Raw genomic sequence first — 288,358 nt, 5'->3', positions numbered from 1 at the left:
CTTTAAAGGTAAAGATGCACATACACACACTTATTTATTTTGGAATGATTTAAGATTTAAAGAAAAGTTGCAAAGAAAGTCCAGAAAGTACCCATATACCCTTCACTCAGCTTCCCCTAATGTTAACATCTTATCATGATACATTTCTCAAAACTAAGAATTTATATTAACTAAACTGCAGACATTATTTGGATTTTACCAGTTTTTCTGATAATGGCCTTTTTCTGTTCCAGGATCCAATCCAGGATCCCACGTTACATTTAGTTGTCATGTCTTCTTAGTCTCCTCTGATCTGTGAGTTTTTCAGTCTTTCCTTGTTTTTCATGACTTTGACAGTTTTGAAGAGTACTGGTGAGGTAGTTTGTAGAATGTCTGTCCATTTCGGTTTATGTAATGTTTTCTTTTGCTTCTCTCTCTTTTTTTGAGGCAGAGTCTCACTTTGTTGCCCTGAGGAGAGTGCTATGGCATCAGCCTAGCTCGCAGCAACCTCAGACTCCTGGGCTCAAGCAATCTTCATGCCTCAGCCTCCCGGAGTAGCTGGGACTACAGGCTAATTTTTCTATTTTTAGTAGAGATGGGGTCTCACTCTTGCTCAGGCTGGTCTTGAACTCCTGAGCTCAAGGGATCCTCCTGCCTCAGCCTCCCAGAGTGCTAAGATTACAGGTGTGAGCCACTGCGCCCGGCCTGTGATGCTTTCTCAAAACCAGACTTGGGTTATAGGTTTTTGGGAAGAATACCACAGAAGTGAAATTCCCTTTTAATCACATCATAACATATCATAAAATATATATGTTTTTTCAATATTTTTGATTTGTTTTCATGAGTGAGATTACCTTATAGTTTTCTTTTTTCATCCTGTCCTCTGCTTTTGGCACCAAGGTTATAATAGCCTCTTTAAATAAATTAACACATAGTCCCCCTTTTATAGTTTCTAACAGAATTTGGTTAGATTAGAAATGTTTGATCCTTGAAAATTTTGTAGAACTTCCCAGTAAAATTGTCTGGGCCTTTTTTTTCACTCTCCCTGGGAAGATTTTGAACTAGTTATTTAGTCTTTATTAAAGATTGCAGGACTATTTACATTCTCTCTCTTTTGTTTCTGAGTCAGTAATTTATATTTTCTGGGAAGTTTTCTGTTTTAAGTTTCAAAATTGGCATAAATTTGTTCTTACTATTTCCTGTTAATCTCTGTTGTCTTATTCCTTATATTTATATGTGGCTTCTTTCTTCCTCTTTATTTTTATCAATATTGCCTGAGTTTTGTGAATTTTATTTTTTTTCAAAGAACAACTGTTGGATTTGATGATCCTCATATTGACTCTTGTTTTCTATTTCATTAATTTTGTGCTTTGTTATTTTCTTTGGTCTGCTTTGGAGGGGAGTTATGTGGTTGTTGTTTCTTAACTCTAAAAGTTAAATCTGTACCCTGCCTTCTTTTCTAATACACATTTAAGGCATTTATTAGTCTTTTTTTTTTTTTTTTTTTGAGACAGAGTCTCACTCTGTTGCTTGGGCTAGAGTGCCGTGGCATCAGCCTAGCTCACACAGCTACCTCAAACTCCTGGACTCAAGCAATCCTTCTGCCTCAGCCTTCCAAGTAGCTGTGACTACAGGCATGCGCCACCATGCCCGGCTAATTTTTTCTATATATTTTTAGTTGTTCAGCTAATTTCTTTCTATTTTTAGTAGAGACGGGGTCTCACTCTTGCTCAGGCTGGTCTTGAACTTGTGACCTTGAGCGATCCTCCTGCCTTGGCCTCTCAGAGTGCTAGGATTACAGGCATGGGCCACTATGCCCGGCTGCATTTATTACTCTTTAAGTAATACTTTAACTGTATCCCACAGTGATTAGCGTTAGGCTGGATCAAAAGTTTAGATGTTTAAGGCCATCAGTGAACGCTTGTCGAACAAGTGAAAGCATTTGGTGGTGAGAAGATTAATTTCAAACAGGGAAGAGCATTCCCTATTATTCTAGTGAACTATTTGGGTTGATAATGCCTTTCATTCCATTGCTTCTTCCATAGTTTTATGGTGCCTTAGGTTTTTCTTTTGCAAATCTGCTCTGAACTTACTTTTCCTCCAAAGTATCGTCCTCGTGAACTTCCTTGAAGATGGCAGCATGTCTGTCACCGGAATTATGGGACATGCTGTGCAGACTGTTGAAACTGTGAGTGAAGGGGACCATAGAGTGAGGGAGAAGCTGATGCATTTGTTCATGTCTGGAGACTGCAAAGCATACAGCCCTGAGGATCTGGAAAAGAGAAAGAACAGTCTAAAGAAATGGCTTGAGAAGAACCATATCCCCATCACCGAACAGGGAGATTCGAAGAGGACTCTATGTGTGGCAGGGGTCCTGACTATAGACCCACCATATGGTCCAGAAAATTGCAGCAGCTCTAATGAGATTATTCTGTCCCGTGTTCAGGATCTTATTCAAGGACATCTTGCAGCTTCTCAATGAGAGGCCAAGAATTGTGGACACACTGATTGAAATAGACTTTTTTTTTCCTTCATAAAATGTTTTGAATATAAGTCCATCATATTATAGGACTTTAAAGGCTCATGAGTGTGTGTGTGAGTGTGTTAATTCTTTTGATGTTTTGGTAAAATCAAAGATGTGGATTATGAGTGCTAGTTTCCTGGGGAAATTAATGGACTGGGGCAAGGATATCATCCCATGCAACAAAATTACCATAGGGATGTCAGAATTGTAAGGGTCTTTCTTGTGTTGAGGATACACCCCATTTTTGTTAGGCAAGAAAAGTTTTGTGTGTGTGTGTGTGTGTGTGTGTGTGTGTTTTGTTGTTGAGACAAGGTCTTGCTATGTTGTCCAGGCTAGAATGTAGTGGCATCCTCATAGCTTACTGCAACTTCAAACTTCTGGACTCAACCGATCATCCTGCCTCAGCCTCTCAAGTAGCTGGGACTATAGGCACAAGCCACCATGCCTGGATAATTTTAAAATTTTTTGTTGAGAAAACATCTTGCTGTGTTGCCCAGGCTGATCTCAAACTCCTGGCCTCAAGCAGTCCTCCCTCCTCGGCCTCCCAGGTTGCTAGAATTACAGGTGTGATTGTTCATAGCCAAGAAAACTATTTGGAAAAAATGTAACATGTTAGATTCAATATAAAATGTTAAGGCAAAATCACAGATTTGTTAGTCCCTTGCACTAACTATATATGTCTGTTTTTAAAATGTTTGTCTTTTATTTTGGTGTAACGATGAAGTTGTTTTTGAATCAGAATATATGTCCTTTTTTGATTGAAACTGGAAAGTTTGGATTATTAGTAAAATCTTAACACTTAAGCCTTATAACTTTCAAAGCCTTTAATGTGAGCATTGACTGATAGCGCTGAGGAAAAAGGTAAGTGTGACATGGTATTTTGCTGCTAAACTCAACTCAGTTCTTCTGCCCAGTGGATTCAGCCCAGTCTTTAGACTTATGATGCTTTCTGCCTATAGTCCCCATTCTCTGGGACAGGCTTTACTCAAGGAAAAGAACGCAAGAAACATACTTCCCCTATATTTGACCCTATCTCTTGGAAGCCAGTCAGGGGCCAGCACTCTATAAGGGGGTTCTGGACTAGAAAGGTGCCTGTTACTTTTGGGGTCTTTTCAAGGCCACGTCTAGAATGACCTCAAAGCTTCCACATCAGATTAGAACTCCAAGTCCCTGACTCCCTAGGACAGGGGTCAAAAAACTGGGTGCTGGCCAGATTCAGCCTGCTGCCTCCATTTGTAAAATAGATTTTTATTGCAACACAACAGTACCTTTGGTTTATGTATCGTCTATGGCTACTTTCATGCCCTAATGGCAGAGTTGAATACTTGTGACAGAAACTATATGCCTTTTAAAAATGTTTGCCCTAGGAGATCCTTGAACTAGCCTGGTCTGCCAGGGGTTAGGGCAGACCCCCTCAATGCAGGACCTGGACAGGCTTCTGAGGCTGCTCTGGGCTAAACTCACTCCCACTTCTCCCTGGTTTGTGCACAAGAGATTGAACTGGGCAAACAGCTCTTTTAGTTCTCTCAAGTAGTAGGTCCCTTTATTCATACAAAAGGAGAATTGTTACCTTTTGGAAGAAATGTTTTAAAATATTCAGGTTTCAAGGGCTTTGAATACATTGTGATAACAGCTGTTTTCCTAATAATTCTGAATGGTAAGGTGTTGTAGCCCAGTTTTTTCCACACTTTAGCAAGCGTCACAATCTGTTGGAGGACTTATTCAAACAGTTTGCTGGACTCTACTCCCTATAGTTTCTGATTCTGTAGGTCTGGGTTGGGCCCTAGGAATTTGCATTTCTCCCCTCCAAGTACTAACCAGGTCCAACCCTGCTTAAGCTTCCAAGATCAGAAATCAAAATTGGGGCATTCAGGCCGGGCGCGGTGGCTCACGCCTGTAATCCTAGCACTCTGGGAGGCTGAGGTGGGCGGATCGTTTGAGCTCAGGAGTTCGAGACCAGCCTGAGCAAGAGCGAGACCCCATCTCTACTAAAAATAGAAAGAAATTATATGGACAGCTAAAAATATATATATAGAAAAAATTAGCCGGGCATGGTGGTGCATGCCTGTAGTCCCAACTACTCGGGAGGCTGAGGCAGTAGGATCGCTTAAGCCTAGGAGTTTGAGGTTGCTGTGAGCTAGGCAGACGCCACGGCACTCACTCTAGCCTGGGCAACAAAGTGAGACTCTGTCTCAAAAAAAAAAAAAAAAAATTGGGGCATTCAGGGTGGTGTGGCCTTAGACTGGTGCATTTGTAACAAACTCCCAGATAATGGTGATGTTACCAGTCCCTGACCACACTAGCAGAAGCAGTTTAGAAACTTTAGGGGAACAGAAAGTCCCTCCCTCGTAGCTTTAAGGTTCCATGATCCTGATAGTAAAATTTAGCACATAAAGTAAAATTTTTCCTTGTGATTAAAAGAGTCTTATTCAAACCCTAGAATATCCTTAGAAAGCAAATAGAGGAAGAGGAATGTGAACTAATTGAACTTAGCATGGAAATGATTCTGACAGGATGAGGAAGGCCCTTGAAAAGAGAGAAGCTATGTAGGAAATTATCCACAGCATCAGTTGGGCTTGATCTTGGGTCAGGGGCAGGGTCTGGTGTATTGATTTTGGTGTATTTATTTGTCATTAGACTAATGAGTTGGGGACATAGACTGTTTCTTGCCAATGAATCTTCTGATTGTTTAAAAAATTTGCCTGCAGACAAAACTTGAGTGCTGGAAAGACTAAATGATCCGTCTTTGCCATGGAAACTTGCCTCCTTAGGGAGTTTCTCTAGCTAGTTCCTCAGCTAAGATTCTCCCTAGGAGTTTAACTTATCTGTTTCATATCCCTCATCAGGGCTGTCAGCATCTGTGGTTCCAGAGTTCCAAGAGGAAGATTTCTCCCCCAAAGCTGGCTCTGCTGACTCTCGGCTCTGGGCAGTAGCCAGGGCAGTCTTTGAATACAGTATCAGGAATACTTTTTAGGGCTGGGCATGATGGCTCATGTCTGTAATCCTGACACTATGGGAGGCTGAGGCTAGAGGATTGCTTTAGGCCAGGAGTTCCAGACCAGCCTGAGCAACATAGCGAGACCCTGTCTTTACAAAAAATAAAAAAAAATTAGCCAGGTGTGGTGATGCACACCTATATGTAGTCCCAGCTACTCCGGAGAGTGAGGCAGGAGGACAGCTTGAGCCCAGGAGTTTGAGATTACTGTGAGCTATGATTGCACCACTCACTCTAGCCTGGGAGACAGAGTAAGGCAAAAAAAACTTTTTTTTTTTTGAGACAGAGTCTCACTCTGTTGCCCAGGCTAGAGTGCCGTGGCGTCAGCCTAGCTCACAGCAACCTCAAACTCCTGGGCTTAAGCGATCCTACTGCCTCAGCCTCCCGAGTAGCTGGGACTACAGGCATGTGCCACCATGCCCGGCTAATTTTTTCTATATATTTTTAGTTGTCCATATAATTTCTTTCTATTTTTAGTGGAGACGGAGTCTGGCTCTTGCTCAGGCTGGTCTTGAACTCCTGAGCTCAAACGATCCACCCGCCTCAGCCTCCCAGAGTGCTAAGATTACAGGCATGAGCCACCTTACCCGGCCTGGGTTCTTTATATTTCCGTACAAATTTTGGGTCAGGCTGTACATTTCTGTGTGTGTGTGTGTGTGTGTGTGTGTGTGTGTGTGTTTGAGAGGGGTGGGTCTCACTGTGTTGCCCAGACTGGTCTTGAACCCCTGCGTCATGAGCCGCTGGGCCCAAGCAATCCTCCCACCTCAGCCTCCCAAGCAGCCAGGATTATTAGTGTGTGCCACTGCACCCAGGCTGTAAATTTCTGGAAAAAAATGTGTGCTGGGATTTTGATAGAGATTGTGTTGAATCAACCTGAGGAGAGTTGTTATCTTGATAATACTGAGTCTTCCATTCCATGAACCTGGAATACCTCTCCATTTATTTAGATCTTCTTTAATATCTTACGACAGTGTTTTGTAATTTTCAGTATATAAGTCTTACATTTCTTTTGTTAAATTTATTCCTAGGTATTTTTTTTATGCTATTGTGGATTAAATTAATTTTCTTAATTTTGTTTTTGAATTAATTGCTAGTACTGTATATAGAAATAATTGATTTTTGTATATTGCTCTTGTAGCCCACAACCTTGCTGAACTCATTTATTATACAGACATTTTTTTTTTTTAGAGATAGTGTCTGGCAATGTTGCCCAGGCTGGCCTCAAGCGATTCTCCCACTTTAGCCTCCTGAATAGCTGGGACTACAGGTGCATACCACCACGCCTGGCTGCTTTTTTCTTTACTTAACATTATGCATATACATTTTGAAGAGGGAGTGGGAGTAGGTCATAAATTTATTCCCTACAACTTCTGTTCTGGTTATATGTAGAAGTTTGCTCAAAAAGAAGCAAACTTCTGCATATAACCAGCATAAAGTAGCACATCCTCATTGCTCAATGTGGTGTGTGAGTTTTAAAAAGCACAATTAAGAGACTTGGTTGAAGCTTTTATCTCCCTTCTTTTTAATTTCACCAAACAAGCATCCAGACTCTTCAGATCCTTCAGAGGCCCTTCCAGAGGCTAAATTATGTTCCAAATTGAATTTGTTCAAGTAAACTTTATTTCTTTTTATCCTGTTCCTCCTGTGTCCCTTTCATCTTTGTATCCTGAGTTCTTAGTTGGGAGACTGGCCCATAGCACCTCCTTAAAATATGTTGGTTAGATTGAAATTATAAGCATAATGTGGGAGGCATTTCTACAACCCCAATACGGGTTTCAAACTAGCCATGTAGCACACATTAGTTATAACCCAGACAATTGGCCTTCTTAACTAATCAGATTGCATACTTTATTTAATCCTGTTTTAGTCATGGCGTACTGTAGAAAAGGACAGTATAAAGATTTATGGGCTAGGAATAATGACAACAGCTGGAGTTTAAATGGGAAAGTGCACAGGTGAATTTCAGAGACAGAAGGGCAACAATAACAAACGTTTCTAATTACTGACTGTTTTGTGCTGAGTCTATAATCAGTGGATTAGTTTCCTTATCATGTGGGATAGTCCCTTGGTGTCCATCGTATAGCATGGCCTCTGATTTGTAAAGACATCTGTCTTCTAAAGAACATAACCCATATTTGCCATGCTGTTTGGTAATCTTACTAAAAATCAATTCCTAAAACAAACTGATTTTTCCATTTCACAGTATAGGAGAAAGGTTACTGAACCTAGAAATCAAAGTTCTTAATTAGTCTTCACATTAGATTTAAACATTGTACAGTCATATCTCTATGGAGTTATATGCTTTTTTTTTTTTAAACTCTATTGGTATTTTAGCGTATTGGCCAAAGTCTACTAGGTTGGACTTTGTTCAGTTAACACAAAGATAAGGTAAGGGGGTGTATATGTGTGTATGTGTGTGTGTATGTATTTTAAACATCCTAACACGGGCCTAACTGTGAGAACTTGTTTTGCAGTGGCAAGTATTAGCAGTATTAACAGTCACATACAAGTCATATCTTCATATTTTCAAAATAAGTGATTTTTAAAACAAAACAAAATGTAATGGCAGAACATGTTTTTAAAGATATCCCTATTCATCTGTGCATGGCTTTTCCCATTTGTACATATAATTTCCTCAAACTGTTACTCTGTATTCTTGATAACAACATGGTATGCTCATAGGCTCTTATTCACACGGTACATGTTTATTAGAATTGATTTGGCAGAGATTTTCACTTTCAGTAGTCTAAAATATATTTCTACTTTTAGAGATGTCTGAGGGCATAATTTATATATAGGAGCTATTAATTTAAACTCTGTAAGTGGTTACCTTCCTCATTTTGTTTAAAACAGGGTTTCCTTTACCTTGGCATTATTGACACTTTGGACTGGGTAATTTTTTGTTGGGGGTATCTTGTGCCTTGTAGGATATTTAGCAGCATCCCTGGCCTCTAACCACTAGATGCCAGTAGCACCCTCCACTCCGCAATTTGTGACAACCAACAATGTCTTTGGGCTTTGCCAAATGTTTCCTGGGGGGAAAATTACCTCCAGTTGAGAACTACTATGGTTTAAAAGATATAAAAACTACATTTTCTCTTGTGAAGCAACTTCTTTGTAGTCTACATGATAGGGTCCTGTGTTTGTTATAATCAATCTCTATGGACAAATAAAGTCTTATTTGAAAGGTTAACAGACATTGTTCTTATAATACATTTGAAACCCAAGGATGGAATGAAGCAAAACTTACTCAAAGTGAAATCTCAAGACATAAATGAGTCTCTTTGGCTGCTGTCTTGTCTTCTGTTATTATAGAGGAAAACCAGACATGGATAATCTCTATAGGCTAATAGTATAAATTCACTCAACCTATAAGAAAAAATTAACTCCTTGAGGCCATTTTCAGTGAAACCTCGGATGGAGGAGGAAGCAGGAACTGCATTTTCTGCACAGGGGAATAATAAAAATCCCCATTGTTTGAAGTGCTCGTGTTGAAAATGTTTATTAGATAAATATACATCATTATATCACATGTATCAATGTTGTATTTGTAGTATGTTAGGGTCATCACTTTAAACACTGATTCTCATTGTTGGTATTATGAGATTGAGGTGAATTTCCAAGGCCACCCCTTAGAAGTTGCTTTTTCAAACAAACCCCTTGAAATAGTTTTTGTTGCCATTTCTCTCCTAAAAAGTAGAAAGAAGTGAAAAAATCTAGTTGGCTGATTCTAAGCCCTCCCTTATCATAGCTGTCTCAATTGGGGCACCATGTCCTGGCTTATTCCGTCAATTAGCTGGGTTAGAACAGACTAGCCATAGACCTGGAGTGGGCCCACGTGGGGCAATGATGAGGCAATGAGGCCAAAATGTCCTCGTGTGAACACGTTGCTCATGTTTGGGTTGCTGTCCTGTGTCTTTACGAAACATTGATTCCACTCATTCCTGATGGTTCATATATAGGACATAAGTGATTCTCCAAAAAAAAAAAAAGAAAAGAAAAGAAAAAAATCGCCATTTCCTGCTCTAATAATTTAAAACAAATTATTAAAGCATCTAAGATTTTAAAGCACCTTAAGGATTACTGATTGGCTACAAATCCTAGTTGAGACCAATCTCTTTTTTTTTTTTTTTTTTTTTGAGATAGAGTCTTGCTCTATCACCCAGGCTAGAGTTCAGTGGCATCCTCATAGCTCACTGCAACCTCAAACTCCTGGGCTCAAGTGATCCTCCTGCCTCAGCCTCCCAAATGGCTGGGACTACAGATGCATGACACTACACCCAGCTAATTTTTCTATTTTTTTTTTTTTAGAGACAGGGTCTCACTCTTGCTCAGGCTGGACTTGAACTCCTGGCCTCAAGCGATCCTCCCACCTCAGCCTCCTAAAGTGCTGGGATTACAGGCATGAGCCACCTTGCTCGGCCATGACTAATCTCTTTGATATATCATTTTAGGGGTGATAATTTAGGAATGGAAAAAAGTCTTTCCATACTAATGACTCATCATGGTTAACTGTACATCCAGTCATTGCATAGTTTTACATTTTTGAGACCAAAAGACATGGAAGAAGCCTATCACTCTGGAATAGTTGGAAAGCATTGCTGTGATGACAAATTGTATTAGTTAATTTCCATGTTGTTTCCATCTGGGGCACTCTGTACTGTGAGCACTTAAATATTGACTGACACAGATTCATGATCAAGATCTAACTTCTGAAAACAACAGCTAGCCTTGTATTTAACTAAGTATTTTAAGCAAACTTCCCCTCTGCATGTGGGGGAAAATAAGCCATAGGAATTATGCTTAATTCCCACATGATTTAGGAGGAAAAAGCCAGCCTCTGCCTAGGCTTGTTGAAGCATAATAAAGGCAATGTGAGCATATCCTGCTGCCTCCAAGAATCCAAGAAGTTGTTATGTGACAACTGGATGACACCCACAAGTTACCTTCGTAGCGTGAAGCTCGCTTTGGGCCCTGCAATTGAGAGAACACAACACAGCGTGGAGTCCCCACAGAGCCAGCCTGGGCTGCATCTGCAAATCACACCCTCAGCCCTAAGTCTTATATTTGCTGTATTTTAATTTTACAAAGTACTTTTACAAGATCTTATTTTATCATAACCTCTTAGGAACATGTTCAAACCATTGCCTAGAAAGGAAAAAGAACTACCATTTACCATATGCCTACAGATTCACATGCTTTTCTTAGATATATTATTTATTTATTTATTTATTTTAGGCTGGTCAAGTGGAGCAGTGGGAGTGGAGAAGGAACAAAGGAATCTGTAACTGGTTGTGATCAATTAGTTGTAAACACCACTGCACTCGGACCAACCTCTTAGATATATTATTTAAATTAAGCTGCTCAGATAATAGAATGGGAAGATAAATACTGGAGTTCATTACTTGCCAGGGAGTTTGAGTTGTAATAATATAGAACTCAAGGATGAAGACAAAGCTAATGCTTTGTCAGCCTATGACCTCCTCTATCAGAATGTTGAGCTATTCTCATTTCCTGAAACCTCCCAATTAGACTTAGTACAAAATAGCAGTGCAGATTAATTTTATAGTAAGTGTTTTATTAATATTGTTCCCTTGCTAGATTCCACTAAAACAAATATTTAATTTTAAGAAACCACTTACCAAGCTTTCTATAAAATTACATTAAATGCTGGCCATCTTGTTGGGGCTTAGAAATCCAGTTTCACCTTGAAATACTATATTGCATTCTGATCTTTAATCACAAAGAAGTAATCTTATTTCGTAACTTTAACGATGAGCTTAAGGAGTTTAGTTTTTGGGGTGAGAATTTTCTTATTCAGAGCTTAAGTCAAGGCTTCCCAACCTTTTTCACATTCTGGCACATTTTTTTTTTTTTTTTCTTTTGCTGGTTGCCAGTGTGCAACATTCTGGCACATCTATAAAATGATGGTATTTGTGCATTTGTATGTGGTTGGAAGTTTCCAGTCCAAGAGCCAGCTTCCCTGAGGGAGCAATTTCTCAGCACTCTGGATAGAAGCTTTCATAGTTAGCTGCCCTCTCAGCTGTATGCTCTGCTGCAAACTTTTGTTAAAAGCTTCAGGTCCGTGAGACCCCGTCTCTGCTAAAAATAGAAAGAAATGATCTGGACAGCTAAAAATATATATAGAAAAAAATTAGCCAGGCATGGTGGCACATGCCTGTAGTCCCAGCTACTCTGGAGGCTGAGGCAGAAGTATTGCTTAAGCCCAGGAGTTTGAGGCTGCTGTGAGCTTGATGCCACAGTACTCTAGCCTGGGCAAGAGAGTGTCTGTCTCAAAAGAAAAAAAAAGCTTCAGGTCCACCTGGGCACATGGCCCTGGTTAGGGCAGCATGAACTTCATCGTAACACGAAGAGTCAAAACTGGTTTTAAGAAACTTTTCCCACATCTTTGCAATTGTGAATTGTGCTGCAATAAACATTTGAATACAGATAGATGTCTTTTTTATAGAATGTCTTTTGTTCTTTTGGGTAGATGCCCAATAATGGGATTGCTGGATCAAATGGTAGGTTTACTTGTATCTCTTTAAGGTATCTCCATATTGCTTTCCACAGAGGTTGCACTAGTTTGCAGTCCCACCAGCAGTCAGTGTATGAGTGTTCCTATCTGTCTGCATCCACGCCAACATTTATTGTTTTGGGACTTACTGATAACGGCCATAATGCGTGCGATGTGCACCGTCTGGGGGATGGACACGCTTGAAGCTCTGACTCGGTGGGGGGTTGAGGGGGGGGCAAGGGCAATATGCGTAACCTAAACTTTTGTACCCCCGTAATATGCTGAAATAATAAAAAAAAAAACAACTTTTTAAAGAGGGTTAATGCAGTTTTCTCCTTCATTTCTTCTCAAGGTCCCAGCCTTGTTGCAACAAGTCAGAACTTAGATTCTGTGGGTGCTATGCATATGCATGATTTTTATTTAAAATGATGACATGAATTGATGCCTTTTAAAAACACTGCTTAGAGTCTAAGCTATTTAAGCACACAAAAGCTTAAACACACTTCATAATGATCATTTTGGACAGCTTAGGAGATTTTCTGAAAACTACAGCAATACCCCTCCCTGCAAAGGGAACACTTTTCACTGAGATGATTTTGTTGATTAGTTTGAGTTCTATTTATTTTTTATTATTTTTATTTTTTTTTTGAGACAGAGTCTCACTTTGTTGCCCAGGCTAGAGTGCGTGCCATGGCGTCAGCCTAGCTCACAGCAACCTCAAACTCCTGGGCTCAAGCAATCCTCCTCTCTCAGCCTCCCGAGTAGTTGGGACTACAGGCATGCACCACCATGCCCGGCTAATTTTTTCTATATATATTTTTAGCTGTCCATATAATTTCTTTCTATTTTTTAGTAGAGATGGGGTCTCGCTCTTGCTCAGGCTGGTCTCGAACTCCTGAGCTCAAACGATCCGCCCACCTCGGCCTCCCAGAGTGCTAGGATTACAGGCGTGAGCCACTACGCCCGGCCTGAGTTCTATTTATAACATGAAACCTGTAGTGACTGTCCTGAGGGCTAGAAAAACACAAGAATATTTTTTTCTACTTAGCTCTTTGGGATCCTTCCTGCCCACACTGATGAATATCCAAGGAAAATGTAAATTTATTGAATTTTTTCAAAATGCTAGTCTCCTATGAACCTAAGTGGTGGTTGAAAATAAGCAATCTCATGGTAGGCATTTTTATGGGTATGAACCTGATGCTAGAATGGTAACCTCTCCTAGTTCAATCATGCCAACTTTTCCCTGGGAAAACCATTAAAATTCTCCTTCAGGTAATGTGGCCATTGGATGTGGGTGAGTTCATAAGAGAAAGTAAAGATTCCTACATGGAGAACTTAGAGAATGAAGATACTCCCCTTGATCTGCTTTTAAGAATAGGAGTGTTATGAATAAGATCAGCTTGCATTTTAATACCAAAACAGGACTCATTAAGTTTGTTTTTTTTTTAAGCTGATATTTAATGAGTAAAAATAAAAATCCCTCACAAATCAAGTTTATTCAGTAGCTAATAGCCTAAAATGAAATTTTTATTTTTCTTGCTCACACGATTTTTTTCCTGTTTTTTTTTCTTTCCCCTTCTCTTTTCTGACTTCTCAGTTGAGCCTTTCTGACAGGAAAAAAAAAAAAAAAACAAACCCACAATGGATATTTCTCCACATGCCCCTGTCTCACCCCAGTAAAAAGCAGGAAGAAAATACATTGATTAAAACAGAATTGTATTAAACATTCACTTCTGTGTTATTAGGTGAATTTCATTCACTCCAGAACAGTCCCAGAGAAGAAGACAGGCAAGCTGGGTTTCAGACTGTCTCACCACTGACACTCCAAATTGTGCTGGGAGTGCCCAAGGCTTTGTGAGAAATACTAAGTCTGGAAAATGTCCCTAAGGGTGTGTGGTGCCTCGGCTGACTCAGCACTGCATGCTCCGGCTCCTCCACCAGGGCCAGCCCCAGCACAGGTCTTTAGTTCGAGGTAGAGGTGCTGCTGTTATTTCCCAGGTGAGCAAGAAGCAGGCGAGTAGCAAGCACTCTCCTAAGACTGGTCTTTATTGCGTGGTGACAAGTTTCACAATCGTGCTGATGATCCGGGATCCTCGAGGACACGTACACAGATCTATGCTTGGGTTTTTTATTTTATCCTGGAGAAGCTGGTCAAGTTCACAACGAAGTTCCTTTACTAATTCAGCCACCTAAAATGAAAGCTATGATATCAGCAGTGCTTGGAGCAACAGGGGAGGATAGGTTATTAAAGGGAAATACCCCAATTATGATTATCATTAGATTTCTGGTATTAATTTTAACTCCATCAGGAGGAAAAAAAATTAGATACATTTTCATTTTGTAATAGACTAAATGAAGTTCATTATAAAAATCTCCTCTATCATATCTCGTTTAAAGAAAAGATTAAATATGGAAGTATGGCTTTTACGTAATGTTCTCCATACTAAAATTTCATCAACTTTTATAATTTTCCCCAAGAGGATAAGCAGGAAAATGGAGAATTAAAAATGGTGGATATTAGACAAACCAAAAAATCTCTTTAGCTTTAGGATACACTTTATGCTTTTATGCTGATGTACTAGCATGGTAGATGTCTTCCCAATAGCTGCTTTGCTCCTTCCCCACTGTGTGGCAGCCACGCAGTTTAGACCCTGCTCTAACTCAGACAGGTTCACGCTGTGAGCCCTGCCAGAGTAGATGGCTCAGCACTCTAGGTCTTTGAGTCCAAGACATCCCTTTGGCCACAGGAATTGGTTTAGGAGGGGAACTTTGATGGAGCTTTTGGGAAAGGTTTTTCTCTCCCCTTCTGGACAGTATGCTGCACAGATGTGATGCCAGGAGCTACTGCAGCCATCTTGCTACCACAAGGTCAGCCAGGTTTTTGTCATCACTGAGCTGCTAAATCAAACCAACTCCACCTGGCCCTCTTGACCTGCACTGTCCAATATGGCAGCCACCAGACACCTGTGGCTTATCTAATGACCACATGAAATATGGCCAGTCCAAACGGAGATGGACTCTGAGTGTAAAATACACACCAGATTTTGAAGACTTAGTATGAAAAGAGAATGTAAGCCATCTCAATAATTTTTATATTGATTATATGTTGAAATTAAAACATTTTGGATATATTAGGTTAAATAAAATATATTAAGATTAATTTCACCTATTTTTACTTTTTAAAATGTGGTTACTAAAACAATGAAAATTACATATGTGGCTTACATTATACTTCTCTTGGACAGTGCTGCTCTCGACTTTACAGTTATATATGCCAATCAATTTCCTTTAATATCTGAGTTGGGATTTCTGCTTCTTTCAATATACAAATTCTAATAGATGCAAGTGTTAAAGTGAATTTTTATTTCTTAAACATATACTCCCATGAAATGTTTTTCAAAGAGACTCCATATAGTGAATAATCGAGACCTGAGAATAAAAGGAGAATTCAGGACCATTATCTTTTTTAATAGTTATGGTGGAATCAGGGTGATTTTTATTTATTTTTGCTTATCTGTATTTTCTGACTTTTCTTTGGTGAACATATACTATTTGTATAACAATAAGGAAGTTCCAACACTCTCCCTTTATAGCTTCTGTCCTAAACCTTTTATACCAACCACAACCCACCCCAGGCTTGCCCTCCTAGTGTGCTTTCTGGAACTTTTACTAGGGCTCCACCCTGGCCTCATTCTTTCTTAGGGTCCCATTGTACACCCATCATTCACCCTTAATTAGCTGTGTTGTCCTTTGTCCCTAAGGAATGCCCCATACTTCATATTATCAAAGCTCCTCACCGCCTGAGCCTCATAGAACAAATTATCCCTTTACCTGATGGGAAGCAGCTACAAAACGGATCCAACCATCATCCAAGGAGACAACGAACTCTCCCCTTTGAAGCTGCACATTCACTTGACCTCCTCCAAACAAGACCAATGGGTACACAGACACCATGCTGCAGTCGCGGATGAATACCCGACTAGTTTTGATCTTCTCATGGTATAACAGGTAGGGGCTGTCGAAGTGTCTGACCTGTAACAGAAAACCTCAGATGATGACAATGATGTCACTGGCAACATAAAGGGATCCTCACCAGTGCCATGGATTTAAATACCACCTGTCTATTAATGACTCTCAAAATTCTTAGCCCGTACCCTTCCCAAGCTTGACGTGTGTATGGCTACCTACTTGCATCCCCACTTGGACATCTAATAAGCATCTCAAAGTCACTGTGTTCAAAAGGAATTCTCGCTTCGCCCTCCTTGCAGTGCTCCCATCTTAGGAAATGACTCCCATTCACCCAGCTGCTCCAGCCCCCAATTTAGGAGTCATCCTTTTTCCCCTCACTCCATTTATATTGTCACTAAGTCCTGTCACCTCTATTTTCAAACTATATAGTAGACGGACACATTCTCACCACTTCCACAGCTGCCACCTTAATACAAATCATTGTCACCTCACAGAGACCACTGCAGTGGCTTAAAATGCTCACTCTGCTTCCATTCTTGCATCTTTACAAAGTCTCTTTTCCACCCAGCAGCCACAGTGATCTTTTCTGAAATGGTAATAGTTTCCTAAATTTCAGGTTTTATAGCGTTGGAGGCCGAGAAGTCCAAGCTCAAGGCACTGGCAGGTGTGGTTGCTGGTAAAGGCCTGTTCCTTATAGACAGTGCCATCTAGGTGTCCTCACATGGTGGAACGGATGGAAGGGCAAAAAGAGGATGAACGCTGTGTCTTCACGTGGCAGAAGAGCCACAGTGTCTTTTAAAAACATAGATCCAGTTATGGCTCAAAACCCTTCAGTGGTTTCCCAGGGATAAAATCTAAAATCCTTACTGTAGCCTACAAGGTCCTCCACGGCCTGACCCCTGCCTGCTTGTCCTAACGTGTCACCTACCACTTTCACCCCTAATCATCTCACGCCCTTACATCGGCCCCTTCTTGCATTTCCTGGAACACCAAATATGCTCCCACCTCATGGCCTTTGCACTATGTTCTCTCCACTCTCCGTATCTGCTTGGCTCACTCTTTACTTCACTGAGGATCTGCTCACTTGTTTTCTCCTCAGAGAGTTCTTCCCTGACTACCCTACACGAAAGGGCCCCTCTCCTGTCACTCTCAATCTCTCTACCCTGCTTTATTTTTCTTCACAGCATTTGTCACTAACCTGAGATTATTTGTTTACTTATTTCTTGCCTGTCTTCCTCACCAGAACGCAGCTCGAGGGCAGAGACCTGGTCTGTGTAGGTACACCTGCTGTCCCCCATGGCCCACGACAGTGCCTGGCACACAGTAGGGGCCAGTAGGTATTGAATGGATCCATGAATGATTTGGATTCTGCCACGGTGAACTCAAAAGAGGAGGAATGGAGCTAACTCAGGCCTCTGGTTCCTAAGAGCACATGCAGCTGAGAGAACAGATGATTTCCCGGCCCTCAAACTCCCCTGAGCTTAAGAAAATCCTTTTCATGCTTTGCGACACTTTCCTCAGTAGTTCCAGCAACTGACCAGCCCTAACATTTCAAACTCTCTCTTCCTCCATTCTCCTTTCTTCTTTTCCCCCTTCATTTCTCCTGAAAGCTTTATTGAGCACCACTTTCTGCTAGGCACCCTGCTAGAAATTAAGATTATAAAAATGAATAGAATTTAATTCCTGCCTTCAGGGATTTCACAATCCCATGAGGACGACATACCATAAACTAATGTGATAAGTGTCCCAATGAACTATGTGATCACACCGTGTGATGGTGGAACAGAGGGAGTGAAGAGCAAGTTAGAGGGAGAGGGATGCTGAGGAAGTGATTTTTAATGGAAGCGTGAAGTAGGGGCTTGCTGGGGAATGAGAACGTCATTCCAGGACCAGAGAACAGCATGCGCAATGGCATGGCATTGGGGGACAGAGCTGAGAGCCTGGTATTCTTGGAGCACACAGAATGACAGAGGGAGGGGGTTGTGGGGCACATGGGACAAGGGCCAGATGTGAAGGGTCACGTGAGAGTTTGTCGTATACTCTGAATATGAAGATTGGATCTTTAGCCTTTCCTCCTTGAGCATTTTTCCAAGATCAGGAAGTCAACAGGGAAAAAAAAGATTGAAGCAAGGGACTGACATGGTCAAATGTATGTTTTATAAAGATGATTCTGGCAGCAGTGGTGTGGAAGGTTGGAGAGAAGCACCAGAAGTAAGATTATCACAGTACTTTAGGTAAGAGATAGATACCCAGGGTTTGAATTTAGGAGTAGGTGAATCTTAGAGATGTAAAAAAGGTGGCATTGCTGAGACTCGGTGACCAATCAGATTAGAGTGAGGAGAAAAGACGCAGGATTCTATGTGACTTCAGGTTCTGATTTGGATGGTGCTGTTCACCGAGACAGGGAACACACAGAGAAGAGTGAATTGGGGATGATGAGTTTAAGTTTTCAGCTTCTGAGTCCGAGGGGACTGGAAGACATCCAGCTGATGTTTTCTAGCAGGAGAGCTGAGAAAAACCCCACATCTGGGTAGACTTGGGGGTCTGTGTCAGCGTGTAGGAGGTAGTAGGAACCATGATGTTGTACCTTCAGTGGTTCAGGAAGCGTATGTACACTATAATGAGAAAATAAGGACAAAGGACAGAACCACTATTTCATGGCAAAGGAAGAGAAACTAGCAAAGGAGATAGAGGGGACAATCAGAGAGAGAAAAGAAAATATTTCAGAAGCAAAAAGAACACCAAGGATAGTTTCAAGAGGAAGGGAGGTCAGCAAGGGCAAACACCACGTGAGAGGCAAGTATGACAAGGACCAGGGATGCCCTCTAGGTCTGACAACCAGGTTACTCGTGACCTTGGATGAGTAGAGAGGAATGGTGTGGGCAGAAGCCTCACAGCAGCAGGCTGAGTGACAGCCTGTGCTGTGGGATCAGCAAGAATAGGTCAATCATTTCTTTTTAAGGCACCGATTCAGTGATGTAATTGGCCATAACTTAAATCACCATTGCAAAGATAATTTTATATCTGAAAGCAGGCTTCAGCATTTTTTTGTAAGAAGTAGAATTTTCTTGAAATGAAAATAGTCTTTCCAGAAATAGTCCAATTTCCAGTCTGTTTATACTTATACAACTTTCCCTAAGTCATGGTGCTGCTGTGGACAGCAAGTGCTGGAACAAGCTTTGGCTGAATATAAGGGACTGTGTTTCGCACCCCAGGATGCGCCATATGTAAACGTAAGTATACCCCACCGTTCTGACCTGATAGTTCACCGATGAAGGGTGAATGTGTACGTATCCATCGTTCTTCGTGACAAACTTTAACTCAGCTGATTTTGGTTGCATTTTGACAGCTCCAGTACTGGTCTTCTGAAATTTCCCTTCTGGACTTTTCACCTAAATAAGTATTTGTAAAAGAAAAAAAAAAAAAAAATATATATATATATATATGTATATATATTATTTATTTATTTATTTTTCATTGTAGGAAGTCTCCCTTGGCACAAAATAAGTTTTACTTGAATGGCTTTGCTGTTTCTTCCCTCTCTTGCTTACTTTGTTTCCTTTTGAAAGCAGTACAAGCACACTTTTTTTTTTGGTACCACCAAGAAGTGTACAGTAGGTGCAGTAGCTCTGGGAGACTATATCATATAGTAGCCACATGGGGGAGAAACTATGTGGGTATTTTGGTTCTGCATTGATTAGGTACAAAGACCCAGCTGGCAATACTCTGGACTAGGGATCTGAGTATCAATCCCAATCCCAGTATAACATTCCACATGAATTTTTTTTTTTTTTTGAGACAGAGTCTTGCTCTCTTGCCTGGGCTAGAGTGCCATGGCGTCAGCCTAGCTCACAGCAACCTCAAACTCCTGGGCTCAAGCGATCTTCCTGCCTCAGTCTCCCGAGTAGCTGGGACTACAGGCATGCGCCACCATGCCCAGCTAATTTTTTCTCTATATATTTTTAGTTGTCCATATAATTTCTTTCTTTCTTTCCGTTTTTAGTAGAGATGGGGTCTCGCTCTTGCTCAGGCTGGTCTCTAACTCCTGAGCTCAAACGATCCTCCCGCCTCGGCCTCCCAGAGTGCTAGGATTACAGGCGTGAGCCACCGTGCCTGGTCTCCAAATGATTTTTAAAAGTACATTTCAAGTGGTTTGAAAAGCATACAAATACTAAGCAGAAAATAAACCATAAATGAATCAACAGAGCTTAACTGAACATTTAACAAAAAAGCTGAAGCCTTGAAAATTATTCAGTACTCAATCAAATTCAAATTCTAAGTTTGAAACAGTCCCTTGTTAGGGCTGGACAATCAAAGCTCAGGTAAAAGTGCAAAAGCACACTCAGATAGGGCTTCCAGAAGGCTGGCCACAGGTTGTCCTATGGCAAAGCACTGATTTGTTCTTATCTAATTTTAGTCCAGAGTAGAGGGCAAAGGGCAACTATAGTAGAATCAGGTTTCCATCTACTGTTATGTACAGGTTAGCTGACAGAGTAACATTTATATCTATTTTAATTTCCGGAATATTATAATGTCAGAGTTTAGATTAAAAATGCACCTAATTTTATATAATAAATGTGTTCTTGAACGATGTATCCAAACAGATTTGGGGAATTGCAGGATTGGAAATGTACATCAAGTTTAAAAGGCAGTGTGTGTGTGTGTGTGTGTGTGTTTATCTCTTTAAAATGCTTAATGTACACATCTTAACTTATATCCCTTGGTTATAAATCAAACAAAAAACAGGAGGACTGAGGAAAAATGTTTTGTTACCTGCACGACATTTGGATACAAAGCAGCACACAGCATTGCTGATATCAGCTTAGGGTTCTCAGCATTTGAGTTTGCCTATGAGAGAAACATAGCATTACTCAACTTAATAATTTTACCAAGTAATATGGCTACTTCTGTCTGTGCCTTGGAATTTACCATTATATTACATTTGATCTCTATCTTAAGGCAAAAAAGAGTATCTAATTTATATCTCTTTGCTAGAACAAAATTATTTCTAAGTAAAAAAAAAAAAAAAAATCTGTTGGCCCACAATCACATAGGACCACCAGGCACGGTGGCTCATGCTTATAATCCTAGCACTCTGGGAGGCCGAGGCGAGAGGATTGCTTGAGCTCAGGAGTTCAAGACCAGCCTGAGCAAGAGTGAGACCCCGTCTCTACTAAAAATAGAAAGAAATTGGCCAAACAACTAAAAATAGAAAAAATTAGCCAGGCATGGTGGCGTGTGCCTGTAGTCCCAGCTACTGGGGAGGCTGAGGCAGGAGGATCACTTGAGCCCAGGAGTTGGAGGTTGCTGTGAGCTAGGCTGACACCACGGCACTGTAGCCCAGGCAACAGAGTGAGACTCTGTCTCAAAAAAAAAAAAAAATCACACAGGACCCACTCCAAGGAGCCCACGATGGCTCTTTCTAGATCTCTGCAAAGCAGTTACAAAGCCAGTGTTCCCAAGCATCAGTGGAGAGAAAGATTCCAGCTCATGAGATGTTCAGAGTCCCCAGGAAGTACTAACTGCACTCAGACAGAGGGGCATCAAGTTCATCTTGAAGAAGTGCTCTTCCTGTAGTTATTATAAAAAGCTGTCCTTCGTTAGAAAAAAGCTGGCCTGATTTCAGAAAACGTTACTGGAAAGTCTATTCTATCTCTTACGAACTTATTAAGAACCAGTGTGAAATTTAAAAAACAAAACCAATAGCAACAATGAACAAAAAAACCCTTCTGTTCTTATGAGTGTTAACTGACCCTTATTTGTGGAAAGAAGAAAGTCAAGAATCCCATTAACCCAGTGCTCATAGGGCTAAAGAGAAGAAGAATATATACAAGTGTTCCTGGGTTAATATTTTATCCATGTGCTAATCAAGAGAAATAAGAACTAACTACACATTCTTTACCTCTTCTCCTGTGGCATCTAAGACACCATCTCCTCCTTGGGCCCTTTTCTCAATTTCCCTTGCTCTGAGTCCCTCCTTTGCAAATCCTATATCCGACAACAGTTCGGTGAACTGTCGTTTGAGGCTGGCCATTTCCTGAAAGAAGTGGAAAAGGCTTTAAGCAAGGACATCAGCATGGAAGGTAAGTGTTAAGTCTTACGATAATGACTAGAAAAATGTATGACTTCAGTGGATAGCAAGGACGCTCATATGGATTCATCACGTGGCGGTATTCACTTACACAAACTGGCAGACAGAGGGAAATGTCACATAGAAATGTAAAAATTCAGAAAATCCAAAGACTATTTTTTTCACTCTAGATTATATTTTTAAACACTTTCATTGGGTTTTGGGTAGGTTTGATTTAATTGGTCTGGGGTAGAACCTGGGTGTTTTTACTTATTTATTTTTTTAAGCATTCTGAGCTGAATCTTAGTCAGGATTGAAAACTATTGCTTTTGAAATACTTAGAATAAAGCTACAGCCTTTGTATTCTCAAAATGTTTCACCGTAGTACAACTAAAGGCAGAGGAGAATGAAGGCAAATACTGAGATGGTTCTGAGGTCTCTTACTTCATTTCACATAATCAGATTCACTCACTCATGCGTTTATTTTGTGAATCTTAAAGAAAATCTGGTTCAATATCAATTCTCTGGTTTTGATGAGAGGTAAGAGGATTAGAGATGGTAAAAACCCCCTTTGAGAATCTGATGAAAGCTATTATCCCTCTCTCCAGAATATTGCACATGTATTTAAGCATACTACTTTGTATACAATTGCAGGGGTTTATGGATCCAGGTTAAGAGTGCCTGTATAATTACTACAACAACTGACTTCCAGTAAGCTGTCATCTTCAGAGTACCTACATTCTACCCTTATAAGTAAACACAGATTTACCAAAGAGAGGAAAAGAGGCCAGTTGAAAGGTTTAGCACAGAAGGCATGATGCTATATACCTCAGGGGTCCATTTTACACAGCTGGTAAAGCCAAACAGATTCCAGAAATAACATTGTCAATGTCAAGATAGGACCAGCAAGCTGAAGTTGCAACATCCTCTGGTAAGCTACTACAATAGAAAAGGAGGAAAACAAAGAGCCACAGAAACAACTCACCTGCAAAACTCTTCCTGACAAGAAGTTTTGTCTGCAGTAATTATAACTTGCACGCACACCTTCTTTTGTACTTAGCTGCCATCCCTAAATTTTGGAGAAAATCAAACTGAACTTAGTCTTTAGTGCCGACTTTGGTAATAAAGCTAAGCTATTAGGTTATATACTTACCTTATATGCTCGTAGAAGGGCTAGATAATCACTGTTTGCGAATGCAAATTCCAGCTTTTTCTGGTTAGCTTCCTCTTTTTTATCCCAGGGAGATACCTAAAGGAGGAAAACTGGATTTGAAGGGCACATTTTATCTGAGGTTTCAAATGGCACTCTCCTGTTGCTGAAGCCAGATGCGCTGGGAAGCATTTTGTGTGGAACAAAGTGTAATCAGCGGGTGAGCTGATTAAAGGCAATTACAGTGGTAACTGGCAGCTAACAGTCTTATTTGTCCTGTGAGTCTGTCTGTCCACCCAAAATAAGCTCTTCTAGGTCTTTTAGTTCCAAGTGGCAAGAGTCATCAAGGAGCCACTCATTCTAACACTACATCTAAAACCTATAATTCTGTTATCTCTGTGGTATCTTTATTTTACAGATTCTTGTTCATCTTTTATATCTTAATTTCTCTTGCTTTTGTACCAGTAACTAATGTTCTCCTCCTATTTTTTTAAAATAATGTTTACAGGTCCTCCTTTTCCCTACAAATTTGTAAAATTAGCAGAGAAGTTAATTTTCACTGCTCCAAACATACTAGCTCTTTAATCCAGTGATGTCCCTCTGCTTTCTCAGGCTGTAAAGACACGAGCATGGGCTGCAATAGTTCCTCATAGCAAGCTAAACCAAGGCCCTAGCTGCAACACCATTGAAAATCACTGTAAACCAACTACAGCAATATTCTCTAATTTTTATATATTTAAATAACTTCAGGCTGGGCGCGGTGGCTCACGCCTATAATCCTAGCACTCTGGGAGGCCGAGGCGGGCGGATCGCTCGAGGTCAGGAGTTCGAGACCAGCCTGAGCAAGAGCGAGACCCCATCTCAACTAAAAATAGAAATAAATGATTTGGACAGCTAAAAAAAAAAAAAAAAAAAAAAAAAAAAAAAAAAATATATATATATATATATATATATATATATATATAAAAAAATTAGCCGGGCATGGTGGCACATGCCTGTGGTCCCAGCTACTCGGGAGGCTGAAGCAGAAGGATTGCTTGAGCCCAGGAGTTTGAGGTTGCTGTGAGCTAGGCTGACGCCATGGCACTCTAGCCCAGGCAAAAGAGGAAGACTCTGTCTCAAAAAAAAAAAAAAAAAAAAAACTTCAGAGCTAATACAATAGCAATAAAATTTTAGTTTCTACTTTAAAGTACAATTCCTTTTTAAGAAGGTGAGCTGGAAAAGAATCACATATGGGAGATTAATATTATATTTACAGAGCCCAGCCAAAAAATAAAAAATAAATAAAATAAAATAAAATAAAGGCAGAATGACATTCCATGCAGCAGCAGACTATCCATTCTTCTGAAGTACACATGGAACACCTTCCAGGACAGACCATATGCTTGACCATAAAAGGTTTATTTTATTTTATTTGTTTTGAGACAGGGTCTCATTCTATTGCCTGGGCTATAGTGCAGCGGCATCATTATAGCTCACTGCAACTTCAAACTCCTGAGCTCAAGCGATCCTCCTGTCTCAGCCTCCTGAGAGGCTGGGTCTATAGGTGTGTGCCACCACTACCAGCTAATTTTTCTATTTTTTATAGAGATGGGGTCTTGCAATGTTGCTCAGGCTGGTCTCAAACTCCTGAGCTCAAATATCCGCCCGCCTCAGTCTCCCAGAGTGCTAGGATTACAGGCGTGAGCCACTGTGCCGAGCCAAATCTCCATTTCTTAATCTTTATTTGGGGCATGGATCTCTTTGATGATTGAATGAAATTGTGCCCTGAAAAATTCACATCTGACACACTCACAAGGAAATTTTTAGGGGGCCCATGCACCCCAGTCCCCCCATGATCCCCCTGGTCCCTTTAGAGACCTATGGCATAAACTCCAGTTTAGATGAATATTATTTACTTACAAAAGGAGACTTAAAAGCCAAACTGGCAGCAATGGTGAGGGCAGGATCCAAACAGCGGAAGATAGACCCAAACAGCATCAGTTTGCCGATTCTCACATCCACGGGCAGAGAGGCCAGGTGATAGCCTAGAGGGGTCAATTTTTCATCTGGAGTTAACGCTCCCAAGTCTCGTAATCGTATTTTTGAGGCACGGAGAGAATCGGCGTGTGGAGGCTCAATGAGCCGAGAGAACACAGACTGGAGATTATGAGCGCTAAACATCTCTAAAATTTTAATTCTGGAAAAAGAAAACAAAAGAATTATTTGTGAATATTATTTCTGGTGGGATGATACAGAGGAATAATTTCTTTTTTGAATGACAATAATTTACAATTTCCTGGATATATGCTTTTTTTTTTTTTTTTTTTTGAGACAGGGTCTCGCTCTGTCACCCAGGCATCATCATAGCTCACTGCAACTTCAAATTCCTGGGCTCAAGTGATCCTCCTTTCTCAGCCTCTTTAGTAGTAGCTGGGACTATAGGTGCATGCCACCATGCCCAGCTAATTTCTTTGTATTTTTGGTAGAGACGGGGTATCACTATGTTGCTCAGGCTGGTCTTGAACGCCTGGCCTCAAGTAGTCGTCCCACCTTGGCCTCCTAGAGCGCTAGGATTACAGGCGTGAGCCACCTCACCCAGCCCCCAAATGTATTCTTAAATTCTATTTTAGAGCCATGCTCTGCAATGTCAGAGATCTTTATGTGCAGAAAGTTAAAAGGAATGGTAAAGGCTCTGTGAGGAGCTCTTTCTTCACAAATGAATGAGTTTATCCACGTCCATTCGTAGCAAAATGTCTTCTAGAAGGAAAAGGAAAACTTGGAACCTAATAGGGTAAGAAATATTTAGCTCTTTTGGAAGCAGAACACAAAAATTAAGATGTAACCTTAGACACAGCTGTTCCAATGGCACTCTTTGTATTTCTGGTAGCTGTTGCTTTAGAAGCTGGTGATTGTAGTGATGGCTAGTGAATAAATGGAAGCAGACCCCAGAGGCAACACGGCCTGCTCGACCTTTTCTTTGCAGAGCATTGGCTTGAGATACAAAAGTATCCTCTAGACTTTCCATCCCTTTGCTGGCATCATATCTATAAAGAAAAAGAAAATATAGAGTTATTTTATAAAAATGTAGCCAAGACTACTTGGCATGGACAGAATTGATGAACCACCTTACTCCTATAGAAGGACACGGTGCCCTGTGTGTTCTGGGACAGCTGAGTCCCTGGTGGAAGCAGCTAGCACTGATTTAAATGATATGAAGTACCACTACACAGTTTCTTTATTCAACTCTTTTTTCTTCTAGGCACATGTAAAACCACGTAAGAAAAAGAGAGGAAAAGTAATTCATTGCTTCTAAGGTAAAACCTTAAGCTTTCCATCCTTGTTTTGACTTTAAGATTCACGGTCCTGGCTATAGAGTTACTCACACATCCACATACAGTTTTCATAAAGAAAGTGTTTTTTCAAATAGTATAACCCATGTAGCTTAGCAGCATTAGCCATTAACAGCTGTGCCTCCCTAAATAGGGCATCCTGAGCCCCTCCCTTGCATCACCAAAAGAGAATACCTCTTTTCTTTCATTTTCCCACAATCGATGACATAGACAACATCATCAATAGTTATGGATGTCTCGGCAATGTTGGTGGAGATTATAATCTTAGTTACACCTGTGGGAGGTTTTACAAACACAGCCTGCTGCTCTTCACTGGATAGAGATGAATGAAGTGGATGAATAACACATCTGAAAGGAAATAAAAGCACATTAAGTTATTATAGCACAAAGTACTAAAATTGGATTATAATAAGTGAATATCTTATTAAAACTAAAAATAAGACTCCAAGTATTAGCAGCTTCTCTACAACCTATACTCAAGGCCCAGCTTTTCTAAATGGGAAGGTTCTTTCTGAGGCTTACAAAATATTTACTTAGTTATCAGAACTAAAAATCTAGTACCAACTTGGAAAAAATGTTGGAGTGTATATAATTCAATAGTAAATAATCAAGAGGAATAAAGAATTGATATCCTACAAGTAACAAACCTAGACCATATTAACTAGCAAAGAACCATTTTTTCCTCGCCTTTAAATCCAGAGAAAGAGAGGCAAAGACAATGATGTAAGCTAAAAAATCTCATTCTTACACTTCTAGGGAGTGTTCGTTTGTCAAATAGTTTTCTCCTTAGATATAATGACATTCCCAGTGTGTCTTGCTACTGGAAGAGGAACCACTGAAAATGATTTTGTCTCAAAATGGAATGATTTCTTTGTTGTTACTAATGCTGGCTTCCCCACCACCTACCCCAGCTCCCTGGGAATCTGGCAACTGGAATTACATGCAAGTGTGCTGAGTCACTATGCCAAGTAAAGAGAAATAGTTTTCTTTAATAAAATGGGAATAACTGATTTCCTGGGGAAAATTGGTTTGTTCATTTCCATCTGGCATTAACAAACATATGCTTGAAGAGTGATACCAGTTCTAAAGAGGGTGATAACTATAAAAGAGACCTTTCTGGTTATTCATTTTTGTAGACAACTGCAACGGATGACTGAGGATATAGAAAGCAATTAGCTTACCGATTACTACGTCTGTTGTTGAAAAGAGAATTAGACTGTAGCTGTTCATAAAGCATTTTGATTTCTGCCAGCCCGGGTAAAAATACAAGTATAGCACCTGAATATATATATATGAAAAAATCAATACAATAAATGCAAAAAAGGAAAAGCTAATATAGATTATCAAGCTATTTTAAACCAAAAAATGCAATTTTTCTGAGAATTTTTTACTTTCGGTTTTCTCTGTAAAGTCCCCAAGTTAATCATACTTTTCATACATTCTCTGACTTAACAAGAGACAAAATGCTGTAATATTACCCTCTACAACAGGAAAAACTGAGGTGTGGAAAAGCATAATGCCTACAAATACAATGTCAAGAATCATTAGCTAAGCTCTTCATTTAAAACATATTTCTTCAGTGCAGTGGCCACTGACGTTCTATTATCTTTCTAACCTTACAAGACAGAAAGGTCTTCTCTCTACTAATAAATAAAATCCATAAATATTTTATTGGAAATAAGAAAAAAAACTATAATTGGCTGGCCAATCTGGTAATCTAAATTCAGATGTATTTTACAGAGACAGAACATCAACTAACCATGTCATGTTAACAGTTTATGGGCTTTTACATTTTACATGAGAGAAAATAAGCAGTGACAACTGAATATAGCATATTTCTGTGATAAGAGCTGTCATTTAACAATAATCACCTTCTTTTGTTTAATTCTGAAATGAAATTGATGTCTTCTTTACCAGCCTCTCCTTTAATCCTACAAATATTTGTTGGGTACCTGTGTCCGCTCTGTGTGAGATGCAGTGGGATATAGAACAAAGATCTGCCCACAAAGAGCTCATGACCTATTATTTAGTCACAGTTATCCTTCCCACTAGATAAATAAGGAATCAAAATTAGTACTGAAATGGAACTCTGAAGAAAGAAGGCTGAAGAGATCTTGCAGCGTTTTTTAATACTTGAGAGTAAACAAAGAACACTGACATACATTACCTCATTTAATTCTCCTAGCCACCCATTAAGAAGGTTATGAGTACCCCTACAAGTGACTCAATAACTTGTAACGCAGGTCACAGAGTCAGTAAGCATGGAGTCTGGACACAAACTTAGGGTTGCTGGCACCAGATTCATGCTCTTTCCATTACATACTCCATGCTTCTCTCCTTAAAAAATAATCTATGTGGATGAAAAAAATTTGTCTCTATTTTTATGTGCCTTATGATCTGCTCTGTCTTCATGGCTAGGCCACCTATGTCAGGGATATCTTTAATATTCACAAATATCTCACTGACTCCCTAATCACTGTATCTACTCTGCTTTGAATTCAGATAATTTTGTAGTATTTCTTTTTGGCTGCTATGCTTGATTTTTTTTAATAATAGTCTTTCCCTTTCAGATGAAAGAAGATATTCAGTCCAGTGATAATGCATTAGCCAGCACTGACTATTTGCCAAAAAAGAGAAACAAGGCTCTTTTAATCATTTTATATGGGTCACAAATCTCTTTAGAAAATACCACATAGTGATTAAAGCAGAAAAGGGCAGCCATTCCCATTTCTCTTAAGTACCTTATGAGCACATAAAGTATTAATAATTTTTGATTCATTATCCCATTTAATGATCACCCTACACTGGCTGCTCTTCCCTTATTCATGCAACAAATATTTACTCTACACCTAAATATTCCAGGCACTGTTCTAGGGTATGAGAAATACAGTGGTGAACAAGTAATCCCCATTCTTAAGGAGCTTACAGTCTACTGAAGGAGACAGTAAGCAAAACTCTCATTTGGAGACAGTGTTAAGTGCTACAGTGAAAATAAAAATCATTTTTGGGTATTCTGATAGAGAAGGGGGGCAAGACAACAGATAGGGTGGTCTGTAGAGGTGACATTTGAACAGACACCTGAATGATGTGAAGGATTCAGTTAGGAAAACATCTGGGGTAGTCATTGTGGGGTAAGGGGCTGCAAGTGCGGTTAAGAAGTCCACCGGGACGGGAAGACTGTGAGAAGGGAAAAGCAGTGATTGCTGTGTTGTAGTAGCAGTAGCTGTAACAGTGATGATAACAATAGTAATAACTGTACAGTTGACCTTTGAACAACATGGATTTGAACTGCACGGGTCCACTTAGACACAAATTTTTTTCAATAAATACATTTGAAAATTTTTTTGAGATTTGTGACAATTTGAAAAAACTAGCAGACAAATTGTGTAGCCTAGAAATATGGAAAAAATTAGGAAAAATTTAGGTATGTCATGAAGGCATAAAATATATGTAGTTACTAGTCTACTTTACCATTTACTACAATAAAATATATGCAAATCTATTATAAAAGGTTAAAATCAATCAAAATTTATGCACACAAACACAGACTTTACATGATACCATTTGTAGTCAAGAGAAATGTAGGGCTGGGCGTGGTGGCTCACGCCTGTAATCCTAGCACTCTAGGAGGCTGAGGTGGGTGGATCATTGGAGCTCAGGAGTTTGAGACCAGCCTGAGCAAGAGTGAGACCCCATCTCTACCAAAAACAGAAAGAAATTAGCTGGACAGCTAAAAATATATAGAAAAAATTAGCTGGGCATGGTGGCACATGCCTATAGTCCCAGCTACTCAGGAGGTTGAGGCAGAAGGATTGCTTGAGCCCAGGAGTTTGAGGTTGCTATGAGCTAGGCTGATGCCATGGCACTCTAGCCTGGGCAACAGAGTGAGACTCTGGCTCAGAAAAAAAAAAAAAAAAAAAAGATGTCTGGATCGGGTGTGGTGGCTCATGCCTGTAATCCCAGCACTTTGGGAGGCCAAGGTGGGAGGATTGCTAGAGGCCTGGAGTTTGAGGTTGCTGTGAGTTAGGCTGACGCCATGGCACTCTAGCCCGGGCAACAGAGCGAGACTCTGTCTCAAAAAAAAAAAAAAAGTAAACAAACATAAAGATGCAGTATTAAATCATAATTGCATAAAATTAACTATAGTAATACTGTACTACTTTAATAACTTAGTAGCCACCTCCTGTTGCTATGGCAGTGAACTTAAGTGTTGTCAGTATCCGCTTAAAACGTGTGATGCTAATCATCTTCATGCGAGCAGTTCATCACACAGGTAAATTGCATATCACGGTAAAAAGTGACCTCTAGTGGTTCTTGAATATTTTTCACTGTGTTCAGTGCAAGACTGCACACCTTGAATAAAACCATCGGACCCATACGAAGTGTAACTTGTGACAACTAGTGATGTTAGAAGTACTCTCAAGAAGCAGAGAAAAGACTGAAATTATAAGAAAAAAGTTGAATTAATTGCTTGACCTGTACCATAGATTGAGATCTGCAGCTGTGGCTCCCTGCCATTTTAAGATAAATGAATTCAGTGTAAGGATCATTATAAAAAAAGAAAAGAAGATTTGTGAAGCTGTTGCTGCAGCTACACCAGCAGGTGTGAAAACCTTGCACTTTTTGTGAAATACTTTATCTCATAGTGAAACTGCAGCTTTTATGTGGGTGCAGGATTGCTATGAGAAAGGCATACCTAGAGATGTTAAAATGATTTGAGAAAAAGGAAACTCATTTTATGACAACTGCATGGCAGTCGATGCCCTAATCCCTGTGTTGTTCAAGGGTCATCTGTATTAATATAATTATAATATTATAATTATTAGGGGTAGTGTCTACTGGGCATTAACTATATGCTGGGCACTGTGCTAAGTGCTTTGAATATTGTTTTTAAATTCTCAAAATAGTTTTATGTAAGAGAATTTATTATTGTCTTCATTTTACAAACAAAACTGAAGCACAGACGAGATAAGGACTTAATCAAGGTTACAGGTTTCCTGAACGGCAGAGCTGGGAAGTTTCTCAGACTCCAAAGCCTGTGCTCTTAATACTACTATCTTGTGACTTCTGTGTGCAAAGAATTTGCACGTGATTCAGACGCTCATGATTAGACTCCCATTTAGCCAAGGACTAAATGTTTATTATGTAGGTCGTTCAGGTCTGAGTGAAGAAGCAGTTACCTGGAGGGTAGGAGTGTTTTCCATCCACAATCCACTCTAATAAGGCCTCTATTAATTCAAGATTAACCCTTTCAAAATCCATGATGGACATTGTTTTGATGACTGATTTGCTAACCCCTGAAAAAAAGGTAAAAATCAGAAGGATAATTATACCTTACTGAAAATAATATGCCTATGAACTAGGCAAGTGTGGGTTTGATTTAATAACACAGATGTTCATGGTTAATGTATGGAAATGAACTTTTTTCTTTTAGTCTCTCAGAAAATACAGCCTCACTATAAGTAATTTTTGCTTGAACAATGATCCAGCGAGTAGGCTCCCGCCCCTGTTGGAAAGGCCCAGATGGGGCACTTTTAACTCTCCTCCTCCCTTCCCCTCTTTTACTCATCACACATTTATTGAAAGTTTAGGTGGTGGAGACAAATCTTCCCTGAAAAACAAATGTAATTTTAATGGCTTGACCAACATCCCTGAAGTCTATCCGTAGACTCTCAGGTTGAGGGTCTATAAACTCCTTCTAATCCACTGGAGGCCTAGTAAAAGATACAGTTCTTTGGGTTGTATTATAAGCCTCAGCTCTTTTAAAAACAAATAGCATATTCTTGGGGTGACTAACTCTCCAAAGACTGCAGCCCTTTCTTCTCAGTTCCTCCTAATGGCCCATCACCCTAAAGGTAGTCTAACTGTAACAAAATCACTGAGGTTGGTATCAAGGAAGGGAGGCTTCCTCTACAATGCTGACAGGTTTGAAGAAGGGCAAAAGCAGTTTCTAAACAATGTTGTTCTGGTGGAGTGAATCCCATGCTGGGCAAATTGAAAAGAAAGGAAGAAATGGAAGGAAGAGATACACAAACAAGGGTGTGCTTGGGTGAGAAAGGCAGAGCAGGACTCATTTTCTTTGCCAAGATTCCAAATAGCCAGACTTTCCAAAAAGGAGAAAGGACCAGCTAATTGGGGGAAAAAAAAAAAAAGGCAGAGAATTGAAAATGGTTCTGTTTTTTTAAAAAAAATTTTATAGTTTGATAGTTTTAACTAATCAAGTATATATTTAAAAGGACTGATTATTACTTTTTAAAAATCTAGAAAAAGTTGTAAAAACGGAGCTAGGGAATGTTAATTTTCTTTTTTTTTTTGAGATAGAGTCTCAAAGTTTATTGTATAGTCTTGCAAATTTTTCTGTTAATTTGAAATCACATTAAAATAAAAAGTTATCAAATACTCAAGAATATAATTTATATTTTACTACCTCACAGTTTTTCTCTAATGAACACATATTTCTTTTATAATCAGAAAAAAAAACTGCACTGGTAAATATAGTAACTGATCTAAACAGGTATCTGAACTTCTTCTATTTTTCTAAACCTAACGTGGTTCTGATCAGTTAAAGGCAATAAAACTATAAAATAAGAGTCACATTTTTCTTCTTCTGAATCATGATGGGGAAGAATACTGGAAATACTTGGCATGATTTTAACATTCCCGCAGGGGGTACATTACCTTTATATCGGGCCAGGAGCTGCTTAAAATCTAACTGCTGGTCTGGCACTGCATCTTTGACAGAATCCTGGTCCTGGAGGTGAAGGGCAAGCCGCAGGTCTTCCTCCACTTCTTCAAAAGCAGTTCTGTTGCGCCTTGCTCTAAGCTTTTCCTTTGAAATCTGTTTCATGGAGCGCATATATGGGCTCCCATCCTGTAACACATACCTGAGAAAGAAAGACAAAGAAATTTGTGTGTATGTGGGTCTGCTGGAGTGAAAGTATTCATTTATTTTATGTGCTCATTCAGCAGAATGTTTCTTTGTTTCTGCTCAACTCCTGCAATCCTTCCACCAGTTCAGGATACTGCTGGCTGTGCCCTATTTCTGTCTGGGATCACACTGGAATGCTTTTGGTTCTGTCTAGGAGGCCAGATAAGAATTTAGAGAAAAGCTCTATCCAGGAAAAATGGCATGGACATTCATAAAACGCATTTCAGTTGTACCCTCAGTAACACATCTCTTCATTTTATTTTCTTCTTGGGCAATTTTATCCACTCCCCTAGTTTCAACTCTAATTCCCAGGCGGCTGACTCCCCTTTGTTGCAACCAAATTTAGACCCAAATTTTTAGTTGGTGGCTGAACATCTACTAATCAAATCCAGACCCAAATTTCCAGTTCTTGGCTGAACATCTCCATAAGACTGTCCTCAAAACATTTCAAAACTCTTTCTAACTAGACAGTTTAGTATTTGTTAGTGATAAAACTATTAGACATCATGGCAAAGTGGATAAATTACTAGATTTGAAACCAAAAAGCTCTGGATTTGAGTTCTAGGTCTGCCACTTAAACCAACTTGCCATAAGACTTTTAGCAAGTCAGTTTCAAAGGGCTTTACTTTCTCATCTTTTGAAAAATTGGCCTAGAAAAGTGGTTATTTTTCCTGGAGCTTTAAGTGTTTCTCAGAGCCCCAGGGAAAGGTAAGGGATGGGAGCACAGTAAGCAAGTGGGGGCTCTGTTCTCCCCTTCTCCTCTTTTCAGCCAGATTATCCCTGTTTTAGCTCTCATTTCTTTATGATTTCCTATAAGATTTCATTTGCAGAAAGTATAATGCAAAGGTCTAAAAACCTATGATTCTATAATCTTGACATACTCCAACCCCCTTCCTCCATTAAATGCCTTATCTCTTTTCACATTCAACATTCATTTGTTCACTGAACATTTGTTGAATGTCTACTCTGTGCAAGGGACTGTGGGGATGGGTGGTGTGGTCTGTAAAAATGAACGTGCCTTCAAGGAACTTACAAATTCGTAAGAATAGACCAAAACAACTCAGCATACTGCAAGATATATATAAATAAATGTCATTAGAGGCAGAAGAAAAGTACCCTACAACTTCTAATAAAGAAGTGATTAATTTTTAATAAAACAAAATAGGAAATTCCATGGAGGTAGCATTCCAGTTGAGTGTTGATGACGAGATAAGGAAGAGGGAGAAAGGAATAAAGACATAAAGATAGTAATAGTATGGCACATTTGAGAAACAGCAAGTGGTTTGATGGTGCTAAGGTTTGTGTGGGTAGGAGGATAAAATAGGAAGAGAAGTTAAATATGGGCTGGGGTCAGATGATGTAGGCCTTGAGTGTCCACAGAGTATGGGTAATATGGAGCCAATAAAAGTTTTTTTTTTTTTTTTTGAGAGACAGTCTTGCTGTGTTGCCCAGGCTAGAGTGTCGTGGCGTCAGCCTAGCTCACAGCAACCTCAAACTCCTGGGCTCAAGCAATCCTCCTGCCTCAGCCTCCCAAGTAACTGGGACTACAGGCATGTGCCATAATGCCTGCTAATTTTCTATTTTTAGTAGAGACAGGGTCTTGCTCTTGCTCAGGCTGGTCTTAAACCCCTGACTTCAAGCCATCCTCCCGCCTCAGCCTTCTAGAGTGCTAGGACTACAGGTGTGAGCCACCTTGCCTGGCCAACCAATGAAAGTTTTTAAGGAGAGGAAGAAGAAGACCATTTCTATGTTTAAAGATAATTCTGGAGGCAGTGTGTTTGAAAAAATGAGAAAATAAAGACAGGTAAACTAGTTGAAAGATGATTTCCTCAGAAACCTATATTTAGAAAATAATAATTTTTTGTTTGTTTGTTAGAGACAGAGTCACACTCTGTCGTCCTGGCTAGAGTGCAGTGCCATCATTGTAGCTCACTGCAACCTCAAACTCCTGGGCTCAAGAGATCCTCCTGCCTCAGCCTCCCAAGTAGCTGGGACTACAGGCCTATGCCACGATGCCCTGCTAATTTTTCTATTTTGAGTAGAGATGGGGTCTCACTCTTGCTCAGGCTCGTCTCGAACTCCTGAGCTCAAGTGATCCTCCCTCCTTGGCCTTCTAGAGTGCTAGGATTACAGGCATGAGCCACCATGCCTGGCCAGAAAATAACAATTTTAATAAGCTCCTTAGGTATTTTATTGTACATTAAAATTTGAGAGCCACTGGTTTTGGGTTTTCAGCTTGAGAATACAGTACCATTAAATAATTACAGAATTAGGAGTGGGGCTTATTAGGGATGCAAGGAGAGGGGAGCAAAAATGTCTAGGTTACATTTAAGGTGCTAGACATCAGGGATGTTTTCATTCTGGAGCTCAGAGCTCAAGAATGAAGATACTGATCTGGGAGTTCTTGGCACAGAGATGACAGCTGAAATCACATGAGTTTAAGGTAGCTAAGGACAGTTTAATAGTGAGAAGAAACAGTACAAGATACAATCTTGGGGAATCCTCAAGATCAAAGAGTAAGAGGGAGTAGGGTTTTCAAAGGAGAAAGATCTGTTTATATACAATGGACATTACCATTTTCTACTTAGTACAGAAACTATTTTTGGAGACAGGGTCTTGGTCTGTTGCCTGGGCTTCAGTACAATGGCATCATCATAACTCACTGCAACCTTAAACTCTTGGGCTCAAACGATCCTCCTGCCTCAGCCTCCTGAGGAATACAAGCTGGGAATACAAGTGACTGCCACCATGCCTGGCTAATTTTTCTATTTTTTGTAGAGATGAGGTCTCAGTATGTTGCTCAGGCTGGTCTCAAACTCCTGGCCTCTGGCAATCTTCCCGCCTTGGCCTCCCAAAGTGCTGGGATTACAGGCATGAGCCACCACACCCGATCCAGACATCTTTTTTTTTTTTTTTTTTTTTTGAGACAGAGTCTCACTCTGTTGCCTGGGCTAGAGTGCCGTGGCGTCAGCCTAGCTCACAGCAACCTCAAACTCCTGAGCTCCAGCAATCCTTCTGCCTCAGCCTCCCAAGTAGCTGGGACTACAGGCATGCGCCACCATGCCCGGCTAATTTTTTCTATATATTTTTTTAGTTGTCCAGCTAATTTCTTTCTATTTTTAGTAGAGATGGGGGTCTTGCTCTTGCTCAGGCTGGTCTCCAACTCCTGAGCTCAAATGATCCACCTGCCTTGGCCTCCCAGAGTGCTAGGATTACAGGCGTGAGCCACCGCACCCGGCCCTGACCCAGACATCTTAACACTCAGACTATACTGTAAACTCCATGAGAGTAGAATGATGATGATAATAATAGCTAACATTTATAGGAGCATGCACTATGGGCCAGGCACAGTTCTAAGCACTTTGCAAGTATTAATTCATTAATTAATCCTCATAATAACCCTGTTAAGTAGCTACTAGTTAATGTACCCATTTTACATAAGATGAAATTGAGGCTCAGAGAAATTAAGCTACTTGCTAAAGTTACAGTCGGTAAGTAGACAGATTTAAATACTAGCAGTCTGTTTGCTGAAAGAAAGGGGAAAACAAAATGCTCAAACAGAAAAATTAGAAGAAAATAACTTCTTGGCATTTTGGCTAAGATCAAGTATAGAAAAATTAGAGGACAGATTAACATCTGTATTAGTATCCTGGCACACTGAGGGGAAAATATTAATTCTGTTTTCAAAGACTATCACTGGATCTTAATTAATATCTTCCTTACCTTGTCACAGCAATTGCATCTTCCAAAAAAAATTGATCAACAGGAAATGTACGACCTAGAAAAACAAGGTAAAATAGAAAAGCTTCAGAATACCCATTCAACCATCTTGAAATAGTTTATATATATATATGCAAAATTCTCTTAAAACAAAGCTTGGCACAATAGGTACTATTTGTTCTGTGATCCTAAAAGTATCAAAAAAAAGTTTTTGATGACAGAAATTAGAAAGGATAGATACCAATTAGTAAACAGAATACATAAAGAAATGCCTTGTTAAGGAGACTCTTTTTTTACCTTTTACACCTTTCACATCCTCCCCATTTCCCCCCATAGGTGACCTTCAAATAAATATTCAATGATATGTTATAGATCAGCGGTCCCCAACCTTTTTGGCACCAGGGACCAGTTTCATGGTAGATAATTTTTCCACAGACAGGTTGCAGGGGCAGGAGGAATGGGGTAGGAGCTGTACATACAGATGAAGCTTTGCTCACTCACCCACTGCTCGCCTCTTGCTGTGTGTCCAGTTCCTAAGTTTCATGGAAGATAATTTTTCCACAGACGGGGTGGGAAGCATGGGTGGGGACGTGGGGGTGTGTGGTGGAGCTCAGGTGCTGATGTGGGGCCTGGATCCCAATGGGTGGCAGCCCAGGGTTGGGGACCGTGCTTCTAGATCAAGCACCAAGTTTCTTCCTTAAATCTACTGTCAATATACTCTATATAACTAGAAGAAATTGTACTATTATTTATCGGTGCTTCCAAATTGTCCCTTTGGTATTCAATTGCAGAAGGATAAACCAAAGCCCAGGGTGATAAGTTAATTCTACAATGAGACTATGGAAGTGTCAAAAGAAAACACAGACATTCAACTTCACTTTCTCCCAGAGTGGACCAACCATCCAGAAATTTACAAATCCAGACTCCAGAAATGAACAAATATTCTATACACAGACACAACTTTCCTCTTATAACAGATTACCACTATCAAATCATATTTTTATGTTAAACACAATGGAATGCAAGAAATCCTAAACAACCAAGACTTTTTAAAAATGTCACACAAAAAAATTAAAATCTCCTGGCAAGATATATTACCTCCTTATCAATTGCATTTTATGGTTATGATTTTATTTGTTGTAAACAAATCACTTCTCCAGAAAAAGGTATAAATATCTATTAATTTACATCTCAAATCAACTTTAAAATGATATTTGCTCATTAGAATGATACATATTTAACGATGCATTTTAATCACCTGGTATAGTAATAACTGGGCAGGAATTGAAATACTCTGAAAAGAGCTCAGCGTTTAAAGTTGCACTCATTAGAATAACTTGAAGAGTTGGCCTCTGCAACACAATGTCCTTCAAAACTAGCAGCAAGAAGTCACTAGAGGAAATAAAACACTGAGAATCAAACAAATTCAATACATGAAAACTAATAACTTTTAATATGTTTGAGCAAGGGATGTGTAAGACCTCTGTGAAAAAAATTGTAAAACTCATCGAAAGATGTGTCATATTCCTGGATTTGAAGCCTTAATATTACAAGTTGAGTATCCTTGTCCGAAATGCTTGGACCCAGAAGTGTTTCGGATTTCAAATTTTTTCAGATTTTGGAATATTTGCATATACATAATGAGATATTTGGGGGATGGGACCTAAGTCTAAGTATGAGCAAAGGTGTCAAGTATGGAATTTTCCACTTGTCATGTCAAAAAATTTCAGATTTTGGGCCGGGCGCGGTGGCTCACGCCTGTAATCCTAGCACTCTGGGAGGCCGAGGCGGGTGGATCACTGGAGGTCAGGAGTTCGAGACCAGCCTGAGCAAAAGCGAGACCCCGTCTCTACTAAAAATAGAAAGAAATTATATGGACAACTAAAAATATATATAGAAAAAATGAGCCGGGCATGGTGGCGCATGCCTGTAGTCCCAGCTACTTGGGAGGCTGAGGCAGTAGGATGGCTTCAGCCCAGGAGTTTGAGGTTGCTGTGAGCTAGGCTGACGCCACGGCACTCACTCTAGCCCGGGCAACAGAGTGAGACTCTGTCTCAAAAAAAAAATAAATAAATAAAAATAAAAAAATAAAAAAATTTATTTAAAAAAAAAAAAATTTCAGATTTTGGAACATTTTGGATTTCAGATTAGGGATGCTCAACCTGTATAAGGATATCAATTCTCTCCCAAATAAACTAAACTCAGTGCAGTACCAATCAAAATACCAACAGGACTTATCATCAAATTTGATTATTCTGCTTCTTGATATCTACATGTACATAAAAAGGCATATATAAAGAATTTTATTATAGTATTGTTTATAATCGTAAAACAAAGGAAACTATATATGTTCATGGTTAATTATAACAGTATCATCCAGTCTATGGAATAACATGAGGCAGATAAAAGGAGTAAGTTAGAGCTCTAGATAATGACATAAAAATGTCTCTAAGATATATTGTTAGTGAACAAAAACAAGCTGTGGAATGATACTTTAGAATGGCAATACCCTCACTGGTCTCCCTGCTTCTGCGCTTGCCCACTTGCAATCTATTCTAAACGCAGCTGGCCAAAAATTCTCTTCAAATGTAAATCTGACTGTGCCACTCTTCTGCTCAAAATCCTTCAAAGATTTCTCAACAGAGTCAGTACTAACGAGGCCCTACATGACATGGTCTGCACCCCACCCCCCTCATTTCCCACTGCTCTCCCTCTTACTCAGCTCCAGCGACTGCTCTCTCCATCCTGTCCTTGGGGCATGCGCCTCAGGTCTTTTGCACATGTTATTAATCTACCTGGTTAATGGGCTTCTCCTAGCCACGCACACAGGTAGCTCCCTCACTTCCTTCAAGTCTTTACTCAAAAGATGTTTTCTCATCATTGCCTTTCTTGGCTACCCTATTTAAAATTTCACATGTCCCCCTCCTTCACATTTCACATTATCTTTTCCCTGTCTTATCTTTTCTTCTTGGCACTTAACACATTCTGTATTTTACTTATTTATCTTGCTTATTGATGGGCTTCCCCTACTAGAATGTAAGCTCTCCGAAGACAAGGATTTTGGTCTAATCTGTTCACTGTATCTGGAACAATGCTTGGGACACAGTAAGTGCCCAGTGAATATTCACTGTTACAAAATAAATATATCCTTTGTGTAAGAAAAAAAGTTCAGAAAACAAAAGTGTATTTCTTATAAAGTAAACATATATATGTCAATGCACAGAAGGACATATTGCCAATCTTATCACCGTAATACCTTTAGGGAAGGAACTGGGAATAGTTTGGGAGTGTTAAGAGGGACATTCACTTTATCTGTATGGTTTGAATTTTTAGTGAGAACATACTCTTATACTACTCAGTTCCCTTTAATTTAATGAGCTAATGATACATTTATGATTATCTTTGTTTTTTTAATCAGGGAAAAGGGAACAACAATAGGCAAATAGTTAAGTAACTTATGGTACATCCACATTTTCTTTATGCAATTATTAATAATTTTAAAGACAGTTCATGCTATCATGCTATTAAATCAGAAGCAGCACAAAAAACTATATAATCTCAACAGTGTTCATGGAAATACATATCTCTATCACATCCCTCCTCTAACTCCCAATGAACTCCCAGAAGAAAACAGACCAAAACTGTAACATGTACTAGCAATTTCATAGGGGACAGAGATTCTTTTTGACATTTTTTGGTATCTTCTAAATGTTTTAGAATAATCATGTTGTTATCTTATGATCAGAAAATTTATTAAAATGTTTAAACTAACACAACTGTAACTTTCCTATATTCAACTTTTAATCTTTTCTATATTTTTACTGATCTTTGTTCCTAGATTTTACTCCTATTTTCCACCTTCTTCAGAGCTAGCAAATATTCCCCTTTTTCTTGTAATTTGTACACTCCTTCCTGAAGGCTGGTTTTTGTAAATGTTTGAAGCTCACTTCTCCAGTGTGTAATTTATGTTTATTCAGATATGAAAATCCTTTGCATTTTTAACTATTCACATTCTATAGATCTTCAGGTTTTATAAAAATGTTCTCTTTTTGAGAACACTATTGCAGCCAGGAAGCAGATCCAATGCTATGCTCTAGTTTCTTTGAATTTGTGTAAGTATATAAATGCTATGAAATTCAACACTATTCTTTATATTCAAAATTACACTGAATATAATTTTCCCCAGAATTTTGAATTTATTTTTATAACCTAATCTATTAGTCTGGTAGAATGTTTTACTTGGTTTCCTCTTCCGAGTTGTTCAGTGATTCTGTTAAAAAATTTCTTCTTTCAGATGTTCATTTCCAACAGCTGCAAAATGCCATTATTTGCCATTTATTTCTAACTCCATTGTTTTCTAGAGTCTGTACAAAAAGATTGTTTACCCCTTAAGGATTTCCAGTATTTTTTGTATAGTCATTTAAGATTTATTATTGTTTTGTTCTAGCAATTATTTTTCTTTTTCTTTTCTCTGTTGCCTTGAGTAGAGTGCTGTGGCATCAGCCTAGCTCATGGTAACCTCAAACTCCTGGGCTCAAGCAATTCTCCTGCCTCAGCCTCCCAAGAAGCTGGGACTACAGGTGCGTGCTACCACTCTTGGCTAAGTTTTCTATTTTTCATAGAGATGGGGTCTCACTCTTGCTCAGGTTGGTCTCAAACTCCTGGTCTCAAGCAATACTCTCACCTCAGCCTCCCCAAAGTGCTAGGATTACAGGTGTGAGCCACTGCACCCAGCCAACAATTTTGATTTTATGCCTTACCCTTTAATGACTTTTCATTCCATAAAATAAAATCCAAATGCTTTTTTATCCACGGTGCATAAAGCCCTGCAAGATCTGGCTCCTGCTGCTTCCCCACCCCCGGCCACTTTCCCCCTCATTTACCGCACACCAACTGCACTGGCCTTACTTCAGTTTCTGGATTCACCAAGCCCTTTCCTACTGCGGGATCTTCACACAGGCTGTCCTTGTCCCTACTTGTCATATGGGAGTCCCTCTCACATTTCAGGTTTCAATTTAAATGTCATCTCTTCAGAGATACGATCTCTGATCATCTTATAGGTCTCTCCCTCCAAAGATAGCATCCTCTGTATTCCTTCATAGTACTTATTCGAATTTGCAACTATTTATTTGTTTCCTTATTCATTATTTGTTTTTCCTACCAGACTGCAAGAGATGAGGGGGAATCATACATACTTCTTTATCATTGTATCCTAGCACCTAGTATACCACTTGGCGCTTCATAAAGGCTCATGAATATATGAATGAATGTCAGGACTGAATGACCAACCAAATGAGCAAAGAAGGAAGCTCATACTGACTAATCCATCAGCTACAGCATGTATACATCTGTTATTCCTACTAAGTACAGTGTTCAACTTAGCATAATGCCTAGGAGGGTATGAAGTATCCCTTCTAATCTAATAAGGTAACTCCATCTAATGAGATGACTCTTCCAGTGATGAACATTTGCTCTCCTAGCATTTTTAGTGTTACAGACCCTGGTGATCAGGGAAGCAGTTCCTCATCTCTAACTTAGGCCTTCCCTATGGCAAATTACCATCACTAACTCTATGAAAATGAATCGGAAGCAAAATAAAATTTTTTCAGCCATGTCTTCATTTTATGTGTGAGGGTATTTCATTGGGAAAATCTTTGTTTTACCTTTCTTCTGTCCTCTCATGAACCTCATCAACAATGATATGGGAGACCCCTTGTAGAGTTGTATCTCCTTCTAGCCTTCTCAGCAGCACTCCTGTGGTGCAGTATAACAGTCTGGTAGCTGAGGACTTACACATAAAAGGGCAACATAAGGCATTAATGAAATTTTTTGAAAAAAGGAAACATTTTACTGGCAAGCCATTTTGAATGGGGATAAAGAATATTAAAAACACCAGCGGTTCCATTTATCATGAAACCGTACTAAATGTATAGTTTCTTGCTGGAGACAATAATAAAAGCCTTTCTACTTCATATCAAAAATTTAAGATTTTCATAAAAAACATTAAATAATTGTTATAAAACATAAAAAAAAGTGAGTGATGAAATCAGTTTTGAATGTGTCTGCTCCTATTTGATGAAGTAGATTAAGTCCCAGGTTCAAGAGCAAAACAGTATTTATGATCACTTCTGCCAATAAAGACTAAAAAAATTTAGTATAACCAATTAAGAGTTTTTATATCAAAATATTTCTAAAAGGACTTCAGCCCTACAGAAGGTTAATATAAAATAACCTGAGAGGATATATCCCAAATTGCCCATGAATCTCCTGACCCACAAAACTCTTTATATATATAATATTTATAGATGAAAGCTGAAAATTATAAATTTCCATTACCAGGAAATAAAGAGAGCATACAAACCTTGACACTTTCTAACCGAATCTGGTATCCCACGGTCAGACCCACCCTCTCTGCTCTTTCTTTAGCAACACGTTCAGCAACAGAGATGGCAGAGATTCTTCGGGGTTGGGTACAGATGATGTTAGCCACCTTGTCAGGTGGCCCGTTCAGAGAATCATCCAGAATAAACTGTGGAATCTGTGTGGTTTTCCCACATCTGTATGTCAAAACAAGTCACAAAATGAAGTTTTCAAGGGCTAGTTAAGAAGCAAGCATATGCAATGAAGAAAGTGATAAAGCTAATTAGAATAAAAGTTGTTCACCTCCATGTATCTTCTAAAACTACCTACTGACTTACTACCTAGAGCTGAGAGATTCTAGGAATTTGCACTCAGATTAACAAGGCAATCGAATAATAGTTTAGTATCATTTGCAAAATTGGGACTATTGAACAGACATCAGATTAAGGTCTGTAAATGTCTCTAGGAATGTGAATTCTACATATGAATCCTAAAGAAGGAGTATTAGCTTATGATTTTTAAAATATTTTATATTTTGATATATATTGATTTGGCTATAATTAGACTCCGGTTAAAAAGATAAACTATAAGATACAGGAGTACTACTATATCAGTGAGCCTGAGCACAAATGTAATTATTAAACTGTATACTCTTGAATAAAGAACTAAATTAAGCCCCTACTTAAGCCCCAAATAGGTTTGTGTAATATATGGAGTATGAAACAAGAAAAATAATGCACCTTAAGTTGTTCTTAAAAGAAGACTAAAAATGTAAGGAAATCAGAATAAATTCAGAAGATTAAAAGCTTTGAAGCTAAATGTTTGAGAACTACCCTTTAAATTTAAAAATGGGCCTTGTTAAAAGTCTTCAGCTGCATGCCTTGCCTTAAAATTATCTCAAGGTAGAGGTATACAATGTCTGTAAATTCCTAGCTAGATTTCTGAGTTTTGTTTTTGTTTCTAGTAATTTGGCTCTGTTGGCTACAGAAGTTGCAATAATAGCCTTTGTGAAATATTATTTAATATTGGATAGGAAAAAGTGCACATAACCTCAGCTTCAGGTTTTTTAGAAGTAGAACTGGTTACGATAATCAGAGTACATATAATATTTATAGACAAAAGCTGCATTATGAATAAACTGCATTCTTACCCAGTCATACCACTTATGACAACCACTTGGTGCTTGCTCAGCAATTTAAGAATGTTTTCTCTTTCTTCCCAAGCAGGGAGTGATTGTCTTTCTTGCAGAATAGACTGGAACTGTCTGGAAGCCTAATAAAATCAAAGAGAAGGCAACAGTTGGTTACTTTTAATCACCTTTCACAAAGCTCTGAATCCAGATTCCACAGTTAGACCCACCCTTTCCCGGTCTTTCTTTTAACAATTTATTCAGAGGCAGAGATTGTAGAGATTTATTGGGATTAGGTGCAGATGACTTTAGTTAGAAGGTTGCTCAGAGAATCAGCCAGAATAAGCTGCGGAATCTATATAATTTTCCTACATCTGAATAAACTGTAAGCTCTTGTGAGTGAAATAAACTCCTCTTCCTTAGTACCTATCTAGCTCTTCCTAGTAAGTCTGTATCCCAGCACTGTCCAACAGAACTTTGTGTGTTGATGGAAATGTTCCATACCTGCACTGTCCAATATAGCAACCCCTGGCCATATGTGGCTATTCAGCACTTGAAATGTGGATTGTGCTACTGAGGAATTTAATTTTTAATTTTAATTAATTAATATATATTTTTTGAGACAGGGTCTCACTCTGTCACCCAAGGTAGAGTGCAGGGCCATGATCATAGCTCACTGCAACCTTGAATTCCTGGGCTCAGGGATTCTCCTGCCCAAGCCTCCTGAGTAGCTAAAACTACAGGTGCATGCCATCACGCCCAGCTAATTTTTAAAATATTTTGTAGAAACAGAGTCTCGCTATGTTGACCAGGCTGGCCTCAAGCGATCCTCCCACCTCAGCCTCAACGAGTAGTTGAGACTACAGGTATGCACCACTGTCTACCACTCCAAATCACAGTATTAACATTCCTTTCACATATCAGATTGTCTGTCATAGCACCTAAAGCACATGATTTGGAGAATATTTGGTACATATGTGTGCGTTTGATATTTACAAGCTGTAGGATTTTCTAAAACCATCTAGCACATGCACCCGTTTGCTGTGGCAAGTAGAAACCTTGAACACTCAGTAAAAGAGAACCAAAAGGATACAAAGGGGGGCAGCCAAAGCTTCCTAATTCCTCATCCCTTTATCCAGACATTAGGGAGTTGCTAGCCATTCTCTCAGCATGCCCTACCTGTTTTATTCGGAACTGCTTGCAGATTTTACCATTTTCAGCATGTACTGACTTTGCCTGCCAGTCATATCTTTTGGAAATCTTTTTCTTAAGGTTCACATAGCTTTCATTCTCAACTATAACTGGTGCAGGACCTTCATCCTCATCTGCCTCCTCCTCAGGTTCTGATTCTTTTTCAACTTAAAGGAAATAAAAGGAAACATTTTCAATATGGAGCCCTTTCTTTAGCAAAGGGGGAAAGTTACTACCTAACAAAGTAACAACAAAATCATAAAATGGAGGAAAAGGTTAAAGCTTGAATAAAGTAGGTTCATTCAAGTGAATATTACTACTTCTGCTAAAGAACTTAAAATCCATCCTCAAATAAATTTTAATCAAGTATAAGTGGTTATTGTTAAGCCAAATTGAAAACAAAGGAATTAACATTCAAGGAATTACCAGTGAATGTTTCAACTATTTGCAAGTGGCCCCAAAATTCCATGACACAAAACAACCCAAATGTCTATCAAATGAATCAATAAACAAAATGTGGTATGACCACCTAATGGAATATTATTCAGTAATGAAAAAAGATGAAGTACTGGTACATGCTAGGACATGGATGAACCTTGAACACATTACGCTAAGTGAAAGAAGCCAGTCTCAAAAGCCACATATTGTATGATTCCTTTTTTTTCTTTCCAAGCTGAGGCTTTCTACTATGTATGGTTCCATTCCTATGAAATGTTCAAAATAAGCAAATCTATAGAGATAGACTACAGATTAGTGGTTGTCAGGGGCTGGAGAAAGGGGGAAATAGGAGAGACTACTAATGGGTACAGGGTTTCTTTCTGGGATGATGACAATGTCCTGGAATTAGAAGGTGGTCATGGTCACACAACTCCAGAAATATACTAAAAACCATTGAACTGTATACTGTAAAAGGGTAAATTTTAGGGTATGTATATCTCAATCAAGCTGTTATTTATTTTTTTTCAAAAAGTCCATGACACATAATTTGTCATTCCCCAAGGAACACATTTGAATCCCATGTGCTAGAAGCTGGCATATGGGAGTGAGTCAGGTGGCTGTGAGTAACCTCAGCTAAGTGTCCAGCATCCACATCTCATTGTTCTCTACTTACTGACGTTTACCCAGGAATTCTTGTGAAATAACAAAAACTTTTGTTTCTCTGGAAGAAAGACGGCAACAAATAAGAGAGAATTCTTTGATAAAAGCTGAAAAGGGGGTTGCTTGTGGTATAAGAATCTGCACAGCAAACCTGGACCTGGACAAAGCCAGAAGCTTGCACAAGCTATTTTTTTTTTTTTTGAGACAAGGTCTTGCTCTGTCTCCTGGACTAGAGTGCAGTGGCATCATCGAAGCTCACTGCAACCTCAAACTTCTGGGCTCAAGCAATTGTCCTGCCTCAGCCTTCCCAGTCGCTGGGACTATAGGCATGTGCCACCATGCCTGGCTAATTTTTCTATTTTTTGTAGAGATGGATCTCACTCTTGCTCAGGCTGGTCTCAAAATCCTGACCTCAAGCGATCCTCCTGCCTTAGCCTCCCAAAGTGCTAGGATTACAGGTGTGAGTCACTACGCCTGGCCAAGCATTCTTTATTTAAGAATTTAGGAATTCATAAAGACAGCCCTACTATAATGGATTTTGGGGGTCTAGTATACTAAAAGCAGTGGTATAGAAAGAAAAGTATCTCTAAACTCATTTGAAAGTAATCCCAGATACAGTATAAGTAAACATACGAAACCAAATGAATTAAATGAAACAGATTTTCTGAGAAGGAGCCTTAAGGGTCTTCCAACCATCAGATTTTACACAGCTAAAAAAATTTATACATCCCTGCAAGCTTTCAATTCAGGGAATCCCAAAACAGTGTCACAATTAAAGTCAGGCACGATTATAGTTGAGGGGATTCTCATTCCCTTTTGCCCGTGGGACTGAACAACTTGCTCACAATCACTGGGCAATCCCAGACCAGCCTCAGAAGCTTGACTTCTAAATCCATCATTCTATTCTGAATGCCCCTCTCCACAATGCCCTCCACATGACCAATGCCTTACATACCTTCTGGAATTTGATTTGAAACAAAAGAATTATTTGGAATCACTGGTTTATGACAGGCAGGATTATTTATTCTGGTCCCAGAGGATACTGGCAGAAAGTTCACAGGAGGTACACTGTACTTGTGATGGGTATTTGTTAGTAACTTGACTATTTCTGATTCTTCCTCTAAAAGAGTTATTAAAGAATATACAACGGGTTCCGAAGTTTCTGCAAATGTCAAGGCCTTGCTATAAAGGAACTCAGAAATATGTAAACGACAAGCCAGAGGTAGATTCTCATTGGTGGAATAAAATGCCACAAGGGGAGCTTGGTAGGGATATCTGTGGTCTTTAGAAAATCGAATTTCAAGTTCATATAAAAAAGATGCATCTTCATTAGCATTAAGATGAGAATCATCTACATTTCTTTCTATTCTTCCAACAATTTGATCTGGGGGCACTTCATGTTTGAATTTGCATTTTGATCCAAATTTACAATTTCCTTTGAGGTAAAATTTACAGATTTCAAGTGAAGGCTCTTGTGTATTTTTGGTACTTTCCCTTTGCTTGGATTTGCAGAATTTATTTGTCAAATACTCCAGTTCTAATCCAATCGTCCAGACTCTGTTCTGAATTCTTTCTATAAATTTTTCTCCACAGATTGACTTGAGAGCAAATGCCTCTTCCTGTCGCTGTTCCACGCACTCATCCAAGCATATATGCTCAACTGCCTCAGAGATCTTCATTCTCTCTCCAAATGTCTCCGAAAAACACTGGGTAAGCAGATGCTCTAGTGATGCCCCCACATCTCCATCACAAATCCTCAGGGCCGCTTGACAGTGTTCAATATTAAAACCGTACCTGTCAAAGGCAAAACATGACAAAAAGTAATATCCCATCACTGAAGTAAAATTCATTTCAATTTGCTTATATGAAGTTATAACTATATATAGGTAGGTCTCGTATTTTGAAAAAGCATCCCCGATAATACTAAACCCTCCTTAATCTCCCCCATCCTATAAAATAGAACATCAGGCATATCAGACCTGCTGGAACCCACATAATAGGAAAGTACACAAGGAGGGGTAGTTGGGTTTATATGATTTCAGTTTCCTTGAATTGTTCCCTGACTCCCATAAATGATGAAAGCAATCACCTGGAAAGTTTTTGCACTGCAAATGGTGAGACTGTACGTTCTGGAATACGAGGCTCCATTGGGGCAGAGCCAGCGTATTCCAAAGGATCAGGGTCAGGAACAAGGGAAGGTTCTTGTCCAGCTGGCCAGTACCGCTCATCATCGCAACAATCAGGCTCATCATCTTCCTCCTCCCCAGAGATGCCTCTTCTAGCAAAGGTAACATTTTCATATATTAGATAATAATTTCTACTTACTTCAAAGACAAAGTTAGCAAGGGTCTAAGAATTTAATTCAAGGAGCCAAGGACATAGGATGCTGACTATTCTTCAGTTGCTTATTTAATCTTTCATCAAACTGTTAATTTATATCTTGGCAATTAACATTTATCAGGCATTTATTAAATGCCAGGTATATAGTACTAACTCTTTTAATTTTCCCAGTAACTCCAACAGGTACTATTGGAATCTCCATTTTTCAGATGATCAGCTAAAACTCAGAGAGGATTAGTAACTGTCTGAGGGTACACAGTAAGGAGCAACTAGAAATTTTACCCAAGGCAGTCTGACCCTAGAGCCTGTATTCCTAACAATAGAAACCTTGGCTATCCTCTCTCTCTTCTCATCCATAAAAACTATCCCTGATTTTTAGATTTGCAGCATAATCCCCTTTCCTAAATCTGAGACAGATCAGAGATTTATACATAGGATGGAAATTGAGCTGTTCACGACTAACTGCTAGTTAATCCTGGAAAATAGAATTTACTTCTCCAAATGAAATCACAAAGCAAAAGTGTCAAAATGCAATTGGGGGGTGGGGAAAGATTAAGACTTAAGAGTAAAAGCTTCTATGTGATAAGAAGAATGAAGAAAAGATTTAAAAAAAAACAGGTAAAAAAGTTAAAGAAGAAAGAAAATCTTAATGAACAACAACAACAACAACAAAGAGTAAAAGCTGCTTCTCTTAGGCAGATGGTCATGAAAATGAATCTTAAGACTTTATCTGACCAACTCAGTATTTACTCCTAGAACAACAGTTCTACTTGTTCATTGCAAGGTTTTATTTGGACGGTTATAGATAAAGCAACTCCTGAATCCATATTAGTACTGTCCTGGAAAAAAAATAAAGATAAAAAAGCAATCTACATTATTGCTCATGGGTGTTGCAGAACAAACTCTCTAAAACGGTGGCTGAATAATTACTATTATATCCCTCTTGGCTCACTTTCAACTAATTATATAGCCATAACAGGATCAGTGTTGACACAGTATTCGAAAGATGCACAGGCTCTTTACACTGCTACTACATCTTTCTTAACATAATAATTTACTCAAATAAAATAATTTACTCAGATCCAGCATCAACATCTTGTTCTTGCAGGTCTCGGAGAAGAGCTTTCACTTTCTCTTGATTCTCAGAAGTCATATGTAGAGTCTGAAGGGGCACTTTGGCTTTGGGTTTCCATTTGGGGCGCGCCTCTCCTTTGCTTGTGCTACTGTTGCTAGGTCTGCAAAGGACACAGAGGACAACTGCACACTTACTTGTGATCAGAGCTTTTACACTCTCTTCAGGGTCCCCAAACATGTACAACACAAACTGGATGGTCAAGTATCTTACAAAAGATGACAATGAACGTAAAGAGATTCTCCATTTACTACAGTAGTGGTCCCCAACCTTTTTGGCACTGGGGACTGGTTTCACGGAAGATAATTTTTCCACGGCCTGGGGGTGAGGGGTAGTTCCAGGATGATTCAAGCGCATTACATTTATTGTGCAGTCAAACCTCTCTGCTAATATTTGCAGCTGCTCCCCAGTGCTAGCATCACCACCTCAGCTCCACCTCAGATCATCAGGCATTAGGTTCTGATAAGGAGCATGCAACCCAGATCGCTTGCATGCACAGTGTACAGTAGGGTTTGCGCTCCTGTGAGAATCTAATGCCTGCTGATCTGACAGGAGGTGGAGCTTATGCAGTGATGCCAGTGATGGGGAGTGGCTGTAAATACAGATGAAGCTTCCCTGCTCAACCACCACTACCTCCTGCTATGCCACCCAGTTCACAGCCAGAAGTGGGGGTGGGGGAACCACAGTTCTATAGTATTTATCAGACTTCATTATATTGGAACTGCTGGAAAAAACTGATCAAATTCTTAATCATTGAATCTGGATTCAGTAACCCAAGAATCCTCTGGAAAAAGCAATGCTAATGATGACTCCCTCTGCACTATAGGGCTATGAAAAGAAATAAGCTACACACAAAGTATTTATTTCATTCTATATTAGGTAACCAATCTGAAAACAATTGAGTTCCATCTTGTGACTATTGGGCCCTATTCTTCAAATATTCAAATTACCATTATTTCCTGATTATAAAAATAATAATAAAAACATGTTCACTGTAGAAAAGTAAAGAACAAAGAAAACAAAAGTCACCCCAAATCACATTATTCTGTTTCATATATATTTTTAATATACTTATTACACAGCATATGTAATCTTTTATAATTTGCTTTTTTATCAAAATAGCACTGACCTTTCCCTAATTAAATATTCTCCTATAACATAATTTCAAATGGTTACATATAGATATAGATGTATTGAATTTTTTCCACCAATCTTGCATTGTTGTAGTTTGTTTAGATTTTTTAGAGACTCTTAAATATTTAAAACAATAAGATTTAAAGTTTAACTTTAATCATTAATTCATCAACTTCATTTTTTTCTTTGGCATGTTTCATTATAAATTTTCACAAATCTTGTCTCAGTGTGCCGATTTATAAAATATATATTTTTTTAAATTTTCAATTTTTGGGGAAATGGAAGAAAATTTCTCTGTATATAAAATCCAACATATTATTGAGACTTTGAAAAGAATCACACAGTTACACTTACAAAACTGGGTAGCAGAGGAAAAAATTGAATCAATTAGAGTTTTTAACCACTCAGTTGTAACTTCTGAGGTGTTACCCCAAATCCATTGTTTCCCCTAATTTTTTGTTTTGAAAAATTTTAAACATTCAGAAATAATCCTTTTACCTAGATCCACCAATTGTTAACATTTGCCATGCACATATGCATGTACATACATACTCGCACATATTTCGCTTCCTCATTCTACCTCTCTCTATATGCATACTTATATGCCTCCATATATGCTCCCTCTCCATGTATATGTATATTCATACACTGATGAACCATCTGAATGTAGCTGTAGACATTGTATTCACCCTTAAATACTTCAGCATGTATTTCCTAAGAACAGAGATATAATCTTACATAACCACAATACTATTATCATTCTCAAGACAGTTTATATTAATAAAATATTATCGGCCGGGCGAGGTGGCTCACGCCTATAATCCTAGCACTCTGGGAGGCCGAGGAGGGTGGATTGCTCGAGGTCAGGAGTTCGAGACCAGCCTGAGCAAGAGTGAGACCCCGTCTCTACTAAAAATAGAAAGAAATTATCTGGCCAACTAAAAAAAAATATATATAGAAAAAATTAGCCGGGCATGGTGGCACATGCCTGTAGTCCCAGCTACTCGAGAGGCTGAGGCGGTAGGATCGCTTAAGCCCAGGAGTTTGAGGTTGCTGTGAGCTAGGCTGACGCCACGGCACTAACTCTAGGCCTGGGCAACAAAGTGAGACTCTGTCTCAAAAAAACAAACAAACAAACAAAAAACAAACAAACAAAAAACCAATATTATCTAATATGCAACCCATATTTAAATATCCTAATTGTTCTAATCATGTCCTTTATAGATTTTTTGATTGAGTAGCCAATCAAAAAAAATTCAGTTTTTTTCCCCAAACTCTTTAAATTTAGAACAGTTCTCCTATCTCCTGACGTGGACTTTTTTGAAGAGCTCATGCCAGTTGCCTTATAGAAATTCTAACAATTTGGATTTGTCTGATCATTTCCTGATTGGCAAAAAAGGAGAAGGGGAGAAGTTTCACACGCTATCTCATCCCCTACTTGTTTGTATACCCCTACACTTTGTCTTTCTTCCTGTTACTAAGGATGAACCATCCTTGATCTTTTTTTTTTTTTTTTTTTTTTTTTTTTTTTTGAGATAGTCTCACTCTGTTGCCTGGGCTAGAGTGCCATGGTGACAGCCTAGCTCACAGCAACCTCAAACTCCTGGGCTCAAGTGATCCTCCTGCCTCAGCCTCCTGAGTAGCTGGGACTACAGGCATGCGCCACTATGCCCGGCTAATTTTTTTCTCTATATATTTTTAGCTGTCCAAATCATTTCTTTCTATTTTTAGTAGAGACAAGGTCTTGCTCTTGCTCAGGCTGGTCTTGAACTCCTGACCTCGAGCAATCCTCCCGCCTCGGCCTCCCAGAGTGCTAGGATTACAGGCGTGAGCTACGACACCTGGCTTCCAATCTCTTTAATCTCCTCAATGAAATCACTGCAGCACTTATCCTTGCTTCTACATCATCAGTTCTTCACTCTCCTTTGGAACAGTCCCATCAGCTTACAGACATGCTATATAATGTCTACCATCTTAGAAAATGAAACCAAACACATCCTCCCTTGACTGCATGTTCGTATAGCTATCGTCCCATCTTTCTTCCTCCTGCCCCCCTTGTAATAAAACTCAAACAGCTTACCAAAATCATTGTCTCTGTTTTCACTTTCTTTCTTGTTCTCTCTGAAGCACACTCCAATCAGGGTTTCCTCCCCACCAACTATGCTAATACAGCTCTCCTTTTTTTAAGATGGAGTCTCACTCTGTCACCTGGGCTAGAATGCCATGGTGTCAGCCTACCTCACAGCAAACTCAAACTCCTGGGCTCAAGCGATACTCTTGCCTCAGCCTCCCTAGTACCTGGGACTACAGGCATGTGCCACCATGCCCGGCTAATTTTTTCTCTCTACATATTTTTTATGTTACTAGTTTATATATTTACTATATACTTGTCCCTTGGTTATCTGTAGGGGATTGGTTCCAAGACCTCCCACTGATTCCAAAATCCACAGATGCTCAAATCCCTAATATAATGGCCTAGTGTCTGCATATAACCTAGGCATGTCCTCCTGCATACTTTAAATTATCTCTAGATTACTTATAATACCAAATACAATGTAAATGCTATGTAAATAATTGTTATACTATATTGTTTAGGGAATGACAAGGAAATATAGTCTGTATATATTCAGTATAGATGTAATCATCCAACCATCCATTTTTTTCTTAAATATTTTCAGTTCATGGTTGGTTGAATACACAAATGCAGAACCCATGGATATGGAATACACAGATACAGAGGACCAACTATATTGTATTTCTTTTATTTTATTTCTTTAGAGACAGGATCTTACTCTGTCAGAGTGCAGTGGCCTGATCACAGCTCATTATAACCTTGAACTCTAAAACTCCTGGGCTCAAGTGATCCTCCTGCCTCGCCCTCCCAAAGTGCTGGGATTACAGGCATGAGCCATCATGCCTGGCCCATTTTTTATCTTTTATATCATATTTTTTCGATGGCTAGATATGTTTGGATACACAAATACTTACCATTTTGTTACAACTGCCTACAGTATTACATACAGTAACATGCTGTACAGGTTTGTAGCCTAGGAGCAATAGGTTATTCCACATTGCCTAGCTGTGTAGTAGGCTATCTTATCTAGGTTTGTTTAAACACACTATGATGTTTGCACAATAATGAAATCACCTAACAACACATTTCTCAGACCGTATCACCCTCATTAAGTGATTCATGACTTAACATGCAGTAGCAAAATCTTTAATTTTAATAATTACATGCTCATTAGAATTACCAGAATTCTCATAGTTTATTCATTAGCTAAAAGTTGAATATGAGAGAAGCCTAGATGTGACATGTTACTGTTTGCCACATACATAAAACACCATCAGATCATGGCTGATCTGGCTAGAAAACATGCAGCTCATTAACTAGAAAGAATATAGTCACATTGCACTTTGGGCTCTTCAATTTTTAAAATCAACCTATGACACCTTAGGAATATTTGAAATAATTTTAATCACATTCACCATTTCCAGTATTTACTTTCCCAGTAACATTGGGTATGGTGGCAGTATCACACTCAATTCACAGTGTCATGTGGGAGTTAAAGTTAACTTCAGGTTTCAACCTACACATCCATACACATAGTTATCTACCACCATGCCTTTAGAAAAGGTTACAAAGAGAAGGACTACCAGGTTTTAATAAGACTTAGAATTAACGTGACCAGAATAACTGCATATTTTTTTCCCCTCTTAGCCATCTGTTGTCCACACATTAGCAACTGATACTGTTTCCAAACTTAAACATTCAAAGAGTATAATGACCTGGACGAGTGCCTTGATTCACTGAAGATACAAAAGTCGTCTCCATCATCCCAAATTCTACTTGAGGCCTTTCTATTGCCGCTGCCACCACCACCACCGCCACCGCCACCGCCACTGCCCCCGTGAGATTTACTAGCGTGACTCCTGCCTCCTCTTCCTCCTCTAGAAGACCCTTTTCCACCTCCTTTGCCTGGCTTGCCTTTTCTTCTTACTGAAGAACTCATTTTCACCTGCAACAGAAAAAATTAATACAGACATCATAAAACTAGACAAGTATAATAATCTCCCTGAAACTTACGGATATAGGCTACTTTAAAGGAATAAAGGAAAACGCAAATTTTAAAAAGGCTGGTCTTAGAGCAGGATTTCGAATCTGTTCCAGTGAAAAAATTTTAAAAATAGATAAAATTAAAAGGGCCAGCCAGTTTAGGGGCAGCATGGGTAAATCTTCACAAAAGATTTACAAGTACTTCCTCCCCAAGACTAATTTTTAGTAAGTTTCTCTGACACTGATTTCTTAACCAAGGATGTGCATCAGAAACATATGGAGAAGTTTCAAAACACACATGCCTAGGCCCCAATCCTAGATTCTGATTTGGTTAGGTATAGTGGAGGGTTTAAAAAAACTCTAGTTGAGAAGAGTTGTTTTCATGTATTTAATAGATGATTTGATAAAATTTAAATTTACATATGCTCTATCAGGAACACACCCCTGGCTCAGAGATACTCCCTGGGGGTGCAGGAAAGTAGGCCATAAAACAGATAACTCCTAGTCTCTTTCCCAAGGAACTGACTCCATGTGCAGTAGAGTGTGGAGAAGTTCAAACCTAAAGGTGTTTTCAAGAACAGTGAAGTTATAGTAAAAGGAGATTAAAGGTATCAACAGAAAAGAAGCCAAACTCTGTAAAATAATTTAAAGAGTTTTACATTCTGAGGCCGGGCGTGGTGGCTCACGCCTGTAATCCTAGCACTCTGGGAGGCCGAGGTGGGCGGATCGTTTGAGCTCAGGAGTTCGAGACCAGCCTGAGCAAGAGCGAGACCCCGTCTCTACTAAAAATAGAAAGAAATTATATGGACAGCTAAAAAATATATATAGAAAAAATTAGCCGGGCATGGTGGTGCATGCCTGTAGTCCCAACTACTCGGGAGGCTGAGACAGGAGGATCGCTTGAGCTCAGGAGTTTGAGGTTGCTGTGAGCTAGGCTGACGCCACGGCACTCACTCTAGCCTGGGCAACAGAGTGAGACTCTGTCTCAAAAAAAAAAAAAAAAAAGAGTTTTACATTCTGAGCCAAATTTGAGGACCATGGCCTGCAGCCATGCCCAAGAAGCCTTGAGCAAGTGGACTTGCAGTAGTTGGGTTACAATTTGGTTTTATGCATTTCAGGGAGACAAGAATTACACATAAAGTCATAAATCAGTATATGGAAGGCATATATTGGTTTGGCTGGAAAACGTGGGACTTTGTAGGGGGGGCTGCTTACAGGTTATAGGTAGGTTTAAAGACTGACTTTTTGATTTGTAATTGGTTAAAGAAATGAAGCTTTGTCTAAAGGCTTGGAATGTTTTAAGTGAAGATAAGGTACAACCAGGCTCAATGATTTGTTATGTGCATTGAGGACCTGCAGGTTTGTCTTGCATAGCCTTAGGCCTGTTAATGAGTTACAAAGCATATCTACAAGAAGGGAGGGGGGCATGATGAGGCACGTCTGACCTCCCTTCTCATGGCTATCAACTCAGTTTAAGAGTATCTCTTTGGCCAAAAGGGGATCCATTCAGTCAGCTGGTGGGAGGAGCCTTAAGATTATATTTTAGTCACAAAGGATTTAATCAAGATACAGCTTAGACTGTGGGCCAACCATTTTGCCACATTTTGATTGGATTAGTTTGTAGAAGAATTTACTCCCTAGGTCAATGCTGAAAACAATTGAGCAATCACCAACAGCATACTCAAAGCTATGTCATACCCAAAGCTATACCTTCCCAAGGAGGACTGTAGGAAGGAAATAGATTTCACAAAACAAATCCAGCCAGTCACTAAAAACTGAATAAACATGACAATAACAAGCCCCAGGAGGGGGAGAATCAGTACCTAGAGTTGTAACAGAAGAAATGGCTTGAAAAAACAGCAAAAATGTTTTATGTCTCTTTGAAACACCCCCACTCCTTTTGGAGAACTAGGATCTGCATCTCTGTCTCAGGCCAGTGGTCAGGAGGGGCAGGGAATGTCTTTTCTTCTTTGAGCTACAGGAGATGGCTCAAGGGAATTGTCTGGGTGGAGGTCATGAGATTGCCTTAGCTGAAGATGGGATTAATCCCTGTGAAAGGTCACGAGATCATTTTAGCCAAAAATGGGATTGTGGGATTAATCAGAACCTCTAAAAGCTCTGTACTTCTGCTCAGAGGCAGGATATTGGTACTTTGAGACCAGAGTCTGCCAACCTCCTGATTTGCTGGCAAATAAACTTCTTTTCCTTCTCCTTGTTAATGGAAAAAAAGCCAAACTCTATAAAGTAATGTTAAAGAGATTTATTCTGAGCCAAATTTGAAGACCATGACCTGGAGCCATGCCCAAGAAGCCTCTGTGGCTGGGTTACAGTTTGGTTTTATACATTTCAGGGGGACAGGGTTTATAGGTAAAGTCATAAATCAGTATGTGGAAGACATACATTGGTTTGGCCCCAAAAGGTGAGCCATCTCGAAGCGGTGTGTGTGTGGGGGGGGGGCTTATAGGTTATAGGTGGGTTTAAAGATTCTTTGACTTGTAATTGGTTAAAGACATGAAACTTTTTCTAAAGGCTTGGAATGTTTTAAGATAAGGAGCTGTTAATCAGAGACAAGCCACCAGACATATATTTGTTGTGTAAATTGAGGACCTTCAGGTTTGTCTTGCATACCCTTTGGCCTGTTAATGGGTTACAAAGGATGTCTTCAAGAAGGGAGAGGGCATGATGAGGGATTTCTGACTCAAGCATGTCCTCCTAGCAGGCAATTTACTTTTGGGATATCTCCTTGCCCAAGAGGTGGTCCATTCAGTCAGCTGATGGGGGGTGAGCCTTAAGATTTTTATTTTACTTCACATCCTGAAACCTCTTGGCTTTATTCTTCTGATGCAGCCTTGGGGACAAGTGCCAAACTTTTGCTAACAAGGGACCACAATATATTATCTAAACTGTCCAGTTTCCAATAAAAAGTTACAAGGCATGCAAAGAAATTTAAGTATGATCCATACACTGGAAAAAAAAGCAGGCAACACAAACTGCCTGCGAGTTAGACTAGATGTCAGATTTAACAGAAAAAGACTTCAAACTAGTCATAAGTATGTTCATAGAAATTAAGGAAAGCATGATTAAAGAAGGAAGGTATGATGACGATGTCATACCAAATTGAGAACAATAAAGAGATAAAAAAACTATAAAAACAAACCAAATGGGAATTCTGGAGTTGAAAAATATAACTGAAATTAAAAATTCACTAGAAGAACTCAATAGTAGGTATGAACTGGCAAAAGAAGGGACTGATGAAGTTACGTTGACACTGCTTATATAAGCTGCAAACAGAGAGAACAATAAATGAAGAGAAATGAACAGAGACTCAGGGAAATGTGAGATACCATCAAGGGCACCAAATATATATAATGGGAATATCAGAAGAAAAGGAGAGACAGAAAGGACAAAAAAAAAAAAAAAAAAAAAAGTTCAAAGAAATAATGGCAAAAAACTTCTCTAATTTATTAAAAACAATAAACTCTATATGCAGGAAGTTCAGTGGCCTCCAACTAGGATAAACACAAAGAGATCCACAAATAGATACATGGTAGTAAAAAATGCTGAAGGTCAAAAGACAAGGAGAAAATTTTGAAAACTGTTAAGAGAAAAACAACACAAGGAGAATCCCAATAAAATTAACAATTGATTTCTCAGCAGAAACAAGGAAGGTCAGAAGGTAATGACATACATATTTAAAGTACTCAAAGAAAAAAACTGTCATCCAACAATTCTATAGCCAGAAAAATTATCCTTCAAAAATAAAAATGAAATAAAAACTTTCCCAGATAAACAAAACTGAGAGGATCTGTTGACAGCCCACCTGCCTCACAAGAAATACTAACAGAAGTTCTTCAAGCTGAAGCAAGTGTCCCCAGATGGTAATTTAAATCCACATGAAAAAACAAAAAGCAATGGTAAAGGTAATTGTGTAATTTTATATATATAAAGTATAAGTGTATATTTTTCTCCTTTCTTCTCAATGGTGGCTGCATAGCTGGTGTTTATTTGTTCTGTAAATGCTGCGTTCCTTTTAGTAAGAGGAAAGAATAGACATTAAAATCATGAGGACCTATAATTAAACCTATGGGATCAATTAATAAGCATGTCTAACTGATTAATATCTACTGTAACAATTCGGTAATGAATTTTCTTTGGATATTAGATATAAATAACATCTAAATATAATTTTAATATTCTAGTCATGATGTATGTAGTATTTAAAAATCACCTATAACTTTAATTCAGTTAAAACACTTCCTATTTAAAAAAAATGGATAACATTGATATTGAAATTACTACTTTAAGGGGTTTGTCTAAAATAAATATTGTGGCCTTATATTCAAACTACTGTAGAAAATATTGTGTTTAAATGGATGCAGGTTGTCTACTAAAGTCTATACATAACTATGCTAATTGTTCTTAAGTAATTAATAGAAACCAAGGTATAGCTACAGACTCCACTGTAAAGTTCATGCACTATTCTGTTCTTGCTTTTGCAGTATAAGGACTTCAGCCTCTGACTGTTAGGTGATCACCTTGGGAGATCAGTTTTCTGTTGAAGGGTACCTACTTTAAGTCTTGTACTCTTTATCACCCTGGGCTGCCAAATTTAATCCTATCATTTGTACCTAGCAATTGTGTGCTCTTAAAATCAGCTTTATTTTAAGTAAATCTGTGTCTACTTTAAGAGACTGGAAAAGGAAAAAAAATTCTTTGTCAAATCTTTCAGAGATTACTGTATTTACATACTGTTTAAAACTAAATGTCATAAAAGCTTCTTGATTAAACCAGGGGGGGAAAAAAAACAATTGTGTAAAATAACATGGATACTGTTGGGCTTATAACCTATGGAATGCTATATATGTGTAATATATTTTCCAGTAACAGCACAAAGCAGATTGCTGGGAGCATAACAGTACTGGGCTAAGAAAATGACTACAGATGGTAAAGTAATAATTATAACAATGTATTTTGGGGTGTGTTAACATCAATAGATATAATATGTATTAACAATGATAGCACAAAAAAGGGGTAAAGGAATAGAGTTATACAGGAGTAATGCTTCTATATATGTGTCTTAGTTCTTTTTTGGCTATATCAGAATGCCACAGATTAAGTAATTTACAAAGAATATTATTTTATTTTGTTCATAGTATTGGAGGCTGGGAAGTCCAAGAGCGCCATGCTGGCATCTGGCAAGGGTCATCCCATGGTGGAAGGTGGAAATGAGAGCAACACAGAGAGAGGCACCAGGGGCCAGACTTGCTTTATAACAATCCACTCTCTTGGTAACTAACCTGCTCCCATGATAACAACTTTAATCCATTTATGAAGGCTCTGCCTCCATGACCCAATCACCTCTTATTAGGCCCTACCTCCCAAAATTGTTGCATTAGGGATTAAGTCTCTAATCATGTCCCCCAAAAGGGGGACACAGTCAAACCATAGCACTATCACTGGAATTAAGCTCGTATAAATCTGAAGCTGATTCTGATGAATTAAGATGTACGTGATAAACCCCAGAGCAATCACACAAATACTACATTAGAAGATACTCAATGACTAAATGCAAAAGAAATCAGTAAGGTAGGAACAGAGGAACAGATAGACATGAGAAATTTAAACATCAAAAAATAAAATACCAGCCTGAGCAAGAGCGAGACCCCATCTCTACTAAAAAATAGAAAGAAATTATATGGACAGCTAAAAATATATAGAGAAAAAATTAGCCGGGCATGGTGGTGCATGCCTGTAGTCCCAACTACTCGGGAGGCTGAGACAGGAGGATCCCTTGAGCCCGGAGTTTGAGGTTGCTGTGAGCTAGGCTGACGCCATGGCACTCACTCTAGCCTGGGCAACAAAGTGAGACTCTGTCTCAAAAAAAAAAAAAAAAAAAAATAATAATAAAATAAAATAGAATGATAGATGTAATTCCTACTATATCAATAATAAAACTAAATGTGAGTGAATTAAGCAATCCAGTCAAAAGACAAAGATTATCATACTGGATTAAAAAATATGATCCAACTAAATGCTCTCTAAAGGAGAGACACTTTAAATTCACAGATATAATAAATGAAAATAAAAGAATGAAAAGAAGAATCATGCAAATAGCAACCACAAGAAAGGTGGGGTGGCTATGTTAACATCAGACAATATACACTTTAAAACAAAAAATGTTACTACAGAGAAAGAGGGATATTTCATAATGATAACACAGGTAATCCATCAGGAAGATATAACAATTATAAACATATATGCACCTAATAATAGAGCACCAAAATACATGAAGCAACAACTGACGGAAATGAAGGGAGAAATAGACAATTCAATAATAATAGTAGGAGATTTCAATACCCCACTTTCAGTAATGGTAGAACAACTAGACAGAGTATCAACAAGGAAACAGAAGACTTGAACAACACTATATATATATATATATTTTTTTTTTTTTGAGTCTGAGTCCCGCTCTGTCACCCTGGCTAGAGTGTCATGGCATCAGCCTAGCTCACAGCAACCTCAAACTCCTGGGCTCAAGCGATCCTCCTCTGCCTTAGCCTCCCAAGTAGCTGGGACTACAGGCATGCGCCACCATGCCCAGCTAATTTTTTCTATATATTTTTAGTTGTCCAGCTAATTTCTTTTTATTTTTTAGTAGAGACGGGGTCTCGCTCTTGCTCAGGCTGGTTTCGAACTCCTGAACTCAAATGATCTGCCTGCCTCGGCCTCCCAGAGTGCTAGGATTATAGGCGTGAGCCACCACACCCGGCCTTGAACAACACTATAAACCAACTAGACCTAACAGAAGTCTATGAAACACTCCACTCAACAACAAAATATACATTCTTCTCAAGTACACATGAAACATTTTCCAGAACAGACCATATGCTAGGCTATGAAACAAACTTCAATAAATTAAAAAAGATAGAAAGAGGTCGGGCACGGTGGCTCAGGCCTATAATCCTAGCACTCTGGGAGGCCAAGGTGGGCAGATTGTTTGAGCTCAGGAGTTCAAGGCTAGCCTGAGCAAGAGTGAGACCCCATCTCTACTAAAAAAAAAAAAAAAAAAAAAAAAATTAGCTGGACAACTAAAAGTATATATATATATAAAAAATTAGCCGGGCATGGTGGCACATCCCTGTAGTCCCAGCTACTTGGGAGGCTGAGGCAGGAGGATTGCTTGAGTCCAGTAGTTTGAGGTTGCTGTGAGCTAGGCTGATGCCACGGCAGTCTAGCCTGGGCAACAGAGTGAGACTCTGTCTCAAAAAAAAAAAAGGATAGAAAGAAATAATACAAAGGATGTTTTCCAACCAAAATAGAATGAAATTAGAAATCAAAAGCTGGAAAAATTTTGGAAATTCACAAATATGTCAAAATTAAACGAGGTCCCTTGGTATTCCTTTCTTCAAAATCCTTCAAGATTAAACATATGTATTGAGTGTTTATTATGTTTGTCTCCCCCACTCCTACTCCCAGAAAGCTCTTTGAAGGCAAGGACTGTATCTATTTTGATTACCATTGTACCTCTAACATAGTGTCTGGCATATAGTAGGAATGCAATATGCATTTGTGGAATGAATGGCTGAAGTTTGAATAAATGACTTATGTGAGAATGGAGATTCATTCATCTATTTATTCATTTCACAAATATTTATTGAGCACTTATTATGTACTAGATCGTGGGCATATAACAGCAAAGACAAAATTTCTGCCTCATGAAGCTTACCTTCTAACAGGTAAGACAAACAATAAACAAATAAATATATATTATCAATTAAGTGCTATCAAGAAAAAAAAAAAAAAAACCCGAGGCTGTTATTTTAGATTGAGTGGTTGGGTAATGGCTCTCTGAGATCACATAGGACAGGACACTTGAACATATCGAGAGAATGAGCCATGAAATACAGTCGACCCTGGGTATACACAGGAGATTAGTTCCAGAACCCCTCTTCCCCACGTATACTAAAATCCGCGCACACTCAAGTCTGCACACTCAAGTCCGCAGGGAATCAGCATATAGGAAAAGTCTGCCCTCTGTGTGTGGGTTTCACATCCCATAAATACTGCATTTTTGTACAGTATTTTTGATCCGAGTTTGTTGAAACAAATCCATCTATAAGTAGACCCTAGCAGTTCAGACCCGTGTTGCTCAAGGGTCAGCTGTACTCACAAAAGTGTGGGGTCATTAAAAGATTAACAGGTGACCAAAACAATGGGAAAAACTGAATTCTGTAAGGTTGTGCATCAATAATTACACATTATTTCTAAAATTTTTTCAAAAAGGGGAAGGATATACAAATCAAACAGATAGGAACGTCATCTCAAAAACCACCTAGTCCAGGTAAATTTGTGTGTACTGAGAAACATTAGGTAAAAATCAAGAAGATACTGTACTCTGGTTTAAAAACAACTTGTCTCACATCAACCCAGAAAATGTTACCTTTGCAACTTGGTCTGAGGTACGCACTCAAAATTTTAAACGAAGACTTGCTGGCCGGAGTGGTATCCAATATCAATTTTCCCCACACATTTTCCAGGAATTAGGTTGTATAACATATATGGTTAGATTCTAGTCCATCTAGCCTGGGAAGATTCCAACTATCTTTCTTCTCCGTGTCTATGAGGGACCTAAGTATGGCCCTAAAAAGTATCCTTTGTTTCATGCCGAAGGCACTAAAAACTGACTACACATCACTCTTCTCCCAGTCAAATCTCTGACTGATCATAATATATACTGCTCCATCCAGATATCCAGATCTCATACCTTTCTACTAACACACATCGTTCCCAACCCTCTCCCCAAATAGCTACTCAGTTCAAGATGGAGACAGAGACAGGAAACGGAGCCTGAGCCCCTTCAATCCAACCCCTTACCCAGCTTCGAGCCTGAATTTCGCTTCCCCGCCTCCAGCCTGAGCTTGGACAACCTCAGCTGCAGAGCTCTGCCTGACCCGGACCCAGGGCCTGGGATCCTGCTGGTCCAGATTCACCGGTCCCAGGCAGACAGGCTGGGACACACTGGGCCGTGATGCTCCTCAGATCAGGACCACTCCCGGAGCAGGGAGGTGGCAGACGGTCCGCACACTGACAACCCGGTCTACGCGCAGACCATGCAACACAGACACATATCACTTGTCTGCGGAAGTGGAGGCCGTACCTGGCTTGCAGCCTCGGTTCCCGGGGCGGATGTCGGGAGGCGATGCCCAAGGGTCAGAGGTGCCGACTGGACTCACCCACCCTCACGGATCTCACTTGGAGAGGCTCCGCGGGGGCCCAGCTGCAGCGGCACAGCCCCGGCGCCCTCTGATTGGTTCAGCCTCGGCCCCTCGCATGTTCGCTTCCGGGTGAGAGGTGCCTGGTCTCCCCAGCAACCGAGTCGCGCTCGGCGCTGTACTAGCGCCTGGTTCTCTCCAGGCCGCAGAGCTGGCGGCCCAGGAGGAATCGCAGAGTCAAGAAGATCTCTCCAACACCTCTCAGTCAAGTGAGTCCTCCTCGCTCCAGCGACGCCAGCGGGGAAGGGCATCTTTAAGTAGATCTCGCGTTGAGTCAGAACTTGGCTCCTAGTAACTCCTGTCCGGGTGTGACATATTTCCTTACCGTTTACACTGGGAGGTGGGGTGGGGTCCCGGAAAGCCCCTGGTCTAGGAATCAGGAGACCTCGATTCTGGCTCTGATTCTGTCGTTAATTCGCTGTTGTGACACCTTAGGCACGTGCCAACCTCTCTAGGCTTCATTTTCCGCCATGGTGCCAGATTCTCTCTAGCTCTAACGTTCCGAAGTTTCCAATGTAGAACTTTCTAAAGGCAATTGAAAACAGTTCAGTTTCTTGTATGATTACATTTAGTGCCCTGATTAAGAGACATTTAGCGATTGCTTCTCAAGTACCCTTCATTCACTAGTCATTCAGTTCCTATCAGCACTAAACACTGGGTTGGATAGTAGCAGGATAAGAAAAGAGATTCGACTAATCCGCCATCCTTGTCCTGAAAGAGCCGGGTGTGATAGGGTATCCCGATACAAAAGCATCATTTTATTATAATGGAGCCCTAAGTACTATATTACGAATAGGTGCAGAGTGCTGTGGGAACCCCTAAAGGAGTCTGGGGTGAAGAAAGTTAAGAAGAAAGGCATTGTGGAAGAGCAAATACCTGAGCTGAGGCTACAAGAAAACAATAACTAATATTTACAGAGTTTAGACACTGGCCTAAGTATTTTCCATATATTAGCTCATTTACTTAATTTGCCTCATCTAAGGATGAGGAAACTAAAGCATAGATAATTGAGTAATTTGTCCAAGGCCAAAGAAAATGGTGGGTCTGGATTCAAACTTAAGTAGTCTGATGGCAGAGCATGAACCCTTAACTACTACACTCTATTTTGCCAACTCCTAAGGATGAATAACAGTTAACCAGACAAAGAAGAGAAGGGTGTTCCAGGGAGAGAGTACAGCATGGTGTCTGTGGGGAACTAGAAGTAAATTTGATAATCTGCTTAGTATTCATATTATTAAACAATTAGAAAGCACTCTGTGTCCCTACCACCCTGGAACTTGAAATCTTGCAGATATGCATATAATTAATACATGAGCATAGATGGAAGTTTCTCTATACCTCTACGCTTCACACTTTATCCACAACCAAATCTTAGAAATTATAGAAAAAAATGAACAAACATACCTAAATTTATATATATTTTTCGGATTTAGTGTTAGTGTCTATATTTAACCCCTTAACAAGATCAGAATTCTGGCAAGATTGCTCTCTACTCCTCCCATCACTTCCATATTGATATCACCTGAATTTTAGTTACAGATTCTATTTTAAAACTTTTTTTTTTTTTTTGAGACAGGGTATCACTCTGTCACCCTGGCTAGAGTGCAGTGGCATCATCATAGCTCACAGCAACCACAAACTCCTGGTTCAAGTGATCCTCCTGCCTCAGCCTCCCAAGTAGCTGGGACTACAGGTGCATTCTACCACGCCTGGCCAATTTTTCTATTTTTTGTAGAGACGGGGTCTTGCTCTTACTCAGTCTGGTCTCGAGCTTCTGACCTCAAGCATTCCTCCTGCCTCAGCCTCCCAAAGTTGTAGGATTACAGGCATGAGCCACCACGCCTGGCTGTACATCAGTGTATAGCAGCATTATTCATCATGGCCTCAAACTGGAAACAACTTAAATGTCCTTCAGCTGATGAATGAATAAACAAAATGTACTATTTCTGTATAATATATTTATATATTTGGCTATAAAAAGGAATGAAGTACTGATACATGATACAACACAGGTGAACCTTGAAAACATTATGTTAAGTGAAAGAAGCCAGTCACAAAGGACCACATATTGTATGATTTTATTTGTAAGCAATGTCCAGAACAGGCAAATCCGTTGAGACAGAGAGTAGATTAGTAGTTGCCAGAGGCCTGAAGTTGGGGAGTGAGGGGTAGTTGAGGGGATTGGTAACTGCTAATGGGTATAGTGCTTCTTTTGGGGGTGATTAAAATATTCCAAAATTACATTAGTAATAGTGGTACAACTCTGTGAATATACTAAAAAGCATTGAATTGCATACTTTTAAAGGACAAATTTTGTCCTTAATATATATTAATAATGCTGTTATTATAAACAAATAAAAATAGATCATCTAGGCAACATTATTTATTTCCCCAGGACCATACACTAGACAATGGAAATGCCAAGTAATCATGATATGCTGTGATCATGGTCATGATCATGAAGTGAGTCTATTTGGATAGCGTTTAAAGCACATTGGTTATAGGTCTTAAGACATAAAAATATTTAAACTTATATGACTTTTCTTAAATCTTTTTAAACAGCCTCAGAAGTGTATAAGGTAAACTTTATATTTCCAAATGGAGACAAGTATGGTAAGCATACATTTCAAATACTTTTTTTATACTAAAAGCTAAATAGCTTAAGAATGAAAAACTGAGACTATAAAACTATTAGTGGAATATTAACTCCTTTAAATAAAATAACATAGAAATCCTAATAGATGAACAGATTTTTAAATCAAAACACCAATGTTATGTCTGGACAGTATGCTTTGGAAACTTACAGGGTCTGTCAACTTTCCTGGCCCTTGGGTCTCAGTGGTTACAAGATGGTCCAGGTCCATGGGTCTCCTCATTTCTGGTCTCACTGGTTTCAGTGCTAGGGAACCAAAGAGGACCATAGGGGTGCGGTTGTGAGTAGGCCCAGACATAAAAACTGTATTACTTAGTAAAACAGAGTTCCCACTTACAGTCTTCAATATTTCTCCCTTATTTAGATGGTGACTGTACAAGAACATCTTCTGGAGTCTATGAGAGAAATGGAATGGGTATCCATACCACTCCTAATGGAATTGTCTACACAGGAAGCTGGAGAGATGACAAGGTATTATTGATGTTTTTAATATTGACAGTGAATAAATAACCCTATGGGTAAATGATTCTGGGCATTTCACCATTAATCAAAAACACATATAATGAGTAGACTGTATACTAAAAATAATAAATGATCATATTTAACATATTAACATATGAGTAATATTAAAGGCATTGCAGAGAACTAATCATCATTATTGTCTTTCTCATCTCCCATTGATTGAGTAAAGCTATACCTATTACATAATTTTCTCATTCAATCCTCATAATAACCCATGAGGTACCTACCATTAATACTCCTATTTTACAAGTAAGGGACATCGGGCTCAGATTCCTTGCCCAGCTAGTAGGTGATGAAACAAGAATGTGTACCCACATCTGCTTGAATCCAGCTTGAGTTCTTATGAGTTTGTACTGTTTCCTAAGCTGACTAAACAAGCCCTTTAAGACAAGTTATCCTGAGGACCCCTGTTATTATCATCATGGACCCCCAGATGTTCAGATGCCTCAGATCCGGAACATTTGATTTGGTGGGCTTCACAGATTGATACAGATGAAGGACAATGATAAAAATTTTGTCCTGTTACTATAGAAATAAAGGGTGATACAAAGTTGATAAAATAATAACTACATGGATGATAGACATATATGTGTACATTTTTCAAAGGTTCTGGGGAAACTGAAAATTAGTTTCTGAGGTCATTTCCTTTATTGCAAACAGATGAATGGTTTTGGAAGACTTGAACATTTTTCAGGAGCAGTATATGAAGGACAATTTAAGGATAATATGTTTCATGGATTAGGGACTTATACATTCCCAACTGGGGCAAAGTACACTGGAAATTTCAATGAAAATAGGTAAGCTTGAAATAAAAAAATCACTGTAGTTCTAAAAGATTTTTTTCTGGTATGTTTGCTTAAATGTTGTAGTTAAATATTCTTTTGTAATATATTTAGTTTCTAAAATTGTTGGGGTTTTTTGGGGGGGGGGAAGTGTTAAAAGAGAGGCTAAGACTATCATAAGCCTCTAAAAAGGAACATCATTCTTTGTGATAATTCATTAGACTTTTCATTTATCCTCTTTACCTCTCTATTCCTATAAAACTATTTGCAGTCAGCTTGGAAATGGAAAGCTTTTTGCAATCACTGAGAAAATTTAGGTCAAAAACTACTTTCATTTGAAGTATCTTAATATACTTTTTAAAAAGCAGGCTTGGGGGTAATATGATAATTGTTTATGTCATCTTGACCTGACATGTATGTACATTTTTACTAGGCTAGTTTTAAATGTAAGCAAAATTAGTTCATTTTCAAGTTGTAGAGATGTACCTACTATTGTCCTTTCTGAGAATATGCTTGTAGGAAAAATAAAAGTGAAACAAAACATGAGTACAGCTTTACAAGCTTAATCTTTACAGTGAATACCATGACATACCATCCAGAAGTTCAAGTACATTTATAAATAACCCTTGATTATTTCCAGAATTGAAAATGCAATATATATGAAGTAGTCGATGTGAATACATTTTGAGGAAGACAGAAAAGTGTTCACCTTTATTTATTTATTTGTTTTTAGAGACACGATCTTGCTCTGTCACTCAGGCTGGAGTGCAGCAGGCTGATCATAGTTCACTGAAGTCTTGAATTTCTGGGCTCAAGTGATCCTCCTGCCTCAGCCTCCTGAGTAGCTGGGACTACAGGCACGTGTCATCACTCCTGGTTAATTAAAAAAAACTTTTTTTTTTTTTTTTTTGGAAACAGAATCTTGCTATGTTGCCCAAGCTAGCCTCAAACTCCCGGCCTCAAGCCATCCTCCCACCTCAGCCTCCCAAAGTGCTGACATTACAGGTGTTAGCCACTGAGCCCGGCTGGCCCTGTTCACCTATTTTGATTCCAAGTCTGTGACAATAACCACAAATTTTTTCCATTGGTGTTAATAAAGGGAGAAAAATCTAACCTTTGAGATAAAGTTCTGTTTGTTTATGTGAAGTACATTTTTACCACACCCAAGAGTCTAAGAAAACACCAGCACAGAGCACAGAACCTCAAACATAGTTGATGGTCAAGAAATATTTGTTGAATAGCTGAATTAACTAAGCCAGATAGGCAATATAAACTTTTCATTTTTTAATTGATTGTTTTAGTTTTACGTGAACTTAGCTTATGTGATCGTAATGTCTTGGACACCAAACTTTGTAAAATGACAATGTTTGTTTCGAATAGTCTTCTTGTTGTAGGTTATGAAAGCAAGATGCTGGGTTTTAAATCAAAGCTTGAAAATGGAAAGATATAATGCTTCAGAAATAGTATATGATATGCTAGACAATGTTATATCTGGACGGTAAATTCTTGGTCATGGTTAATGAACAAACTTATTTTTTACTATTGCAGGGTGGAAGGAGAAGGGGAATATACTGATATCCAAGGACTAGAATGGAGTGGTAACTTTCATTTCACAGCTGCTCCAGGCCTAAGACTAAAGCTCCACATGTAGATGTTCTGCATTAAAGTACATGAAGCTTTTAGATGTAAGGAAAGCAACTAAATCTGTTACTTGAAATTACTTCATGCACTACCTCTGTATTGTAAGTTTTCCAATAAAACCATCACCTACTTATGCATTTTTGAACTTTATTTTCATTATCTTATAATTAGTTTTAAATAACGTAATTCAATTCAGAGTTTGCTCATTTTAGTAACTACAGCAGAACTATCCAGATCTTGGTAATGTCAATTTCCAATCTTGTGCCTGAGTTTTGTCATCTTTTTGGTTTTGCTAGTTTATGCTTATGTGATTATTTTAGAAGAAAATTTTCCCTGTCTTGCCCTTGCAAGTATGCAAATATTTGTCCCCACTGAACTTTTTTTTAATTATTGTGGTAAGAACACTTAGTATGAGATCTACCCTTTTAACAAAATTTTAAGTGTACAATGCATCATTGTTAATTATAGGTACAATGTTGTATGGCAACTCTCTAGAGCTTATTCATCTTGCTTGACTGAAACTGTGTGCCCATTGATTAGTAACTCCTCATTTCCCCCTCACCCCAGCCCCTGGTAACTACTATTCCTCTCTTTGCTTCTATGAATTTGACTATGAATTTGACTATACTTCATGCAAGTGGAATCATGCAGTTTTGGTTTGTGACTGGCTTATTTCACTTAGAATAATGTCTTCAAGTTTTATCCATGTCACATATTGCAGAATTTCCTTCTTTTTAAAGGCTGAATAGTATTACATTGTATGTATCTGCCACATTTTCCTTATTAATCATTGCTGGACATTTAGGCTGTTTCTACAACTTGGCTATTGTAAATGATGGCTGCAATGAATATAGGGGTGCTAATATCTCTTTGAGATCATGATTTCAGTTCTTTTGGATAAATACCCAGAAGTAGGATTGCTGAGGCATACGGTAGTTCTATTTTTAATCTTTTAAGGAACCTTCATAATATTTACCACAATGCCTGTACTATTTTTGCATTCCTACTAACAGTGGGCAAATGTAGGGCCTCCCAGTGCTCCCCATCCCAGCTTTCTTTCCGTGTCCTGACCAAAAATCACAGAGTGCCTTGACCATGGTGGGACTTAGCCAGCTACAGGTTTCTCCCAGCAGGCAAGAACCCAAATTGGGGCCCTGAACATTCCCGGTCACTGGTAAAGGTATTTAGGTTGTTAGCTGGATGTGGTGGCTCACTCCTGTAATCCTAGCACTCTGGGAGGCCGAGGCGGGAGGATAGCTTGGGGCCAAGAGTTCGAGACCAACCTGAGAAAGAGCAGGACCCCTGTCTGTACAAAAAATAGAAAAATGAGCTGGATGTGGTAGCGCACACCTGGTAGTCGTAGTTATGTGGGCGGCTGAGGCAGGAGGATCACTTGAGCCCAGGAATTTGAGGATACAATGAGCTATGATGACGCCACTGCACTGTAGCCAGACAAGAGCAAGACCCTATCTCAAAAAAAAAAAAAAAAAGGTAGCTAGGTTGTTGCCCAAAACATTAAAAGAAACGATCCCCAGCCCTGAGCCAAATTCCTTAAAGCCTCATATAAACTCTATGCCTTGACCTCCCTTGCTGTAGACATACCTGGGTAGAACACTTCCCTTTCTCTAGCTGTCCATCACAAACATTGCTGCAGCACTCTGTAAATTCTCCGAATAAATGCTTTGGATTGATAGTCCTGGCATTAGTGCTTCTTTCTTTGGAATCCCAACTGACCCCATCTTGGGGACAGTTTGGGGCACTCCCTTGTGGGAGCTCCCCTGCTGCCACCACTGTTTTTTAGCAATTCAACCAGAGAGTGATGTGGGACAAAACAGCAAGAGTTCCAATTTCTCCATATCCTCACCACTTGTTGTTTTGTTGTGTGTCTCACCTAATGGACACACCCAAACCTGACTTTACCCCAGGTGGAGCTCTGCTTGAGAGTAGCTATCTTGGCTTACCGCTGTTCTTGACGGACCTCAAGACCAAATTAGAAAGAAACCATAGCATGACTAAAGGGAAGTTGATTCCAGATGTAGTGTTTAAAGGAAGGGGGGAAAAAAGGGAAAATTGATTTTAAAAAAAGAAAAGAAAAAAAAGAAACCATAACAATAAAAATTATAACACTAATAAAGGTCTAGTTTCCAGAATATATAAAGAACTCTTATAACTAACTCAACAATAAAGAAAACATCCCATTTAAAAATGGGCAAAGAATTTGAATAGGCATTTTTCCAAAGATGATGTACAAATGGCCAATAAATAAACAAAAAAGATCCTCATCGTATCATCATTACTCTGTAGGGAAATGCAAGTCAAATACAAATGAGATACCACGTCACAGCCACAAGGATGGCTATATTAAAAAAAAACAAACAACAGTAACAAAGATTGGCATGGATGTGGAGAAACTGGAATCCTCAAACATTTCTAGTGGGAATGTAAAATGGTGCAGCTGCTGTGGAAAACAGTTCCTCAAGAAATTAGACGTAGAGTTACCATATGACTCAGCAATTCCTAGGCATGTACCTAAGAGAAATTGACTTATACACAAATGTTCATAGCAACATTATTCACTGCCGTGGTCTGAATATTGTATCTCTCCAAAATTCATGTTGAAACCTAACCCTTATTGTGGTGGTATTAAGAAGTAGGGCCCTTGGGAGGTGATTAAGTCATGAGGGCAGACCCCTCATGGATGGGATTAGTGTCCTTGCAGAAGAGTGTTAGGGAGTTTGCTTGCTGCTTCTGCCATGTGATATGGTAGCAAGAAGGTGCTGTCTTTGAAGAAGAGAGCAAGCCCTCAACCAGACACCAAATCTGCTGGCATCTTGATCTTGGATTTGTCAGCCTCCAGAACTGTGAGCAATAAATTTCTGTTGTTTATAAATTACTCAGTGTAAGGTATTTTGTTACAGCATTGCAGATGGACTGAGGCATTCATAATAACCTTAAACTGGAAACAAACCCAAATATCCATCAAATGATGAATGGATAAACAAAATGTAGCATGTCCGCACAGCGAAATATTATTCAGCCATAAAAAGAAATAAAGTACTGATACTACAACAAGGATGAATTTAGAAAACATTGTCCTAAGTGACAGGGACCAGTCACAAAAGGCTACATATTGTGCGATTCCATTTATGTGAAATGCCCAGAGTAGGCAAATCCTTAGAGACAGAAAATAGATTAGTCGTTGCCAGGGGAGGAAGGAATTAGGAGGCATGGGGTTTCGTTTTGGGGCGATGGAAACATGCTATTAATAGAATTAGATAATGATGGTTGCACAGTCTTGTGAATATTCCAAAAACCACTGAATTGTTCACTTTAAAGGGGCAAATTTTATATATGGTATGTGAATTATATCTCAATTTCTTAAAAAGTACATCTGTGTGTTGTCATATATTCTATGTACAGAAAGATTCTTTACCTTCTATATAAAATAATTTAAAAATGATCAGAACATTATATGTCAGCTACATTTTAAAAATTACAATAAAGAACTGAGTGTTTTTGCTGAAACTGTTATTCTAAAACTGACAAAAAATAGTATATGCAATAGATAATTTTATCATATTTATTCAAAATCTTGTGAATATTTGTGTTGCTTAATATATTTACAAGAAACTGTATATTTTTATTTTTTGCTGTACTAGGATAAATTTGGGTTTAAATGTCTTTTATGATGTATTTTTGTTAGTTTCGCTTAACATTGGCTTTGTATTTAATTTCAAAAGGCCCTATTTGTAAGGGTTCAAAGACATATTTTAAAAATTGGACATTTTCAGATTTGTTGCTGGTATGGTTTTAGAATTAAATATTATTATTTTTGTGCTGGAATTTTTAAAGAAATAAATAGTGAACAAGTTAAGATAAGGTGAGAGGATATTTTCAGAGACCAGGACATATAATGTGCATTCAAAACTTCTGGAAAATACTTTATAGAGAAGTATCTGCTTTGTTGCAAACTAAATTTTCCTCAATATTTTCCTTCAAATTATTTAATGTAGCAAGATAAATATTTAATCTTAAAATCTTTAACTTTTTATTGTTATATTAATAATAACTTTTCAATGTACAATTTTTCAGTTTTCTAAGATACCAAAGATATTCCTCTTAAATGGTTTTCTGCCTTTTACTTCTTGAAATTAAATGCAGTTCAGTTGTTCAATTAGTTGACGCTAGAATTTGACCTGGTGCTTATATAATTAGAAGAGACACTAGTTTTCCTCATTTAAAAGCCTGGTTAGCATACGACAGTCTCGTTTCAGGGGAAGTCAAACCTCTCTACTGCTTCTTTTTATAACCTTTAAGTTAATTCAGAATCCAGATAAGCCTTGATCTGAGGATGATATAACCACGGCAAGCACCATGGGGTAAGTGTGTGCTTTTATGTACTTTACGAGGCATTGAAGGGGGAAATAATTTTATAAGAGAAGAAAACTCGTCAGTCCTTACCATTGGGTTTACTAATTTAAATTCAAAACATGCTAACATTTATTTAAGGTAGCCAGTCAAAGAAATAAGTTTTATTCAAGAGTTGTAACAATTTTTAAATTATTCATTTATTTCCTTAATTTTTATATTGTGTCTTAACTACTTTTGCAGTTTGTCAGCTAATGAACTGCTTGGTGACTGAAGTTGTTCTGCATATTTATATATTTAGTTGAAGCTGAGTTAAATTTTGAGAGCAATCTTAAAGAAAGAATGACAGGGAGCATAAATCTAACATGTATATGCCTCTTTGGAATTAAGAATAATTAAAGAATGAAAAGAATGAGAGATGGAGGGAGATTGGTTTATGCCTTTGTAACACAGAAAAAGAATAGAGGATTCTATTAGAGTTCACTCCTCTATGCACAGAAAAAAATGCGTGCTGATTAAAAATGTGTGCTGATTAATTACACAGGGGCATTTATTAGTGAAACCTAATTCTCAATACTTGAAGGGATTTTGGGGGTATGATAAGAAGAACTGAGTTTCACTTAGAAGCTTTCTCAAGTGAGAATAGGATTCCATTATAATTAGTATTGGAATTATATGATTTTTTTATATGCTTAAACAGTAGTATTCTGAATATATAGAAATCTATCTTTGTATCACCCTTTTATCTTTTGTAATAGCTCCTTTCAATGTAAAATCATATTGCTGCAAATGATGGAGCTATTTTATTGGGGTCTACTTTTGAAGGATTCAACATAGATCATCAGAAGTTTATACTAGAGAAGAAAGTTTTTGACATATATTTATTCTAAACAGTTTCCACAAATTTAATTAACATCTACATTTTTGTTAATACCATATGCTGAAAATGCAATCTAAACCCATTTGAAAACTCAGAGGCTTTTGAAAGCAAGATAATCATACTATGGTTAACTTTTTTTTTTTTTTTTTTTTACTCGCGCAGGGGCCATGCTAATCTTCTCTGTATCATTCCAATTTTAGTATATGTGCTGCTGAAGCGAGCACTGGTTAACTTTTAATACAAATATAAATGATGCATTTTGAAGCTAAAAGTTGACAGATCAGAGCCAAGTACAAATTTCACATACATTTTGTTGGTTTGATTTGAGACAGAATTGATGAAATTCCTGAATTCTCTTTATTCCCCCTCCTTCCTTCCCTCTTCTCTGTGTATGAGTGTACTTACACACTTACAGCAGGCCACTAGTAAATGCTAAGCAATATGTGCACAAAGATCGACCTACTTCCCTCCCTCCTGCCTTCCCTACCTTCTTTCCTTTCTCCTTCTCTCCCTCTTTCCTTACTTTCTTTTTCTTCAGTGACAGCAGTTCTTAACGTTTTGGGGGGCCAAGGAGCGCTTTCAAAATCTTTAGAAACTAGTCCACCCTTTCTGCAAAAAATGTAAAATCACATAATATTTTGCATACAATTTCAGATTTACTGGTGGTCTGAAGCCCAATGCAAGGACCCCAGGTTAAGAACTTTTGATTTTGAGTTCAATTTTGACTGGAGTATGAGTTGTTCACAATTTCTCTTAGTTTCTGAATTTTTATAAAATGTAAGAATCTTTAAGTTGATAATTCTTGCTAATCTTTTCTTAGGGACAGTGTGGAAGATGCTGATTCTCCTTCACACACAATTTGCATGACAGTGAAACACAGTTTAACTGATATCCATCACATTACTGCTGCTGATCCCCAAGGACTTGTGCCTTTCAGAGTGCCAAGAATCACCTTGGGAGTCACAGAAGAAAAAAAAAAATCCTCATTATTGATCTTATGAAGCACTTTCAGTGCCCCAAATAAGATAAACTAAACAAATCATAAATTGCTAATATTACAGAGAGAACACTCTCCGGTTGGTAGGTTCGTGATTATTTTGTTGTCTGTTTCTGCCCTTATTGAAGGTAGTAGATATTAACAACGGTTCAAGTCTTCTTAAAATAATTAGAAAAATAAAGAGATAATGGCAGCAGATCAGATGTTCAAATTCATCCATTTGAGAAAATCCTGAGAATTTATTCCCTGAGAATGAAGGAGTAGCTGTTTTGGATTTATCTTTGGGACCTACTTATTTCAAAGCTATTTGAGGATACGATGCCCTTATATGGGGCTATGCCAGCCCTTCCCCATTTTTCCTCAGGCTATACCGCATGGTTTTAGTGAGCCACAGAGGGGAAAATATTGGATTTCTTTTTTTTTTTGTGAAACAAGGATCTTACTGCTATAGCCCTGGGTAGAGTGCAGTGGTGTCATCATAGCTCACTGCAACCTTAAACTTCTGGATTAAAGCAATCCTCCTGTCTCAGCCTCTCAAGTAGCTGAGACTACAGGCACACACCACCATACTTGGCTAATTTTCCCATGTTTTGTAGAGACAGGGTCTTGCCATGTTGCTCAGGCTGTTCTCGAACTCCTGGGCTCCAGTGATCCTCTCACCTCGGCTTCCCAAGGTGCTGGGATTACAGGTGTGAACCACCGCATCTGGCCTCGAAAATTCTTATGTTCTCTAAAAAGCCTCCTCTTCTTAAATTTTCACTGGATTTCTTATGGAGTGTGTGGGTGGGGTGGGTAGAGATGGTGCATAAACATGAGTAAAGGTGTAATTGGGGAGAAGTGGAAAAACCTTACTGTTTAAGGTACCCTGACACTTGCTATTTACCATAACACCTGGGCAAAGGAAGGAACAGTAGGAAAGAAGGGATGGTTGTATTTCTTTACTGAGGTACTTTTCAATACTCTTTCTCCACCTCCTAGCAGAGTTAGTTAGTGTACCCCCAATTAACATATGGAGAAAATAAAAGTTAAGGCTCTGTTAAAATTGTAGAATCAATAAGTTCATTATTACAGCATATTCAGCCTCCTTTTAGTTTCCCAGTTCAAATAAGCTTAGAGCAATTTTAAAAATTCTTTTATGGATATATTTTCTGCTTCTGAATCGGAGAGTTACAATCCAACTCTTTTTCTTGAGCAAAGCATAAATTTAGCTCATGCAGTAACCTTTGAAATGTCACTCCTATCTGTGCCCTCCTTTCCTTTCTAGTAGTCATTTCCCTAATTCAGGACATCATTATTTTTCACTCGGGTTATTAAAGGTACCTACTCACTGGCCTTTTTGCAGCTGATCTTTTCTCTAGTGCCATAAAGTTGTCTTGAGACATGATTTTGTTAGTTGCTTAAAAACTTACAGTGACTCCTTATTCTCTCCACTGCAGAGTAGGCTCCAAAGAAGATATTTATGGCCCTCTATTTGACCCCATTCTACCTGTCTAGATTACTTTCTACTCTGGCCTCTGTGCTCCTAGGATCCCTAAATCCACTCGTGCCTTATTTTGTTCCTTTAGTGATCCTCTTTTAACATTTCTACATATCGTGCTAAGCCCAGTTAAAATCCTGTCTTTTTCATGAAATTTCCTCTAATCTCACAACTGGAACTCATCTTTTCTCCTCTGAAAGTTTTAGGCACTTTAGGCCTTTCTCATTTCATTTGTCACAACCCATCATGTGTTATAGGTTATTTTTGTGTCTCATCTTTCCTACTAGACTGTAAGCAGGAACAATCTCATCTTTGAGTTTCCCTGAGCACCCGGAACAATGCCTTTTACATGGTATATGCTTGACAAATACTCATTCAATTCAAACGCACTCTGTTTTTCCTATAATCCACAAAAAAACCTAAAAAGTTAATTTTAGCCAGGCTTTCCTTCTTTATTCCACAATAGAATGGCCCCATTTTCCAAGTTTCTATCTACAGAGCTCCAATGAGTCAGTAGTATCAAAAATGTGGGTGATGCAAGGGAGAAAGGGTAAAAACAAGAGCTGGAGTGACACACTAGAGGCTTCTCAAGGTGGAGAATTTGTCATTAATCAACAGAAAGCACACATATGTTTCAAGGAAATGTGAGAAAACTTTCCAGAATTAAAAATCATTCTTGCTTCTGGATAACTTCTTAGAGGACCAGCATATTAGTAAGGATTGTGTTCATCTGTATGTAATGGAAAAACCAAAATAATAGTGGCTTAAAGAAGCTAGAAGTATATTTCTCTCTCACGTTAAAAAAAAAAAAAAATCTCAGAGGTAGGCAGTCCAGAGCTGTTAGATCAGTTCCTTGGTGTGGGGACCCAGGTTCCTTTTGTCTTGCTCTTCTGCCATCCTCAGTGTATCACCTCTTGGGCTCCACATATCTCATTCACGTTCAGCCAGCAGGAAGGAGAAATGGGGGGAAAAGGTGTGTTCCCTCCTTTTAGGAGACTTTCCAAAGGTCACTCACACTATTTCTACTTCTGTAGCATGGGCAGAAATCTAGTCTCATGGTCACACCTCGCTGTGCAGGAGAAGGGGGAGTATAGTCTTTAACTGGGTTACTAAAGGAAAAGGGGAGGATGGATACTGGGTGGCAACTAGCAGCGTCTGACAGAGCCAGTGTCAGACCTCATAGTGCCTCTTACATTCCTTTAGGACAAAGTACGGCATTATGCACAAAAGTACTCTTTTTTTTTTCCACTTTATTTTTTTTTTTTTATTTAATTTTACAGAATCAAAGAGTCTAACAGTATATCTTGTTAGATACAGTATGTCCTCATAATGTATACATTATTTCTTGTACAATGATATGAAATAATATGGGAAATATTCATGATAAATTATTAAGTGAACAGTGCAAGTTAAAAACAATAGTTTCATATTTTTTCCCCACCCCCCCTTTCCCGAGTCAGCACCTTCAAGTGTTACCACTCCCCAAACGGTGCGCAATGCACTCATTGTGTAGGCATACCCCCATCCCCTCCTCCACCCCCACCTCAGTCTGATGTCCAATTGGTGTCGTTTCCAGATTTGTATTTAGGTGATGATCAAGGAAACCAATTTTCTGGTGAGTACATGTGATGCTTGTTTTTCCATTCTTGGGATACTTCACTTAATATAATGGGTTCCAACTCTCTCCAGGAGAACCATAGAGATGTTGTATCTTCATCATTCCTTATAGCTGAGTAGTATTCCATGGTATACATATACCACAGTTTACTAATCCAATCATGTATTGATGGGCATTTGGGTTGTTTCCACATCTTTGCTATTGTGAATTGTGCTGCTATAAACATTTGGGTACACGTGCCTTTGTTACAGAATGACCTTTTTTCCTTTGGGTATATGCCCAGTAATGGGATTGCTGGGTCAAATGGCAGGTCTACTTGAATCTGTTTAAGATACCTCCATAATGCTTTCCACAGAGATTGCACTAGTTTGCAGTCCCACCAGCAGTGTATTAGTGTTCCTGTCTCTCCACACCCACGCCAACATGTGTTGTTTTGGGTTTTTTTGATAAAGGCCATTCTCACTGGGGTTAAGTGATATCTCATTGTGGTTTTGATTTGCATTTCCCTGATGATTAGAGATGTTGAACACTTTTTCATATGTTTGTTAGCCATTTTTATATCTTCTTTTGAAAAATTTCTATTCATGTCCTTTGCCCACTTTTTGATAGGGTACAAAAGTACTCTTTTAAGAAAAATTTTCAGTAAAGGGGGAAAATAAAGAGCAAGCCAAGCTGGGAATAAACATAGATTTACCTAGGAAAAAGCATTTTTGACAAAATGAGTCACTAGGGTGACTAAGTAAACCTTTGCCCCTCCCCCCCACATCCCAGTTGTCCCAGCTCCAACCTCACGTCCCTTAATCCTCAAATCTACACTGTGAGGTGAAGATTATTATTACTTTGCCAATTATACAGATCAGGAAATCAAAGTCCATGCAGCTGGCTTGGAACCTGGTGTATTGCCTACAAAAGCCATATAAATCATAGCATGTTTCCTAAATGGATTTGCACTTAGTTTTGATTGTAGATCACCTCAATTAGCCCCTACAGAAAAACCTATTACAACCGATTCTACTAGTCGCTTGATGTGGGTGATTTCATTTAATGTGGGATACTTAAGAAAAACTCTAGATTTGTGGCTTCCAATATTTTAGGGTCTGAATTATTAGAAATTTTAAACAATAGATTGCACATATAATAAGAATTTACTTACAAAAATATAGGCAAAAAGGATAGTATGAAATGCAAGGTACCTGTTATTATTAATGACATTTTGTTTTTTACAGAACCTCTAAAGAAATCAGGAAGAAGACTTCAAAAACCATGATGTGATGTCTCCTAGTGGGGACAGGACACGAGGTAAGTGAAAATTGCAAAGAACTTGTTTCTAGTAATAACACGGATAAACTGAGAACTTAGTTTAATTCAGTGATCATTCTTGAAGCAGAAGTATTATAAATTTCTTTTTGGAATTTTGTAACCCTTGTTTGTCTAAAAACCAACAAATAAATTATGGGATTACTTTATTAGTTAGCAGGGAGGGCTAATAGTCACCTTATAAACCAGCTGCGTTATATCAGATTTACTGCATATATGAATAAATTACTCAGTATTGAGAAAAGAATGAACTGTGTTTTTTTGTTTGTTTTGTGTTTTTTTTTTTTTTTTTTTTTTGAGACAGAGTGTCGCTTTGTTGCCCTGGCTAGAGTGAGTGCCATGGCGTCAGCCTAGCTCACAGCAACCTCAAACTCCTGGGCTCAAGCAATCCTACTGCCTCAGCCTCCCGAGTAGCTGGGACTACAGGCATGCGCCACCATACCCGGCTAATTTTTTCTATATATATTTTAGTTGTCCATATAATTTCTTTCTATTTTTAGTAGAGACGGGGTCTCGCTCTTGCTCAGGCTGGTCTAGAACTCCTGACCTTGAGCGATCCACCCGCCTCGGCCTCCCACAGTGCTAGGATTACAGGCGTGAGCCACCGCGCCCGGCCTGTTTGTTTTGTTTTTTTGAGACAGAGTCTCACTCTGTTGCCTGGGCTAGAGTGCCGTGGCGTCAGCCTAGCTCACAGCAACCTCAAACTCCTGGACTCAAGCAATCCTCCTGCCTCAGCCTCCCGAGTAGCTGCGACTGTACCCAGCTAATTTTTTCTGTTTTTAGTAGAGACAGGCTCTCACTCTTGCTCAGAATGATCTCAAACTCCTGAGCTCAAACGATCCGCCCGGCTGGACCTTCCAGAGGCTGGGATTACAGGTGTGAGCCACCGCACCCGGCCGGAACTATGTTTTAATTAGCTTTCTTTCTTTCTTTCTTTCTTTTTTTTTTTTTTTTTTTTTTGAGACACAGTCTCACCTTGTCGCCCCGGGTAGAGTGGCATGCATGATTACAGCTCACTGCAACCTCAAACTCTTGGGTTCGGGCTATCCAGCTTCCTTAGCCTGCTGAGTAGCTGGGATTACAGGTGTTTGCCACTGCGCCTGGCTAATCTTTCTATCTTTTGTAGACACAGGGTCTCAGTCTAGCTCAGACTGGTCTTGAACTCTTGACTTCAAGAAATACTCCCATTTTGGCCTCCCAGAGTGCTAGGACTACAGGTGTGAGCCATCGCTCCCACCCGGTCTTAATTCAGTTTTATTTTAGATGTCTTTGAGGATTGCAAAAAAAAAAAAAACCTTAAAGAAGACAACCTATAGTTTATGTTGAACTAACATATTCGGAGTCGCTACTTTATGCTGGGTTTTGTAACTTGATAACCATGTGAGGTAGGAGACTATTATGCTCACTTTACAGTTGAAGAAACATGGGGTTGTGAAGATTAAGTAACTTTCCCGGGTCACAAAACTAAATAAGTAACAGAGCTGGGATTTGAAGCTAGATGTCTGACACACTTGAGAAAAAAGTCCCATAGTTTAAAATATTATTTTTAAATTTCAAAACTAAAAAGTGCTCATTGTAAAATAAACAAACTTGATCAAGAAAGAAGAGTGTAAGTTTAAAAGCCCATCCCACCCCAACCCCATCCTTCTTTCTAAGCATAACCACTGTTAGTAGTTTGGTATAAATCCTTCCATATCTTTCCTTTTTTCCACTGTATTTTTCACTGTATCACACTTCCTGTCTCCTTAAAAAAAGAATCAATGAATAGAGGAAGTTGAATTTACTATATATCTTTACTAGAATAAACATCTACCTTTAAACAGTAACTGAAATGCTCATTCAGCTAACTTAATTGGCTTTACATCTAAATGTAGAGACTCAAAGAGTAGAGCTCACTCTTTGTTACTTAGGGACTCATAATCTAGTGCAGTGGCTGTTAATTTATTTTAAGAGAGTAATTATGGACTCCTTTGAGAGGATGATGCGAGCTCTGGAACCCTTTCCCCAGAAGAAAATGAACCTACATGAAATTTTTTCAGGCTATTCATGGACACCCTGAGAGTATATGGACCCCTGATCTTAATAGAAGTAAGATCTTTAACTTAATATTTTAACAAAATACTATAATAGAAATGTGAACAAGATGCTATGGCAGCACAGAAAAGCAGGGCTTAACTCTACTGGGACACATCAAGAAAGACAGGGAAGGGGTACACTTGCACAGAATCTTCAATGACACTAGGAGTTTGACAGCTAGTCTGGTGTAGGGGAAGGATGTCCACTGAGGGAACAGCATTTATAAAGCCCAGAGGCTAGAATGGATGGGGAACTGCGACTGTCTTTTTGATAGGAGCCCAGTGCGGGGATGACTGTAGATGAATCTGCAGAGAAAGGCAGAGGTTAGATAGATCACAAAGGGGTTTGTCTGTTGGGTCAGGACGCTTGAACTTTAGGAGTCACTGAAGGATTTTGATCAAGACTTTTATAGGTAGGCAAAAAGTCTGTAATTAATGCATGATTAAATAAATGATAATGCAAAGAATAATTTGGATGATGAATAATATATAAAACGGAGATAGAACATTTGATTCCAATTTAGGAGTGGATCATTGACTAAATAATATGCTATTAAAGAGATATATTGCTAAAATCAAATGGAATTGATTGGAAAGCCATTGCTTTTACAAAGCGAATTGGAGAAATAAAGTTCTCAAACTGTATTTGTAAGATAAAAGGGCTGCATGTAAAACTCAAAATCTAGGCAGCACTTTGCCCTTTTGGCTGTGGTGAGTCCCACGCACAGTCTAGCTGGTGTCAGTCACTCCGGGTGGAACACTCACTCCCGATTCTGCCACCCTTGTACCCTCTGCTGTCTTCCAGGAGCTCCAGAGGGGCCATTTGGCTTCTCATTTACCCTTCCACCAGCTATGAGCAGGAGAGAGGGTACAGGTTCTCAACATTTATACACTGCGCATGTGTTGCTTTTACAATTATGTTTGTAAGTTAGGTAGTTAGGTTTTAAAGCAATATAGTATAAAGTAAGAGTTACAAATAATGTCATAGCTGGTTTCATTTCTGGCTGTACTTAAGCTAATATACCTTAACTAAAAATTGAACATTAGGCCAGGTGCGGTGGCTTATGTCTGTAATTCCAGCACTTTGGGAGGCCAAGGTGGGAGAATAGCTTGAGATCAGGAGTTCATGAATAGCCTGGGCTACATAGTGAGACTCCAACTCTACAAAAAAATTAGCCAGATGTGGTGGCATGAGCCTGTAGTCCTAGCTACTTGGGAGGCTGAGGCAGAACTTGTGCTTGAGCCCACGAGTTCGAGGCTGTAGTGAGTTATGATCATGCCACTGCACTCGGGCATGGGTGACAGAGAGAGACTGTCTCTAAAAACAAACAAACAAAATAAATAATTAAAATTTTAAAAATTAAAATCCAATATTAATCCTACCTTCTTCTTGGCAGTGGCTTCATAAAGTCTCAAGGATATTTCACTTGATAAATATTTATTATTCATTTAAATTTTTACTTATCAGATGCTATAAAGACTTTGAAGAGTAAACTGCTTACATTGCACATGCTATTTTGTGTGTATGATGTATCCTTATAAACATTATTTTAAATACAAAGAAGCACTTGGTCTTTTCCAAAGGGTAATGCTCTGAAAGATTTCTCAGTCTACATGTTTAGTGAGCTTTTGTTAAAATAAAAATTACAATTTAGGTAAAATGGCATTGATTTTTCCAGTGTGCCTTTTTCAACTCATTAATTTTAAAAAACGAATAGGTCTCCTTGTTATTAATATGAACAAATAAAGTTCTGTGTTGTTTTCTTTAGGAAAAGAAATTAACCATAAACATCTCCTGGAATTAAATTAAATTCAACTCAAACTTGTGTTGAGTGCCCACTGCAAAAAGTTCTCAAACTTTTCACATCAGAGGAATGTGAACCAATGATGTAAATGTATTTATCTTTAAAACCCAAGCTAATTTTGTACCTCCTCTATAAAATAACTGAACATTTAAAAATACATGACAATTCTAAAAATTGCCAAAAATTGAGTAAAATTGCTACTATAAAGAGTAAAATTGCTACTATAAGGAGATATGCTATATTTATATTTAGAGTGCTTCAAGTCCAGCACTCTAGGATGATAAGATATTATGCTAAGTGAAATAAGCCGGGCATAGAAAAACAAATATGGATGATCTCACTTATATGTGGAATCCAAAAAAGTTTAACTCATGGAAGTAGAGAGTAGAATAATGGTTACTAGAGGCTGGAGTGGGTGGATGAGGGGGCAGAATGGAATGATGTTGGTCAAAGGGTCCAAGTTTCAGTTAGACAGAAGGAACAGGTTTTTGAGATCTATTGCACAGTAGGGTGACTAGTTAATGATACACTGTATATTTCAAAATTGCTAAGAGAGTAAGTCTCAAACATTTTCGCCACAAAATGATAAGAATATGAGAGGATGGATGTGTTAATCAACTTGATTTAATCACCCCACATTGTATACATATATCATAATATTGCATTATACCCCATAAATATATACGATTATACTTTGTCAATTAAAAAATTCAAATTGAAATTTAAAAAAACCGAATCAGTTACCTGCCAGGTACAATGGATAAGTATAAGAAATGGTCCCTGCTCTAGGGGAGCTTGTAGTGTTGTATGGGAAACAGACATAGAGGCTATTGCCTATAATTCTCAGCAGGAAGAAATACTAACAATATGGTATGAGAATGTAGTGGAAGAGGGATTGACTAATTATGACTTGGAGGATCAGGGCAGGTTTCACAGAGAAGGAAGTGCTTGAATTGAGCCTTGAAGGATGAGAAATACTTGATTAGGTAGGGAAAGATATTTGGGGATAGAGGGTAGGAGGAACAAAGGTCCAGGAGCTGGAAAGTGTTTGGTGAAAGGCATGAACCCTGATCATCTGCACATGTATAACTAACTACTATAAAATTTTATTAGAAATACTCTGAAATAGAGAAACAAATCAAGTAAGTTCAGCTAGTCCAGTAACTAGCTGTCAAAAGTAGCAAAATCCCATCTTCCAATGTCTGACTGGCTACAGGGACAAATAGGGAGCCCCTCCCAGGCAGCCTCCCTGGTTCTGATTAGAAGAGCAGCCCTAGAGGATACGGGAGGTAGTGATTTGCAGAACCCATGAGCTGAGGTTAGTGAGATGGGGCTCCTGAGATTTCAAATTAAGGTCTCACAGAAAGAGCTGGATCAAGATACCATAGGCAGGCTAAAAAATCTGGTATTTATTCAAATGGATTTTCTTTCCATATTCCACACTTGAGTGAAGAGAGACTAATCCCTGCGTGGAAGAGGAGAGAAAAAGGAAGCTCCCCCAGGGCAGTACTCAGTTTGCCATCCAGGATCAAGAGCAGTTCAGCTCTGGCCTCCCACTGGCTACATCACTCAGCAAAACAGAAATCCTACAAGAAAACCAGACTCAGCCTTCTTAGAAGGTGTTTTGGTGACCATCTGTTGCTACTCAAACCTGCATCTAGGATACCCCACTCCCACCCCAAACACACACACACACACACACACACACACACCTGCCCTTGAGGAGCTTCCTGAAGCATTTGTTTCAGTCATCCAAGATACCTTCCTTGAGAGAAGTCTGAGAAATCTAGTTTTCTCCCTCTCATATTCCCAGGGATGTTTTAGTACCTCTGATAGATTGGTGCAGAGGCAGCTCCTTAGTCCAGCTCTAGCCCCATCTTGAGGCCCAAAGTCAGCAAGCTACTGGCTGCTGGTGGGCTCCCTTCCCACCCATGACCGGGCTGAGGCTGCTGCCACCGATGCAGTCTCTCCATTGTGGCTGTGCAGCCGTAACCTGCCCCTGAGCGGGGCTCACTTCTGAGCGAGGTACTTCAGACCCAGAAGAAGCTTAACATATCCCTACCCTTGGAAACCTTTACATCTAGACCCCTCAGGAGACTCCAACGTTTGCTTTTCCTTTTACCTCTGTTGATCTCAGCCTAGAACTGATCTTCCAGCTTGGTCCTAGGCAAAATTGCAAAGCACAGTAATAATCATAAATAGAGACTTATAATCATACCAGATACTGAGCTATTAGACTCTTATGGAGGTGAAGTCCTTTTCTCAAGGTCAATCAGCTATTTAAATCATGGACCTAGGATTTGGATCTATATCTTCCCCACTTCAAAGCTCAGATTGCCCATCTCCACCCGCTTAGATAGGACATTAAACCCCTTTGTTCTCTCTCTCAGGATTTCCTTCTTCCAGTTATTTCTCCCTTAGTCTCTACATCCAAGACTATTGATTATCAGATTTTTAGATGAGAGAACATCTAATCAATTAATTATTAATAATTCATTAACTGGGGAGGATTATGTGCTAAATAGTTAACATTGCCAGTGTTTGGGCAGGTTTATTGTCTCTGTCAACAGACTTTTATTGAGCTTCTATTCTATGTAAAAAGAGTATAGACTAGGTACCAGGGATACTAATAGATGGGAAAAAATAGCCTCTTTTCTCAAGAGGTTTATCATCAACTTAAAAAATGAGATAATTTACATAGATATATAACAATAGAAAATCTTGGTTTGGGTTAAAATTGAGTTCTACAGTTATTCCAAGAAGGAAGGATAATTTCCATTTTTTCTTTTTTTTCTTTTTATTTCCCAGTCTAGTATACTTCTACCCAGATAATTTCCTATTGGATTGAAGGAGGGAAATTCCATAGAGGGAATGGACCTGGGCTAGACTTTGCAGAATGAGTAAGGATGTGATAATTGGAGCAGGGTGAGGAGGGCAGACCAAGCAGCAGGGAAAGGGAGAGGCAAAGTAGGAATGCATAGAAAAATCAGCCGGGAGTGGTGGCCTGTGCCTGTAGTCCCAGCTACCCAGGAGGCTGATGCAGGAGGATTGCTTGAGTCCAGGAATTTAAAGTTATATGAGCTATGATGACACCACCGCACTTTAGCCCATGTGACAGAGAAAGACCCTGTCTCAAAAAAAAATAAAATAAAATAAAATGGTAATGCAAGTGGTGGATAAGACTGAGGGGGCTGGAAGACCACCTATATATTGGAAATAAGGTTGGAGGGAAGGCCAGAGACATTGTGGAGGACACTGAGATTTGTATTTTGTTTTATAAAGAAGGAAAAAAAAACACCTACCAAAGTTTTTTTTTTTTTTTTTTTTTTTTTGGAGCAAAAAAATGATCTAAGTGATATTTATTTATTTATTTTTGTATATAGAGACAAGGTCTCACTGTGCTCGGGTGGGTGTCGAACCTCTGAGCTGCAGCTATCTTCCCGCCTCTGCCTCCCAGAAAGCTAGAATTACAGGCGTGAGCCACCACGCCCAGCCAATCTAAGTGATATTTAAAGGAAAGTAATCTAGTGGCAGTGAAAAGGGCTGGTAAACTAATTAGGATGCTCTTATAAATGTTTAGGCACAAAGCAGTCAGGGTTAAACCAAAGAGATGACAATGAAAAGGGAAGGAAAAAATTGAAGAAATCTTATAAATGAAGACTCACAAGGATTTCACAACTAGTGGAGTGTAGGATGAGAGCAGATCAGCTTGTTCCAAAAAATGAAATTAAAATAATGCAACAAAAGATTTAAGAATCAGAATATAGCTTCTTAGCAAAACCAGCTCTAATGTGTTCTGACCTCTTTATGGAATGTCTCTCACCCTTTTCTCCTTGTTCCAAACTTACCAGGTGTGGTAAAAATTTATTCTTTGGTTGGGTTCAGTCTGCCTTAGCTCTAGGGAGGGCATGTATGAAATAAGCTGAAATTATAAAGGAAATAACCAAACTAATGATGAATTACACTTTTCATTGATCAACAACTATGTCTACTATTTCCCATTTCTAGGTTTCTACTGCTGGACTCTGTGATAATAATGGGTTGTAAGGTGATCCTTACATTAGTGAGGAGAGATGACAGTTGAAGGGAATGACCAAGGCAGGCTTCAGGAAGCGTACGAGACACGAGCTGCGCATTGAAGGTTGACTAGGCCTTGGGTTGGCAGAGAGCAGAAGTTTTAGGCAGGGTACTTGTGGGGCAGATCCTCAGGTAGGAATACATAAAGCCTTTGAGTGGACTGGGAGAATGTTGTGGTTTTGGTGACAAGAGAACATCACTGACCCCTGTCAAGGATGCATGGGCTGTGAGCTATTTTTCTAATTGAGGTCATCAGTTTTCAAGGTTTGTCTATGATTTCCAACTTGTGGAGTCTTTGCTCATTGAGAGTCCTTGTTCACTGAGAAGTAGGGGGAAATTGCAGTATTGCTAAAGATTGGATTTTACTACATTCTCCTTTCTAGCTGTTCTGAAAGTGCCAAAGGCAGATCCAAATTGGATGTCATTTCTTCTGAACTATGAAAAAAATTCTCCCAGGGGAGGCAACAGTAACCTGGTTTCCCCTCTCACCTAAAATAGGCTTTGGTGACTGATGATCTATTTCACAAGGTACTACTGACTCAGCCACCTTTCAGATCTGGGGAGTCCGGCAACTGTCTCTGCTTCAGCAGAAGGAATATTTCCTGAGGACTAAAGATTTTCCATGTTCATATACTCGTTTGCAAATTAGGACCATCCCTAGGGCTGGAGAGAGCTTTCCCTGGAGCCCAGGGCTCTTTCCCTCTGCAAGTCTCCCAGGAGCCTCCCTTGTCCTTCACTGTCTCTCCTCCCTTCCAACCAGGGCTCACCTAGTGAAAGTACAGTGACAGTCACTTTATTTTCTCTTTAAGTAGATATTTACCATGTACTGGGGATCTCTGCCTCTTGCACAGAGCATCTCCGAGAGGCTCTTAACTTCCACTCAAATGAATCCAGGGAGAGAGCGTGTTTGAAAGCTTGAGATTAAAGAGAGTCAAACCAGAATAAGAAAAGAGATGGAGCCTAACATTCAGGCTCACAGAATCTGGTTCTGACACATTTATGTATGCCAAGCAATAAAATGAGTGAGAAGAGCCCCTGAAACTTTTGATGTTTTGAATGAGGCACTTTTTTTTTTTTTTTGAGACAGTCTCACTTTGTTGCCCAGGCTAGAGTGAGTGCCATGGCATCAGCCTAGCTCACAGCAACCTCAAACTCCTGGGCTTAAGCAATCCTACTGCCTCAGCCTCCTGAGTAGCTGGGACTACAGGTATGTGCCACCATGCCCAGCTAATTTTTTCCATATATATTTTTAGTTGTCCAGATAATTTCTTTCTATTTTTAGTAGAGACGGGGGTCTCGCTCTTGCTCAGGCTGGTCTCGAACTCCTGACCTCAGCGATCCACCCGCCTCGGCCTCCCAGAGTGCTAGGATTACAGGCGTGAGCCACCGCGCCCGGCCTGAATGAGGCACTTTTAAACTTAAAATAATTCTCTCTGGCCGGTGGCTTGTTGTGTGTGTGTGGTAGCATGCTACCATTCTTTTTTTCCTGATTGATGTTGACACTTATCAACTCCACCAAATTACCCTATCTTGATTGGTTTTAGGTGAACAACATCAAAAATTAATGTGCCAGTGGAGTCAGGGTGGGAGGATCTCTGATATCCCATTTTGTGATGTAAAGAACCTTCCATGTGCTTCCAAATTATGGAATTGCCCTTTCTCTATAGTTTGCTCCTGTTCTCGCTGGTTCCGGGCACTTTGGAGTTGCTGGCAGCAATGCAGCATCAGTATAGCTGGTTTTGGTGTGGGTGCTTTCATTAGGAAATCCTGCTCTCTCTTGGGTCTTCTATTGTTGGCGGGCACAGGGGATATATTTCTGCCAGTGCAACTTTGCTTGATTGAATAAAATAGGGGTTTTTCCTCATAAAAATCATCTCCAGGCCAAATTCTTTCCATATTTACCACAATTCTTTATTGTTCATGCAAGTTGTGGTACAAAGCATGTTTCTTGCTCAAACATTTGTTGAGAGCATGCTCAGGATGGTGGTAGGAGCCAGGGATAGAAAAATGAATAAAAGACCCTCTCTGTTCCTCGGTTGCTCAATGTGGCGAGGGAAGTAGTACCCAGGCAGTTAACTAAGGATGTGGTGATGGCTTGTGACCTGGTTCGGTGGCAGGAGCCACACTGTTTCTAGCTGCACCTATATTTGAGAAAAGGTCAAGTAAGAGGCTGACTTGAGGAGCAGGCACCATTTTCAAAATAAGGACATTTATTGTTTGGGATGTTTAGTGACAGGGTCCTATTTTAATTCTTTAATTTATTGCCTTTGCTACTTTAAATTACTGTGTATTCAAGGACAATTTTTTGTAAGTGGGTATGAAAAGTTACATTACCACTGAATTATCTTCATTTTAAACACCTGTGGACCTACATATTGTGAGATTTGTCATATCTCCTCATCATTTTGCTTCTAAGGGTCACACTGTACTCTTTGTTTTCTTATATTATGTTGATTAATGAATTAGATTCAAAACTGTATAAGCATCAAGCCATTTCTATATTCTAGAACAAACTCTGCTGATCATAGTGTTGTATTTTTGTTTTGTGACATTTTATTCAGAATATATATATATATTTATTTCGGCTATCCTTGAATAAATTTGTTATCAGAACCACCTCGTAAATTAGATTTCTCCATTTACATATGTTCTATTCTCTGGTACAGATACAATGACACAGTCATTGTTATTTATTTATTTATTTTTTTTGAGACAGAGTCTCACTCTGTTGCCCGGGCTAGAGTGAGTGCCGTGGCGTCAGTCTAGCTCACAATAACCTCAAACTCCTGGGCTTAAGCGATCCTACTGCCTCAGCCTCCCGAGTAGCTGGGACTACAGGCATGCGCCACCATGCCCGGCTAATTTTTTTTTTGTATATATATATTATAGTTGTCCATATAATTTCTTTCTATTTTTAGTAGAGACGGGGTCTCACTCTTGCTCAGGCTGGTCTCGAACTCCTGACCTCGAGCGATCCACCCGCCTCGGCCTCCCAGAGTGCTAGGATTACAGGCGTGAGCCACCTCGCCCGGCCCAGTCATTGTTATTTATAGAACTTTCCTGTGATATTATCCTGAGTTGTTTCTTATTTGGGATATAGATATTTGACCCTCCCTTTCAATATCTTCTATAGATATTTTTTCTAGTTAAGAACATTTCTATCACTTTTAAAACAAATTTCAATAATTAAGTTTTCCCAAAAAATTATCGTTGTGTCCAGCTTTTAAAAATTACTGGCAATAAATTGCACATAGAATTTAATAAATAGTATTTTACATCCACTGAATTGGTGGTTACATCCCTCTTTTTAGTCCTACTTTGTATTCTTTCTCTTTCTCTCAATCTCTTTCTCTCATCAGACTTGCCAAAACGTTTTTCCTTTTATCAATCCATTCAATCTGCTTATTCAGATAGCTACCAGAGCCCAGGTAGGAATTGATAGCTTTTTTTTATGACAATAAAAGTGTTTCCTTATATTACAGTGCTTTGGAATACTGTGGCATGGAGCAGTTTATTTAAAGATATAGTATAACAGAAAGACTAATGCTCATACTTAGAACTACTTCCTGTGTAACTTTGGGCAAATAATTGTTGCGAGCTATGGTTTCTTTCCGTATAAAATGAATGGAACGTGTGCTCTGTCTACTGCACAGGGAGACAGAGAGGGAGATACTGTATGTGAGAGTGCTTTGAAAACTATGAAGCATGTACTAACAAGGTGTTACTGCCACAAAATAATGTTGCCTTTGGGCTTTAGAGAAAAAAAAAACCAAACAAACAAGAGTCCTTAGCTTAATTTTTAAGCATTTTTCTGTAAACACAAAGATCCTATAGACTCTCCTTTATGAAAATATTTGCAAGATCTGTCCTGTTGAATTACTTTAGTTTCAGAGGAAAGTATTTCCTCCTCACCCTCCCCCCAACATAAAAAGTTCTCATTCTACTAAATTAGAAATGTGCACTAAAGACCCATTCAATAAAGGACACTGAAATGGAAATTAACTCAAGTCTGCTTTCAATTAATTTTAATTCCCCAAGGTCCCAAACTTTCCTTTTCTGTCACAGCAGTAATTGGAAAGTAATAGACAATCCTAAGTTTTTGTGGTCTTGTGTGTGTATGTGGGGAGGAGGGTACACATTCTAGGTCAGTCTGGGGGAGGGTCAGGAGATTTTTCAGTGTTCTTTGGGTTTCTATTAACTTCATTATTTTAAACATTAAAAAAATTAATTTCACAAAAATCTGGCTACAACTTCTTAGGTAAATGTTTCAATATTCCTGTTTCTCTATGTCAATAATTATACAACCTTTGTTTTTAAAGAGCAGGAATAGATTTTTTTTTTTTTTTTTTTTTGAGACAGAGTCTCACTTTGTTGCCCAGGCTAGAGTGAGTGCCGTGGCGTCAGCCTAGCTCACAGCAACCTCAAACTCCTGGGCTCAAGCGATCCTCCTGCCTCAGCCTCCCGAGTAGCTGGGACTACCGGCATGCGCCACTATGCCCGGCTAATTTTTCTATATATATATTTTTAGTTGTCCATATAATTTTTTTCTATTTTTAGTAGAGACGGGGTCTCGCTCTTGCTCAGGCTGGTCTCGAACTCCTGACCTTGAGCGATCCACCCGCCTCGGCCTCCCAGAGTGCTAGGATTACAGGCGTGAGCCACCGCGCCCGGCCAGGAATAGATTTTGAAAGCAAATCTTACCCAGGCATGGTGGCATACACCTGTAGTTCCAGCTATGTGGGAGGCTGAGGCCAGAGGATAGCTTGAGCCCCGGAGTTCATGACCAGCCTGGGCTATACAGCAGGACTCTGTCTCCTTTTTTTTTTTTTTTTTTTTGAGACAGAATCTCGCTCTGTTGCCCGGGCTAGAGTGAGTGCCGTGGTGTCAGCCTAGCTCACAGCAACCTCAAACTCCTGGGCTTAAGCAATCCTACTGCCTCAGCCTCCTGAGTAGCGGGGACTACAGGCATGCACCACTATGCCCGGCTAATTTTTTCTGTATATATTTTTAGTTGTCCATATAATTTCTTTCTATTTTAGTAGAGACGGGGATCTCGCTCTTGCTCATGCTGGTCTCGAACTCCTGACCTCGAGCGATCCTCCTGCCTCGGCCTCCCAGAGTGCTAGGATTACAGGCGTGAGCCACCGCACTCGGCCAAGACCCTGTCTCTTAAAAAAAAGAAGAAAAAGAAGAAAAAGGAAATACATTCTTCCTCCAAAGCTGTAGTATGTGAAATGTGAATCAGACAAGAACACAGGGACTCTGGTTGAAGGGAAGGAGAGGGAGGGCCCAGGACATCATCAGCCTGGAAATTTCCTTTCTTCACCCAAGATATACTCAAAAAAGCCTGAGGGCTTCAAAAATACAAACTAAAAATCATTACTCTATGTAATGATCAGGCATGATTTAGAGACCAACAGGCTCTTTCTAAAAGCTTAACAGTGTTTTCCCAAGCATCTGCCAAGGGTGTTATTAGAGGCTAATTGTAGAGAGGGAAAGAAATAAAGAAGGTTAGGGAGGAGTAGAAGCCCTATGAACTTTATGAGAGGAATGTGGTAGCATCTGATGGTTATTCAGTCAAAGGTAGGCAGTGATTTAAGGGCAAGGGCAGAGTAAAGAATTACGAGGCTCAGAGTGAGAGATTCCCAGCATGAAACGAAGAGCAGAGTACAAGTGAGATCTCAAAGGGTGTTTCGTAATCACAACAAGACTTTTTCCAGAATAAGTCATATTACTTTTCTAAGTAATCCTGTTGTTATTTTCACTTTTTAAATGTACTTTTCAATATATATTACTCATTAATATGATCATGCTCTTCAACCTAGAAGTTCCCTTCTGGAAACAGCCTAAGAAAATATGTCCCAAATATGAAAAAATAAGAGGACTATGTTCCTTTAATAATTTTCATTTATTATAGAGAAAAACAGGAAACTATCCTAATAATAATTGGGGGAGGGAAAGAAAACAATGACACATTTCCTCAAGCAACTATTTTTTAGTAATTAAATATAACAATCGTGAAACTATTTGGAGAAAGCCAAGAGTAATAAAAGGACTAGTTCTGAAATCACACAGACCTGCCTGAATAGCAATTCTGGCTCCCTCTGCCATTTCTTAGTCCAAAGTCCTGGGCATGTTATTACTTCATTTTCCCACGCATCAATATTCTCATTTGTAAAATGGGCATAATGATACATCCTCAATAGGATCAATGTGAGGATTTAATTAAATGAAACAATATGAATAAAATATAAAGCATAGTGTTTGGCACATAGCAGCTGCACAATGAATGTTAATTCCCTCTCCACCATTGCTTATATAGCACATAGAAAAATCCTGGTGCTCTGTCAACAGATTTGACAAATTTAAGAAAATACATGGTGTTCTAGGAAAATATAAATGACAAAATTAAGTAGAAAAGTTGACTAGACCAAATTCTTTTGAAGAAATTGAAAAGGCTTTAAAGATTTGTCTACTTTTTAAAAAAGGCACCCGGGCCAAATGGTTTCATATCTATGCTCTATTATCTTTTAAAGGACAGATAATTCCAATGTAATTGAAATTTTTCTAGATTATAGAGAAAGATAAAAACAACCCCTCCTCTATGTCATGTCATTGTGGGTAGCATAACCTTAAATGACAAAATAAAATAGAATAAAAAACAAAAAACAATATACCCTCCACATATCAAAATCACTTATGAATACAGATGCAAAAACCATCAAACATTAACCAGTAGAATCCAGCAGTGCATCAAAAGAACTATATCCTATGACTAAGCATACATTCCAGGCATCTAAGGATGATCAACATCAGGGAATTACCATAATCCTTTACAACAATAAATTAAAGGAGAAAAACCCTGTTCTATCAATAGCTGCTGAAAGCTCTGATAAAATCCAGTATCCATTTCTAATAAAAATTCTAGTAAAATAGTACTAAAAGAAAACTTCATTTACCAAAAACAGAAAATATCATTCTAAATGGCTCTAAAGCCATTCACATTAAAATCAGAAAATGAATAATGATGTCCACTGTCACCATTACAAGTAAACATTATTCTGCAAGCTCCAGCAAATTCAATAAGATGAGGCAATAAAAAACTGCTATAAATGTTTGAAAATAAGGACAAAAATAACCTAGAAAATAAATTCTCATTTAAAGAATTTTCCCTAATTAATAAAGGAATTTGGTACAGTGGCTGAATACAAAATAAATAAACAAAAAAAGACTACAAAAACCAGCTAGAAATGGAAATGGAGAAGATACCATGCACAATAGCAATAAAACTGTAAAATACCTTAAGAATAAATTTCATAAAACAGCACAGGACCTTTAAGGAGAAAACTGAGTATAAAACCTAATATAAAATCTGATTGAACCATCTGAAGCAAGATCCAAGCAAATGAAAAGAGCTATATTGCTCCTGGATGATAAGATTTCAAGTAAGAAAAATGTCAATTCTCCCAAATTAATATATACATTTAATGCAATTCCAATAAAAATCTTCATTTTTCTGTAACAGGTAGAATGATCTTACAGCTCATTTGTTCATATGGAAAAATAGATGTTAGGAAAAGCAAATTATAAAAAAGAATAATACTTGGCTTGCTTTATCAGATATTTTTAAAACAATGAAAAACATCTATAATCTGTGATTTTGGAATAGGAATAGGTAGATAGGTCAGAATGGAATAGACAGCCCATAATATATATGGGAACTTAATATATGACAAAAATTGATATTTAAATTCCATGAAAGAAGAGGATGGTTTATTTGATAACCAGTGCAGGTACAAGTGGCTATATATCTGGAATATAAGGAAGTTGAATATTCTCTTATCCCATATGTAAAAACAAATTTCAGATGAATTAAACACTTTTAAAAATGAGAAAAACCTTAGAAGAAAATTTAAGAAAATATATATATAACCTGAGCATTGTAGAGAGCTTTTAAACCAACTCAAGAAAACTAGAAGCAATTAAGGAAAAAGATCTATTTGACTTCATAAATTTAAAAATGTTTCAATAGCAAAAGTGACCACGAAGTCAAACGATAAAAAGATACGTGGGGAAAATATTGCATCTGACAAATAAATAGTTAATATCTATCATATAGAAACTCTTACTAATTGATAAGGAAAAGGCAGATGACCCAGTAGAAAAATAGGCAAATAAGTGGAAGAGATACTGTATAGAGGAACAAATCTGGATGTCCTGTAAGTATATTTAGAGAAGCTCAATAGCACAAGAAATCAGCAAAAGTAACTATGAAATATCACTTGTCACCCGCCTGACTGACAAGAACTAAAAAGTATAAACACACTATTGGCTGGGATGCAGGAGAAAAGGTACCTATGCAATGTGCTTGGGGAAAATGAGAATAATTATAGCCTTTTTGGAAAGCAGCCTAGCCACATCTATCAACATCCCTCATAAATAAAAGCACCAACATGTAAGGCTCTATGTACCAAGAAGTTTGTTGTGGCATTATTTGCAGCTGCAAAATAATGGAAATAAAAGGAATGCTCATCAAAAGAGGAATGATCAACCCACTTCATTTGTACTATGGAACATTATGCAACCACTAAAAATAATTTCTTAGAGATTCTTTTGTAGTTCATAAGCGTGATGACTGGGTTTTCACACTCATGTGTGAGATGCGCCTCTTTCAAACCTTGTTACAATGTCAGCACATTACCCATCTGATGTGAACTTGGAAAAAATAATAATCGTTTCTTAGATCTATACTAATTAACTTGGAGAGATTGCCATGATGTATTGAGAGAGGTAATATGCAGAGAAGTATAGTGTGAACCTACAATGACAGCCCTATCGCATATGTGTATATTCTGTATATATGTCTGTATGTGATTATGTAAGGATGGAGAAAGGAATGGAAGAATACCAGAGATTGTTAACCTCAGTTGGAATTGGGGAAGAACACTTTGTACCCTCTGCTCAAATGGCCATAATAAAAACAGCATGAATAATAATAATCCAATTTTATTTTTTTTATTTTTTTTTTTTTTGAGACAGAGTCTCACTCTGTTGCCCGGGCTAGAGTGAGTGCCGTGGTGTCAGTCTAGCTCACAGCAACCTCAAACTCCTGGGCTTAAGCGATCCTACTGCCTCAGCCTCCCGAGTAGCTGGGACTACAGGCATGCACCACCATGCCCGGCTAATTTTTTGTATATATATATTTTAGTTGTCCATATAATTTCTTTCTATTTTTAGTAGAGACGGGGTCTCGCTCTTGCTCAGGCTGGTCTCGAACTCCTGACCTTGAGCGATCCACCCGCCTCGGCCTCCCAGAGTGCTAGGATTACAGGCGTGAGCCACCGCGCCCGGCCAATAATCCAATTTTAAAAGAAAAATGCTTATGCTATAACTTAGGTGGAATAGTTAGGTACAAAGTTATAGGTAGGCTCCGTTAACAATTATGTAAAACATTCCAGAGAAAGAAGATTGACAGGAAATACAAACAAATGACCATGATAGGTCTTTAAGTAGAGGCATTATAGTTGTTTCTTCCCCTATCTATACTTTCCAAATTTTATCTAATGTAGCTTTGTTGCTTTTGTAATTAACTAAATAAAATAGAAGTTCTGACTTACTTTCTATCAGTCATATATCTTTTATTATGTCTTGAAATCAGTGGCCATCTGTACGTACCTGAACTTGAGGATGTCCTAGCTCTGAAAATGTAGAAATTTTCACTTTACCTATGACATATGGATTTTTTTGCTTGTTTGTTTTCAATTAGTTATAGATTAGATAGCTAAATCCCTGGGAATAAATTATCCATAAAAATGTGGCTTTTCCTATTTCAAGACTTTTTTCCCCAAATAGTAACAGCAATCACTTCTAATAATAATTTTCAAAGCTGTGTGGCTTTGGGCAGTTCACTTCAATTCCCTTCTCCAGGCCTTGGTTGCTTTACCTATTAATGAAGAAGTGTGATGAAATAATTTTCTCAGGGCCTTTTTGGCTCTAACCATTCTATGGTTTAATTATATTCGTCATGGAATGCATTATTTATTTGATAAATATTAATAAGTTTATCAAATAAATTAACAATTGCTAAGGAGAAGAACATCTTCATCTTAGTATAGATTATATCAGCTATGAAAAGAGATTCAAGCTAGCTAGGGAAGATGTCCTATCCTGACATAACTTTCATGCTCATATGAAATATGTGTAAGAGTTCAAATAGCATATGGCCTTTCTTTATATTCCTTGTTTATAACTATGTAGCTGTTCCCCAATGCCTTGTCATCCATGTGTACCCTCCCACCTTTGCTAATTTATTATTTTGCTTCATAGACCTCAGCATGTGAATGAAAAGTTTTTTTTTTTGAGACAGAGTCTCGCTTTGTTGCCTGGGCTAGAATGAGTGCCGTGGCATCAGCCTAGCTCACAGCAACCTCAAACTCCTGAGCTTAAGCGATCCTCCTGCCTCAGCCTCCCAAGTAGCTGGGACTACAGGCATGCGCCACCATGCCTGGCTAATTTTTTCTATATATATATTTTAGTTGGCCAGATAATTTCTTTCTATTTTTAGTAGAGACGGGGTCTCGCTCTTACTCAGGCTGGTCTTGAACTCCTGTGCTCAAACAATCCACCCGCCTTGGCCTCCCAGAGTGCTAGGATTACAGGCGTGAGCCACCATGCCCAACCTGAATGAAAAGTCTTAAGTCAACTTTCTTCAGGTATAATTTACATAGGATAAAATGCACCCAATTAAAATATACATTTGATGTGTTTGAACAAATGTATGCTCTCATATACCACCACCACAATTAAGCAATAGAACCTTTCTATCACCCTCAAAAGTTCCCTGTACCTCTTCCCAGTCATGCCTCCACCTCCTGCTCTCGGCAACTGCTGATCTGCATTTTGTTACTATAGATTAGATTTGTCTTTTCTAGAATGATGAACAAAATTTGAACTTGTGTTTTCTTAATCTTGGATAGTGCTAACATGTTTGTATCGTTTCAGTCAGGGTTCTTAATTGCAAGCAACAGAAAACAACTCTGGCTGATTTAAGCAGCAAAGGAATTTGTTGAAAGGAGATGAGTAGCTCATAAAATCGCTGGGAGACTGGAGAACCCAGTTTGGGATTATGTGGCCAGCAACAATGCCCCAAATCATATAGTACAATAGTTCTGGTGAGGAAAGCACCACAAGCAGCAGCTTGAGTTTCCTCAACTGTCTGTACCAGATATTGGTTACCACCACTATCCTTGCTACTGCTGCTTGTCTTAACAACTCTATTTCTTAGAAAGTAGAAAGAATATCAAGTATATCTGCAATCTTTCTGCAACTGCCAGTGTCAACGGAGGTGGTTGCATCTGACTGATATCTCCTAGGTCATATGTCTATCATGCCTCACCTGCAAGGGAGGCTGGGAGAACCTGGCACTTCTAGCCTCTGTAGTGCCTCTATAGGGACATCTGATCAAGCCTTATGAGGCAGGGGAATTCTCCAAACATAGGAAAGTGTTAAAACGCTGGATGGTTAAAAAGAAGGCCAGTGTCTGCAACACTGACTGTGTGTGTGATTGTCAGACAGCACTCTGACCTTGCACCTTCATGTCTAATGGTCACAATAGCCAGGCCACATTTTGACAAGCAACTCCTGGGTGCAAAGGAGTCTACCAGATGCTGAAAGTAGGGAAAAGACCATCATTGAACTTTCCGTTTAATGAAATAGAAACAGATATATTAGCCTTCATACTTGCTCAAGTTTTTTCTTCTTAAGATAATTTCCCTAAACTATAACCTGCTAATAAAATCAATGCATCCAAATAAAGAATGTAGCATATTTAAAACTACCACACATTTAAATCATGAATTTCATATTTATTCACAAGATGATATTTATATTTAAGCTAAACTTTACTCAGCTTCATGTTTTTACTCTTCGGAAATTGTATAAACCACAAACTGTGTTCATTTCAATTTTTTTAAGTTGACACATAAAGTGAGTCCAGTTTCTTTGCCAGTTCTACCTGCTGTCCCTAACTCTTGATTTCAATTGACAGGTGCAGGGAAGAGGTGGTGGCCTGAGCCAGGACAATGATGATGCAATGTTGAAGAATAGACTGGAGGGAAGAAGCAACAGGCACCATGGAAAAAACCAAAACAAAGCAAGGTCAGATTTTTCCTCTGTCTTGCTTTAGGGCTCAGGATTCAAGGAATGTGCGTTTTAGTCTTGTTTTGCCACTGCCTCAAAACATGATAATACGTTAACTTGACTATTCTCATTTCTCTATCATCAGATAATGACCATGACAAACACAGATTTGGCACTGGAAAATAGGATATATATATATATATATATATATATATATATGTATATATATAGCATATATATATAATTTTGTCAGAGTTGTTATCTTATTTTTCTTAGCAATAACTTTAGGACTGTCTAATAACAACATGCTGAGTAAGGCCAAGACACAGACTCAACTAATAGACATCTAACACCTTCTAGGCTAGCCTAGAGGCATAAGTGCCTTGTCTTCTAATCCTACCATATAGAAGCAACCACGTAGAAGTAGGTTCTGTTATTACCTCCAATTTACAGAGGAGGAAACAATCATAGAGCAGTCAGGCTACAACTATTAATACAAAGCGTCAAACTTAGGTACGGGGTCCTGGTCTTTGTTCCCAAGTCCTGGTTCTTGCCATTATACCAGGCTGTTGGGACATAGTATAAAATGGGCTAAATAATCTCTACTCAAGCTTGTGCAGGGAGTTTTGGTAATCTCACACAATCTGGATTTTATAGGGGCAGCCGTCTGTGTGTATAGATTCTGGGGTGAGGTTACATATTATTTATGAACTTAACATACAGAGGCTGGTTCCTCTAAGGAGGGGTTTCCTGTACCAGCGTGTCTTAGGAGAACAGTAAACACATCCACACAACCAAATGTACATTCTAGGCCAACCTTATTTTCTCCATAGGTTTTAAATATTAATAGCTTTTACAACCTATCACTTCCTTTATGTTTGTCCTGTGTTTCCCGGTCTCTAGTGTGGACAATGCTGTTTTCTTCTGCCTGCCTCCTTCCCAGAACCTTTCCATTGACAATTCCCTTCTATCAGCCTCTTGCACAGGAGGACAGCAAGATTCCCTTAGCTGATCCTGGCCATGACAGTAGGGCAGAGTTCAGAAGTGTGACAAAGATCAGAGGTAGGAGAAGTAAGGGACACTTTTTGCAGGCCTCCTGCGATCAATACGTGCCTGGTGAATAGCCACCTTCCTGACTGTAGAGCTGTCCCCTCAGGTGAACTTCAGTCAGCCTCGAGAACATGAGGGAGACACTTCCCATGCTTTCCCTTCTGGCTAGTAATGGCCACCAATCGTTTGGTTTGGTGGAGAAACTTCCCTACTGTGGTAGAACATGGTTTATTACAAGAGTATATCAGGTAGATATGGTTTGGTCATTACGATGTGTGAATATAAAAACCACCTATACCAGCTTAATTTCTGTTGTTGCTCTTGAATCATCGGTTTCTTGTCACACAGGCACAGATAGAGGATCCTATAAGTTCCCTTATTCCCTGGGTCTATCTGAAGAGGATAGGGAAAGAATGAGTCGTGCTGACTGAACAAAGCTCTTTCTCCCTACAGGAGAGAATGAACATATGCCGGTGAATAATCCTTCCACGCAGATTTACCAGGTAAAGACAAGTCCATTGTTTTGAATGCTCCCATGTGCAATAGTGATGACTATCCTTTATGTACAGAGATTTTTTAGCCCTTACAAGTGCTTTTGCGTACATTGTTGCATTTGTTCTTGTAACAAGACTGTGCTATAGGCAGGGCAGAGGGTACCACTACTTATATTGTACTTTTGAGAGAACTGATTATTGAAGGACAAGTTATCCAGTTTATAAAATGCAGAACTACTACCCCCACCTCAACCCTGCTTCTCCCACTTGCTGCCACTGTCACTGTGGCCATTACACTGCACAATCATATTTCCATCAGAGAGGAGAGAGCAAGATCTGTTTTCCTTAGTTTCCTATTTTAGTAGGGAGAATTGAGAATTGAAAGGGGGTTAACATTGTAAATGTTCAAACATAGTTATAGCAAAAAATTTAAGCTACTTTCAAACAATGGGAATAATTTAATTTATAAGGAAGATGACAGTTCTGTAAAACATCTTTGCAACAAGAGTCATATCAGGCTGCTTTGGCTCTCTAAATAGTATTTATTCAGCTGTTATCTCCCAACTGTAAATTTAAAGTAAATCTCTCTTCTTTAAAATCATGGAAGTTTATTCTGACATAATTTGTTATTTAAAGCAGCTTGCTAGAGAAACCCATGGTCCTCTCTAGACTTCAGGAAGTGTTACCTGGAGCATGTGAGAAGAATGAACGAACTGGCAGGGCTTGGTGGGCTTTGGGAGAAAGAGTGCTTTCAAAGTTGGCTCTAAGGTTTTAAGCCCTGGTAACTAGGAAAAAGAGTGGTCTTCCAAGCAGAAATATAGAAGTCCAGAGGCAGATAGTTTAGGGTAAATGTCATTTAGGTTTGTTGGGTTAAAGTGACAGTAAAGTGAAAATAACTAATTACCAGAAATATCATTCAAGAGATCATTGCTGTGAGCCCAATTAGGGCAAGCCAACATTTTTTAACCATACTGCTCTTCGATTCAGACCAGCTAAGGGATGGGGTAGAGGAAACAACTTCATTTCAGTTGAATGCATATTTATTGAGCAGTTACCATGTGCAAAGTCTACTGCTTAGCCTAATGGGAGATTCAACAGATGAAACAGGCATTCTCATTGATTTTAAGTGTCTACAACCTGAAAAACATATATAATAAATAGCTTACACAGGTAGGCTGTTGAAAGAATTACAACAGAGGCATTGATACAATTCTATGGTGGAGGGATGAATTAGTATTGACTGGAGGATTTGAACCGGGTACTTAAGGACAAGTGAATCATTTGACACGTGGATATGGGGAAGGTTATTTCAGGCAGAGGCACCAACTTGAACAAAGGCCTGGAAGCAGGGGTGGATCTTCACTCAGCGCCGATCTGATGCCTCACTAGTCCAAGACCTCCATGCTTTCCCTGTCCACCTCCCTTCTGTTCACATCTGACCTGTATGTGGCCTTTGAATGAACGTGGGTACCTCTTTAAACTCCGGTATGATTTAAAGTCTATTATAGGTTTTATGTAGGTCACTCCCTGAATGTTAGCTAAATATAGCTGCAGTGGGGGTGGCCTCATTATCTTATTGTATCACAAATCCAAGTACGTCTGATCACAGTGGAACACATGAAGCAATGGAAAAGCGAAGTTGGTCTGTATGACCTCTAGGACGCTATTATAACTCCATCCTTGTTTTAAAAGATCACTTCCTAAGCCCCAGTCTGTTTACTCCAAGCAATGTTTAAACAAAAGAAGAAGAAGAAGAAAGAGGAGAAGTAAAGAAAGAAGACAAGGAAGAGGGAAGAGGGACGTGGGGAGGAGTTGACTATAATAGAATATAATCAATACTAGGAGGGAGGGTATCTGATGCAAAATGTGAAATTTCAGCAATTCTCTCTCCTTATTTTATTTTATTGACAGATCCCATCACTACCTGACATTATCGTTTATATCAACTTGTTTCTTTTTTTTTTATTGTCTTTCTCATCATCTAGAATGTAAGCTCTAAGGGCAGGAATTTAGCCCATTTTGCTCTGTGTTGTATTCTCAGCATAAAGTACAGTGCCTGGCATATAATACATATTCAATAAATATTAGCTGAATGAATGAATGAATATATACAAGTTGTGTATATTGCTTTGAGCCAAAAGGCTGGATGCAGTTGTTCAGCCTGGTGCCAAACAGTGTTGGGAAATTGTCTGGTTCTTTGGGAAAGAAAGAAACTCTCCTCAATTTATACCTTAATCAAAAACAAACTCCGAAGTGGATTAAAGGGTTAAATATTTAAAAAACCAAAGCATAAAACTTTAGAATAAGTGAATATTTATTTTGCCTCTGATATTAAATGCATTTCCTAATAAAAAAGCACTGGAAGAAATCACAAAGAAAGGAGTTTAAGGGCTCATCTATATTACAATTTAAAATTTTTCCAACACAAAAGTATTATATAATATTCAAAGGCAAATAACAAAATTTGAAAGATACTTACAAGTACACCGAAGGTTTAATGATAAATAAATAATTCATGAAAATCAATAAAAATGGAAACTTCCAAGATCCCAGTACAAAATGGGCAAAGAACACAAACAATTTACCCAAAGTAAAATTACAGATGACTAATAAACAGAAGAAAAGGTTGAAACTCAAAGAAGCAATGATTAAAATAGGAGTATTATATTTTGACTACCTAATTAGCAAATAACAAAATAATAATATTTAGTTCTGGTGAGTTTGTGTAACTGGTAGAGAGTTTTAGGAAAATTATTAGTTAAAATGTACCAAATGTTAAATGTTCAATCCATCATTGGCTCCCTAGTCTATACCCTTTGGATGGACTTGACCTCCTTGGTGACAGTAAGGTGCAGTAACACAAATCAGGTCATGGAAGTCAACAAGAGAATGAGCACTACTACCTCTCAGCTCATTCTGTGTAAAATTACCGCCAGAAGAGGTGAATCAGTAGTAGGATATACCTACTACTCCTTGGGTTTGTGGGCTCAGTATATTCCCTTTTATTTGAACCCAATTTTACTTGCTTTTTCTCTTATTTTTTGTCCATCGCACATACCCCTTTCAAAGTCATTGAATCGGATCTCTTTTCCAGAGTCAGGTGTTATTGTTTCACCCTTGATTACTTCATTTTGCATATGGATTATCAAAATTAGAATCTTATCAATATGAGAAGGGGATCCCATTATTAAGGTAACAGATGTGGTAACTGCACAATTTAGTGCTAACCCAACATTCACACTAATGATTTGAACCCTGTGTTTTAGGCTCGCTTGTAGCCTTAGCCATGTAAACACTGAAGTTTCCTCCATTTTTATTACTCAAGTTTCATATATCTTATTCTTCAAGATAAGTTTTTCTAAATCCACTAAAGACATTACATATCATATATAACCTATTATCATAACTTTTTAAATCCTCTGGTCAAACATTTTGTATAATTATTAATGAATTGAATATATTGCCTCCTTGCAATATAGTAGATTTCTCTTTGGGTCAAATATTACCAAACATCTTTGACTCCCAGTAATTGTATATTTAGGGATTTATCCTAAGGAAATAATCTGAAATATGTACAAAACTTTAAATAAAAAACTATATGACAACATTATTTCTAATATTAAAAAGTTATAAACAACAGAAATTTTCAACAAGAGTAAATGGGTAGGTAAACTCTGGCATATTTGTAGGATAGAATATTATGTAGCCATTAAAAACAGACACTTAGAGCCAGATGCAGTGGCTTGCACCTGTAATCCCAGCTACTCAGAAGGCTGAGATAGGAGGATTGCTTAAGGCCAAGAATTTGAGGCTGCAGTGAGCTATGATTGTGCCATTACACTCCAGCCTGGGCAACAGAGTGAGACCTCGACTCTAAAAAAAAAAACCATTTAGAAAAATGTTAAAGGCTATGGAAAATGGCTTATTAGAATCTTAGGGGGGAAATAAAGGAGAGGCAGAATCAAGATGTATCTGCAGTATGATTTCAACCATATAAATATGCATATAACAAAATAGAAGGGAATATGAGTGTTAATGATCATACTGAAGTAATGAGATTTTGAGTGATTCTCTATTTTCTTCTTTATTTTTCTCCATAGCAAAAATAATTTTAGAAAATAAGTTATGTGCCAAAAGGCCCTCTAATGGAAAAACTATGGGAACCAGTCTTACAGTAATAGGTATCATTGTCAAAACTGCCATTGAAAGTTTTCTAGGATTTGTAAGTCCTGGTTGAGCCTTGGTCTGTTTTTGCCATTGAGCAATGTTCTTTTAACACTGGAGGAGTTAATTCTTCTAGGCATGTGGTGCATCCAGGGATTCTTAAGATAAATTTTCTACACACCAGGCTTCATACCAGCTTTCACAAGGCCCCGTAAGAATGGCTTTAAGGGTCAACTTCTGCAGGGAGTGTAGAAGAGTGGATTGAGGAAATTTACTCACAACATTCAAATTACCTGTTGCTCACTTTTTCTTTTAAATCATTGCATTTCTGGGAATCAAAAAAAGAAGCCTAAAATTGGAAGATGGAAATTGGCAGAAGAATTACGTTGCTTTTGCAGTGACCCCAGTTCAGGGGGAAGCCAAAGCAGTTACCTTGGCATCCTTGCTATCATGTATGTGCTACTTCCAAACACTTGGGCTTTTGCCCTTCTAGAGTTTTAAGAATTTGGCATGCCTTGTGGAGGTTTCCCAAACCTTGACAGTTCTGACTTTGTAGAGTTCCCAAGACAGGTGTCCCGTCCCCTGAAATTGCCTCATAGTAGCCTCCTGACCTTGGTAATGTGGCAGAAAGGAAGGGGAAATCGGTGTAAAACACAAGTTGGAATTTGTAAAAATTAAGTTTGAGGCCTGAGGGAATCTTTGTTGGAAAAAAAAAATTGGAAGACACTGACTAAAATTCATCTTAAGAAGAGTTAAGAAGCCAAGCAAGGAAAGAAAATTGAGAAACAGAAATTAGGAGCAGGAACTAGGAAGAATTCGGACTCCTCTCCCCTATTTCTTTGAGCCTAAGATGCCCTCTGTGGTACCCTAGGCTTCGAAGTACAAGTCTTCCCTGAACCTACCTCCAGTGGGAGCCCGCCTCCAGCGGCAGGATGGAGGAATCATAATCTCTCTAGAGCAGCTTCACGAAAAAATCAACGAGATGAGGAACGTGTTCAACTCGCTGGAGTACAAGGTAGACACCCATTTATAATCCTTGGGGTGGGTGTGGGCTGTCAAATAAGAAAGCTGAAGAGAGAGTAGAGAAAAGATGTTAAGACCATGTCTTCAGAGTATTTTTTATTCACAAGGGAGCGGTCAGGTTGGTAGTGGAAAACCAGTCTGTAGTGGCTAAAGATATTACGAGCCCTGAGCTTAAAAGTGACATGTTGTCTCAGGAGTGTGACTGCACGGTGGCTTCCCCTCCCTGGCTGGTCAGTGGCTGTGAGCTGTAGCGTTCCTTCAGTGGCAGGTACCCAAGGGGCTCAAAGTAATATACAGGGAGGAAATGGGCACACAGCTCAAAATAGTTTCAGAATTCCCAGAGTCCCTGTATAACCTGTCTGTTAGGGAAAAAATTCAATAGTTTTTCTTTTTTTGAGAGCTGGGGTTCTGCAGGTGAGGGAAGGTCCTTTCCCTAGAACTCTTGCTAATACCTGTTGTCTTCTGGGGAAAACTCCACGCATCCACCTACAGGAGCAGTGATAATGAAACCTATTTCTGTTGGATAGTGGTTCCCTTTTTTTAACCCAGGCAGAAAATCTAAGAGAATGTCAGGGCACTAGAATGAATGTCAGGTTTCTTTCCTTCAATTTTAAAACTCACATGTATTTTGCTTTGACATTAGATTATATATAGCCATCAGTTGTGTTTATTGTGCTCACAGAAGATGGATTTACAAAATGAAAATTACCAGATCAGAGAGTAGTTGATTTGGTGAGTTAGTGCATTATGATGACTAAATCAGGACATGTGCCAAAAGCCATTGCAAAGATTAATTGACATTAAAAATGATTGCAATGAAAAACAGATTGCTTGTGTTGTTTCCCGTCTTTCTAGCCCCAAACACTTGACAGGCCCTGTTTTCTTTTCCCCTCAAGAAGACCTCTTTGGTTCCTCTTATTTCTCCCTACTAGCATCTCCTCCCCCCCCCCCCCAAATCCTTTGTGAAGCATAGTGAACCGCAAAACCCTATATTTTAAAAATGTGATGTAACAGACTAAGTCATTGTAGAGTGGGAGGTGCCATTGCAAGTTGGGACCATTTGGGTGACCTGATTCTGAAAGTGTTTAGAAATGCACATTTGGAGAAACTTTGTTAAGGTACCTGAACTTTATTTTTTATTCCTTTAAAATAAGAATACTTGGTGGATATTTTTAATTAGAGAATAAACCTTGTAAACGGTTCTGTTTTAAAGAGAGTTGTGGATTTTAGGGTTCCTGTGCTTAGCAGAGTGTAAGGTCATAAATGTCAAGAAACTAATGTTATCGCTATCTTATTATTACTATCTTAACTTGCTGTCTGTTGAAAATGCTATTTTCATTTGTTCAATAAATAAAACTGAACTTTAGAAGTGCTCCATTTTCTCCACATTTCTGTTTGTGGTTAACTTTTTGATTTGCCACCTAAAGGGGGAGAAGAATGAAAATTTCTTGAACACCTGGGTACCAAGTATACACTGTGGTACGCAGCTTACCTACATTTACTCATTTAATTCTCAAGACATCCCTGTGAAATAGATATTATTATAGCTATTTTATAAATGAAGAAACTGTTACAACTGTTAACCAGCTTGCCTAAAGTCTTAGCAAGTGTAGGGGAGAGCTGGCATTTGTACCCTACCTGACTCCAAAATGGACACCTCTTTCATGGTGTCGAAGTTGACGATAGAAGTCCAATGTGTGCACTCCTGCGTGACCAGGCTTGACTGCTGAAGATGATGCAGATCACCATCAACAACATGCTGAGCTCCTACCATGTCCTACCAGATATTTCTGTGCCTTCCTTATGGATTACAGCCCACTGTTGTTGAAATGCTATCACCTCCTTTCTCCCATCATTCAAGAGTATAAAAACAACAAAAAACAAAACCATAAGAAACTTCTTCCCTTTCAAAGAAATTCTCAGTTGTGCTTAGTTAATTTCTTAAGGAAAAAAGAACCTAATGTCTTTACCACTTATCATAACCAGAGAGAATACGATCCATCTCTTCTTTCAGAGAATTCAAAGAGTTACCGGATCAAGATTTGTCTTTCACATGTATGTGTTGCTTTTCAAGTAAATCTCATTTTAATCAGAGGTTTCAGAATAAATAGCTTGCAGGAGCACTTGTAAACTTAACTGACTGCTTGCTTTCTTGTCACTTATCAAGCTTCGGCTTGTGCTATATAAAGAAGACACTCTTTCCCCTAGATGAATGGGGCCAAGATTGTCTTAAGTTGTCCAAACTGAAGTATACTTGTAAATGTGGTCTGTAGATTTTCAGGAGCCTGGTTTCTCAAAAAGAAAAATTAAAGGGCTCATGGTACCATTTATAATAATTTATAGCAAATTGAATTCACTTTTCATGCACTATTTAGTTGCAGGCGCTAGCCTCAGAACTCAAAACTGGTTTCACAGAAGCAATGCAGGAACTGTCAAGAATTCAACATGGAGAATATGCTTTGGAAGAAAAGGTTAAAAGCTGCAGATGTTCCATGGAAGAAAAAGTTACTGAGATGAAGAATTCATTAAACTATTTTAAGGTAGTCCCTCTTTTATTTCCCTGCTGAAAGGAGAATCTTGGTCTTAGTAGAGGAGTAGAAAACATGCCCTTTTGTGTAGCAGCCAAATATAAGGATTTTCCCTCTGAGCTATTCACTAATTATCATTAAAAAAAATCCATTTCAGCCAGGCACGGTGGTTCACACCTGTAATCCCAGAGCTTTGGGAGGCCAAGGAGGGAGGATTGCTTGAGCTCAAGAGTTTGAGACCAGCCTGGGCAACATAGAAAGACCCTGTCTCTAAAACCCCCCCCCACACACACAAAAAAACCCATTAGCTGATTAGCTGGCCATGGTGACTGGTGCCTGTCGTCCCAGCTGCTTGGGAGGCTGAGGGAGTAGGATCATTTGAGCCCAGGAGTTCTGGGTTGCAGTGAGCTATGATCGCACCACTGAACTACAGCCTGGGTGACAGAGCAAGACCCTATCTCTAAAAAAAAAAAAAAAAAGAAAGAGAAAAACAAAAATATTCATTTAATGTTTTTCTTTTTTGGAGCTCTGTGTTAAAATTAGAGGCCACAATAGGAGTAAATTTTTCATCTCTCATTCATTCATTTGATAAACATGTATTAAAAGCTTACAGCCAGGTGTGATGGTGCGTGCCTGTAGTCCCAGCTACTCGGGCTGCAGGGGCAGGAGGATCCCTTGAGCCCAGGAGTTTGAGGCTGTAGTGAACTATGATGGTGCCTGTGAATAGCCACTGTTCTCCAGCCTGGGCAACATAGTGAGACCCCATTTCTAAAAAAAATGAAAATAAACACTAAATTAAAAAAGCTTACAGTGTATTAGATTATGTTAGATACTTTTATCTCATGTATCAGTTTAAAATACAGCAATTCTTATTTTTTAGGAAGAGCTGAGCAATGCCATGTCGATGATCCAGGCCATCACTTCCAAACAAGAAGAAATGCAACAGAAAATTGAACAGCTTCAACAGGAGAAACGAAGAGAATCTCGAAAAGTTAAAGCCAAGTGAGTGTCTTCAAAATATTTAGCAAAGGCAAACCTATAAGCAAAGGCTAGCACAGAGGCACGGCAAACGCCTTCCGCACTATCAGAATGAGCTAGCTGGCCGCTGTGCTCCATGGTGCCACATGTGATGGAGGTTAATGAGCCATAAAAGTTGGTTAGTACCAAAAATGGATGGTAATATTATATGGAAAAATGCTATACAACATGATGCGAAATGAAAATGATATAAAATGACATGTGTGCTTTGATTACAACTGTAAAAACATGTAAAATAACAACCAGAAAGACATATTTTAAAGTAATGACTGTTGTGTTAAGATAGGCCACCTGCAATTTTCTGTGTTTCTTTTCTAAAATCTCTCTAATGCTACTATTATTTTACTTCTATTAATATAATTGAAAATAAACTTAGGTTAAACAATGTCTCAAGCAGGTTGAATCAAAGTTTTACCACTAAACATGCATAATCTTTATTGTTATTTGTATGTTTTTAATATTATCAAATTTAAAATAGAACTATGGGATAATATTTGTGTGTCCCTTGGATTATTGTTTTCAGTTGAAGACCCACTGCTTCTTGGTAACTTTAAGTTGCTTTGTTAAGTGAATGTAAATCATCCCAAGCAAATTGTCACCACTGCAAACTCTGAAGAGACTGATGACAGGGAAGCCAGTGACAAAAAAATAACAATTCAAGTATTATAATTAGAAGGTGATTTGTAGATATTTGAAGTTTTTTCTCCAGCTTAGGTGATGCATTAGGTTGAACCCTATGAGTTGCTAGTGTTTGACCATTTTTAATTTACAAAAATAGCACTTTATATGGTTCAACCTAATAATTCAGACATTTTCTTGAGTTGTTCTGAAATAAATCTCCTTCTAACCTATCATATATTAAGAAGCAAACTGGCCTTGTCTTTGTTTCCCTTTCCTAGGAAAACTCAAAAAGAAGAACACAGCTCCCAGGCTGGGCCTGCACAAGCACAAGGAAGTCCTTTCCGTTCAATCAACATCCCTGAGCCTGTTCTTCCAAGTGAAGACTTTACCAACCTTTTGCCTTCTCAGGCCTATGAAAAAGGTACAATTCACCAGTCATACAGAATTAACCAAGAAGTTTCCCCCTGATTCCTAGGGCTTAAGTAAGAATGGGCTTAAGTCCCTCATTCTCATTTGAGGACGATGGTGTATTGCCCAGAATTTTTCCTCTTATAACTGGAATTTAGAAGACTCCAGAGATCTGAGAGACCACAAAAGTCTGCCCAGTTTTAAAGATTTCTCTTTTGGGGAAAATACTAATCTGGATACTTCTAAGTTTCAACTGGATTAAAAATAATTGCACAATCAATACTATAGCAACCATAAGAGAGAAATTTTTTAAAAAAATTATTTACTCTAATACATTGGTTTATTCGTGGCCTAACTCAGCACTTGTCTTTCTCTGGAAAACTACAGCTGGTTCTGTCCATGCGCTGACACAGGCACCAGCCGCATCCCTGACCTCAGGGACGTTAGAACAGACGTTAGAAAATCACACTCTGGCAGTACTGAAGAAACTGGCTTTCCACAGGATGTCTGAGTTTTGGTTATTAACCTGTGGTCAACTCAGGCAATAAACAAAACAAAAATGTTCGCTACGCCTTTGTATCCTCAATAGTGTCTAGCAAGCACCTGTACACACAAAAATGAACGTAGGTATAAACATTGTTTAGATGACTTTTCCTGTTATTTTTGGTCTCGTGTAGAAAGTCCTCAAAAGACAGGCTCAATGATTTCTCAACCAAGTGTAAGTGCCTCAGAGGCAGGGTGGGTGGTTTTCTGTCCTATGGCTATGGAACAATTTGGTTGATATATTAATAGACAATAAATGTGTTCTGAATAACTGAATCTTAGAATCTAAATCAAGTGACTTTTAATTGGTATACTACATAGTACACATTTGCTTTTTTCTTTTTATTTCTTGTTTTTTGTTGTTTTGTTTTACTTAGCACAGTGAAGTGCTGGACAGATTAGCTTTTTTATGTTTTTTTTACCTATTTTAGTAGGTATTTTAGAGACTGATAGGCATAGCCTGGGAAAACTCATTTGATCCATCTGGGGAGTGGGTCCGTTGCAGGTGGCTCTCCAAGTCGCTGCCTTGCGACATGGCAGCTGGCCTCCCCCAGGGCACATGATCTAAGAGAATGCTCAGGACAGAAGCCACAGTCTTTTTATAACCTAATCTTGGAAGTGGCATTTCATCATTTCTGCTGTATTCTATTTATTAGAAGCCAATTACTAAATCCAGGCTTAACTTAAGGGAAGGGATTGTATAACTACAATTATAAACGACAAGTTTGAACATGTCATTTTACAGAACCAAGTATACCTTTTCTTTGGGTTCCTTTCCCCACCCAAGAAACTTTCAAGAAGATATTTAGCCTCCCGACTCCTGAGCTATTTCTGCTCAAGACAATCGAAAGTTAACCTATGGTTCCATTATCCATCTCCTCTTTCTTACCTCTTATTCATTCAACCTTTTCATTATTGGCTTCCATCTTTACCACTCCACTAAAAACTGTTTCCTTACCTTTCTTGATAGTTTTTGACACCCTTGATACCTGCCTTCTTGAAATGTTCTCTTCTTTTGGCTGATACTGTGCTTTGATTTTCCTCCTACTTTCTGGCTGCTCCTTCTTAGATTCTCTTTTTGATTCCTAATTGCCCTCAGAATAAAGTCCAAACTCCTTAACACGGTTTATAAGTCCATGTATTAACAAGCCTCTACTTTTCCCCTCAGGTTTATCTTTTGCTACCCTGTACTTCTATCTCGACATTCCAACACTGATAGTCCCTCAGGCCCTGCAATGTGTCACATATTCTGTGGCCTCTGGCCCTTCCCAGATGCTCTTCTCTTTACTTGTCCCCCTCTAGCTCCTGTCACTTTTCCAGGCTAACTCCTACTCACCTTCCACATTCTCTAGACCAGGGCCTTGGTGTGCACACGTTAGTGTGAGATTGATCAAATACCGTTAAGATGAGATTCTGATTCAGCAGGACTGGGGTGGGGCCTGAGATTCTGCATTGTCTCCCATGTGATGTCAATGCTGCTGACTCGTGGGCCGCACTTTAAATTACAAGATACTAGAGAATATTCTTGACATCATCCTTCCTGATATCCAATCCTCCTCCCACCAAATCCAGGTCAGGAGCTCCTCTAATAGACTCTCATAGCACCCAATAGTTCTCTACCCATCCATCCATCCATCTATCCACCCATCCGTCCATCCATCTGTCCTCCCAGTCATCCATGCTGAGCACTATTTCAGGTGGTGGGATATAGTAATGAACAAAATAACAATTTCTGCCCTCGTGGAGACTTTGTTCTGAGGGATGCAGACAATTAACAAGATAAGTAAAACATGTAGCATGTTAGATAGTGATAGGGAAAAATATTAGTAAAGAGAGATTGTAATTTTGGATAAGTGACAGGTAAAGACCTGAAGGAAATGAGAAAGTTTGCTTACGGCTACTGAGGAGAAGAGAGAGAAGAGCCAGTGCCAACATCCTGCAGGAGCATGACTGACATGTTCAAAGAAGGGCAAGAAGACTATCAGGGCTACAGCAGAGTGAGCAAGGGAGACAATAGGAGATGTGGTTAAGAAAAAAAAAAATTAAACAGTGGCCAGGGGTGGGTAGGGTGTAGGTATTCTAGGTATTCTAAGGACTTTGGCTTTCACACTGACATGGAGCCACTGACATGGAGCTAAGTGATAGAGTCTGGCTTATATTTTAACAGCATCATTCTGTCTCCTCTTATTATGACCACCATCACCACTGCCACCACCATTATAGTTAAACAATAACTAAGCTCTTACGATATGCCAGCTACTACTTTAAGCCATTTTTAAATATTGACTGATTTAATTCTCATTGTAATGCTTTAAGGAAAGTACCACTATTGTATCTTTTTCTTTTATAGCTGAGAAAATAGCACGTGACACACTATACTGTAATTTTCCTTTTTTTTTTAAATGGCTCTGTCTTCCTCATGAAACTATAGAATCTGTAGTTTGTCCCTAGTGCGTGACTCGTAGAAAGTGCCTAGTCCTTGTCAGTGGAATGAACACTGAATGAAAACTTTCCTTTTCTGCAGCCCAAGAGTCCAGATCCGTTCACGTAGCAGACAGCAATGTGAAGGGAATGATGGGTCCTGGTAAGTGGCTCTTCTGTTAGTTCTTTTCTTCCAGCAATTCCACTCTTTCCCTCTGCCTTCCCTGCTTCTGCTCCCTCAGGCCCAAACCAGGCATGAAAGAACTCAGGCAAGAAGAAGCACTCAATTCCAAGATGTGCACCACTGCAGGTTAGGGACTCATTTAAACCCAAGGAGAGAGAAAGGCTGGGGATGTTTAAGACAAAATCAGTATTCTTGGTTCTTTCTGGCTTATTTCCATTACTAATGAATAAATAGTTGCTGAAAACTCACAGGTCAATGTAGCATGACATTAAGTTTTCCATGGATCACATACTGTATAGTAAAATTCAAAGTTATTTACTTAATTGACAATTCACCAGAATTTTATAAATTATTTCATCTCCCCTCCCTCCCTTCCTTCTTCCTTTCTGCAATTTACCATCATCAAGGTCAAAGAGAAAAATTGCAGAAGAAGCCATTGTCTTTGGCACCCTTTGTCCTCCTCTCTGTGTATTCTCTTCCTAGTAGTGCTGCAGGCAGCTGGCGTGCTCAGCTGGAAGGAAGCAGATACGAGGAGTCAATATATACTACTATAAATTAGTTATATTATTTTATGAATTTATTTTTTAAAATCCCTCATTTAGTAGAGACTCTGTACAAAGGATAGAGTATGTTCAGACCAGAAACAGAGAGAGATGACCCTTTACAGCTATGGAAACTTTTAATCCTTAACAGATATATTTAATCTTTAAGTGATAGTTGTCCCCAAACAGGGGCATATTAGTTAAGAGCTAGTAACAAATGCAATTTTTTTTTTAAAAAATCGAATCTTGGCCGGGCGCGGTGGCTCACGCCTGTAATCCTAGCTCTCTGGGAGGCCGAGGTGGGCGGATCGTTTGAGCTCAGGAGTTCGAGACCAGCCTGAGCAAGAGCGAGACCCCACCTCTACTAAAAATAGAAAGAAATTATATGGACAGCTAAAAATATATATAGAAAAAATTAGCCGGGCATGGTGGTGCATGCCTGTAGTCCCAGCTACTCGGGAGGCTGAGACAGGAGGATCCCTTAAGCCCAGGAGTTTGAGGTTGCTGTGAGCTAGGCTGACGCCACGGCACTCACTCTAGCCTGGGCAACAGAGCGAGACTCTGTCTCAAAAAATAAATAAATAAATAAATAAATAAAAAAAATAAAAAAATCGAATCTTAATAGCAGGGTTTTCTTGGTGTTTACATTGTTTTGTTTTAGGAGTGAACCCAACAACTCCAGAAGCAGAAGAAAACCTCAAGTCTTGCCTCTCAGCTGATATCCAGTCCAAGGGCCATCTCCCATCTGGCATGTGGAGGCAGCCCAAGGATGGTAAAGAGTGGGGAGACGAGTATGTCACGAAAGACCACCCAGATAAACTCAAGGAAACTGGCCAGGGCAGACACAGCTCCCTGGAGAATGTTTTATGCGAAACCTCTTTAGCTGGTAAGTCCCAAGGGGAAAATGCAGGCTGATAGTTTAAAGAACAGGATGTTCCAGAGCTTTGCACCTAAGGGCTAGCATCCTGGCAATTTCAATTCAGGCGACATAGGAGACAGCCTAGTCTCTGGTTTCTTTCTCAGATGAAGCAGCTAAAAGCTTATAAAGGCGAAGGAACTCACTAGAGTTCACATGGCCAGTTGGGACTACCACCTTGACTCTGGGTGTTTGTGACATTTAGCAATGTAGGGCTTTGGGGGGAAAAAAGACATAAGTTAGGTGGAGAAGAGGGCAGAATTTTGTGAACTATTTAGTCAGTGATGTGGAATCTCAATACAAGAGTCTTTTATTAATAGTCTACCACCAAAATATCAAACACTGCAACAGAATCTGTCCTCCCTCCCTTCCTCCTTTCCTCCCTCCCTCCTTTCCTTCACATCATAAATCATTACTGAACACTTACTATGTGTCTGGCAATGGTATTCTCCCCAATTATTTAGGGGAAGGTGGTTTTTAAAAATTATTTTTAATTTTTATTATCAAATACATGAAAAGTTAAATAGTACTAAATCATTTGTTATGAAGAAGAGCAGCAACCACTTTAAACTCTTTTAACAGTTTCTTCTGGTACTTGCTTCCATGTTTTTGGGAGGGTGGCGGGGGAGGGAGAACAGCAGGCCTGGGTGGGATCCAAGGTCCTCCCTGGCTTCCATGTTTTTTAAAAAAGATTATGCTGTTATTTTTTTTTTTTAACAGCACTTTATCGAGGGTTAATTTACATACAGTAAAATTCACAGAGCTTAAATTTAAGCTCCCCCTGTGATCACTACCCAGGTCAAGATATGCAATATTTCTGTTACCCCAGAAAGCTCTCTCGTGAGCCTTTCCACTCAATACCCACCAAAGAATCACTATTGTGACTTCTGCTGCCATTAATTAGTTTTGTCTGTTCTTGAGCTTCATATAAATGGAATAATATAATGTATACTCTTTTGTGCCTGGCCTCTTTCTCCCAACATAATGTTTTTTAAGATTCATCCACATTTTTGTATGTAATTCATTTGGTGGTTCATTCCTTTTTATTAATCACAATGAATGAATTTACCACATTTAAAAAAAAATTCATTCTCCTATTAACAAACACTTGTATTGTTTCCAGTTTGGGGCCATTATGTATAAAGCTGATACGAATATTCTTGTACAGATTTCTTTTTTGGATGTATGCCCTCATTTCTCCTGGGTGTACACCTAGAAGTGGAATCTCTGGGTTCTAGGTTAGGATTATTTTTAACTTTAAGAGAAAATGTCAAGGAGTTTTCCATAGTGGTAAGGTAATGTTATACCTCCACCAGCGATGTATGCGAACCCCAGTCGTACCACATCCTTCCCAGTACTTGGTATGGTCAGTCTTTAATTTTAGCCATTCTCATGGGTGTGTCTGGTATCATATTGTAGTTTTGATTTGTACATTCCTGATGACTATTGATATAGAGCATCTTTTCATATGTTTATTGGCTATTCATATATCTTCTTTTATAAAATGCTTGTTAAGTTTTTTTCCCACCTCTTAAATTGGATGTTGTTTGTCATTTTATTATCTATTTGGAGGATTTTAAAATATATTTTGGTCACGATTTATTTGTCAAATATATGTGTTGACAATAATTTATTCCAGTCTGTGGCTTGCCTTTTGACTTTCTTATTAGTATTTTGATAAATAAAAGTTTAAAATTTTGAGATCCAATTTATCAATTTTAAACTTTTTTATTAGCTTGTGACTTTCTTGTCTTTCCAAGAAATCTTTGTCTATCCCAAGGTTGTGAAGATATTCAAGTATGTTTGCTTCTAAAATCTTTATATTATAGCTTTAACTTTCACATTTAGGTTCATGACTTATCTTGAGTAAATTTTGATGTATAGTGTCAGGAAGAGGTCCAGGTTCATTTTTATTTTTCCAGATGGCTATCCAGTTGCTTCAGCACTATTTATTGAAAATACCTTCCTTTCCACATTGAATTGCATGGAGAAAGTCAAGTGATCTTCTATGGGTATCTAATTTTAGACTCCTTATTTTTTTATTCCAATTATCAGAGAATTGACATCTTGACAGTGTTGAGTCTTCCATTCAAAGAACATGGTATATCTCTTCATTTATATAGATTCTCATGAATTTGTCTTAGCACTGTAACAGAAATTCTATCGTTTACATTTTTAAAATAAAGTATTTGCCCTGGAGACCTCTGTCATCCTATTCTGCTCTGGCCCATTACACTGCTGTCATCTTGGGACTTCCCAGTCTTCCTAGGAATTCCCTTCATATTTCTCCTGTGTTAGATTCCTGTTTGTTGTTGTTGTTGATTTTTTTTTCATCTTCTGTGTCCTTTTGGTTTCTTGATTTACTCCTTGTTTTGATGGAACCCACCATACAGTAGCTTCCACATACTTAATTGATAATTTGGCTGCATATAAAACCATTTTTCCTAATCATTTTGAAGCAATTGTTCTATCGTCTCCCAGCTTCTAATGTGGCTATTAGAAAAATCCGAACCATTCTGATTCCCAGTTTTTTGTATGTTACCTGATTTTTCTATCTGGTAACTTTTAGGATCTTCTCTTTATTCTTGGTGTGCTGTAGTTTCATGGTGATGTGGTGTGCCTTACAGTGATGTGAGTCTTTCGTTAATTATGCTGGGCACAACGGGCCCTTTCCTCTGGACATACATGTTCTGGGATTTTTTTCTAGCATTAATTGGATGATATCCTCCCATACATTTTCTTTCTTTTCTCTAAAACTTCTACTAATTTGATGTTGTATCTCCTGGATTGATTTTCTCAACTGTCATCTCTTTCTCTATTTTTCTTCAATATGTCTTTTTTTTTTTTTTTTAGTTGAGGGGAGTAGATTTCTTTGACTGTATATTCTACCCTTTTAATTTTTGCTATCTTTTAAAAAATGTTTAAAAGTTTCTCCTTTTTCTGGACGATCCTCTCTTTTAAAAAATAGCATCCTGTAATTGTTATTACAGGTTTGAATATGTTTCTCGTATCTCTTTGATAATATTAACAATAAGATTTAAAAATTTTTTTCTTTTGTATCATTGTCTCTATATCTTCAGGGTTCCCCCTCCTTTTAAAAAATATATGTGATGGCCGGGCGTGGTGGCTCACGCCTGTAATCCTAGCACTCTGGGAGGCCGAGGCGGGTGGATCGCTCAAGGTCAGGAGTCCGAGACCAGCCTGAGCAAGAGCGAGACCCCGTCTCTACTAAAAAAAAATAGAAAGAAATTATATGGACAACTAAAAATAAATATAGAAAAATTAGCCGGGCATGGTGGCGCATGCCTGTAGTCCCAGCTACTCGGGAGGCTGAGGCAGTAGGATCACTTAAGCCGAGGAGTCTGAGGTTGCTGTGAGCTAAGCTGACGCCACGGCACTCACTCTAGCCTGGGCAACAAAGTGAGACTCTGTCTCAAAAAAAAAAAAAAAAATATATGTGTATATACTTTTTCTTCTCTTTCTTTTATGGTAAAAAGCTTTATTCAAATGTCTGAGCATCCTTAGCTAATTATTTACACATAAAAGAGAGAGCCCTAAAAAAAAAAAAAAACCCTGGAAATTTTGTATTGGCCAAGCTTGTTGATAAGTGGGCTTCATTAGAGACAAGCTAATCAGGTGGCAAATTAACTTTTTGATAGGTGACCACTTTATGTCAGTGACTATAGGTTGTTTTTCCTTGGGCAGTTCAGGTTCTCAACTGGAAGACCCTCCACTCTCCTGCCTGAATTGTTTACGCCTGAGTCTTACGCTGCTGCCATTCTGGGACCTGCAGGGGAAGAGGGCTGAGGGAAGTCTCACGGCTCAGTATGGCCTTCCCAATCCCCTGGTTTTCATTTCAGTGTCTCAATCCTCTACTTTGTCTGAAGTCTTTAGCCCAGAACCCAGAGACTAGGGCTTCTCTAGATTCATTTTTCCCCTTTCCATGGGGTGGAAGTGAGGAAGCCAACTGGCATGGGGGTGAGGATCTGGAGGTTCAATTGCACCTTATGTTGACATTTTTTTTCCCCTTAGATAGGGTCTTGTTCTGTTGCCAGGGCTAGAGTGCAGTGGTGTCATCACAGCTCACTGCAACCTCAAACTCCTGGGTTTAAGCAATCATCCTGCCTCAACCTCCTGAGTAGCTGGGACTATAGGTGCATGCCACTGCACCCAGCTAATTTTTTTTATTTTTTGTAGAGATAGTGGTCTTACTATGTTGCTCAGGCTAGTCTTGAACTCCTGGCCTCAAGCAATCCTCCTGCCTTGGCCTCCCAAAGTGCTAGGATTACAGGCATGAGCCACCTCGTCTAGCCAATTCTCAACTGTTTCTCCTGTTTTCAGCATTGCCCCTTATTTGCACTTTTTGTAGTGCCTGGTGTTGCCACTCCTCGAGCTTTTCTGCTGCTTCTCAGCATATTTCTTATCTGCAGATGGGAATACCAAGGTTTCATGCCCTCACTCTGCTGAATGAATTACTATGCCTCCATTCTACTTTCCATCTTCTGAAAATTTGCTGATGGCTCTTTTATTGCTTTCAATATCATTTTATTGGTTTTTATTGTTTTCTATCATTTAATAGGATTTGGGGAAGAAATGCATAACAACAATTCCCTCTTTGGTTTGTTTTTAAAGCTAAAAGACAGACTGTGGCTCTAGAACTGCTTGAATCTGAAAGAAAATATGTCATTAACATCTCTCTGATCCTGAAGATAAAGGCAACATTCCAGGGGTCAGATGGAAAGAGGAATTCCAAAGAGAGAAGGTATCCATGTATTCATTGCCTTTGCTTTTCAGATTGATTAGGACTTAAGGTAAGTTGTTTATTGTTTCCACTTTGGGAATTCTGGGGCCTATAAAGAATTCCAGAAGTAGTGTTTTAAAAAGAGAACAGGCAGCGATGGCAGGTGGGTTAGTCCGTTTTGTGCTGCTGTAACAGAATACCACAGACTGGGTAATTTATAAAGAACAGAAATTTATTCTCTCACAGCTCTGAAGGCTGGGAAGTTTAAGATCAGGGTGTTGGCAGGTTCTGTCTGGCTCCAAGATGGCGCCTCATTGTTATGTCCTCCGGACAGGAGGGACATTGTATCTTCACAGGGCAGAAGGGCTGGAGAGAGCAGGAGAGCCCACTCCCTCAAGCCTTTTTTATAGCGCAGTAACGCATTCATGAGGGTGGAGCTCTCGTGACCTAAACACCTCCCATTTGGCCTCCCCTTTCAATACTGTTGCATTGTGGGTTAGGTTTCCAACACATGAATTTTGGGGGACACATTCAGACCATAGCAGCAGGGAGCCCCTGGCAAGTCTCAAACTTAGATTTTCAGCAGGCAACAAAATGAGTATAGTCTCCTAAGCCTTTAGCATCTCTGACAGGTCTACTAAAAACATAAAGGGAGAGTAAATGCTTGTAGTGAGGGGAGGCATTGCTCTCTGTTGCCATCTGCCCATCCTCATGGTTAATGGGTCTCATAGAGGTACAAGGAAATGGATGTTTTGGAAGTTGAAAGTATTAAGAGACCATTAGGTAAATGATACAGGGCTGATATAACTCTGGACTTGGACCTTTCTTATTACTCGTTCAGGTGATCTCACAATACCGGGTAAAGTGTGTGTGTGTGTGTGTGTGTGTGTGAGCATGTATGCACCTGTGTCGTAGGTTTAATGTTTGCAAAGTTTCTGCCATGTATTCTAACAGCCCACACTGGACCCAATGTTACAATGCTCCTCAATCCATGTCTGTTCGTAGTCTTTAGATTTTTTTCTGCTTCCCTCACTGTTGGGAGATAGCAGGAAGGAGAAACGTAAGACTCAGTGAAAAAGACTAATATAATGAAGATGTAATAACTCAGAATAATTGAGGAAAAGGCCAGTCCGAATGACTGGAAAGTCTGGATTATGGACTATTATGGACCAATGTAGCATTATTACTTTAAACATTCCATCAGGTCATATGCACTGGTGGTTCATAAATTATGAATCTACCTAGGGAAGGCCCTAATTATGTTTTCCTGCTCCTTACTGTTTCCCTAAATCTGCTTTGTGGCTGCCAATAATATACCCAGTCACCAAAACACAATGCTCCTTCTATCTAAAGGACTGAGTTTAGGAAATATTTCCTAACAAACCCATAAATGGCTTGACTATTTTCAAGAATTATTTTACTGCAAAACCGAGGTAAGCAAAACAAAAAGCAACAAGAACGGAAAGGGCAATGCGACAGTTAATGCTGTGACCAATGGAGGCTCCAGACTGGGCTTCTCCGTCTCTCAGTGGCCACCCAGATTCTCACTGGTCTTTCCTTCCCCATCTAGCACCTTGGTTCTCCCTCCTAGACCCCAATCTGGCTCATCTCATCCTCCAGCTGCGCCTTCAGGCCTCTGGAAGGTCTCTATGGCCTCTAGCTGTCTTGCTGTTGCCAAAGACCGGCTCAGTTTACATGAATGAAATCTAAAGGCGAGTCTACCTTTTGGCAAGGCTTTGCTTCCACATCTAAGGTTCTAAGCCAGCAGCATCTCTTTCCGATCTCTGAAAATGTGGGGAGTCAGGGCAAGGGTGGGAAAAGAGAAAGAGAGAATTATTTACTCCGAAAGTAGGTAACCAGGCCCTCTGCAAGGCACTAGATTTATGACTTCATGAAATCTTCACCAGAAGCCTGTCAATCCTACCTTGCAAATGAAGAGACTAAGGTCCTGAGAAGTTTAAAGCCACACAGCCAATTAGTGCCAGAATGCAAATGCAGGCCCACGTGACCCTCTACCTTAGGCTCATTGACAAACAGCAATATGTAAAGTTTCTCCGAGAGCCAGAAGCATACATTTCTGTTTCTTTCTATTTCAGAACTCAGGCTTACCTCTTGAACAGCCTATAATTTTTACTTCAGATAGACTAGTCAAGTAGGGATGCTAGATATGCTCTTAGCTCACTGAATAGTCAGGTCCTCCTTTACTTGCTGTTGCTTCCTATTTTTCTAAGATGTTCTTTATGACCCATCACTGAGGAAGGAGTAGATCTCTCTCCCGAATCCCACGAGATTAAAAAATTAAAGCTATCATACAATCCTCAATGAAAGTAAGAAAATAGATCATCATATCCATGATAATGCTACTCATGTTAGTTATTTGCTAAGCTAACCCTCTTTTTCCTTTTCATAGACCAAGCAGAAAAGCTTCAACCCAATACTCTTTGTTAGTCTTAAATCTGAAGTCTCTGGTTCTGAGTTTGGCAGTGTTGCCATTTTTCTGCTCTAGGGTTACAGTTTCATTATCCTCCTTCATTCACTATATTTCTTCTTTTTTCTAAGCTTTTCTGAAACCTCTGTGTAAACTTTAAAATAGACCAACTGAGGCTGGCACAGTGGCTCACGCCTGTAATCCTAGCACTCTGGGAGGCCAAGGCGGGCGGATCGTTTGAGCTCAGGAGTTCAAGACCAGCCTGCGCAAGAGCGAGACCCCGTCTCTACTAAAAATAGAAAGACATTATATGCACAACTAAAAATATATACAGAAAAAATTAGCTGGGCATGCTGGCGCATGCCTGTAGTCCCAGCTACTCGGGAGGCTGAGGCAGGAGGATCGCTTGAGCCCAGGAGTTGGAGGTTGCTGTGAGCTAGGCTGACGCCGCGGCACTCTAGCCTGGGCAACAGAGTGAGACTCTGTCTCAACAATAAAATAAAATAGACCAACTGAATGAAATACAAAGCAGAATGAGATTACTCCTTTTCTCTATTGGCATTTTTCTCCATGCAAAGATGAAAATAATGTATTATTTATTTTATATTTTAAATTTATGATATAATTTAAATTTATATGAAATATAAATTTTATATTTAATTTACCATTTACTGTGTCTCCCATCACAAACCACAAGGCTTCAGCACTTTGTACCCTGTTGGAAAGTAACCTAGGATGAAAAAATAACACCCATTACAACTGCAGCTTGTCACTCAAACCTGAGGTTGCCACATCTTCTCAAACCTATAAAATAGTGAATTGCTCAAGAGCCTCCTTAGCTTGTTTCAAGCCAGCCCTGCCCCTGGCTGAAAGAGCTGGAAGCTGCAGGGGCACGTGCTGCCGGCTGAAGCCTGGGCAGGACTTGTGGGCTATTGTTCATCTGTTGAAGGATCACAGAAGTTGGAGTTCTGGGCATTTTTTTTTTTTTTGGTCTGACTCACCCAGATAGAGCCACAACCTTAGGATCAGACAGGTCTGTCTGAACACTTGAGGAGAGGAGCAGTGATCAGCTCAGCAGGATTACCAGTTAGCTTTACAAGCTCAACTCCAGTGCCGCACCCACCAAGAACTCAGCAAGCTTCGAGCTAAAGATCACCACTAGGTGGCGCATGTTTAATTGTCCACGCCCGTCAAACTTGATTGTAACTTGCTGTTGATGCTCAGTAGTTATTTCGGCTTAATACTGGACTGGCAAGAGCTAAGTTATTAATTTGAAACTGTAACTGGATTTTCCTTGATTGCTTTTAGTGTATTTCCCTTACTGTTTAAGCACTTATTGCTGGAAGTTGAGATAACTTTAAAGGCTTTAGAAAGAATAAACTACTCATGTTGCCATGATTTCATCCCCTGTACGGAATAGGAAAAAAGCTAAGTCCTTAATGCTTTTGTCTCCTTGAAAAAGTTGCTTCTTGGAGTCCGATCTGGTGCTATGCAAAAGAGTGAAACAGGTTAAATGTATCTATACTTCTTGCTTTCTTTCTCCCTCTGCTCTCTACCTCTTGATTTCATACTCCTCCCCAAGTTCAAATAATATCCTTGTTAAACTTTTAAAAATGTTTAAAGCTTGTTTTCAATATTTGGTACAAAACCTACTGTAGGTCATTGGTTTTCATGTAACTTATGTACTTCCACAATGCTTGATCAGCCTTCTCTGAACCCACCGTGAAATCTCAAACGCTTACCCCAGTGACAGTCCAGGAGGATGTTGGTGCCAGCTCTCCAACTCTCCAAGTGCCTTGGTCAGTGTAGTAGAAGGTGGCAATCTAGAAAGAAGGGGAGAAAGAAAGAGAGAGAGTGAAAGGAAGGAAGGAAGAAAAGAAGGAAGGAAAGAAAGGAAACAGTAAGAAAAGCGATAATCCAAGACATATTACATACCTACCTACATGGACACTTGTCACAAAGTCAGATCTTACCGTGGTGCCCTAACATCTTTCAGTGTCACACCAGGAATATCACCCAAAGTGATTTATAGCCTCTAGGTGGGGAAAATATTTCACACCTAGATCTTTTGCTGCTGCAGCCTCTTGCTCTTTCAGTTGTGCTTTCCTCCATCAGGGTCATGGTCTTCTCCCTGTCAGTGTGTCTCCTGGCCACCCCTCCAAATCCCCCTCTGATCTGGACAGGGATTACTTAGATCTTCTAAGCCCACTGCTCCATCCACAAGAGTTCAGAGCAGGAGGCCTCTCCTCTTGGCTTACGGATCAGCTGGCTTCACATGCCTGGAGCCTGGGCACAGGAGGTCGGGGGGGCGGAAGGTGGGAGTGGCAGGGTTTCCTTGTATCTTTTTGTAGGGGGCTGTGTACCCTATTCCGGTATTTGTGTGTCTTCTCTGCACTAAAGTCACAAGGGAGATTTTGCTTTGCTTGGAAACGAGTTGGAAAAAACCTCCTCTCAATCTGGTGTCCTTCCTGCTGTTCCCACAAAGGTCTGCTTGTTGACAAAGCACCCCAATTGTCCCCCAATTTGTTCTCATTAGACCCAGCAGAAATATTTAAATAAGTTCAGCTCTCAGTGACAAGCAAGCCATCTCTTTTATTTTTGTTATACTTGTGTGTTGAAAGCACAAGGGAACCTACCTTAAATTCCCCTAAGTGATCAAGGTAGAGCTCAAATCCCTGCTGTAGCCCAGCAAAACTGCATTTCTCTTCGTTTCTTCCCTCCTCATTCCTGTAGGTCTCCGGTCACCTCACCCTTCTCCATCCAATCCCCCTTCCTCTTTCTCCCATGATTCTTTCTCTCTCCTCTCCACCCTGCCCTTCTCTGACTTCTCTCTTTCTCCCTTCATTTTCTCTGAAAAAATGAGGCACACTGAGAGCTGGAGGAGAGGGGTGGAAGGGTGGGAAAGGTGCTCTATGAAACTGCAGGGAGTAGCAGGCCAGGCCTGGCCAGTAGCCTCCCCAGGAAAGATTCTGTCCTTGCCCAGTATTCCTCTTAGAAACTGAAGGAAAGGGGAAAAGAGACACTCTCATAACCTCCAACTCCCTGAGCTTTTAGTTGCCAGCTTTAAACAAATTTTCCTGCTTACCTAAGTAGCAGTCTCCTACCCAGTAGCTAAGAATGACCACGTGCCACCTTAGTACTGTCATCTACAACACTAATCAGAATAGACAATTCTGCACATCAAATGGGAATAGCTTTAAAAACACCGAAAAAGATATCCCTTAGAATTTCCACTGCGTGTCATATAAATGAGAGTGTACTAGGTTAGTTTTAAAAGGTCACTCAAATGATGTGCTCTTTTTTAGTTCAGTACATATTTGTATAGAGGCCATCTGTAAAGGGATCTGAGGAGGTCTACGATGCTGTGAGGTCTATAATGGCAAACTTTAAAAAAATCCAAATGCAGACGTGTAACAGAGTGTGTTGGATGGCTGGAAAAATGGGACCTGCCTCACGTATTCTTGTAGGTTCTGTTCTTTTCCACACCTGGTTTGTGTGATTCTGTCTCCATTCTGTTTCAAGCCTCTTCCCCGGCTCTTTACGGTACCTTGTCCAGCAGCACCTGGATTTGCTTCATGCACTGCAGGAAAGAGTCCTCAAGTGGCCGCGCCAAGGAGTTCTTGGAGATTTATTCCTTAAGTTAACAAATGATGAGGTAAGTTCTCCCCCACCCCGCCCATAAACTTAAATTATATGGCTCTGTGTCTCATTTATCTACTTCTTTTAACAGAGAATCTAGAATCAGTGAATTTCAGAGCTACAGGAACCACTGAGATCTAGTCTAACCTCTTCATTCTCCAGACAGATAATGGAATAAGGTTTGGAGAGATTAAAAAACCTTGCTGAAATCACCCAGCTAGCTAGGCAGTTGGAGATCTGTGACTAGAACCCTAAGTTAGGTCTTCTAGTTATAATTTTCTACTGTACTATAACTGCCTCTATTGAATATTCATGTGTATGTGTATATGCATGTGTTTATATATGTATTTGTATGTATATACACACACTGCACATGTATACATATAAATATATGAGGATTTGTACATATGTATGTATTTCACACTCAATTTTCATTCCTTAGAGATTTTTTAAAATGTGATGGGCGGCTATAGTCTTGAATATTTTTTGTTTTCACTTTTTGGAGAAAGTGTACTAAGTTTTAAAATCTTTGTGGTGATCTACAAAGACAATATGATCCAAGCCAGAAGTTGCAAACTCAAATGCCTACAGGGCCAGACGGTGACATAAATGAGTGAAGTGAGCACAACATGGACTGGCAGGAAGTGTGTGAAGTGGCACATATATGTTGTTCTACAACGAATAGCTCCTCAGCTTTATTCGATTATTTTGCAGGGAAAAAGGACTAGAGTTGCTAGATCTTCCAATATTTTAATAAAATCTGGAACTCTGGAATTCTCTTCTTTTTATAATATTGCATGGGCCAACTAAAATTGGTCTAGCTGCCAGATTTTGCCTGCAATCAATTTCTGTATACCAGTGATTCTCAACTGTAGGTAACAATGTAAAGTTTACAAATTGTTTACTTGTATAGATTAGCGTGGATATAATGCTACTCCTCCAATATCACTTTTACTCATTCGTGTTCAGTATGCTTTTTTGAGCTGAGAATTATTATATCTGTGGGAATATAACTTTGGAAGCTGAGAATTATTTTCCTCAAGGGATAATGCATAGGTGAGTATGCAATTAGTTTGCAATTAGTAGAAAATGTGAGAAGCACTGGCCTAGATATATACGGTAGATTGGGCAAAGTCTCTCATTTGGATGTAGATGATTGACATTGAAAGGAATTACAAAAAAATGTGCATTTTTATTATTTCACAATTAAAAAATACTTTTTCAACTTATGTGATCTCTTGGTTTATTATTTCACTTTCTCTCATTAAAGCAGGGCTATTAAGTTTTGATTCTCAAGCTGTGGGGATGTTTACCTTAAAACCAAAAAGTTTTTTTTTTTTTAAGAACGTACAATCTTGGCCGGGCGCGGTGGCTCACGCCTGTAATCCTAGCACTCTGGGAGGCCGAGGCGGGTGGATCGCTCAAGGTCAGGAGTTCGAGACCAGCCTGAGCAAGAGTGAGACCCCCGTCTCTACTAAAAAAATAGAAAGAAATTATATGGACAACTAAAAATACATATATAGAAAAAATTAGCCGGGCATAGTGGCACATGCCTGTAGTCCCAGCTACTCGGGAGGCTGAGGCAGGAGGATCGCTTGAGCCCAGGAGTTTGAGGTTGCTGTGAGCTAGGCTGATGCCACGGCACTCACTCTAGCCTGGGCAACAAAGTGAGACTCTGTCTCAAAAAAAAAAAAAAAAAAAGAACGTACAATCTTAAATGGAATGCTGTAGCACAATCATATCGCACTGTGTCCTTGGACTCCTGGTCTCAGTTGATCCTACGCCTCAGCCTCCCAAGCTTGGGACTGCAGGCATGTGCCACTATACCCAGCTAATATTTTAAATCTTTTTGTAGAGATGGGATCTCGCCATATTGCACAGGCTGGTCTCAAACTCCTAGCCTCAAGCAATCCTCTTGCCTCAGCCTCCGAAAGTGCTGGGTTTACAGGCGAGAGCCACCTTGTCCAGCCCAAAAATATTTTTTAAAAAGATGAATAAAAAACCCCAAAAGATATTAAATAAAGAACACATTAATTGAATAAGATAAACTCTGTGAAGTCCTCTATAAAAATATTGTCATTCCTGTTTTCAGGTTCTTACCATGCATTTTTGTGTTTGTTTTTAAGAATAATTTCTTGGATTATTATGTTGCCTACCTGAGGGACCTGCCTGAGTGCATCTCATTGGTTCATGTGGTTGTTCTGAAGGAGGTATGTTAACTCTATGTACGTGCATGTTATCCTTATGATGTTGCTCATCCACCCAGTCAATACAGCACGTGCACCCTGAACTTGTGTTCCAGGCTAGGGAATGGCCTGAACAGAACCATTGACTCTTTTACCTGGAGTTCAAGGAGCCCACTCAAAGATCAGTGCCACTGCGTTTGTCCTTGCCCTGCCTTACTGACCCTCTATTCCATTCCACTGGAACAATGGGCAAACTAAATAGGTGTTCTGTGCAGAGATCTTCAAGCTGTAGCTTGCACGCTATGTGTGGTGGCTTTTTTTTTCAGGTTCAAAGGATATGAATCTAAATATGAAAATCAAGTCATCCTTTGTGAGTTTATAAGATCATAAGGTGGCTCTAGTCATGTTGCTTTAAGATTGCTACTGCAGTGACATATTAGGTGCTCTGTAAGCACATATACATATGTAACAATTTTAGTTATTTTAGGTCAATTGGAGAAAAGAATATCAGAAGCCCCAAAGCTGAGAGTTAATCAAGTTTCACAAGAGATAAGGGGCTCTGTCTTACTGACTTTCTACTTCAGTGCCCCACCACTTCCAACTCAGTATAATCCCTACCACATGTTAACATTCAGCAAATATCTGGGAAAGAGAAAGGAAGAGAAGGAAAGGGAAGGATATGGAGAAAATCCCACATGTTTTGTGCTGCCTAGCCAATTGACTAGTTTCTAATCACACTCCCTTCCCCACTCTCAGGAGGTTCCAATCCACCCTTAGAGCGTAATAGTAAACCATTGTAATGATTACTTGTTGGAGAATCTTAATGAATTCATTCAACTCAAATACAATTTATTGAGTGTCGTCTTCTGTCTAGCACTGTGCTAAGATGAGGAGAAGGAGAGGCTACTTTGGAAATTTGGGTGGATCTGAAAGACGTATACAATATGCTCCCTGCTGGAGGAGAGTTGTCTCCTTGGGCATGTCCCTGAATATGTGGCCTCTCTGATGAGAAATCAGTGCTTCCTGACAGTATCTGGGAAGAAAATACTTTGGGAGTAAACCCTTCTTACTCTGGTAGGACAGACTCTGGGGTTCTGCTGCCAGAGCTGGAGGGATATTGAAGAGTGACTCCACCTTTCTCTCATGCAGGGTGATGAAGAGATTAAATCTGACATCTATACGCTGTTTTTTCACATAGTCCAGCGCATCCCTGAATATCTGATTCATCTTCAGGTAGGCATTGCTGGGTAAGCCACCAAACTTATTTTCATGCTAAATCATTATTTTTGGGCTTCTAGGAATCATTACTATTTCAAAGGCTCAAGGAATCATTAATATTTCTAAGAAGTGTTTACATGGCTTAGATTGTTATGATTACCCCTACCCCATCATACCCTGTGGGATGAGCTAAAGTCTCTATTTCCAAAAATGTTGGGCTCCTTATGCCTACCTTTGAAGTTTTATCTTCATTTGCCAGCAATTCTCACCTTCACTGATCCAAGATCTTTCTATAACCACTCTTGCTAGATCCTGAGCACCTTATTCAGTCCCTTTCTCTTTGGTTCTACAGCCATCTAAACGCCACCCCCCTGGCATCTAAATATCTATGTAGGCCGGGCGAGGTGGCTCACGCCTGTAATCCTAGCACTCTGGGAGGCCGAGGTGGGCGGATCGTTTGAGCTCAGGAGTTCGAGACCAGCCTGAGCAAGAGCGAGACCCCACCTCTACTAAAAATAGAAAGAAATTATATGGACAGCTAAAAATATATATAGAAAAAAAAAATTAGCCGGGCATGGTGGCGCATGCCTGTAGTCCCAGCTACTCGGGAGGCTGAGACAGGAGGATCGCTTGAGCTCAGGAGTTTGAGGTTGCTGTGAGCTAGGCTGACGCCACGGCACTCACTCTAGCCTGGGCAACAGAGTGAGACTCTGTCTCAAAAAAAAAAAAAAAAAAAAAATATCTATGTAATCTGCCCTCTTAACTGTTATCCTGACTGCTTTCTTTTGGCTGGGGTCCAAGGTTCTACCATATGTAATGCGTATGCTTTATGTCACAGAAGAGGCATGAAGAAGCTGATGAGCTGACTTCTTCACATCCTTTTCTCACAGGGCTTGTAGCATCTTGGAGGAAGTAGAGTTGAAGGAGAGACTCACCAACCCCTACTGGCCCCTCTTCTTCCCACCACCCACCTGTTCTGGTTTAATTGCTGACTGATCTTCCTAAGTAAATCAGTGAAAGCATCTTAGAAATGCTTGGGGCCGGGCGCGGTGGCTCACGCCTGTAATCCTAGCACTCCGGGAGGCCGAGGCGGGTGGATCGCTCGGGGTCAGGAGTTCGAGACCAGCCTGAGCAAGAGCGAGACCCCGTCTCTACTAAAAATAGAAAGAAATTATATGGACAACTAAAAATCTATATAGAAAAAATTAGCCGGGCATAGTGGCGCATGCCTGTAGTCCCAGCTACTCGGGAGGCTGAGGCAGTAGGATCGCTTGAGCCTAGGTGTTTGAGGTTGCTGTGAGCTAGGCTGACGCCACGGCACTCACTCTAGCCCGGGCAACAAAGTGAGACTCTGTCTCAACAAAAAAAAAAAAAAAAAAGAAATGCTTGGGATTAATCTCAAGTAGAAGTAGCCCAGTATCAATATTTTTAAAATTTAATTTTTATTGAGGTAAAATATACATATATAATTTACCATCTTTACCATTTTCAGTGTACAGTTCAGTGGTGATAAATACATTTATATATTTTTTCCCCTTCATCTCCTTCCTACCCAGTATCAATATTAAAAACACTTCCAGACCAGGCACGGTGGCTCACGCATGTAATCCTAGCGCTCTGGGAGGCCGAGGCAGGAGGATCTCTTGAGGTCAGGAGTTTGAGACCAACCTGAGTAAGAGAGAGACCCCGTCTCTACTAAAAAGAGAAAAATTAGCAGGGTGGCATGGTGCACCTATAGTCCCAGCTACTCGGGAGGCTGAGGCAGGAGGATAGCTTGAGTGCAGGAATTTGAGGTTGCTGTGAGCTACAGTGGGACAGAGCAAGACTCCGTCAAAAAAAAAAGACTTCCGGCCGGGCGCGGTGGCTCACGCCTGTAATCCTAGCACTCTGGGAGGCCGAGGCGGGTGGATCGCTCGAGGTCAGGAGTTCGAGACCAGCCTGAGCAAGAGTGAGACCCCGTCTCTACTAAAAATAGAAAGAAATTATATGGACAACTATAATATATATATACAAAAAATTAGCCGGGCATGGTGGCACATGTCTGTAGTCCCAGCCACTCGGGAGGCTGAGGCAGTAGGATCGCTTAAGCCCAGGAGTTTGAGGTTGCTGTGAGCTAGGCTGACGCCACGGCACTCACTCTAGCCCGGGCAACAGAGTGAGACTCTGTCTCAAAAAAAAAAAAAAAAAAAAAAAAATACTTCCAACTGTATGTGTCTTTAGACCCTAAAAGCATTTTTCTCACAATAATTATCTTATTTAATACTTTCAACAATCCTGTGAAATAGGATATAATTGTTATCATTTTTTATGAGAAAATGGAGGATCAAAGAAGTTAAGCAATTTGCCCAAGATAACACACGTAGTAGGTGAAAAAAGTAGGATGAAACCCTGGTCTTGCAAGCAGTAGAATGTGGTAAATAAGCCCTGGTTCTGCTGTCTGACTTGTGTTCAATTCCTGCCTCTATTGTTCACTAGATCGTGACCTAATGACGATCACTTAACTTCTTTGTACCTTGAATTCATTATTTGTTAAATGGTAGTAATAATTGTACCTATTTAATTAGGTTGTGGTAAAAATAAAATGAGATAATATATGTAAAGGGCTCAGTGCCTAGAAATAGGAAGTACTCAATGACGGTTAGCTTTCCCAAATCCAAGTTACACGCATGTTCCACGATAGCACAGTAGGCTATGTATAATAACAGTAGGGGCTACCAGGCTTGATCTTAAACATCCCCCCTCCCCAGCCTGCCTTGATGCCTGATGTTCTCATCATTAGTCTGACTCATTTGAGTTAAGGCATTGCTTACAGACAGCAATTATTAGAATGCCTCCATTGCTTCAGAGATCTGATTAGATTCTTCTAAATTTTCAAATGAAATTATTTTATGTTCACATCCAACTCAAATAGGAACAATAGCGACTTATTTTCCCTTGGTGTGATGGATGGACAGAGAGTAACAAGTTTGACCTTTCAGCTTTTAATTGGATGGGCCATATGTAATGTTGCTAGTTGGTTTGATTAAATGGCTACCAAGCTCTCATAAACAGATCAAGGTAAGGTTCAGAAGAGACAAAAACAAATTTTCATTCTAATTACAAAATGCTGCTTCCTTTTTTCCTCCATCCAGAATGTCCTGAAGTTCACAGAACAGGAACACCCTGACTATTACCTACTACTGGTGTGTGTTCAGCGCCTCCGGGTGTTTATCTCACACTACACCCTGCTGTTTCAGTGCAATGAGGAGTTGCTTATTCAGAAACGGAAAAAACTCAAGAAGTAAGGTTCTGATGGTGCAGTCTAGAGGGTTGATCAAAGGCTTCTGAGAATAGGAATATAGACCAGTCACTGGGTGTCTGTCACAAGTAACCACATTGTGTGTTAAGTGGCTGAAATGCAGTGATGGGAGGTGGAAAGGAAAAGAGAAGGGGAGGGAAGAGAAGTGGCCAGGTTGGCTACAGGAGGAAGACACCTACTACCTGCTGGAAATTACTTTAGAAAAAAAGCACTTTCATTCTACTGCCTGTGTAGACCCCCTCTTATGTTGCTAATCACCTCAAAAAAAGTTCAATTTCCCTAAACTTGCATGGTTCAAAATTACAGTTTAAAGGCCAGAATATAGTTTCCTTCACTGATTCAACAAATACTTCTTGGGCATCTAATGTGTGGTAGGCACTGTTCTACATACTGAATATACTGAAATGAACAAAACAGCCCCAAATCCCTGCCACACAGAGCTTACTTTTTAGAGTTGGATGGCGAGCAAATAAAAAGTTAGATCATGGTATGTGATATGGATAAAAATAAAACAAGTTAGGGAGGGGAATTTTGAGTAGATTTCACCCTAGGAAGAAACAAGAAGGGTTGACTAAGGGGAATCTGGGTTTCAGAGGGCTCAGAAGAAACCCATAGCAGAGCTTCCTAATGATGTGGATTTACTTCAACCTCATCCCAACTCACATGGAGGAAAACAGAATCATTTCTGTGGGTGCTTCAGACCAAAAAAAGATGCTATCTCCTGAGCCAGGGCTCCTCTAAAGGAAGATATCTCTCCACTGCTCCCTTCCCCCGGGCTCTTTTCAGCCAGTTAATCAGCTTCCCTACTCCTGCCCAATAGCCAGTTTGCACCCTATTATGTAAGCAATTTGGTTTAGAGGGCCCTGGAGATAGACAGCAAGCTTCATCTGAGAGATATCTATCTTTCTTGTCATAATCTGTGTGTTCAGAGAACCAGTTTCCCACTGTACAACCTGAGAATTATTACTTCCATTCTGTTAGGTCATCCATGGCAAAGCTGTACAAAGGGCTGGCTTCTCAGTGTGCAAATACCGGGCAAGATGCTTCCCCCACTGCAGGCCCTGAGGCTGTCCGTGACAGTGGGATCCACTCAGAAGAGATGCTGCAACCCTACCCTTCTGCTCCCAGTTCTGGCCCCGCTGTCACGTAAGCACCTGTGCTGTGGAAAGGTTAATAGCAATGCCCTTGGGTCCCAGCTAGTATGTGCGAGTTAGCAAGCCAGTCTGGATTAGGAGTATTATCTATGGGACTCCCCCTTCCCCACTGCCTCATCAGGCCTTTATCTGCCAGCCAATCAGATGACCACATGCTTGGATCCCAGAGGAAGGCACTAATGGTAAGGCGCAAGCCCAGAGAGCGGAAAGAGGAAGAAAGTGGGTATTTACTTTGTGGATCACTTCAACTCTTGAGAGTGACAAAACTTTATCTTCTTTGAAGTGCTACAAATAGAGCCAAAAAATTAAATACCTAGAGATTATTCCAGACTGAACAGTATGGCTGTCATTGCACTCTGTGCAGGGAAAATAAAACCCAATGACAATCTTTTCAGTTAAAAGAGAATTGAGTGAGGTCAATATTTTGTTTCACCGTTTCTTTTCACATCTGTAAATGTAAGATCTAATTTCATTTTAAGATCACCAGGGTAAGATACTCAGTGTTAGCATTTACATTTACATTCTTTATGGTAGATTTTTTTTTGCATTTTTATGGCAGAATTAAAATATGAATACATAAACTAGCAGAATAACCATTTCTAGTCAGTGTCCATTTACATCTGTCTGGCAACTAAAGTCCAGCACAATTGGAAGATCACATCCCATCTGACGGTATGCTATCCTAGTTTGCAAACTATGTAAATTGTTACCCATGATCCCCCAAAACAAAAAACCTCCATGAAATTTCGCATGTTCAGAGTGGTAGCTTTTACTTTTTGGTATTACTTTGTGGGTGGAAGTTTGAGATGACTTATAAGCATACTTCATAGCCACAAGGTATATTTTTGAAAATTTATTATGAAAATTTCAAATTTACACAGCAGAGTACAGTGAACCCCATTTACCATCATCCAGATTCAACGGTTATCAAAATCATGCCACATTTAGGTCATCTAAGAATTTAATTATTTTTAAGTGTGAAGATCCACGGGTGGAACAGAAGCTGAGTTTCCATTACTTTATATGACTCTGCTAGGGCAAGCAAGGGAGAGAAGAGTGTTGAAAAGACGTACTTTGGGACACTGACAGGTGGTGAGGAGGGTCAGAGCTTCCACAGTGGTAGACACGAGTCTTTGGCCCACCAGCCTGCTCTACGCAGTGCTGCTTTGCCTGCGAGAACCTCAGACGGATCCTTTCGGGCATGCGCTTTACGGACCAGCATTTCCACTCTCCCACTTGGGCACAGGGTTCGTGGGAACTGCTCAGTCGAAGTCTGGGGAGCTCGGTAGATTACACAGGCAGGCGCCTGGGAGGGGCAGAGAGGAGCGGGCAGGATGTGTTGGTCCAGGCCCGCTGCTCGGTGAGAGGCCTGCACTAACAAACCGTAAGCACACCTCTTTTGTATTGTTTCCCCTTTAAAGACACTTGATGCCCCCAGTGAAGAAAAGCCAACAGCAGCAGAGCTTGATGGAGAGCATGCAGCCCGGGAAGCCCAGCGACTGGGAGATGGAAGGCCGGAAGCACGAGAGGCCGGAGAGCCTCCTGGCGCCGGCGCAGTTCTGTGCGGCCGAGCAGGACGTGAAGGCGCTCGCCGGGCCCCTGCAGGCCATCCCGGAGATGGACTTCGAGCCCACTCCGGCCGAGCCGCTGGGCAACGTGGAGCGCTCCCTGCGCGCCCCGGCCGAGCTCCTGCCCGACGCCCGCGGCTACGTGCCCACGGCCTACGAGGAGTTCGAGTACGGCGGCGAGATCTTCGCGCTGCCCGCGCCCTACGACGAGGAGCCCTTCCAGGCCCCGGCCCTCTTCGAGAACTGCTCGCCCGCCTCTTCCGAGTCCAGCCTGGACATCTGCTTCCTACGGCCCGTCAGCTTCGCCATGGAGGCCGAGCGGCCCGAGCACCCGCTGCAGCCGCTGCCCAAGAGCGCCACGTCGCCGGCGGGCAGCAGCGGCGCCTACAAGCTGGAGGCGGCGGCGCAGGCGCACGGCAAGGCCAAGCCGCTAAGCCGCTCGCTCAAGGAGTTCCCGCGCGCGCCGCCCGCCGAGGGCGTGGCCCCGCGCCTCTACAGCACGCGCAGCAGCAGCGGCGGCCGCGCGCCGCTCAAGGCCGAGCGCGCCGCGCAGCCCCACGGCCCGGCCGCCGCTGCCGCCGCCGCTCGAGGCGCGCCCCGGACCTTCTTCCCCCAACAGAGGTCCCAAAGCGAAAAACAGACCTATTTGGAAGTAAGGAGGGTAAAGTAAAACCGAACCGAAACCCACCGCGCCGGCGGCCCCGGGGCCTAGATCTACAGGGAGCAGCCCGAGCTCACCTAGCGGGAAGCGGGGTGGGCAGGCCCAGGCTAGGCGCCCCGGAAGGCGCCCGGGGGAGGCGGGGCGCGGCCGGCGAGTTGTCACGCCCGCCGGAGGTTCAGACTCGTGCGGTGCGTCGTGCCTCGTGGCCCTTGAAGGCGAGTGCCAGCGCCCGTTCTCCACTAGCAGGACACACAGGGCGTGCCACGTATGTCCGTGTATGAGGGCAAAGAGATAGCAGAGAAGATCTCGACCCATTTGTACACCCGCTTTGTCACACACACACTTAAGGAGTTAGGGAGGGATCTCTTCCTGCTTAGGCTTGTGGCACCTCAAAGTTGCTCTTTTTATAAAATGCCTTATGCAAGTCCCAGGCCTGTTTCTTCCGTTGGGTGCGTCTCCTTTAAATGTTCAGAGTATTGTACGTGGTACCCCCACAATTCTTATCTATAGCCAGGAAGGAGACAAGTTGCCCCATCCCAGTGTAGACTGCCTGGGAAATTTGCTTCATTTCTGCTTACTTTCCTTTTGACTGGAAAAAGGTGTCACATTAATTTGCGAACTCCACTGGGACAGGGGCATCCATCCCAAATAGTCAAAGAAGCATTGACTCAAAAACATCTTCTTTGGCTTCGATGAATGTTGACGTATTTTGATGTCTAACCTTGGTGTCTGCAAGCCTTGGGGGCATTCATAGAGGTGTTTAAACATGTATCCACCAAAGGGGTAACAGTTCCTGAGCAAATACTTAATTCTCTGTATGTGATTGGAACAAAGGCAGTTTCTGATTAAGCAGAGAGTAACGTGCTAGCTCTGACGTGATAGTTTCAAGAGGTAACCTTCCAAAAGTCCTATCATTAAAGGTGTCAGCTCTTTGCTGTTGAGATTTGCAAAACTCCTTCTGTTCCATCTCTTCAAATATCCTCTGTATGTTCCACCCATGCCCAGCAGAGGTAGCTAAGGAGGGCGTAGTCCTTCGTGTTCTCTTTAAGAGTCAAGAAAGAAGACAGCATGCTTTAGTGTGAAGAGCACCTGAGGTGTCAGGAGATCTAGGTTCTAGTCTTGGCTCTACTGCCCAACAGTTCTGTGCTTTTGGACACTTTATGTGGCTTCTCTGTGTCTCCAGTTTTCTCATCTACATTTTACCTACCTCTCAGGGTTGTTGTGAAGATCAGGCCAAATGAGATAATGTTCGTGAAATATGTCTTACTTTACAGTCAAAAGGCAAGATACTGGTAGATTTAGTCACTAAATAGTATGGAATGCAATACAAATGCAAGATATTGATAGATTTAGTCACTAAATAGTATGGAATGCAATACAAATGCGAGATCTTATCGATAGATTTAGTCACTAAATAGTCTCTTAAAAGCCCACTTCTCAGAAGTGGACCTTGGGCTAGTAGAGAATGTATTACCTGGAAACTTGTTATAAATGCAGAATTTGTACTCCAGACCTACTGAATCAGAATTTAGGAAGATTCCCAGGTGACTCATATAAACATTATGTGCATGTGGGCAGAAGCATGCCTTAAGCCACTGATTTTCAAACCTAAGTGTGCAGGAGTACCTAGGCCTAACTCCAGAGACCCCGATTCAGACAATCGGGGCTGGGGCTCAGGGATCTACATTTTAAATAGAGGCCTCAGCTGATCCTGTAAACCCAGAACCACACTTTGGGAAATACTGCACTATGCCATCAAGATGTTGATCTTTATGGTTTAATTATGAATCTTGGTAGAATCTCACAGAATTTCTAGATCTGCTACTACAACCCAAGTTAAGTTCTCAAAGTCAAACCCATATGTCTCCTGAAAAAAATTCATCCTCATGCTTTGCTTCTCTGTCAGGAGGCAGTCACCCATTTCATTCATGAAACTTTCATGACATCATTGGTATGGTTTTTGCTTTGATTTCTTGGGTTCTTTGAAGATTATTCAAAATTAAGCAGCTATTTTTAGGTTGCTTTTAAATTACAGTTACATCAAAGTCAATATTTTGTTTATATAGAATGTAAATATATATATGCATATCTAGCTTGTATGCATATAAATTACATACACATCTACTATTTAGCACATCTCACATTTAAAAAGAAACTAAAGAGTTCACAAAAGATACAGCCGTATTTTTAGTTCATTTTATTTTATATTCAAAATATCATGGGTAAAAAATTGTAAAAATTGTATTAAAGGCATATTTGCAGGTTGTAAATATTAGTTAACATTTACTCCTCAGCAGGTCTGACCTCTCAAAAACTTCTTCCCTCTTTTATTTCTAAAATGGAGAGTTAGGAATATGAGTTTAAAACTAGTATTACAATTAAGGAACTTTCTTACTTTGTAGAAAGAGAAACACCCAGAGATTGGAGGGGATTACTGCTGGTTTTCTAGCAAGGCAGTCTTGGTGCCAAAATAAGAATTTAATTTCTATACTTTTAAAACATTAGCTAAATTTTTTAATTTCCTTATTTTTAATTGTTATATCATATTCTACTCTAGACTATTTGATGCATAGAAAATATTATGCTCAGTAGAGAATTATCCTCTTCCCACCTCCTGATTTTTTCATTAGCCTAGGTTTGCTTTAGCTGGGATTTAGTGCCCATTGTTAGTCTTTTAGGGTGGGAGAGGAAAGTGACGAGGCAAAAAAATTGTCCCACAGTCAGGATAGATAATAACTTTGGAAAAGAGTTTAAAAAATCCTTCTTTTGTGTTTGCAGGAGATGCATTTAGAAGACACCACCAGATTTTGTCCAAAGGAAGAACGAGAAAGTGAACAAACATCTTTCAGCGATCAAAATCCCAGGCAAGACCAGAAAGGGGGCTTTCGCAGCTCCTTCCGCAAGCTCTTTAAAAAGAAGTGAGTAGCCCTTAGACAAGACAGCATTGTAACTCATTTCCCTTTGGGCTAAGTCTTGAGGTTTTAACAGTAATAAGTATCAAGTAGCCTGGTCTCATACAACTGCTTCAAGTTCAGTGCTTGCTCCCAGTAGCCACGATTCCTGCGGGGTGAAGATGTTTCTCATTGGTATCTCCCAAAGTAGAAGCAAACTCAGCCTTCTCCCCTGCCTCTTCTGTCTTTTATCCCTCCTTCCTTTTTCCAAAAATCACGTGTCTTGAGAGGAGTAAGCAGAGGAGGTCCCCTGGGACACAAGCTGGTGACAATCAAAGCCCTTTTAGACTGGGAGGAGTGGGATCCACTATTGGAGTTGGGTGTAATGGGTGCTCCTTCAGAATCTCCTGCCTGTGGAAAGTTTTCTAAGGGCATCTCAGCACTTCTGCCTTTAGGGGCCTATCATTATCCTGGGTGCTAGTTCATGTTTATTGGGGCCTCTGCTAGGGTTTTTCCTGAATAAATGGATTTGGCTTGGGCCCTAGTTAAAAGTCACTTCAGTGGAGTTTCCATATTCTGTACGAGGCAAAACCAAGCCATTTTCCTTCTGTGGTCCTTCCGAGAGTCTAGGTCATTGTTGTCATATGAAACATTACGCACCAGGAATTTTGGCCAGCACTGTTTTCCAGTCTGGGAGTCAGTGGCCAAACCCCAAAGTAAAATGTAAGGAAGAGAGAAGAAGTGAGCATTAACGTTTGACCATAGAGGAATTCACCAGTCTAGCCACTGCCTGCCTGAGAGATGCTGTTTCTGTCTCCACTGGTCCTTAGGCCTACTTACCTCCCTCCCCCTTAGAGAGATTTTCATTGCTGCTTAGTTTCTTTTGGTAGAGGAGGTTCTTGCAGTGAGTTTTAAACACCAAGTCTTCATATTTTAATGGATGGAAAAGTTAAAGGCATTATTGCTGCCTTCGGAGAGTTGCTGGTGAGCGAGGGAGCACAGGGAAATCACTTTCTCCTTGAAGGTACAGGTTACTGGCTGATTTAGATAATGGTTTTGATGGAAGAATTGGGGTTAGGCCTGGAGCAGGACTTTCTTTTTATGGTTTGTCTAATTCTCCTCCCACGGGGAGGGTGGCCCTGGCATGAGTGGATCTCTTATTGTTGGTGTCCGCCTGTTGTTACTGGACAAGGGGGAAGAGGAGGAAGAGTGCCAGTTCTGTAGTTAGCCACAGGCCTACAGTCCCCTTTCAGTTTTGCTCAAGCAATCCAGCGCATGCATGCATGACCGTTGCTGGATCCCCAAACCACCCTTATGCAGGGATTCAGAAGTTAAGAATTACATACCTCTCTCTGGGATCACAGACTTAGATCTTTCTTGGCCCAGTGCCTACCTCTGTCAAGTTCGACATGGGCAGGAGGACAACCTGGAAGCAGACAAGTCTCCAGCCTTGACATTTAGGCTCCCAGTTCCTTCTAAGGACTCCAGATTCCTAAGAGCACTGCTTGAGCCCTTTTCTTTTTCTTTCTTTCTTTTTTTTTTTTTAACTACGGTATTCCCAAAACAAAACACCACTTTTTGCCCACTACCATTTATAATGACTGAGTCCTGTCAGTTGGAAAGCAATGAGCAATAGATCCAGGAAAATGCTCCGCCAGTGACATGAAGCAGTGGGAGTAGATTTATCCTCTTTGGATCCAGAGGACAGAACTAGGGGCAATAGGTCGGACGAAGAATATGCTAAAAATGTAGCTGCTTGGAACTGGAGCTGGCTCTCTAATGAAGGAGTGGGTTCTCTTAAGTTGAAGCTAGATGACTCTGGTCAGGGACACTATGAAAGTGATTTCTGCACTGGGTGGGAGATGGCTTAAGAAACCACCAGAGGCCTTTCTAGTGTGGAGATTTGCTTTATCTATAGTTTGACTTTGTTGTAGCTCAATCTGAGTAATCATGTCTTCTTATCACTTGAAACAAGAAATTAATATAGCCTTGGAACCTACAATTTTAAAGACCCACGATGTAGAAGACTAGGTTTTATCTTTCTGTGGCCCCCACAGGCCTTGGTTTCATGTAGAGGACTTGCTGTGGGGCTCTCCGAATCCATGTTGGTTAATTGCTTGCAGGCTTCTTGCAGCTTTTTGGGATTCTCCTTAAATGAAGGGCCAATGGATTCCCTTAGTCCTCTTGTCCTTTCTCATAGATCAGTCCCTCCTGCCAGTCATATGGCTGCCACCAATACTGGCACTGTCCTTTGTATTTAAAATTTGAAGTGTTATCTGAGTGGAAGTAAAGGTGGAGCCACACAGATGACTCTCCGCTGGCAGGCTTTCAGATCTGGCTTAGGACAGTCAGCACCATCGGTGCCACAGTGGGCTCTTTGGCACTTTGAGGACTTGGCATGGGATAATGAGGCAGCCTAAGTAGCTTTTCCTGAGTGTGTTCATCTGAGGGCCATGGACAGTTTACTCCATTATAACGTAGAGAGGAAGGGCAGGGAGACCTCAGTGTAGTTAAAAGACCAGTGGCTTTTAACTCAGATGAGAACACACCATTCTTCTCATTAATTAAGCATTCTTTCTTATATGCATGCCCTGTACAAGACACTTGAATAGGAATCGTGAGTGACATGGTCCCAGCCATTAGAGAGGAACTTGCACTCTGAAATTAGGCATATAAACAATTATAGGAAGGAACCAGAAGAGACATTCAGCCCATTCTCCTGTATGTCAGGAGGTCAGGCTGGCAGCAAGCCCTGTGACTTTAAGATGTGGCTAATCCTAGGTACTGGAACCATTCCAGAGCCTGGCCTCACAGGTCCAAATGGGCCAGTGCCAGAAAAGCCACCTGTGTCATGTCTGGGACTCACTGCCTTCCTCCCCCACAGCCCTCTGGAGGCTCATTCCTGTCTACACTGACACACTTTTTGTTCCATAGGGGCTTGTTTGGCTGGTGGCCCCACACACCCAGAATGCTGCTTCGGGATGAAGCTAGGCATGGAGCCAGATGCAGCAGAAAACCTGAGAAAGGGTTCTCTTCCCTCTGAGGCTGGGAGGGCCGAATGCTCATACCCACAAGGATTCAAAAGGGAGAGTCAAGTTGACATCATAAATCCCACGATATTTGGGGAAAAGGATGACCTTCTGATTGTTTCCATCTCAGGCACATTTGTCCTGGTGGATACCAAGTCACATGTCCCTGAAAGCTGCCCAGAATTGATCAGAATAAAGGCTACGTATCTTAAAGTTTGAAAATGTTAAGTGACTTTAAACATTTTAAATGAGGATTTGTGGAAGCCAGGAACAGACCTAATGTGATAGGCTGATGATGGACTGAATACATCTCCCCCGCCTTTAAGCAGGATGGAAGGCAACCTATCTCATTCCAGAAGGATCTATATGGAGGCTGTCAAAGACTTACACCTAGATTATTCTGAGGCCAATGCTAATTCATCTTTATATAAAAGTCTTACTTAGGTTAATGAGTATTCTCAATTGGGAGTATGGCAATGGGGAAGAGGATCGTATAAGATAATTTAGGAGTGTGGAATGTAGATGGTACTCTCTCTTTTCAGCCTCAAATTTAGGGGGAGTGGAAGATAAGGAATATGGCTTCCACATGATTAAGTCTACTTCTTCACCCATCCTCTTCCTCTTCAGCACTTTATAACTTACATGCCTCAGTGTCTCCATCCCTGTCATCACCCTCCCTCTACCAGTCATATCAAAAGCTGTTTTCTTCATCCCACACAGAGAGAGTACTTCTCCAGGGCCCCATATACAGTAATCATCAGCGAATCCTCTCCTTTTGGTGTCTTCTTACCTGGTTTTGTATGTGCCTGGCCTCGGCTGTGGAACAGGCCGTGGAGTAGAGAGCAAGAGTGCTAAAGAATCAACTGATGCTTTTATCCCCACCCTCTTCATGATCTCTTTAAAGCCCATCTCAAGTCCCTCCCATATTCTTACCCACTTTGTAGTCCTCGCTCATTTTTCATTTCCTATATATCTTTAAAATTGAAGGGAACAGTTGAAGGGATAAACATTTTATATTAACCCTGATTACAAAGTTTCTCTCAATAAGCCATTTAATTATTAAGTTAAGAGTCTTCAGTGTACTAAGTTCTGTCCAGCACAAAAGAAGTAAAAGAGATAGTTCCTGCCCATTAGGAGCTTACAGTTCAATGTAAGGGTAACCTAGCTATAACGTATAGTGCTTAGCCCATTGTAAGCACTCAACAGATATTGATTAACTGAATGCTTATTTGCTGTGGGCTCTCCAAATCCATGTTGGTTAATTGCTTTCAGTCCTCTTCCAACTTTTTTGGATTAGATGAAGGGCCAATGGATTCCCTTAGTCCTCTTGTCCTTTCTCATAGCTCAGTCCCTCCTGCATCAGTCATATTGCTGCCACCATTACTGGCACTGTCCTTTGTATTTAAAATCCAAAGTGTTATCTGAGTGGAAGTAAAGGTGGAGCCACACAGGGTTGTTTATTTGATTACCAAAGCTGACTGGTTTGGCCAACAGGATGGGTGTTCCCCTGCTCCCTTACTTCTTGAGACATATACATATTTCCTGAAGCTTTCAAGGATGGTCTTTCCAATGAGAGAACCAGCCCTTCTTAAGTCAGAGGATTCTGATTCCACTCGTCACCCATCCCCAGCTCTAGACATGCTCTCAAGGTTTATTTGTAGCAAATCTAGACTTGTATGACCTACCCAACTTGGTCTTTTCTTTGTCTCTGTCACTTGAGTGGAAGACAGGTTAGCAACAGGTCTATTGGCTTTTCCTCTTTCCATCAATTGCTTAGATTGACTGTGTGTCAGAATGTCCTGGAAGCCACTGTGGCCTTCCCCAGCGTGGGCCTGCCTGTCCCTGTAGTATCTGCTCTAATCTGCCCTACAGTCAGCCAGAATGGCTCCAGGAGCTCAACAGCCATTTCTGTTTTATAGAGAAAGGGAATAAAAGCAAATACTCTGGCCCTTTCTCCTAGATTCTGCAGGTTATTTTCTAGTAATTTAGGCATGCATTACTTCAGAGCCACACTTTTGGAAGAGTCCAGGTGGCCATATACCACGTAAACATTACAAATTATCTTTAAGAGGATGAAACAAGCTTTTAGTCATGGCTACAGTAGAATGCTGGATTTTAAAAAGGATTGGCAAGTTAGCCATTAGTTAATTAATATCAAGAAATGCAGAGACATTTAGCTACTGGAGACACAGGGAAGGTACAATTTGTGAGAAGAGCAGTTAAAAAAGAAAAAAAATTAAGCTGAGTTTGTGGACTTTGAAAACTAGACAGGGCGATTTTGGCATTTGTTTCAGAAATGGGAACGCAACTGGTGAAGATTTCTGTGGTCCTTGGGGCTGGTGGTGACATCAAAGCTTTCCCATTTCCAGGTAAACACTAAAACAGTTGCATGTTGGAACCATCAAAGTGTGACATGTTGGGTTTTGGAGAGATCAGATGTAGCTAAGAGGGGAAATATGAGGTGAAGATTTCAAGTTTTTACTAATGACTTTCTGATGAGAAACTGTCACTTGGGGGAACAGTTGAGAAGAAACAACAGCCCAATTCAAATACTGTTCCCTGCTTCCTGTCCCTAAAACTACAGGCATAGCTAGTCTTATGAATATTAGAAGATATAGGGAAAGAATGAAGTGGTCAAAATACATCTTCCTATCATTTTGGGGACAATTTTACTAAGCAGGGATGGATGATCTGAACTGGAGGTAGGTGGGAGTTCTGAGAGATGAGAGAAGGCCTGGAGTTTTAGGGTGGGGCACATGGAGGTTGTTGCAAGGGATAGTTCAGGGGGGTTCCTGAAGAGTAAGAAAACCTCACCCCACCCAGATATCATCTTGTTTGATACGTACCTAGATGTACTGGAGTTGAGAGATAGAGTAGTTTTTCCTCTCTGCACTGGGATGTAGTAAAAAAGTGCTCCTTACCAAGCAGAAGTAGAAAGCATGGTGGGCAGCTATGGCTTCATCTGTGATATCAAATATCAGGGTGAAAGGTGAAAATATCTAGTCAGTCATCAGGTTTCCAGACATCAGGATTTTAGTCTTTGTGTGTGGATCCAACTTCTTTCCTTGAATAATGCAAAGGGATGTTTGAATTCTGCCCACTTAATTCAGTAAATGATAGAGTCATAATTAACTTATCCACGAACAACAATGAGGACTCAATAGTACACCAGAAGTATAATGAAAGAACTTAGAGGCCGCTTATCCTTCTTTTGTGGCTGGTGGAAGCATATCTGACTCAGCCTCAGTATATGGAAAACTTGTTCAGTTGTGTAGGAGCTTTGGACAAAGAACTTCATGTCTAACATCACTTTCGTACATCCTGCATGAGGTTTTTTGACATTGGTTCTTAGTGTCTGGGCTAGTTTTAGCCATTCTAGTCCAGAGTTTAAGCTAGCCGAAGCCCCAGTCTAGCTTATCAGAGGTTATTTCCAGAAAGCCTCCTCCCTCCAGGGACTTCTGAACAAACTGGAAAAGGTGCAGAGCTGGAATGGATTACCCAACTGGCTTAACCAAGATAAAGGAAGAATACACCCTCGACTGGGGACTCAAATGGACTGATTTGAGTTGTTGACTATCGATTGGCCTTGGTCTCCTTTGTGGTGGTTGAGATTATAGTGTCTCCTAAATCTGATTACTGTACTCATTTCTGCATTCTACCAAATGTAGCATATATGTGTGGTTGGCTTCAATAAATCTTTCATTTAAAAATGAAAACAAGCAAAAGCAAGAGTTTGTAATGTAATGCCAAATTCAGTAAAGGCCCTTGGTAATCTTGGTTGAGAACAATGAATTCCATCCACTTTAGTTTAAGGGCCTTGGTAATTTGTGGAGTTGTTATTTCATTGAATCAAAAATAGGATTTCTTGAATTACCTGAGCTTTTATTCCCCATTATGATGTTATTACACAATATCTTTCACTGACATATACAGTTGTCACAGTTGTTCCCATAAAGCATTAGAAAGATATTCTTTTTATGTTGGATGCAAATCTTAGATACTCATGTCCTGAGTTATGAAATTCAGGGAGTAAAAATTATTCCAGATCTAGGAAGCAACTGTTGTACAAATGCAAAACAATTTGGATAGATAAAATATTTGAAAACAATTAAAACCAAATCAACCTGTACTTTATCTGTGTGCTGAGATTTTAGGTCCAGTGGATCAGAATACAGGGAAAAAACTAATGAGAATCCCTCAATGGATCCTTCACCCACCAAACAAGATTTCTTCAGAAACCGACTTGCTCTTGCAAATGACCTTGACCAAGGAACAGCTGTGTAAAACATACTTAAAGTTGTATTGTCAAGTGGTAAGATGAGGATAAAAAGCTTGTATATATATGTGTAGGAATATATATATATCGATGTATAAATCCCTAAGGAAAACTAATATAAATAATTACATATGAAACTAAATCAACATACAAGACATTGAAGAGATGAAGATTAGTTTATGGTTAAGACCTGGCTTTTTGAACCTCAACACTTGGGAAAAGGGAAGTGAAGACTTTTCACATCATTACAGAAAAATACAATAAATTTGGAGGAAAATAAATGTTTGTAAGAACGAAAACTTCCACTTTGAAGTCATTCCCTAAGTATAATATTGAGCATGTTCATATTTAACATGGATGTGAATTTTATACTTCTTAGGCATTTAGCTTATTAATTCATCTCAGTGTTCTTAGGCTCTAATATATACTATGTTAGGGCCCAACTCTGTCTTGCTCCATATCTTCCAGAAACTCCAAGGCAATACGTAACATCCCTTAAGACAAAGGATTAATTAACAACTGTATTTTACATGTTGCAAATCTGAGTTATGGGGAATTTGTACTTAAATCATGAAACAGAAAGTTCAAAGGTCAAAAACACTCCAAACTTGTTCCAGTTATGGAAATCAGTCAAGGGAACAAGGATTTTGTAGAAACTGGACGGAGGGGGAGAGCAAAGAAACATTTTTTCTCGTGTGGGTTGTGCTGAAGATGGAAACAGTCCAGAGTCTATGTTTTATTGAGTACCCAATATTCAAGATCCACTAGTGACCTTGAGTGTCATGCATATTCATGACCAGACGGACTAGGAGAAAAAAGCACTGATTTAGCCACATCATCTTAAAAAGATCTTCCGTCTGGAAAGAAGTGGCAACAGCATCAGTGAATGGCTCACACACAGTGGTTGCTATAAACACCAGGTCGAATGAAAATTCAGGGTTATGGTACCTGTTTTCCAGAAGTAAGTCCTAAAGAAACAAAACTCTTATAGCTCAGATAGAGGAATCAAATTGCAAAGAGGCCTGCATGGCTGTGGGGTGATACAATGTGCTCTGTTTCCACATGGGTATGTCCAAGATGGTCAGCATCCTTGCAAACATCAGATTCATAATAGAAAAAAAAATAAGTTTAAACAATTTGTCTTTATTCACAGGCAGTCATCTATAATAAATTAGGGGTATTTTTTCTGTTCATTTAAAATCTTGGTATTCAAACTGACTTCTTCAGAGACTGTTCCTCTGTTAATGCACTTTGATAGAATAGGCAGTTTCACTTCGAAGTGTTACAAGTGCTCTTGTCTTTGTCTGATGACTAATTAGGAACTCATCCATTAGCATTTTGAACAATAGGTGTTCTGAAACATGTAAAGGATCACTGCCAAGTTTTTGCAGTTTCCAGTGTTTAAGCTTAGATTTTCATTTCTCTAGAATTAATGAATTCATTTGAAATTAGATTTTTCTCTATTATCAGGCCATAGTTTTGAGGCAGTACTTGAAAGCACAATGCCAAATCGACTGGACGTGAAAAGTGAAATGCTGTAGAAGTCACAACCTCTTAAATAAAATGTAAACAACAATAAAATTCCTTTCCCCTTCATATTGTTTATCATAAAAATGATCAGTTACTTGAAAGATTTAAACAATATCACACACCTCCCAAATTTCATTTTGATAGCATCCTCTGAAAAATCTTGATGCTACAGCTGTAGCACAACTCAGTTTAGTTGTATTTTATGAAACTAGCCTATGAAACTAGTAATAATGCTGCTACCTACTCTCTGGGTCCCCATCACCTGCTATCTGGATTTTTCTGGTAGCTTTCTAACTGCCTCCCAGCACTTTCTGCTCCCACATATCCCGCATGTCTCTAACACATCAATATTCCCAAATACTGCTTTGTGTGAAACTCTTCAGCTGTTCTTACTTGTCTGTAGTCAAATTCCAAACTCCTTGACTTGACATTCAAAGTTCTCTTTAGTATGGCTCCAGGTTTTCCTTCTGGCAGCCATGTTATACTTTGTAGCTCTAGGTGAAGTCACTTACCTCAACTAAACTGTTTCCCGGTAAGCCACGTACCTCGCCCAGGCTCTTTTCTGTAGTTCCTTTCTCTGTGCTCATCTGGAGACCCAGTTTAAGCCTCCTCATCTTTTTGTGACCATTTGTGGTGTAAATTTTTTTACCTTTCAATGTATTTGTCTTATCTTCCCAGCAAGAATGTAAGTCCCTTCAAGGGCAAGAGCTATGCCATATTTTTGTTTATTCCCTTCCACATCTAGAACAGTACATAGTAGGTGCTCAATAAATGGTCAATGCTGTAATAGGTTAGAGGGCTACAGAAAATAATTTCTACTCTTAATTTGACAAAGAGCTTTAGGGTTGTCACTTTACCTTCCTGCCTTTCATTTTCTTCAAGAAAAAATACCAATCACAAAGGAAATAAAATATAATTGTCTTCAGAAGCAGTTAAAGGCACCCCTGCCACTTTCACAGCATCTAGCATTAGAAAACACCTCTCCAATTAAAACAAAAGGTTTTCTGTTGTCCTGGCTCATTTCATAATCTTTCTAGGTAGTACTGTAAATTGACAGGGGAGATAGGATCTTTATATAAGTGATATTTATATAAGGGGTATATATAAGTGATATTTAATGTAATGTTGCATTAGAGATGAAGTTAGGGTGAGGAAGAGCTTAACAATTGCTACATCTGTGATCTCCAACCCTTTGGAGAGGTGCAGTTTACGTAGGAGACTGCAGATGTCTTTTTTTTATTTTATTTTATTTTATTTTTTTTTGAGACAGAGTCTCACTCTGTTGCCCGGGCTAGAGTGAGTGCCGTGGTGTCAGCCTAGCTCACAGCAACCTCAAACTCCTGGGCTCAAGCGATCCTCCTGCCTCAGCCTCCCGAGTAGCTGGGACTACAGGCATGCACCACCATGCCCGGCTAATTTTTTGTATATATATATTTTAGTTGTCCATATAATTTCTTTCTATTTTTAGTAGAGACGGGGTCTCACTCTTGCTCAGGCTGGTCTCGAACTCCTGACCTCGAGCGATCCACCCGCCTCGGCCTCCCAGAGTGCTAGGATTACAGGCGTGAGCCACCGCGCCCGGCCTGCAGATGTCTTTGGAAAGTGTGTGGGTTGATAAGGAGAAAGAAGCACTCTACCAAAAGATGAAGTGGATATTTTGCACAGGCTAGGGCTCACAACAGGCCCCTTCTGCAGCCTTGCAAGATTTATATACAAGCCCAAGCAAGGGCTGTCCTGCTTCTAGGACTACAGAAGTGGAATATTTGAGAACCAGGGATTTGTGGACCAACACTCTAGGGTTCTCCCCAGGGGGCTATTTCATCATATAACAAATAGTTTAAACTAGTCTGGGACTTGAAATCAGAACATTAGGGAAACCCTTTGAACAGTGTTTTTTATAGCACCTCATATCTTATTCCCTTACCTCCTTCAAGTCTTTATTCATGCCACCTCCATGAGGGTACTTGTAAAAATGCAGATTCCTGGGCACTTTTCAGTCCCTCTGTATTAGAATATATGGGTGTGGGTTCTAGGAATATGCATTTTAAATGCAGTCATGCAATTCTTTGGCCCACTGAAATTTTAGAGCCACCACCTCTTAGACCAATAAATGGTATTATGTTTTAGTACTCACATTCTATTCATAGACTAAATTTTAGGACAGAATAAAGAACTGATTATACTTACCTTGAGATACAGAAAACTAATAGATCATTGAAACCCAAGTGAATATTTCTGTATTCTTAAATTTATCATCTCTGACCTTTATTATGATATACAGTAAGATTTTGATTAAAAACATACATAAACCCATGATCAGTGCTCTTTATAAGCTAGTAAAAAGTGATTGTATATTCCAGATAATTGCATGGACTTCGAAAAGTGACAAATTGAATGTCCTACGTTAAGTTGTATAATAAAATTAAGTCTAGTTTCAGACTAAACTTTTCCTTGAAACATCACCATGAATAACTTTTGTCCCTAGCTTAAAACAATAATGTTTTTGGGACAATTGAGACTCTCTTACCCTGAAAGTTGATTTAAAGATGTGAGAGCAGCACTCTCAGCATGCTGATGGTATAGAGGCCAGTGAGCCTCACACGAGTGGAAATAAGTTGGGAGAAGGGGATGGGAGAGAGACAGTTTTTTAAAAAAGGACATGGGTTAAAAGAAGGTTGAGAAAACTTTGATGGAGGACCATATAGTTTAAGGGAAAAAACTGATAATGATGTGACACTAGACTTGAGTTTTAAACATATAAGAACATAAAGATACGAATTTAGGCAATGTTAAAATTACCTTTCTGGGAAGTTGTTAGATGTTCAAAATAGTTAAGATTTTTATCCCCAAACCAAATAACTTTCATTTTCCAAAATGTTTTCCAAGAGCTTAGTCCATAATTTTTAATAAGTCATCTAAACTTTTCCTTATTGATCAAATAGAAATATTTTTATTCTTTCTTTCCCTGTTCCCTTCAGAGATACAGTAGCATTAAATGCTCTTAATTCTTAACAGGAAAACTGAAGGTGTTGGGTTTGTTCCCATCTCTCTGAAGAAAGTGGGGTCTACTGTAAAGCACTGTTAGTAGGTACCATCTGTGCTTCCGAGTGGATTGTTTCCACTTGGTAGTAGACCCCATGCCCCTCCTCCTCATCTGTCACATTTGTCTTTTCAGCTGGGGCAAACCCTTCATACAAACATGCTCTTAATTTCTCCTATGTTTAAAACAAAAGAAATCCTCTTTCAATGGTTCTAGCTATGCCCCAGCTCTCTGCTTCCCTTTATTGTAAAACTTGAAAGAGGAAACTGCTCCAGTTCTTCTCTTGCCATTTTTTATTAAACTCACTAGGCCCAGACTTTGCTCATACCACTCCCCTGAACTACTTGTGTCAAGATCACCAGTGACTTTTTTTTTTTTTTTTTTTTTTGAGACAGAGTCTCACTCTGTTGCCCGGGCTAGAGTGAGTGCCGTGGCGTCAGCCTAGCTCACAGCAACCTCAAACTCCTGGGCTTAAGCGATCCTACTGCCTCAGCCTCCCGAGTAGCTGGGACTACAGGCATGCGCCACCATGCCCGGCTAATTTTTTCTATATATATTTTTAGTTGTCCAGATAATTTCTTTCTATTTTTAGTAGAGACGAGGTCTTGCTCTTGCTCAGGCTGGTCTCGAACTCCTGACCTCGAGCGATCCACCCACCTCTGCCTCCCAGAGTGCTAGGATAACAGGCGTGAGCCACTGCGCCCGGCCACCAATGACTTTTTACTTTGCCAAATGAGTGGTCCATTCTCAGTCATTTTACTCTCCCTATCAAGTAGGATTTGACAAGCTGATCACTTTGTCCTTCTGAAATAATTGCTTTACTAGGCCTCAGGAACACAACATACTCCTTGTTTTCATTTTTCTTCACTGGCAATTCCTTCTTAGTCTATTTGTTGATTCCCCTTCTTCCTCCTTTTTTTCTCACTGTGTTGCCCAGGCTGGAGTGCAGTGTCTATTCACAGGCATGATCCTAGCACACTACAGCCTGGAACTCCTGGGCTCAAGCTTGCCTCAGCCTCCTAAGTAGCTAGGACTACAGGTGTGCACCATCATGCCTGGCTCCCACCCCCCTGGCCCCCGCCCTTTGAATTTAAGAGTGCCCTGGGCTCTCCTTTGCTTAGACCTCTTCTTTTTCCAGGCTATACTCACCTCCTTTGTGATCTTATCCAGTCTGCTGGATAACACTTTGGTAGTCCTTAAATATAATGAGTATGCTTTAAAATATGATTTTTTTTTCTTCAGACAGGGTCTCCCTCTGTCACCCTGGCTAGAGTGCAGTAGCATGATCATAGCTCACTACAGCCTCTAACTCCTGGGCTCAAGCGATCCTCCTGCCTCAGCCTCCAGAGTAGCTGGGACTACAGGCATGTGCCCCCACGCCCAGCTCAGTTTTCTATTTTTTGTAGAGACAGGGTCTCACTCTTGCTCAGGCTGGTCTCGAACTCCTGACCTAAAGCAACCCTCCCGCCTCAACCTCCCAGAGTGCTAGGATTACAGGTATGGTGGCTCACAGGTATGCACTACCAGGCTTGGCCCCTACAATATGATCTTTATAAAAATGACCCCCAATTTTATATCTCTAGCCTAGACCTCTAACCCGGACTCCAGACTAACATCTTCAGCTGCCACCTTCACATCTCTTAAAATGTCTGATATACCTATTGAACTTAAGTGGCCAAGCCGCCTCAGCCATATCTTCCTCGCCTCAGTTAATGGTAACTTTATCCTTCCAGTTGCTCTGGCCAAAAACCTAGAAATCATTCTTGACAGTTGTTTTTCTTACACCCCACATCCAGTCTGTCAGCAAATTAGCTCTCTTTCAAATCTATCCAGACTCTGCCCTCTTCTCACCACCAGCACTGCCATTGCCCTCGTCCAAGCCACTTTCTGCTGGGCTACCTCCCTATTCCCACGCTTAACCTCTAATTATCCTCAACGGAGCAGCCAGAGCTGTCCTTTTAAAATGCAAATCATATCATGTGACTCCTCACTGCTCTGCTCAGACCCTCTGTTTCTCTCAATGAGAAGTCAAAGTCATTAAAAGGGCTTTTACAGCCGTAAGTGATCTGGACCCGGTTAAACCTCTGATGGCATCTCTTTCTATTCTACCCACATTTTTTCTTCTCCAGACACAAGCAGCCTTCCTATTCATTAGATATACCAAGTATGCTCCTGCCTCTGGGCTTTTGAACAGGCTACTCTAAAATAATATGCCCTCTGACTGGGCATGTTCTTTTCCCAGATGTGTGCATGTCTCTTCCCTTACCTCTTTCAAGTTTTTATTCCTATGTCACCTTCTCTATGAAGAAGACTTTGAGCATCCCATTTAAATTTCATCTCCCCTCACATTCCCGGACACCATATCCTTTTTTGTTCAGAACGGTTACAATATCCTAATGTATATACCTATTTATTATGCTTATTACTTATTGTCTACATCCCCATGATGATATAGATTTTTGTCTGCTTTGTTCATTGCCATATTCGTAACATCAGAACTGTACCTGGCACAATGAATTATTTGTTGAATGCTGAATACTCAGAGGGGCCTTTATCAAATGCTTATAACCTAAGGTCACTCAAAACTAAGTGATGAGGCCGGGCACGGTGGCTCATGCCTGTCTGTAATCCTAGCACTCCGGGAGGCCGAGGCGGGCAGATTGTTTGAGCTCAGGAGTTTGAGACCAGCCTGAGCAAGAGCGAGACCCCATCTCTACTAAAAATAGAAAGAAATTATATGGACAGCTAAAAATATATGTATAGAAAAAATTAGCTGGGCATGGTGGCACATGCCTGTGGTCCCAGCTACTTGGGAGGCTGAGGCAGGAGGATTGCTCGAGCCCAAGAGTTTGAAGTTGCTGTGAGCTAGGCTGATGCCACAGCACTCTAGCCTGGGCAACAGTGAGACTGTCTCAAAAAAAACAAAACAAAACAAACAAACAAAAAAAACCTAAGTGATGATAATCAGCAAAGTAAAGGCACATAGTAGAGAGTCAAATTATGGGGACTTCAGGATAAACAACTAACCTCTTAAAAAATCTTTAAAAGCAGGTTAACTTCAAAAACATATCCCTTAGCCAGGCACGGTGGCTCACACCTATAGTCCTACTACTCTGGGAGGCTGAGGCAGGAGGATTGCTTCAGGTCAGGAGTTCAAGACCACCAGCCTGAGCAAGAGTGAACCCCATCTTTACTAAAAATAGAAAAATTAGCAGGGTGGCATGGTGTGCCTGTACTCTCAGCTACTTGGGAGGCTGAAGCAGGAGGATCACTCAAGCCCTGGAGTTTGAGGTTGCAGTGAGCAATGACGATGCCACTGCACTCTACTAGCCAGGGTGACAGGAGCAAGACTCTGTCTTAAAAAAAGAAAACATATCCCTTACAACTCTAGTTATCATTTATTAAGCATCTATTCCATGAAAGGCATTGCACTTTTCACATTACCTTTAAACCTCATAACAATCTCAAACAGATGTTTGTGTTCATGAGAAACAGACTCATATTAGTTAAATAACTTCTCCAAAGTCACTCATGTAATAATGGAACCAGAATGTAAACACAGGTATGATTCCAAAGCACCTGCTTGTTTTACACTATCACATTGATTCTTTTCTTGATGAGTTATTAAGGCAGAGAAACTAACTTCTACATCGGCTGTCGTTTTTCTTGCCTGCAATAATAATTAAGAACCCTAACATGGCCATAAACTTTCTTGGAATTTTACTCTCTCAAAGCCTCTGGAAGCCATGTGCACCTATCTGTAAAAAGGCAAGCTTAACTGTGGGCTGTACCACAGAGACTTAAGCACCGTGAATCTGTGATGACCTAACATGATTAAAATAAGTAAAAAAGCAAATCATCTGGTTAAAGCTCAAAAGAAGTGCTGTTTCAAGAGCAAATTGGGAATCAAGTTTGACTAATATTAATGTTAACATCATTTTCCTATAGCTATTAAATTGATCACCTAGAATATACTCAATAACACATGCTTGGATTTCACAGTGGTCTACCAAATCAATTTGTATAAATCAGTGATATCGTGTCTTTAAACCAGAGAGGGAAATCACCAATTTTAGGTATTCCTGAAAACAGTCCTCCAAATACTAGGGATCAAAGTTGAGTCAGTGTTCTCAGTCACTAAGTTGATGTTGGCTAAGTCATCGCACATCTCCGGGCGTCACTTGCCTTAATTTTTAAATAAGGGGATTGGATCACTAAGGATTCATCAATTTTAACATTCTTTAGTTCACCTTGAATGACCTCACATTTGCATAACTGTTTAGTTATAAATTTAACACATTGACTGCCCTGAGAGTTGTATTTAACTCACGCTAGTTTTGAGCCCGGGGCCTCGTGAAGCATGTGTAACTCACATCTCTTTACCTCGGAAGCCGCGTGAACTATTTTTCAAGTTGCATATAACTCACGCACAAAAAACAATAAAAAATAAATTTTTTATTAAATTAGAAAGGATGGTTTTGTTTTAGAAGTTTTTATTCTATTTTCATAATAAAACACCGTGGCCCTAAGGAGAAAAAATTTTTTTCTAGTGTGGCAGTCAATGTGTGAAACTCTATATTCATGCCAAGCCTAGAAAGAACTGCTAACGGTGAAGCTGCCTCATTCTCACCAGAAGCTGCCTGTCAGGGAACTGTGATATCTTAAAATTTCTTTTATGGAACACAAATGCCTCAGCCCTCTGAAACTTCATCCAGGTGACACCAAGGTCACTTTAAGTTACTAATTTTCATCCCAAGGGCCTCCCACTGTCACTACAATCATAGGATTTGACACAGAAGGAAAAAGAATTTCTTTAATCCCTTTATAATAACTTGATACAGGAAAAAGTGCCTCCAAAGTATGACCATGATAAAATGCAAAATATTTCTATATGGCACATATGAGCTAAATGAGAATCACTAACGACTTTAAAAATACTGCCCTCTAAAATAAATACATGCAAAATAATACACTTGTGGGCTATGTAAGGCATTTTTCTTTATTATTTTTCGGTTTATCTTAGTAATGCCAGAAAAATAACAGCCATTATTTTCACTTTAAATGCAAACCAAATACTGCTGCACACAGAGTACAAAGATTACCTACGAACATGGTTAGGTACAAAGGCCATAATAGATGTATAGACCACACTTTGTTCTTACATCAAAGTAAGACTGACAGATCAATTTTTTGACATTTTAGCAAATAACCGTGCTACTAAACAAAGGCAAATACACATATATACACAAACACATCTCAACTAAAATTATACATGTCACTTTGACAAACAAATTCTCTGGTGGTTCCACCAGATATTTGCACCCCAAAGTCCCCTGCCCTAATCCCGCCCCCAAATGCTGACTTGATCTGAAGGAAAAAATTAGAGATGTTCTTAATTAAAGGCACATTTGGCAGCTACTGAAAGTGGCATGCATCTGGCACAGGTGCGCTCTCCCTAAGCCACACCACATGTACCTTCCATCTATTATGGATCTTGTTTCTTTGAGTGGTAGTCCAATGTGACCCACCTTTAGCTAACTTGCTTTATAATTCTGCAGCAGTTGGCTACTTAATGCACTATTTTCATTAAAGGCAAAAGGGAAATTTGCTCACAGTCGACAGAAAATGCACTTTACGGTGTCAAAAATGGAAAATAAGGCATGAAACTTACAAAACAAGTTACAAGTGCTTTTGTTGTTTAGAATTATCATATCTACTTCATGCTTCCTAAGTAGAGCTCAAAATATTTTATTGGCTCATGTATAAGGGATTATGAAATGATTTTAAAAGTTAGTAATAAGATGTTCAAAAGAGAAGTACGTTGAATAAAGGCATTGTAAAGTCATCATTTTCCCTTATAAATAATTTTTACTGCATAATTCTTTTAGCCAAACCAATATTAATCTTGTGATGTTTATTTATTGGTAAAGATCAATGTGCAATACAACGGGACCTACACTTGTACAGTCACACAATATAGGTTAAAAGAATAAGTAAACCTATCCACAGCAGCAGAATACCAAGAAATAAATGGTTAAATCATTTCTTTCCAAATCTGGAGAAAAACAAAGGTTTTCCTCAATATGTACAACACTAATAAATTGGGACACCCCTCTCCCATTTATTTTGCTGAGCCACTTAAAAATTTGAATTTAAGCTGTCATATTAAAAGACAAACAAATACAAGATTAAAGTAAGCTGAACTTGAGAATTAAGACCAGATCATGATCATAAATACAACTAATTTTTGGTTTACATAAGATAATTTTTGATTTATGAAAAAATTAAGGAAGAATTTAGAACCATAATATAGCCTCCAACTGATATAGTACTTACTTGTTCATTAGACTGTTCTGTTGATTGTCGTATTAGTGTGTGTGGCATGCTCTTTGCTAAATTCAGATCTATTAAAGCATCCTCGAGTTGTTAAGAGAATAGTAACCTACAAAGATATAATTTGATGCCCAAAAACTTTTAGTTAAGCAAACATTTAAGGTCTGTATAGCTTCTGATAACTTGTAGTCTTAAAATACATTTGGAGGACAAGAGTAAATAACTATAATCTTTCAATAAATTTAGAAATTTATTTCTTATCTGTTCCTGTTTTAAAAAGTGCTTAGATATGAAAAGCTTCTCTTTCTATTTATATTGATTATCAGCCCACTAAGTAAATTCAGCCTTGAAATATTTTCATTTTGTGATCCAAAGGTAATGAAACATTTAGGAACGTCCATTTCTAAAAGAAATGTTCCACATTTTGGAATGTGGTTAACAAAAAGTCATGGTGCATCGACTCCCTTGCAATGTCCCGAATTCAAAAGCAGAATTTTGTAATGATGCATTTATCTTCTCTGCCACTTCTTGTCCCTAATTAAGTATATTTCAGTTACTACAAAGGATAAATTTGCCAACTAGTTAATGTTTCAGATTGAGAAGGCAAGCATATAGTTTTCTCACCTCCACCTAAGGGCATCCGATGGGAATTTTTGTAATCGGTTACCACTGCAGAAAATATTTTTACCCAATGTCACACTTCAGAATAAAAATATCCTCTATCCACAATGCATATAAAATTGTTGCACAGTGAAGTGGTCTCCTAGAACCACGGGATAGAAGAATGGTTCCCTTTGGAAGAAATATGGTTAGTACTCCAAGTCTGAGTTTTTCCTCTTTATGAGATCAGGCAGGTTGAATAGGGGTCATCACTTTATTGGCAATGCACTAGCCAGAGAGAGACTGAATGGGCTCCAATGCGACTTTTCTCAGGTTCTCATTTGGAGTGGGGGTGAGGTAATTAAAAAGACAAGTAATCAGTAAGCCATAAAAAGGGAAATCCTAGGGACAATGAGGCTGGCCCACTAAAAAGTCATGGGAGATTCTGGAATGTGTATCATGATTAGTTGTAGCAGCACAAGTAGGATTAGATAAATATTTGTTGAATGAACGGTCTTATGGACACTTTGCATCCAAGAGGGGATTTGAAATTAATTTTTTAGGACACTTTTAAATGAGGAGACATTTTATAAAGAGAAAAATGGCTACCATAATAGGAATGGCACAAATATTAAACAGAAAAGATTCAACTCTAACAAATAAGAAAAGATATGATAGGATGGACTGCTTAATGATGGTGCAATTAACATACTTTCTGGTCTTAAAGGACTATATACTGTACTATTGTGATGTACACTTAATGCTCTAATAAATATCACAGGAAATTATTAAAGTACTAGGTTTCCACCATGTTGCAGCACTTTTAAAAATGTCTCTAATGGTGTGGTTAACAGAATTGCCGAAATGTTGCTTCATTATTCAGAGGACACATGCAGATACTGATGAACTGGTGACTCTCTAAGGATGGAATACTGCACATTTCACAGACATTACAGTGGAGATTAATAAAACTTTTTCTCTTCAACAAGGTGCATGCATTTCAGTCACAGTATTTGTTAGACTCAGAAGAGCAGTACATAGGCTTAATAAATAATCCATATTATGATACTAATGATATGGGTAGATGTTCTATTATGAATAGTTCTGATAGAGAAGACCTCAAGCAAGGCAGAATGTTCAATATAAACCTTAACAAACTGTATACATGGTGCTTAGGAACTTAAAAAACTTACACAATTTTGCTTAAAAGATACCCATCCTATTCTAACCAAATGTTTTCCTACATGCCAAACTGTGACTTTAGATCACTCTTTAAGATTAATATGTATATCCAGAACTAGAAACCAAGGCGTACCACAATACGTGCTTTTATGCTTAGTGTTTTCGTGTGTTTTTCAACTGAAAGAAATAAGAATCGACCATTTTCTCCATATAATAATTTAATATATGCCAGCCAAACAAAGTATTTGTATCTTTATTCAATTAAATTAAAACAGACCTGCCAGGTATATTATATAACATTCACTATATACACATGATTTAGGCAATGCAAGGTAATTCTAGATATGCTGATTACTCAACTATTAGTAAAACATGAACGGTGTCAGTGAGACCCAGCAAGTGCTCCTTTGCATACTGGGTGCCTGCATTTCCATAGTGTGGTTAGAGGGACAGCTACGAGCCATGACATGGACTACCAGTAAACCTTTGTGGGAGAAGGGGCAAAAATGACAATCTAGCGTAGATTAACAGTCTCCTAAATGTAAATAGTATACTTGACAGTTACATTTTAAAAAAGTTCTTCTGTCATCTTAATGACACAAAACTTCTCGTTTGAAGGCAACACCACCACATTTTGTTTGGGTGTGTGGGGGCAGGTAGGGGAATGCTCTTAAAATTGGTATAATTATTCTTAAAAAAAAAAATAACAACAACAACAAAAAAGTACCTCTTTGGTGAAGCCTCGGTACCCATTCAGTTCACTGTAATAATCTGTAAACAGGACTGTAGTACAGTGCTGGGCCTTGATTTCAACAAGGTCAGGTACCACAGCCTTTCCTCACAGTCCTTTGAGTGATTTTTAAGAAAATATTCTAAAGTAGAAGAGTAAAGCAAAGGAAAACAAAGGAGGACATAAGATCCCTGTTTAAGATTTTTTTTTAAAAGTGCATAATATTTTGAATTACAAAAACTGTCATCATGTGGGCCTGCTGGACACTAAACTGTGTTTTCCATCCCTTTAATGATAAAGATGACTTCACAAAAAGAGGACTCCTGCCGATTGGCTGGAAAAAAGTCCCTTTACTTGATTTTCAGGTGCAATCAGTTGTCCAATTCCTCTAGATCAGTCTTTCCGTATTCTAAACTGGAATACCATTTCATTTTATAATTAATGTCCAGGTTAAAATTCATTGTCTTATACTGCATCTTGAAGTAGAGTCGTTAGTGTTTGGAGTTCTCATTTTAACTCCTCAGTGCTGGCACATTCAGTGCATCCATTGCCAGCAATGGATTTGGGGCTGGGAAAATAAACATCCCGGTCCAGAGGAACTCAGGAAGAATGGGCATTCTCCAACAGTGGTGGTCCATCTCTGTGCATGGAGGGGTGTGTGTGCTCCCTTTTGTAAGTTTTTGGAGGGAGTTTAGGGATATGTTGACAAGTGCTTTGTCGTGGAGGAACAGGCGGCCCAGCAATGGAATGAAGGTCCACTTCTTGTGTCAATGGTGGTGATGGCAGATGCCTTCTTGTGCCATGAGGAGAAGGTGTTTGAGGAGGAGGTGGTGTAAAGGGGGAAGGGCTGTTTGGGAAGAAGGCATTGCCATGGTCACTTTTTTTGCCCAAAGGGGGAGGTTGAAGATGTAGTGGTGAGCTTGAGAAAACATCAGGTGTCCTCACAGGTTCTCGTGGTGGTAATAAGGGAGGGCTTTCAGGAGGGTCTGATATAGAGGTCCGGTCTGATATTGAATATCGTGGTGAATAGGCTTTTGATGTGGGTTGCCTAGGAGGAATAGCTGGGGGGCTGTCCAAATGCTTAGACATAATCTAACAAATGAGAAAAAGAATAAAACACACATTTATTAATAAATTATGTAGTAGCATGAATATATTAAGAATTTTAAGTTGGAGTTTTCAAACATGCTATTGGTGGGATACTAGGTGGGGAACAGGGATTTTTGCCATATTTTAAATGGGAGGTTCTGCCAATTTGTAGAAAAAAACATTTTTGCCAAAGTTTTTACCCCAGTTTTTTTCCTCAAAATCTTTTTGTTTGCTGCTACTTGCCTATCAGTCAATATAGTATAAGGTTATTTCTGATTTAGCATAAATTACCTATTATTTTTACAGTTTAAAATTTACTATATTAACATTTCATGAAGTTCTGCAAAGAGTATCTTAACTTGTCCTGATGCTTTTCTCTCTGGACAGCTTAAGAACCAATGAATTGTTAACAGCTGGCCAAAGAAAAAGAAAAAAAAATTAAACAAGTGGAAAAAATAGCTATTTTGGGCCTTTAGGGTCTCTTCCAACCCAGAATTTTCATGAAAACCCCATTGAAAAGCACATCAGAGTCGCTGTGAAGGGCTCAGATAAGTAACTGTTAGCATATGCTGACATACAGTTTCAGTTATACTGTGCCTTCATACAAAGCTTAACTCTTTCTTTTTTCCCTCTCCTCTGCTTTTGTGCTTAAGACTTTACTCTTACTTCATAGATTAAAACTTGTTTTTTTCCTTGACAATACTCATAGCTTAGGTTTATAAGAGTTTTGAAAACATAGAAAACATACCAAACAACTACTACCTTCAGAGGAAAAGCATTATTGCATTACTGCACGCTAATTCCATATTTAATACTTATTTAAACTATTAAGCCCAAATACTCTGAAATGTTAACCTATCCTAGTGAGAGCTAAACTAGACATAAGCAATTTATGATAATGTAACTGTAATAATTCCAATTTCTAGATAACAAGATTTTCTACTTTACCTTAGATGGCGAAGATTCCGCTGGGGCAGATTCTGGTCGTCTTCGTGGAGGAACAGGAGGGGGGATGGGCACTTCATCAGTCCCCTTGGTTAAACTTATAGATGATACTGAAGCAGATCCTGTAGGATGTTAAATTTTTTTTTTTTTTTAAAGTTCATGGGAATTTTATTTCATTTATTAATCTTGAAAAGGCTTAGCTGGAAACTGCTTATATTTATTAAAAAGAAATTTGCAGAAGTATCAAAAGCAGTTCAATAAACCAATACCCAATAGTATTTTACTTATGAAAGCAAACTGCTACATAAAAGCATGCAGAAATTTTTTAGCAGAATTTTTAGAAATCAGCTGCCTAAGATATTCTGTTATTTTGCTTGAACAAAACATTCCCACTATTAGTCTGTTATTGGTATTTTTAATTGGGTCTGATTCTCAGATGTCTGGGAGAAACAACAAGCTACTGAAAAATCTTTGGAATGATAATTTTTAAGCTTTGTCATGGGCTCATTTTTTTCTGACTTTATTAGTATAGAATTTCCCTTTCCTTACTGGATAGTCCCTGGGAATTGAGTTTCTGATCTTAACCATAGGACATAATGCAGGCATATAAATAATTATACTTTGGAAGACGACACTTACGTATGTTGTTAGCTAGTTTATAAATAGTATAAAAAAGATATGAAAAAATACTTACATCATTCAAAATTATACTCAGTAGGTTCTTTTTATCCTTTAAACATTAAGCTTTTTGTTTTGTCAATTAAATGTTATAATATAGAACTTAAAAAGAGTACTCTGTATTGATATTATTCAAATGATCAACATTTTGATCACCCATCTTTTTTCTTAAGAGACTACATACAGTTAATTTCACTTATAACTAGTACTTTCCATTGTATACATTTTGAAATCACTTGTATGAAAGGACAGCAAAAAGTATTAATCCAGTAGCTTAAAATAATTAAAATAATAGAATTTAGTGAATTGTTAGTTTACTTTAAAATTAAATGCGAATAGCTACAAAGGAAGTTTCTTTTATTATTATTAGTGGTGAATATTTAGGCTATAATTTAAATAGTTACAATTATAAGACAGTTCTTCTAAAGTCAAAAGCAGTTATTTGCCTACAATCTGTGCTGCCACCAGGCTAAGTGTATTTCGTGCTTTAGACACTGCATGTAGCTGCCAGCATTCCCATACGCGCATGCATGCTCTTGCTTTTTTTCCCCAAAGTTGAGCATTAAAATATATCTAGAAGTCTACAGTTGGAAAAGATAAAAAAGATTAAATGTAGAAGCCACTTATTTAATAAGTTCTTTTAAAAGAGAAAAAAAGGTTTTACAAAAAGCATGAAAAGTATATAAATTTAAGCAAATCATTTATGATCAAAAGATAGCACAAGTAAAGGCCTCACTTTTAGAATTTTGCAAGCAAGGTACCAGTGCTGCCAGACCCAAGAAAAGTTTTAGCAGGAAAAGATTACACGTGGTTTGATTTTTAAAGCCAAAGCGAGAATTATGAGTCTTAAACCAAATATACTAACTTGGGCCATGGGGCAGTGTAACTTGGATAAAGACGGTATCGTTGCCTGTGAAAGGAAACAAGAGAAAGTAGATTTTTTTTCTTTCATTGATATATTCAACTCATCTGTGAAAATTTATATTTATGATGAAAATGTTACTCTTGTCATCCTAGTTTTAAAGAATGTTGTAACAGTTTGTAGTAAAAGCTCATTACTACTTATTTTTGAGAAGAAAAAATAATTAAATTAATATCATATTGGGAATTTTGAAGATTCCTTTAGATTTACTACTTGATGTTATAATTAAATGAAAAATATTTATGAAAAAACTAAAATATCCTACATTACTGGAAAACTTAAAAATGTATAAACTCAAAGATTCAGCTGAACGTATAGAAATATGTCATTTATAAAAGATTATTTTGAAAACTCAAACTTGTCAAACAAGTAATAAATAAATTCATTTTATAAAAATTGAAAAATAGAGTTTCTTACTAATATTATTGTTATATACCTTTGAAAAATGTTCTTGGGGCATATATTCTCATCGTAAAATCACCAGAGCTTTGGATATTAAAACAAGCTTGAAAGTGATGTAGCTTTTTCCTACTATATTCATAAACACTTTTTAAAAAAGTTAATAAACATTTGGTGCCTAGACTCACTTTGTGTAGGAAACTCACTGATAAATTTAGGATGTCTAATTTCAACAATATTTATCAATTGCTTAAAAAAATTTTGAGGCTGGACATGGTGGCTCATGTCTGTAATCCTAGCACTTTGGGAGGCTGAGACAAGAGGACTACTTGAGCCTAGGAGTTCAAGACTAGCCTGGGCAACACAGCAAGACCTTGTATCTACAAAAAGTAAAAATAAAAAATAATTAGCTAGGGGTGGTGGCACAGAACTGTAGTCCCAGCTACTGGGGAGGGTGAGCTGGGAGGAACACTTGAGCCCAAGAGTTTGAGGTTACAGTGAACTATGATCATGCCACTGCACTCCAGCCTGAGCAACAGAGTGAGACCCTGTGTCAAAATACATACATACATAAGTGAAAAATAAAAAATAAAAAAATGAAAATCTAAAGCCAGAGCCCCAAGAACATTAAAGTAGGAAAATTGAGACAAAAGGCTTGATGATCTATATTAGCTATAAATCAATATAATTGTTTATGTTACACTACCTCATGTTAACACCATATGGAACAGACAATACCCAAGAGACTGAAATAATTCCCAGAACACTAGACTGAGCTGATTTTTAAAAATTCAGATTTCTTTGGCCAGGTACGGTGGCTCACACCTGTAATCCTAGCACTCTAGGAGGCTGAGGCAGGAGAATGGCTTGAGGCCAGGAGTTCGAGACCAGCCTGAGCAAGAGTGAGATCCCGTCTCTACATAAAATAGAATAAATTAGCCGGGCAAGGTAGCATGTGCCTGTAGTCCCAGCTACTTGGGAGACTGAGGCAGGAGGATTGCTTGAGCCCAGGAGTTTGAGGTTGCAGTGAGCTAGGATGAAGCCACTGCACTCTAGCCAAGGTGACAGAGTGAGACTCTATCTCAAAAAAATAAAAGAGGAAAAGAAAAATTCAGATTTCTCTTTCTCTCATCTTTTTTTTTTTTTTTTTTTTGCACAATAGGCAATCACTCATAATTTGGAACATTTGTTTATTCAGGCTTATTTGGTCAGGATAATTTTACATTCCAGGTTGAGCCAGCACAACTTCTAACTTGATTGCTTATATAGCTACAGTATTGCTTATATTCCCTGGGAGGCCAAATTTCAAATAATCTGTCCCATTACCTCCTTTCCATATGTGCTAGTATTTATTTGGAACCCATGATTACTAAGTGTAGCAATCTAGCTAATTCTAATAAATTACCTCTCAGAAGATTAAAATTCATTTTTATACTCTGAAATTATATGAAGCTATTGCTCTGTCAATGATTTTCTTCACTGTTAGGCACCTATGACATAATAGGGATTAAGGGAATATCCAGCTCTAGTGTTTACCTGCTTATATATTTCCTGCTTTTCTTGAAAACAAAAATAAATATAACTCCTGGAGATAAGCCTCAAAAACGTGTGATAGTACACTTAGTACGATATAGGAATAAAAGCACAAAGCTCATGACTGTCAAAGCTACCGTCTTTTGAAAGATTATGCATATGAATAGACATACATACACAGATGTAAACTTGGCTTTGATCATGTTTACATATAGCACAGGCTTAGATTCGTACATTTGGTAAATTTGGGGTTCTCTGATTTCTCACTTTATATTAGTTGCCTGGTCTGACTGCCTGGAAAATGCTATAAAAAATTCTTTGAGAATTTTACATGCTGTAATCAATAAATATATGCTAGAAATTCTTATCAGCTAGATACTCAACAAATTTATTGATGATTTAGGAGTGAAATCTAATTAATTAAATAGTATTAATTTATTAAGTATAAATTCCAGATAACAGATCAACTGTACATTAGAATCCCCTGGGAGTTTTTAAAAATTCTGATTCCCAGCCTCCCCAATCTAATATGGACTGCACCTAGGTATTTTTTTAAAGCTCCCCAAGGGATTATACAATATAATTGGGGTTGAAACCACTGTTGAAGACAATCCCAAGTTTATAAAGGAGTCATTCTTGAAATAGAAATAAGCATTTTCCTATAGAAAAAAATGGTATAAATGACATAAATGATGGATAACTCCTTAAACTCACAAAAGCCTGGTAAACGCAAATGTTTTTGAGATTAGAAACTCATCACCTACAATAATCTTCCATGAAGAAAAGCCTTGCATTTCTGCTTGAAATGCTTGTGATATATCTGTTTCTTGTTAAAGCTTCTTCTTCTAAGGAATGGAGATAAAATTCATTTCCAGCACGCAGACCAGGTCAGACCTCTGGCCTACATTTTACGACCAGGCAATCTTCAAACAGGAAGGTAAGAGGCATTTCTTCATTTCCCCCTCTCTGCATTAGCAGCAGAAACAAAGCAGTGAGCCAGGTGGTCTTTTCTCTTTTCCTAGGCACTGTCATTATTGCCTCATTGGCGGACCTGGCCAGGGCAGGGTGTGGAGCCGGACTTTGAATGTGAGGTTATAAATGGCAACGCTAAGTAGGTGGTCAGTTCCCTTCCTTCTCTGTCTTTACCATAAAGCTTTCTGTGACTATTCTTGTCCATTCTGAGATCACCTTTCTGTAAACTTCTATAGCATTTTTTGTCTTCATCACTCTTAGCATTTAACTGTGATTCTCTTTGTACTATGACTATTTTTAATTTCTTAGACTGCAAGCTTTCCCAGAGAAGACGTGCAAATGCTTAGCAAAGAGTAAAATATGCCACACATAGTGGCTGAAAGAATTATAGGTTTAAAAGTAGATTATTTGGGGAAAAAAACCCTAAGAGTAAAAGAGAACAGCATTATGACTGATGAAAAAAAATTGTGGTCAAACTTGGCCTTTTGAGAAATTTAAACAATGTAACTTTCTGTTGCTTTGTATCGACTGGAATGTGTTCAGATGATATGACTGCAGTCTTCCTGCCAGGCCCTGATGGAAACAGGAAGTAGGTATTCACTCTGGTGGCAAAACGGCGGCGGGTGGCAAGTTAGAGGCTCAGGTGATGGATCCCCACAGTACTAGCAGATCTGTTAGGCAGAAGTGGAGTCAAAAGCAGGTGAGGCCCTTTAATACACATAGGCTACTGATAAGTTTTCAGTAAGGGATTAACTGAGCATATGGGTGGTTTTATATTATGTTGGTTTATTTGATTTCAAATCAGTTACTTTCAGTTTTTACTAAAAGCAAAGGGAGTAGTAATACGAGTTTTCTTTATCACAAAAAAAAGAGAGATATTGAGAGAACCCTCAAGTCTAAGATTACAAAGCCTAACTCCTCAATGTATTCTCCACCTGCCCAGCTGTTTAAGCTAATACTGTTCCACTGCCATCTGAGAAAGCACTGATCCAGAGCACCGCATTCCAGAATGATTCCTTCTTCCCTGTTTTATCAATATCATTTAAAGATTCAGCACTGGTAGAGAACTTAATGTGCTTATCTTCTGTTTTTCCTTTTCTATTGTTAGCTACTTAAACTAAGAGAAGTAGAATTTGCAATTAATGAATTTCATGTGGTTTCAATAATTCAGTTATTTGAGAATCCTTATAATATAGACCCAGAGCTGTCTGCTCTAGGGGAAAAAATCCTGTAAACAGTTAAATGGGTCAGAATAAATAATGATTTTAGGTCAGATAGACCGAAAAAGTGCTGGGTTCATTTTTATTACTCAATTTAGGGAGTTGGAAAGTTGGGGAGAATAAATGGGAATTTTTTTACCTGTGTCTGTTTGAACTTATTAAAAATATATGGCAGCTTATTATGTGTATAACATGACTCCATGATCCCAGTCACCAAATAAAGCCAAGTTGTATTATTCTCAAGACAAATTCACTTTAGTTGGTACAAAGACAAGACAGAATGCTGGTCTACAAATGTATGTACACTATAGGAATAAACAAATAGGATTCTGGACCAAATGTCAATATACCTCCAAAGAATTATTTTAAGTAGATTTTTAGTTAGGTTTCTTCTGAGAGAATCTTAATCTAATTTGACCCCAAGACGGCACAGAAAAAGTGTCTAGCATCCCACTAGCAGACTGGGATGACAAACCTGATTTCTCACTCCTAGGTTAATGCTTCTCAACCTCCTCCATAATAATGTCACGCTGCCTCCTGTACTGGATTCTATTATGTCATATACTAGGGTGGAACGTGATCAGCACATTGAACTAAGACAGCCAATGGGAAGACCACGTGGAAGTAGTAATGAAAGGGTTAAAGGTGACTGGATTCAAGTTTTGATTTCGTGATGAATAAATGAAAACCAGTTGTGTGTTCTTAGAAGCGCTGTAAAGCTCCACATGCAATTAGAAAATTAATAGTGATCTAGATTTAAAAGGTAGCCTTTTCAAAGGGTAGAGCTGATGGCTGTACAGTTTGGCAGCCTCTAGCCACACATAATTTTTGAGCATTTGACTGTGGCTTGTCCAAATTGAGATGTGCTGTAAGTGTAAAATGCACATTGGATTTTAAAGATTTAGAACAAAAAAAAAGAATGTAAAATACCTCCATAATAAATATTACATTCATTTCATGTTGAAATGACAAATTTTTTAATATACTGGGCTAAATAAAATATATTATTAAAATTATTTTTGCTTTTTCTAATGTGGCTACTAGACATTAAAGTTTTACATGTGGTTCACATTATATTTCTATAAGACAGTGCTGGTCTAGAAATAAGAGAGGGATAAGCAATAGTATGCAGTCTGTAAGATTTGTATGGCTGTGCTGAAAAGCATAGGCAGTGTACTAGCCGGCACTATATACCATCAGGGTACCATGAGGTAGGCTGAGAAAGGGTTAAGTAGGAGTTTGAATTGGATACACTGCAAAATGAAAAGCTGCAGCAGAATTTGGTGGGGATTGGATGGTGGTGTACCCTGAGTAGTATTCAAATACAGGATGAGCATCCCTTATCTGAAATGCTTAGGACCAGAAGTGTTTAGGATTTTGGATTATTGCATTATACTTACTGGTGTAGCATCCCTAATCCGAAAATACAAAGTCCTCCAATGAGCACTTCCTTCGAGCGGCACATTGGCACTCAAAAAATTTTGAATTTTGGAGCATTTCAGATTTTAGATTTTTGAATTAGGGATACTCAACCTGTATAATACTTTTGGAGGCAGCATTTGAAACACAGTACTTGATATTCTTTGCAGATTTTAAATGATCTTAGTTTCCTCTGGATATGAGGAATACATCGTAAAACGCTCAAATGAAGTTTAAATTACCAATTTTACAACCAGGCCTTTCAGTAAAGTATAATAAATTTAGAAAAGGCTGTTCTAGCAGATTTTTTAAAAATTGAAGGTTGCTTGAGTTTAGAATTTGTCTTATATTTTATATAATATCTTTTGAAATGCGCTTGTCTACAAGTTCACACACACAAAAAAATCAGACATTCTTTTTTTACCTCTAGCATGTATAATACTAACAAATACCTTAATGCATTTAAAAGTTTAGCACCTACTTGAGTGAAAAGGGCTTGAATGATCAGAGTCAAACACGCTGCAAACATCTGTGGTACTGGAAGCACCAGAAGCAGGAGGAGGTGTTAACGGTGTTCTTGGAGAATTTGGTGCAGATGCTGTACTTTCTGTTTCACTTTCAGGGATCCTACTGTAACTAATTTTCCTTGGCTCCTGCTGCAGAGGTGTGGGATGCCTCATGGTACCTGGTCTTGGGTTTGATGGACGAACACCAGGAGATTTTAGGGGATAGTTATATTTTTTTGGCTGTAGACATATCAAAAGAAAGACGATATTTAAAACACTATAGTAGAAAGCAAGATTTTTCTGTACATGCCTGGTAAAATTCAACTAATATCTAGGAAAATCTTGAATCACTAATAAGGAAGTTACATAATGATTCAGATCAAAGTATCCAAGTTAAAGCATTAACAGTACATCTTGCTAAAGCCTTGGCTATCTAAATTGTTAGGGAATGAATTTCTTTAAATAACTGAGTTTTTGTCTTATAAATACCAGAGTATTTGCTTTTTTAATAATTTCAGGTGGAAATATTCTAAAATGTGTATTTCCCTGGCTTTTAAAACAGACTATTTTATCAATAAACATGAGAGGTGGGGGGTGGGGGGGGTAGGGGGGGTGGGGGGGTGGGGAACAACCCAGACTATTTTGAGCAAATTTAACCTTGCTGGAAAAGCCAGGATCATCATTATACCTTACTATGCTGTAATACAGTGACGTCATTAGGATCATTTGAGCTATTTACAAATGCATTAAATTGCCTGAGTTTTCATTTGTGTGTGTTAGTTTTGTGGCATTTTCCTTGTAGGATGATCATTTCTCAGTGAGATCAGTGTGCCTCATTGGAGCAGACTATATACCTCTTTCCAATTTGCTGTTTTTAATCTCTCTTCTTAAAAACTGTTTTTAGGGCTTGAAAAATTTTCCTGGGAGGCAACTGCATATGCTTTAGTTCATAGACATTATGAGATTTATCTTGGTCACTTAGAAGCCATTTATGTTTACTTCCTGATTCTTGACTTTCTTATGAGTAAGAGAGAACATAGTAGATCAGTGAGTGATGATACTGTACATAAATTTGGCCAGGCACTGACAAATAATAAAAAAAATGGAAACTTTATTTTCCCCAGGAAAGTATTGTTAGCCAGACTTGATATTTTTCTGGCTAATGATTCATGGTTAAAAGTTCTAATAAGTTACTACTTCTAAAAAGTCCTAAGTAAATATAGTTATTATAAGTGAATCAGCATAAATTCATTAAACTTCCTGTCCTTAAAATAAATCAAGTAACATTTTTTGGGGGGTAAAACCAAAAACAATAAAAAATTTACATATTTGCTTAATTTCATCATCATATCAGGATTTATTCAAATTAATATTAATGTTCATTTATTTAGAACAAGTGGGATGTTCCTGGGCATATTTATTCAGCACTTTTTTATTACTTTTAGCCCTCACATGTGCACTTCATCCCAGCCCTTATAGGAAACTATCTATGTAACACATATGGTAGTGATGACATCACCAGATGTAGATGACAAGTGCAAGAAAATATATAAATGTAAAAGAAATATAAATATATGAATGCTTACAAATCTTGGGAGAGGCTTAGGGTTTCGTGGTTCTATTTCTAGGGATTTGTTGAAAAGATAATCTGTAAATTCTTTTTCCATGCTATTTCCCATTGGATTCAAGTTTTCAAAGAACCTCTAAAATAAACATAAAGAAATAATTGTTAATGTTAAATATTATAAATTTAGTTTGAAATCCATGAAAATAATTTAAGAAAATACTTAACATAAAATTTGAATTATTTATTTTGTTTTATTTCCCTTTTCCTCCCCTACAAAATAAACCTGCCTTTTATCAGGAAGTTTATAAACTTAATCAGAAATATGTCCTTAATTCAACTTACTTTGATGTCTAACTCTACTCGTAAACAATAAGGCTGATTTTGGTACTGCTGGATCTCTCCTGTTATTTCTGCTACTTTCCTCCTTTTGCTAAAGTTTATAAGTTCTTTTCCATGTCTTTTTAGGACCTCAGGGTTGCCTTCTTCTGTTTTCAAGATATTAGTGAGATAAATTCCTAGAAGATAATATAATGAAATTATTTCAAGGATAAGGAAGGAAAAAGCAAGTTTTTTTCTTTTTCGTTAATTGTGGGCATATGACACTGTACCATTTCAATCACCATAAATAAAGAACAAGGCTCAGATTTCTATGCTGTGAAAAACAAACTAAGTAAATATCAAGAGAAAGATTTTTGGAAGTATCATTCTTCTGTGAAAGACTTAAATTTTATAGATAACCAAGAAAAAGGGAGATTTATAGATAAACAAGAAAAAGGGAGACCAAGTTTAATAAAGTGTTATGTCGTTAGACATAAATCACAGTTTTGTTAAAAGAACTTTAAGAATAACTCCATCACTAATGACACATATTTTTGGCAAATCGGGAAAATGCTAAATTCAGAGGATCACATTTTCTGTTTACTCAGCTCTGGAGGGCCCACTATAGGTTGTTCTAATTTGCAATTCAGAGGTAGTCCTATTTAGATAGCCTTATTCATGGAAATGTGGAAGGATTTGCAAACCTATCAAACATAGCACTATATATAATAATGTATATTCTGGTCTTCAGTCATTCTAAGACTTAGTGGCAGCTGGTAACCGAGTTCCTGTTTCCCCATCACTGCAGGTTGTGCACAGGATGAGGAGGGGAAGCAGTAAAATAACAGGCACTTTAGTTCTTCATATAGCCCTCTAGTGCCAGAGCACTTCAGTTCCTTTCTTTCTATTCTAGCATAAAGGTTCTGGAGCCGGCTCTGCTGCTTTCTACTTGTATGATCTTGAACAAATAGCTGAGTCTTTCTGTGCCTTAGTTTTCTCATCTGTAAAATGAGAGGGTTGCTGTGAGAAATAAATGAGTGAATTTACGTATGGGCTTAGAATTGGGACTGACAAAAGTAAGTATTAATTCTCTATGGTTGTGATTGTTGCTGCTGTTGCATCTTGCACTATACTCTTATGCTTCTGCCTTTCCCCCCAAAGTACTGACTGTGATGCTTTGGGGAAAAAAAGGGGGAGGTGTGGATATCTGAGTTCATCCACTCAATACACATGTACTGAGTCTCTGCCGTATGCCAAGTACTGCATGAGATACTGCAGATACAAAGATGAAAAAGACCTCAAGGAGTCCAGTGCTCAAGGTGTCCCTGTCCTCAAGGAGCCCAGAGCTTTGAATTATGGACTACTACAGTACAATTTGGTAAGTGCTATATATTAGGAGTGCTATGTTAGTGGTAATGCATAAGATGCTATGAGAACACAAAGCAGGTATTCCTAACACTGTCTTGAGCTGGTAGGATTAGAAAAAACATCAGAGACAAGGAGATACTTAGATTAAGTCTGAAAAAAATGAGAAGTTTAAGAAATAGAATAAGATAGAAGGGCATTCTAAGGAAAGCAGCAGGGTGTATAAAGCCACTGATTTGTGATGAGGCTTGACAGGCATATTTAGAGATAATATGTTGTTTGGTGTGGCTAGACATAGGGGTTTGGTGCGTGGGGTGGAGGAAGAGTGGCAAGATACCAGGGTAGACATAGGCAAGGGCTAGATTAGGGGCTCTAAAGGCTTTTATGGTAGAGGCATACTTTTAAATACTAGAATTTTTGGCTACATTCTTGAAAAGATTAAATGACTCAAATTAATATTGAACAAATCAACAATAAGGAAATATGACTGACATCAATGCCTGTTTGGTTTACAAAAGCATCCAGTTATTAAGTGCATTAGTTACTTGACTATTTCTTAGCACCTAGGCCACTCTTGATGATACATTCATAAGACAAAGTTACTGTGTGTTTAGAAAGCACAGGTTCTTTTATTTTCCATATCTGTCATTTGGCTCTTTTACTTTCAGTTAATCATACTCTTCTTTATACAAGTGGCATGATCCACTTAGCTCAATGTTCAGTTTGACAAACATGTAGTAAAACCATGCATAGTCAATGACAGCTAAAATCAACTTTCCATATTGATGGCCCACCTGTAGAAGAGTTTGTGGGTAATAGCACTTGGCCTGGGTCATATAGTGCCTTTTGTTAAGGAACTTAACTTTTATCCAGGGGTAATTAGGAGATATAAGCATCCTTGCGTTCTAAAAGGATTGCTCCAGTTGTACTGTGAAGCCATGGGTTGGAAGGAGTTAAGACCACAAATAGGAAGAACAGTTAGTCAGTTAACAATAGTGAGATGATAAGAGCTGCTCCAGAGTCTATGGGGAGAGGGGAGGGGATGAGTATTTAAGGGGTAGACTCCCTAAGAACTGACTAACTGGTTTGGGGAGGAGATGGGGGCAGTGTGCTTGGGTGACTGGGGGTGGGGAGAGTGATGGTGTGACGACTGACAACTGGGAATACAGAGGGAATAGTGAGTTGGTGGGATGTCATAGGTGTTAAAGCACACTTGAATATAGTACTTTGGGACAGTTCAGGATAAAATTTGGAAATTATTTTATGCCTAAAAGAACAAATGATCACAGAGGTGATGTCCAAACTTTGTTGATTCTACACTACATCAGTAAAAAAAAATGTTTCAGCATACACCCTCAGTGTGTGTGTATATATATATATATATATATATAAAAAATTTGAATAAAAATGTAGTGTATATAAAAATATGTATATGTATAATATAGACCTGAGTATTATATACTAGTAAAGCTTAAATTTTTCTTTTCTTTTTTTTAAATATAACTAGAAGATCTAGTTATTCCTGTACTTCAATAGATCATTTTCTATACCCTACTCTGGAGACAGCTGTTCTAAGGAAAGGGAAAGCAGAGCATTATGACATAAATAATGAAGAGGGGTAAGGTATCACCTCTTTGCTGATTCCTTTCCTAACCTTCTCAGGACAAAGTGGCTGCTCAGGGTTCTAGGTTCCCATAGCACTTTGTCCACACTTTGATTTACACATTTCTACAATACAGTGTTATACTTATTACACAGTACTGTAATTTATTTTTCTGTTCTTTCAAGGGGGCAGAAACTATGGAACTAGTCTTATATGTCTATTCTTAGCACCTAGCCCTGGGCATGGCACATAGAGGCATTCAACAACAAAAAATAAATAAATAATTTTTTTTTTTTTGAGACAGAGTCTCACTCTATGGCCCCAGATAGAGTGCAGTAGCGTCATCATAGCTCACTACAGCCTCAAACTTCTGGGCTTAAGCAATCCTCCTGCCTTAGCCTCCTCCCAAGTAGCTGGGACTACAGGCACATGCCAGGACACTTGGCTAATTTTTCTATTTTTAGTAGAGATGGGGTCTTGCTCTTGTTCAGGCTGGTTTCAAACTCCTGAGCTCAAGCAATCCTCCCACCTCGGCCTCCCAGTCTGCTAGGATTTACAGGTGTGAGCCACCAATGCCTGGCCTTCAACAAATGTTTTTGAGTGAATGAAAGAAGTATATTATTTTAAAATAGATGGGGACATTTAAAGAATAGACCAGGATATGAGAGTCAATTCTAAAATAGCTGGAAAGCTCGAGTACAGACAAAGCAAATTTACAAAAAAAGGACATAAGATCTGAGCTGTGTAAGAGGAAACAGCAAAGGCAATGCTATAGTTTGTGCACAGATGACAAATTTGGTTAAAGTATATCCTTTTACCTTATAGGAAATGTTAGTTTGCCCACATATCCATCCTACCTATGAATAGAACATTTTAGTGTATGGAGAAAAATTGAGATATAGAACATAAGTCTAGCAGAGCTTTGGAAGGAAAATTTGCCCTACTTTTATTCTGTAAATGGTAGCAGTGCCAGCAAAAGACTTGAATAAGAATTCTGGTAAGATGGTAAGAGGAAGTAAAAGTGTCTGCTGCTACCACTGACACTCCCTCGTAGAAGGGGTTTGAAAAACAGTCTCCAGAATTAAGAATCTGGAAGGAGTATCTATAAACTACTATATAGACAAGATGGAATTCAGGTGCAGCAATAACATCTGGCTCTACCCACTGGATCAGAACCATAAAAGGTTGCCGGACTAAATCTAGGGACTGATAGCTTGAGAGCAGCAAAGGTCTTCCCAGAGCAACAGAACTGAACAGGGACAGTTGTAGATAAACTATTTTAAAAAAGCAGAAGCTCAATAACCAGGAAGGTGAAGAGAAAGGGTAGGAGGGCTGGCAGGTGGGCTGTCTGTGTACCTATCAAACTACCTACACGTATTTGTATTCACTCACTAAATCACACAGCTCAGCTTAAAACACCTTACTAAAATCATACCCGAAATATAGGTCTGAAACCTCCTTTTTTTCATTTAAGAACATGTTATGAAGATCAGTTAAGTTTATAAAGATCTGATAGAGTACATCAGAGAGTTCAGTTTGTCTGAATAAATACCCACCAGTCAGGGAGACAGGGCAGCAGGGGCCAAATAGTCCGGTGAATGGGCCCTGAGGTTTTGTTACCCAAAAGATTGGGGTTTGTTTGCCTGGCAAGTAATAAATGATTCTTTACAAGAACACAGGTCTTGACCAGTAGGAGTTTTTAATTATTAGCAGTAAGGAGAATACCTGGAATATTTTTTAAAAGTAGTGTCTCCCTGAGGGAAAGTGGCATGGGGTTTTTATGGGGCAGTAGAGAAAGAAAAAGATGCATCATTTTACGTAGGGGAGGGGTTCCTGCTGTGTATGTGCGGTTAGTGTGGTTAGTTCGTTAGGTTAGCACACAAGTCGCATGTTATGGTGATGAAGCTATAGCTCTTCCCAGGGTGGAGACTTTAGCATGGTAATGAGGAAAGTTTACTTGAGTTAATCTACAGGCTGTCTGTCAGGGCTAGTTTTAGCCACTAGGTGGTCATGGGCCTCACAAACAAAAGGCAGTAGAACAGGTTAACTGTTTAAGTTGGTTGAATTTTTAATAGTCTCTGGAGACTCCTTTCTATTTATATAGTTTCTTTTTGTCTCTGTGTACCAGAGACCATAGGATATCCCAAGTGGCATGAATATAAGCTAAGTGAGCATAATGATTGTATTTTTCACTTTTTGAAGCACCTGCTGTAGCACTGGCACTTAGCAGGTACTCCAGAAATATTTGTCAACAGAGTGAATGAAATCAACATCAGACCTACCCAGATCCTTTGCTCCCTTATATGAATTGGTACCACAGTTACCACATTTAAGAACAAATACATAGGCTTTAATGTTTTACCAGGATGAGAAAATAAATGAACTCATTATTTTTATCAAAAATTTGGGGGAGGGAGTTGGCAGGAAAACTAGGAGTTGATAATGATAAAAAAGTAATATACGACAAAAAACTCCATAAAATCAGCAGAAAATAATTAAATTTAAGATCTTGTCTTTTTGAAGAAAAAAAGCAAAGTAAAACAAGTAAAAATAGAAATGGGAAAGATATATTGAAATAGGGATAATTAAAAAGTTATTTTTGTGATATAACTGAATGCTAATATTTTTTAAATAATGAAATGAAACAATTCTGTGGCAAGAAAGATACTTTTTTAACATGATAAAAAAGCATCTAATCAAGCAAGTAGCAAAATTAATACCTATCCCCAACTGAAACTGAGTTTAATATAGGGCTGTGTATTCTTGAAGTGTCAAACAGGAGAAAAAAGCTGCTTATTTTTACCATTATTTTTAAAGCTTTGTTTAACCAATTCTATAAAGCATAAGAGAAATAAGGTCAAAGGAAGAGACACTGTATCATTATTTGTAGAAACGATTAAATATTTAGAAAACTCTCCCAAAGTAAATATGAACTATAGGTAGACAGATAAATAATACTTAGAAAACTCAAGGAAATTAAAAATTCTTAGAATTAAAGGTAACTGGATGAATGCCATTCAAACCAAAAATATCCAGGAAAAATTAATAAAGGGAAATGCGAAATATCATACATATTCTTTTCAAATTAAATGACAGATTTTTCTAATTGTATTTGGGGGCCCAAACTTATTAACTTCATTTGGAAAAATCAACAGACAAAAATTGACAGAAACTTGCTAAGCACAGTGGCTCATGCCTATAATTCCAGCTACTTGGGAGGCTGAGGTGGGAGGACCACTTGAAGCCCAGGCATTCGAGACCAAAAAAGAGAAAATACTGAAGAAACATCAAAGAACCAACTTTATCATCTGTGAAAACACTACAAAGCAGGTTTCTCTGCCTTGGCACTTTTGGGCCAGGTAATTCTTTGTTATAGGGGAGTGTCCCTATGCATTGTAGGATCTTAGCAACAACTCTGTCCTCTACTGACTAGAAGCCTGCAGCACCATTCCAATTAGAACAATAAAAAACATCTCCAAACATTGCCAAATGTTCCGGGGGGGCAGGGGGCAAAAATAAGAATCACTGATTATAATATGACAATCATTAAAACTGTGGCACTGGTATAAGAAGTCAGTGAGATACAGTATGTATTAAAGAAGGAGGTTCCATATAAGGAAAAAGAATCATTCAATAAACCTAGAATAAACAAACGATTTGGTAGATAAATAAATTTGGGTATTTCATCCAATATCTAAAAGACACTTCAGTTTGATAAAAGAGTTAAATATAATTTTAAAAGTCAAATCATAAAAAAGCTAGAATAAAGTATGATTGAATACTAAATTAGTAGATTACACAAACTTTCTAGGGTTAGAAACAAGAGGAATCATAATGAGAAAGATGGACAGATTGTATAATTTAAAACTAATACATGTCAACAAATAAAAACTAAAAGGCAGATTGGTAAAAATGTTGCAGAAGATATGCAAAAGAAACATGGACAAGAGGGAATGTAAATATTAAGAAAATGCATGGAAAAAATGTCCATAGAACAGAAATTATTACAATAAATAGGTAGTAAGTAGTTTTTAATCTGTGAAAAATAACTGAAATGGGGGACGGTGGGGGAGAGGAGGAAGTACCCAAAGTTGGGAACCATGGGATGAAATTTGCTTTTTCATACACTTCTGATAACAGCATAAACGAGTATAAGCTTTTCAGAAAGCAATTTAGCAGTATGTATTAGAGTTAAAAAACTGACACCTTTTAACCTCCTTATCCAAGGCAGATAGCTTCCAAGATCCCCACTGGATGCCTGAAACCACGAACAAGCACCAAACCCATATATATATATATATATATATATATGCGCTATTTTTTCTTACAGATTTATACTTATGACAAAGTTTAATTTATCAATTAGGCACAGTAGATTAACAATAACTAATATTAAATTTAATATTAATATTAAACTAGAACTATAAAAGTACATCGGAATAAAAGTTATGTGTATGTGGTCTTTCTCTTGCCCTCTCAAAATATCTTGTTTTTGGATCACAGTTGACTATAGGTAACTGAAACTGTGGAAAGCAAAACCAAGGACAAAGGGGGGACTACTATAATTCTTCTTCTGGTTATCTATCTCAAGAAGATATTCTCAAAAACAGAAAAAGGTATAAATGAAGATATTAATCATAACATTATTAAGGAAAGCAAACAAGCAGGAAACAGTGTGTCCAATCATAGGGTAATGGTAAAACAAATTGTCATATCAACTTTATGGAATATTATGCAGCCATTATAAATGATTATTATGAAGAGTATTTAATAAAATACAAAAATATACTTAGGATATGGTAAGTGAAAAAAGTAAACTATAATAGGCATGTGTCATAGAATTACAATGATATACAATGTGCATAGCAAAAAGATTAGAAGTAAATACAAAAGTGATTGCTATAAAGCCTAAACAATAAAATGTGGGAAAATGACATGTTAATTGAAAAATATCAGGATTTAACATTGTTATGTGCCATGTAACTTAACACTATATGGAAAAAAATAGATACAGACAAGGAACAGGTGAAAATATGCTACATATGAAGAAGAATAAACACCAAATTGTGTGATAGAGGTCATAATTTCTCATCAGAGCATATACATATGTAGAGAAAAGAAGACGGCACGAAAGAGATATAGATATGAAGGACAGGACATAAATGATGGAAGAAGATAGGAAACTACAGAAAGGGAGATTCAGATGGTAGACTCAGTCTTAAAGGGAAGAAAAAGGTACTTCCTTCCTCTAATGCAGGAGGGGGAACAAAAAGAGTAGGTGAAGAGAATAAAATTTTGATGTGCCTAAGGTGTGGGCCCAAGGGCACATCACTAGAATTTTTAGCCATGTGAAACTGTTTATAAAAAAAAATCATTATAGATATGGTTGAGTTTGGTCATGCCTCTTTTTTAGAGTATTTAGTTTATTAAAATTTAATTAAAAAGCTTTCTATGAGTATAAAAACACAAGTGAATATTATATAATATCTAATGGCTACTTAAAATGAAAATAGAAAATGAAATGTATATATTGGACTTGATCTTAAAAAGTCCCAATAGAGAAAAATTCCAAGGGGATTCAGGTGCTAAATATTTGTTAAATAAGTATTTTCTGTGGCATATTATACATGTAATTATTCAGTCATTTAATGAAAAAGTGTCTTGTTTTATCTAGAAATGCAATAAAAATTCAGAAAGAAATACTTACCAAAGAAAGGCACACATGGTGGATTAATAGACCTGAGTTTTGCCAAATATTTCTTATAGTGATCTTCACTCAATTCATGAGCTTCTTCTAAAATTTTCTTTTGGCGACTTGGTATTTGCTACAAGAAAAAAAATATTTAGGAGGCATACATTTACAAAAGGAATCACAGGTCTTGCCAAAAAATACCAGACTAATAATAAGGCTCAAACACAACAGTATCAGTTTGATTCTAAAATTGTAATAACTGCTTCAAACAAACTACCTTCATAGACCCCAGTGCAAACTTAAAAGAAGTGTGTGTGTGTGTGTGTGTGTGTGTGAGAGCAATCAGTCCAGTTTATCTTGCCGTTCCTCACTAAGTTATGCGAGTATTTAAGTATACATTATACAACAAATTAAGTGCTGAAATTTTTTCTTTTTCTAACTTAGGCTGGAACCTGTAAATGCATTTTAATGGGAATGCCTAATTTTTAAAAAGCAACCAATTCATTATATAATTTTGATAATTCCATCTTTTAACCTGCTACTGAAAAGACAGATGAGACATTTAAAAATTAAAGATCAAAATTGTTAAAGTCCTAATTTTTATGATAGAGAATGAAAGTTCATTTAAAAAACACCTACCTCAAATGTGTGGTCTAGTCTGTAAACAGGTGATGAGTTCATGGCACTGACAACTTCAAGGACACCATTAAAGTTGTTCAGCTCTTGAAAGACTTGTAGAATTTCAATTATTCGACTCACCACAGCTACTCTTTCTTCTAAATTTTCAGTTTCTACAATGCATCTGGGAATCAAAAACAAAAAAATTTAAAAATTTTAGAGTTTTTTCAATAAAGCTATGGTTTAAAGAACTTAGTAAATAAAATAATGTAGAGTGTTTGGGGTGGCTCTCATATAACAACAGAGAAGACACATTTAGAGTGACAAATGGAAGGAGACTGGAAGATAAGGCAGTGCCTCCAGTCAGGTATGCTGTTCTTTCGTGTTTTCCAGACTTGTAGAGTCAACCAATCGTTTTCCTATTATATTTGGAGCATCCTCTATCAGCATTAGAATTAACTGATGAATCCTAGCACTCTGGGAAGGTGAGGCAGGAGGATCGCTTGAGATCAGGAGTTCCAGACCAGCCTCAGCAAGAGCAAGACCCCGTCTCTACTAAAAATAGAAAGAAATTAGCTAGACAACTAAAAATAGAAAAAACTAGCTGGGTGTGGTGGTGTACACCTCTAGTCCCAGCTACTCAGGAGGCTGAGGCAGGAGGATCACTTGAGCCCAGGAGTTTGAGGTTACCGTGAGCTATGATGATGCCACTGCACTCTAGCCGGGGTGACAGAGCAAGACTCTGTCTCAAAAAAAAAAAAAAAAAAAAATTGTAGTATCCATAGAGTTTTAATGGAACACAGCCAGGATCAGGATCATTTGTTTACCTATTGTCTATGACTTTCTGTGCTATAGCGGCAGAGTTGAGTAATTGTGACAGACTGCAAGTCCCACAAAGCCTAAAATATTTACTCTGTCATCCCAAAGGCCCCAGCCCCAGAGCCCGGTTCAAAAAGATAGCTGCTAATCTCTTGTCATTTGCAACAAATTATGGAGAAGTTTAAACCTAAGGGTGTTCTCAAGAACAGTGGAGGCAACTGGGAAGAGATTCACAGATCTAATGAAGACACAGCCTAGACTGTAGGCAAGGGTAATTTGCAGGAGAGAACCAGGAAATAAGACAGCTGAGAGGAGCTGTCTTGGGGTCAGAAAAAATATCAAATGGGGACCTCAGAAACCACCCCCTCAAAGAAGCCACAATTTGATTGGATTATTTTGCGTAGCAATTTATGCCTCAAAGGAATTGTTGAAAACAACAGAGCAATCAGGTGGCAATTAGTGGAGTTTAACAGCTGGGTGTAGGTGGTCGGGGAAGGAGTGGATCAGAGTCCCACCAGTACCATTGCCTTCCCAGGGTGATTGTGGGCATACCCAAATCTAGATCTTTCTTAGTACATCCCAGCTTAAGTGTGTGTGTGTGTGTGAGAAAGAGAGAGAGAGAGAGAGAGAGAATAGGCTTCACTAAACTAATCCAGCTAGTCACTGAACAAATAAATAAACAAGTAGCAATAATGAGCCCTTGAAAAGGAGGGCAGGGAGTGGGGGACCAGTACTCAGAGTTGCCACAATATATTATCTAAAATGTCAAATTTCCAACAAAAAATTACAAGGTATACAAAAAAATAGGAAAGTATTACCCATACATTGGGAAAAAAGCAGGGAACAGAAACTGCCCATGAACAACCAGATGTCAGATTTCAAAGTAGCCATTATGAATATGTTCACAGAATTAAAGAAAAGCATGATAAAGAAAGAAGGAAAGTATTGATAATGTGTAAAGAGAGAATATCATTAAAGAGACAGAAATTATAAAAAGGAACCAAATGAAAATTCTGGAATTGAAAAGTACAATAACTGAAATAAAAAACTTCCTGGAAGGGCTCAATATGAGATCTAAACTGTTAGAAGAAGAAAAAAATAGTTAACTTGAAGATAGAGCTATTGTTCGAAAATGAAAGTAAAAAAAGATTTTCTCAGGTAAACAAAAACAGAGTATTTGTTGCTAGTAGACCCACCATAGAAGAAATGATAAAGGAAGTTCTTCAGGCTGAAAGCAAATGATCCCAGATGATACTTTGAATCCACACAAAGAGCACCAGTAAAGGTAATTATGTAATTACAAAGACACTGTAAATGCATATTTTTGCTCATTTCTTCTCTTAACTGATTTAAAAAGCAACTTTATAAAATAGTATGAATGTACTATTGGGTGTATAACACAGAAATATAATATATGTGTAATATATTGCCAGCACAAAGGAAGAAGTTAAGAGCAAAGCTATAATGGGCTAAGGATGATGGCAAATGGTAAAGTAATAATTTTAACAATGTATTGTTTGATTTGCATCATTAATTAAATGTAATACATATTACAAAAAGGGGAGAAAGCTATATAGAAGTAACATTTCTATATTATCAGTGGAATTAAGCTATCATAAATCCCAAGCTGATGCTGATAAATTAAGATGTATATGGTAAACACTAAAGCAACCACTCAAAGAACCTCAGAAAAAATATAATGAAAAAAATCATTAGTGAAATTAAAATGCTGCATATTATCATTGTCATTCAATGAAAAGCACTCAATGCAAAAGAAAGGAGGAACAGAGGAACAAAAAGACATGAGACATACAGAAATAAATTGCACTGAAATTTATAACATAGCTGACTGCTGTAAAACATAAAAATACAAGGAATACTTACTTTTCAAACCACAGAGTGAGATTAGTGGTGTGTCGGATCATTTTTAGAAGATTAGGAGAATTAATTTCTTTGTCTTCTTTTGTCCACACACTTCCAACTAATTCTGAGGGCTGTACAGCTCTAAAATCATGAATGCATAATGTTACATGATACTTTTTCCTGTAATATGGACACTGTTTATTAAGTAAATGAGATAAAGAAAAACTAAAATTCCCATGTAAACTTTCCTCTTACACAAACAGAAAAGGTTTATAAAAACAAGGTATAACAAAAAATTGTAAATATGCATCTTTCTCTATAGATTTATTTAAAAAGTATTCTTATGGATATACTTGTGTACTTGTACTATTGCTTTATAGTAGCATTTTGATTTGGGCAAGGCTGAGGTTTCTCCACAATATCTTTCCCAGCACTTATAATCAATGCAATTCATAAATCTCTTTTTTTTTTTTTTTTTTTTGTCTAAAGGAGGGAAGGAAAAAACCTATCACAAAAGGATCCTGGGAAAAAAATAAAATAGATTCTAATACCATAATTTTTGGAAATATCTTTGGTGGGTAGATATCTATAAATTTAGTTCCTTTTCTCATTTAATTATTAAAAAATAATTTAGTTTGAGATTCTAAATAGTCCCCATTTAAATCCAGAAACAGACATTTTTGAGACAGTTTTATCGATCTAGGATAATAAACTAAATAAGGCTGTAACTGGCCATGATTTAAGTTTACAACCCCAGCAGTAACTAACAATTATTGAGCCCTTACTTTGTGCTAGGCAATGTTCTAAGCACTGGACATATATTGACTATTTTAAACCTCACGACAGCCCCAGGAGTATTATTATAATTAGCCCTATTTTACTCTTGAGGAAACTAAGGGGCAGAAGGATAAAAGTAAAGTTGCCCAAGGATTCAAGCCAGGAATTGGTGAAGCCAGGATCTGAATCTAGTTTCAGCAATTCAGGGTGACTGCAGAAAGAAAGTGTAAATTCAGACAGAGCAAGGAGGACGGAGGGAGTGAAACTGCCTGCCTGGCCTTATTACTAGACATTCCATGTATTATCTCATTTATACCTTATGATAACCCTGTAAGGCAGAAACCAGTATTTCATTTTCAAAATTAACCCTTTTGAAATGATTTTTCAGATTGAATATCAAATTACATACCGGTATAGATCTGATTCAAGTAAAGTAAGTTGTCGAGCAATTTCTATTGGGTGTAAGGTGAGCAGGTCAAAAGTCTCTATGTGCCCAGGTCTGCTTATATGCCACTCAACCGTGGGAGGTGAACTCTGAAATGTAATATTATGACCTGGTCCATTGTCTCTTGCAATTTTTTTCCTTTGGATTATCTTAGTGATGGATTCAACCCATTTTTTCATTGCTTTACCTGAAATACATTATATTTTAAATAACATTTATTCTTTATTTAATATTTTATATTTTTAAATGGTTTAAAAGCACACAAACGATACCTGAATATATCTTTGCTATAAAAAGTTCAAATGATCAAAATGGAAAATGCAACTTCCCCTTTACCATTACCCAGTCCCCTATCCCAATTTCATTCTCCACATGGGTAACCACTGTTAATAATTTGGTGTGTATTCTTCCAGATCCTTTTTAAACAAAATTAGAAAGTAATTTATTTGCAGAGATTTTCTACCTCTATTGTTCTGAACTTCAGTTCAAAATATTATTTAGTATTTTATAATCCGCCAAGAAAAGGTGTATCACAAGATTTATAAGGATAGCTCATATATCCCCACTATTAATTTAATTAACATTGCATTTTATTAGCCAAACAGTGTTAAAGGACTGATTCCTTCATTTTTAGTGTGAGTTTTTTTTTTTTTTTTTTTTTTGAGACACAGTCTCACTCTGTTGCCCAGGCTAGAGTGAGTGCCGTGGCGTCAGCCTAGCTCACAGCAACCTCAAACTCCTGAGCTCAAGCGATCCTCCTGTCTCAGCCTCCCGAGTAGCTGGGACTACAGGCATGCGCCACCATGCCCGGCTAATTTTTTCTATATATATTTTTAGCTGTCCATATAATTTCTTTCTATTTTTAGTAGAGGTGGGGTCTCGCTCTTGCTCAGGCTGGTCTCGAACTCCTGAGCTCAAACGATCCGCCCACCTCGGCCTCCCAGAGTGCTAGGATTACAGGCGTGAGCCACCGCGCCCGGCCCTAGTGTGAGTTTTGATGTGGCCTTGTTTTGTACTGTATGTGAAAGTACTATTATTTAACCCTTTATTTTCTGATTCTCATTTACAGTGTACAATGGAAATAAAAACAAGTTTGTCTAGGTAGGACATCCTTAGAGCCACAGAATCTTTAAACTAGAGGGGAAATCTTGGAGATCATCAAACCTAGCTCCTCATGTTATTGATAAGGAAACTGAAGTCTGAAGAATCAAAGTGATTTTGCCCAAAGTCACATATTAGGTTAGCAGCAGTGTAGAAACAGACTCTCAGTTTAACATGCTCTCCTGCCTCTGATTGTCTCTATTCACCTGTGGCCCAGTCGACCTCCATCGGTGGTGTTATAATGGCACAACAGTTCCTAAATGCCCTCACACTTTAAGATAAGTGTAAAGACTTGGCTTAAATTGAGACTTCTTCAACTCTATCAGTAGCCGATTCACTAAATGAAAATACATTGGGGTCAACAGGGTGACTACTGAGCAATTTGTAGGTCTAAATGTTGTTCGATGAAAAATTGTAACTTTTTCAAATGGTTATGCTGGCACTATTATAAACATCTCTTAACAACACTGAGCAATAATGACGTCAATTGATAGTCACCATATTGGTACTTTTATTATATATAAAGCTAGGCACTTAAAAAACATACCTCTTACTGTTCCAATAAATTCCTCCATTCGTTGCAAAAGATCTGCATCTCTTTCAAAATCATAGAAGTGGTGCTCTACCCAGTGCCGACATACGTTTAATACTCTACGTCATTAACACAGAATTGAATTACATGAGAACTCAAACATAAATGTTTATCACAATGAATGGTACAAATGAAAACAGAATAACTCTAAACAAATTAATCTTATCAGTATTCTTAACACTATTAAAACTCTATGTTAATTAGGACTTATACAATAATTTCTGATAATTGCTCCTAATTAATTCACTCAGTTTACTTGTTACTTCCCTGCTTGGGAAAGGTCCTTATATACTTCAACTTTGAAACAACAGTTTAATAAAGACTTGTTTTACTTCAATCGTTTATTTAATGCTTACCGTAGTTGTACAGGCTGTATATATTCTTTTCTAAATCTTTTTAGTTCTGCACTCAAGGGTTGATCTCCATTCTCTATAGCTATGCGATCAGCTTCTGTTGGCCCAGGCTCTGGAATTTCAAACCTGATATACAATAGAACAAATTAATGAAAATACTAATTATATCAAATTATACAAATAGAAAACCACAAACCTTTTCACCATTCAGCAAAATCAAGATAATACTGTAAGAATTACTAAGGATATACACATCAGCGAAAACAATTGAGACTTATACAATGTAAAGGCAAATAAAATTATTTTAAATTAGTACTTGCCCATAGAGATAAAACTAACTAGAAACATAAAGAGGAATACATGCAAATCCCAAAAATAAATGCAACTATAAAGTTATGGGACTGGTGTTCATTTTTGGTTTGTAGAATTTATCTAAATCAGCTGACATACTAATTTTTAAGGGTAATGCTTGAACAGTTGACTGCTCTTCATTTGGGTATATAAAACACTTTCCTTGATTATAGTATTTACTCACTGTCAAACTCCATTTTACTCAATATGTGGTATATTTGAAAACTCTAAATCATCAAAATTTGAATTTCCAGAGTCTAAATTACACATTTTGATATAGATCTTTAACTTTACTAATTCTATAAATCTGAACTTTCAAAGACTGATTTTCCATGTACAAAAAATACCTATTTTTATACTTAATCAGGGCTAACATATTATTATAAATAAATGGTCATCTAAGAGATTGTATTTACTGAAAAAGTACTCATAAACCACAATTTAAAGCTCATTCAACATATTTCTGAGACACAAAAGATCTTAGCTCAAGCTCTTTAAAAAAAATAAAGAATTTATACATTTTTAAATGGACAGACCTTTCTATTATAAGACTCAGTAGTTCTTGAGGTTTGCAAAAGGATCTGTATGTTGTAAGAAATGTCCGAACAAAATTGGGATCTAAGAAGAAAAAGGAAAAATATCTTAATTAAAGTCTTTGATTCAGAATGATTAAAACTATTATTTATATTTTCAAAAAAGACCAAATAGTCAATTTTAAAAGTCCTAAAATGTTTTGACAAGTAGATTGCTTTGGCCTGCTAGCTTTAGTGTTTCCTAAATCAGTGGCAAAAACATTGATATTAAAACTTTACATCAACTTATTTCTTGCCCTCTGCACATGCTGACTAGCTGGTCTTAAACTCATCAATGGCCACAGAAATGTGCAGAAAGAAAGACAAAGGCAGAGCATGGAACAAGGCTCCAACCTGTTACCAGGATCTCAGAGCATCACTAGTTGGTTTTTCTCCCTGGTAAAGAGAAAGGCCACAGTGATAACCCATTACTTTTCCTGACATCCAGATAGATTACGTTAAATGCAGTTTTTAAATTATTTTATTTGCTAGAAATCTCATAACTGCTAAAAGATGCTTACAAATACCTACAAGCTATTAAAACCATTAAATGTGCTAGAGTGTGTTGGTTTGATCCCATTCTCAACTTTTAATTCCTTTCATTTTAAGTAGTCACAATGAGAGTTTAATCATAAAGAACAAGAGTCTCCAACCCCCTCCATGAAAGGACCTACTTTCATTCACATCTCCATCAGGTAAAATAGGAGGCTGACTGTGATCACTTCCTCAGGCCTGGCCTACTCCCCATCTCTCCTTGACAGTACTCTCCCAAGTTATGGAGAAAGGCAGCTGTCATTAGTACAAGAGACCTGGGCTACTATCTTCTACATAAAGAGGGGAAAAGACAGCTTTTCCATTATGGAGGGAAAAAAAATCACTTCTATAACTCATATTCCATCAATGTCCACATTTAATTTTGAGGTCTTTAAAAATGAGGGGGAAGTTCATTAACTCAAGTCTTTTATTGGGAGCATTCCTTTCCTTATATTATGGACTAGTAAACTACTTTAATGGTAAATTCATTGAGGGTAGCAAATGCCTTTATTTTTGTTAGGCTACACTATGGATCAAAGCTTTATAAGTACAATGTCTTTTATTAGCATAGGATTTAGCAAAATCAGAATGTATGTTTGGAAAATTTCCATTTAGGCTGATTCTGATTAGGAACCACCCTAAATTTAGCCATAAAATATTTACTTATTTATTTATTTATTTATTTATGAGACAGAGTCTCACTCTGTTGCCCAGGCTAGAGTGCCGTGGTGTCAGCCTAGCTCAGAGCAACCTCAAACTCCTGGGCTCAAGCGATCCTCCTGCCTCAGCCTCCCGAGTTGCTGGGACTACAGGCATGTGCCACCATACCCGGCTAATTTTTTCTATATATATTTTTAGTTGTCCAGCTAATTTATTTCTATTTTTAGTAGAGACGGGGTCTCGCTCTTGCTCAGGCTGGTCTCGAACTCCTGACCTCAAGAGATCCTCCTGCCTCGGCCTCCCAGAGTGCTAGGATTACAGGCGTGAGCCACCGTGCCCGGCCCATAAAATATTTATATTGACTTTTTCCCCCAAAAGCAAATTCATGGATATATCATAAAACAGAAATCTATTTCCAGTTTACTGGTGTATGTGGTCCTCAAAATAACGAACTGATTCAAATATCAGACATCCTTGAATTTAAAATTACAACACTTTAAAGAAAAATTTATAAAATAAAAATACATTGGTTTTAAATGTCCCTTCTCCTTTAGCTTTATACCTTCTGAAGCTAGAGTGGGTTACTGATAAAAGTAATTTAAATACATATAATTCTTTAATAATTTCCTCTCTGTTGGTATTTTATTGTTTGTCTTCAGTTACAGAGTTCCTCAAAAGTTAAAGACTAATGTCTCAACCAGAAGAAAAGATATTAAAACAGAAGGCTGTACAAGATTTTAAAACAGATTTTTATCGGTTTCATCACAATCCTCCCTATCAAGAATCTTCTTCCTGTTCTGCAAATCTATTTGTAAGGTGAGGCTACTCAAAACAGCATGTTTAGGAAGCAAAAGCAGTGGCCACTATAGAGATGCTGAGCTGTCACCACTGGAGAGAGAGCCCACATCCTCAGTAGAGTGCTCCAAATATCCTGAGCTGATTCCAAATGTAGGGAGCCCTCCTGCTCCCTTTTAAAATAAGTTTATTTCAGTCTAAAAATCTAATATCAAGATCCATTTCTTCTCAAATGCCACCTAAGTCAGGCTAAAGAGTTGTGGGATATCAATAGTACTTTTAAGTTGAAAAACAGAATAAAAGTTCTAAGTGAATTAAAGCATGTTTTAAGAAAACTGTGGCTATTTTTACAGGCAAACGATTTTAAAATGGACTTTTCATCTTCTTAAGCCAAAATTTCTGGCCATTTCAGTACTTTAGTAACTGTTGATAATGCTGGGAAAGCCATGATGTACCTCAGTGCCACATCAGTCAAATGGGATCACACCAATTCCTGATGTCTGCTATGTAATGTTCTCAAAGAGCTTTCACATAATTTGTTCCATATGATTTCTGTAAGGTGAGTAGGGCAGGTGAGAGAAGTAACCAACACTTATCCAAGTTCACACAGTAGTGTGGCAGAGATGGAACTAGAACCTAGATCTTGTGATTCCAGATTTGGTGATCTTTTCTACCATATCATATAACTTTCCTGGATTAAAGGAATCCTTAAAGTTTCCACAGCTGTTAAGATCTAAATATAAAGAACTAGTCCTGCACGCTTGAAGCTCTGACTCGGGTGGGGCAAGGGCAATATGTATAACCTAGACATTTGTACCCCCATAATATGCTGAAATAAAAAAAATACGTATAATAAAAAAAGAATTAGTCCTTGAGTTATATAATCACTACAGAAATTTACATAAATGATTAATTCATAATGTAGCTGTAACTGCTAATCTTGGTTAAAGGCACCAAAGAGTCACTGAAAAATGAGCAGTCTAATTGTGATCCTGTAACTCTTGATAAGCCTTCTTCCAGATTTTAGGAAGTAGCAGCTGGACCTTCCTTGTACACTGTATTCAGAAGAAGAGTTTCTGGAGCTGGCAGTGAAATAAACACTCCCACAATCTTCACTGTTGTATTAAGTTCTAGAGTGACTCAAGTTTAAGTTGCTTTTAGCTTGATTGGAAGTAAGAGCAGTCTTGCCAAAAAGAAAAAAAAAAAAAAAACAGCAGAAACTAAAAATAAACCAAGAAAATTTGGCAAAAATTTAAGTACTTTCAAAAAATATCCCAAAGGCTATCTATATTCCCAAGCTTGTATTAATTCATACAGACTTCATTTTTAGTCTAAAGCAATGAAAAATTGCTAATCAATGAAAAACTTATATTGAGAGAACATAGTATCTATATTTGAAATTTTACATAGGAAAGCATACATATTCCAGGAGCTATTTTTACTTCTATTGTATTGATTTCTCCATTTCAATGACTGTAACATATACCATGTCACACTAACCACTAGACACTTTTATCTTATTGATGATATAAAGGGCTAAGATAATTTGATATTAAAAACCACCCATCAATAAGGACAGGTTGTATAATTTTGTAAAGAAACAAAGTACCTACTTCCATTTATCACACAATGATAAAAGCTAAGTTTTATACTGCCTCTGTTTTATACTGGAGCAGCAATTACCTACCTGTATTCTAAAAACATGTTTCAGAGACAGATGGAAGGCAAACACAAAAAAATACAAAAGCCAGTCTGGATTTGGCTTTAAAACATAAGCATGAACAAGTAATTGTAGAGAAAATTTAAAAATAGCCTATTTTGATATTCTACTTTTCTGTTTATCATTTGCTTGTGGAATTTTTTTTTTCTTTTTTCTTTTTATTTATTTTTTTGAGACAGAGTCTCTCTCTGTTGCCCAGGCTAGAGTGAGTGCTATGGCGTCAGCCTAGCTCACAGCAACCTCAAACTCCTGGGCTCAAGCGATCCTCCTGTCTCAGCCTCCCGAGTAGCTGGGACGACAGGCATGCGCCACCATGCCCGGCTAATTTTTTCTATATATATTTTTAGCTGCCCATATAATTTCTTTCTATTTTTAGTAGAGATGGGGTCTCGCTCTTGCTCAGGCTGGTCTTGAACTCCTGAGCTCAAACGATCCGCCCACCTCGGCCTCCCAGAGTGCTAGGATTACAGGCGTGAGCCACCGCGCCCAGCCTTGCTTGTGGAATTAATTCTACAAAGTTCTTTCTCGAACATGACCCCTTAATGGATTTCAATATGAGCAACAACAAAAGCTTTTTCTACAGTTTTTTCCCCCTTATCATAGGTAACTTTACTCTTCTACTTGACTCTCAAATCCCTGCACTAAGATTTCTACCATGTTTGCCAGCTGCTCTGCTTCCCAGCTTTTTACACAGATACCTGCCAACTCTGCCATCAAGTCCCTGGGCTAGGTCCAGGTTATTTTAACCATGAGCCGTAGTTATTATTTTCCGCTGCCCTTGTAGCTGCCTCTGTCTCCCTCACTATAAAACCATTGATATTTTACTACACAATTCTTCAAAATCTTAAGAACTCAGAATGTACCTACATTAGTATTCAGAATATAGCATTAGATTTGAGGTGAATCCTTTTTTCTTATGTGCCTATTTTTATTGACACTTGACATTTTATTTGGCAAGGTCAATGGGATTTGTGAAATATTACATAAAGTTATTTATGTAAAGAACACCCTTCCCCCAACCACCATAGTGAAACACTGTAATCAGGATGTCTGTTCATGTGATAATTCTCCCTTTAATACAGCCATTTAAAAAGCTACAAGAAACAATAAGCTTCTCAACAAGGATTTATAAACAATCAGTCCTGAATTCCTTAAAAAAGGAAACAGACGCTATGCTGACGCACAATTTTTAAAAAAAAATCAGAGTTTAAAAATAGAACAGCACTGCACTGTAGATCAAAAACTGTTCAAAAGATTAAAAAAAGTTAAAACACCCAAACTGAGCGTATGTAGGACACAAACTCAAATCTAATGCAGAATTTTGAGCATTTTCTATATGAAGGCATAAAACAGGAGTAAACACTTTAAAGAAAAATATCTTCTGGCTTAAGAAGTTTTTTCAATACCATCTTCTGTAAAAGAGAAATTCACCAGGCATGGGAAATACTTTCTTGCCACACTTCAACATGCAAAGTTTTTATTTTCCATAAATTTTCAGTTCTAAATTATTATCCTTACCTCAAGGTCACCTAATTTTTTACAAATAGACTACCAAACTGGACATACTATCAGCAACCATTTCTCTACCCATTGTTTTAGGTCCAATAATTAATTTGGATTTTATTGCCTATAACAGCTGTAACAGAGGTGAAATTCCTACTCTCCTTTTCTTTGTACACATTGCTTTGTGCTTTTTTACTTTAGATAAGGAAATAGTCTCTTCATATCATTGCTAGATTTAAAATGGTCTGTCCAACTGGGTAATTTCCTCCTCAGCATTTGGGATAAATCCCAAAGTTCTGATGTAGTTAGCGAATTACTATATGTCCAAAAATACTGGATCTGAGAGACAAACTATAAATTAGATTCCACATAAGACTCTGTTGTAATCTTTTAAGCAAATTAACCACTTTCTAATGCACCTAAGTTTAAATTTTTCTTTTCAGAAAGCTTTCCTTTTACGGAGCAAACTACTCCAAGAAACTAATGACCATTTTGTCAAAAAATAAAATGATGACCAATATCTAAGTATGCACTAAAATCTATGCATTGCTATGAAAGTGTATCTACAGTCAGAACTTACCTATTACCTATTTCAGTAAGAAAAAAAATATTATTATATGTCTTTTTAGTAGACCTGTGTTTGCCCAGCCCAGAAATGAACAAGCCACTTATATTAGTGGCAGTTCAAATCAAGGAACTAATTCTCCTTATTTTTATTATTTAACACATATAATTAAAAATTATATCACATTCTAGTCACACACAAAAAATCACCTTATATGAGTCAGTTTAACATAGTGGAAAGTATACTCTAGTGAGTTAAGAAACCTAATTTTTAATCCTTGTTCTATAATTAAGTGGTAATATGACTTCTGGCAAATCATATAACCTTCAGGAGTTTTGGGTTTTTTGTTTACAAAGTGAGGGCTTGACCATCTCTTCTAGCACTAGAGATCTATGGCTCCATTTTTTACATTACTGTTAAAACATCTGAGGGATAAAATTGGGGGAAGCGACAGTGACATCTGAATTAAGTAGGGTTAAATCAGTTTCTTTTCTGTTTTTTATGACAATGTCTGACCAAGCTATAAGTACCTAAAAGATGTCTGAAGTGGTGTCTTATTAGTTATTAGATTTTCTCATGTATTATATCCAATGTCTTTTATTATAATTCCATATAACAAAAATATGCAAGTTAAATTTCAGTGTAAGCCACAACCTGTACTGTATGTTCTCCAATAAATAAACCTACTAACCAACTAGCCAAACCAAAACTCCCATTTTTCTTTGGGAAGGCTGAAGAAAGGTAGGTAAGAGCTGAGAAGGGAAGACCAATAGTTCTTAAAGCAAATGGTACCTTGATCTGTTGCCATTGTAGTAAGGACTCAAAGTCCATTTCAGCTGGAAGGGACCTTAAAAATAACTGCTTTCATGTTTCACAAGTTCATAGATGGTCTATTAAAAACACCTTCTATATTGCCAGTAGTAAGTTCAGTAACAGACCATACAGAATAGCCCAAATAAACTAATAATAACACTAATTTGTGTGTACTGTAAACCACAACTCATGAAATCTGCTTGTAGATTCCAGTTTCTCCAATAATATATTTATGACATAAAATAAAAAATTCAATTACATTTCAAAAGAAGAGAGAAAAGAAAAATTTCAGAAAACTTAGCCACAACACTAATAAAACCAACACTGCATTTTATTTCTCAAGAAATTACTGGAAGGAATTTTTTTAAAACTTTAACTTTTAAAAAAATAATTACCTCATTGATTTAAATTTCAATATACTTAACTTTGGCAAAGTTCTATAAATCTTGAAATTTAAGTGTTTTATAAGTGAAAGCATTCAAAATATTAATATTCTATTCAAAAGCTAAAAATTGATATAAAAGAGAGCAACTATCAGAAATAACTATTCAAACACCATGACAAGAGCACTATGTCTATAGACTTTAGCTAGCATTGTGCACATTAAGGAAAGAAGACTGTCAAGACTACAGAAAAACGATCAGCGTGCTCAAGTTAAACTTGTTTTAAAGTGTCCTCATTCAAGAAATAAAAGGCACAGTTCCTCAGAAAAGAAATACTTAATTGTAGTCCTGCAACTGCTCATTAATAACCATAAATTAATTCCATGAAATACAGCAACTCAAAGAAAAATTTTATCATTAACAATCAAGTTGTATAGATGCAATTAATTAAAAATTTTGGAATTTGAAAAGGTTCCAACACAACTATTACTGACTTGTGACAGTAAACACTAGTAAGTCGTCTTCAGCGGTTGCCACTTAGGATGCTCTACAGGAAAAAAAAATTAAAACTTCTGTCTTACACAGATAAAAATCTAAGGATTAATTTTACTCTAAACAGTCTAAGAACCCAAAGCAAAGGTATTTAGGATGAAATGATAAACAGTTTAGAATGCTTATATTATAAAAGTCTACAAATCCTCTAAGGACTTAAAAACCAGCATAATGTGGCAAAAAGAGCAACTGGAACCTTAAAAATACCTTAAGAAATAGCAAAGAAATAAGTATTTTGCAACCACTAATTTTGGGTAATTTAACAAAACATTTTTTATAGTTGTAGGTCTAGATCTGCGATCCCCAACCCCCAGTACCAGTCCGTGGCCTGTTAGGGACTGGGCCGCAGAGCTCTGCCACTTCCCCATCTCTTCCCCCAATCCTGTGGAAAATTGTCTTCCATGAAACCCGTCCCTGGTGCCAAAAAGGTTGGGGACCACTGGTCTAGCTCATAAAGAGTATACAGAAGTTTGATAAAGATCAACTAAATTGGTAGGTCATATTAATTACTAAAAATTGTACCTCTCAAAAACATCTTTAATATGTAAAAAAAAGATGACAATAAAAGTTATTTAAAATTCCTGTGCTTTAGTTTGTTTATTAAATTTTTGTCTCAGTAAAATGAATATACTGACCACGGAAGTTTCTAAGTGAAAAATTATAATAAAATTAGAATCCCTGGCTTCTGGGATTGCTACATTTAATAGGTTTCGGAATGGAAATTAAGAAAAAGCAATGCTATGTATATTTGTGTTATCAGGACAACTTTGGTGATGGATTCATGTTAAAATTTTTACTTATTTTAAAATATCAGTAATGGAAAGAGATAAAGGAGTAAAACTTTTTAGACTCCAATAATGATTTATTACTAATTTTAGTTTTGTTTCTGTTGTTTCTAACTGGGTAAATTTAGCCAAGTGACCTCATTTTTCTCATTTATAACTCTGATTATAAGGTTAAAAATTATGTAAAATACAGTAGAATACACAAAATTTCAAAGAAATACAAAGTGGTATTTTTAGTCAGAGAAAATGAACTCTGATACTGCAGAGGTCTTTGGTTGTTAGTTTGTTTTCTATTTTAGGCACAATAATCCATGTAGCAAAGAAAATTAGCTTGAAGCAGGAAAAGAAAAGTGACAGGCAACTTCATATTTCTTACCTGCATACATATGGTATGTAAGCCTCTCTATAAGTTTAATAACAGTTCCTGCTTTGATAACTGGAATTCCAGCTTTGGGCTGCATGTTCTCTTCAAATATAATATTCTCTTCAGAGTCAGGCTCTGCAAATCTATAAACATCAGCACTAGGCAACCTCATCTGCTCCTCCTTCTCTTCCTGTAGCATTGTTACATCAAGCATCCTTTCCAGTGTACTTCGGTACTGTAAAGATATCAATGCTGCCATCCAGTTGTTTTTCTCTTCAGCTGACTTGGCAGAAAATATAACACTATTTTCATCTTTTAAAATTATTTCAAAAGCATGCTTGTATTCATTGGTGTCATCTTTATCATTAATTTGTACCTTTCGCATAAAAAACTTTTCTTTAAGACGATATTCTGCATTGCTAGCACCAGGAAGTCTTGGCTGCCCATGATTTGATTTACAGCAAATCATTAAGCCATCAAAGAGAAATATGTGTCTCTCATGTTTGGCTCCTACCCGTGTAAGAGTTCCTTCCATTATAAACTCATTGCAACACTGTCCAATGTCTTTTCCCTCCCAACCGTCAATATTCTTCTGGATCTCGTTCATTTTCTTGATTGCTAGTTGTTTCCCCTTCATTTGCTGACTGTAAAACCGACATGCAGATTCACTGGGGTAAAGGAAAGACATTATTAGTACTCAGATGGCAGAGACTCTAGAGTTCATGTAGATAAGGGATAGTGTAAAAGTACATTTTTAAAAGTCACACTGATAAGGTTTTCACCAATTCCCCAAATATATTAGTGTTACAGAATCACACAATTTTGGAAATTAAAGCAACACAAAAGAGAAAATTTTTTTCAGTGCTTTAAAAGGAACATTAACTACTGACAAAATTCTACCCTATAAATTCAGCTACAGAATGATTATTTCTACCTTGGCTACTAAATATTTAGAATGACAAATATTAAAAAGTGGCCCAATATAGTGAAAAAATTAATTTAAAAGATAAAATAAATTATTTAGAAGTGTTTAAATAGACAAGACCCGAAGCTAAAAACATGTAGCACATATTATAATTAGGAAAGTGGAAGCAATGTTATCTAAATTAATGCCTCAAGTTAAAAAAATCCCTAAAATAAGGGACACTACTAATTTTACTTTGACAGAACAATGATGCTGACATAAATCTACCCAATACATTACTCTATCTCTCCTTTAGCTTACCAGTTGATTCTGAGGAGGTCTTGTCTGGGAGTATGCAAGGAAAATGCACAAATATGAAAGGTTTTTCAAACAATAACAATTCTCTTGGCTTTGATGTCACTTCCTCTAAAAGACCAGGCTTGTCACTAAAACTATTTTCTTCATTGTTTACTTGAGGAGGGAACTGGGATCCCTGAATTTATACTACAATATTCAGGGTAAAAAGAAGATATTTTAAAAAGTGAAAATATTCACCTCAGTCTTCGTTTTGCAAGACTTTTAGAACATATTTTTTCCATACCACTCTGCACATTAAGCAAAGCTGTTATTGCTTGTTTTAAACATTCCTTGTCTTCTTGATCTTCACTTTTTTCTTCTAACTGCTGTAAAGCCAAAAATGACAAATTTGAACCAGAACAGTTTTGGACAAAATCATAATAAGCTTGTTTTATTTAAGGATAAAAATAACATTCAACTCTTTCTAGCACAATAAAATTTTTAAATGTGTTATAAAATATATTATTCTCTTCAAAAGTGTTTTTCTTTTTTGTATATTACATTCTGTATTAAAAGGCAACCAAGTTTTCCACGTTTAAAAAAAAAACACACAAGTAGCAGTGTTAAAAGATGGGTCACACTTTGTGATAGGCAGTAATATGCAGTTTCTCCAGTTGCCTGTTACTGAAGAAATGAGGAGCATAAACTGTATTTAACTATCATAAGATTTAGCACACCACTAGGCACGTAGATGAGGAGTTTTCTAAGTTTGGAATTTGCTCTTAGGTTTCTGATCCTGATATTATCATTGTAAGGTACTGGGATGATGAAGAAGATAAATATACAGAGAAGGATGCATTATAGTGGAGAGGTATCTCAAACACAAAACCTGGGGTCAAATTTTGACTCAACTTCTCCGTGACCTTGGGGTGAGTTACTTGATCTCTGAGCCTCACTTTTTCCATTTGCCAAAATGAGGCTAATAAAAGCCTGCCTTGCCTCCTTTATGGAGTTGTTATTAAAAATCAAAGTACTTTTTAAATGGTAACACAATATAAGTGTAAACTGTTTTCTTTGAAATTCTACCACAGAATTAACATTAGTGTCACGAAGAACTTTGTCAGTATCCACGTTAAGATTTTGAATAAAGCCAGCACTAGACATATTTATGAAACTCAAACACATTTTCTATTAGTGGCAAATATCTATTTATGACAGTCTGTACTTAACAAACACTAAGTTATCAATACATAAAGTGGGTATAATTCAAGCAAGCAGTTAACAGAGGTATGAGTGACAATATATCAGTGTCTTCTAAATCTTCTAAACCAGTTTCTGGCTACCAAAAAGGAAAAGTTAGAAATAACATTTTATCAATAGAGCTTTCCTGCAACTATTTAAGACCACCTACTCTCTACCATAAAGGAAAAGACTTGAGAAATGAAACCATAAAATATTCACAATAATTTATAAAGCAGTTTACTTTTCAATGAGCTTCATTATTCATTAGTATATTAGTACTTTAAGGATTTTATATTCTTGAGAGGTATTCCTTAAAGGTCAACAACATATTCCTTTCTGCTTCAATTGATAAAAATTAGTTATACACATGCACACATACATAGACACATGTCTTGTAACCTGTGAAAAGTAAACAGATTTTTTACTCAGTGTCCTAAAACGTTTTTATAAAAGTTATTTACTTAAAATACTTTAATGTTCAAATATTTCAGAAGTAATAAATACCGTATTGTAATATCTATTTAATTCTTAGCTTTCATTGTCTAAATTTCCTATATTCATTATTAAAAAGTCATCATACTTTCCACTAGAAGATAATATGCATTTTTAGAAAAATATTCACAAAATTATGTTACGTGAAAGAAAAATCTATTCATGATAATTCCCAACATAAAAAGGGTAATAAAGATATTTTCCAAAGGATAAAAGACTTTAAAAATACATACATTAAAAAAAATACTCAAATATTAATACCTTTTATTTGTAGCATTGCTCTTCACTATGGCCAGCTAGATTAAAGAAAGCCAATGACCAGGTGTTCATAAAGAGAGATACTAGGTTTTTATTTAATGAACATTACTGGTACTCTGAAGGCTGGATTGCAGGTAATCTTTCAAAGTACCTTCCATTCCTATCATTCTAAACTATTTGCCTCTCACACATAGGACGGAATTTTTGGAGACAAATAAAATGTTACCATTGAGGTTAGGCTTTAAAAGCAGCAGATACTCTAACACTGAAAGTTACAGACATTGAGAAAAGGCAACTTTAATGAAAGCACCACTGAAGAATGAACCATTTCAATGAGTTGTTTCAGAATTTAATTATAAAAGTAAAGTCAAGACATATTCAAGTCAATAAGATACAAGGCAATTTTTCAGTCTTAAAGAATTAACATTAATATTAATAGGTAGGACAATATTGAGCCCTTGATATTTTGTACTTGATGATTTTTATTTTTATATTATTAATTCAGGTAAACATAACTAATGGCATACAAAATACACAATTATAATACACATAAAAAGAATTAGAAAAGAAAAATCCATTTGGACATAACTTTGATTTTCTATTCTAAAAATGTTTCAAGTTTCTGAGTCATTTATCTGCCATTTACCTGTAGCATATTACATATTAGTATCTCGAAAATATTGTTAATATTTTTAAAGCCACAAACCCAAAGTATATTTCAAACTCATAAAACTTTCCTGATGAAATAATTTTAAAGTGTCATTTTTACCTTCATAACATTAGGCAAGCATTTAAAAAAAATTCAGCATAATAAATGACCTTTCTTATAAGCATTCTTTGCTTCTTTTTACCAACATAGCTGATTTGAAGTGGGCACTGGTGCAGAATAATTTAAGCTAACTACCTTCAAAGGGGTGGCTTATTGTTGCTACAGAGACAAAGCAGGAGCACTTAGTATGTAAATGAGACTCAACAAAAGAGCATCTTTTTGTTACCAAAGTGATATTCAATACTATGCCTTTCATGGTGGCTATTTAATAACATTGTGCAATAGCAACAATTAAATTTTACAAATGCAGTTTACCTAGATAGTTTAAAAAATTTTCAAGTCCTTACATTATAATGTATTATCATATATGAGATTGTATTTAAACTCATCTAAGGAATCATATTCTAAAGCAACAATGAAAACTCATGCTCTATAGAGATGACAAAATTTATCTTTTCACAAGAAAGAAGCCACTTTTACCAGTGACTTTTTTTGGTCCCTTAGAAATACGTAGAAGGTCAGTAGTCAATATAGTGTATTGCATGTACAAAGAAAACCCTCGGAGATAAATGGGATTAAATTTAAGGCAATGTCAGAGGAAAAGGATACAATGAATACAATGGTATTCAGGAGAATAAAACTTAAGATTGTTTTATACATAAAAAATAAATTGTACCTGATGCCTTTTATATTAATTCATTCACATATAATGGCTTCCCTTTGTTTAAAAAAAGGAATACTTTAATTCATATATTTTTATTTCTAGAAATTAATTTTCTCCAACATGACATTATACAAAATGAAGGAACTACCATTTACTTAATGGCATAGACAGGATCAGAGCCCAAGATCCTGACTCTCATCCAGTGACCTTTTCACGATCGCACCCAAATAACTGAAATGACTTTGAAAAACCTAAATAGAAATTATTCACTAAAACCTATTTCATTAAAACAGGTAAACTGCAATGCACAAGGATGACAAAATATACAGTCAACAAATATACATTATAATTGTCTAAGATTTGGGATATAAAAAGAAAGATCTTTATTTATCTTAAATATTGTATACACATAAAGAGCTCATCATAAAATGTGAGAACACAAGCAACAGGAGCTTCATGTTTTGATTTTGGAGTGGTCATTTGTAGACTGGTGAGACACTAAAGGAGATTACAACATGGATGATACAGTCAAAGAGTAAACTTGATCTACTAGCCCTCTTAGCAAATGTATAGAATATTATCCCAATTATTCCAGAACTAATAATTAACCAGCTGCTGAGTAACTTAAGCCTTATGCTCCTGATTTTTTACCATGTCATCACTTAAACATTCCATTAAAGGCTGAGGGGAAGAAAGACAGTGACATTCAAATAAATTTAATTATTCTTTTATGGTAGCAGCACATCTAAAAGGTATGGGTGGAGAAGATGAAATTCTTAACTAAAATGAGATTTTAAGTCTGAAACTTTAAATAGGAAATCAACCCTAAAAATGTTAGGATAATCTCATTTTTGGAAATAAAATTTCTTAAAACCATCTCTCTGTTATTAGAGAAAAAATTACCAACTATAAATGCTGCTCATGGCAGTTAAAATTAAAAATTTGGAGTAATAGCTATTTATTTACAATGGCATTATCCTATGTTTAGACATTCAACATCTGTGGTCAGATCAGATACCATTTAGCTCAAATGCTTGGAGCCCATGGACTCTGGATAAGAATTTCTAAATTTAGAAAACTGGTTCAAGGGAACAGACACTAGAGAAAACCTCTGTTGGGCTTATTTTTATTATACTCAGAGAGAAGCTATGTTTTCTAAATCTTTATTGTTGGTATTAAGACATTAGCTCATTGGCTATATAAAAAAATGGGTTGAAGTGTACATAGTTATTAAAATAAACCACATGAAGAGCATGAAGGAAAAATAGATAAAAAATTATCTAGAGTAGAAGATGTTTTATACTGTCCAGCTTCCAAACTGTGGAAAAACTTCAAACCAAAGGCAATGTGATAAATTAACATCAACTGCAAAATTTATTCTACTGGTTCTTCATTTAATCTTACCTAAAAATACATGTTATGATGTACTAAAAATTAAACCTGAACATGTTTTCTCTCAATTATTTTGCTAATCTTGTACTTTTTATTGCCAATGAAACCTAAGAAAGGTATAGAGATTTTAAGTGTTAAATTTTCAATTAGTTTTTTAAGAGAAAGCATACATAATATAATCCCAACCCCAATTATATACACTTAGTTTTATTCAGATAATTAAGTTAGTAATTTTATATTCCCATGAGTTTTACCTGCCTATAATTCATCTATTTGAAAAATAATGTAGTTGTTGGCTTTTCATTAGATTTTTATGGAACTAAAATTAAATTTTAAAAATCTAAGATCAGGATGAAATAATTTAACTGGCCTAATGCAAAAAAAAATTTTGTTTAAGAAAGCCAGTGTATACACTGAAGAATCAGAAAAATAAAAATAAATATAATTTTTATAATATGCCAAAAACTAATTGTTATGGGTTGAACTGTGTCCCCACCCCAACCCCACCCCCCCCAAAAAAATAAACATTAAAAGTCCTAAACTCTGGTACCTACAAATGTGATCTTATTTGGAAATAGGATCTTTGCAGATGTTATCTTGTTGAGATGAGGTCATCCTGGATTAGGGTGAGCCCTGAATCCACTGATGTAGTGTCTTTATAAGAGAAAGAGAAGGAAGATTTGGATGCAGACACACAAAGAAGAATGTAAAACTGTCAAGAACTTGATGTGAAGATGGAGGCAAAGATTGGAGTGATGGAGTCTACAAGCCAAGGAATGCCAAGGATTGCTGGGATGCACCAGAACCTAGGAAAAGAGGCAGCAAGGATCCTTCTTTAGAGCCTTTAGAGAAAGCATGCCCTTGCCCACACCCTGATTGTGGACTTCTACCCTCCAGAACTGTGAAAGAATAAATTTCTGTTGTTTTTAAGCCACTCAGTTTGTGGTATTTTGCTATGGCAGCCTTAGGAAACTAATACACCAATGTATACATAACAATATAGATTTTTTTTTTTTGAGACAGAGTCTCACTTTGTTGCCCAGGCTAGAGTGAGTGCCGTGGCGTCAGCTTAGCTCACAGCAACCTCAGACTCCTGGGCTTAAGCGATCCTACTGCCTCAGCCTCCCGAGTAGCTGGGACTACAGGCATGTGCCACTATGCCCGGCTAATTTTTCTATATATATTTTTAGTTGTCCATATAATTTCTTTCTATTTTTAGTAGAGACGGGGTCTCGCTCTTGCTCAGGCTGGTCTCGAACTCCTGACCTTGAGCGATCCACCCGCCTCGGCCTCCCAGAGTGCTAGGATTACAGGCGTGAGCCACCGCGCCCGGCCAACAATATAGATTTCAACCTGATTTTTAAAAGAAGAAAACTTACTTTCCCCTAGGTTACATGGACCTGCCATACTAGAAAGAGATTAGGTAATTCTCTAAGGAATAATTTAATTAGTTCAAAGTCAGCCTGGATGATTTTCTCCTAATGTTTGTCCGGGTATACCTTGGGGAGATAAAATCATATGTCTAAGGAATAAAGAAGAAGTTAATTTTTTTTTTCCCTTGAGGCAGGGTCTTGCCCTGTTGCCCAGGCTAGAGTGCTGCAGCATCATCATAACTCACAGTAACCTCAAACTCCTGGGCTCAAGCAATCCTCCTGCCTCAGCCTTCTGAGTAGCTGGGACCATAGGCACGTGCCACAACGACTGACTAATTTTTGTATTTTTTTCGAAAGACGGAGTCTCTTTATGTTGCTCAGGCTGGTCTCGAACTCTTGGCTCCAAGTGATCGTCCCACCTTGGCTCCCAAAGTGCTAGGATTACAGATGTTAGCCACTGTGCCTGGCCTTAAAAGTTAATATTTTTGTTGAACCCAATGTGTACTGATTTGCTAACCTTCAAAATACTGGTCAACATAGTTACTTAGCCCCAAGAAACAAGTCTATTTTTAATAAAGCAAATTAAACTTCACAGAGAAAAATCACAGTCTTGAAGCAATGTAGTATGCAAAAAGGCACAAAGGAAGTTTTTTTTTACTTCATAAAAAATTAAGTTTTCAAGTTAAAGGGTCCAAAGACTTGACTGATAACTTTGATGAAAGAAACAGTATTTTTTCAGTTTCAAGTATTATACTATTTTAAAAAATTTTTTAATTGACAAGTAAAAATTGTATATTTACGGTATATGACAGCATCTTGGCTAAATCAAGGTATTTAACATATGCATTACCTCACATACTTATCTATTTTTTTGTGGTAAGAATACTTAAAATCTACTCTCTCAGCAATTTTCAAGTATATAATACATTGTTATTAACCATGGTTACCATGATGTACAATAGACCTCTTGAACTTATTCTTCCTATTTAACTGAAATTTTGTGTCCTTTGACCAGTATCTCCCTAACTCCCCAACCCCTAGCCTTTGGTAACCACCATTTTACTGTTTCTATAAGTTCAAAAGTCTTATAGCTAAACTTTTATCTTTCGAATTTGTAAAGTTTAAGGCAACCTAAGTTTCCAAAAGAAATGTAATTACATAAAATTTGCAGTTAAATTTTTTTTTAAAAATGTAAGATATTTATAGGAATTTTAAGGAAAACATATTTTTTTGCTTGGTTTCTTTTTAGAGACCGAGTCTTGCTCTGTTGCTCAGGCTGGAGTGTAGTGGCACAATCATAGCTCACTGCAGCATCAAACTCCTGGGCTCAAGCGATCCTCCTGCTCAGCCTCCCGAGTAGTTAGAACTATAGACACATACCACCATGCCTAATTTTTAAAATTTTGTTTATAAAGATGGGGTTCTTGCTATGCTTCCCAGGCTGATTGCAACTCCTGGCTTCGAGGGATCCTCCTGCCTCAGCCTCCCAAATAGCCGGGATTACAGACTTGAGCCACTGAGCCTGTCTGCCATTCATTTTTTAACAAACATTTATTGAATGCCTAAACGCCAGACACTATGCTAGGCATGAAAATTTAAAGATACATAGGGCTCAGTTCCATTCTTCATGGAGCACACAGTCTAATGACAAGGTAGACAATAAAAATGGAACAAGTTCTATAAAGAGGTGTGAAGAAAGTAAGGAGCTCAGTGAAAGGCGCAGTCTGGGGAAGCAAGGGAAGCTTGTTAGAAGAACCAATATTTGAACAAATTCTTTGAATTTCCCAGATGAAAGGAGAGAAGAATTATTCCAGATAAATAGGGGGAAAAAGGACGTGTAAATGAACCCTAGACAAATTAGCAGCATATCCAGCGCTGCTAAGAAATTCTTTATGACTAAAACATATGGTGGGTAAGATCAAAGTATTGAGAGATGAAGCTGGAGAGAGAGCTGCAGTGAGGCTAGAGAATTCAGACTTTGTGTCATAGTTGATAGGGAGCCAACTGCATTTTTCAAACTAGGTCTTCCAGGAGGTTCGAACACCATGTAAGGAAGGTGCTGTGGTGGTCCAGGTAAGAAATGCTAAGGGCCTGGACTAAGGCAGTATCAGTGAGAGTGAACAAAACAGGCTGGATTCCAGAGTCATTTCTGGAGTCAAACTGTGAGAATCTGCTAATAAGGGAGAGAGAAAAATCAAGGATGGTGCTGTGGCTTCTGGGGAAGGATCTGAGCTATTCAACAAAGACATGGAATACAGGAAAAAGTACAGATTTGGGTAGACAGGGAGAGGGGGAAATGGTGAGGGAAGAAAGGAGTAAAATGTTACTATAAATTTAAGATATCTGCAAGAAGAAAAATCTCTAGTGATGAATATACTCAATATTTATATTCTTTACTATGTATAAAATACTTTTACACACATTATCACGGTTGACAGAACCACCCAGTGAGAAAAGCATTTCACAAGTGAGGAAAGTAGGGCCCCAAAAGGTGAAATAACTTGTCCCAGGTCACGCAGCTAGTAGGGTACTGAGCTAGAACCAGAGAAGAAATGTCAGACTTCTTTCTAGTCTAGTGAGCTTCTGAGAGCCCCTCCACTTCATAGATCAATTATGGCTCGTTTCCAATTGCCACTGATATCTTAGGGTTTTGCTGCCTCCCGCTGCCTCAGTTTTATGCAATCATAGCTGAGTCCAGAATTATCAAGTTCAGACTGGTACCTTGAGGTAACAGTAGTACCCAGAAAAAAAAAAATAGAACTAGTAAGGATCATGTAGCTGGAAAAAAATCTTAGGCTCTTAAGAACTGAAAGGTCTTTCAGTTCGTCTGATGGAGGAAATTCCTATGATACTTTCCCTAAGTAATATCCATAAATGCATTAAATTTTAAAAGAGCTCCATGGTCTAACTGATTTAGGAAATCTTAGAAAATAATTAGATTGCTTTATTGCCCATTTTTACAAAACTTTTAATATCCTAATATACACTGAAAATTTCTGGTAGTATAATTAAGGGTGCAATGTTCCCTAAACATATTTGATCACTGAACATCCCACCCAACTTTAGAGAGTATCTCATGAGACTAGCATCCCATAGAACATACTTTGAAAATATTGCTTGATGAAAATCATTACACAACCTAGTAACAAATACAAGTTAAAAATAAGTATAAACAGTACATTATTGTTGAGGGAATGCATAATAAAAAAGAATGATCACAGTCTGTGGATTAACTAGGCAAAGTTTTCTGCCCAATATATTGCTAATTTTACAATGTAACTTAGGCAGTAATATGAACCAGAGATACATATGCTTAAATCAGTAGAAACCTTACATTGCTGAGTGATGCATTTATAAAATAAGAATTCTATTACCATAAATTCCAAGTTTAAAAATTGTAATTGCCTGCACTTGGGGGGAGTAAATAGTTAATTTCTCTTTTATTATTGAGAAGATTGGGTTTTATAGCCTTCTAAACTTTCATCAAAGCTTCTTACTCTTATAAATTAATAACTGCTTTGATATTTCATATGGCTTTTGAATCTTTCAGAATTTCATTATAGGTTCAGGTAAAATACCCACTGTTACAGAAACCATTACCAAGAAGGATTCTGTATAACAAAACTGTTTGTAAATATCCCATTATAATTATAGCTAGTCATAATGAATTTTGTGCAAAGAATTATTTTACATACTAATGCTTCCTCTCTTAATTATCCTCTTAAGGTAATCATCCTATATTACCAAAGACCTTAAATGGTATGCTGTTTGCAATTTGCAACGGATTGCTAAGAGCTTTGTAGTTCTGCTTAGTGATTAAAATTACCTTTAACTCCCTTAGTTCTTTTCCAATGCGAACATTCCTACTTGAGAAATCTAACTGAAGTCTAAATTACCACAGTATAATTCAAAGAGAACTTGGAAAATGGAAGGAAAATGTAGGGATGAGAGTTCCTTCAGTTTACTAAACTCAGGTTTTCTATTTGTTGATTCATTATAGAGTCCATTTCATGATCTGTTCCTACAAACTATAAATGTGATTTTTAGTAATACATTCTCCATAACAGAACCATGATACTAATCAGAATTTTTCTTTGATGAAACAAACATTCATTTAAAAGCTAAAGAAATGATAAAAATATTAATTCATGTCTTGTTTGGTCTTTACAGGGCTATTTCAGTAACAGTAAATAGAGTATCACTTTGAGCTACACCATTGAATTATAAGTTATACAGACTAAGTTTCTCTTTTCCTTAGTTAACTTCAGTGGATAATAGGAAAAGAAAAAAAAAAAGACAAAACCCTTTCCTTTCAGTCAGTGCTTCTTAATATTTTGAACTATGATCAAATGGAGAATTTTTATTGGGATTGTACAAATTCACTCTTTCTAAAGTAATGATAATCAGTTTAATAGAGATAGTTGAGCTATGAAAATTAGGTGAACTAACCTTCCCCATTACTTTGGCCTTATCCTTACACTGGGCCCCTTAGCTGAGTCCCTGAATCTACTGAGGTCCCCAAATGGAGAATGAGATGCGTAAATTCCCAATTCTTGTTTTCAAAGAATTGGCCATGTAAACAAAAAGTAAGGGCACGAGATAAAAATTTCTGACAACTGCTTTAAAATTCACTACTAAAACTGAACACAATGCTCTTTTGCATATTTATTTACACTTGCTTCTTAACTGGAAAAAGGAAATGGATAAACACTAATGTGCATTGGTACTAACATAATACTTTACAAATGAAGTAGTAAAAATAATTCATCATGCCTGAATATTTTATAAATAGCAATAAGAGTTTTCTTACCTTTAAAAGTTCAAAGTAATGTAGACAGTGGTAAACAGGGGCTAAAAGTAGCCTGGGCAAAACATACTGAACAGCTTCTTTGAAACCTTCGCCTATTGACTAGAAAAAAAAGTGATTTAATTTTTTTTAAAGTTTACTTTTCAGACATTGTACGTCTTGATTTAAAAATTACTATACCTGCAAATAAAGTGCTGCCCCAGGCTTTGATAACTGACTAAGGAAACGATCATGAAAACCAGGTCGTAAAATATCTCGAGCATACGATTCATATGGATCAAATGCCAGTTCCTTAGAAAATAAAGAAAGCAAAACATAAATAATCTTCCACCAAAGTAAAACATAAATAATCTACCACTATAAACACAGAAAGGTTAAATTAAGTGCATGTCTAGGCCAGCACAATTACATATTTCTTTTAAAACCTCTAAACAAAAATTCTGACTATTAATTACAATGTTAATAGAATACCAATATTCTCAAGTATGAGAGTAAATCAATTCGTTCTGATGAGTAACAGGATCCTTATATGTTATGATACCTCTCATTACAGGATTCTAGTACAGTATTACTAAGAAACAGCCATAAGGGTGGGCAGACTTTTGGGTCTGGAAAACAAAGTTTAACCTGAACAATAAAGAATATAGATATCTACAACTAGGTAAGGTGTAAACATTTAGAATACTGATACCAGACATCTACTTTCTCAGTTTTTTCTTGGTGGTAGACTTTTACTTTCTTATTCTGTAAACCAGAGGTAACAGTTTATATCATCTAAAATTCATTGTTACAGTTTCATAAAACAATTAAACAGCAATGTAAACCAAACTGCCAAAAAGTTTTACCATCATTAATATCACTAATCATTAATAAACTAAGTTCTAATGACTAGGTCTAAAAGAGTGGAATCTACTGGTTTCAATCATTCCTGAGTAAAAAGAGAGTAGGTATCTTGATTTTAGCAGGAGGAATAGGGTTGCAACTCTTTTCTATCCTGTGCCTTATTCCAGGTACAAAGCTATCATGAAAATGGTGCTCGATATTCTAGCAAGAGCTCATTTCCATAAAGGGTGAATCTAGAAAGAGGAAGAGGACATCTAGTGGAGGAGCATAGTAGAAGGAAGTAGGAGGGAATTAAAGAACAAATGATGGTTATGTATTTATTACCCTTAATGTTGTTTTCCAGGTTGTTTTTTAAGATAAGATTGAATAGTAGCAACACCAGATCAGAAACCAGACTTGAGTTCTAGCTGTCATGAAATGCAACATGGCATATAAAGTTCCAAGTCATCCTGGATTCCTTGAACTGGATCCTAATTCATTTCCCAATTTTAACGCCTTCAACTCTCTTTTTTTTTTTTTTTTTTTGAGACAGAGTCTCGCTCTGTTGCCCTGGCTAGAGTGCTGTGGCGTCAGCCTAGCTCACAGCAACCTCCAACTCCTGGGCTCAAGCGATCCTTCTGCCTCAGCCTCCCAAGTAGCTGGGACTACAGGCATGTGCCACCATGCCCGGCTAATTTTTTCTATATATTTTTAGCTGTCCAGATCATTTCTTTCTATTTTTAGTAGAGACGAGGTCTCGCTCTTGCTCAGGCTGGTCTCGAACTCCTGACCTCGATTGATCCACCTGCCTTGGCCTCCCAGAGTGCTAGGATTACAGGCGTGAGCCACCGTGCCTGGCCTCAACTGTCTTCTAAATTAAGAATTTCTATAACATAACACCAGAAATTGCAGTCCATTGTATATTTTACAGAAATGGATAGTAAGGTTTCAACAATAACAACAGGAAAGAGGTATGAATAGAGTGGATGGGAGAGAGGATTAAAAATGTGATTAGATGCTTATTTCTTGGGTCTCTTCAAACTGCTAGAAGTTATCATGTGCAGCAGACATGTTTGTCCTCCTCCCTTTTCAGTAAGCCCTAAGTATAGAATTTTTTATGCTAACACTAGGTGATGGAAAGGCTTTGTACAGTATAGCAGTTTAAGAGCGTAGGCTTTGGAGTCAACTCCCCAGGTTCCAATTGACTCTACCACTTATTAGTTATGTGACCTTCAAGAAACTACTTATTCTCTCAAAGCCTACTTCCTCATTGGAAAATATGGATAATACTTATTTCACAGGGTTAAGGAATTAAATATCATATGTAAAGTGCTTATAAGAGTGTCTGGCACAGAGTCAGCACTGAATAAATGGTAGCTAGTATTATCATTCTAAAATAGATAAAAAAAATATTGACAATTAACTAGGAATCCAAACTCTCACCACATAGTTTTATTCTTGAGGACAAATCTGTAGAATAGCAAGCACTTCTAAGAATCCAGGTATGAGTTAATAGATGAATTTATGTTAGGTTCATTGGTTAAAAGGTAACAAAATTCTTACAAAAATATAAATTGTCAATAAACATAATTAACAGAAAAGTACACAGAACAGCCTAACGTAACTATACCCACCATTTAACTCAAAAAAAGCTCAACATTTTATATTTACTTGCCTCAGCTTTTTTAAAAAATAAAATAATATAGATGCAGTTGATCTCAGTAGGCTGCCTTTCACAAGCCTATCTCTTCTGCTGATTCCCACAGGTAGTCATTATCCTGAATTTGAATCTTATCGTTACCATGTATGTTTTTATAACATAATTACATATGTATCAAGAAACAAGGCAATGCATTGTTTTGCATGCTTTCAAACTTTATATAAAAGTCATAATATATATATATATATTCCTCTACAAGTTGCTTTTTATACTCAGTTGTTTTCAAGATTTATCCATTTTGATTCATGTAGTTCCAGTTAATTTATTTTAAAACTGTCCATTTTACTATTTGAATTTATTTCTGTTCTTTAATCCATTCTCTACTGATAGGCATTTAAATTGTTTCCTGTTTTTCACAATTATAAACAATCCTCTAACACTTGGTATAGAGGGATACTTTGATTGTACTTCATTTTTATGGTGCTTCGCAGACAGTCATTTGTTACAAATTGAAGGTTTATGGTAACCCTGCATCGAGCAAGGCTATGGGCCCCATTTTTCCAACAGCACATGCTCACTTCATGCCTCTGTGTCACATTTTGGTAATTCTTATGATATTTTAAACTTCATTATGATTATATCTGTTATGGTGATCTGTGATCTTTGATGTTACTATTGTTTGGGGGCGCCACAAACAGTGCCCATATATGATGGAGAATTTTACTGATAAATGTTGTGTGTGTTCAGATTGCACCACCAACCAGCAGTTCCCCCATCCCTTCCCCTCTCCTCAAGCGTCCCCATTCCCTGAGATGTAACAACAATATTAATAACTCTATAGTGGCCTATAAGTGTTCAAGTAAAGGAAGAGTCACACATCCTACTTTAAATAAAAAACTAGAAATGATTAAGCTTAGTGAGGAAGGCAGGTCAAAAGCTCAGCTAGGCGGAAAGCTAGGCCTCTTGCACCAAATAGCCAAGTTGTGAATGCTAAAAAAAAGTTCTTGAAGGAAATGAAAATTGCTACTCCAGTGAACATACAAATGATACAGGGGTGAAACAACTTTATTGTTGATATGAGGAAAGTTTCAGTGGTCAAACCAGCCACAACATTCTCTTAAGCCAAAACCAGATCCCGAGCAAAGCCCTACCTCTCTTCCAGGCTGAGAGAGGTGAGGAAGCTGCAGAAGAAATGTTGGAAGTTAACAGAGGTTTGTTTATGAGGTTTAAGGAAAGAAGCTGTCTCCATAACATAAATCTGCAAGGTGAAGCAGCAAGTGCTGATACAGAAGCTGCAGCAAGATATCCAGAAAATCCAGCTAATATCATTGATGAAGGAGAAAGCAAGATTTTCAATGTGGATGAAATAGCTTTCTATTGGAAGAAGATACTATCTAGGACTTTCATAGCTAGAGAGTAGAAGTCAATGCCTGGCTTCAAAGCTACAAAGAACAGGCTTACTCTCCTGTTACGGGCTTATGCAGCTGATGGCTTTAAGTTGAAGCCAATGCTCATTTACTGTTCTGAAAATCCTTGCGCCCTTAAGATTTATGCTAAATCTACTCTGCCTGTGCCCTACAAATGGAACAGCAAAGCCTGAATGACAGCACATCTGTTTATGGGATGGTTTACTGAATATTTTAAGCCCACTGTGGAGACCTATTGCTCAGAAAAAAAAAAGATTCCTTTTAAAATAAGGACATCACTCCTAGTCACTTAAGAGCTAGCTTTCTGGTGGAGACGTACAAAGAGACTAATGTTTTCACGCCTGTTAACACAACATCCATTCTGTAGCCCATGGATCAAGGAGTAATTGTGACTTTCAAGTCTTATTATTTAAGAAATACATTTTGTAAGGCTATAGCTGCTATAGATAGTGGTTTCTCTGATGGATCTGGGCAAAGTAAATTGAAAACGTTCTGGAAAAGATTCACCATTCTAGATGCCATTAAGAACATTCATGATTCACAGGAGGAAATAAAAATGTCCACATTAACAGGAGTTTGGAAGAAGTTGATTCCAACCCTCATGAATGACTCAGGGGTTTGAGACTTCCGTGGAGGAGGTAACTGCAGATATGGTAAAAAACAGCAAGAAAATTCTAAGTGAAGCCTGAAGCTGTGACTGAATTGCTACAATTGCATGATAGAACTTAACAGAGAAGGAGTTGCTTCTTACAGATGAAAAGCAAAGAAAGTGGATCCTTGAGATGGAATCTGGTCCTGGTGAGGATACTGCGAACGTTGTTGAAATGACAAGAAAGGATTTTGAATATAACATAAATCTAGTTGATAAAGCAATGGCGGGGTTTGAGAGGGTTTTCTCCAATTTTGAAAGATGCTCTACTTTTAGTCAAATGCTATCAAACAGCATTGCCTACTACAGAGAAATCTTTCATGAAAAGAAGAGTCAATCAATGTGGCAAACCTCATTGTCATGTTATTTTAAGAAATTGCCACAACCACCCCAACCTTCAGCAACCACCATCCTGATCAGTCAGCAACAATCAGTCATCAACGTTGAGGCAAGACCCTCCACTAGCAAAAAGATTGCAACTTGCTGAAGGCTCAGATGATCATTAGCACTTTTTAGCAATAAAGGATTTTAAAATTAAGGTAAGTACAGTTTTTAGATATAATGCTATTGCATACTTAATAGACTATAGTATATTATAAACATAAATATCATATATATTGGGAAACCAAAAAAAGATGTGTGACTTGCTTTACTGTGATATTCACTTTATTGTGGTGGTCTGGAACTGAACCCACAATATCTCTGGGGTACCCTTATGTCTTATTGTGTACATATGCATAAATATTTTTTAGAGCATATAAACTAGAAGGGGATGTTGCTTTTTACAAAGTGGTTTTATCAATTTATGTACTAACCAGCAGTGACTTTTCCCAATTGGCCACATACTTCACTGCCAACATTTGGTACTATTAACACTAGACTTCAAAAATTTGTCAGTCTGATATGTGCAAGTATGTCAGTGTTATTTTTATGTGCATTTCCCTGATTACTAGCAAGGCTGAGAATCTACTCATCTGGTTTTTGGCCATTTGTGTCTTATCTTCTAAGAACTGGATGTTAATGGCCTTTGACCATCTCTGTTAGCTTGTTGTCTTTACTCTTTGATATTTTCTTTTAAAAAATAGCTTTATTGAGATATAGTTCACATTCAATTCACCCATTTAAAGGGCAAAATTCAATGATTTTTAGTCTATTCACAGAATTATACAACCATCATCACAATCAATTTAAGAACATTTTCATCACCCCAAAAAGAAACCATATACTCTTTAGCTATTACCTCCCAATCTGCTAACACCCCTCAGCCCTAGACAACCATGGATCTGCTTTCTGTCTGTACGGATTTGCCAATTCTGGATATTTCATATACATGGAATCATACAATATGTAGTCTTTGGAGACTGGCTTCTTTCATTCAGCATAAAGTTTTTAAAATTCATCCATGTTGTAGCAATATATCAACACTTCATTTTTTTTAAAATTTTTTTTTTATCATGGTAAAATATACATGAAATTTACCATTTTAGCCATTTTTAAGTGTACAACTCAGTGCCATCAAATACACACACAATATACAGTCATCACCACTATCCATCTCTGGAACTGAGCTCTTTGATCATCCCAAACTGAAACTCTGTACCCATTAAACGGTAATTCCCCATTTCTTCCTCCCTTAAACTCTTGATAACTTCTACTTTCTGTCTCTATGAAGTTTATTACTCTAGTTACCTCTTATAAGTAGAAACACATAATATTTGTCCCTTTGTGTCTGGCTTATTTCATTAGCATGTTTTCAAGGTTCATCCATGTTGTAGCATGTGTTAGAATTTCATTCCTTTTTAAGGCTAAATGATATTGTATTGTTTGTATTTACCATATTTTGTTTATCCATTCATGTGTTGATGGACACTTGTGTTATTTCCACCTTTTGTCTATTGTGAATAATACTGCTACAAATATTGGTATACAAGTATATGTTTAAATCTCTGCTTTCGATTCTTTGGGGTATATACCTAGGAGTGGAACTGCTGGATCATATGTTAATATTTAACTTCAGGCCAACGAGCAACACACTATTTTCAATAGCAGTTGCACCATTTTATGTTTCCATCAGTAACATATGAGCATTCCAATTTCTCTACATCCTCAACACCTGTTATTTTCCATTTTTGTTTTTAATTCTAGCCATCTTAGTAGGTGTAAAGTGGTACTTCATAGTAGTTTCAATTTGTCTTTCACTAATTACTAATGATGTTGAGCAACTTTTTATGCGCTTTTTGGCTGTATATCTTTCTTGGAGAAACATCTATTCAAATACGTTATTCATTTTTAAATTGGGCTTTTTTTTTATAAGAGATTTTTAATAAATACTAAATACTAGACCCTTATCAGATATATGATTTATAAAAATTTTCTCCCTTTCAGTAGGTTGTCTTTTCACTTTCTTGATGGTATCCTTTGAAGCACAAAAGTTTTTAATTTTGAAGAAATTCAAATTATATTTTATTTAGTAGCTTATGCTACAAAAATCTTTTGCCAAATCCACGGTCATGAAGACTTGTCCCTGTTTTCTTCCAAGAGTTTTATAACTTTAGCTCTTACATGAAGTCTTTAATCCATTTTAATTTTTGGATATGGTACAAGCTAAGGGTCCGACTTCATTCTTTTGTGCTTTGTTAATGGTGTCTTTTCTTGAATAGAAGTTTTAAAACTTTAATTTCTTCCCTTATGGTTTGCTCTATGCTTGTTTGTTTGTTTGTTTTTAAAACAGTCTTGTTCTGTTAGCCTGGCTAACAGATCTGTTAGTGGCATGATCATAGCTCACTGCAACATCAAACTCCTGGGTTCTAGCAATCCTCCCGTCTCAGCCTCCTGAATAGCTGGGACTACCGGTGCGTACCACCATGCCTGGCTAATTTTTTCTGTTTTAGTAGAGCGAGGTCCCACTCTTGCTCAGGCTGGTCTCAAACTCCTGCGATCCTCCCACCTTCGCCTCCCAGAGTGCTAGGATTACAGGCATGAGCCACCATGCCCAGCCTCTATGTGTTCTTTAGGAAACCTCAAAGTCATAAATATGTTCTATATTTTCTTCTGTACTTCTAAAGTTTTGCTTTTCATTTTTAGATTTTTAATCTATTGAGAACCTTTTGTGAATGATGTGAGCTATGGAATGAATTTTTTTTCATATGAATAACCAGTTTTGATTGAGCTTCATTAATTATTAATAGTTCATTCTTTCCCTAAGGTAATCTCTGTCACATATCAGAAGTGTGTACATATATTTTTCAGGTCTCTCTATTCTGTTCCACTAATTGTTACCTGCACCAATATTATAGTCTTATTTACTGTGGCCTCATAATAAATCTTAACATGCAGTAAGATGAAATCCTCTCAACTTGTTCTTACTCAAAATTGTTATTTTTGTTCCTCATTCTTATCCAGGAATTTTAGGATCAGTATGTTATGCATTAAATTTATATTTTGGGGACAACTGGCATCATTACAATTATTGAGACTTTCCATCCAGTAACATGGTATTTCCATTTATTCAGATCTTCCTTAGGAATCTAATTATTTTATGACTGTCTTAACAAAGGTCTTCCACATCTTTAGTCAGGTTTATTTCTGAGTACTTACAGTCTTATGTCTACAGTGAATGGGGCCTTTTCCCTTAAGTGTTATATATTCAATGGCTTATAACTGATCATAGTATGCTTCCATTTTTGTTTGTTTTGTTTTTCTGAGATAAGGTCTTGCTCTCTTTTGCCCAGGCTAGACGGCTGTGGTGTCATTTCATCACAGTTCTAAAAAATTTTGAAGTGATGTTAGTATTCTTCCATGATTAAAAGATTTCTATCTGTAGTTATTCTGTTCTTCTTTGGGAAGAAAAAGAAGTTTCTTCTTTTCTCCTTCTGTCAGTTTCTACTTCTTCTATTTTGGGGCTTTATAATCAGGTGCATACATATTCATGGTTGTACTTTTCCTTTTTCCCCCCTTGATCAAGCTTAAAAGAAGTTTTGTTATATCTATTGTTTGTTTTCTAATTAATCACTTCTGTTCTTCTCTTACTTCCTTGCTTATATTCTCTTAAGTTTATTGTGTTATCTTTCCTGTTTCTTGGAAAGAAACTCATTTATTTTTAATTATTCCTATTTTTTTTAAAAAAAATGTGTAAAATTCTACACTGTTTTAAAGCAGTTTCTCTCTGCACTGCTTTGGCTGCTGCTATGGTCTAATTTATGTTGGAATTTAATCCCCAACGCAACTGTGTTAAAACATATATAGCTGACCCTTAAACATGTGTTTAAACTGCATGAGTCCACTTATACACGGATCTTTTCAACCAAATATGGATTGAAAATGCAGTATTTGTGGGACATGAAAGCCATATAAACAAAGGGCCAAATTTTTGTATGTGGACTCTACAGGGCTGACGCAGGACTTGAGGGTGTGTGGATTTGGGTATACACAGGTGGCTCTAGAACCAATGCCCTGTGTGTACCAAGGGGTGGCTGTGTATGCATATATGCACATACACGCAGTCATCCTTCAGGATCCATGGGTAATTGGTTATAGGGCCCCATGCAAGTAACAAAATCCAGGGATGCTTAAGTCTCATATATAATTGTGTAGTGTTTGGATATAACCTATGTACAATGTCCCGTATATTCTAAATCATCTCTAGATTACTTATAATACCTACCTAATACAATGTAAATGTTACACAGTTGTTATACTGTTTTGTTTAGGGAATAATGACAAGAAAAAAAAAGTCTGTACATGTTCAGTACAGATGCAACCAGCTTTTTTCCCCTCAAAGAGTTTTTTTTTTTTCTGACACAGAGTCTTGCTTTGTTGCCCAGGCTAGAGTGCCGTGGCATCAGCCTAGCTCACAGCAACCTCAAACTCCTGGGCTCAAGCGATCCTCCTGCCCCAGTCTCCTAAGTAGCTGGGACTACAGGCGTGCGCCACCAAACCTGGCTAATTTTTTTTCTATTTTTAGTAGAAAAAGGGTCTCACTCTTGCTTAAGCTGGTCTCAAACTCCTGACTTCAAGTGATCCTCCCACCTTGGCCTCCCAGAGTGCTAGCATTACAGGTATGAGCCATCGCACCTGGGCCCCCTGAATAGTTTCAATCTGCAGTTGGTTGAATCCATAGATACAGAGAGCCTACGGTGTATATGCATGTGTGTGTGTATGTGTATATACAAAATCAAAACTGTGACTTTGATTTTTCTAATCTTCTGTAGCCTTAGTAATCTGTTTCTGTCTAATCAATTAATTTCTGATGGAGATGTGTTAAAATTTCCTACTATGACAGCAAATTTTTGCATTTGTCCTTCTAATTGTGTCAGTTTCTACTTCTATTTTGGGGCTTTATAATCAGGTGCATACATATTCGTGGTTGTTATATCTTTATGATACTGTCCCTTTTAATATTAGGTAGTGTTCCTATTTTTCCCCCAAGGCTTACTTTGTCTAATTATATCAATTAATTTCAATTAATATTGGTATATCAACTTCCTTTGTTTTTATATGTTATGATTTTTCAATCCCTTTACCTTAAATATTCCTGTGATTCTAAGTACATCCCTTGTAAGATGTATAAAATGAATTTTTTTTCTTTTTTGGTGACAGGGTCTCATTCTGTTGCCCAGGCTAGAGTGCAGTGGCATCATCACAGTTCACTGCAACCTCCAACTCCTGGGCTCTGGGCTCAAGCAATTAAATTGGCTGAGTTTCATCAGTTTACGTATACTGAGTTTCTAATGTAGTTGGATTTATTTGTGTCATACTATCTTGTTTTCATTATCACTGTTTTTCTTTGCTTCATTTATTTTTTTTATTTGTTTTTTTGAGACGGAGCTTCGCTCTGTTGCCCGGGCTAGAGTGCTGTAGTGTCAGCCTACCTCACAGCAACCTCCAACTCCTGGGCTCAAGCAATCCTTCTGCCTCAGGCTCCTGAGTAGCTGGGACTACAGGCATGTGCCACCATGCCCGGCTAATTTTTTCTATATATTTTTAGCTGTCCAGATCATTTCTTTCTATTTTTAGTAGAGACAGGGTCTCGCTCTTGCTCAGGCTGGTCTCGAACTCCCAACCTTGAGCGATCCTCCCACCTTCGCCTCCCAGAGTGCTTAGGATTACAGGCATGAGACACCACGCCCAGCCGGCTTGATTTATTCTTTCCTATTATCAGTGGAAATGACAGAAAGTGTTACTATAGTTCTTTTCCCTATCTGTACATTGTAAGCTGTAGGTAGCACTTCTTTTGCTGATTTTCCTAAATGTTTTAAAAAATAAAATATGGTTACCTATAATTTTTTCAGAGTTTATAGTTGTTATTCAATCACAAATACAAGTCCACTTTACATACAGTACATTTTATTATTGATACCTAGAAATACAGTTTAACTTTTCCTTCTTGAAGACAAAATATAAAATTTGGTTTTCAAACCGTTCAGTGGCTCACAAATTTACCAATTCATTTACCAATCTCTTTCTCACCGTTAGTTCTTGTATTTCTTCACTTCTGAGTACAACTTTCCTTCTTGCTAAAGAACATTTAATACTTCCTGTAATGAGTGTCTCTGTGTAGTAACCTCTCTTGGTCATTGTATGTTTGAAATGGTTTTTGTTTCTCATTTTCTGATAAATGAAGGTATAATTTACATAAAGTCCAAAATTTGATGAATTTTTGTTTGTATATGCATTTGTGTAACCATCACTCAGATAAAGAAATAGAACATTTCTAGCACCTCAGAAAGCTCCTTCATGTTCCCCAACCACTATTCAAATTACCTCTATTCCCAAAGATTCGGTTTACGTTTTTGAACTTTGTATAGATGGAAATATGTAGCATGTACTTTCTTATTTCTTATTTTGCCAACATTATGTTGCTGCTTTTATCAGTAATTCACTTTTTTATTGCCACATATCATTTCAATGTATGACTATACCACTAATTATTCACTATGAATTCACCCCCACCCCCAGCAATGTAGAGTTCCAACTGCTCCATGGTTTTAAATTGCATTTTCTTGATGAATAATGTGTTGAGCACCTTTTCTTCTTTTGTGAAGTACCTACTCAAGTCTTTTACCTATTTAAAGAAAAGAAAAATCCCTGAGCTATCTGTCTTTTAGTTATTGACTTGCAGTTCTTTACATACTCCAGATGTAAGTCTTTCATTGGCTATGTACATTATTAATACAAATACTGTCTTCCAGTCTATGGCTTGCCTTTTCACTCTTAAATTTTATCTGTTGAACAGATGTTCTTAGATTTAATGTAGAAAGCCCAGTTTACCAATTTTTTCTTTTATGATTAGTGCTTTGTGTCCTGCTGAAGAAATCTTTGTCTATCCCAAGATCATGAAGATCTTATGTTTTCTTCTGCATACTTTACTAAATTTTGTACTCACTCTTGAATAACAGTGTAGTTGGGTAGAAAACTCTATTTTCCCTTAGTACTTTGACAGTACTACTCAACTAACTGCTAGACTCATTGTTAAAGAGAAACCTGTCATTCTAATTATCGTTCCTTTGCAGGTAATGTTCTCTTTTCTCTTTCATAGTTTTTAAGATTTTCTCTTTATCCTGATGTTCTATAGTTTCACTACCATGTTTTTAGCTGTGGGTTTATTTTTATTTATCCTGAACATGTTTGGAGTTCTCTTTTGATCTGGGAACTAATGTCATTTCTGAAAAACTCTCAATTTTTTATCTCTTCAAATATTGCTTCTCCATTGTTCTCTTTGTCTGGAACTCCTATTAGATGTATACTGAGACTCTCAGTGTGGCCTTTATTATTTTAAATTGGTCCTTCATATTTATCTTGGTCTTTGTGTCATATTCTCAGTGAATTGCCCAATTCCATCTTCCAACTTACTAATTTTATCTTTTTTCCCCAAATTATTTATTTTTATTTTTTTTAGAGATGGGGTCTCATTTTGTCACCCAGGTTGGAGTATACTGGTATAATCACAGCTCACTGTAGCCTTGAACTCCTGGGCTCAAGCAATCTTCCTGCTAAATTCAGGCTCCTGAGTAGCGAGGACTACAAGTGCATGCCACCCTGGTTGGCTAATTTTTAAATTTTTATTTTGTTGAGATGGGGTCTTGCTATGTTGCCCAGGCTGATCTCACACTCCTGGCCTCAAGAAATTCTTCCGTGTCAGCCTCCCAATAGTGCTAGGATGACAGGTATGAGCCACTGGGCCCAGCTAATTTTACCCTTGACTGGGTTGAGCAAATGTTACACTACGTAATGAATTATTTCAATGCCTGTATATTTAGTTCTCAATATTTCTAATTGTTTCTTTTGATACCTATCTGTTCTTGTTTCCTTTCTGCCTATATTTGTTTCACAATGTCTTCTTTATAAATGGATCATCTTTCTTTACTTATCTCTATGAGCATCTTTTAAACTTTTTGTGTGTCTAATTGTACAAGATTAATTTCATCTGGAATAAATTCATGTTGTAATTGTTGATTTTGTTTGATATTTCTGAGAATTAGAATTTGTCTAGAATTAGAAATTGGGATTTTTTTATCATAGGCTTTTTAGTGGGATGCTTTTAATTTTTGGTCTCCTTTTTTTTGTCTCATCCCCATAAAATCACTCTTCCAAACCAGAACTGCTCTTAAGATGTTCTGGGGCTCAGGCTTTATGATCATATCGGCTTAATGTCATGGGAAACTTTAAGTTATTGTTGTAAGGAAGTGTTTTTGTCTCCCCACCTCATATCCACAACTTTCTATAAAACCTTACTGTAGACAGCAGGTTGGCAGGTTTTCCCAGCTTCCTACTATAAGCAGGGACTTGGAGCAAGAAGCCTTGCTCTGGCTTTCATGGAGCACATTTAGTCCTCATTGTCCTTAAGACCCTAAACACCCAGATACTAGAACTCACTACCCTGAATGTCTATTCCATTTCTGATCTTGTTTTTGAGTCTAGTTATGTATATTCCACTTTTTTTTTTTTAAATCAGCCAAACATTGTTAACCAATACTTTTTTCTTTTTATACATTATTACCTCTGTGTGATTGGAGCAAGAAAGTTGATGTGGTGATGCTTGAAATTACCATTTGATTTTGCTTTAGTGTCTTAATAAAAAAATTTTTTTTATAAGCTCAATACTGTGTTATAAGAGTGGATTTTAGAGTGAGAACATAGAAATAGCAAGAAACTTCAGAGTAACTCTCTACGCTAACTTATCAGGACATACTCATATATTTTAGCATTTGAAATATCTAAGGGAAAGGTTACCTGTTTTTCTACCTCAAGATATCTGAATAAGGCCCCTGGACCTTATTTTCCTATTCACTTAATTCTTCCTATTCTAAATAATAATGCAATCATCACATATTGAGTAGCTTACTATGTGAAGGTGGTTAGCTAAATACTTCAGATAGGTTATTTTATTTAATTTTCACAAAAATACTGAGTCCTATTATAGGATGAGTAACCTTAATCCAAAATGTTTGGGACCAGAAATGTTTCAGATTTGGGATTTTTTTCAGATTTTGGAATATCTGTAGTATAGTTACTGGTTCAGCATCCCTAATCTGAAAATCTGGAATCAGAAAAGCTTCAATGAGCATGTCTTTGAGCATCAGGCTAGTGCTCAAAATGTTTTGGACTTTGGAGCATTTCAGATTTTTGATTTTCAAATTAGGGATACTTAACCTGTATTAACATCCTTATTTTACAAATGAAGATATGGAGGTTTAGAAAAGTGAAATAACTTGCCCACACTCATACAACTAATAAGTAGCAGCGCCTAGATTGGAACACAAATAGAGCCAAGTTCTATGGCCTCTTCCTTGATAGGTCATTCATTGACTTTTCTTAGCCTTCTTATACGACATTTTACAGTAGGCCACTGGCTATCAGCTGTAATACCTCCCTTTGTGGTATCTGCTTTTCTATTATATAATTAATAAGAGACTATGTTTTCTATATCTGGCAAGTTAATAGAAACAAATGTTGACAATGACCCTATGAAAAAGGAGCAATAATAGACAAATAGTCATCAGTTAATATCTATGACTTTAGCTGGACTCAAGACTCCTAATTTTAATACAAATTTAGACTTTTATGCAGACCTTTTTTGGTATATAATTGAAGTACTTACCTCTGCTAAGTCTTCAAAGCAGCTTCCTACTAGTGGATGGGGACTGCCTTCATCTGTCATTTCTACAGTATCTTCTATATGGCCCAGTAACTTTACACTAAGTTCATGTATATCTACTATACGACTAAATATATTTTCTACATCCTGTTTGGGGGGGAAACAGATTAATTTAGTGAGACTGTATAATGATAAAAAACAAATTTTGAGCCAATAAGTCATTTAACATGGCAGACACAGTGAGAAATTTTAATGACTTCCAAATATAAATAAAGGACAATTCAAGAATGCCTTTTGTAATGATGTACAACTTGCAAATACATTTCTCTAGGTCAGTAGTCCTCAAACTTTTTGGTTTCAGGACTCCTTCACACTCTTAAAAATTACTGAAGATTCCAAAAAGGTTTTGTTTATACATATTTCAATATTTACCATATTAGAGGTTAAAACCAAGAAATTTTAAAAATATTTCATTCATTTAAAAATAACAGTGAGCCTACTGTGTATTAATATAAATACCATTTTTTTTTTTTTTTTTTTTTTTTTTTTTTTTTGAGACAGAGTCTCACTTTGTTGCCCAGGCTAGAGTGAGTGCCGTGGCGTCAGCTTAGCTCACAGCAACCTCAGACTCCTCGGCTTAAGCAATCCTTCTGCCTCAGCCTCCCGAGTAGCTGGGACTACAGGCATGCACCACTATGCCCGGCTAATTTTTCTATATATATTTTTAGTTGTCCGTATAATTTCTTTCTATTTTTAGTAGAGACGGGGTCTCGCTCTTGCTCAGGCTGGTCTCGAACTCCTGACCTCGAGCGATCCACCCGCCTCGGCCTCCCAGAGTGCTAGGATTACAGGCGTGAGCCACCGCGCCCGGCCTATAAATACCATTTTTATGAAAAGTAACTATAGCCACAAAAAAAAAAAAAAAACATTTAGAAGAATGGCATTGTTTTACATTTTACACATTTCTAACATGTAGCTTAATGAAAGCAAGCAGGATTTTCATATCTATTTCTTCATTCAGTCTGCTGTGATACATTATTTTGAAATACATGAAGAAAATTTAGCTTTACACAGATATGTAGCTGTGCTTTAATAGTCTATTCAAATAATTGTGAATATCCTTTTCTTTTTCTGTGTATTTTTCTACTGAGATATAATTCACATACCATAAAATTTGCCCAGCTACCCTGCCCTTGAGAAAGGGTCTCATTCTGTCACCCAGGCTGGTGTGCAGTGGCATAATCATAGCTTACTGCAGCCTCAAACTCCTAACTTCAAGCAATCCTCCTGTCTAGGCCTCCTAAAGTGCAGGGATTACAGGCACGAGCCACTGCGCCTGGCAAAATTCAACCTTTTAAAGTGTACTTATTATTCAGTGGTTTTTCAGTATCGGTTGTGCAATCATCACCAGTATCAAATTTTAGAATATTTCATTACCTCAAAAAGAAACCCTGTACCCAACAGCAGTCACTCTCCATTCCCCTCTTCCTCCTACTCCCTGGCAACCACTAATCTACTTTCTGTCTCTATGGATTTGCCTATTCTGGCAAATAGAGTATTTCATACAAATAGGTAAATATCCTTTTATGGTACTATACCAAAATTCAATAAATTTTGGTTTATTATAGATTAGTTGCATTGTGGGATCTAAACCATATCAATTTTGTACTGTTACATTAAAATCCATTGGTTACTATTTGATTTGATTATTTTTATCCATGATTATATTTCATCAAATCAATTTGAGGCATATGCAATAAAAGACTCCTATTTTAAATGTTCCTTTGATAACATTTTGTGTACCCACCCTTGTAACCACCACCATAATCAAGATACAGAAACTTTTCATCACTTTAAGAAGTTTCCTTGTGTCCCAATCCCCATCAATCCTCACTCCCAGGTAACCAGTCACCTGCCTTCTGTCACTACAGAAGTGTCTTTTCTAGAATACTAAATAAATGGAATCATATTTGTCTTTTGTGTCATTTCTTTGATTATGTTTTTGAGATTCATCTATGTTGTTGCATACATAACTACTTAATTCCTTTTTATTGTTGAGTAGCATTTCATTGTATGGATATGCCACAATTTTTATATCCATTCACCTCTTGATGGACATTTGGGTTGTTTCCAGTTTGGGGCTATTACAAATAAAGCTGCTATGAATATTCATGAACAAGTTTTGTATGGACATGTTTTCATTTCTTCTGGGTAAAAAACTAGGAGTAGAATTGCTGGGTAGTATGGTTAATTTATGTTTATTAATATAGGAAGCTGCCAAACTATTTTCTAAAATGTTTATACTACTTTACATTCTCACAAGTAATGTGGGAATTTTACATTCCTACAAGCAGTGGCTCCATATCTTTTTCAACATTTGGTATTATGAGTGTTTTAATTTTAGCCCTTCTAACGAGTGGTGGTATTATCTCAGTGTGGTTTTAATTTGCATTCCTTTGATGATTATTGGTATTGAGAACCTTTTGATGTGCTTTTTGGCCATTTTTGGTTCTTGATTTTTGTGTCCTAGGAAATTTCTGCCTCTCTTCTGTTATTTTTCAAATTTTTTGTTTGTTTTGAGACAGGGTCTTGTTCTGTTGCTCAGGCTGGAGCACAGTGGCAAAATCAATAGCTCATTGCAGCCTTCAACTCTGGGCTCAAGTGATCCTCCCACCTCAGCCTCCAAGTAGCTGAGATATATGCACATCACCACACCCAGCTAATTTTTTCTTTCATTTTTTGTAGAGTCAGGGTCTTGCTACATTGCCCAAGCTGGTCTTGAACTCCTGGCCTCAAGTGATCCTCCTGCCTCAAGTGTTGGGATTACAGGTGTGAGCCACTGTGGCCTACTCTTTTATTTTTTTAAACACCTTTTGAAATACAATTTACAAACCATGCAATTCATCCATTTAAAGTGAACAATTCAATGATTTTAGCATATTTACAGATTTGTACAATAATCACCAAAATCTAATCCTTTATTTATAATTTTTTTTTTTTATGAGACATAGTCCTGCTCTGTCATCCTGGGTAGAGTGCTGTGGCATCATTGTAGCTCACTGCAACCTCAAACTCCTGGGCTCAAGCAATCCTCTTGTCTCAGCCTCCCAAGTAACTGGGACGATAGGCGTGTGCCACAACTTCAGCTAATTTTTCTATTTTTAGTAGAGACAGGGTCTCACTCTTGCTCAGGCTGGTCTTGAACTTCTGGCCTCAAGCAATCCTCCTGCCTTGGCCTCCTAGAGTGCTAGGATTACAGGCATGAGCCATGAGGCCTGGCCCTGATTCTTTATTTTTTAATGTTCACTCATTGCCATAGCTTGAGCCCTAGTCCCAGCCTCTAGTGAGCATTGTTTCTCCATCAGTCACAATGGCTGTGTGGCTACAATTCTAGGAATTATTAGTATGTAACCCCCTTAGATAAACTCACCTGCTTTCACTTAGGTTAGTTTAATTACTATTATAAGAACAGTAATCCTTTGTCTAAGTTTCAATGTTACTAGCTCCTTTCTTTGTGCTCTCAATAATACTGCTATCATACTTCTATTATGGTAATATTACCACATTGTATTGCAATTTAAAGTTTGCATCTCTGTCTTGACTAAATTTAAAGGAAGCAATTATTTCTTACTATCTTTGAATCCCATTACCAATCATCGTACCTGACAATATAGTTGGCATTGATGAAGTGTTGGTTGAATGACTCAGAGTCTAATTAAACAAAAATATCTCTACCTAAACAAGAGGCTTTATTCGTTCAAGTACATGGAAGATTCTGCGAATTCATTTTCACCTACATAACCAGTCTACTTTGGAATTTGTCTTTGAATTCCTGACGTTTTAATCTCTTGAAACTATTATAGCACTTTATTTGTGATCCTGAATTAAGTCCCACAATTTAAAAAAATTAACAAATTAGTAATCATGAACTATACAAATTCAATTGTGAAGTGGTCATGCAAATTAAACACATGCAATGACAGACATATATACAATGATACTTACATTAGCTGAAAACAATTTTGAATTGGAGACAAAGGGCTCTCTAAAAACTTTTATAATTAGATTTAGTTCCCTTATGTATTGTCGAATTTCTGCCATAAATGCTTTTACCAAATCATAATAAGTTTGTTCTCCTGAGGTGGAAGGCTCTTCATCAGTTAAAGATAATATATTTATATCTTCTACATCTTGATGAAACATATCCATCAATACCTATATAGTCAGAGATATGAAAGAGTATAATAGAAAATATGAATCTATAGTCAAATTTGAAGTTAAATGTCCTAAGTTCATTGAATACAGTTCTTACATGATTAAAAAAAAAAAGCAAATATACAATTGTCTCTCCTTCAGTATATCGCCACCATCCCTCCACAGCTTCACTAAAACAGAATCCCACGTCTAGTATCATGTACTACCTCCTGCAAGTTCTCTATCAATACTAGTGTCAGTCTGTCTCTCTTGTTAACCTGTTACTTCTAATTTGTTCCCAAATCCCATCTTGAATTTTCTGACTTGGTTTTCTCTGTTCCATATCCTGCCATCATCACCTTTTCCGTGGCTGTACTATCTCCTATAAGAATAATTCTTACGGCCTTCTAAGTTGGCCTCTTTTATTTGTTGCGAATAGATCAAAACAAGCCCTGTTTTCTTCAAGAAGTCTACTATTATTACTCTTACTGAAACTCATCTTTCTCCTTCTTGTGAACTTCTACAGCATCATTACCCCTAAAACACAATAACATAAAATAGTATTTTTATCTTGTGCCGCTTTCTGTTTTCATGAATATAAGTATTCCTTCATCAACTCTGGAGCCTGGTTTTATATTTCTCTTGCATCTCCTCTTTGTGTGTGCACATAGTAGGTACTCAAAAATATTTTTATTTACCTAATTCATTAAAAATTATCAAATATTTTATATTCATTTTAAATGATTTTTAAAAGCCAAATATTTACTCATTTAAAATACCAAAACATCTGAAATTCTTAAGATCAGTGATTTTTTAAACCTACACGGCCACATTCTGAAAGAACAAATAAACACTAAAACATAATTAAGTGGATTCAGTAATCAGAAAGAATATTCCAAATCAATAAGAGTATAGTGAGGAAAATGGGATGAAATGGTTCATCAGAAAATATTTTCATTTCTGCAAAGTCATTTTCTTTTCTTTTCTTTTTTTTTTTTTTTTTGAAGACAGGGTCTCACTCTGTCTCCCAGGCTAGAGTGCAATGGTGTGATCATAGCTCACTGCAGCCTTGACGCCTGGGCTCAAGCGATCCTTCCACCTTAGCCTCCTGAGTAGCTGGGACCCCTGTGACTGACTTCATAAAACAAAAATCCCGAGGCAATAACTAAAAGCTTTAGATTTGGACAGATCTGGAGTTCAAGTCTAGGTTTTGAAACTTCTCAGAAAATTATGGAGTAATTTCTTTATGTCTCTGAATTTATTTCCCCTTTATAAAATATAGATAAGATCACCTGCCTCAGGGGTATCATAAGGACCAAATGAGATAAGCCCATATATATGTTTCACTTTCAACATATGTTTGCTCTTATTATTATTGTAAAATCATATAAGTATATCTAAAGAAAGCTAGGTACTGAGGTAAAACGATCGTTTAATGTTTTTATATTTTCAAAAATTGTTTTCAAGTAAGTCCATAACCTTCTAAACCTTTCAATCCAAATGAAATTTTAAGAAATTCACTATTAAGAGATTACTACTATAGTTAACCCTAGTTATAGCAGGACATAAGAAAAACTACATGGCATGTTTAAATACATTTTAATGTTACATATCTAACACCCTATTTCTATAAATGGTATCTTAAATATTTGCTATTAGATTACTGGAAATACCACCCAACATATAATATACAAGTTTATTCTGTCTATATAGTATTTTAACATCCAATAAATCACAAATAAAAATTTAAGAACAGAACATAGAAGTTCAGTTTCCTACCTTATCAGCACACATTGCCACTTTAATATCTTGTTTTGTAATTTCATAATGTCGTATATTTCTCACATAATTCCCCACCAGCTTTAAAATATCTGCAGAAATGTATTCTAATACTGCTACTATGTAAACAGAAACCTGGTGGTCAATTTTATAACCTAGGACCTCCTGCAAAATTAAAAGAAAAGCAAATTTAAACATCATATATCATAAATTTAACACAACTGATTAAGAATAAAACACATGCAATTTATTAATAGCTTAACTATAACTGAGGCCTGTGATTATCAATGACATTTAATTTTAAGTGGTTAAACTATGAAAAATATATGTATTACTATTGAAAATGTAAGCTAAGAAAAGCCAAGACACAATCCCCTCTGATCACGTAAAATATAATACTTGAGAAGTACAGATTACTAACCTATGAAGGGAAGCCCAAGTTTGGGGAGGGGCACAAATGCTCTTTGTTATACCAAATTCAGAATACCTGGAAGTAACTACAATAAATGAGTTTTTTGTTTTATACAGAATGAGTGTTAATATGTTATTGGTATTTAGGAATATCTACTAGCCTTATGCCTGTATCCTTTCCAAAGGAAGCTGGACTCCCCAAAACCTTTGTGGCACATGCCTGGTACCCCTGGCTGTTTCTATGAAAAAAAAATTCATGCTATGTCCTAGTGAACAATGGTGGTTGTTAAGAGCATGTTAAACAGTTCTGTTATTAGACTTCAAAGAGAATATGGGCTTCTTATGGGACTGGTCAGCCCCTATAGGATAACAAATTTTATTTTCTAAATAATACAATTAAGAGGGGAGAAAACTTTAAAATAGGAAGTTTATTGTAAGTTGGGGACAGGTTGCATTTACCTTTTAGGATATGTAGAAACTTTTAAGTATATCATGATAAAAATGGTTTAAAATAAATTGAAATGATATTCACAATTAGATCATAAAACTCAAATTTAGGATCATTAACACAGCATTTATATACTTCAATTTCTTAATTCTCTTAGAACATAATTCAATGTGTGGCCAATAAAAGTCATGAGAAGAATTATAAAGAAGTATGCAATTACTAAAAATTTAGTAGTTTTCCATTACTTGCACATTTCCTCAGACCAGTCAGTAAGATAAAGGCAGATATTTCTATTCAAACAACTGAATGCAAAACATCTTATCATCTAAGTGTTTCACCTTAAATTCTGGACAAGATCAAGCAGACCTGGATTTTCTACCACTATCACTGTATTATAATACCTATATTTTTGTTGTGAGATAATCAATAGCTTGTTCATTATATTAAATAAATCAGAAATAGTAGAGTTTCCAACAGTTATTGTACTAGTTCTGGAGAGATTCAACTGATTGACTGATTTAAATAAGTAAGACTGGACAGTTTAGGGGACCTTTTTGTTCAAAGATTACACATGGCCCTATGGCAGTTTCATAGAGGTCCCTACACAAAATATTAAATTCTAAAGGATTTATAGGAACACTTAGGTCTAATCAACAAGAAAGGAGGAGTTTTATAAATTCTCTTTGTGGTTCTGATAACGTGAAATAAACAAAATCCACAATAACTTTCTTAGTCCTTTCAATTTGCTAATTACTATTATTGTGAAATTACTTTAAATCATGTTGCCCAATTTACACTTTCTTATTATCATAGTATCCCTCCCCAACCACAAGAATCTCTGGAAACCTTACAAGAGAATTTTACTCTTCAGTGGACTGTTATCCATAAAATATATTCTTATTGTATGAAAATGGTAGATTTTATTTTTCTTTTAAAAGGCAAGAAGGCAATTATTTCAGCTTTACCTTTAATAAAGGATGAATTTTTTCTACTGGGAGAGATAAAGGGTTTCTTCGCTTCCTCTTTTCAATAGCCGATTGGGCATCAGCTATTGCCCACTTATCAATTGGATGAGGGAAACTTTTTTGAACACGTTCCTTGGAAAATAGGAAAATAACAACTAAGCAACAAATGTATTAAATAGTGTTCTTCATTTAAAATTTACTTTTTTATCAAAGAATACCAAAGTAGAGCTTTTCACAGGCAGTATAATTTACATTACTAACATACTTCAGCGAAAAGAAAACTATAATTGTCAATGAGGGTTTCTTAATCAGGCAATTGAGAGACTAAACATAACTTCTATTATCTAAGGGGAAAATCACATCCTGAATTTCAACTTCACTCTGATAAAGCTAATGACAAGAATGAGTAGAAACCACTTTAGGCAGTACTTTATAAAATTTTAAGGAAAAGGCCTAAGATCAAGAAGCAAATATCTAAATCCAATTCTCATTCACTTGTCTTTACTTTCAATACCAATTACAAGCTCATGTAGCATTTTGCAATTGAAACCTCTAACAATTTTTGTTTCTTTATCCATTACACAAAGGTACTTAACTTCAAAACTATTTACAAATCATGGAAATCCATGCTTTGCATCAGTAACAGCAATTTTAATACATCATACCTCATCTTTAAAGTCCTCTTTGGTTACTACTTTTTAACAAAATATTTCAGTTTAATTTTTAGAAGTTATCAGTTAAAATTTCCATTGCACTTGAAAGAACTCAGGTTACTGTAACAGCTGAATTTCCTTACTTTAATAAACTAATGTAATTTACTTCAAACAATAGGTGCTTTCATCCTCTCAAGTTTTAAAAATCCACTTGCAGGATAGATACCGTAATTAACACCAGTAGAGGTCGCTATTACATAACTTTAATATGTGCACTTTGATGGTTTTCAACTAGCAGTACTTAAAACTACCAGATGAAATTAAACATCATTCCTAATTATAAATCTGAAGACTTTTTCTATTGCTAGTAAAATGGGGAATAAAAAAGATTGCTATGTGATACTCAGGGGTGGGGGGAGAGTGGGAGAAATCCAATGATTTTAAGATATATGAACAAATTTATAAACAAGTTTAACTCATTCAATTTAAATATATTTTCTCTTTATCTATGTTCAAGGCTAAATCAGCTGCCAAATAAAAAAGTGATCATTTTAATTCTAATTAATGGCATTGGAAGCATGTTGAAAAATATTATTGTAGTTAAAAATGGAGTTTACAAACCTTTTCAACTATTTTCCAGGTTACTAGCCTCATGTAGTAAAAAGCAATACAAAGGTTCAAAATCTTGGGGAGTATGACAGGTGACAAAGGACAGAAGAGAAGGGGGAACAGGGAAGAAAGAAACATCTAAAACAAAAATTCTTTTCTTTTGTCCAAGTCAATTCTACAGACTTGTTAATCCAAAAATGACAAGAGATTTAGGACTAACATCACTATGGTTTTCAGTTAAAAATGTTTATGCTGCTAAGTTTAACCCATGGTTAACCAAATGGGTGTAACCATGATTCAAACCTAACAGTGGTATCACCTGTGGCCGATCAATTCTTTTTTAAACCTCAACTCGTATAAAGAAATAATAAATTCAACATATTTTACATTATACCTTTATACACCACACTTAACTGAAACAAAGTTTCAAAAAGCAAAACCTGTCATTATATGCAGCACACAGATATTTTCTATTCCATTCTATTTTTTAAAATGTTGGCTGGGAATGCACTAAAGTGATATTATGACTTACTAATAATGGATCATGACCTGGAGTCTAAAAAACACTGGTGTATATTGGAGATAGAAAAGCAGTGGAAGAGGACAGTAGCTGAACTCAATCTGACAATTCTAAACAGATTTAACATATGTCTGAAAAATGGCCACCAGTGGTAGAATTATACAGGCAAACTGTAGGCAGGGATTGAGGCAGAAGAACAGCAATCACTATTTATACCAATTTTATCCACCTCATTCCAAGTTTATTGTTTTGAGGAAGGAGAGAAGGGGAAAGAAAAATCAGGAATGATAAAAGGCAAGAAAGGGAAAATGATGATAATAAAAAACGGCATATTTTAAACCTGTTAGTGTATTGATGAAATCAAATTAACAAATAACGTACTGAGGAAATAACACCAAGGGTCAGAATACATGGGAAAAGATTAGTAGGGTCAGAACACGGAAAGGCCAAACTAAAAAAATTACTTTATCTCTTGTAGTGGCAAATATAATTACGATTTTAATAGCAAATTTTGCTTATTTAATTTAATTTTAATTATAATTTTATAGCAAAAATGTCTTTCACAAATATTTTATATATTTTTTTTAAAAGAAGTTCAAAGAGGAATGATCAATGAAAGATTTGTGAATCAGAATACTATTACTCTCCTAATGTCAAGATTAGTAATTTCACTTGTTTTAAATTAGAAAGCCCATCTAGTACCTCTGGAAAAAATTAATGAGATACAGAGTTATGCTTGAGATTTGGCTCTGCCTCTTAGAAGCAGAACCTTGTCTTTTCCTTTACACAATAAAGGGGTTTTAAATGGATAATCTTGAAGATCAGTTCTTAGGTCCTATGAAAATTCCTATGTATGTACTTCAGTGCAAAAATTCAGATTCCCCATGTACTTTTGTAGTCTTATTACTGGTACTAATAAAGGCTTAAAATGTGTGGGAGAAATTTTTTTTTGGTTGAGAAAGGTAGAAATATGGAGAAATTACATGGGAAATCTAAATGTTAATGGAAAACTCATTAGAAATTATAAGGACTCTTTAGGATGCCAAAGAAAAAAATGAATGGAAAAGGAAAGCAGACTTTTTACATTTTAGCATGAGGTGGCTTGTCACAAAAAGGTCTAAAATTTTAAAGGAGTTCAAGAAAGCCTGAGTTAAAGGAGAAGAAGAAAAATGTATCAGTGTCCTAAGAAATCAAAGCTGGTTAAATATAGGACATGCAGGCCAGAAAGGGAAGACAGTTAACCCTAGAGAAATGAAGAACAATACAATCATGAAAGGACAAGACCTAAGAAATAAAAGAATATACTTTACAAGGGACATATGTAAGGAAAAAAAATACTATAAGCTTTTGCTAAATACAGAAAATGATACTTATTATAGGAGAGGGAAAAATAAACGAGATTGGAGCAATTTTTATACTATCTTATACCATTCTTATGCGTGCCCAGAGCATTTTTATATACAGTCAGCTCTCCATATCCATGGGTTCCACATCCATGGATCAAAATTATTTGGAAAAAGAACTACAAAAAATAACAACACAACAATAAAAAATGGAACAAATAAAAAATACAGTATAACAACTATTTACATAGCATTTGCTTTGCATCAGGTATAAGTAATCTAGAGATGATTTAAAACATATGGAAGGATGTGTATAGGTTATATGCAAATACTATACTATTTTATATAAGGAACTTGAGTATCTGCAGAGTTTGGTATCTGCAGGGGGTCGGGGGTATCCTAGAACCAATTCCCTATGGATACTGAGGGACAACTGTACTTCCTTATTCATCTGGAACACTGCCTGACAGAGAGTAAATACTCATATATTGGTGGCATGTATTAGCAAATATTGACTACAGCATTAAAACAAAATCCCATTTGTTTGGATTATGATGGTTCACAATTTGTGATAATCTGTAGTACAATTTATCAAAACCTTTTAATTAGTATAAGCAAGATATGTGTGCAATCCATCTGTTTTCAAGCACTTTTGAAGCACTTATTTTCCTAAAACTACAGGGCCACTAAAAATCAGTCTTGGTTTTTCATTAAAACATACCCCTTAGGGGCCACCAAAAATTAAGCAATAATTGCCACCCTACTTTGAATTATGCTTATACTGTAAGCAGTCAAAATGTATCTTTTAAAAATGTTTCCTCAAATTTATTTCTTAAACTGACATGTAAAACTGTACATATTTATTGTGTGTACATGATATACCTGGAAGACATAGACACTGTGGAATGGTTAAATCTAGCTAATTAACAAATGCACTACCCTAGTTATCATTTTTGTGGTGGAACACTTAATACCCACTCTCCTAGCATTTTTCAAGACAATGTATCATCATTACCTATAGTCACCATGCTGTACCATAGATCTCTTAAACTTACTCCTCTTAACTGTAAATATCTTTTCTTTCACCAACATGTCCTCAACCTCTTCTCCCCCGTAACTACTCCAGCCTCTGGTAATCACTACAAAGTATATTTTTAAGAAAGATTTTAAAATGTGTGTATTCTATTAATTCAGATTGATCTATTTTTTTAAAATACATTTTTCTTTTATGGCCCTCAAATTTTTTTATAAATTCTGATGCATTTTCTCTCACTTCAAAATGTATTTGAAAGGCTTGCCTTATTATTTTAATGGAAAGCTCTGTAAATTTATTAAAGAAATACTGAATCCTAATGAATGAAGAAAATGGAAAATTATTTCCTGATTAAAGAATAAAGACACCATTTGCTATGGTCTGAATGTTTGTATCCCCATGTTGAAACCCAAACCCCACTGTAGTGGTATTAAGAGGTAGGCTCTTTGGGAAGTAATTAGGTCATGAGGGCTCTGCCATATAGTGCCTTGAAAGAAGAGGCTTGAGGGAGCCTGTTTCCTTGTTAAGCCACATGAGGACACATGGAAGAAGAGAGTGAGCCCTCACCAGACACTGACTCTGCTAGCACCTTGACCTGGGACTTCCCAGCATCCAGAACTGTAAACAATAAATTTATGCTATTTATAAATTACTCAGTCTAAGGTATTTTGTTATGGAAGGCTGCATGGATTAAGACACCATTATGCCCTGTTAGAATCACCACATCTCCATATTTTTATCTAAATACCCTTCCAAGAATGGTACAAGGAAAAAGAGTATTTGACTATTGATTGGAAAAAACCCAAGTTTTCATCATTTCCATCTATTCTACTATTCCGAGGGTCAATTTTCTTTTATAAAATAAGGAGAATAATAACTATCCCACAGGAATGTTGTAAGGACATAAAAATTTATATGACAGTACTTTGAAATGGAAAAACCTAATAGGCTTATACAAAACTGATTGATATTTCTATTACTAATACACTGTTATATAGTCTCTTTCCAAAAAATCTGTCCCCAGCCCAAAGCCAGCTCATTGGAATTTCATATGGCTATCTCTATTTTAAGGGGCCAGATGAAGTGCTTAAAAATACAGGGTATAGGGTAAATATCTTAGGTATCTCAGAAGTTCTCTTCTGAGTATAAAAAGCTATGAATTTGGGTGCACATCTGTGGTTCCAGCCATTTGGGAGGCTGAGGGAGGAGGATCACTTGAGTCCATGAATTCAAGGCCAGCCTGGGCAACATAGAGAGATTCTATTTAAAAAAAACAAAACTATGAAATATCCTTTATTTAGAGTCTTGAATGCCTAGGTATTGATAAATCTATGCAAGTGGAAGACTGAGAGACTCACAGTTATCTCTGAGAATTCATGGAGATCTTCAATATTAGAAAATGGTATTAGTTTCTATATTAATTAAAAAGAGGAAATTAGATAAGCATAGGTACTGTACAACATATCTGGAAAGAGCTGAATTTGAATTAGCAATGTTACCACACTAGCAAATATGTGGAATGTACCAACATCAGAATAATAAGCAAGATGAGACCTGTAACCTCATTCTAATACATCAGACATAGGGTCGGATACTGTATTTTATAAACACTGTGGAGGAACCTAACTAGGATCCAAAAGAGCTACTGGAATTGTTAATGACAAGGAGAGTTACACAACCAGTTCTATTTGAGATCTACTTTGTGAAGCCCAATGAAAATAGGAGCCTAAAGGAAATTATGAATAAAAGATATGTGATCTTATAATTCAATGGAAAAATGGGATAAAAATGTAAAAGACCTACTTTGAATTATTTAAGAAATCAAAGTGAATTACTATTCCATAGTATTCAATCTTTTCTCCATCCACAACTAATGTTCCTTAGCACTTTTCCTTAACTCAAACCTGGATCTTCCCTGAAGACTTCTAGAGCAGGAACTGTCCTTGTTCTATAGCCACATGAAGGTAGATTTAGCATCCTTTCTACTCTGTAAGCTGTTTCTGGACTATCACTCTTCCATTCAGGTGCCATCATCCTATGTGACTTTATTGTCTATATTAAGGACACATTAAATACCCTGGCCTCTTAATTATGTAAACACCTCATCTCGGAGATCTTCACCTCAAGTCTAGCCACCACCACATGGCCACATCCTGCTTTCTAACTATGTTACCTATGAAATTGTAGACTCAAATAACTCTTTCTCTGATCCCAGTCTATTCTATTTCTATCACTCAGATATTCTAGTGTTATCAGTTATTTGACTTTATTGAAAAATCCAATATACCCTGTTCCCTCCATGTTTTTCCGATCTATTTGCCATCTCCTACCTGTCAGGATAGGTTAGTGGAATGCACACTTAAAACATTTTTGGTTAGAGTCTTGGCTTCACTACTTATTAGCTGTGACCTTGGGCAAGTTATTCAACCTCTCTGTGCTTCAGTTTCCACATTCATTCATTCAGTATATATTTTTTGAGTGCCTTCTCTGTGCCAGATGTTGTTCTAGGTGCTGGGGACTTGGCAGTGAACGAGAAAAAAATCCCCATAGCTTACATTCTAGTAAGGGAAAAAAACAGCGCCATGGGGTTATTATGAAGTTTAAATGAAATACAAAGCATAAAAGTGTTTAGACTAGTGCATAATTCTATATAGCAAACCCATCAGCTATTATTACATTTCCTTATCCAATTTAGATTCTCTGATGCTCTTCTCAGCAATCCCTCAGCCCTCAGGGGAGAAGGGCAGGGCCTGAGGTAGCTAACGATTACCTCCTACCCAATCACTGTGTGCCATTAAAACATTATTACATTCTATGCGTGTTGTGTCCTAAAAGGGTTGCATATCACTGCTATTACCAGTTTTTACAATTCCCTTGCCCTACCCCTTCTGCCACTGTACATCCATGGTGAAACACCATTCAATCCACTTATCTTTTTTTGTGTTCCACTCGAATGCTACAAAAGCAAGACACAGAAATTCAAAGATCTGAACCACTATACCCTTGAGGTCATTAAAGTCAAATGATCCATCATCATTACCAGAAAACCCCTTTTATATTTCTCACTCTAGTTTCCATTTTCTACAAGTAGTATACTTCAAACCTTTTTTCTTCTTGTCTCAAACTTTTGACTCCTTCAGAACTCAATTTAGATGTCTCTTCCTCTGAGAAGCTACCCCCAAACCCCCAAATCTATGTTAGTTGCCCTTTTCATGGTTTCCCATACAGCCTTTACTCATAGTATATCACATTATGTTATTGCCTACATACCTATCTGTATCTCCACTAATTATAAGCCCTAAAAAGACAGAGGCCATATCCTCTCTGTAAGAGACTACAGAACCTCCTTCCTAGGTGTTTAGATGTTTCCCTATCTTTCAATTGGTGAGAAAGAATTCACTTACCATCTAAAACCTAAAATATATGTAACAACTGAAGATCAAAAGATTAATGAAAATGTTTTTGGAATGCTAGAACACAAGAAACACTTGGACATATTCCACTCTTACAGGTATTAGCATATCATTCTAAGATTAAGAAGTTGTTCATTTTAGCTTAAAAGTAAAATATGGAATAACAGTTTAACAACTAAAACATATAAGTTATCATACACTCACTACAGGTCAATTATTCCTAATCCTATCTGAAATTCAAAATGCTCCAAAATCTGAAACTTTTAGAGTGCTGACATGATGCTCAAAGGAAATACTCTTTGGAGCATTTCAGATTTCTGGATTTGGGATGCTTAACCAGTAAGTGTACTGCAAATATTCCAAAATCTGAAAAAATCCAAAATCCAAAACACTTATTGTCCCAAATATTTCAAATAAGGGATATACAACCTGTACAAAGTTAAAATAAATCCAGTCTTCATTTGCTTATATTTCCCCTTTGCTGACATAAAAAAACACACAGATTAGATATATATAAAGTATATATGAAACAAAATTTATCATACCTCTACATCTGAAGCACTTCGGGGCTGAGCTTGGCATAGCATATTTAATAACTGCAAAATTAATTCTTCAACGTACTGAAGAGCATCATCATTAGACTCAAGAGTAGGATGAACTTGTCCCTGAACCTATAAACAAAAAAGCAAAGTAATTAAAATGTGTGTTTCAGCTAATTAAACAAACAAACAAACAAAAATAACATTTTCAAAAATGTGGATGTGAACTCAAGAATGTGGTCTGGACTGCAAATACAGACTTGAATGTTACTGACCCAGAAGTCAGGAGTTCTCAACTTTTATTCCCAATCACATGTACCACACATGCTTGTAACATGCTCCTGGAGATTCTGTTTACCTAACTGTATAATTCCAATATATTTTTTACACCATTACAATGAGATGCAGAAATGGGGAAAGGGAGGGAGAGGCTCAGGTGGTGATCAAAGATGCAGTTTATATGGTTTTTGCCAGCAACCAGGTAGAACATTTATTCAATACTCTGCTTGGGCAAAATTGAACTCCTAGCCGGGCGCAGAGGCTCATGCCTGTAATCCCAGCACTCCGGGAGGCTGAGGCAGGTGGATTGTTTGAGCTCAGGAGTTTGAGACCAGCCTGAGCAAGAGTGAGACCCCGTCTCTACTAAAAATAGAAAGAAATGATTTGGACAGTTAAAAAATATATATATATAGAAAAAAATTAGTCAGGCATGGTGGCGCATGCCTGTAGTCCCAGCTACTCGGGAGGCTGAGACAGTAGGATCGCTTGAGCCCAGGAGTTTGAGGTTGCTGTGAGCCAGGCTGATGCCACAGCACTCTGGCCCGGGCAACAGAGTGAGACTCTGTCTCAAAAAAAAAACCAAAAAAACAAAAAAAAAACCATTGAACTCCTATGGCTCCCTAACCCTTGTTTAATACTTCTCATTCCTACTAAATGATAAAATCCAAGAGGGACATGTCTCATCAAGTTCACCAATGTATCTCTGGCATCTAGCATTGTGCAGGGCACACACAGTACAAGCTTGATAAATATTTGTGAACACAAAGTCACCCTGTATATCAAAGGACATAAAATAGGACTTTGATAATCTGTGACTTTGTCTATACTCTGGGAAGATTGATGCCCTAACAATCTTTACCTTCTTTTTCCTCGATCATTTCTCTAGAGGCACTTCAGGACACTGGCTTTGTGAAGCTTACATTTTAATAACCAGCATGAGAGTCTACTTGCATGTCTTTGTCACTCGCCATAGGTCTAAACTGTTCCTCACTAAATAAATGGCAAGAAAATCAGTTCCAGGAGATAAATAATACATGTTTCAAAACATGTTCAACTCTCCAAAGGGTGGTAGAGTGTTTATTAGATGAAACTAATGCTCACTGGCCCAGAGCATTCAGTGTGGTCTGTCCTACTCTGCCTCATTAGCTGAGAGGATATGATAGTCTCAGTGAATGGGGAAATTTTTATAAACAGTGTGCTATATAATAAATTTTTAAAAATGTGTTAATGGTATATATATGTATGTATACATACATAGGCATTCACATACTTTTTAAAGTCAAATATTTTAGAGGTAAATATTAATATCATTGTAATAATTCAGAACCACATGAGTATGAAGTTTACTATAATTATTATTTTTTTAAATATGGAACGCTTCACGAATTTGCATGTCATCCTTGTGTAGGGGTCATGCTAATCTTCTCTGTATCGTTCCAATTTTAGTATATGTGCTGCCGAAGCGAGCACAATATAATTATTTTTTAACAATTTAATTTTAGAGGTGAAGAAACTGAGCTCCAAAAGGATTTGCCCAAGCATTTTTGATCATATTCGGTATAGGAATTACCAACCTGATAATTTATCTATCTGTTTATAAATATCTCCACCCTAATAGATGACTGAATGGTTGTAAAGTTAAGATAATGGTGAGTCTGGACTAGAACCCAGACTTCGTAATTCGGAGTTCGGTGCTCTCCATTCAACACACCATCACACTCTGACTAATGTGTGTAGGTATCAAACTGCATAAACTTACTCCCCTTCAACCCTGAGCATGATTGAACCACTCTATTAAAAAAAACAAAACAAAACTGGAACTTGACAGAAGTTTTAATTTTGCACATTTAGCTGCCTGCCCCCAATGGCTTAAACCGTCTTCTCAGATACCTTTATCTTAATGGCTGACATCTTCATTTTGCAGTGAATCCTAACACCACACGGTAGGCTATTTCTCTCTGGTTCTCAGAGAAATTCATTTTTGAAACTCTTCTTCCTTAATATTAGCAACACAATTTTATTCTATTCCTTATCTGATTTCCTTACTCCTTTTCCATGTCCCTGTAGAGTTCCATATGTTCTTCTTCCCCTTCTACCTTTGCTCCTTTCTTCTGTACTTTCTCCGGAGTAATCTCATTTACTTCATTTTGACCAATCACCCGTATGGATAACCCAAATCTGTCCCTGGCCCTGATTTCCCTCCTGAGTTTTAGAACCATACTTCAAGTTACGTGCTAGATATTTCCACCTATTCTACCAACACCTCAAATTTAACGTGAAAAAAAAAAGGAACTTATATAAGTTAAACAAGAAAAACTGTATCTCACACATAGAAGATACTTAATATTTTCCAAATAAATACATATATTTTAGAAAATAACAGTACAGACAGCCCCTTTCTAGACTAAGATGTAGTCCTGGGAAATGTAACCATACATGGGGGTTACATTCCAGTCCTAGGCCCCAGCATCACATAAACTAATAGGTACAAATTTACAAAACCACAGACTTTTAGGATTAAAGAGACTTTAGAGGTCATTTAACTCAGCACCTCTATGCAGATGAGAAAAAAGAGATACCCACAATTCTGTCACTAACTAGTAATACTGTAAATATTTAACCTAGGTCTCCTGTTGTCTAAGCCCGAGTTCTTTCCACTAAACCTTTGGCTGTCAAACCTGGAAGAATCTGGGGAGTATTCTAGTAGGACCATGAATGTAGGGAGTAGGTGCTCATGGACCATATCTATTTATAAAGCGGGTTTCTATATAAAACTTGGCTTGAAGTATATTACCATACTTTGATAAACATTGCCTGTCATAAATGGAAATACAGTCCTATAAACCTTTATAATTTTAAAATGTAAAATGATCATTGATTACACAAGATTCCAATGTTTATAAATTACATAACATTATAAATGTACTAAAAATCTGACATAAAACTAAAATGTTAAAGATAATATTAAAATGAAAATACTTAATCAACTATAATTCTAATTATCTTTTAAAAATATCAAAGCCCTTTCAAGAAGTGGTTTAGCTATCCCAAAACATGTTTTAGAAAGCGTAAAGTGTTATTTAAAAAAAAAAAGTTCATTGTTTTTCAAAGAAACCCATATAAACATTATGATTCTTCACTAACATAACCCCATCTCCAGCTGCTCTTCAATTTACACATTACGCTGAAGCAATCTAAACTATTTGTAGTTTGCTAAAATATGGCATGTTATTTCACTCACTGTTCTCCATGCCTGTCATTCATTCTCTTTCCCTTTTATCTGCCTACTTGACTTTCAAAATCCAGATTTTACCTCATTTGGGAAGACTTACTTGTTTCTCATCTTTTTCAAAGGCAAAATTAATCTCATTCATTTAACTGATTTATTGAATCTGTTAAATACCAGACCTTCTGTTAGGTGCTGGATGGATATACAGAGATCAACCAGACATCGTCCCTGCTCCTATGGGCCTTACACTCTGCTCTTTACTAGGTACCACATTTTTATTACTGAGTTTATCATACTGAATTATAATTACATGTTACCTTTTCTATTTCCTCCATTGGACAGTGAAGTTCCAATTGGGTAAGGCCTTGTTTATCTATTTATGGAATCATTTTCTCCTTGTGTTTCACTCCAAACCCCTGACATTCAGGGAATACTCAGAGCCTCTGTGTTGTAGAGGTGGGAGACATAAAATATTTCTTTCTTGGAATTAAAATTAAAAAGGGTGGAGAGTCTATTTGGTTGTTTGGTTTATTTCAGGAGCATAATCCCTTAAAGCAGAAACCATTTAAGATACAAAGGCAGTTAGAACTAAAATAGATGTTCATTATATAGAATCAAATAAATTGTATACAGCCACAGCAGTGAAAATGCAGTGGTTAAAAACAATAACAACTTAACACTGCTTATAATTATAAAACATGTAATTAAGTTTGGTACTCTGTATGATCAGTAGAATTTTAGAAATTCAAATTCAAACAGTTTTATTTATTGATGGTTACTAATATCCAATAAGACCTATTAAGTAAGTAAATCAAAGAATTAGTTTGCTTGGACAGAACATAATGCACGATGCCAACTGCACTTCTCTGTTTCTGGACATTAGCCATTATCACATCTTAAAATCTGTCAAATTATGATTACAAAATTCTTCTATACAAGAGACCAATAAATTGTTTTACTTCCTTAAAAACAAAAACTTCAAAACCGCCGACTAAAAAACACATGCAATGGTTCATGCTTAAAGGGCAAGCAGAGTACCAATTCCTAAAAATACACAGGCTGTTCTTTATTCTTTCAAGGAAAATGCTGTTAAGATATTTCTTTAAGGAGCAGACAGAAGTATTACATTTCATATACAGATAGAATAAAAACACTTCTATGAGATAGTGTTACAGCTAAAGTGCTCTATGCCATCTAAATGGTACTTAGAGACATTTCATAGATCAAACGATCCAAATGTTCAAGTCTGTACAGAATAGGTTACCCTGCCCAATCTTATGACGGCCTTCAGAAGCCATCCACAGCTGGTATTTACTGAAGTGTGTGTGTGTTTATGAGCAATTATAACAAGTACTTAGAATTAGGTTTAAACTAAATGTGGGTTTTCCCTTTCACAAACATTACATTTTATACTTATGCTTATTGACAGAAAACTTCATATACTTCTTTAAATGCAATTAAAGTAACTTAAGTACAATAAATGCAAATCCTTCACTAAATAATTAATGATAGTCTGAATAAGAATTTTATATGACAATGACATTAATTCTTCTTTTAAGGTATAATCATCATACACAATTAAAGATGACACCTTTTAAATTTTAAACCGTCCTTAAGACTACTTGATTCTATCTTGACAGTTCATTATGTCTCCAGTAATTTCTAGCAGACTCTGAAGCAACTTTGTCAACTATTATTGCTAGATTTTGTGAATCTGAAAAAGCAAAGGTATCAGGTCAATATCAATTCCTAGTTGTTTGAAACATGAGTCCTCCAAGTGTATTTAGGAGCCCCTTGGGTAAACTGCCAGAAAACACTATGTTGAATTCTGATGAATCTTTAATAGTCTTTTCTAGCTAATAGCTCTCTGAAGAACTGGAAAGGCTTCTAGATTGTATTCCGTCATGCACTGAGCCCAGATCTGCTACTTTTATTTATGTATATAACAGGAGAATTTGAAATAAAACTAGTACTCACAAAACCTGTACCATAGCAAATAATAAAGATTTGAATTATTAAATCTCTTTCTCAGTGTTACAATAGTTTAGTCAATGTTTGATGTTTTAGGTGCATATTTCTCCTCACTCTGAGGTTGGTTTAAAAACTCAAGGCAAAAATCCTTCATAAATTTAAAAACATAAAAATCAAACAAATTGGAGAACTTACATTTTTCCCATAAATAAAACTAAAAATATTTCTCATTTTCACGATGCCTATTAAATAGCCTTTAGGCCCATGTAACAATCTCTTTTTTTCCTGAGATCCTATTACTTGCTGGGGACATAAAGATGAATGAAGACATGGCACCTGCCCTCAAAGAGCTCAGCTTACAAAGGAGCTAGACATGTAGACAATCACTACAACACAGTGTGATGAGGGCTAAAATGGGGTTATGGTTAAGGTACAATGGTGACTAAAAAAGTGATCCTTTTTTGTGTGGGTGTATGTGGTAACAGAATTCTTCACAAAAAAGTCAAACTTAAACTGGGGCATAAAGGATAAGGTGTGATAGACAGCAAATAAGGATTACTAAAAGAGCTAGCACGCTGATTTACAATTCATAAACAGCATCTGACTACGTTTTTGAGTTGATTAAAAACATTTATTGAACCCTCTCCATGAAGAATACTCTCTAGGTTTTACATAAAGGATATAGAAAATGATACCTATTAAGAGTTAACAGTAAAGCTGAGGAAATGAAATATAAACACAACTATATAAGCTTAAACCTTGGAAAGAGAGCTGGCAGTGACATTGTAGCCTAAATTCCCACTTGAGGAGGATGTCTTACAAAAATAGCTTGAAAAAACAATGCATCACATCAAAAAGCTGAAAAGGCTGAGAAAATGAAGAGTACTAAAAATAATCATAGTGTTGACTAATTAAGCATGGCTGCCTGGTTTCTTTGGCCATCAGTAGCTTGTTATATACTATTAGCCTTTTATCATATTTTCAATACAAGCATGGGCCAGTGAGTATTATAGTTAAACTCTTGTCTGGTATAAATATGTTGAAGAAATACTTTCCCAAAACTAAGCACCCACAAGCATCCTACTTCTTTTTTAATTTTTTGTGGAGACGGGGTCTCGCTATGTTGCCCAAGATGGTCTTGAACTCCTGGCCTCAAGCAATCTTCCTGCCTCAGCCTCCCAATGCACTGGGATTACAGGTGTGAGCCACCATGCTCAGCCTTGAGAAGCATCCTATTTCTAATGTTAATGTTTGCTCTAGGAAGAAAAGCTAACTTGCCTGGATTTGATTAATATCATGAACTGTTCTATTTATTTCATTTTATTATTTATACCTAAAATGTAATATAAATAAAACTTTAAATAAGGACTTAAGACCTGCCAGTTTTATTGCAGGGAAAGTTAGGTACTTTACAAAACCTGTTAAAAATCTAAATTCATATGAGAGAAAACTATGCCTCCATCTGCAGGAGAAACCAAATAAACACTACTATATAAACATTAGAGTTATGAGTACAGGCCAATTAGCCTGATACAATGTTTGGTGGCTGTTCTTCCCTCCACCTCCCTAAATTTCTTCTTTCACTCAACAAGTATTTGCTGATCATCACATATGCTAAGCAATATAATAGGCATTTGGGGAAAGCAGAATAAGACAAAGTTTCAGTCCTCACAGAACTTAACATTCTTTGCTCTCTGTTAGCTTTGTATTATTTATTGTCTTTCCCCTCCTTTTCCTCTATATTTCTGGCAAAGAAAAACTGAATCTATGTTAATGAAAGAATAATGAGGAAGGGAAAGAAAAAAAAAAAAACCCAGAGGTATGTTAAGGCAATAATCAAATTTTACTTTAAATTTACTAGAGAATAGGTTGAAATCTAGCGAGGTCTGAAGCTCAACAAAGAGGTTAAGGCCAAGGACGTGGATTTGGGATTCATACAGTCACTCATACGTAACAGTGGAAACAGCAGAGGTGGATAAAATCTCCCCGTCCAGGGTAGACAGAGGAGCAATGAAGGGCAGAATGGAATCTTGGGCAGCACCTGCCTCCAAGCAGCAAGCAGGTGGTGAGGCAAAAGAGAATTAGGAAAGGGTGGTGAGGGTAATACTCTAAAGAAGTCAAAGGAGAGGTACAAAAACCAGTGTCCAGAAGCTTAAAATGCTGCAAAACTCAATCAGAATATTTTTAAAAGACCAATTAATGAGGCAATTAGCACATAATTGGTGGCCCTTGTGAGAGGAATATGAATAGAGTAGCTGGAGCAGAAGCCAAATTGAAGGCAGTTGAGGAGTAAATGGGAGGAGACAGAGAGAAAGAGAGGGATTCTGAATGCAGACTGTTCTTGGAAAAAGGTATCCTCATACCTTAAATGCTTACTCAAACTTTTTGAAAAGTAATCTGGCAACCAGTATTAAAATGAAAAATAAATATACCCTATGGTCCAGAAAACCCACTTTCGGAATTTAGCCTATAAAAATAAAAGAATATACATACAAAGATTTTATTGCACCATTGATCATATGGCATAAAACTAGGAATAAACTAATGTACATCAGTAAGGGAATGGTTGAATAAATTATGAAATATTATTCTCATGGGCTGAATTGTGTCCCCCTACCAAAATTCATATGTTGAAATCCTAACCCCCAGGACACCTCAGAAAGTGAATGTATTTTTTGATAGAGTCTTTAAAGAGGTAATTAGTTAAAATGGGGTCTTATGGTAGACCCTGAATCTAAAATGACTGGTAAAGGAGGAAACCTGGACACAGATAAACACAGGGAAGACCATGTGAAGACACAGGGAGAAGACGGCCATCTAAAATCCAAGGAGAGAGGCCTTAGAAAAAACCAACCCACCAACATCTTGATCTTGGGCTTCTAGCCTCCAAAATTGTGAGAAAATTATTTTTTGTGGTTTTAGACACTCAGTCTGTGGTACTTTGTTATGGCACCCCTAGCAAGTTAATACACTAGTATGCTTGTCATCATTAAAAAACAAATTATAGCTATGCCATTTGACAGGTCTCCACAGGCATTCTTAAGTGAGAAAAGACTCGGAAAATTTTAAAACATAGGGAATGCTCAAAATATATATACAAACATACATACATACACACATGTGTGCATAATGTATTATAAATATATATTTGTGCATGAACATGGCAGCATGGAAAAAATATGGAATAATATAACCTTGGTTGTTAACATGGGTTAAAGGATCCTAGCAGGGCAGGGATATACATGAAAGGGAAGAAAAAAGGTGAAAAAGAATGAACCCTCCCCCCAAACTGTGCTAAAAATTACTGTATCATATTTATGAACATTTAAAATATTTTATGTGTACATGTATATAAAATAAAATATAAATTTAATTAAATCTTTCATTGGTACATGATTTTCTCCTGTGTGTATATTGGCCATGGGAAAGACAATATTTAAAGTCCTTTCCCACAGAAAATAACTACACACATTAAATTCCAAACGTGTCAAGTGCTAAATTCATATCATTTTTCATTGGTTTTATTTTAAAAGCAGTATGACCTTCCAAAACAAAATTTGTTTTCTTTTTTTAATATTACCATGTGATAATAGAGTTCCCATCAATAAAACAGGGAACTGACTCAAGAAAAGAATCTATGATTCTTTTTTAGTTCTTCTTCAAGCATTCTCTTTACCTTCACACTCAAAAGTCTTCTAAAAGTGGCAGACAGCCCTTTATCAATGATGTCCTGACACAGGTAGGAGCTCTTTATCAAATTCCCAGTTTTTCCCCCCTAGTCTTCTCATTCATCATATCCTATGTTAAATTTTAATCCCATTCTAAGAGGCATACTTAAAGCTGGAGTAGCAATTCAAAATACATGTGTGTCTATTGTCTGTCTTTGGCAGTCTTCCTTAAAATGCCAACAAATGGTAATTTGTGACTTGCATATCTTTCTAATAAGATTCACCAAATAACTGGCCACAAGCTCTAAGCAGTAGATTCTAGCTTCTAGTCAATCAAAGCCATAAGAGCAAGGAAAAACATTTTTTTCAAATTCAAACATCAAAATAGATCAGGTTCCTTGATATATGACTTTACAGTAAATTGATTTTCTAGATGAACTAAACAGATTTCTCCACATTTATAGAAACTATCATTATCATTTCTACAAGGTAAAAATAGTTGATGTCATCTATAAATTCCATCTGAGTTTTATCCATTTTCAGACACTCTGAGTAACAGAGAGGCTATACCCCAAATATGATACATGCACATATTCAACAGATAGTATAAGAGACAAAGTCCCTGCCCTCACAGAGCTTAGAAGAACAGTAACCAAATTAAACAATCACAAAAATAGCTACATAATAAAAGTCAGAGTAGTGAAAGGGTTAAGTGTGTGCTAAATTGTCTAAATTCAAATCTTGGTTCTTTCAATTACCAGGGTGTAACCCTGAGCAAATTACTTAATCCTTCTGATAATATTATGTACCAGTACATAGTCAATGTTTAATAAATGTTAACTGTAGCTATTACTGATGTTCTTGTTAAAGCACAGGATACCATGAGGCTATAAAATGGGGGCCTAAATTAACCTAATGGTTCTGGAAAGGAAGATTAAAGCTAAAACCTGAAGGGTGAGCAGAATTTAGGTGAAAAGTGTACTGGTGACGCAAGAGAGATAACATTCTAGGCAAAGGGAACAGCACGTACATACACGAAGGGGAGAGTGAAGGAAATGAAATCAGAGTCAGATAGGGCCCAGATCACAGGCCAGATGCAGGTGTATTTACTAAGATGAAGAATACCGTATGATGAGCAGATTTTTGAATAAATGGGAGAGGGAACAGAGAGATCAAGAGTTCTAGACTAACCAGGCATGGTGACATGCCTGGGCAACATTAGTGAGACCCTGTTTCTTTAAAAAACAAACAAAACAGTTCTGGACTTCATTATGCTTAAGATATCTCTGAGACATGGAAATACTGAACAGGCTTGGTAAGCAATCCCGGATTGTATTTTTAATAATTTTATCATATAATGACTCTATCCTATCAAAATAACAAGAAGTGGTTAAATGTTAAATTGCTGTAAAACAAAAATGCCCTTCCTCCACCAAGTCCATGATGGTAGTTTGTAAAACAGGAACCTTACAAATGGCTTTCCCCTACATCTTTCTACTTTACTAAAACATTGCTGGATGTCCCTGGCAAAGAAGGGAGTCTACTGACTGCTGGGCTCAACTATGACAAATATATTCTTCAAAAGGGAAGCCCTAAAAGAACAGTCACATTTATGAGAATTTTACTATTATACACAAATGGTTGGGTATAGAGGTCATTTCAATGCAAGGGAAGAAAAGAAAACAATGCCACAGAATGACAGATTTGCTTTAGATTTCCTGAGTACTGGCATTAATTAGTATTTATTAAGTATTCACATGGTAATACTTCATAAAAATACTTCCTTACACACAATGAATACATCTTAGTTTTGTAAATATTAAGTATTGCCAACATGGCAAGAACAGTAGAGCTGTCAAAAGATAAAAGCCATGTTTGCAAAATAAAGTGGCATAAGTCTTATGGTTCATGATTAACTTAATCATTTCACATTTTTTAGTTCACAAAACAATTAAACATGGAATATTTATAGTATCCTGAATAACACCTGCTATTTTCTTGGTGACTGTTAAGAGGGAACTAACAGGAGTTGTCAGAAGATGTATCTTGGAGATTTGACTTTACCTGTATGATCTCAGGGAATCCATTAAATCTCCTAAGTCTCAAGTTCCTCACCTGAAAATGGCAACATCACCACCCATCTCCATAGGATCACATGATAATCAATATATTTCTGAAAGTGCTTTAAGTGGCAGAATGCTAAATAATTGTTAGTCATTATTCACGTTACCACATGTGGTAAGGTACAAATGGTAACAGCTGAATTAAACGTAAAAACCTATATGAAGATTGTACTAATTTATCAATCTGATAAATTTCTCTTTAAAGATATACCAACAACATCTAGTTTACCCCACTTTCCATTAGATAATGCCATGTATCAGTGGATCTTAACCTAAACCGTGCATAACAATGACCTGAAAAGGTGATTGTTGTTTTGTTTTATGCAGCATTCTAGACATTCAATATGCCTGGGATGGAGTCAAGGAATGTGACTTTTTTCAATTGTTGTAAAATATACATAACATAGAACTTACCATTTAACCATTTTCTTTCTTTCTTTTTTTTTTTTTAGACAGAGTCTCACTCTGTTGCCCAGGCTAGCGTGAGTGTCATGGCGTCAGCCTAGCTCACAGCAACCTCAAACTCCTGGGCTCAAGCAATCCTCCTGCCTCAGCCTCCCGAGTAGCTGGGACTACAGGCATGCGCCACGATGCCCGGCTAATTTTTTCTATATATATATTTAGCTGTCTGTATAATTTCTTTCTATTTTTAGTAGAGATGGGCTCTCGCTCTTGCTCAGGCTGGTCTTGAACTCCTGAGCTCAAACGATCCGCCCACCTCGGTCTCCCAGAGTGCTAGGATTACAGGCGTGAGCCACCGCGCCCGGCCTTCTTTCTTTCTTTCTTTTTTTTTTTTTTGAGACAGAGTCTTGCACTGTCACCTGGGCTAGAGTGCCATGGTGTCAGCAACCTCAAACTCCTGGGCTCAAACAATCCTCCTGCCTCATCCTCCCAAGTGGCTGGGACTACAGGCATGCGCCACCATGCCTGGCTAATTTTTTCTGTATATATTTTTAGTTGTTCATATAATTTCTTTCTATTTTTAGTAGAGATGGGGTCTCGCTCTTGCTCAGGCTGGTCTTGAACTCCTGAGTTCAAAGAATCCACCCAGAGTGCTAGGATTACAGGTGTGAGCCACTGCACCTGGCCACCATTTAACCTTTTTCAAGTGTGTAATTCAGTGACATCAAGTACATTAACATTGTGCAACCATCACCACTAGTCCTCTCCAGAACTTTTTCATTATCCCAGCCTGAAACCCTGTACTCATTAAACAATAACTCCCCATTCCCTCCTTCCCCCAGGCCCCGGGAAGCACCATTTTACTTTCTGTCTCTATGAATTATAATTATTGTAGGTACCTCCTGTAAGTGGAATCTTACAGTATTTATCCTTTTGTTTCTGGCTTCTTTCTCTTAGCAAAATGTGTTCAAGGTTCATTCATGCTGCAGCACCAGAATTTCATTCCGTCTTAAGGCTGAATAATATTCTGTTGTGTGTATATACCACATTTTGCTTATCTGTTCATCTGGCAATGGACTTGTGGGCTGTTTCCACCTTTAGGCTATTGTAAATAGTGCTGCCTATGAACACTGGCACACAAATATCTGTTCAAATCTCTGCTTTCATGTCTTTGGAGTATATAGCTAGAAGTGGAATTGCTAGATCATATAGTATTTCTATATATAGTTTTTTGAGGAATCGCCATACTATTTTCCGACTATTTTACATTCCCACCAGCAATGCATGAAGGTTCCAATTTCTCCTCATCAGTATGGTTGTTTGTTTTTGTGATTATAGCCACTGTAATTGGTGTGAAGTAGTATCTCACTGTGGTTTTCATTTGCATTTCCTAATGATTAGTGATAAGAGTGTGCTTTTTTTGGAAACAACACCTCATTGTTACTGATATAAGTGGCGGCTGGTAAAAAGAGCTTGTTTTTCATAAAACACTGATCCAACATTAGGCAGTTCTCAAAATAGGGAAGAAGTTGGATGGGCGTGGTGGCTCACACCTATAATCCTAGCACTCTGGGAGGCCGAGGTGGGAGGATCGCTCGAGGTCAGGAGTTCAAGACCAGTCTGGGCAAGAGCAAGACCCCTTCTCTACTAAAAAATAGAAAGAAATTATCTGGACAACTAAAAATATATAGAAAAAATTAGCCGGGCATGGTGGCACATGCCTGTAGTCCCAGCTACTTACTCGGGAGGCTGAGACAGATGGATTGCTTAAGCCCAGGAGTTTGAGGTTGCTGTGAGCTAGGCTGATGCCACGGCACTCTAGCCAGGGCAAAAGAGCGAGACTCTGTCTCAAAAAAAAAAAAAAAAAAAAAAATAGGGAAGAAGTGAGCAAAAAGTTGACTCAAAAAGTAGTTTTCCACAGAAGCCAAATAAAAGAGCTCCAGCTCCAGTTGCAACAATTTAAGCAACAAAATAAGTAGCAATAGTATTCGATTATAACACAAAAAATAAATGTCCTTGAGTCTCCTACTAGAAGGCAGTGACTATCTCACTTGTCTTTATATTCTAGCACTTCTCATATTCATGGCATTAGCAAATAGTCAATAAACTGCAGTCAACTGATGTAATCCTGGCTTTCACTTTTCCTCTCTTCTCCATGATTTGAGTCTCATTCATTTTATTGAAATAATCTATTTACAAAAACTCTTGCATAAACACTAAACGCAGATGACTAAACACATCTTAAATTAGTAGTGCCTAAGGCTAGTTTAGTTCAACAAACTCTTATACTAAGCAACTTTTAATATGCTAATCCAGGGAAATGTCCGATCCAATTTTTTTTCTCTATGAACATTTTTCTTCTTTTGGGGAGATGAGACAGTAATTGAGCTCTTACAGTATTTTGTTTTATGAATCTGTAGTGCTTATCACACCTTATTATGTTGTTTATGTATACCAGTGCTTCTCAAACTTTAACATGTATATATAATAAACCACCTAGAAATTTTGTTAAAAATACAAATTCTGATTCAGTAGTTCTTGGGTAGGGCATTTGGTATTTTTATCAAGCTCTCAGGTAAGGCCAATGCCACTGGTCTGAGGAATGTACTTTGTGCAGCAAGGGTGTATACATCTGTCTGTTTTGCTAGATTTTTAGTTCCTTCAGAGTAGGGAAGCTATTCTAGTTCTGCGTACTTGAGTAGAAACTCAAGTACTACACTTCAGGTAAATGAAGGAAATTACATATGCGGTGTGTTCAACTTCTTTTGATGTTTCACTTGTGAATCCAAATGATGAGTTCAACTTTCCCAATCATCCTCTATAAAACCCTTAACTCCTTTCCGAATCCTCTTTTCTGTTGTTTTATGTCAGGAAATCTTCATGTCATTCATGAACAAAAAACTGAGCTTAATCACAACTGGATCATTCTCACTGGTATACAGAAACACTCAAAACAACAACAAAAGCTTTCCTTGTTCCAATGTCCCCCAGTATTCACTGCTTTCTTCACCTTTCAGAGGTAGACTCCTCAAAAAGCTCTCCACAGTCACGTGAAAGTTGATCATATGAATTGGGTCAATTTTGTCACATCTAACTAACAACAGAGTTGAGAAACCAGAGGGGAAAAACACACAGGGTCCAAAACATTGCTCCAAGAATGTAATTCTCTGCAAGCCTGACTTCAGTACTTGATTAGTAAAAACAACAAAATTATAAATTGTATCTATCTCTCTCTCTCACACACACACAGACAGACAGACACACACACAGAGAGTAAGGTTTTCAAGAATATCACATTGGTTAAGTGGTTAAATATACACCTAAGTATATTTTATTTCAGATATTACTAATGTAATGATCCAGGGTTTTCTATACCGTGCAAAAAGTATCATTTTTAACTGTAATCTTTTCTTTTTAACCAAAGCAATGATCCAGTTTTAACCAACTCTTGTTTCTTCTGTGGATTTATAAAGATAGTTCTCCCTTTAACTAAGGTAAATATCTGTCATTCCTGAGTTCCTTCCTAATAGGCCCAAGACTTCCTTTGAGGAATCACCTCTTCCCTCTATGCAAACTTGGTAAAAGAAGAATTTCTGGTGACCACCTCCCACCATAAAAGCTAACAGGATAGATCCTACCTCTTCCAGTTCCAGCATAGCCAGGGGACGGGCACAGATACTCTTCCCTAAAATGAACAGGTAATCAGAGGAAGGAAGGACTGGTTGGAGGTCAGTCGTAGCAGGAACAGGGCTCCAGCAGGCCTTTCCCGCTCAGAAAGCCTGCTGCTGTGAACTCTGAGGCCCTAGACAGAGCTCCTTCTGCACCTGCCAGTTTCTCTGCCAACGCTGTCCTTCCTCTCTGAAGAACACCTTTCAACAAATCTCTTTTATGACCTGTTCTTTTTATTTGAGACCAGGAACCCTAACTGACATATTAATGGAGAAAAAGAAAGACAAACCTTTTTCAAATCTGGGAATAAAATGGGTAAGCAAGGTGGATGAGTTTCTTTCTCATGCTGACATCTGACTTTTCTAGGGGTTTAAGTACAATATTAACTAAAATTTCTAATTATTAAGGTGTATCCCATAATTATTTCCTTAAAATTGAATTTTTAAATGATCTATAGGTCATTATAGATATTCAAGATAAAGTTATGTAATTAAATATTTCTACATATGTCTAACTATTAACACATAACAGGAAAAAAAAATCCCCAAATGTTCATCTTTAATCTATTAACTTGGCCTTTTCACAAAGACTCAGAAAGAATTTGTCCTTGTTTACTTGGGGTCCCTAATCATGCAATATAATATTGTAACAATTCTGCAACCTTCTTGGGAACAAGAATGCATCTTTTTAACCCCTTTATCCTTGGTCTACTGCTCAATAAACTGACAAATTTAGTGAAACATTAAAAGTCATCTGAAAACGTAACTTCCTGAAAATGTCATAGTTTAGACCTTTTCATAGTTTGTACATTAAGATTAAATATATCATGCAATAAAAATGTACTTTTCAAGAAAAATGTTGAATGTTTCTGACTAGTAGCTTATTTGTTTCAATCACCTAGGTTTAAATCAAATCTACCCAAATATACAAAATAATTATTCTCTATTTCTATTATATTTTCCTGAAATACATGATCATCTATGTGGTTAGTTCTTAGCAAACTGCAGCAGTAAACAATTTGCCGTGTTATTACAGTGGGGAGGCACATTTGTGTACTCCACAGTGAAGCACTGGCAATCCAAATGACTGCGTGCCACTTTCACTTCCACCAAAACAGGACAGGGTCAGAGTCTGACATAAAGGTGTTGAGTAAATGTTTCTGATTACAATGACATTGGTAAGTATAAGCAGTTCTAATCAGGGATTTTTACTTTCACACTTAAAAACAAGTATGTTCTGCTGTTAGGTTTTTACCAAATTCAGGTGATGTAACACAATGTTTAATCTATTTGTTAAAAAGTGAGAGGGAACAACAAGGACAAAAGCCCAGAAACAAGACAGGACTACAACAAGGAGCCAGTGTGACTACAGCAGAGTTGGAGATGAGATCAAAGAGATAGTAGGAGGCCAGATCACTTAAGGACTTTGACTTTTTAGCAAGATGGAGTGGCAGTTACAGAAAGCCAACTGGAAGGCCTTTTACAGTCTCTTTATAAGTATACTTTGCACTTTTACTGCAGGGAACAAAAAGTTCATTGCTATGGTTTCAGATTCCACATTGCAACTAACCTTTAAGAAACTACCACTTGAGGATGTTGATGTCAAAGAAAAATACAGTATTCATACTATATGAAAAGCTGTTAAATACCTTTTCCCTTTTCAAATATTTGTATGCATGAGGCTGGATTTTCTCCAAATATTTCAAATAACACAGCATATCACAATTGATTGGGTGTAGAAGCAGATGAGAATTGAAGCTTATTCTATTAAGCCAGACATTAAAGAGATTTGCAAAAATGTAAAACAATTCAACTCTTTAAATTTTTTTGTTTTGTAAAATAGTTATTTCAATAAAAAATGTTATTGTTAACATGTAATGGTTCATTATTTTTAAATAAATTAATAAATACTGAAAACTTTTATTTATTTAAAAATCGATGGGTATAACCCATATAAACAGCACTGTTTGAGAATCTCAACAATTAAGAGTACAAAGGGGTCCTAAGATCAAAAAAATTGAGAACTACTATCCACCAATCTAAGATACCTTAGAGTAGGATTCCCAATGACCATTAATAATTTCTGAGGACTCCTTGCTGGGTTAACTACAGAAAATCTGTTTACAAATAAATAGCCACACAAACTGTCCTTATGCCCCTACCAAAACCCCAAACCATTAACCTGTTAGTCCATTGGTTTTGAAAACTTTTGGGTGGGGAAGAGAGCTCCCGGGATAAATTGTCACTGAACCACAATACATAATGCAAATAAAGTACAGCTAACCTGGTTAACGTGAGGGTGGTGTCTTCAGTCTCCAGTTCATCCTTCCTTTTCAGCTACCATAAAAGCCCCCTACCTGCCCGGCTAGCTCAGTCGGTAGAGCATGAGACTCTGAAAAGCCCCCTAAGGCACTTCACACAGTTACACATAATGAGGTTTGAAAACCTATTTTAAACCAGGTGCTCAAATTTGCTGCTCACAAAAGTTTTAGAAAGATTCTGTCATTGTTTCAAAATGATCATTTTCAACTTCACCCTCCTACAGTAGACACCAGATGTGTGATGTTTGCATCTATACAGAAAACCACAAAATTGTTTAAATCTCAAAGATCTCTCAGACCCCTGAAAATGTCTAAGGATTCCAGGTTGAGAAACTACTTGAGGACTGGTGGATGGGTGGAGTCGATCTGAAAAGGCTTCCTGGAGGAAGAGACACTATGATTATTACGCTAGGACAAAAATCTTAGCTCAGAGATGAGAGGCTCAGCTAGGAAAGGCATATTTCCTAGGTTATACATGGAGAACTAACAGCCAGGCAGTATGTGGCCCTCAAGTACTAGAGTTCTTCAGGCTACATTCAAAAATTTGTGTTTGAAATAACTCCTCATTCCCGAATCTGGGAATACATTTCTTACTCTAACGAGTTCCTTACTCTGGGCTAAATTAAAATGATAAAAACACATCAAGTCTGAAGCCCTAACAGGAATACTTGCTTCTGAGGTAAAAATTCTAGCTCCACATACAGTGAAATTTACATAGGACAACCTGTGTGCAAAGAGGACAGACAGGAATCATTAGAGTTTTAACAGTGAAACAGAAAAATTATTTTATCAACATTACAGAATGATTGAAATAGGCTATTGGCTGTATAGGAGTCTAGGCATGAGCTTACCATGGGCAATGACAGAAAAATTTTACAAGTCAGTCAGCAGTGCTATTTTTAGTGTTTAATAGCATTTTCTGTGCATTTTGCAGTTGATACCTGAGAAGCCAGATGTTTATTTATGTGCAGCCATCTATTTGGCTACCCAAACTCCTGTGAAAGAAACAATGTAGATCATCTAATTTAGAAAAACAAACTTTGACTGTTAAGGTGAAGGGCTAAGGGAAAACACAGAAATAATCATAAGTATTTTTATAATTATTAAAATGAACATCTACAGGCCTATAAACTAGACTGGGGAAAGCAAGGCTAACTTTCTCCTTAAGCAGACTTGGCCAGGGAGATAAATTTTTAAAAAGAGGGAGGGTGGGTAGCCTTATATTTTTTCTATTACATAGTCTTTCCTCATCATTCCCTCTGAATTTTCTAATAGGTATGAGCTGTCTCTAAGAAACAATTAATCTGCTCACTCTACTCAATTTTACATGAGGTTATTGATGGAAATCTATCCCACATCTCACTGGCACAATTTTTTCAACTATCTTCTTCCTCTTATGCTTTAAGAGCAGAATAAAAGATATACCTATAAGACATACCTTTTGAAAATTATTTATGATGCTAAATTCATGTATTATTTTTGTGTAAAGTAATCAAATAGCATTTAGCACAGAATTGAGTAAAGCATTTCAAAAATCTTAAGCTTATTTATTATCTAATAAAATAAGTTACCAAAGGAGGTCTGGGGAGAGAATAAAAAAAAAAATTAAGAAAAAAAAAAAAAGTTACCAAAGAGATCTGTACTTGAAAGTCACTGAAAATATTTTAGCTAAAATAAATTTTTACTTTTCTTCAAACAATAAAGAATTGTCAAAAATAAATTCATTAAAATTGATGCCTACCAATAATTAACTATGTGATCATGGATTAAGTTATCTGGGAGGTGGAAGGAAAGAAAGAATTGGATGATCTGTAAAATCCCTTTAAGCTCTAACATTCCTTGATTATTAGATATTTTCTTAAACTCAAAGAAAGTCATAATGATCTGACAGAAGATAAACCTATGAAGAAAAGTATACTTTGTATATGGCAAGAGGTTTGAAAGAAACCAATTTAGCCACTATGGCTAAATATAAGAACTTTATACATACAAATATATGCCAATTAATATATACAAATATGGGCTATAAGAAAAAATTATCATTTTCATCAGGTAGAAATTCCTACTTATCAATATTTCTCTAATTCATCAAGACAGATCATAGGGACCATTAAGGCAGTGGTCCATGAATTAATAGCATCATCACCTGTTAAAAACACAAATTACTGGGCCCCACCCAAGACCTTCTGATTCAGAAACTCTGGGAATATGGCCTAGCAAAGTAGTTTTTAAAAGCCCTCTAGGTGATTCTAATGCTTGATAAACTTTGGTGACCACTGATCTAAGGGTGCAGTCCCCAACCTCCAGGCCAAGGACCAGTACTGATCCATGGCCTGTAGGAACCTAGGAGGTGAGCAGTGGGCCAGTGAGCCAAGCTTCATCTGTATTCATGGCCACTCCCCATCGCTCCCATCACTGCCCAAGCTCCGCCTCCTGTCAGTTCAGTGGTGGCATTAGGTACCCACTGGAACATGAACCCTACTGTAAACTGTGTATGTAAGGGATCTAGGTTGCATCCTCCTTATGAGAATCTAATGCCTGATGATCTGAGGTGGAGCTGAAGCAGTGATGCTAGCACCGGGGAATGGTTGCAAATACAGATCATCATTCACAGAGGTTTGACTGCACAGAGACCATAATAAATCAATTGCTTGCAGACTCATATCAAAACCTGATCAGGGAGTGGCAAGTAACAAGCTGCATCTGGTGGCAGGCTTTAAGTCAGAATCCGACACTTATTTTAGTTCTTGCGTGGCACACCCATTATTTTATTTACCACTTCCGTCTGCACCTCTTTCCCACACTGCTCACTTGCCTCAGTCACAGTTTTGGTAAGCTAACCCTAGCAAAAATGAGTAAAAAACAAACGTCACTGGAGAGCTTCTTTGAAAAGGGGGAAAGACCCAATTATGAGAAAGCAGAAGACTCTAAGACTGCCAACAAAGTGAAAACTACATTAAAAAAAAAAAAAATACCAAGAGTCCTACTTAAATTATGGGTTCATTGCAATAGGTGATTCACATTCTCCAAGCCCACTTTGTATAATATGTGGCAGCCAGCTATCCAACAAAGCCATGAAACCTTCAAAACTGCTTCACCACATGGAGACCAAGCACCTTGCATTAAAAGACAAGTCTTTAGAGTTTTTCAAAAGAAAAAAATGTGAACATGAAGAACAGAAGCAATTATTGAAGGCCACCAATTCATCAAATGTGTCTGCACTGAGAGCACCACTCTTAGTGGCTAACCACATTGCTAAAGCTAAGAAGCCCTTTACTACTGGAAAAGAGTTGATCCTGCCTGCTGCTAAGGACATTTGCCTTGAACTTTTAGGAGAAGCTGCAGTTCAAAAGGTGGCAGGTATTCCTCTTTTGGCTAGCACTGTAACTAGACAAATTGATGAAATGGCGAAGGATACTGAAGCATGATTGTTGGAGAGAATTAACGAATCACTGTGGTACACAGTCCAGGTTGATGAGTCTACCAGTGTTGACAACAAGGCAGCCATGCTTGTTTTTGTGCAATATATTTTTCAGGAGGATGTGCATGAGGATATGTTACATGCACTTTTGCTGCCAACCAACACCACAGCTGCAGAGCTATTCACGTCTTTGAATGATTACAGATCAGGAAAACTGAATTGGTCATTTGTGTCAGTATATGCGTGGATGGAGTGGCTGCCATGACTGGATGGCTTTCTGGTTTCACTACTCAGATCAAGGAGGTCACTTCTGAATGTGAGTCTATCCAATGTGTCATCCACAGAAAAATGCTGGCTAGCCGAAAAATGTCACCTGAACTAAATAACGTTTTGCAGGATGTGATTAAAATTATCAGCCACATTAAAGCACATGCCCTTCACTCACGTCTATTCCCGCAGCTCTGTGAGGAGATGGACGCAGAGCACACACATCTTCTCTTATACAAAGAAATGAAATGGCTTTCTGAAGGTAGATCACAGGCCAGAGTTTTTGACTTACAAGAGTCACTCGAAAGATTTCTTTTAAAAAACGGTGACCATTGACAGGAGATTTCAATGACGCAGAAGGGGTCACAAAACTTGCTTATTTGTGTGACATATTCAACCTGCTCAACGAACTCAATCTGTCACTTCAGGGAAGAATGACAACTGTGTTCAAGTCAGCAGATGAAGTGGCTGCATTGAAAACCAAACTGGAATCATGGGGGAAACAAATGAACATTGGGATTTTTGACAAGTTTCAAATATCAGCAGAAATTTTGAAAGAGACTGAACCAGGGCCTTCTTTCTCCCAACTGGTGCACAATCACCTATCTCAGCTTTCAAAACAGTTTGAGCATTACCTCCCAATCACAAAAGACCCCCGAACTGGGAAGGATTCGATATGTGACCCATTTGTGATTAAACCAGGTGAATCGACTTTGTCTGTGCTAGAAGGGGATCAACTGCCTGAGACTGCAAGTGATAGTGGCCTTAATAGAATATTTGAGACAACATCAAATCTCCATATGTTCTGGATTAAAGTCAAGGCAGAATATCCTGAGATTGCCACAAAAGCACTGAAAAGCCTGCTTCCATTTCCAACATCCTGTTTTTGTGAGGCAGGGTTTTCTGCAGTGACAGCAACCAAAACAAGATTACAGAGTAGACTGGACATAAGCAACACACTTTGGGTGTCACTGTCTCTCATCATCCCCAGATGAGACTGTCTAGTTGCAAGAAAACAAATTCAGGGCTCCCACTGATTCTGCATTATGGTGAGCTGTGTAATTACTTCATTATATTAATATAGTATAATGTAATAATAAAGTATACAATAAATGTAATATGCTTGAATCATCCTGAAACCACCCCCACCATCCGTGGATAAACTGTCTTCCATGAAACCAGGCCCTGGTGCCACCAAAAAGGTTGAGGACTGCTGATCTAAGTCACAAGACCTTGAAGTTAACTCTTAACCCTTAATTAAAACAGTTTAAGTGCTAAACATTTTTACTTATTGGAAATCAAATGTCTACATAAGCTTTAAAATTAACTATTCTTTATTAATCATGATACCATATTTGTAAGAGGAGTCTAGTTCACATAATGGGAAAAAATATTTGCAATTCATAAATCTGATAAGGACCTTGTATTCAGAATATATAAAGAACTCCTACAACTCAACAATAAAAAGACAAGTAACCCAATTTTAAAAGAGACAAAAGATCTGAACAGATATTTCTCAAAATGATATATACAAATGTTCAATATGCACATGAAAAAATGCTCATCATTAATTATTAGGGAGCTACAAGTGAAAACCACAGTGAGATAGCACTTCATACTCACTAGGATGACTAGAATCAAAGATAATAGTGTTGGTGAGAATGTGGAGAAATCGGAACTTTTACACACTGTTGGTGGGAATGTAAAATGGTGCGGCCACTTTGGAAAATAGTCTGGCAACTCCTCAAACAATTAAACATAAATTTATCATAAAGCCCAGCAATTCCACTCCAAGAGACATGAAAATATTGTCTACTCAAAAACTTGTGCACAAATGCCAGATGTGGTGGTACACACCTGTAATCCCAGCTACTTGGGAGGGTGAGGTGGAAAGATTCCTTGAATCCAGGAGTTCAAGTCCAGCCTGGACAACATAGGAAGACCCCATCTCTTTAAAAAAAAAAAAAAAAAAAGCTGGTACACTAATGTTTATAGCAGTATTATTCTTATTAGCCAATAGGTAGAAATAACCCAAATGTCCATCTATAATATAAACAAATGGATAAACAAAATGTAGTATGTCTACACAATGGAGTATTATTGTGTAGACATAAAACAGAATGAAGTACTAATACATGATAAAATATGGATGAACCTTGAAAACATTTTGCTAAGTGAAAAAAGCTATATATGATTCCATTTATATGAAATGTCCTGAATAGACAAAAACTATAAAGACAAAAAAGAGATTAATGGTTGCCTGGGGCTGGAGGTTTGAAGAATGATAGCTAAAGGGTACGGAGTTCTTTTTGAGGTGAAAATGATCTAAAATTGATTATGGTGAAGGTTGCACAGCTCCATGAATATACTAAAGAGTACTAAATTGTATAGTGTAATACTACTCCTTGATAATGCCTTGGTATTTATTGTTGGATACCATATCAAAAGCTCAGGCAACAAAAGCAAAAATAAACAAGTTGGATTACATCACAGTAAAAAGCTTCTGCACAAGAAAGGAATCAACAAAATGAAAAGGCAGCCTAGGGATTGGAAGAAAATATTTATAAACCATGTATCTGATAAGAAGTTAACATCTAAAATACATAAGGCATGCACACAACTCAATAGCAAAATAAATAAATAAATACATAAACCCCATAAATAACCCAATTAAAAATGGGCAAAGACTTTTTTCCAAAGAAAGAATACAAATAGCCAACAGGTATGAAAAGGTGCTCAACATCACTAATCATCAGGCAAATACAATCAAAACTGCAGTGGTCAGAATCGCTATTATCAAAAAAACGAGATAGCAAGTGTTGGCGAGGGTTTGAAAAAAAAGGGAAACCTTGTAGACTGTTGGTGGGAATGTAAATTAGTACAGCCATTACAGAAAACAGTATGGAGGTTCCTTGAAAAATTAAAAATAGAACTACCAGAAGCAATCCTTCTGCTGGGTAGTCACTCAAAGGCAGTGGTCCCCAACCTTTTTGGCACCAGGGACCAGTTTCATGGAAGACAATTTTTTCAATGACTTGGGAGGCATGGGGGTGCGGCAAAGTTCTGCAGCCCAGGGGTTGGAGACCACAGCTCAAAGGAAATGAAATCAGCAACTCACTGAGATACCTGTGCTACTGTGTTCACTGTAGCATTATTTGCAATAGCCAAGATATGGAAACAATGTGTCTATTTATTGATAAATGGATAAGGAAATTGTGATACACACAGTGGAACAATACTCAGCCTTGAAAAAGGAGATATTGCCATTTGCAACAACCATAGATGAACCTGGAGAACATTATCATTATAACTAAGTAAAATATGCCAGACATAGAAAGAATATACTTCATGATATCACTTATATATGGAATCTAAAAAAAGCTGAATACATATAATAGAAATAGAGAAGAACAGTGGTTACCAGGGGCAAAGAGGGGTAGGAAATGGAAAGATATAGGACATAGGGTACAAACTTGCAATTATGTAGGATGAATAAGCCTAGAGATCTAATATACAGCATGAGAGCTATAGTTAATAATTAGAATCCCATACTGAAAATTTGCTAAGAGATTTTACATGCTCTTACCACACACAAAAAAGGTGAGACAATGGATATAACTTGCTTGACTATAGTAGTCATTTCACTTTCTGTGTATGTATACACCAAAACATCATGTTGTATACCTTAAATATACAACCCAAAAAGGGTGGGTTGTTTGATAAGTTATATTATATTTCAATAAAGCTCTTACCAAAATAAAAAAGAAAGAATAACGCAAGGAGATATGAAGAAAAAAAAATATATATATATTAGCTGCAAAAGTAGTTTCATTAGGATTCCTAAATCAACTGTTGAACAACTAGAAAATAAACTTTATATATGCATCCTGACAGCATTCTGGGCACCCATCCTAACTTAGCCTGGTTTGAATTATGTTTATTTAAAAACGAACAAAATTTGTTCCGAATGTTGAAACTTCTGACAAGGCAACATTTATATTACAAATATAAGGAGATTTTTAAAACATATTAATACTTCTAAAAACCAGAAAATAAACTGGCAGTATGTGTCCTTCATAAAATGCTCAACACATTTCAGAATAATTTATTGCTTTTAATTAATTACCAGCAGCCCACAGGAAGCAAGGGTTTTCAAATTATGAACACAAAGCTGAGGGCTTCCCAGAGGTACTCCAGGTACCACCAGGTAACAGTAAGAGGCAGCTTGATTCTTCTCACTGCCTGTACAAAATAAATAAATAAAAATCATTTTTGTGATCCTTATATATTGGGTTTTCATTTAAGTTTTTTTTTTGTTAGTATTAAAAAGTACCACTTCTGTTTAAAAAGGGACCCCAAGAAGAGGACAAAAAGACAAGCTACAGAGTGGGAGAAAGTGTCTCCAAACCACATAATCAACAAAGGACTAGTATCTAGAATATATAAAGAACTCTCAAAAGTCAACAGTCAAAAAAGCAAACAATCCAATTAGAAAATGGACAAGAGACATGAAGAGACATTTCTCACATGTGTGATATGACATATATCCAAGTTTTCACTACAACAGGGTTTACATTAGAAAAAGAAAGAAAATTAACTCAATATTTCTCATTAAGAGACTAGTTCAATATACTATGTACAACCAAACAATACCATGAAGCCATAGAAAAGAATGAGGGTGGTCATAACTGTTATGCTCTCCAATATATACTAGAAAGCAGAGGGGAACAAAGTGCAAATGAAGATGTACAAAAGAAAAAAAAAACAGGAAAAAATATACACACACAGATACTTATCTATCATACAAAAATCTCCGGGATAAAAACACAAGAAACTTGGAAATTGGTTGCTCCTCGGTGGAATGCAAGAGTGGAGGAGAGGGGTGGGAAAAAGGATTTACATCATATAATCTTTTGTATCTTTTCAGTTTTGAATTTTGTGAATGTATTATCTAAATAAAAACAAAATAATTTTTTTAAAGTGTTAAAAGTTTTTAATTTAAAAAGGGTACTTTTTATATTTGTCACTATTCAATACTGAAAAGTATATTTGCTGAACCAAAAAAATTAAATATGAAGAACATTTGAAAAAATACCAAAATGAGACTGAAATGAGCTTGTAAATATAATTGCATTTTCTGAAATTTGCTAATATTAAAAGTTGATGAGTTTAAATAGCAAAAGTTGATGAGTTTAAAAGTTGATGAGTGTAATAGTATAAAGCAGCAATACAATTAAAAGCACTTTAGTATACAATATCAAATAAAGATGTTATGTAAATTTAATAAGTAAACTGTTAAAATGCTAAGACTTTCTGATAGAATATATCCTTTAAAAATAATTTCAAACTTATAAACTGATTGCTACTCCAAGAGATTATTTGTCTGACACTCAGAACACATTTTCCCATAGAAGTAATGTTATAAATGGAGAATAAATCCTCAGGATCTCAGAAAAGTCTATTTAATGAAATGATATAGTAAAATCACAGTTTAAGGTAGCAACCTAAATTCTAGGAATTGAGAGCAGGAAATTCTGTGGACAAAAAACAAAAACAAACAACAGTAAGAACATTTCATTTTCTTCCCCTTACCAATATATAAGGTGACTTCAGTCAAAATTTCCAACTATGTAAATTTCATCTTCGATGTTTCCACCTTCCTCTTTAAGTCTTTCTTTCTTGTAGTAGTGCCCTAAATGCCCCACCACAACCCCCGCCCCCCAAAAAGCCTTGTCCTTTCCAAAATACATTGCATGTGCTTAAGTTACCTATTGTCCTTCTTGACAACCACTAAGACTCAATCTCTCACAAACAGGTATGATTTCAGTTTATACACAGTAAGAGAAAGGCACCCTGAATAAACTAATGCATATAAATATGATGCTTAAACCTTCCCAAAGGTAAGTGTGATTTTATGAGTATAATGTTAAATAATTTATTTATATTTAATAAACAGGTTTAAATTTTTTTTTTTTTTTTTTTTTGAGACAGAGTCTCACTCTGTTGCCTAGGCTAGAGTGAGTGCCATGGCGTCAGCCTAGCTCACAGCAACCTCAAACTCCTGAGCTCAAGCGATCCTCCTGTCTCAGCCTCCGGAGTAGCTGGGACTACAGGCATGCATCAACCATGCCCGGCTAATTTTTTCTATATATATTTTTAGCTGTCCATATAATTTCTTTCTATTTTTTTTAGTAGAGATGGGGTCTCGCTCTTGCTCAGGCTGGTCTTGAACTCCTGAGCTCAAACGATCCGCCCACCTCGGCCTCCCAGAGTGCTAGGATTACAGGCGTGAGCCACCGCGCCCGGCCTAAATTTTTTTTTTTTTAAACAAAGTTTCGCTCTATTGCCTAGGGCAGAGTGCAGTGGTGTCATCACAGCTCACTGCAACTTCAAATGCTTGGGCTGAAGCAATCCTCCTGCCTCAGCCTCCTGATTAGCTGAGACTACAGGCACATGCCACCATGCTCAGCTAATTTTTCTACGGGGTCTTGCTGTTTTGCTCAGGCTAGAACTCCTGGCCTCAAGCAATCTTCCTGCCTCAGCCTCCCAGGTAGTTGGGATTACAGGCACAAGTCATTGCAAAGGCATAATTTAAATGGAAGTATAATTGTAATATGAATGTTCCAGGAGTGCCCCACCACAAAGCCAATCAACGAGAGAGGTGTTTGTTGTTTTGTGTTTTGTTTTTTAGCTCCTGGTGCTCAAGGAAATCTCTGTCAAAACTCTAACAGAATACAAGCTAAGAATAGAGACTTCAGTGACTGCACACAACAAAAAACAGTCTTTGAAAAAAATAGCTTGGGAAAGACTACTAAAGCTTTCAGCAATTAAAACAAAACAAAACAACAAACACTGTGGAAAAGGAAAAATTTGACTTTAAGAGTTACCACATAATATTCAAATATTCAGTTTTCAAAAACAAGAAAAATCACATGGCATACAAAGAAGCAGCAATGTTCCCATTCAAAGGAACAAAATTGACAGAAATGTCCCAGAGGAAGTCCAGACATTAGATTAACTAGACAAAGACTTTAAAACATCTACCTTGAATATACTAAAAAAAAAAAAAAAAACTAAGACATTAAAAACAAAACAAGAAAACGTGGAAAAACAATTAAATCAGGAAAATGACATATGAACAAAATGAGACTATCAATAAAGAGATAGGAATTATAAGAAGAAACCAAACAAAAGTTCTGAAACTGAAAAGTACAATAACTGAAATGAAAAAAAAAAATCCCTAGAAGGATTTAACAGCAGATTTAAGCAGGCAAAAGGAAGAACCACTGGACTTAAAGATGGGACAATTAAAATGGTTGAGTCTGAGGAGCAGACAGAAGAAAGAATGAAGAGTGAATAGACTCTCAGGGACCTGTGGAACAACATAGAGTGGACCAAAACATGCATTATGAAGAGTCATAGAAAAAGAAGAAAAGGACAGAAAGAACATTAGGTCATTAAATATGAAGTGTCTGATTTCAAATCAAAAGTATAGTTTGTTATATCTCAAACAAGAAGTACAATTAATCAAAGTATGCACCTAAACTATTGACACAGTTTTACCATCTTAATGGTAGCTCAAACTACAGAAATAATGCCTGAAAATATCCCAAATATGATGAAAGATATAAATCTACAAATCCAAGGAATTCAATGAACTCCAAGTAGAATAAATTCCAGGAGATTCACACCAAGACATATTATAACCAAACTGCTAAATGCTAAAAAACAAAGGGAGAATCTTGAAAGCAGCAAGAGAGAAGCAACTCTTCACCTATAGGGATCCCCGATAAGATTAATAGCTGATTTCTCATCAGAAATCATGGATGCCAGAACACAATGAGATCGCATACTTAACATGCAGAAAGAAAACACTGTCAACCAAGAAAATCCTTCAAATCTGGCAAAACTCTCCTTCAAAATTAGGTACAAGGACATTCTCAGATAAACAAAAGCTGAGGGAGTCTGTTGCTATTAGACCTGCCCAACATGAAATGTTAAAGAGAGCCCTTCAGGTTGAAATGAAAGGACACTAAACAGTAACTCAAAGCCATGTGAAAAAATAAAGGTCTCCAGTAAACATAAGTACATTGCCAAATATAAAAGCTAGTATTATTGTATATTTGGTCCATGACTCCACTTTTTATTTCCTACAGGATTTAAAAGGAAAATTCATAAAAAATAATTATCTTTTCTGACCATGATGAAATGAGGCTAGAAATCAATAACAGGCCAGGCATAGTAGTTCATGCCTATAACCCCAGCACTTTGGGAGGCCAATGTAGGAGGATCACTTCAGGCCAGGAGTATGAGATCAGCCTGGACAACATAGTGAGACTGTGCTTCTACAAAAAAAAAAAAAAAAATTAGCCTGGTGTGGTGGTACAAGCCTATGGTCTCAGCTACTCAGGAGGCTGAGGCAGGAGGATCTCTTGAGCCCAGGAGTTTGAGGTGGCAGTGAGCTATGATTGTGCCACTGCACTGCAGCCTGGGCACAGAGCAAGACCTTGTCTCTTAAAAAAAATAAATAAATAGAAAGAAAACTGGAAAATTCAAAATATGTAGAAATTAAACAATACACTCTTAAATATTGAATGGGTCAAAGAAGAAATCACAGGAAAAATTAGAAAATACTTGGAGACCAATACTTAAAGAAAAACACAATATACTAAAACGTATGGGATACAGCAAAGGTAGTGCTCAAATGGAAATTTATAGCTATAAATGTCTGCGTTAAAAAGAAGAAAGACCTCAAATCAATAGCAAACTTTACACCCTGAGGTTCTACAAAAAGATGAGTAAACTAAATCTAAAGTTAGCAGAAGGAAGGGAATGATAAAATATTAGAGCAGAGATAAATAACATGAAAAACAGAATCAATGAAACCAAAAGTTGGTTTAAAAAAAAAAAATCAACAAAATTGAAAAGACGTTAGCCTAAGGAAAAAAGAGAGAATACATAACTAAAATCAGAAATGAAAGTGGGGACAATGCTACCAGCCTTACAGATATAAAACAGATTATAAGCAAATAAAATAAACAACTATACACCAACAAACTAGATAATATAGAATATGGGGACAGATTCCTACAAACATACAAATTACCTAAACAGACTCAGAAGAAATAAAAAGTCTCAACAAAGCTATAACAAGTAATGAGATTGAGTTAGTAATCAAAAACCTCCCAACAAAGAAAAGTCCAGGACCAGATGGCTTCACTGGTGAATTCTACCAAACATTTAAAGAATTAATAGCAACCCCTCTTGAACTCTTCCAACAAACAGAAGAGGAAAGAACACTTCCTAAAGTCATTCTATGAGGCCAGCATTACCTTGATACCAAAGCTAGATAAAGGCATCAGAAGAAAACGAAATTATAGACTAACATCCTTTACGACTATACCTGGAAAAATCCTCAAGAAAATATTAGCAAACTGAATGTAACAGCACATTAAAAAGATTATACACCTTGACCAAGTGGGATTTATTCCAGAATTGTAAAGGTGGTTCAATGTACATGTGTGTGCATGCACGCAGGAATCAATGTAATATATCACAATAATAGAATTAAGGTGGGGAAAAACACATAATCTCTCAATTAACTCAAAAAGCATTTGACAAAATCCAACACCCTTTCATGATAAAAACATTCAGAAAGCTAGGAATAGAAGGGAATTTCCTCAACATGATAAAAGACATCTATGAAAAACCTACATCTAACATCATACTCAATAGGGAAAGTCTAAAAACTTTCCCTCTAAGATCAGGAACAAGGATACCAACTTTCACTTCTCTCCAAACACCGTAATAGAAGTTCTAGCCAGAGCAATTAGACAAGAAAAAGAAAAGGCATCCAAATTGAAAAGGAAGAAATAAAACTATTTCTGTTTGCCAATAACATAATCCTACATATATTAATAGAAAAATCTCAAAGAATCCACAAGAAAGTTACTAGAGTTAATATTAAATTAATGCAGCAAATTTGCAGGTTACAAAATCAACACACAAAAAGTAGTTGTGTTGCTATACACCTTCAATGAATAATCTGAAAAGGAAATCAGGAACACAATCTCATTTAGCATCTAAAAGAATAACAACATCTAAAAGAATAAAATACCTAGAGATAGATTTAACCAAGGAAGTGAGTTTTACCCTGAAAGCTACAAAACATTGCTATAGAAAATCAAAGATGAGCCAAATAAATGAAAAACCATCTTGTGTTCATGGGTAGGAAGACTTAATATTGTCAAGATTGCTATACTACCCAAAGCAATCTATAGAGTCAATGCAATCCTTACAAAAATCCCAAAATCCCCCCCTTTTTTTTTTTTTTTTAAGAGAGCCTTGGCCGGGCGCGGTGGCTCACGCCTGTAATCCTAGCTCTCTGGGAGGCCGAGGTGGGCGGATCGTTTGAGCTCAGGAGTTCGAGACCAGCCTGAGCAAGAGCGAGACCCCATCTCTACTAAAAATAGAAAGAAATTATATGGACAGCTAAAAATATATATAGAAAAAAAAATTAGCCGGGCATGGTGGTGCATGCCTGTAGTCCCAGCTACTCGGGAGGCTGAGACAGGAGGATCGCTTGAGCTCAGGAGTTTGAGGTTGCTGTGAGCTAGGCTGACGCCACGGCACTCACTCTAGCCTGGGCAACAGAGTGAGACTCTGTCTCAAAAAAAAAAAAAAAAGAGAGCCTCACTCTATCAGCCAGACTGGAGTGAAGTGGTGCAATCATACCTCACTGTAACCTCAAATTGCCTGGCTCCTGTGATCCCTCCGCCTCAGTTTCCTGAGTAGCTGAAATTATAGGCACATGCTACCACACCCAGCTAATTTTTAAAAAAATTTTTATGTGTAGATACTGGGTCTCACTATGTTGCCCAGGCTGATCTCCAACTCCTGTCCAGGCCTCAAGTGATCCTCCTGCCTTGGCCTCCCAAAGTGCTAAGATTACAAGCATGAGCCACTGCACCCCACTACAAAATCCTTTCTGCAGAAATGGAAATGCTGATCCTCAAATTCATATGGAATTTCAAGAGGTCCTGAAGAGTCAAAACAATCATGAAAAAAAATTGGAAGACTCACACTTTCTGATTTCAAAACTTACTGCAATGCTACAGTTGTCAAAATAGCATGGTACTGGCCTAAGGACAGACCTATAGACCAACAGAATAGGATTGAGAGTCCAGAAATAAACCCATACATCTATGGCCAATTGATTTTTGGCAAGGGTGCCAAGTCCGCTCAATGTGGAAAGAATAGTCTCTTCAACAAATTATGCAGGGACAAATGGATTTCCACATGCAGAAGAATGCAGTTGGACCCCCAACTCACACCAAACACAAAAACTAACTCAAAATGCATCAATGACCAAATACAAGAGCTTAAAACCATAAACCTCTTAGAAGAAAACATAGAGGTACATTTTCATCACCTTAGATTTGGCAATGGATTCTTAGATATGACATCAAAATCACTAACAATCAAACAAAAATAAATTGGACTTCAACAAAATCAAAAAATATTGTTCATCAAGAGTTTTTATCAACAAATTAAAAAAGACAACATTTTGGTTGGGTGTGAATGAGAAAAAATATTTGCAAATCATCTATCTGATAAGGGTCTCATATCAACATATAATAAGGATCTCCTAAAATTCAACATCAAAAATAAAAACAACCAAATTAAAAAATGGGCAATGAATAAATAGGCATTTCTCTAAAGGCAATACACAAATGGCCAATAAGCACATGAAAAGATGGTCAAGATCATTATTCATCAGGAAAATGCAAACCGAAAGCACAATAAGATACCATTTCACCCTGCCGAGGATGGAATTAAAAAAAAAAAAAAAGAAAAGAAAATAACAAGTATAGGCAAGAAGGTGAAAAAACTTATCTATGTTCATTGCTGGTAGGAATGTAAAATGCTGCAGGGTTTGTGGAAAACAGTATGGCAGTTCCTCCAAAAGCCAGCCACAGCAATTACCAAACGACACAGCAATTCCATTCCAAGATACAGACCCAAAAGAATTGCAAATAGGGACTCAAATGACACTTGTATGCCAATGTTCACTGTAGCATTATTCACGTTAGTCAAAAGGTACAAAGTATCCACGTGAACATTAACAGGTAAATGGATAAACAGAATGTGGTATATACATATTAATAAAATGGAATATTCAGCCTTAAAAAATAATGAAATTCTGGTACATGTTATAACATGGATGAACCTTGAAAACATGCTAAGTGAAAGCAAGCAGACATAAAAATACAAATATTTTATGATTCCACTTATATGAAGTATCTAGAATAGGCAAATTGATAGAGACTGAAAGTAGATTAGAGGTTACGAGGGGCTGGGAGAGAGGGAAGTAGGAAGTTATTGCTTAATGTATACAGAGTTTCTATTTGGTATAATGAAAAAGTTTTGAAAGTTTGAAAATAGATAGTAGTAATTGTGAATTAGTATTACATTGTGAATGTAATTAATGACACTGAATTATACACTGAAAAATGGTTAAAATAGCAAATTTAATGTTTTATATGTATTTTTACCACAATAAAAAATTCAAAGAAAAAGTTATTAAATATATGTATAGAAATCAGAATCCTACCAAAATCCTTAAAAAAACAGCTGTGAATATAATTATCAGTAAGTGTATTCCATTACAAGTCACTGAGCCATACATACAAAATAATTATTTGGGGAATTATAAAAGAATAACTAAAATTTCAGTTAGTTTATTATAAAAAGTCTACATTTATTAAAAACAAATTGTTTTTTTATTCTCAGGACTTGTTTATTTTTAAATATAAATTAAAATAATATAAATATGTACTTTCTATATACTAAGATTGATCCCATTTGCAGTTGGGCTGCTTTAGCACATATGGGCAGATTATAAATTTTTTTAATCAACACATGTAAGTTTTATAAAAGCAACAATTTTTAAATTTTATATCCATAATGCCTGCTGTACAGTAAGTACTCAACTAATTTGGTGAATAAAATCAAATTAGTAAAAATCAACATGAAATTAGCATTAGACTCCTCAAATCATCTTCTTGTTACAGTTTAAAAATACCTGTTTTTAAAATAACATTTGAGTAATTCAGGATCCATAAAACCAAAATTTTAAATTCTTTTCTCCCATGTATATCCCCCCCACCCCCAACTCCGATGGGAAATTACCAGAATTTGACTTTATGAGGAATTTCATTTACAGATTTTTGTTTGTCCCTATGAGGTAGCCCAGACTAGAAAGGAAAATCAACAAAGAGTCATCCTTGTGGCTGCATAGTTGGACAACTCAGGGTACTTACTGCTGGTTTGCCTGAAATACTCCTGGTTCACTAGTTTCTATAGCAATAATTTTGGGTACCAATTTAAATTTTCTTTTGTGTCACTGTTTGGTTTGTGGGTTTGTACATTAAAGATTTATTTATATACACATTGAATATAACATACAAAATTCAAATGCTTAGCTACTGAAGCAAACTGTATACCATTAATTTCATTGAAAACTAAGTTTTTGACTTTTGAGAATTTACCAAGACATCTTTTTTTTTTTTTTGTATAAGGAGTTTTGTTTTTGTTTTGGAAGAAATTACCCACTTTAAGTGGGGAAAAATTAATTTATCCCAAATCAGGCAATTCATAGCCACAGAGATGACCTTGGCTGGCCATGAGAATAAGCCTTCTCAGATCTCTGACTACAGGGGAGCATAATTGACTGAGGGCCCTGGCAGCTGCACTCTGAAATCCATCATTGTGTTTGTGCTGAGGCCACGCTCCTCACTGGCTCCTCCCAATCACTGACTGAGCATGGCAAGCATACTAAGGCAGGCCTATTCCTGAGAGACGTGGAATTCTTATGATAGGCAATTTTTACTCAAAGACTTCCTGAGGCCTTGGCAAACTTTCTTTAGTATTGCACTGCAGTCTAAGACACTTTCACCCAAAGTTCCTTCTTCCCTTACCTCTCTTCTTCACTTGGAGTCAGACTTGCATCACAGTCTGACAACTGTCCCTGTCTCCTTCCCCTTTTTCCCTCACAAGCATTTCCCCTAATAAGTTTCATACATGCCTAATCCTATTTTGGCATCTGCTTCTAAGAGTACCTGGACTAACACAATGACAAAGACTTCCTTGGAAGCATCACACTTTTTTTTTTTTAAATTAGCCATTTTAAATGAACTAGTTCTAAAATATAGTATTTGCTTCCCTATTTGCTAAAATAGAACACACTGAACGTGACAATTTCAATGCCTTTTGACTGGTGAAGATCTCGACTAAGACCTACCTAACGCGTTAGTAGTGTATTCTTGAAGAGAAAGAACCACATGCAATTCAACAAATATATACTGAGCACTTGCTATACAGGAGAAATATGCTAAGCAATACAAAGACTACAAAGCTAAGTAGGACCCTATTCTTACCCTCAAGGAACCCCCAACCTAGAAGAGGAGAGAAACCACAGATGCAAACAAAACTTTAAAAGGAAAATTGCCATTAAGGGCTAAAATTGAGGTATAAGGTACTAAGGATACGAAGAGATGCATTCAAAGGAGGTGGCATCTGAAATGTATTTTGAAAGCAATCATCATCAGAGCCTTTAAGCTGTATCTGCCTGTAATTACCAAGGACAGTGCAACAAAAAATACTTGTCTATCTCCCCAAAGTATAAATCCCTCCTATCACAATTCTCTCATATCTTCTCATCCCCAGAGTACTGATGGTTTCTTAGTTCCCTCCAAACAGGATCCTCTCCCAGAATTCCCTCTATTATCACCATCAGCACTTAGATCCCTCAGTCAGAAACCTGGGAATCCTCTTTGACTCCTCTCTCACCACTCTGCTCAATCTACCTCTAAATCTCTCTAAAATTTTGTCTATTTTCTCTTTCTCTACAGCTACTGCCCTAGTCAAGACCATCACCATCCCTTCCATGAATTGCTACAAAATTCTAACTGGCTTTCCTGCCTGTAGTTCAGTCTCTATTTAATCTATGTTCCTCAGAGCTGACAGTGTTCCTTCAAAATTCATATTTGCCTGTTCCCTGCTTAAAAAGCTCCAGTTGCTCCCCACTGCTCACAAGATAAAATGTAATAATTTGGTTCACAAGATTTGGCCCCACACTCCAGACTCCAGCTATTCAGATTCCTAAAATACAGACTTCCTCTTAACCTCCAAGCTACCACAAATCCTTGAAATTTCCTCCTGTGAATTCTTAGGTGGCTAACTCCCATTTCCATTTAAAATGTCACTTCCATCACTCCCAAACATAAGCAGACAAGGATAGTCTCCTAGCTGCCATCACAATTCCAAGACCATTACTCCTCAGCCCATTCTTTACAATCTGTGCTATCTTTCCATTAACTAGTGCCTTTAAAATTCTTACATTTTTATGCAGAACCCCCTTTATTTCCCCAAATGAAATCTCATACAGAGCTCCAATATGTAAAAGGGCTGCTCCTCAGCTAAAAGTAGGGGATTTTGGCAGGGCATGGTGGCTCACACCTGTAATCCCAGCACTTTGGGAGAGTCTCTTGAGGCCAGGAGTTTGAGACCAGCCTTGGCAACATAGTGAGACCCCATCTCTACAAAAAATGTTTAAAAAATTAGCTGGGCATGGTAGTGCACACTGCAGTACCAGCTATTCAGAAGGCAGAGGCAGGAGGATGGCTTGAGCCAAGGAATTTGAGGTTATAATGAGTGATTACAGTAAGCTATGATGGTGCCACTATACTCCAGCCTGGGTTACAGAGCGAGACTGTCTTTAAAAAAATAAATAAATACAAATAAAAGTAGGGGGTTTCAAAGCCTTGTTCATTCAGCCTCCCTCTCTCCTGAGGCACTTCTTCCCTAAAATCTAAGGTACAGGGCAATTAGAACACCATTGCACTGCACTACATTTCCTACTCAAAGGAGGCAACACGGTATAGTGGAAAGAGTTGTCTTTGAAGCTAGACAGATTAAGTTCAAATCCTGATTCTACTCCTTGTAAGATTTTGAGCAATTTGCCCTCTGAAAATTCATTTCCTCAGCTGTAAAACTGGGATATTATCACCTTGAAAAGTCAATGAGTGAAACAGAGATAAGTATGTAAATTATAGTGCCTAGAATAGTGGCACATAGCAGGAACTCAATAAAATACTGTCTGCCATGATTTATTATCCCAGGAATGAAAAGTGGCTTTAACATTCAAAAAGATCTAGAAATACTAAAACAATATTTCAAAAGAACCAATTGGAGTACTTATATTACCTAACTTCAAGACTTACTATAAATCTATAGTAAGCAACAAATAGATCAATGAAATAGAATGGACAGCCTAGAAATAAACCTATAGATAGACAGACACAGATATGGGGTGTGTGTGTGTGTGTGTGTGTGTGCGCGCGCGCGCGTGTATGTAGTCATCCCTTGGTATCTATGGGGGATTGGTTCCAGGACCTCCCTCAGATACCAAAATTTGCAGATGCTCAAGTCGCTAACATAAAATGTTATTGTATTTGCATAGAACCTATGCACATCCTCCTGTATACTATCTCTAGATTACTTATACAATGTAAATGCTATGTAAATAATTGTTACACTGTATTGTTCAGGGAATAATGACCCCCCCCAAAAGTCTGTACATGTTCAGTATAGACACAATTTTTTTTCCCTCAAATATTTTCAATGGTTGGTTGAATCCACAAATTCAGAGGGCTGAATGTATATATCCACACAAAAACAAATCATGTAATTTTCATAAAATACCAACAACCCAACAGGGAAAGGAAGGTCTCTTCAGCAAATCTGAAATAACTAGATATTAGCATGAAAAACAAATGAATCTCAATTCCTACCTTATATCATACACAACAATTAACTTGAAATGGACCACAGAGCATGTAAAAGCTAAAACTATAAAACTTTTAGAAGAAAACATTAGGAAAATATCCTCATGATTTGGTGGCAGGCAAAGTGTTCTTAGACACAGAGAGCAATAACCTTAAAAGAAAAAACGGCTATATTTGACTCTACCAATATTAAAAACTTCTGCTCATCAAAAAAACACCCTTAAGAAAATAAATAGGCAAGCCACAGGCTAGAAGAAAATATTCATAAAATATATATCTGACAAAAGACAGTTAGCCAGGATATATAAAGAACATTTATAATTCAATACTAAAAAGAAAAACAACTCAATTTTTTTTTTTTTTTTAAGAAATAGGGTCTTGCCCAGGCTGGAGTAGAATGACTATTCACAGGCATGACAGCATCAAACTCCTGTGGTCAAGCAATCCTCCTGCCTCAGACTCCTGAGTAGCTACAACTACCATCGTACTCGGCTTTTAATTTTTTAAATGGGCAAAAGATTTAAGCAGACACTGACCAAAAGAAGATACATAAGTGGCTAATGAGAACACGAAAAGTGTTCAGTATCATTAGTCATCAGGGTAATGCAAATTAAAACCACGAGATACTATTGTGAACTCACCACAATGACTAAAACTAAAGAGTCGTAACACCAAATATTGCCAAGGATGTGGAGCAACTGGAACTCTCATACATTGCTGGTGGGAATACAAAATGGTACAACCACTTCAGGAAAAAGTCTGGCAGATTTTTTTTAAAACTAAACAGACACCTATCCTATGAGCCATTTCTCCTGGCATTTACCCAAGAGAAATGAAAACATATGTCTACAAAAAGACTTGTATAAAAACATTCATGGCAGCTTTATTCATAATAGCCCCAAACTTAAAACATCCCAGGTGTCCATCTACTGGCTAAACAAACTGTGACATATTCATCTGATGGAAAAAAGAACTGAATTCTTGATAAACACAACCTCAAAACTTTACCAAAAATACATACTGTATGATTCTATTTACATGATGTTCTACAACACGTAAGATTAATCTATGATGAGATGACAAAAGATCAGAATAGTGGTTGCTTCTGGGAGGTAGGGGCAGGAGTTGACTAAGGCGGCACATGAGGGAAATTTTAGGAATGATGGTAATGTTCTACATCTTGGTAGACACCTGGATTATATGCATTTGTCAAAACTCATTAAATGGTGCAATTAACATGTGCATATTCCATTGTAGATAAAAGTTACTCCCCCCCTCCAAAAGAACTGCAAACAAATACTAAACTCTAGTTAATGATATGCATGCTGAAATGTTGGGGGTGAAATGTACTGATGTATGCAAATTACTTTGAAATACATCAAAACATAAGATGGACTGAAGGGTGGTGGAAGGGATGGACAGGCATGTGATAAAGCAAACATAATAAAATGTTAATATAGAATCTAGGTATATGGGGTTTAATGTACAATTCTTCCAACTTTTCTGTATATTTGAAAATTTTCATAATAAAATGTTAGGGTAAAAACTTGATCACAAGACAAAAAAATTCTAAAATTAAGTGCAAAGTTATTTCCTATTCCATCTATAGCTGTAATGAACAATACACTAGAGGAGGTGAGAAGTAGTTGCCATTTTTAATACCACTTGGTTAAAGCATCCTTACTGCTATTATTCTGGACCTCACTGACACTCCTTGATTAGTCTTCCTCTCCACTACAATACATACCCTAATCCTTGTGGACTTCAACATCATTCCTACATGCAACCAGTCATTGAACACATCAACTTCAGAGCTCCTAAATGTCTCATCTCTGGAATCTTAAAACTCCAAAATATGACAATTGTCATCATCCCGAATTATAATCCTCTGTCTGCTCCCATTACTGTCCTCTTCTAACTAGCTCATCGAGATTTCTAATGCATGCAGCCTTCATTTTTCTTCCAGTACATTAGCTCTCTTTATAGCCTTTCTTCCTCTCTACCACCTAAAATATCCCTATTTTCTTAGTCTCCACCTGCAACCAACTATCTTCTCTTCCCATTTACCTGAACTGCTAAGTGCTGCTGGAAGAAAATCTCACAACTGTCAGACCAATCCTACTCCAAATTTATAGTCTCCACACTCAGCACTGCTCAGCAATTCCTTCCTAAGACACCAGTTGGCTCCTTCTCCACTCTCCACAGCAGCAATTCCAAAACTTCATCATTCTTCTCAAACTCCTTACTCATTTCTCCTTCCCCAATCTATGTAAAACATCTTGCCTTTCATTTAATCATGAAAATAGAGGATACTAAGCATGAATTCCCTGCCACCCAATCTACAAATCCATCTTTATCTCCCTCCCTACCATCTCAGAAGAAAGAATGTCATCACCCCTGCCAGAGGTAGCATAACATACTGTTTAAAAATGCAAACTCCGTAACCAAATTACTTGGGCAAATTAAACTTTCCAAACATCAGTTTTCTCTCCTGTAAAATGGAAGCAATAGTATCCTATGAGAATTAAATGAGAATATATGTGTAGCAATTAAAATAGTATCTGACAATTCAAGGCAAATCCCATTGCTTGTGTTCCTGAACACTTCTTCTTGTTCAGTACCTTCACCAGCATTCTCTACCAGCTCTTTCCCCAAATGCTCTTAACAAGTTTCTGTCATCTTCAAATAAGAAACAAAAATGTCTTTCCCAGTCTTGAATCCCCTTCTTGCCTTAGCATTATATCTTTTTCCTTCACTTCCAAGCTTCTAGAAAAAGATAATCTAAAAAAAGGGGGAGGATCATCTACTCTTACTATTCTTACTTTTTCCATGTTCTTCCATCTTTTACCCTCACACTAAAACTGTTCTGACACAGTGACCAATGACCTCTTAGTTGTCAAACCTAACACTTTTTAGGTACCTTATTTGACTTTTCTGTAGCCTAACACAGTTAACAACTTTCTTGAAACTCTTTATATTTTAAGCCAGGTTTAAGATCGAAAAAAGAAACTCATTCCTCTCTCAATTTCTCATATACTAGAGTCTCATTCCTTCTGCCCAATTCCTTTCTTCTCAATCTCTTTTGATCACTCCTTTCCCCCTGCTTTCTCCCTATACACTATTTTCTACTCTTCTCCCCCAGTTCTGATGACAGCCCTATTTGTCTTACTCTAAACATTTTCAGTGAGTGGTCTCATCTACTTTTTTTTAACACCTTCATTGAGGTACAATTGACATATAATAAACTGCACATATTTAAACTGTACAATCTGATGAATTTTAGCATATGTGTACACTCCATGATGGCATTTAGCTTCCTTCATTCAGCACAATCATTGTGAGATTCAGCCATCAATAGTTTATTCCTTTCTATTGCTAAGTAGTATTCCACTATTTGGCTATAACACAATTTGTATGTTCATTCACTTGTTGATGGACATTTGAGCTGTTTCTAGTTTTTGACTGAATAGAGCTGCCATGAACATTCATGTATAAGTCTTTGTATAGATATAGGCTTCATCTATACTTATGGCTTTATTTACACACTTAAGAGTTCCAAATCAGATACCAATAATCAATTGCCAATTAGAGAAGTCCACCTGGATAGCTCCACAGAACTTTTAAATCAACATGTCCAAAAATCATCTTATGCCATTCCTCTCTCTACCCCAAAGCCTTCTCCTCTTATATTCTCCACCCTGACTAAAGGTGCTCAAACCAGAAAGAAAACTCTTCCTGCTCCCTTGTCATTCCCCCAATCACTCCATGAGTTACTACATCCTGTCAATCCTGCCTTTTAAACACCTCTCAAATAAAATCCCTCCCCACATTTCCATCCTTAATGCCCCCTTAATTCAAATGCATATCATCTCTGGCTGAACTATTAAACTAGTCTTCTAACTTTTCTCCTTACTTCAGGTCTCATTCTTTTTCAATCCATTTTCCATTCTATAGCCAAAGTGAATTTCTAAAATTCAAATCTGCTGTTACTCTCCTATCTAAAACTCCTCAGTGACTTCTATCTTCCCCAAGATAAAATTCAAATTTCTTAGCTTAACATGTAAAAAATGGCCTATAAACCAATTATCTCTCCAGATTCATCCCCTGCCACTTCCCATCATGTTCTAATTTAGTCTTTTCTGATTATGTAATTTACTTTTTTATCCTTAGTGCCAAGGGCAATACCTGGTCTGTGGTAGGCATGATATAAGTGTGTAATAGGCAAGATAGGACTTAGACTGATAGATGCAGTAGACAGATCCAGTGGAACATTCTGGGCATATTTAGGAAAAGTAGCAGTCCAGTCTGGCTAAACCATAAAGAACATGAAAAAGTATGATAGGCAATCCAGTCAGAAAAGCAGGATGAAACCAAATCATCAATCACTATCAATTCCATGCTAAAAACTGTGCACTTTAGCATATACTGAGCTCAAAAGACATTGATGGTTCTGAATAAGAGTGTGACATGTTCAGAAGTGTACTATAACTTTTGAAATTTGAAAAACAGAAGGCAGGGTGGGGGGACAGTGAACTGAGTTAAGAAGCTATCACCGTAGTATGGGAAAGGAGACTCAGTTATAGCACTTGGCAGAGGAAATAGATTAGAAGAACATGTCAAAGGGGAATGAACATACAGGCTCTACTTGGGTGTGGGCAGTAATGCAAAGAGAGAAGTCAGAGATGACTCCAAAGTTTGAACCAGTGAATGAAATAAAGCCATTAATCAGGAAGAAATTTTTTTCATGGTAGGAAGAGGGAGGTGATGGCTTTAGTCTGGGTATTCCCTCACCCATTTATTCAAATTGAATGCCTACTAGGTGACAAGCACTGTATACATGGGGAATAAAATGAGGATAAAATTGGATTTTCAGGAGCATCCAATCTAGTGGGGGGAGACAAGTAAAGGGGAACTTAAAATTCACCATTAAGAGCTAGGATAAAGTGTGAAAAGAAAACAAAGTGGGATATGTGACTCAGCCCTGATAATTTGAGAAAGTCCATGTTGAGTGGACTCTCTCAGAAAGGTTGAGTGAGTTCAGAAGGATTAGTGTTAGGCCAGGCAAAGAAGGGCACTCCACCAGGTGAAGGGACCAGCATGTCCAAAGAGCTTTGATTAAGAGAACACAAATTGGATACATCTACAAATAGTTCAATAATAAGTCTGAAGGAAGAGATCAAGATATGGAGATATCCACATGAAATGCCCAGCAGGCAAGTAAAAATGCAGGTTCTGACTTACCAACAGCATACCTAGACATGAAATATACTGTATTTTCACGCTTGTTTTAGGTGGCTTAGAATCATTGTTAATGGATATTTAAATAAATATTGGCTGGGTGAATTGGCTCACACCTGTAATCCCAGCACTTTGGGAGGCTAAGGCGGGAGGATTACTTGCGCAAAGGAGTTCAAGACCAGCCTGGGCAACATAGTTAGACCCAGTCTCTACAAAAAATAAGAAAAATTAGCCAGGCATAGTGGCACACACCTGGCTGAGGCAAGAGGATCGCTTGAGCCCAGGAGTTGGAGGATGCAGTGAGCTATGATTGTGTCACTGCACTCAAGCCAGGGCAACAGAGGGAGATCCAGTCTCAAAAATAAATAAATAAGTATTGGAAGAACCTTACTTATCAGCTAGACTGTGTACACTTCTACCTCCTCCCATCACTTTTACTGCTAGGGTGTCTCTACCTAAAGTCAAAAGCTGGTTTACGTAAACAAGAGGACTAGTGGAAACTGTGGTAAATTGGAGATACACGCCCTATCTAAAGAGGGCAGCCATTTACTCACCTCCAGAAGTTTACTGCCTTGCTTGAACACAGGCCCTAAGCAATCTTCCTATTCTTCAAGAAAAGCTGAAAATTTAGATTTTTATGTAATATCTCCCATTTTTAAATATTGGCAACTAGTTACATTTAAAAATAAAAAAAAACACTGTGCCAGCCAAACAAAATGCTTCTGTGGACAGATTTCAGCAAGGGCCACCCACCAGTGTGGCAGAGTTAGACCAGGTCTGCCAACTTCTATGATGCTCTTTCCACTACTTCAAAGGATCCTCAGCTGGTCTCTTAGTGATTCCCCTGGGATTTTGTTTATAAGCAAAATGACCCCAAATTGGCAATGCTTTATGAGTTCCTTTGTATGTTTTTAAACAATTTTCCTGTCTCCTTTTATCCCCTAAGGATACCAGCTTCTAGCATCACTGAGACCTCCTACTCCTAAACAGAGCCTAATGCAATTTCTAAGGAGTAAAAGATACAAGGTATATGGCATCTCTTTAGTTTGTTTGTTTTTTTTTTTTTTTTTAATCACAGATGTTTGTGACTAGTGAGATACTTAAGGAAGAAAGTCAGTAACTTAAATCAGAAATGTATGTGCAAATTCTGCTAACAAACCAAATAGTTTCCACTGCAAGATACCAAGAGGGGGAGGAGGAGAACAGGGCAAAAGGGAAAGTAAAAGTTGCTAGCCTTTGAGAAATATCAGACTCCTTTTAAGACATTATGCTAAAGTACAAATGTTTAACATAAAATGTACAACATAATCTCAATTTTTAGTAGAAGCAAAACCATTTTAACCAGATAGCATGAAACATTCTTCGAGCAACAAGAAATTGAAATTTAGAAACATTGTTAAAAGAGTAAAGCAACCTCTATAGAAAAGGAAACAAAAATAGTCTAGTAGTCACAATGTTGCTTTAGAAGCTTTTAAAATGTAACAACATTTCCTAATTATACTAAAACATTTAAAAGCGCAGATCAAAGAGTAACTTTAGATAACAATGTGGCAAAGTTAAAAAACATACAAAGGCTAAAAATTCTAAACAACAAACGAAATAGCAGTACCAATATTCTCAAACTTCAAAGAAAAAAAAATCTGAAAATACTAGCATGTGCAGCTAGCCCCTGTTAATCGGAGGTGCGGGGGAATTTAGAATGAAGAGCGATTACTGAGGGCGAGCAAGGCAGGCCATGTTCCTGCTGGCAGGCGAGCTCGCAATTACTTAGAACAAGCATTATGGCCAGAGCATTCTCAAGCCACTAAAACGGGCGTACTGGACACCTAAAACCGGAGGCTGACAGCAGCTCTGGGGTGAGACCGAGAAGGCGGAAAAGTGGCCTGCTTTGACCTCCACTGAAAACTGAGGCTCCTCCAACTGTTGTCTCTGAATCTAAGGGCAGAACATTAACCTCTCGGTGGTTGGATCATTCGGACAAACTCTTCCCGGCTGCCTGAGGCCTTCCCACACACCGGGTGAATGTCAACGCCGAGTGTGGGGGAACCTCTCAGCGTGCACGGTCCTTTCCGAGAGGCGGCGAGACCGGGAAGAAAGACGGCCCTGCGCGCCCCGCCTCCCCAGCCCTTCCCCGGCCCCGGCCCGGCGCCCGCGCTGGGGGTGCAGCCGAGGAGCGGGGTCCCGCGCGCTCCTCACCTTTTTCAGCGCAGGCACCAGCAGCCCCCGCCACTTGGGCGCGTTCTCTTCGCTGAAAAACTCGTACGGCAGCTGCTGCGCCTGCATGGTGCCCCCGGGGCGCCTCTGGGCGGGGAGAGGGGCGGCGGCGGCGGCCGCCGGGCCGGGGAGCCGCGAGAGGGCGAGCTCGCAGCGCGGAACAGGGCCGCGGCCCCACCGGACGGCCCGGCCCCCTCCGGGCGCCGCGCAGCCGGGCTAGCCCCGGCGAGGGGGCTGGGGGGCGAGGCCCGCGCCCGGCCACCCACCCGACACGGGGACCAGCTGCGGAGAGCGAACGCAGCCCGGAGGCGGCGGCATCCCGCACCACCGCCCCGGGGCCAGGCCCCCCGCCCCTCCCCGGCCCGCCGGCGCCGCCCCGGGCTGCCCTCCGCCGCGGCCGCCGCCCGCCCGCCCGCCGGGGCTGCACTCCCGGGCCCGGCCTGGCCCCGCTGTGAGAGGGTGTGTGGAGGGACGCTCCGGCCTCGGCGCCTGCTCCGCACAGCTGGGACTCCGAAACGCTAGAGCCCCCGGCGGGGCGGAGCTGGGGTGGGGGTCTAGCGGGGGAGGGGAAGGGCCCGAGGTCGTTGTTGGGGAATCTGGCTGCCCTGAGGTGCCGCCGCCGACGCCGGTGTAGGGCTGGAGCTTCCTACTAGCGAACTGAACCTGCTCGCTACTGAGCATGCGCCGCCGGGCTGGGCTGGTTCGCTCCGGGTTTTCCGGCTCCCCTTGAAGGAGCAGGGAGGCTCTGGAGAGGGAGGGCGCCCGGCAGGGCTGTGGCTGCGCTCCTGGGGGCTGCAGGGGAGGGGAGAAAGGGCTTGGGATGTCGAACCCTAGCAGAGTGGGGCCTGCAGGGGGGGTTCGAGGTACAGTAAAGAGCCCCCCCCCCCCATTGTGTGGTCGAGCCTTGAGGGATCCTACCCCTCTCTCGGAGTCCTAGGGCCTTTCGTTTCGGAAAGGGGTGTATGTACTTTGTTCCCGAGCATGAAGATAAGGACTGCCCAGCGCATGCAATGTATAGTAAACAGACTGGACAAAAGATAGTATCCCTGGTCATGAAGCCTATTGCTCAGTATTTGCTGGCTCGTGGAAGTGATTGCAATGTCTCTATTCGGTCTTTCCACATCATCAAAAATAAAATGTGTACTCGTAGTATTGATTTGGTGTGTATGTGTTTTACATTCAATCTGTTCATCTTTCCAACCCACTTCAAGTGTGAACTCCAATAAGGACTTATCCTCAATTGACATAGAAACCTCTTCTATAGATCACAGAGCACTGCACTTAACGCCCCTCTCAGGGCATTTATTCTATCATGTTTTGTATTTTTTTTTTTTTTTTTTTGGTTTTTTTTCGACTAGATAATAAACTCCTGGAAGGCAAATCTTTTCCACCAGGGATTCTACACAAAATAGGCGCTTAAGGAATGTTTGTGGAATGCTAAAGGAACAGTATCTATAACTTGTCCCTCCATCCCAGGGATGCAAATATTTGTTTATGATACTGGCATTTTCAGGCGGGCACTTCACGGTTTATCATCGAATCTTTTTGAGTATCATCTCATTTAATCCTCATAGCAACCCTATTGTTTTCATTTCACAGATGAGAAAACAGCTAGAGAACTAGCCTGGGGTGAAGCTACATTGTATTCTCCTATTCTTGAGAAATATAAGCAGGATCACACAAATGAGAAGTGTTCAGGCAGTGGTTCTTAATCTTTACAGGACCTCCTTGGAAATCTGATAAAAGTTGTAGGTTCTAGCCCAGCATGGTGATTTCCACCTGTACTCCCAGACACTAGGGAGGCTGAGGTGGTAGGATCACTTGAGCCCAAGAGTTTGAGGCTACAGTGAGCTATGATTGCACAAAAGCACATCA

General features: G+C 37.8%; 5 protein-coding genes and 3 non-coding genes across 12 annotated transcripts in view; 4 read left to right on the top strand and 4 right to left on the bottom strand.

Annotated features, from left to right (window-relative positions):
* GEMIN6 (gem nuclear organelle associated protein 6) overlaps positions 1-3,143 on the top strand; it is a 5,130-nt gene extending 1,987 nt beyond the window's left edge. For both annotated transcript variants that reach the window (XM_069494576.1, XM_069494577.1), the window contains exon 3: positions 2,086-3,143. In XM_069494576.1, the coding sequence (XP_069350677.1) occupies positions 2,086-2,461 (376 nt within the window). In that variant the 3' untranslated portion in view covers positions 2,462-3,143. The remainder of the gene's footprint in view (positions 1-2,085) is intronic.
* A 10,312-nt stretch (positions 3,144-13,455) lies between these two features.
* DHX57 (DExH-box helicase 57) lies at positions 13,456-64,930 on the bottom strand. Of its 2 annotated transcripts, none has more exons than XM_069493907.1 (24): positions 64,783-64,930; positions 55,358-55,587; positions 50,379-50,537; positions 49,052-49,240; positions 47,918-48,756; positions 45,853-46,031; positions 44,695-44,816; positions 43,546-43,741; positions 42,848-42,972; positions 38,443-38,576; positions 37,188-37,242; positions 33,215-33,420; positions 31,717-31,833; positions 27,718-27,814; positions 26,711-26,884; positions 26,030-26,230; positions 25,107-25,383; positions 23,208-23,303; positions 23,040-23,123; positions 21,887-22,021; positions 20,758-20,832; positions 19,242-19,376; positions 15,847-16,047; positions 13,456-14,204 (listed from the first exon to the last, which is right to left on the bottom strand). In XM_069493907.1, the coding sequence occupies exons 2-24, from the start codon at positions 55,579-55,581 to the stop codon at positions 14,061-14,063; spliced, it is 4,164 nt and encodes a 1,387-aa protein (XP_069350008.1). In that variant the 5' UTR covers positions 55,582-55,587; positions 64,783-64,930; the 3' UTR covers positions 13,456-14,060. The 2 variants fall into 2 exon arrangements, with proteins under 2 accessions (XP_069350008.1, XP_069350010.1); XM_069493909.1 differs by having other exon boundaries at positions 55,491-55,587.
* Positions 58,636-70,581, top strand: MORN2 (MORN repeat containing 2). Its single transcript, XM_069493882.1, has 6 exons — positions 58,636-58,718; positions 64,994-65,106; positions 67,460-67,510; positions 67,915-68,021; positions 68,733-68,869; positions 70,403-70,581. Exons 1-6 carry the CDS (start codon positions 58,636-58,638, stop codon positions 70,503-70,505), a joined length of 594 nt encoding a protein of 197 aa, XP_069349983.1. The 3' UTR covers positions 70,506-70,581.
* A 5,279-nt stretch (positions 70,582-75,860) lies between these two features.
* LOC138400394 (U6 spliceosomal RNA) lies at positions 75,861-75,967 on the bottom strand. The gene has a single exon (XR_011236287.1). It is a non-coding gene; the product is annotated as a U6 spliceosomal RNA (small nuclear RNA).
* A 21,749-nt stretch (positions 75,968-97,716) lies between these two features.
* On the top strand, positions 97,717-97,820 carry LOC138400466 (small nucleolar RNA U13). Its single transcript, XR_011236344.1, has one exon. It is a non-coding gene; the product is annotated as a small nucleolar RNA U13 (small nucleolar RNA).
* A 3,420-nt stretch (positions 97,821-101,240) lies between these two features.
* ARHGEF33 (Rho guanine nucleotide exchange factor 33) lies at positions 101,241-148,276 on the top strand. 2 transcript variants are annotated; one of them, XM_069494997.1, is made up of 16 exons: positions 101,241-101,265; positions 102,751-102,800; positions 110,354-110,518; positions 111,387-111,508; positions 112,444-112,586; positions 115,641-115,700; positions 116,925-117,149; positions 121,812-121,941; positions 127,871-128,003; positions 130,114-130,197; positions 131,323-131,406; positions 134,523-134,671; positions 135,671-135,835; positions 137,265-138,072; positions 140,851-140,990; positions 148,147-148,276. In XM_069494997.1, exons 1-16 carry the CDS (start codon positions 101,241-101,243, stop codon positions 148,274-148,276), a joined length of 2,613 nt encoding a protein of 870 aa, XP_069351098.1. The 2 variants fall into 2 exon arrangements, with proteins under 2 accessions (XP_069351098.1, XP_069351099.1); XM_069494998.1 differs by lacking the exon at positions 148,147-148,276 and adding an exon at positions 146,287-146,338.
* An 11,183-nt stretch (positions 148,277-159,459) lies between these two features.
* SOS1 (SOS Ras/Rac guanine nucleotide exchange factor 1) lies at positions 159,460-286,667 on the bottom strand. 2 transcript variants are annotated; one of them, XM_069494408.1, is made up of 23 exons: positions 286,466-286,667; positions 240,842-240,967; positions 232,726-232,857; positions 230,902-231,066; positions 228,934-229,143; positions 224,932-225,075; positions 210,455-210,565; positions 210,278-210,376; positions 199,536-199,663; positions 198,089-198,744; positions 189,367-189,448; positions 188,483-188,605; positions 188,082-188,185; positions 186,398-186,620; positions 185,233-185,352; positions 182,551-182,713; positions 181,927-182,044; positions 173,276-173,448; positions 172,953-173,069; positions 171,342-171,606; positions 165,261-165,305; positions 163,721-163,839; positions 159,460-162,775 (listed from the first exon to the last, which is right to left on the bottom strand). In XM_069494408.1, exons 1-23 carry the CDS (start codon positions 286,550-286,552, stop codon positions 162,284-162,286), a joined length of 4,002 nt encoding a protein of 1,333 aa, XP_069350509.1. In that variant the 5' UTR covers positions 286,553-286,667; the 3' UTR covers positions 159,460-162,283. The 2 variants fall into 2 exon arrangements, with proteins under 2 accessions (XP_069350509.1, XP_069350510.1); XM_069494409.1 differs by lacking the exon at positions 165,261-165,305.
* On the bottom strand, positions 242,478-242,584 carry LOC138400362 (U6 spliceosomal RNA). Its single transcript, XR_011236259.1, has one exon. It is a non-coding gene; the product is annotated as a U6 spliceosomal RNA (small nuclear RNA).
* Positions 286,668-288,358: the final 1,691 nt, after the last annotated feature.

Source organism: Eulemur rufifrons, chromosome 19 (genome assembly GCF_041146395.1).
Source record: "Eulemur rufifrons isolate Redbay chromosome 19, OSU_ERuf_1, whole genome shotgun sequence".
NCBI classification, from domain to species: domain Eukaryota; kingdom Metazoa; phylum Chordata; class Mammalia; order Primates; family Lemuridae; genus Eulemur; species Eulemur rufifrons.
This window is presented reverse-complemented; position numbering and strand designations above follow the sequence as displayed.

Excerpts from the sequence above, each read along its gene's own strand:
- SOS1 (XM_069494408.1), bottom strand. The coding sequence starts at position 286,552 with ATGCAGGCGCAGCAGCTGCCGTACGAGTTTTTCAGCGAAGAGAACGCG. Across the intron at positions 240,968-286,465 it reads TGGTGCCTGCGCTGAAAAAG|GTTCAGGGACAAGTTCATCC; the intron begins GTGAGGAGCGCG and ends TTTTGTTTATAG. Across the intron at positions 188,186-188,482 it reads ATACAGCCTGTACAACTACG|AGTATTAAACGTATGTCGGC; the intron begins GTAAGCATTAAA and ends TTAATGACGTAG.
- ARHGEF33 (XM_069494997.1), top strand. The coding sequence starts at position 101,241 with ATGGAAAAAACCAAAACAAAGCAAG. Across the intron at positions 111,509-112,443 it reads TCTCGAAAAGTTAAAGCCAA|GAAAACTCAAAAAGAAGAAC; the intron begins GTGAGTGTCTTC and ends TCCCTTTCCTAG. Across the intron at positions 121,942-127,870 it reads AGGAATTCCAAAGAGAGAAG|CCTCTTCCCCGGCTCTTTAC; the intron begins GTATCCATGTAT and ends TTCTGTTTCAAG.
- MORN2 (XM_069493882.1), top strand. The coding sequence starts at position 58,636 with ATGTCAGATTTAACAGAAAAAGACTTCAAACTAGTCATAAGTATGTTC. Across the intron at positions 65,107-67,459 it reads CTCCAACACCTCTCAGTCAA|CCTCAGAAGTGTATAAGGTA; the intron begins GTGAGTCCTCCT and ends CTTTTTAAACAG. Across the intron at positions 68,870-70,402 it reads GGAAATTTCAATGAAAATAG|GGTGGAAGGAGAAGGGGAAT; the intron begins GTAAGCTTGAAA and ends TTACTATTGCAG.
- DHX57 (XM_069493907.1), bottom strand. The coding sequence starts at position 55,581 with ATGAGTTCTTCAGTAAGAAGAAAAGGCAAGCCAGGCAAAGGAGGTGGA. Across the intron at positions 37,243-38,442 it reads CCCAGTTATTACTATACCAG|GTCGTACATTTCCTGTTGAT; the intron begins GTGATTAAAATG and ends TTGTTTTTCTAG. Across the intron at positions 23,124-23,207 it reads CCCTTCTACGAGCATATAAG|GGATGGCAGCTAAGTACAAA; the intron begins GTAAGTATATAA and ends TCCAAAATTTAG.